Source organism: Myotis yumanensis, unplaced genomic scaffold, assembly GCF_028538775.1.
Source record: "Myotis yumanensis isolate MYYU_CA2020_CCGP unplaced genomic scaffold, mMyoYum1.0.hap1 SCAF_4, whole genome shotgun sequence".
Taxonomy (NCBI): domain Eukaryota; kingdom Metazoa; phylum Chordata; class Mammalia; order Chiroptera; family Vespertilionidae; genus Myotis; species Myotis yumanensis.
Window position 1 is genome coordinate 72,378,765 of NW_027223755.1, and position 230,030 is coordinate 72,608,794.

Below are 230,030 nucleotides of genomic sequence, written 5' to 3' on the forward strand. Positions count from 1 at the left end.
TGCCTGAGGCAGTGAATAACTCTTGGGGCAAACAAAAATTTCATCAAAAAGCTTAAAACGAAATATGAAGAATTTAATATCCTTGGGAAATCTGATAAGTTCTGACATATTTCTTGGAATTAAGGAAGTCACATGCATGCGTAACACTGTGCATGTTCAGGAGAAAGCTGAATATGCCCTAAACCAGGGGTGGGCAACCTTTTTGTGAGTGCGTGCCAAAACCAGCAAAATCTCTGACTCAAAATTCTTCTGCGTGCCAACCCTAATTTTTTGAGAACATGTTACGCCTACTTGATATCTCTTAAGGTGTGCGTATGTGAAGAACCTTGAAGAAATAAAATTTATTCGAGCGACAAAAACACGGTATATGATGATGAAAAATACATTTATTTTTTAATGTATACATATACACTGATAGTCCGACAGAAAACTTTATGACTCTTTGATATTATCAGTGGGAATTTTGCTGCTGCATCACTGATGACAAAGATTTTACATCAGGTTTATATTTCGTGACCTTCAGAGATATGCACGAGCTACTACTTTCATCCGTCAGGCTACTCCTATTACGAGACTTAACAAAATTCATCACAGAACAAAGATTCACAAGCGTATGTGGATGAAACCAAAACACTGGTCGGATCTAGGAAGGCAGGGTGAGTTAAGGCAGAGGCATAGAAATTGCTCTTCCCCTCTATCGTCAATCCATGTCTATGGTCTTTAAGATAACTTGTTATGTAAAATTATTTATTTATCTAAGATGCACCTACACTGAATTTATCTGAAAAAAGTCGATATTAAGAAAAAAATTGTAAATGGAAGATTATAAGAGAGGGTTTCGAGTGCCAGCAAAAGTTACTGGCATGCCATGTATGGCACACGTGCCGGGGTTGCCCACCCCTGCCCTAAACACTCATCTCTGGTTGGCTTACACAATACATATTTTTCACTGCTAGAGAAAGGATTTATATGTCGAAAGGACACAGTAGATAGCTTGCACAAGCAGGAAATGAAGGCTCAGGTGGAATTGTCAACTTTTTGGCCAAGTGTTGAAGGGGTGTCCCAGCACACAGAGCCCTGTCAACAAAATCAGGGAAGTATTGATTCCAAGAATTTAAGGAAATTTCTGTCCAGTTATTAGTATACTACTAAGTTAATGAAGTAGAGGTGTCAGTGGCATACATGACAAAGAGTACAGACATCACAAAAATAGTTTTAAAAGTCACTAAACAACAAAAAGCAGTAACAACGATGTGGGGAAAGGTACTGCAATTTCTGGAGTTGCAATATTATATTTAAAATGTTCAGTTTTCAAGAAAACAAGATAAACAGAAGCAAAGTCTGGCTCATATACAGAGGGAAAAAAGCAATCAATAGAAACTTCTTGAGGAGACCCATACTTTATTTATTCAACAATGACATTAAATAAGCTATTTTAAATATGTTGTGAGAACCAAAGGAAACCATGTCTAAAGAGCTAAAAGAAAGTCTGAGAACAGTTTCTCACCAACTAAAGAATATCAATGATGAGATAGAAATGATAATGAGACAAAAAGAAGCAGCAGCTGAAAAATACAGTAAGTGAAACAAAAATTAACAGAAGGGCTCAACAGCAGACTTGTGCAGGCAAAAGAACGATAAGGTGAACCTACATTTAGGTCAATTAAGATGATCCAGTCTGAGGAACAGAAAAGAAACTAAAATGAACAGATTCACAAAGACTTGTGGGATACCACCGAGTGTGCCAACATAGGCATAATGAGAGTCTCATATGATGCCGCATTTCCACTCATAGCTGTATACCTTAAGAGAATTGTTCAAGGGTCAACTGTACATAAATGGAGTTATTCAGCCATATAAAGGATAGAAGTATTGATATATACATTGGCAATGGATGAACTTTGAAAACATGTTCAAACAAAAACTTGAATATGACTATTCATGGTAACATTATTCATAATAGCTAAAAGAGGAAACAAGTATCCAACATATGATTGAATAAAAAGTAAATATATAGTTGCTTCTTGAACAGCACGGGTTTGAATTGCATGGATCCACTTAATATGCAGATCTTTTTAATGAATACCTGTATTTTTTATTTGTAGTTGGGAGTCTGTGGTTTTGGAGGGCCGACTGCATTGATCTATGTATGCCATTTTATATAGAGGACCTGTGAATTTTGGTATCCATGGAGAAGAAGGGATTCTGGAACTAATTTTTTTTTGGATTGATGAATGTGTGCAGGAATTGGATGGTGGTGTTGGCTTAGTTTTCTCAGTATACAAAACCCCACTGAATTGTGCACTTTAAAATGTGAATATTATGGGAAAGGAAACCAAGATGGCGGCATAGGTAAACACCGGAGATTGCTGCCTTGCACAACCACTTTAAGAATACAACTAAAAGAGAGAACGGGCATCATCCAGAACCACAGGAAGGCTGGCTGAGTGGAAATACTACAACGAGAAGGAAAGAGAAAAGCATACCGAGACTCAGAGGAGCTTCAGTGCAGAAGTTAAGTGCACAGGTATGGAGGTGGACGTGGAATGGGCTGGCGACTGAGGACACGATTTGCTTTTTCAATCAAGAGGGAGTCTCAAACTCCCTACTGCTCTGAACTCCAATTCCGGGCGAGTCTCTGGGGACCCTGACTGATACCGGGAGAGGCTAGACCAGGGGTGGGCAAACTTTTTGACTTGAGGGCCACAATGGGTTCTTAAACTGGACCGGAGGGCCGGAACAAAAGCATGGATGGAGTGTTTGTGTGAACTAATATAAATTCAAAGTAAACATCATTACATAAAAGTGTACGGTCTTTTTTTTTTTTAGTTTTCAAAAGGGCCGGATCCGGCCCTCGGGCCGTAGTTTGCCCACAGCTGGGCTAGACTGTCTGGCATCGTTCACATCTCGAGGACGGCTTCCTCTCAGAGGTGCTTGCAGTGATTACCTGGACACTGAGAATCGGGGCCTCTTAGGGAAGGACTGACGATCAGCCATAGCTGTTTGCTCCGCCCTATTGATCCCCTGGGACCCCGCCCCACCCAAGCTGTGCATGGAGGCTTTTGCAAGCTGAAAATTACCTAACAAACTTGCAGCTGGCCCAAGGCCCCAGGGCAACTTGCATTCCTTCACAGCTGAGCTCGGCTGAATAGCCTCAGGCAAAGGCTAGATTAGCACCTCCTGAAAGATCCAGTAGCCAGTATACCTGGTGGTCAGAGTGACTCAGTGAACACCAAAGCCCCACTGAAACAAGTCTTGCCTCGGAGGGGCGTCTCCAGCACAGAAGTTCTCCCACTGCAGACACAGCTGATTCTCACAGCCAATTGGTCAATTCCTCCCAGAGATACCTACAACAATCAAGGCTTAACTACAACAGGACTGTGCACACAGCCCACAAGGGGGTGCACCAGGAGAGTCCACCTCAGGTAATTGGGGAGGCTGAGCCACTGGGCCCTGTAAGACACCTAGCACAGAAAGCCACTCCATCAACACAGGGAAGCACAAAAAATGCGGAGACAAAGAAATAGGACACAAATGACAGAAATGGAGGAAAGCAAATGACTGGAAATAGAGTTCAAAACCACACTTTTAAGGTTTTTCAAGAACTGTCTAGAAGCCGCCGATAAATTTAGTAAGACCCTCGAAAAGACAGGTGAGACCGCTGATAAATGTAGTGAGATCCTTAAGAAATCTAGTCAGACCCTCGATGTTATGATAAAGGACCAACTGGAAATTAAGCATACACTGACTTAAATGAAGGATATTATACAGAGATCCAACAGCAGACTAGAGGATTGAAAGAATCAAGTCAATGATTTGAAATATGAAGAAGCAAAAAACACCCAACCGGAAAAGCAAAATGAAAAAAGAATCCAAAAATACGAAGATAGTGTAAGGAGCCTCTGGGACAGCTTCAAGCGTACCAACATCAGAATTATAGGGATGCCAGAAGAAGAGAGAGAGCAAGATATTGAAAACCTATTTGAAGAAATAATGACAGAAAACTTCCCCTACCTGGTGAAAGAAATAAACTTACAAGTCCAGGAAGCGCAGAGAACCCTAAACAAAAAGGAATCCAAAGAGGACCACACCAAGACACATCATCATTAAAATGCCAAGAGCAAAAGACAAAGAGAAAATCTTAAAGCAGCAAGAGAAAGAAAGTCAATTACCTACAAGGGAGTACCCATACGACTGTCAGCTGATTTCTCAACAGAAACTTTGCAGGCCAGAAGGGAATGGCAAGATAAATTCAAAGTGATGAATGCCAAGAACCTACAACCAAGAATACTTTATCCAGAAAAGTTATCATTCAGAATTGAAGGTCAGATAACGAGCTTCACAGATAAGAAAAAGTTAAAAGAGTTCATCACCACCAAACCAGTATTATATGAAATCCTGAAAGGTATCCTTTAAGAAGAGGAAGAAGAAAAAGGTAAAGATACAAATTATAAAAAACAAATACGCATCTATCAACAAGTGAATCTAAAAATCAGGTGAATAATTTGATGAACAGAATGAACTGGTGATTATAATAGAATCAGGGGCATAGAAAGGGAGTGGACTGACTATTCTTGGGGGGGAAAGGGGTGAGGGGGATGCAGGAAGAGACTGGACAAAAATCGTGCACCTATGGATGAGGACAGTGGGTGGGGAGTGAGAGTGGAGGGTGGGGTGGGAACTGGGTGGAGGGGAGTTATGGGGGAAAAAAGAGGAACAAATATAATAATCTGAACAATAAAGACTTAATTAAAAAAATAAAATGTGAATATTATGGTATGTGAATTGTATCTCAATTAAAAAAAAATAATAAAGTTACCTGGGTTTGTGCTTTCTCCCTCCTTTTTTCTATGTAGTACATCATTTGAAATGCAATTTTGGTCATATGTTTCTTATGGTATATAATTTTAAGTATTTGTCCTTCTTTCTTGCTAATTTGATTCGTTTTTTTCTCTATGTATGTAAAACATTAACATTTTCCACAAGTCAAAGCCACACAATGCACTATTCTCAGAGAATTGGCAACTCCCTACTTTCTACCTCATCCCCATACATTCCCTTTAGATAATCAATCTCATTAGTCCCTGGTGTATCTTTGCTGTGTTCACTTGCACAAATGAACACATGTATGTACATTTTTTAATTTCCTCTTTTTTATACAAAATTTAGCATTCCCTAGATGCTTTTATGAACTTTGCTTTTTTTCATTAAAAATATATTCTGGAAATCACTGCAAATCTGTTCATTAAAATCTTCATTTAAAACAAAACAAACTTTATAGTATTTCGTTTGGGTAATCTGTCAATTTATTCAACCATACATCAATGTATGGGTATATAGATTATTTTTCATATTTTACATTTACAATGTTGCAAAGAAAATATGAAAAACAGATGCATTTTCATATTGTGGGTATGTTCCTAGAGCTAAGAATGTTATGTCGGAAGGTAAATGCATTTTTAAAATTGCCAAATTTTTCTCCATGAAGGTTGTACCAATTTGTATTTCTACCAGAAGTGGATGAGAGAGGCTTGTTTCCTCACAACCTCTCCAACGGAGTTTGGTGTTTTTACCAATTGGATGAGTGAAATATACTTTTACTATGTACTCTTCTTACTATGGGTACAGTTGAATACTTTTTAATTTTAAGTCAATTTTTGTGAATTTATTGTCTTGCCTTTTTTTTCATTGGTGAGGAGTTATTTTGTTCTGTTTTGTTTGGGGTTTTTGTTAATCCTCACCCAAGGATATTTTTCCATTGCTTTTCAGAGAGAGTGGAAGGGACAGAGGAGGAAAGGCAGAAACAGAGAAACATTGGTGTGAGAGAGACACATCGATTGATTACCTACCACACGCACTCTGACCAGGGGCGGGAAGCAAACCCATAACCCAGGTACATGCTCTTGACGAATCAAACCCACTACTCTTCAGTGTGCAGGCTGATGCTCTAACAACTGAGCTGCACCGGCCAGGGCAAGTGAGTTATTTTTTGTTTTTGTGTTTTCCCCCTGATTTTTAAGATTTATTTTTATATTAAAATAAATACTAGCCCTTTATCTGTTATATGTATTACAAATATTTGTTCCAAATTTGTCAGTTGTCTTAGATTTCCTTTTTATCATGCTTGTCTGCCACTTACTAATATGTAGTTAGATATATCATTTCTCTCTTCATTTTCTTCTATTTCATTTTTGCATATGGATTTGGAATCATAGTTAGAAAATCTTCCTCTACTATTGTTTGCTTTTTACTTTATCTGATATCAGTGTTGCTGCTCCTGCTTTCTTAGTGTTGCCATTTCCCTGGAATACCTTTGACTATCCTTTTATTTTTAGCCTTTCTGTTTTATGCATGTCTCTTTAATAGAGCATACTATATAGTTGGGTCTTTATGAAAATTGAAAATCTTTCCTTTTGATAAGCACATTAAACCCTTCCACAATTGTTGATAACATGAATATGCTTGCTTTTAATTATCAGATTTATGCTGTAATAATTCATTGTTTCTCTTTATAATGTGCTTGCTATGTTTTATATTTTTAAAAAATCCCTAAATTTGGTATTTAGGGAGGTTAACATTTTTGTTCTAGTAGTTATCTGTGCTTACACCTTGTTTAGTGCCCTTAGTTCCTTATTTCTTTTATCTATAATTTGTATTGTCAATTTTTAATAACATTTCTTAAATTTTACTTATCTAAATCACAGTTAATGAGTTTATTCTACTTTCCTTGTTTCATCTCCATTCTCCTCCCATTTTTAGATGCATTGTTTTTATTTTATTGGAACATACAACACAAGGCATAGAGCACTGTTACATAACATTACATGCCAGGTGCACGAATTTGTGTACCAGTGGGGTCCCTAGGCCTGGTCTGCAGGACCGGGCGGAAACTGGCTCTCAGACATCCCCTAGGGGTCCTGGATTGCGAGAGGGCGCAGGCCAGGGGAGGGACCCCACTGGTGCACAATCAGGGCCGGGAGGGACACGGAAGGTTGGCCAACCAGGGACGGACCACGGGAGGGCTCCAGTCCCAATCAGCTGAACCCCAGCAGCAAGCTAACCTACCAGTCGGAGCGTCTGCCCCCTGGTGGTCAGTGCACGTCATAGGGAGCTGTTGAGTGGCCTTAGCATATCACTAGCATATTACACTTTGATTGGTTGAACAGACGATCAGATAACTGGACACTTAGCATATTAGACTTTTATTATATAGGATTGTTCTCCTTAGTTTTAATCTTATTTTTGCAATTAAGTTATATTAAAACTAAATTGCTAAAGTTTTCCCACTCTTTTTTGTTTGGATGAAGTTCAGTTTCTAGTAAATTCCTCTGAAAAGAACCATGGGAAGAATTCTTTGAGCCCTTGATCTTTAAAATAACTTTTCATGGTTTTTATACTTAGACTGTGAGTAGATTTTAGGATTATGGCTTTCTCAATGCTCCTACCCCTCTTCTTTGTGGCAGCTAAACTCTTCACTGTATGTTTGGTGAATCTTGCTTGGACTGTTTCTTGCCCCTCCCCAAGTCTGGCTGCAGGATGGCCTCCTGACTCTTCCCACAGGTAGAGTGTATTTCCTTTTACCCATGCTACAGTGAGTCTTTACTTGTGTCCTGATTGACAGTATCTGATGATCTTACAGTAGCTTAAGGCTTTTTCCTCAGCAGGAAAGAAGGATCGTGGTAGGTATTTCCTCCCTGCTGCAACAGCAGCCTTTTCTTTCACCATCAAGGACAGTTTAATCTTTGCTCTGCCCCCGTCTTCTAAGTGCTCTCTGTAGTAGGCCCATGGAACTCCCATGCCCTGAAGAGTTCTTGACATCCCTAAATAATTCTGTAGTTCCACTAGTACTTTTTATAGGTTTATGTTTACCTTTCTTAACCATCTGGAATATGCCCCTGTGTATCCTGGTAGAGATTGGCAAACTGCTTAATCAAGTCAATTAGTACACAAGTAATCAACATCTCTCAGCCTCTCTTAAAGTTAGGTTGGGGTCTTGTGACTTAAGAATTGTTTGACTGGAATATGGGTGAAAACTTTATAAAACATTTCCAGGTCTGGCCCATAAAATCCTCTTCTATCCTCCACTCTTCTTTTATCCCTCAGATGGATGTGGGTTCCTAGGAAGACATTAGAAGACCCTATTTTTAAAATGAAGAAACAGCCATCAGTCTGGGAACCTAAGTGACTGAGAATCATGGTCATCAACCCTTTCCTCCACTTAAGCCAATTGGATTTGTTATTTTAAAAAAACACACAAAAAAACCCCCACTGTGCCCTGACTGATTTGGCTCAGTGGATAGAGTGTCGGCCTGCGGACTGAAAGGTCCCAGGTTCAATTCCAGTCAAGTGCATGTAGCTTGGTTGTGGGCACATCCCCAGTGGGGGGTGTGCAGGAGGCAGCTGATCAATGTTTCTCTCTCATCGATGTTTCTAACTCTCTATCCCTCTCCCTTCCTCTCTGTAAAAAATCAATAAAAATATATATTTAAAAAAACAAACAAAAACACTGTTAAATCAGAAAATTGGGGATTTTTTTTAAAACAGGACAGGTATCATTACTCTGACACAGAAGTTGTTGCTACAAGAATTCCATTATTAAAAAAATCCAAAACACATGGCATTAGTCCAACAGACAGTCAAGATAAAAGCTAATATCCAGGGTGAGAAAACAAAATTTGTGTCATGCAGTGACAAAATGATTGTTCAATGGTCATTTGCAATTAGAATATGGATCACATGTCTAGGGAACCCTTTGCTCTAGGGAATGAGGTTAGAAAATGGAATGTTGGTAATGAATGTTGATTGTTATTACCTACATTTATCAAGGTGATAGAAAAAAAAAGATATGGGATGTGGCGATAATTTGTTACTTTGACAGCATGAAAAAACAAAATGTAAAATGATGGAAAAGCATCTAGTCCCAGATGATAGTAGATATACACAAAGGTCCATGAAGACTTCTGGCTCCACCATTACACACCTGAGTAAAGGTGTGGTATTTACTCCTAAACATGATGGTATGGGGCAAAGGAAGAGAAAAATAAGACAGGCTTGAGATTTGCATTTAAGAAAGAACTTTGGGAAATGCTACTAGCATATGTAACTGAATAGAGAGAACTTTCCCTCAAAAAACAATAATCTGCCTATTTGTAATGGCAATGAAATTGCAAGCCTGCACTTCAGCAGCCTAAAGATGCTCTGTCATTAAAGGTATTTGGGGGCTCCCAAACTTGCTCAGGGAAGTTTACGAAAACTGTAAAGGACCCCAAGGAAGGCACAGTCCCCATCATTTATTTTGAATGTGACAATGGACAAAAGAGAACCCGCATAAGGGTAAATCCAGGGCTGGGAAGAACATTTAAATAAGTAGTTTCTTCCACCTAGCAAAGTTCAAATTAAGGAGATGTCCCCACTGCTATATCATAGGGACCTCAAAATGCCTGCCAGATCGAGCAGTGCCTCTGTGTGTCTCCTGTACTTCTTCAACATAGTAGGTTGGGCCAGGTGGCAGTAGAGAGATTTCTATAACTTGTGTGTTTAGTGCAAGTGTCACTGAACCTTAATGGGCCATATTCAGAACTGACAGAAAAAAAACCATACGTCATTCAGAGCTCTTGGACTTGGAGCTGGTTACAATAACTAGGTAGAATTTTAGATTGTCTCACTTGGAGAAAGAGGAAATGTGCTCTAGATTTGGTAGGATACTTAGTAACCAGAAGGGCATACTGCATTAAAAACTCTCTAAGGAAATAGTTTTTTTTCCTTAGAGAGTTTTTAAGGAAAATATATATATTTTCATACTTTTCTTTTCCTTAGGTAACTGGCTAAATTACATTCCCCAGCCTCCTTAAAGGTAGGCAAATGCTAGCCAATGGAATATGGGTAAAGATGATTACATGATTTTCACCTGTCCCACAAAACTTTCCTAGCATTCTCCCATATTTCTCCTTGTTTTCCAGCTTAATGTTGACATCTTGGGCAACCTTGCAAGAGAGATTTTGAAGATGGTGACATTTCTATAAACCATGGTTACATTGAGAAGATCCCCCAACCCTATACAACCACCTATTGAACTTTACATGAGCAAGAAATCAGTGAGTACTTGATTAAGTGACAGATTTAGGGTATTTATCTGTTTCTGCAGCTAGGGTTATTTTAATACATGTATGCTATGTGGTGAGGATCTAACTATTCTATGTTTTTCTAAATGAATATTGTTCTAATGCTATTTCTGAGTAGTTGGGTTATCCTTTCTCTACTGATTTGAAATGTCACCGTATAATCACGAAGTGCTTCTATGCTCTTTCTCTTTTTCACTTATCCATTTCTCTGATCCAGTGTTAATTTTAAATTATTATAGCCTTGTATTTTCTTTAGATACTTAATAGTTTGTTTCACTCTTATCTTTTTTTTTTTCTTCTCAAAGTTTTCTTGGATATTTTTATTTCTTTTCTTTTTACAAAGAAATTTTAAATATAACTTTTACATTTTATTTAACTATAGCTTTTAAGTTTTATTTAAATATATATTGGGATATTAATTTTTTTAAAGCTTTAACTGTAATTTGAGACTTTTCTTTTCAAGGGGAATATATTTGTGTGTCACATACTTAGAAAAAACAGTCATTTAAAGAACCAGGTTTGGGAAACACTGGGAAGTATACCCTTTTCTGGGAGAGTCCCAGGCCCATTGCAAAGATGCACAAAGGCCCTGACTTCTCCAGGGAAGGAGCCTGTTTTGCTCAGGGTTTCACAAACTGATTTGACCTGGGAACCCTTTCCCTGAGGAACACTCACTAAGTTACCACTGAACCAGTGTCCTTCAGGAGGGGAACAATGAGTGGTTGAATATAGAATCCCTTAAATCTGATGCTCAGAGAGGACAACCAAAAACTTGTGGGAGAAAACTTTCTACTTCCCATTGGTGACAAGGCAGCGGTTCTCAACCTATGGATCTCGACCCCTTTGGAGGTTAAACAACCCTTTCACAGGGGTCGCCTAAGACCATCAGAAAACACATATATAATTACATATTGTTTTTGTGATTAATCACTATGCTTTAATTATGTTCAATTTGTAACAATGAAATTGGGGGTCACCACAACATGAGGAACTGTATTAAAGGGTCGCGGCATTAGGAAGGTTGAGAACCACTGAGCTAGAGGGTCTCAGATAACCACAGAAAGGGCCCAGGGTCAGGCAGGTCAAAGAGAAGCAGACCCAGGAGTGACCAAGGGTTTAGGACAGTGATGGGGAACCTTTTGAGCTCGGCGTGTCAGCATTTTGAAAAACCCTAACTTAACTCTGGTGCTGTGTCACATATAGAAATTTTTTGATATTTGCAACCATAGTAAAACAACGACTTATGTTTTTGATATTTATTTTATATATTTAAATGCGATTTAACAAAGAAAAATCAACCAAAAAAATGAGTTCGCATGTCACCTCTGACACGCATGTCATAGGTTTGCCATCACTGGTTTAGGATGTCACCTTAGGACATCACCAGAGTGAGAAGCTCATGTGATCTCAAGCTGTTTTAAAAGAGGTCATGCCAGAGGGAAGAAGGTGACTCTTCTACTACTCTCCCATTTCCAGAATTGGCCCTGTTCTAGACATCATGCCTGGAGAAGGGCAAGCAGGGTGCAGAGAGGTCAGGAACCCATGTTATGAGCAAGAAGATTTGAAAGAAATCAGTGGATTAGGATAAGATCTTTACCTTCAACCTCTACAAGCTGTCATGGCAAAGGGAGTGGATGTGTTTGGAGTGGGCTGAGGGGTAGGTTTGGGAACAAGGAGTAGGGGATGTGGGGTAATAAACTGTCCTTCTAATGGTGCCAGGTGAAGGCGTACACTTCTGCCTCTGGAAGCAGCAAGCAGGGGCTATGCTTTCTTAGGCAGCTTCAGGGAAGGGGGTGGACTTGGGGCCCCAGAAGGAGAGAGAACCCAACCTTGGGGGTAGAAGGGCCTGGCTCTGTCTCTTCTCAGCTGTGTGACGCCAGGGAATCATTGAACCACTGCAAGCCTTAGTCACCCTGGCTGTAAAGTGTCAGAACTCCTTCCTCACAGCTTTTGGTGAGGATTAATGTTGTGGAAACACCTCACTCTGATGCCTGGAACATAGTAGGTGTTCAAAATGTTATCAGTTATTGTAACTGTTACTGCTGCTATTAATACTGTCATCTCATTACCAGTACTGTTATTGTTGCCACCACGATTACCGTTGTTACCGCTCTCTGATATCACTATCGCAACTACCATTACTAGTGGTGTTATTACCATGACTACTTCTGCCACCATTGCCCACACTATTACCACCATTGCTGCTGCTCCGATCGTTAGCATTCAGCGTCTGCCTCTGTTACTTTTGCTTCTACTACTGGTACTTTGGAAGTTGTAGGAGCCAAGTTTAAATTCTGGCCCTATCCTTTACTAACCATGTAGCTTTTGGCAAATTATTTAATCTGTGGCTCATCTGTAAAATGGGTGTAATCAAAATTGTGACCAACAATAAGATTATTGTAGGGATTAAAGGTGTTAATAACTATAAAGCACTTAGGAGAGTGCTTGGTTCCTGGTAAGCTCTGGCTAAATTTAAGTAAGTAAGTACCTCTACCAGTGTTACACTTCTCTTCTTGCTGCTATATTCTCACTGGTATTTAACAATGGGAGTATAGCAATTACTGTTATTACTTCAGCTGCTGTTGTTACTTTCTGGTCACTCATTGTGTTCAGCACCACTTCTGCTACTTCCTGGGCTTGAGGCCTGCCGTGCTCCCTGGGACCTGGTCACTGGAGCCCAGGCTGAGTGGCAGGATAAGAAGTGATGCCCTTGGACTTAGCCGGTTTGGCTCAGTGGATAGAGTATCGGCCTGTAGACTGAAGGGTCCCGAATTCAATTCTGGTCAAGGGCATGTGCCTTGGTTGCAGGCTCCTCCTTGGCCCAGGCCCTGGTCAGGGCTCATGCAGGAGGCAACCAATTGATGTGTTTCTCTCACATGGATATTTCTCTCTTCAATTTCCCTTAGAAATTATTTATTACTGGGAATGTATTTGTACTTCAAACATGTTCTCTTTATTGTTCTCTAATTGCATAAAATGATGGGTCTGCTTCCATGAATAGGCCTGACTTATAGAATTGCAGAAGAAATAGTATGTACAGGCAGCGGTTCTCAATCTGTGGGTCGTGACCCCTTTGGCGGTCGAACGACCCTTTCACAGGGATCGCTTAAGACCATCCTGCATATCAGATATTTACATTACAATTCATAACAGTAGCAACATTACAGTTATGAAGTAGCAACGAAAATAATTTTATGGTTGGGACACAACATGAGGAACTGTATTTAAAGGGCCAGAAGGTTGAGAACCATGTACAGGAATGTTTAGTAGCCTAAGTATGACATCATCCTGCCGAAATTAAGTAGCCTTAAGTCAGATACTGGAATGTTGTTTGTTCTTTGAACATGTGTTTCTCTTCAAGAGAGAACTTGTTTTGAAAGAAAGTCATTCTCCATGTTGTTTTCAGGATAAAATTAAAAGGATGTTTTTCAGTAAAAACAGCCAAAATTTAGAGGGTCATTGAAGGGAAGAAGGTTATTTGTATTTATTTTTAAACTAAACATGGTGTGAATACTCAGTGTTTAGTTTAGGCCTCTCTGTTGTGGACAGAAGTTCGTTTTCACATGTACTAACAACAACCAACTTAGCTCATACCTGAAATAGGTGTGAACTACTTTTGAATTTTTATTTTTATCATAGGTGATAAAGGAGAGATTTTTAGGTCCATCAAATTTTTAAATATTTTTAAGCACTATAATTGCATTATTAATGCCTAGAACTTACTTTCTTTAGTGCTTGAATTTGTTCTCTACTTTGATATCTGCAAGGCTCTGTCCCTAAGTTTCACAGGTCTCTGTGCAAATGTCATCTTATTTGGGAGAGCTTCTTTGACTGCCCTTAGAAAAACATTAAGTGGTTACAGTTGCTTTCTCCTTGCTTGATTTTTCTTCTATGACATTCATCATCTGACACATATATTTATATGGGTGTCAGTCTCCCTATCTGGAATATGTTTTGTGAGTGCACAGACTTTGTTTTTTGTTTTGTTTTTTTGCTTGTTTGTTTTCTGCCACGCCCCAAACATGAACAGTGCTCAGTAATAGTAGGTGCTCAGTTAAATATTTACTTTTTGAATACATATTCTATTGATATTTGAATAAATATTGTTATTTTGAATAAATAATCATGGATATATACAAGGTTTTTTTTCCTTCAGTTTATTGATGATTCCTATAGTTGAATAGCTGCAGATACCAGTTAGGAGCTATTAGAATAATCCAGGTGAGGGTTGGGATGGCTCAGACTTGGTTAGTAACAGTACAGAATGAGAATGGGAGAGAAGGTCATGTTTTCCTCTAGGAAAAAAATGAGAATAATTGAAATAAGAAGCAGTGTGATTAGTGGGCACCATTAGGAGCCCACTTGAAGTGTGTTGTCATTAGTTTAAAGCAGTGGTTCTCAACCTTCCTAATGCCACGACCCTTTAATACAGTTCCTCATGTTGTGGTGACCCCCAACCATAAAATTATTTTCGTTGCTACTTGATAACTGTAATTTTACTACTGTTATGAATCTTAATGTAAATATCTGATCTGCAGGATATATTTTCATTGTTACAAATTGAACATAATTAAAGCATAGTGATTAATAACAAAAACAATATGTAATTATATATGTGTTTTCCGATGGTCTTCGGCGACCCCTGTGAAAGGGTCCTTTGACCCCCAAAGGGGTCGCGACCCACAGGTTGAGAACCGCTGGTTTAGAGTGAGCCCAATCAACCTAGCCATTTGTATTTTCATTTCTATGACCTGTTTTTTTACTAGTTTTTTTTTAGGCTCTTAATCTTTTTGTTATTGGTTTTTAGGAGCTCTTCATATTTTAGAGAAATAAGCCTTTTACTTATTATGATTTGCAAAGAATGTCCATTTTGTCATTAGTCTTTTGACTTTGTTTCCAAACAGAATATTTTATTTTATTCATGTTATAAATGATATTTGATCTTTAACCTTCTAACTGGTTACTGTTGCTACATATGAAGCTCTTAACTTCTGTATATTGACAGTTTTCTCAGCCACCTGATAAAACTTTTAATAATTACTCCATTGTTCCTCTTGAATTTTTGCAAGTTCTGAATTTCATCATTTTAAGAATATGATCATTTTACCTGCACCTAATATAAAAATTCTTAGCTTATTGGATTGGCTAGTAACTCTAGTACAACATTGTATAATAGCACTAAAAGTGGACCTCCTTATCCTTTCTTGGCATTAATGGGAATGCTTTTAGTCTTTCCCCGTATGCATGAAATTGACTTTTAGACTTAGTTAGATATGTTTTATGTTGTTAAATTTATTCTTCTTGGAGAAACCAAGATGGAGGCATAGGTAAACACCGGAAATTGCTGCCTCCCACAACAACTTCAAAAATACAACGAAAAGACAAAACGGACATCATCCAGAACTACAGGAAGGCTAGCTGAGTGGAAATTCTACAACTAGAAGGAAAGAGAAAAGCACACTGAGACTCAGAGGAGCTGAGGAAGTAAAGTGCAGAGGTACGGAGGCTCGAGCGCGCGCGCGGAAAGGGGCTGGCACCTGAGGACGTGGCTGTCTTTTTGAATCAGGAGGGAGTCACAAGCTCCTGACTGCTCTGAACTCCGGTTCCGGGAAGTCTCTGGGGACCCAGGACTCATACCGGGAGAAACTGGACTGTCTGGCAGCAGGCAGAACTTGGAACTTGAGGGCGGCTTTCCCTCAGAGGTGCTTGCAGCAATTACTGGGACACTGAGACTCGGGGCCTCTTAGGGCAGGGCTGAGGATCAGCCATAGCTGCTTGCTCCGCCCTGTTGATTCCTTGAGACCCCGCCCCACCCAGGCTGTGGCAGAGGCTTTTGCATGTGAATGCCCTGGCCCTTTGCAACCTGAAAATTGCCTAACAAATTGCAGCTGGGCCAGACAGACCCAGAACTTCCAAGAGAAGACCCAAGGCCCCACAGCAGCTTGCATTGCTTCACAGCTGGGCCTCATCTGGGCACCTCCAAACCCCAAACAAAGAAGAGGAATCTGCAGATCTCTCCATAGCTCCTGCTGGGTAGCCTCAGGCAGAGGCTAAATTAGCACCTCCTTAGATCCAAGAGCCAGTGTACCCAGTGGTCAGAGTGGGACCATCCAGATTACAACTCCTCAGATCCATAAGGGATACACTCAAGGGGCAGACTCAGTGAGCACCAAAGCCCCACTGAAGCAAGTCTTGCCCCAGAAGGGTGTCTCCAGCACAGAAGTTCTCCCACTGCAGACACAGCTGACTCTCACTGCCAATTGGCCTGGAGGTCAATTCCTCCCAGTGATACCTACAACAATCAAGGCTTAACTACAACAAGACTGTGCACAAAGCCCACAGGGGGGTGCACCAAGAGTGTCCACCTCAGGTAATTGGGGAGGCTGAGCCACTGGGCCCTATAGGACACCTAGCACACAAAGCCACTCTACCAACACAGAGAAGCATAAAAAATGCAGAGACAAAGAAATAGGTCAGAAATGACAGAAATGGAGGAAAGCAAATGACTGGATATAGAGTTCAAAACCACATTTATAAGGTTTTTCAAGAATTTTCTGGAAACTGCCGATAAATTTAGTGAGACCCTGGAGGATATGAAAAAATACCAACTAGAAATTAAGCATACACTGACTGAAATAAAGAATAATATACAGAGATCGAACAGCAGACAAGAGGATCCCAAGAATCAAGTCAAAGATTTGAAATACGAAGAAGCAAAAAATACCCAACCGGAAAAGCAAAAAGAAAAAAGAATCCAAAAATATGAAGATAGTGTAAGGAGCCTCTGGGACAACTTCAAGCGTACCAACATCAGAATTATAGGGGTGCCAGAAGAAGAGAGAGGGGAAGATATTGAAAATCTATTTGAAGAAATAATGACAGAAAACTTCCCCCACCTGGTGAAAGAAATAGACTTACAGGTCCAGGAAGCACAGAGAACCCCAAACAAAAGGAATCCAAAGAGGACCACACCAAGACACATCATAATTAAAATGCCAAGAGCAAAAGACAAAGAGAGAATCTTAAAAACAGCAAGAGAAAGACAGTCAGTTACCTACAAGGGAGTACCCATACGACTGTAAGCTGATTTCTCAACAGAAACTTTGCAGGCCAGAAGAGAGTGGCAAGAAATATTCAAAGTGATGAATAGCAAGAACCTACAACCAAGATTACTTTATCCAGCAAAGCTATCATTCAGAATTGAAGGTCAGCTAAAGAGCTTCACAGATAAGAAAAAGCTAAAGGAGTTCATCACCACCAAACCAGTATTATATGAAATACTGAAAGGTATTCTTTAAGAAGAGGAAGAAGAAAAAGGAACTCTTACCATTTGCCACAGCATGGATGGAATTGGAGAGCATTATGCTAAGTGAAATAAGCCAGTCAGAGAAGGATAAATACCACATGATCTCACTCATTTGTGGAATATAATGAACAACATAAACTGATGAACAAGGACTGATCCAGAGACGGAGAGGCATTGATTGGACTGTCGGGCCTTGGAGGGAAGGTAGGGGAGGGTGGGGGTAAGGGGGAAAGATCAACCAAAGGACTTATATGCAAGCATATAGTCCTAACTAATAGACATGGACAACGGGGGGGCGGAGGGGGGGGGTGAGGGCATGAGCGGGGGGGGGGGGGGTGGTAGGGGGTAACGTGGGGATAAGGACACATATGTAATATCTTAATCAATAAAAAATATATTAAAAAATGATTTATTCTTCTTACTGAGGTGTATTTTTTATTAAGAATAGATGCTGAGTTTTATCAAATGTCTTTGAAGCATTTATGAAAATGACTATATGATTTTTCTTTTTTAAAGATTTAGTGGAATAACTGAACAAAAACAAACAAACAAACAAAAAATACCAATCTCTGCCTGGTGCATTTTGACAGATTTTTCTGTTGTTTTTTTTTTTCTATATTAATTTATCTGTTTAGATTTTCACCTAAATTCAATTTACATATTTTTAAATGTAACCATTTCATCCATGATATATGTTTTATTTGCAGAACTAAACAGTATAATCTCTTGATTTTTAAAATTACCTCTACAAGTTTGGATTAGTTTACTCTTTTGTCTTATTTTACATATTTGTATTTTATACTTTTTTTTTCTAGATTAGTTTAGGTAAAGGTATACAGTGCTTTCTTAGTGTGCACTTTAGCCATGTCCAATAGGTTCTGATACTTCATGATTTCTAGACTACTGGTTTTCTCTCTTCCCACTTTTATTCACTTTCAATCCCCCCCCCCCCCCCCCCCCCGCCCCCCATTTTCTCTCTCTGCTATTTTGGTATTTCTTTAAAACTATGCTTTAAATTTTTAAGTGAATATTTTCTTAAAATCTAAATTAATCTCAGTAACTCTACCAGCCTACCAGCAAAACATAGGCTTCATAACTCTTTGATCTCTTTCTTATTTTATGTGCATCTTTTTTTTATTATTGATTTCAGAGGTGAAGGGAGAGGGAGAGAGATAGAAACATCAATGATGAGAATTACTGATCAGCTGCCTCCTGCACTCTCCCTACTGGGGATCCAGCCCACAACCAAACATGTGTCCTGACCAGGAATCAAGCCATGACCTCCTGGTTCATAGGTCACTGCTCAACCACTAAGCCACATGGGCTGGGCTCTTATGCATTTAGGTCAAGTATTTTAGTTCTGCCTTTTAACTTTATCTCCAAATTATACATGATCATTATTACTTTGCGGTCAATATTTATATAAATTTACATACATCTTTTCCAGTTTCTTTATCAGTCTTGCTATGTCTCCAATCTTCTTTCTAGTATCATTGTCCTACTTCCTTAAGGATATATTTTTCATCATTGTCTAGTGAAGATCGGTTACTGGTAAGCCTTTTTAGATTTTGTCTGTCAGAGTAATGTCTTTATTCTCAAATGACAGTCTAATAGGGTAACTGATCTTGGTTAGTAATTATTTTCTCCCGTTACTATGAAGATACCTCATTGCTTTCTGACTGTTTCTGTTGAGGTAGGCTGTGGATGAAAAGGGGACACATTCTAACCTGACTAGCCCAGGGAAGGCCTATGCGGAGGCCTTGCAATAACTAGAGACCCAAAGTAACTGTTTGGGTCTCTGAAGGAGAATGCACGAGGCCAAAAGGTAAAGAATTATACATTTATTATTACATCTGCTAGTAGAAAGGCTGAAACGAAAATGGCATCAGCAGGGCAGAGTAGGGGGAGCAGGATATTTATGTCTCTTGTAAAGGGCAGTCAGAGTAACAGGTCAGATCTGGTGCAGGTAGGGGCCAAGTATAGGCGGTCCACTGGAAACTGGATGAGGAGGTTTACTGGATACCAAAGGCTGTTAATCAAGAGCCCCAAGCAGGACATAATGGAGTGCAAAAAGGACCTAACATTTCAGTCTCTCTCTCTCTCTCTCTCTCTCTCTCTCTCTCTCTCTCTCTCTCTAAGTTGGGGTTGATGAGGGATGCTGATCTCACTTTTCTGTAACTTCTTCATGCTTAGGTGGGGTGTAGAGATGTCCCTAGTCAGTGATTAAGGGAGTGGATGATATCTACTCTAGGTCTGAATAACATCATTTCCCCTATGGATCTATTGGATGATTGCCTGAATGTGGTTTTGAAGGCAGGAGGAAAGGGCTGTTAGGATGCATGGGCCAAAGATGAGTACCAGGAAGAGCATTAAGAGGGGTCCAACTAGAGCAGTGGTTCTCAATCTTGGCTGCACATTAGAATCACCTGGGAATCTTTTTAAAATCCTGATTTCTGGGCCTCATCCTCTGGAAATTGTGTTTCTTTGTTATGGGGTGGAGCCATAACATTAGTAACAAAGAAACAGAATTTCCGGAGGGTGAGGCCCAGAAATCAGGATTTTAAAAAGATTCTCAGGTGATTCTAATGTGCAGCCAAGGTTGAGAACCACTGAACTAGAGGTAAAAGCCAATTAAGATTCTGTAGCGAGGTGCCCAAGATTTAGAAAGTTGTTGTCAGACTTTTGAGGCCCTATCAACTAGTTTCTTGGCCCCATCCTTTACTATGCCAGACTGATTGGTATAAAAACAGCATTCTTCCTCTAAGAATAGGCGTAGCTCCCTTTTCTCAGCTGTGAGGAAGGAGGTCAAGTCCTCTCCGATTTTGGAGGGTAACTGCTGCCACTAAATCTATCTGGTCCTGTACTGTGACAATACTTTGGGCGATTTCCTCAAACTGAAAGGTCTTTGGATAGGCTCTGATAGTAGGAAAGGAAGGTTGCCAGGCCTGTCCATGGAGGGTGTCGGCATGGTCCTGAGCTGCTTTCATTAAGTTTGTCATAGTTGACTGCCAATAAAAACACAAGGGTATTAGCCAGGAAGCAGTAGCTGTACACTAGAAGTCTACTAGGACAGCATGTATACACAGGGTGTCCCCTGCAAAATGTATACACACTTGAACAGCTGATAGCTCAGATTTGAAAATGAAATATATTTTAATAAATACTACCTTTATAATTATTAAAGTTGTGTCTATACACTTTGGGAGGACACGCTATATGTGAATCTATAAAAAATAAACAAGTACCTTAAGAGACAGAGAGGTAAAGGCCCTATGTGTTTAAAGGAAGTACTTTATCCCTGGGGATATGAGAGATATAAGGAAAGCAGTCAGTTGTCTGGCTGGGCCATAGGTGAAAATATACAATGGTAGGATATGAAACCATGAAATGGGAATTGGGGCCTGATAAAGGAAGCCTTGAATGTCAGGCTTCTTAAAATCTACAAGAAATTGAGAAACCAGATTTAAAATACAAAAATCTGAGGAAAAAGTAAGCTATACTTGTGTAAAGTGTCCTTAGCTTGGATATCCAGTAACAAACCTCTTTGAAAATGTTCTAGGTCAAAGTGTTCCCATGATATTTCAAATCAACAGACCATTTGTGTAAGATTATAATTACATTCGACAATAATGGGAGAAAAATACACATGCACATGACAAAAACAGCTCCAAAAACAACACTTTGGCTTTTCTTATGAAAGAGCACAGCACCTTGAATGTCTTTCATAAAGTTCCAGAACTATCTCAGATTACTAAAAGGGGGAAAAAAGGTCAATTATCAAGTTTCACATTAAATGTTATTTAATTTAATAAAGTACATTAATGAAAGAAACAAATAGTTCAGTTCAAATGAAAAAGCATTATGAAATAGTCTCAGTTCTTTTAAAAAAAATCACTTTTGATCATCAATAATGGATCTAGCAGTGATCATTAATGGCTGCTAAAATAAGTAGGTGAAAATTTGATGGGGGATTTTGTAGTGAGCGAATCAGACTGACAACAGTGAACACTGTTCATTCTTTTTTTTTTTTTTTAATTAAATTTTTATTGTTCAGATTACATTTGTTCCTCTTCCCCCCCCATAACTCCCCTCCTTCCAGTTCCCTCCCCACCCTCCGCCCTCACTCCCCACCCACTGTCCTCATCCATAGGTGCACGATTTTTGTCCAGTCTCTTCCCGAATCTCCCATTCCCCTTACCCCCCCAAAAATAGTCAGTCCATTCCCTTTCTATGTCCCTGATTCATTATAATCACCAGTTCATTCTGTACATCAGATTATTTATTCACTTGATTCTTAGATTCACTTGTTGATAGATGCATGTTTGTTGTTCACAATTTGTATCTTTACCTTTTTCTTCTTCCTCTTCTTAAAGGATACCTTTCAGTATTTCGTATAATACTGGTTTAGTGGTGATGAACTCCTTTAGCTTTTCCTTGTCTGTGAAGCTCTTTATCTGACCTTCAGTTCTGAATGATAGCTTTGCTGGATAAAGTAATCTTGGTTGTAGGTTCTTGGTATTCAGCACTTTGAATATTTCTTGCCATTCCCTTCTGGCCTGCAAAGTTTCTGTTGAGAAATCAGCTGACAGTCGTATGGGTATTCCCTTGTAGGTAATTGAGCCTCTTTCTCTTGCTGCTTTTAAGATTCTCTCTTTGTCTTTTGCTCTTGGCATTTTAATTATGATGTGTCTTGGTGTGGTCCTCTTTGGATTCCTTTTGTTTGGGGTTCTCTGTGCTTCTTGGACCTGTAAGTCCATTTCTTTCACCAGGTGGGGGAAGTTTTCTGCCATTATTTCTTGAAATAGGTTTTCAATATCTTGCTGTCTTTCATCTTCTGGCACCCCTATTATTCTGATGTTGGTACGCTTGAAACTGTCCCAGAGGCTCCTTACATTATCTTCACACTTTCGGATTCTTTTTTCATTTTGCTTTTCCAGTTGGGTGTTTTTTGTCAAATCTTTGGTTTGATTCTTGTGCTCCTCTGGTCTGCTATTGGGTATAATATTCTTTATTTCAGTCCGTGTATGCTTACTTTCTAATTTCTTTATCGTAGCATCGAGGGTCTCATTAGTTTTCATGAGGCTCTGCACAAATTTATGGCAAGCCCTCAAAATTGCGATTCTTAGCTCCATATCCTCCATTTCTGTCATGTTTTTTTGTCTCCGCATCTTTTATGCTTTCTTGGTGCACCCCCTTGTGGTCTCTGTGCGCAGTCTTGTTCTAGCCAAGCCTTAATTGTTGTAGTTAACACTAGAGGGATTTGACCACCAGGCCGACTGGCTGCAGGAAACAGCTGTGTGGAAAACGTCTGCCTTCTGGGGAGGCGCTAATCCAGTCTTTGCCTGAGGCGATCGGCAAATGGCTGTGCGCAGGGTTTGGGCGGGGCGGGATCCACAGGGTGGGCGGAGGGAGCAGTTATGGCCGCTCTCAGTCCCGTTCCCAAAGGCTCTGCTTCTCAGAACCCCGGCAGCCGCTGCAAACCTCGGAGAGAAAGCTGCCCTCAGGTTCCAACTGATGCCGGATAATCCCGCTTCTCCTGTTTGAGTCTGGGTCCCTAGAGACTCGCCCGGATCTGGAGCCCAGAGTCTGAGACTCACTCCTGACCGAAAACGACAACCGCGCCCTCAGCCACCAGCCCGCTTTGCGCGCGCACCTCGGTACCTTTGCATTTTCCACACTGCGACGCCTCTGAGCCTCGGTTTGCTGTTCTCTTTCCTTCTAGTTGTAGAGTCTCTCTTTAGCCAGCTTTCCTGTGGTTCTGGGTGATGTCCGTTCCGTCTTTTAGTTGTATTTTTGAAATGGTTGTTTGCGGCAGCGGTCTCCGGTGTTTACCTACGCCGCCATCTTGGTCTCTCTCAACACTGTTCATTCTTAATACCACAAAGAGACAACTAGAGATATACTGGGCATGTGAGGCAGTTAAGAAGGACATACCACCACTTATCAAGTCTTCTTGCTCCTCCAAATCAAACCTAGCTTATATCTGGTCAAGTCCTTAGATCTGATTTTTTATAGGAAATATAAGGAACAGAAGAATGTATTAAATAACACTACCAGGATAAAATCTGCAAATCCAGAAAGTGAAAAATTCTATAAGACAAATGGTATTCTATAAAAATACCTATTTTTTCATACATATTAATAGCAAGACAAAAAATGATAAAAGGGAAATATATATTATTTTCAAAGACTTAAAACACATTAACAGCCAAATTCAGTGTGTGGTCCTTGTTTGATCCTGATTCAAACAAACCAACTTTAAAAAAAGGAAAAAGGTTATAAGACAATTGGTGAAATTTGAATACAAACTAGATATAAGAAACAGTTACCTTAGTAGTTAGTTAGCTCAATTAAATGAGTATTATTTCTCCTCTCCTCTCCTCTCCTCTCCTCTCCTCTCCTCTCTTCTGCGCCTTTAGCAGGTTTTAGCGGGGCCAGCGCTGTCAGTATATGGGAGCGGTGGCAGCAGGAGTGGGCACTGGGCCCCTAGTATGATTATAATTCCAGTGCCCAAGTGCAAAGGAAAAAAATCCAAACCTTACAAATTACAGTATGGCCAAGGTTGAAGAAGATGGACAATAATAACCCCTGGCACATGTATAAAGAATTTAATTCAAACTAAAATGAAGGCTGTACAACATTAAAAGACAGGCAGGTCTGGGGAAGGTTAGGTATGGTTTTGTTTTGTTTTGTTTTGTTTTTGCAGCTTTATAGAGAAAAACAAGTTCAAGCACCTGCCCACCTGGGCATACAGAAGCACACACAGAAATACAGCAAGGAAGGCTCTTTGAAATTCATCTTCCTCTCCCCCTCATCTTCCTCTCCCCCTTATCTTCCTCTCCCCCTCATCTTCCTCTCCAAAAACCTGCTCCTGCTCCAAAAACCTGCTTCTGCTCTCTCGTCCTTGACTGGAATCAAACGTGTGACCCTTCAATCCACAGGCTGACGCTCTATCCACTGAGCCAACCCAATCAGTGCTCTTCTCTCTCTCTCTCTTTTTTTTTTTTTTTTAGGGCATAAGGCAGAGGGTTTGGAATCCATACCAAAAGGAGGGAAAAACAACTCTACTTGGACACAGAGCAGTCCAGGTAAGACCCCAGAGCCTTGACATAGTGTACAAGTTCGGGAATTATGATGTGTTCCAAGGATGGAAGTATTGGTTTGGGGTGAAGATCCAAAGTATTGTGATAGGGCAAAGTTCACTCTTACACCTTTTTTTTTTCTGGTAGATTCAGCTGAGACCAGTGTTTGAGGTTAAAGCACTCACATTTGCCTGTTGTTGATCACTGAGAGAGAAAGAATTCTAGAGGGCCCCCGTAGTTAAATTGTGAAATCCCTACATGAGGAGAGAAAAAAGGAGAATATGTCATTTTTTTCCATGTCTCTAATATTCAGAAATATTCCCCTGAGAAAACTGGGGAGAACAGACAGGGAATAAGGTTATGTGTGCCTAGCTGCTGATAAGCCTTCTCAAACTTTGAAAGAATAACAGGATAACTCCCTGTGGACTAAAAGGCATCTCTGGTCAGCCTCGGTCTTGAAGAAAGTCTTGGCTTAATAGTCCTTTGCCAGAGAGCAGGTTGCCTAACTTAGTGAAGAAGTTGCACCATGTGTATGTTTTCCATCCCATTCCTCTGACCTCATCCTCTTAGATTTCTTCTCCGCAAAGCCATTTTAACAGTTGTATCTCAGACTCATGCTCAAAATCCTCTCGGATGAGCTGTCACACCTGTATCCTACTCTCATCTCACCCTAGCATAACCACGTGTACATGTTTATCTAGATTAAAAGATGGTGAGAACATCAAGAGAGAATATTGGGAGAGCTATGGGTATATTGCAGGGGAGGGCAAACTTTTTGACTCTAGGGCCACAATGGGTTCTTAAACTGGACCGGAGGGCTGGAACAAAAGCATGGATGGAGTGTGTGTGAACTAATATAAATTCAAAGTAAACATCATTACATAAAAGGGTACGGTCTTTTTTTTTTTTTTTTTAGTTTTATTCATTTCAAACGGGCCGGATCCGGCCCGCGGGCCGTAGTTTGCCCATGGCTGGTATATTGACTACTTATTATCTCATCCTAATCTCTATTATTGCAGTTCTTCCAGAACACTAGTATTTTGCTGAGCTTTTCTCTGAAGTTTTCCCTGCCCCTTTACTTCACCATTGACTGCACACACTCTACAGGGACTGTAATGTGTTAAAAGCACAGAGTAACTAATAGAAATAAAGAGTGCAATGCCCCCTCCCTTAAGGTACTCCTTCTAAATGGAGTCTCTCACTGATGGTCAAAGACAAACAACAGGGTAGATGGATGGTAGAGGGTTCAGTGGGAATGGGTAGCAATTGGAGAAACAAAACCTTAAAAGAATGGTTCTTTCTGTTGTTCTTTTCCCTTTTTCTTTTTGTAATGACCCACCTGTTGCAACTCCAGTGTGACTGGTTGAATTAGAAGGAACTGGGATCTTCTCTCACCTGTAAGAATGAGCTTCCCTTCTGAAATGCTAATCGACTAAAACTTTATGAAACACTGACAGTGGGGTGGGAAGGAGAAGACTTTTTAGACCTGCCAGTAGGGGAGGGAAATCATGTTGAAAGGGAGAGGAAGGTGACATTATATCCTTCTTGTGAAAAAGTCAGCCCTTAGATTCTGAGAATATGGGGTTCTATTAATAGATATAGGGTGGATGAACAGCTTGGAAAGAAAGGTTCTAAGTTGGATTATATATATGTTGATTTTATTAATCTTTTTGCTGGACATAAGTAGGTGGATTGTTGGTTCCCAGTAAACTTCTCGTTGAAAATACCCTTAATAACTCACCCCTTTCTCTGGGGAATCCTTTTTCTTTCCCCCACCTTCCCCTCACACCTACACATAAAACAAAAATGCATCATGTGATTTTTCTGGAAGCAGCCATTCTCTTACTTGACCCTGTCTTCTTGACTTTTATAATGGAATAAGAAGAGCACTTGACTCATTCGGGACCTCTCACGGTCTCCACAGTGATTGGATCTGGGATTGACACATGACTCAGCCTGAGCCTAGAAATACCTTTCCTTGGATTTTTCAAATTTGAGCTATAGGTTAATGCCATTTTCTTTCTGCTCAGTAAGCTGTGTAAATGTGTACTGATATCTGCAGGCAACAAAGTTTCTGTCCTCATGGAGAAACTAAACCAAAATAATGAAGTGAACACCCAGAGAGAAAATAGCGAGAACATTGATGGTGTTTGATTTCCTGGTTCCATCTACTCTAGGGACAACCCTACCTTTGCCTTTTCTCTGTCTGATTACATGAACCTATAAATTCCTCTTTGGAATAAACAAGTTTAAGTATATTCCTATTACCAGAAATCAAAGAGTCTTAAAATAAAAATGATGTCATCACAACTACCAGACTGTTTATCTATGAATCTTAGCCCCAGCAGCACCCCAACTATCAATTGTTATAAAAGTTATTTTCCCTAATATCATACCTCTAGAAAAGAATGGCTTTGTAATAATTGAAAATGGTTGGCTCTAATAGTTGCTGTATGACAATGGTATAATTCACTAGTTTGCAAATAACTGGGTGATAATATTTGTTCCAAATTTTTCAGGCATAAAATTTATACATTAGTTTAGTAAGATATGTGCTTTTTTAAAAGGAGCTGCCTCTTATCAGGAGCTTACCATTACATTTGTCCTTAACTCCTATTATGTACAGTTGTGACATGAGCTCTGGTTTGCCTTGGTATGTAAAGAAATTGAGAACTAGCAATATTGTATTTCTAACAGTGACCTTGACATATTCTTAATTATTGTATTGCTGGTTCAACTTTTGGTTTTGTGGCATTTCTCTCTCTCTCTCTCTCTCTCTCTCTCTCTCTCTCTCTCTCTCTCTCTCTCATTGGTGCCTATAACCCATAGTGAAGCAGCAAGTTATTAGTAGCAAATTTTAAATACATGCATATATCCTTCCAAGTCATTCCTATCCAATCCTGTTTTTTCCTGCCCACTCTGAGAAGTGCTAATATTTATTTCAAACTTACTTAAATTATACTAGATGTAGAACATAAAATAATTTCAAATATACAAAATGCATGAACCATGAAGAAAATGATTGGTTCACCTTCAGTGTTCTCAACAAATAATGTTTGGGAAATGAGAGATTTTATTTATTTGCATCCTCTCTCTGTTTCTTGATGAGTCTCGCTAATGGTTTATCAATTTTGTTTATCCTTTGAAAGAACCAGCCTTGATTTCATTGATTTTGTATATTGTTTTTTTTTTAGTCTCTATGTTATTTATTTCTGCTCTAATCTTTATTATTTCCTTCCTTTTACTCACTCTGGGCTTTTCTTGTTGTTCTCTTACTAGTTCTTTAAGTTGTAGGGTTAAATAACTTATTGCTGATTTTTCTTGTTTTTTTGAGGTATGCCTGTAGTGCTATGAACTCCCTCTCAAGACTGCTTTTGCTGTGTCCCAGAGATTTTGAGTTATTGTGTATTCATTTTCATTTGTTTCCAGGAAGTTTTTGATTTCTTTCTTGATCTCATTGGTAACCCATTCATTGTTTAATAACATGCTATTTAGCCTCCATGTGTTTGAATGTTTTTAGGTGTTTTTACTGTAGTTGATTTCTAATTTCATTCCACTGTGATCTGAGAAGATGCTTGACATGATTTTAATCTTCTTGAACTTGTGAAAGACTTGTTTTGTGTCCTAACATGTGGTCTATCTTTGTGAATGATCTATGTGCTCTTGAGAAGAATGCATATTCTGCTGCTTTGGGGTGAAATGTTCTATAAATGTCAGTTAAATCCATCTGATCCAGTGTGTCCTTTAGAGTCACTGTTTCCTTGTTAAGTTTTTGTCTGGAAGATCTATCCAGTAAAGTCCCTTACTATGACTGTATTGTTGGCGATCTCTCCATTAAAGTCCTCTAGAAGTTTTTTATATATTTTGGTGCTCCTATATTGGGTGCATATATGTTTACCAGGGTTATATCCTCTTGTTGGATGGTTCCCCTTAGTATTATGTAGTGATCTTTGTTGTCTCTTGTGATGGCCTTCATTTTGAAGTCTATTTTGTCGGATATTAGTATTGCTACTCCAACTTATTTTTTCTTTTCCATTTGCATGGAAAAATATTTTCCATACCTTCACACTCATCCTGTGTACATCTTTTGTTCTGAGGTGGGTCTCTTGTAGACAGCATATAGTTGGGTCATGTTTTTGTATCCATTCACCTACCTTATGCCTTTTGATTGGAGCATTTAATCCATTTACGTCTAGGGTTATTATTGATAGGTACTTATTTATTGCCATTTTAATTCTGTATGCCTAGGTTTCTTTCTCTGTTTCTTCTTCTCATTACAGCAGTCCCTTTAGCAATTTTTGTAGTTCTGGTTTGGTGGTGATGTACTCCTTTAGCCCTTTTTTGTCTGGGAAGCTCTTCATTTAACTGCTTATTTTGAATGATAGCCTTTGGATATAGTAATCTTGGTTTCAGATCCTTGCTTTCCATTACTTTGAGTACTTCATGCCATTCCCTTCTGACCTGTAGAGTTTCTGATAAGAAATCAGGCGTCAGCCTTATGGGAACTCCTTTGTAGGTAACAGTTTTCTTTTCTTCTGTTGCCTTTAAGATTCTTTCTTTGTTTTTAATTTTTGGCATTTTAATTATGATGTGTCTGGGTGTGGTCCTGTTTGGGTTCTTCTTGCTTAGGGTTCTCTGTGCCTCCTGAACTTGTGTGACTTTTTCCTTTACCAGGTTAGGGAAGTTTTCTGCCATTATTTCTTCAAACATGTTCTCTGTCCCTTTCCCCCTTTCTGCCTCTTCTGGTACATCTGCTATTCTAATATTGTTACGTTTCACGTTGTCCCACAGCTCCCTTAAGCTGTCCTCCTGTTTTTTAATATTTTTTTTTTTCCTTTTGGTTTTCTTAGTGATTTTTTTCAACCCTGTCTTCTAATTCACTGATTCGATCCTCAGCTTCCCCTAACCCAGTGGTCAGCAAACTGCGGCTCACGAGCCACATGCGGTTCTTTGGCCCCTTGAGTGTGGCCATGAAGTTTCAATCGCACTGTATGTGCACTCCCGCATGTGGTATTTTGTGGAAGAGCCACACTCAAGGGGCCGCAGTTTGCCGACCACTGCCCTAACCTGTTGTGTATTCCTTCCAATGTGTTCTTTATTTGTGTTATGTCATTCTTAATTTCTAATTGTTCTTTTTTCAGTTACTATATCTTTTTTCATGCAGTTGAGCATCTTTACCATCATTACTCTGAACTCTATTTCAGATAAATTTCTTATCTCTGCTTCATTTATCTCTTCTTCATTTATCTCTTGTTCTTTCATTTGGGGGTTGTCTCCTCATGTTGGCTGTCTGTTTGAGTTTGTGACTGTGTATTAGGTAGATCCTCTACGTCTCTCAATCTCTAGTGCAGGACTGGGAAAGGAGAGAGTACCTAAAAGCATTCAGGTTATCTGACAAATATAGAAAGGTCTATATTTCCTTCTAAAATAAAACATGGTTTAGAGATGGAAAGATCCATTAAAAGGATTGTTCTACAGCTGTTTTACTTATATATTTAATCATGCAGTTTTTAGGAAGCAAGGCAGGCAGTGAATTGGTGGATTTCAGGTATTCCTGTTTCCTATCTCTTTAATGCTGCTACTGTCATATATTGTTTTAAGTAATTTTCAAATAATCTCATTTTTATGAGCTGATAATTAATTAATATGGCATATCCCAGAGTTTTCCATGAAAAAACAACATTTTGACAGTATAGTAAATGCTATTTAAAACAGATATTTATGGAAAAACAAAATTGAGAAACACTAGATAATAAGGTTATAAAGTGGTTTCTTTACTACAGGACTGCTTAGAATTATTGAATATGGTAATATGTATTGTGAATATCTGCCACAGATAACATTTTTCTTATTTTATATTGGGTTCTTTTTTTAGTAGATTGTCTTGTGAAATGAGACTCCCTCAATATATGCTTGAGGAAATCAATATTCTCCTAATTCTGTAATAAATATTTTACTTTTTCAAATTAAAAAGAGGTATGATGCAAGAGCTTTGTTTAAATGTAAGCTACAGATTACTGCAACACAAGTGATTTATTCAACCTGTGGGTTAATAATCCTCTACTAATATCTGTGGCAAGGATTACAAATATTAATAAATGAGTAGCATAAGGCAGTCAAGTTTTCTAACAAAAGGGAATGATTTTCCCTCCCCATCTTGGTTAATGAGCTAATATTGAACAGTGTGAGAAATACTGAACATTGATGGGACAAAGAAAATTATCTTTTGCATTAATAAGGAAAGTGTATTCAGATACTTTGCCTTGAGCAGGCTAGGGAAGCAGAAAATTGTTTGTTCAGAGTATCACCAGATATTCTACAACTTAAATCTCCAAACTGCCAACCACAAGCCTACATCTGTTTTACCCGTAAGAGCTCTTTAAAGGTGAATTGTTTTGTGGGTTAATTTTGTGAATTTCCCTCCCCCCCAAAAAAATTTGTCCACAGTTTGGGGTCAGGTTGTTTTCTCAGGTCATCAGCTTCCAGGCTAATCTGGTAAACATTTAAATAAGGATTTCTATGATAGCAATGTTTCTCTTTTTATGGCTAGTTTGTAGCTTGAGTTGAATGTGTCCCCTGAGTGTATGTATGCTTATGCATATTTCTTATAAATCCTAATTAAAACAGAATGTGGTCGTTCTCTCAATTCCTGCTCTGTCCTTGAAGTGACTGGTAATGGTGACAAAAGTTAGGATCCATTCATATATGATAGTTTCTTTTTTAAAACATCAACTAGATTTCCTTTTATCCATCATAGACAAATTTCAAGTCATGTGAGCTTATTAAACAGTTTGTTAATACAAAAGGCAACTAAGCAAAACCACAAACCATATACATGGGCTTTTAGATTTTAACCTAAAATGAAGTTCATATCATTTATTTATATGTAACAACAAATGACCAGTATGGATACTTGAAATCATTTATTCAAGGCATTTTTGCACTCGTAGTATAGCATACAATGAAAGAATGTGAGAGTGTAAAAAAGACTATAAAGCCAGTGTCAGGGCATGTAAATTAAGAGCTCCTCAAAAAACTTACAGATGTTTTACAAATAGGATTCCTAAAAATTTTGGAAGATACTAAAATTTCATTGAAAGTATTACAATATCAAATGACATGTAGTTAGTAGCAAGCAGTTATATATTAATTAAATGTTTATATCCTGTGAACTAAGACAACACATTTTTACATTCAAGTTGAAATAATTCAGCACCATTTTAGTTTAAAAGATAAATGAAATGCTTGAAGTGTTTAAAAGTGGCCCAGGACTTTTGGTAGCTGAAAATGAAATATAGCTGTTGTTTGAATGTATTATTTGTGAATATGGATTCTAAATATTAAAAAATGTAGAAAAGGGGTAACTTTTTACTTATCAGTTACTATACTGTTAGTGTCAAAAAGGCTATTTTTAAAATAAGACATCTTCTGACCAGAAATTGTATATTTCACACAATTTGCTAAAGGTGATTTCTCAGTGCCATGATCATTTTAATGCATGGCATGTCCTCTGAAATCTGAATATTTGGAATGTTTAAATGTGATTATTCTATGAGTTTTCAAATAAAAAGCAATTATTGTTCATTATTACAAATAATCCCTAGTGATTGAAATTGTGAATAAATTTATTATGTAAAAGTGTAAAGATTTCCTAAAAATAGGCAAGTTATAGATTCATATGTTCTGGTACTGCTGGGAAACTGAATCCTCACCCCCAAGGTCAAGACATCTTTAGTCCAGACTGTGGTCTGAATAATTATGAGGCCATTAATATGATGTGTGGAAGACTCATTAAATTATTTCCCTGTTTAGCCCATTTTTTTCACAGTCTTTATTAGTTTAAAAGCCAGTCTCTTTTCACTACCCAACATTCTTTGTATTATTCCTACTTTCTATTTAATTTTTTTAATTTAGGGTTTGTAAGGCTGGATTGTTTATTTTATTAATGGATAACTTTTACCAGCTAGTCATTTTCTATGCGTTTTTGTGGTTATTCAAAGAAGAGATCCCTTGAGGTTCAAAAATATTGAGTGTTAAGGGAGTGTTGAGGGATGACTGAGGGGGAAGAATACATAAGGATTAAGTAAAAATCTTTACTTCCTAATCGAAACTTTTTTTTTTCGAAATCAATCAAATAGTACATTTTATACTTAAAAGGCAGACAGTTCAGGGATTGGAAACATTTTTAATTATTAGTAACACATACATGCATATAACTATTAATTTTTAACTTATTTTTAAAATAAAATATGGTCATGAAAAACAATAGAGCTTAAAATAAAAATTTTTAGACATGTACTTATAATTGTTAAAAATGAAATAAAGTGAACCTAAAGGATAATAATGACATTTTTAATACTTAATTGAGGTTAGAGAAAATCTTTTTTATATCCTAATGCCAAGCATGTCAGTGCCTGGCATATATTAGGCCCTCAAATGATGATGGATGGACAGACAGATGGAGGGCCTAATGAATGATAGTAAATGTATCATCTCGTGTATCCAAAGGCCATGATATTGGCTAGCTTTTAATACAGGGGTAAGAATCTTGTACTAATAGATCTTAAATCTGTAGATGCCAGTCTGGCTCAGTATTAATACTGACAGTAGTTTTTTGTTTTTCTAAAAGTAAGTATGTTAAAATATTTGAAAATATTATAATCTAAAAGAAAGTATCTTTCTGCAATCTTATAACTAAAAAGCAATTTAAGGCAAAGAGGTACATCAAAGAAGCTATCCCATAGCTCAGATACTAGCTCAGTGAAGGCTCTGATCTCTACTAAGCTGTCTGTGTTCTCTGTTGGGAAGTGTGCCCTGGCGGATGTAGATCTGTGGCCCTCCATTATCCACCCCTCAATGACTGTCCATCTCTAGCACCTCTCACCGCTCTAGGCACTGAGTGAATGCTGAATGGTGTTGACTTTACAACTCCATGGCATATAATACACGGATGCCAACTCATTTTTAAATTCTACCTGTGTGTCCTGGCACTTGAAGTACCTTGCTTGAGATTTTAATACTGGTTAATATAGAAAAACTTCTGCTTAAGCACCACTAACTTAAAAGTGTAATTTGATTTCTTTCTGCACCTTTTGAATCTAGGAAAAAGAGAAAGCCTCCCAATTCTGTTGTGGCACATGATTTCACAGTTTAAAATAAAAGCACAGCTGTCTCATTATGCAGCACAGCCTTTGGTTTTGCCGAAAGTATTTTTTTTTTTTTACCCTTATTCACCAACCCCTCAAGTACATAATGCTGTGTGCTTTTCTAATCTTGATTATATTTCAGACACACACACACACACACACACACACGCACACACACACATGACTGATTCCTGGATGACATAGGATATGGTTCCTGTATCCACACACATTATGTCATCTATTCTGGATAACTTAAAACTGTCTAGCATTCCTCTTTTTAAAGCTGAACATTTTTTTAAATGTAGAAAATTTGAAAATTCTAAGATGGTTTTCATTACTTTTTAAAAATTATTTGAGAGACAGTTGTAGTTTGAGGGATGTGTTCATTTTGATTTTTATTTTATGTCTGTAAGAAAAAAATTTTGGCTAGTACTTCAATATACTTAATTGTGCATTAGCTTTGGATATATTACGTTTGTCATCAGAATAACTTCCCACTGACACAGTTGTCCTATGTATACCAGTCCCCAGAAGGGTAATTTTAAGATGCCACTTAAAAGGTCTCTGCCCATAGGAAAATTAAAGAGTAGAGTGGAGCATCAACAAATGTCAGGGAGAGTTGGGCAGCTCAATTACTTAATTTGTCCCAAAATAAAAGCTGACGTATGTCAGAATGAAATTGTACACTTGACAGAAAGAAAGTTTATCTACTAATTAAAAAATGTAAACATAAATTTTATATAGGGATGTAGCTATCTGAATACATATACTGCCATTTCTCTGCTATATAGTAATATTTTTTGAGACCAATGGTAATGCATTTGTTCCTTTCTCAGCACCAAATGTGTCCACACCTATTTAAACAGTAGGAGCCAGGACATATATAAGCCAATGATTACCGTAGTTCACTGAAGTTATAGCACTTTAGAAAATTCCCAGTTCAAAGTAATTTTGGCTCATTCATTGCAATATTACTTTCTCTTCTGTATTATAATTTCAAAAAGAGCATAAATTTAGATTTCTTTGAAAGAGCCAAGGGTGCAACTACAGACTTGAAACATGTTAATTCACAAAAGAATGTGGATAATAATATTAAAATTTTTCCAAACAATGCCAATTTAAATGTTCAAAATCCAGTTATGTGCTTAGTTATAAAAAAGTCCAAACAAAAATTCATTTGTTGTTTTCTGTTCTCTTTTTCAAAATGCATAAATCCTACTGAAGTTAATCTATTTTTCCCACTTCAGAACACCAGGCACTGATTTATCCATTGGGAGTCTTGGCTTGCTTTTTAATACCTATATTAAAAAACAAAAGATAAGTTATTAACCTGATAACATTATGAATGAATACAGTAGACAAGTTTGAAGTCAATCTTTTAAAAAATTGAGATATCATTTTTCCTCCACCTAAGCAGCAGTTACCTTATGAAATTATCCATTAATACTTGATTGAGAAAAAATATTTTTTTTATTTGAGAGAGAGAGAGAGAGAAATATAAATTTCTTTTCCCATTTATTTATGCATTCATTGGCTAATTCTTATATATGCCCTGACAGGGGATCGAACCTGCAACATTGGCATATCAGGACAATGCAGCTAGGGACAATACTTGATTTTAACTCTGATTTAAAGAAAGTAACTCTGTCAGCAGCAGAAAGTATATGCCTGATATTTATGGTTAAAAAAAAAAAATCTACTGAAACAACCAAAAGTAAAGCAGGACTCATCAGAACAGCAGCTCTGCCTGGGTGAGTTCACTCCAAGGAGCAAGTATGGCATGTGCACCAAGAAGCAGGACCATGGCCTCTCACTGTCCTGCATTAGTCCTTTCCCAGCATGATTTGGGATGTGTAGTGAGGCATTAATGTGCAAGACACTGGATCAAAGCCAATACATCAATATTAGTGTGTTTACATTATGATCACAGATTCCCCATGTAAAGGAAATAAGAATGCACTTAGTCTAAATCATAAATCATAAATTTCCCAACAGTAATGTCTGTGAGAAGAGAACTTAATTGTAGCATCATAGAACTGAACTGGACCGCAAAGTCACTTGGTCTATATGTTTTGTATACAATGAGGAAAATGAGGGAGAAAAGGATACATTAAAGGCACACACTTTCTAACTGGGTGCTTTGTTCACACCAATGAATGCTCTCAAACATTTCATTCATGTGAAAAACATCAGTAAACTGAGAGGTAATATGTCTTTAAGAGTTAAAAAAGTACAATAACGCTACCAAGGGAATCACACCCACTGCTACTTACAGTCACCAGACTGACCACATAACTTTAGGCTACGTATGCTCCCCGCCCAAGAACCATAAAGACTCTGCATGGCCTCCAAAATGAAGTTCTAACTTTCTGTCTTGCTCTTCAGTGCTCTCTTTGATCTGGTCCCATTTTACTGCTCCACCCTTTTTACCTAACTCTTCACTCCATGAAACATGTTTTAGCCAAACCAGAACACTTGCTTTTCCAAACATATCCTGCAATTTCTTCCTGTCATGTAGGTGTTAGTGATGTTGACTCCTCCCAGCATGCTCTTTTTTAAAAAAATTATGTTTATTGTTGATATTATTACAGATGTCCCTCCTCCTTTTTTCCCATTGACCCCCTTCTCTCCGCACCTACCCTTTCCAGGTCTTCTCCACACTATTGTCTGTGTCCATTGGCTATGCATATATGCATATAAGTTCCCTGGTTAATCTTCTCCCCCACCTTCCCTCTGACATTCAGAGCATGCTCTTGCCAAACTCTCCAGTGCAGTCCTCCTCAGCCTTCAAGGCCCAATCCAAACGCTGTCCTAAAGCCTCTCCTGATTCTCAGCCAGAGGACATCTCCCCTTCCTCTGCACTCTGATCCCTAGCAAGGGAGGCTGGAAGTGAAAGTGTAAGAGGCAGTCAGCTGAAGGGGAGGATTTCCTTCTCAAGTCGAGGTTTCTGCACTTCTCCCATTTTTCTCCATTCATGGATAAGTATGATCTTATTTATGATTCACTAACTATGGGTTATTAAACTCACATTTTCATCTGACCAATATTCATTATCAAAATTCTACCTCAACCACTCTTGCAGTTTAGTTACAGTCAGTGGCAACCGGTTAAAAAAAGAAAAGGCAACTCTAGGCTAAAACAATTTTTATTTGCTCAAAATATCTGGCAGCCTGGCTGGCGTGGCTCAGTGGTGGTTGAGCATCAACCTATGAACCAGGACGTCAAGGTTCAATTCCCGGCCAGGGCACATGCCCAGGTTGTGGGTTTGATCCCCAGTAGGGGCATGCAGGAGGCAGCCAATCAATGATTCTCTCTCATCATCGATGTTTCTCTCTCTCCTCCCTTCCTCTCTGAAATCAATAAAAGCATATTTTAAAAAAAGAAAAAGGAAATGTCTGGCAACATCCAATTCAATGGATTCTACTGGATGAAAAGCAAGACACATTCTGTGAAACAACAGAGTCATCTCTCCAGACCTCATCCTGGAGCAAAGCTAGCGGTTGTACCTGGGAGTCACCTAGCTTATTATTACAGAGGTCCTGGCCCCACTGCATTTTATTTTACCCCTCATGGAGCTCCTCATTGTTTGTTTATTACAGTTGTGTATTTCTCTCACCCTCTCAATTCCCTAAAGAGAGGGTAATTATCTATTAATCAAATATTGACTAAGAGGCTACATGGTGGCAGACCTATACCTGGTAATGGGTTTACAGTAGACAAGAAGCGAGGTCCCAACTATGACAATAGAACAAGAGACAAACATTGAACAAAGATTCACAAGTAATTTATTGGAATTATTGGAATTATTGCTATACAGGGTCAGGGATCTTATTTATCCTTGCATTACTCTCTAATACCCAGTGAAGGACCTCAATAAATACATAATGAACGTGTGAGAGTACCAAGGATTAGAGAATGAAGGAATTATAAAAATTAAGATAACCCATTTATTTTAGCTCAAATTCCATTGCTGTTCTGGGGATTTGCAGTTACACTGTGATCGCTCTGTACTATATGGGTCATAAACCCATCCAGGTTTCCTGTGTTGTGGGCACGTTCATAAGAATATGTTTAATCATCATTTTTTCAGTGCTGTCCCTTTGCAGTTACAAGCTTCATTGACCTTGAATAGCATGTGATGGAAAGTGGCACGTGATGACACTTGTAAAGCACAGCCTTTGCTCATTCATGGGAATGAGGAAAAGGCGCCCCTGTAAGGTGAATGCAGCCCAAGCCACAGGAGGTGGCTCTGTGAGTGCAGCATGGGACAGGAGCCCAGGTCTAAGGCAGAACCTGCACAACCGGTTTAGGTGGTCTTGGGGAAACCTACAACTACAGGTGCATGTGTGGTGAACCACTGTCCTGGTTGGTACATCAGGGAGAAATTACTATTAATTGTGAGTTTTTAGTGTACCTGTTACACCTTTCTGTGTGACCCAGAGGCACCGGTGCCTCTCCAGCGTCAAAGCAAAGCTGATGCTTTGTCAGTATCACTCTCATGGTGTGCTCATTGTTCAGAAGGTGCCGCTCACAGATGGCACGTGTAGTTAGACTCTCTAACCCAGCAACACTAAAGCAGGCAGTGCTTAAGGCATTAGGGCAGCGGTTCTCAACCGGTGGGTCGCCAACCTGTGAGTCACGACCCCTTTGGGGGTCGAACGACCCTTTCACAGGGGTCGCCTAAGACCATCGGAAAACACATATATAATTACATATTGTTTTTGTTATTAATCACTATGCTTTAATTATGTTCAATTTGTAACAATGAAAATACATCCTGCAGATCAGATATTTACATTACGATTCATAACAGTAGCAACATTACAGTTAAGAAGTAGCAACGAAAATAATTTTATGGTTAGGGGTCACCACAACATGAGGAACTGTATTAAAGGGTCGCGGCATTAGGAAGGTTGAGAACCACTGCATTAGGGTGAGACGGACAGACAAGCAGGAAACCTGCCCAGCTTTCGCTAAGTACTGTCATCAACACACCACTCCTGTTAATATTAATGTGCTGGGATGCTATCTAAGATGTCATTTGGAGAAGGGTTTCAGGACTAAGAAAATGATGAAGGTACCTCCACACATCCCTTCTTTTGTGGAATATTTCCCAGTATTTGTTCTAGAACTCAGATATGTGAACTCTTGATTTTCACAGAGCAGGCAGTCTGATCCCTTCAGCTGCATTCTTTAAGGCAGTGATTTTTCAGAATGTACTTTGAGGAACTCTAGGAATTTCTCCAGAACTCCGTCATGGACTCTGGCAGCAGCAGGAAACCCAACCGTTTGGGCTCCCACAAGGTCACCCACACTGCGTATTGCATATTTCACATATTCGGCCCCCACACATGCTTTCTGGGTAAACAGTGTGTTCTCTGTGTGTGGGTGTGTGTTTCTTCAGAACTAAGTTTTCAGATGCTAAAAAGCTGAGTACACCCTTCTTTCTCTAGCATTGCCAACAAAAGATCAGCTATGTGATAGTGCAGACCATTTTCTACCTCCGGTCTAGTTTGCAAGGAGGCTATACTAATGATAGAAGCAAATATTATTTGTTTAATGCCTGTTGATGAACTAAAATGCTTGGGAAAGAGTATCACTTAGTTAGACAAGTCAGACTCACGGTGAAATTGTGCAGCCCGAGGCATACGCATGATGTCCTGTGTAGCGAATGTCACAGCGCACGACATTGTTGGAATAGTCCGATTCAGGCACCAAGTAGCTGGGGTTCACACTGACCTAGGCAACACAAACATCATCTGTATTTCAGATTTTATTAGCAGTGTTTACTGGTTAATTTCTTCCTGTTTTCATAGGGCTACCATGCTTCAACTCATAGAGGCAGGGAGGGTGAAATTTTAGGCAAACGGTTAAACTCTGGAGAGGTTGTATATTTTCCCCTCAAGTTTTTAAAAATAAGACATTTTGGGAGATATCTGTAATACTATCAACAACAACAACAACTACCGTATATGTATGTGTGTGTGTGTGTGTGTGTGTGTGTGTGTATATATATATATATATATATATATATATATATATATATAAAATAAAAAATCATATATCTGGGATCATTTAGAAATAGTTATACAAAATGTATAATTGCTTTCAGGGTCATGATTATCTAACATTTGAATCCAGAGAAAGGGATCTATCAAATTGCAGTGGAAATAAGTTACAGCTATATATTCTCAAAGGTCTCTACCTTTAGGATGTAGTTTCCAGGTGCTACATCTGTGATGTCAATCCACTGGCAGTCTATGTCTGCATTGTAAGTATCATAACAGCCAGGACTCAACCCCTAAAACAAATAAAATAAAAAATTTAAAAAGATGGTGTATGGTTAGAGTATGCTAAAGAATATGCATATTAACCCTAGCCAGTTTGGCTCAGTGGGTAGAGCGTCAGCCTGTGGACCAAAGGGACCTGGGTTTGATTCTGGTCAAGGGCACGTACCTTGGTTGCAGGCTTCTCCCTGGCATGGGCCCTGGTTGGGGCTCATGCAGGAGGCAACCAATTGATGTGTTTCTCTCACATCGATGTTTCTCTCTCTTTCCCTCTCTCTTCCACTCTCCCTAAAAATCAATGGGAAAATATCCTTGGATAAAGGATTAACAAAAAGAGAGAGAGAGAGAAAGAGAGAGAGAGAGAGAGAGGGAGGAGAGGGAATATGCATATTATTTGTAAATTAGATTTTAAGTTAGTACTTACAAGAGTTTGTAAGTACAACTATACTTATATTGCATCTCCCTTGAGAAATATATTTTTACTCAGCTTTATAGCACCTCCAGCCAAAAAACAAACAAAAAAACCTGCCTAATATAAGTAGTAGTATATCTAGCTTCATAAAAGTATCATAAATCACCAGTGATAAGTATAATCTTAAGTGACAAAATAGACCTCCGCCAAAATTCTAGACTATCACCAGCTCAAGAATAAAGGTCACATACTAATCAATTTAGCTCAAATATTCTCTTCTCAGTACAACCTTCCCCAATTTCGACCTTTGGAAATTACTTCCTGTACTCTGCCCATGATACTTTCTTGTGTATATAGCTTTTATAGTATTTATCCTTTTCTGCTCTGAATTATAATCATACTATATAAAAACATCTAACTGAAGGTTGTAAGCTCCCTAAGGGTAAGGTCTATGATTGCATTTTTGAATAGCTAACAGTAATTATGTATTACATGCCAGGAATCATTTTAAACATAAATTTAGTTCCCAGAACTACATGAGGCAGGTGCTATTATTATCCCTATTTTACAAATAAGGAATCTGAGGCACAGTAAGGTCAAATAACTTGTGGAAGATATATAGCTTATAAGTGGCTGAGTTGGTTTTGAGTTTAGGCATTCGGATCCAGAGTCTCTGATGTTCCCCACCACACTGTACCCTTTCTCATATAGTCACTGAAATATCTTGTTGAATTAAAGGGATGAATGTATGTCTCAATGTACACATCCCACCTCACTTCACTTGCTAAGGTACTCATGTCAGCAAGTAAATGAGTGACTTCTATAGGCTGCGAGGAGAAGAATACCAATGGGATACAGTCTTTGCTCTCCGGAAAGTTATAGTCTGGAGAAGTTTGTTCATACTGAAGTCTGTAGGTGCAGTCTCAAATCTATTAGTTCTTCACAAGAATTTTTACTGTTGTATTTTCATTCTAATGGTAATCTAAAGTAAATTAAAAAGCATATGCTAGAGTCATTTTAACTCAATACTGCTATTTAATTTCAGCACCCCAAATTGCTTTGGTGCTTAAGATCACCTTGGTTCCAAAGAGATGGCAAAATCATCTAAGCGTGTCCTACCAGTGCTGGTTTGATGATAACCTGATTTGGGGAGAAAGAGGAAGAATTGTGCTCTCATACCACACACAATGTAGCATGGACAGGCCACACTCAGAAGTACCTGTGCCACAGCAGTGAGAACCATGTACCCACCTTTGCTCATACCAATGCATTAACAGTATGTTAAGGAGTAAATATGTAATAGAATAATTTTTGCTTTCTTATCCCAGCATATCATTTGTTCTGGCACATAATAAATACTTAATAAGTGTTAGCTCTTATTGTTGTTGCTGTTGCTACTACTAAATTTATGGCATTACAAGGATGTCATTGGAATAGATATCTCTTTAATCCAGGTTTAAATAGTGCTACAACGTTAATATTACTTTCAAGTAAATAAAAGAGCTTTAAAGAATGCTGGAACTGGTACTCTAGCATGACTCAGCTGGCAGAAGTTAAGTATGAGCTTTGGTTATTTGAACTAGCAAACAAATATGGGAGTTTTTAAGGCCATTAAGGAAACAGGTATTTCATATATTCAAAGTCATGCTTTAAAACCAGATTAAATGTAGAACCTTACCTGAGGCTGTCTAAATTAGCTGTTTGGTTTTAGCAAAACACAACTGATACAGTAAGTTAATCTGACAGTTTCTAGTTTTGTATACATTTAACATAAATTTTTTATGAAAGTACTAGAGGCCCGGTGCACGAAATTTGTACACTCATGGTCGGGGGGGGGGGGGGGGTCCCCTCAGCCGGGCCTGCGCCCTCTCACAGTCTGAGAGCCCTTGGGGGATGTCTGACTGACGGCTTAGGCCTGCTCCCCGCGGGAAGCGGGCCTAAACTGTCAGTTGGACATCCTTAGTGCTTTTGCAAAGGCAAGAGAGACTCCTGCCACTGCCGCTACGCTTGCCAGCTGTGAGCCCGGCTTCTGAGCGGTGCTCCCCCTGTGGGAGCGCACTGACCACCAGGGGGCAGCTCCTGCGTTGAGCATCTGCCCCCTGGTGGTCAGTGCATGTCATAACAACCAGTCATTTGCTATTCGGTCGATTTGCATATTAGCCTTTTATTATATAGGATAAATATAAGGAAGTTATATCTAGTTTTATATTTGGATACATTTAATCAACATTATAATACAACTATTCTAAGTCAATATTGGGGCTTTGAGAGAAATATTTTTTCCTTTAAATGATATGCCAGTCTAAGTGGAAAACACAAATTGCTTATAATATGAGACCTGGTGAATAGTAGTTAATAGGACATTAATGAGATGGTTAAGGGGAAAGCTACCATACAAAATGAAGTGGAGTGACCCCAAGAATTGAGAGACAGAAGTGCTATAAATACCTGTAGTCCTAGATTCATGTATTTCAGCAGTGAGCTATCCCACAGTGCCTCTTTCTGAATGAAAAGAATAAACTAGGCCCCTTCACAGGCAGGTCCTGGGGGCCTCTCAGAGTGAAAAAGGAATTTCTATAGACACACATCTGTAAGGTATGGGTAGGTTACATCTTCTTTTGCTTAAAGAATAAGTGTTGCCGCAGGGCACATGGAATTGAACCCTACCCCCTCCAATTGCTCTCATATTCTAAGCTTCGAGAAAGAAGCAGCAGTAACATTTAGGTCACCAACGGCTTCCTGCCACAGCCCTGGAATTTGCTTTCCCTTGCCCCGAGACATATACACTCACTACTCCTTGCCAAGATTTCGGCAGGAGTAAAATTATAATGTCCTTTTACAAATTAGAGTTTCTTATGGAAATACTGGCATGGCTTTGAACTGACACAGATTTTCCCATTATAGGACGCACAAATTGCTTAGTTCAGCATGATTTTTAAGAATTCATCCAAAGAACATCTGACATCAATTATACTGTAGTCTTAAATATATATGTGTAAAGAAAGAAATTGTATCCTTCTGCTTTTATTTACATGATTAAAAGAGACAGTTTTTTAAAGTGCTTTTTAAGAAGCCTACTTTCTCTCCTTTTGCTAACCATAATCACCGGGCATCCTATTTTTAGCATACTAGGTTTTGCAGGTAGGAAAACAGGTATCTTTTCTACAGTTACTTACCAAGCCGGTGAAAGAATACAGAATGAGCGCAGATATGGAAACCATTCAGACTTTTTCAGAGAGTAAAGTGCTGCTTTTGATTGTGGAACATAATGAGTCTGCAGTGACCTTCTGTGATGATAAAATACTTTCAAAATAATTTGGATCATCAAGACTTCACTTTTGTTTTCTCAGTTATCTCCTATCTTGACTAGATAACCCCTAAATGAAGCAGTTTGTAAAAGGCAGGCGGGAGGAAAGGAAATAGGAGACCCCTTTGTTTTCTCTCTGAAGCCTGCAGATGCCTGATTTGATGATGCCAACCTACCTGTGTGTGCGCAGTACATGCAAACCGCCTGTGGTAGCCATAGTCACAGGATGTGTCCTCCAGACAGAAACTTGCTTTGTGGCCTTCAGCCACTCTCCTCTGGGTGCTGGCATCAAGCAGGTCATAGTGGCTGAATTCATCCATGCTGTGGTAATGTCTAGTGTGCCCCACAACACAGAGACAGTGGACAGCGGGCAGTGGCAGAGAGAGAAAAAGCAGTGAGAACTTCAGATGACTTCCCGCTGCCCCACCCGTGTGTCTGCACATTGAAATTAAGATAATGTTTATCTTTTTAAAGCCAGATTCATGCATTATCTCCCCTCACCCCCCGACCCTGCCTCCATCCAGGGTCAGAAGTCTATAAAAACTAAGTTTTCAACTTTGCTACTTGGAAGAAAAAGACATATTTTGAGTGTTTTGCTTTTCTATTATACCCTGTTTTATCTTTGAATATTAAATAGAAATAGACAGTAAATTTCTGTGTTTAAGTGAAACTTGCCATGTGTTTTCTACTATATTTCCCTTGGCTGCTATACTGATCTTTCATTCCAAAAAAGAAGAGCACACGACCCTTGGGAGGTTTCTGTGAGATTTTAGAAATTTGAGTTCCCATAGATTTAAAATCATTACTGAAACACAAAAGAGAAAATGGTATGTTTTATCCACCATTATTATTTTAATGAGTATAAACTTTTATTTGGAAATGAATAATTCTATTTTATCAGCACATTAGGTGCTCATATCTATTGTTATCATTTCATGAAAGAGAACATGCTGAGTTATTCATCTGCTCCCATTAGGAAGAGAACAAAAGGAAATGGATCAAACTGAAGAAAGTTTAAGGGCACATATCAGGATTTTCTGGCAATAAACACCTGAGCAATTTATCTAGGCTAATTACAGAATAACCTAATGTGGAAATCTTTAAATTTAGGACAGAACAGGCAAAGTTGTATTGATACAGGTCTTTTGAAAGATGGAGATAGGTCTTCTCAGCTCATGGAGTATATCATATACACCTTTCTTTGAGAAAGGTATCTGAACCCTTTTAATAACAACTTGTGGTCTTTATTAAATGCTGTTAAATGCTAACTACAGATGATCTTGGCTGCAATGGGCTTTTTTATAAATCTGCTTGAAATATATTGAAGTAAAATTCTAGTGAATCCAATCACTGAACCCTATCAACAGTTTTAATAAACTGGACTTAGAGTTTCTAATTTAAAAGATAACAGGATCTAATAATTGATGTATTATTTTAAAGACAGATTCCATTGATTATGTCAGACTATATAGAGAAAAATTCTAAATGTAAAAGACAGCAATTTTCTCCCTTTGTGTAAAAATCATTTGAAAAATACAAAACCAACTCAAAAGTACCCAGGAGGCCCATCCACTTACTGGTGACAACTGTGCCATTCCCAGGAATATCTTGGTCGGCTTGGTAAGAAATCTGATGTCCCTTGATTTTTCACTCTTTGGGGAAATCTTAGCAGCACCCTGTGATCATAATCTCTGACATCTGCTCTATATGCTGAGCTGTCATTTAAAAAAAAGAAACATTATTATTTTCACAGACTATTAACTAAAGAGAAAATTACAAGCAAAACCTTTTCAGTATATAATGGTGACTCTCCCACTCCTCCAACTAGACTATGGGTTCAAGAGTCAGGGCATTTTGCTTATTATTGTGGAATCTCCAGATCTTAGAAGAGTGCCTGGCAAGTAGTCAGAGCTCTGTAAATATATATTGAATGGGTGAGTGAATGACAACTATGGAAATCCTCAGTATAAATATAAAAACAATAAAATTAGTATTATGGTCTTGCTGGCGTGGCTCAGTGGTTGAGCATCAACCTATGAACCAGGAGGTCACAGTTTGATTCCTGGTCAGGGCACATGCCAGGGTTTTGGGCTCAATCCCCAGTAGGGGGCATGCAGGGGACAGCCAATCAATGATTCTCTCTCATCATTGATGTTTCTATCTCTCCCTCTCCCTTCTTCTCTCTGAAATCAATGATTTAAAAAATATTTTAAAATAACAAGTGATAAGTAAACTTTATACTTATAATCAAGTCAAGTTTAACCATATGAATGAGTGAAACTGAGGTGGAAATTATCCCAGATTAAAAAAAAAATCATATTTACCTGTTAAGAACTTTGAATTTAACAATACATTTCTTGAACAAATAACTATGATGTTAAGTGGGGAAATCACTCTAAAAAGTACACAAATAATTTTAGACAAATAATTTTGTAACTTCACTGTCTTCAAAACAACAGCATTACTGTAATAGTATAGGGAGCGCAATGGTGTTAGTGATGCAAGACTCAAGAATGAAAATGATGAGCTTCGATTTTCTTCTCTTCCTTTAGCCTGAAATTATAAAGGGTCACAGTGGAAGAAATATATGAATAAACATTACTATGTTCCTTCTAATATACTATTTTGTGTGAATATGCATTCAAATACTACTGATGACTAATGACCTTATTTTACAGTGTAAAAATTTCTGAGACCTATCAAAACGTCCTCTAGCTCCCTCCGCTGGTTTCCCAGCTGCAACTGCAGAGAAATCTATTACTATGATTTTATTTTAGGACTGATGGAAAAACAAAGTTCTTGTTCATAGTCTTATTCTGGCTGTAGTGACACCCAAATAGCTAAGTTAATTATGGCTTCAAACAAAAGGAGAAAACTTAACCTTTGCCAATAAGGGGTTCCTCAGTGGCAAATTAGCCCCCAGTCTTTTAAGGGTATATTAACAAGCTCTTTGATTACAATATTTTCCATGTTATTGTACAGCTAGTTGTTTAATAAAAAGTTATTGGAAACAGTTGGCTTCAAAGTTGAAGGATCTTGGAAAACAGACAGAGCCACCCCCCTACCCACACACACACACACACACACATACACACAAACACACTTGGGAGAAAGATTTGCTCCATCTCCTTGATTTGTGCTGCAGTTTGAAAGACAGAACCCACAGAAATCTTAAAATTTTTCTCTGTCCATCCAGGTCACGGTGCCCAGGAGTTCAAGTCCTACTTCCCAGCTCTTGTTCCACTTCCAACTCTTGTCTGTTAGGAACAAGAGTAGTCAGAACCAGGGACCTGATGAGTCCCTGGAGCCAAGAGGGGAGCCAGGCCGCTGATATCTCAGCTCGTACCTGGCCAAGCAGTTTTCCTCCGCAGCGCATCTCAGGTTGTACATGGACATCTTTTGCACGTAAGTGGACGCCTGGATGTAGTAGGGATCTGGCACCAGGTCCGGGAGACCTAAACGTCAGCAGGTGATGGGCATAGTGAGACAACCCTGCGCCCCCTGCCCTGGCCACTGGTCCCTCCGTGTCCCTTAACTCCTCAACCTCTACCCAGCCGGACTGCTGTTTTAGTGTGGGGCTGCGAGTAGCAGAAGAATGGGGGATGCCTGGGGCTGCAGAGCAATGTGGAAAGGAAGCAGGAGGGGCCAGGCGCGCGGTTTGCACCAGATTCCAGGGCTGCCTCTGCAGGCGCAGGGGGAGGGGTCGGACCTGCGGGGGCTCGGGCCTGCCGCGCCCTGGCAGCCACGTCGGGGAGCCACCAGCCACGTTGGGGAAGGGGTGCCCGGGTGGCTCCTGAGACTTGGGGTGCTTACCGTACTGGAAGTAGCCGGTGCCATAGCCGGGTCGGTACCTGCTCCCAGGCCGGGGCCTTTCATACGTGTCGTAGTAGTTGTAATAGGGGTTGTCGTCGGAGTACTTGTAAGGGTTGTATGGGTCGTCTCCCACCATGCCGTCCACGCGGCTAGGCAGCCTCAAGTTACTGAGTGCCGGGCGCTCTGCGGACGTGGTCCGGTTACTCGCGCGCGCGGGGCCAGCGTCGCGGGTCCCGGACGACGAGTAGCCAGCCTGGAACCAGTGGCGGGCGGCGGGCCTGGGGCGGCCGCCGGCGGCACCCGACGGGGCAGCGGTCCGCGCCCGAGTCGCCGCCGTGCGGTTGTTGCGGAGCAGCAGGATCGGCGTGCGCGGCTGCTGGGCGGCAGCGTTGGCGGCGCCCGGGGCGGTGGCGCTCGGGTCCCGTCGGCGCTGCGGCTGGTACTGCGAGCCCAGGCTCAGCAGGCTGAACACCTGCCCGTTGTTCTCCCACTGGATCTTCTGGCTCCAGGCGCCCGGAGCCGCCGGGGGATCGCGAGGGGGCTGCTGCTGGCCGGCGGCCGGCGGGGCGCAGCGCAGGACCGTGCAGAGCTGCAGCGGCCCCAGCAGGAGCGCGGTCCAGGCGAAGCGCATCTCTCCCCTTCTCCGATTGCCCCCACTCCGGGAGGACGTAGCTCAGAGAAAAGGAAAACTGGACAGAAATCACGTGAGGGAGGGCGAACTCTTCCACCAGGAAGGCAGCGGAGCGCGGGTCTCGTAGTCCCCAGCAAGCAGTGCCAAGGTTGGGCTGCAGACCCTTCTCCAGTCCAGGCGGCTGCTGGGACGTGGCACCCGCCTCTGCTCGTTCCCAGCGCTCTGGAAGGCGATGGGGAGCGGCGCGGCGGCCCGGCGAGCCGGCAGTGTCTGGAGTGAAGGAAGGAGGAGAGATTTTAAACTTTCTGGCACGTTTGCAAAGTTACACAAGCCGTTCTGGCCTGGCCACCCCTCCGCTATTTGTTCACGTAATGCGATTGGAAACGTGCAAGGGGACAGCTCCTCGCCTCTGCCCCTCCCGCGCCTCCCCGTCCCGTCCTCTCCCCCCCCCCCCCCCCCCCCCCCCAGACACGTTGCACAGGGAACGTTAAGGGGAAAGAACCAAACGGAACACACATCCTGAGACACACTCGGTTTAATCTGGGGCGAACATGCAGGAATTTCAAAAGACTCAGACAGACGAAGGCAGCCAGGCCATGGGGCGAAGCCAAAATATGCATGAAGAAAAATGCTATTAGGTCACCAGCCCTGGAGAGGCGGGAAGTCAGGAGGTGGGGAGGGTGCTAGGGGCGAGAGTTGGGGGTTGGAGGTGGAACGATTGTGACTAACATTTATCCTTAAGGAGTTACCCAGACACATTTTCCAATGCATACTCACTCACTTTTATGGGAAGTGCCCTCAGCAAATAAACCCCAAGATATCAAATTTTGTTTTTTGTGTGTTGGTAACATGAGAAATGGGTTAAAAATTTGTTTCCTACACTGAATACTTTAATAACTAAAAGTGAAATTTTGCAGGGAACAAAAGCCAGTAACACTGAAACCTGCCTCTTTTTCAGAATGCTGCTTGATCTGTACTTTGAATGGAAGTAAAGAACCATCTTTTACCTCAACAGTGTCTACCAGGAAGTTTCATTGAGCAGGGGCTGGGGTGAGACTGCCTGAGAGCACTCAGGACAAATAAGCATTTTATCTGACTTTTTTCCCCCTCTCTCTTTTACATCTAATAATTAGGTTTCACTTTGGATTTTAAAAATATAAGTCACCATTTGTTAAGTATCGAAAAGTCCTATGATGTTTGATTGATCTTCCAACTTAAACAAAAATGTTGCTAAAGAAACATCTGGGATTCAGATTTTGGTAAAGAGAAGGGTGTAGGAGTGGCCAGAGGAGAATGGGCAGGAGGATAGGGTGGGAGGTTGGAAAGAGATGCTTAATGGACCAGATATTCACATACCACACAGGTTTTGGGCAGTGCTGGAGACATTTCAAAGGAAAATTGCTGCTAAACAGCTTGACTTAAAACTATGACTCAACACCAGATTTTAATAACCTTTTGTTGGTGTCATCCTTGACCTGTTGTCTGAGCTAGTGTCATCCTTGAGCTGAATACTTCAATATTCAGCTATCTCTGTTAGTCTCTGTCACTCCACGTGTTTTTTTTTAAATATATTTTTAGTTATTTCAGGGAGAAAGGGAGAGGGAAAGAGAGCTAGAAACATCAATGATGAGAGAGAATCATCCATTAGCTGCCTCCTGCTCGCCCACTTTGGGGAGCGAGCCTGCAACCCAGGCATGTGCCCTGACCAGGAATCGAACCCTGACTTTCTGGTTCATAGGTCGATGCTCATCCACTGAGCCACGCCAGCCAGGCTCTGTCTCTCCACATTGGTGATGTTGTGGACATCTGCTAATTGGACTGCTCAGCATCCATTTCCCTTTTGTTGTTGTTGTTCTGAACAACTATTTTCCTTTGGGAAACTTCCTCTACCCATTGAATTGTGGCACTAACTGAGCATTCATGAGACTTCCCCGCTTCAGGTAGTGGTCATGATATCCAAGCTTGGCTCATCACACTGTCTCCCTAGAATTTGACTCTTAAGCAGAAAGACACAGAGGTCAACAATGTTGGGGTCCACTCTCCCCACTACTGAAGAAAGTGTCTGTGGGGTTTGCTACACAGATTCCCCCTGAGCTGTGTTACACCAATATCTTTGAACACCTGGTCCTTCCATTTTTTTTCCCAATGTGTTCCTTTGTTCAGAGTCAATATCTGTTATTTGCCACCTAAAGAACCCTGACTGACACTGGGGGAATTGTGGCTGCTTCTCTCAACTACTCCGGTCACACAATTTTGAGTCCAAGGTGATAGGTTTGGCTCTTTTTGAGTCCAGTTGGATTTGCTCTGCCCATGACCCCATAGTGTCTTTGGTCACAAAGAGGTGTCAGATGGAAGCTTGCCAGTGGATTGGCAAACCTATTGCTTATATGATGAAGATAAAACTTCAAGTGCAAATCCCACTGATGACAGGTCAATGGTGTCATTTCTTTCTGCGAAGGTCAGAGACATCTCCAGCTGTCATTTTATGGACTTGATGCTGTGGTTAAAATTAAACTAGTCAATTTCTCCAAACCCACAAAGAGAAGATAGAGTAAAAAGAAGCAGGTGTATATAATTTGAATGGACAGGCCAAATTATAGGAGTAGCAGGAAGGGAGAGTGTATAATTACCTCTCATCTGAAAAAGATTCTGCGTGCACCCATGAAGTGTATTCCCCAGAAGAGAGAAGCCTGTAACTGCTAGTACTTGACCACATGTTCCCGAGGGAAGACCTCTGCTGTGGAGGTCACTGTCAGAGCGGCCGACCACAGCAGCTCCTAATGGAGGGAGAAAGTTTATGCTGGATCTCAGATAAAATAGCCTTGTTTCCAATCCTGGTGCTCACACAAAAAAGCTGTGTATCTTTGGACAGTTGATTTACTTTCCCTGGCTCTCAGTTATCTGTAGAAATCAAGAATTATCCAAATCTTTTCTAAAGTAGTTTTTCTAGTTTTAAAATCTCTGATTTTTGTGAATGTCTAAGTACTTGCAACTACTTTCAATTCATTCACTATAGTGTTTCATTATGATTATTAATATTTAATTGAATAACTACTTCAGTTGGACTTTAAAACATTGGATGTATTTTATGTATGAGCTAGAGTTTGCAGACTGTGATTTTCCTTTTTTACTTATTTCCCATCAGTGAAATTCAATATCCATTTATTTCCTTTACAAATACTTTGAACGCATTTATGCTCTGAAGTGTAGTATACCGTAATGGTAATTGGCACGCATGAGCACTCAATGAATATCAATGAGTTCATGCATTCTCAGAATTTATAGCTGAATGAGGTTCACCAATTTTTGAATTTGCTCCAACAGTTTAAAAATGTCTTTACTCTTATCAAAGTATAAGTAACTAATGAGAACAGTAATGGTGTGCAATATTTATTTTCTTTTAAACGCATTACTTTATGGGGGGAAACGCATTACCCTTTGTGACACATCCTAAAGAGATGCTTAATTGTTTTCTCTCTCTTCCACTTTCTCTAAACTCTGGCTTAAGACTCAGCCAGCTGAAAACAAACATGTGGCTACCACATTGGGGACAATTGAAAGTGTTTGTGAGTCCTATGGGAGATAGTCTAGACACATATTGTACTCTCTGTTTAATGACAAAACAATTATTCACAATATTGGAGAAACCACAATTCCTTCTACTCAGCACTGAAATAATAATAATGGTAACTGCAGCTATATCAAGATACCTTCAGTTTTGGTAAGATCCGCAAATGTTTTCACTTTGATATTGAGACTTTCTTTTTGTGGACAATTTTGCAGCGTATACCATAAGAAGAAGAGAGATGAAATGATGTCACTTTTTAAAAAAAAATGTTTTTATTGATTTTTAGAAAGAGAGGAAGGGAGGCAGACAGAGAGACAGAAACATTGATGAGAGAGAAACGTCATCAATTAGCTGCCTCCTGCATGGCCCCTACTGGGGATCGAGTCCGCAACCCAAGCATGTGCCCTGGCCAGAAATCGAACCTACAATTTCTTGGTTTCTGGGTTGATGCTCAACCGCTGAGCCACACTGGCCAGGCTGATGTCACTTTTTTAAAATTTTTATTTAAGGCTCTAGGCTATCAATATTAAGGACTTAAACTGCAAAATCTGGCCCAAAATGGGGAAGTTGTCATAAAAGGGAAAGTTGTCATAAAGCTATGTTCCTGATACTTAACTGTATTTATATTTTGGGAATAATATTTTCCATATAAATGGAAAGTTGTGTTATATAGAAAGCCCAAACCATATAGTAGTGTTTCTGAACAACCAATTCCAGAACACTAATGCCATTGTCAAAGGACTCCGGGTCGAACATAAATTCTTTTGTTTGGGGCTCAGGAAGCTCATACAAATCCTATTCTTTGGTCAAGACTAATGCTCATATGTGCTTTGATGCTGTGTAGTTTGAAAACATCAGAGGAAGTAGAATAAAGAAAGTGTGAAGCTGGAGATATGTAAAGGGAAAACTATTGAGAAAAGAGGTAGGTATGACGTCCAACACCAGGGGGATGAACTGGGGTGAATGAGGACATGAACACATTTAAAAAGGTACTTCAAAATGGGTAACAGAGTGAAATAAAAAACCAGGAATCTTTTCACTTGGACTAAAATGAAGGCGAGGAGTAAGGTTGTCTTGAAGTTAACAGTGTGCTTGTGTTCCCTTCTCCTCATTCTTGTCTTCTACCACATACCACTTCCAGGTACTCACCCAAATATAAAAAGTAGACAGTTGGTACACACTTGTCTGTGTGTCAAGACTGAACTGGAAAAAAAAATCTGTAAACAGACTGGGTAGGAGAATTCCAGAAATAATGAATTTTAAATATATCTTGTTTGGTTACCTATCCCCTTGGGCCACCTAGGGAATGGAAAAGTGGAGCTTAACCCTAGGGAATGGAAAAGTATTTCATTCTGGTATCTTTAATGCATATTCATATGTGATTAAGTAAATAATGTTAGTAACTAGAACAAAATGGAAGAAATGAGAAGAGGTGAAGTTATGATAGGAGAATGGGTCTTTGAAATTCAATGAAACAAAGTTCAAAGTAATTTGGTTATATTGACCACAAAAATAAGGAATCAGCCAGTTGGCAAAACTGCCTACAAGTGAAGCCCAAGTGATTTGATTAGTCCTGACGGACTGTCCAATGACAATGAGGCAACTGTTCATGCTGTGGGGTGTACTAGGTCGTTTCTGTTTTTAACTGATAGAGTACCGTGCACTCTGGCTCTACATCCTGGCCTGTTTGCTGCTCCTCAGCTCTTTCTGGATTCAGCTTCACTGTCCCAGAACCCTAAAAGTTATTTAATCCAATATAACCTGCAGGTGATCCTCTAAGATGGTAGGAGAGAGGTGGAAAGGACATTTATGTTTAACTGGGCCATCTTTCTTACCTGCCTGTCACACACAAATAGTTGCAATCCACCATAGTAAGCCCACTGCTTTAACTTAACCCAAGGTGCACTGCTTTCTTTGGAGGCCCAGGAGAAGCAAGACGACAAATTACTAATAACCTATTGCAAATTTCATGGTTTTTTTTTTTTCTCTTCCCTATAAAAATGATAGTTCTGAGAACATTTGAGGGTGTTTTATGTTTGGAATAGAGGCAGAGTGGAAGGAAGATTGTGATGGGGCTGTGAAGATGAAAACTTGTTCCCTGATTGGGTTTAAGGTCAGTTTTGAGAATCATACTTTCTTTTTCTGTTATTATTAGAATACCACTCATTGTATCATCTTACTGTCTCTCAATTATATAACACCCTAAGCAGAGAATCAAAGAATTTTATATAATGCCTTTTAAAGCCAGGAGAGTCTTTTAAAGCAGGCCCAGTTAGTTAGAGTTAGTACATTGTTACAAACATTGGTTTATTTGGCTTCTACCTATTTTCTTTTTTTACATTTCCACTGTTTCAGGGATCTCTTCCAGAGGGTGGAAAATAAAAAGGGAAAAACTGAAGCTCATAGTTTGTGGGAATCGTGTCCCTATAGGTCACATAATGGCACTGGACAGTTTGACCATTGTTTTGGGCTACTTACAGAGAACAAGACAGTGGAATATCTTGTATACTTTATTCTCAATTGTCCATATAAGTTATTGAAAGTAATATAAGGGCACATAATACAATGGAATATGGAAAATATTAAGTGAATTGTTTGACTGAAAATATTAAATAAATATTAAGTGGAAACTAAATGTATACAACCTTAGAATTATTTTTGGCTAAAGAATCTTTGAAGTCCAGATAATTGAGTTGAATACACAGGGTCTTTCCAGGCTTGCTAAAATGGTCCCTAGTAAAAGGAAATAAGGAAATATGCAATAATAAGAAAAATAAGCAATTAATCAGCCTTTCTAACAAATGATACCTGCCCTCTCATTAACAACAAACATTTTTATCTCTAGTCATTTACAGTGTTCTTAGCCTAATGCAAAGTTCTTAGATGTATTACCTCACTTTATCCTCACAACAACCCTATGAGGTGGTCATTAGTACTTTCATTTCATTTAGGAAATAGAAGCTTAGAGAGATTAAGCAATATGCTCAGTTAAAAATTGCCGAAGCTAGATCTTGAACCCAGGTCTATCCTGTTATAAACATCATATTAAACTCTTGCCATGTGAAGTCAAAAGAAGGTTAAGTATTTGTTTCTTTGGTTTAATTATTTGGATAATTATTAAATGAGTGACTCATTAAAGGTGACATGACGAGGACATTGTGACCAGACCAATTAAATGAATAGACTAGCAATGGCTGTTTACCTAGTGCCCATGGCTAAATGGCATTGGAATAAGTCTGACATATGAATTAACTGGAAGGTGACAAATAGTAGAAAGAATATGGGTGATGGAGACAGTTTTTGGATAACTGCTACCTCAACTTTCTACTGACAGGATGTTCTTGGACAAATTGCTTAACTATTCTCAGACTTGGATTTCTCATCCAAAGATGAAGATAAGACCTATCTTGCAGGGTTGTTGTGAGAATGAAATGTTTGTAAGTGTATGGCAGAGAATCTTGCTTATAGATGGCTCTAAGTAGATGGTAACTGTTGTTACTGCTTGTTGCTTAGACATTAGAATTTAAAAGTCATCAAAGACAGTTTGTGATAGACAGTCATGCAGAAAGGCATTTTCTATATCAATGAAAACAGGACATTTTTTCACTTTTAAAATGCCTATTATGTTACTTTGAGGGAGGAATATCCTTTGAAAAATAAATCAACTCTGTTGGATATAATTTATATAAAATAAGATGCACAACTTTCAAGTGTATGTGTGATGTATTTTAATGGCTTTGTAAATGACACCACAATCAAGATCCAGAGTAATTTCATCTTTCCGTGATGAAGTTCCTGTGAGCCCACTCCACCCCTACCCCAGGAAAACACAGTTCTGATTTTTTCCCAGCTGAATTAGTTTTATCTACTCTAGAACTTCATACAGCAGACACCCATTGTGTCTCTTCTTTTGCCCAACATGTCTGTAAGAATTCATCCATGCTATCACTCAATTAGCAGTTCTTTTATTTTTTTTAATAAGTAGAATTTCACGCTGTGAACATACATATTTGTTTCATGCTGTGAACATGTTTGTTTGTTTGTTTTCCAGCTTGGGGCTATTGAGCATTCATCTACAAATTATTCCATGGATGTATTTTTTTTCTTTTAGGCAAATATTTTGAGATAGAATTGCTGTACATTTAGAGAAGGTAGATATTTAATTTTATAAGAAACTTTCAAATATTTTTATAAGTACTTGTATTATTTTACATTTATACCAGCCAGCTATAGTGTTCCCATTGTTCCACATCCTTGCCAACCTCTGATATTTCAGGCTTTTCCCATTTTAGCCATTAGGTGTGAAGTGATTTCTCATTGTTGTTTAATTTCCATTTCCTTAATAACTAATGGTTTTGAGCGTTTCTTTCATGTGCTATTTTTCAAGTGCTACACATTTGTGAGATATATATTCTAATCTTTTGCCCAATTTTTAGTTTTTTATATTCTTATTGAGGTGTAGGAGTTTTTTATACATTTTAGATGCAAGATTTATATGAGACATATATAATAAATAATTTCTTTGTGGGCTTACCTTTTTATTTTTTAATGATGTCTTTTGAGGAACAGGAGTTTGTAATTTTGATAAAATCCATTTTATCAATTTGTTTTCTTTTATGATTAGTGTTTTTTTGTATCCTGTCTAAGAAATCTTTCTCTACCCAGGTCCACAATATTTTCTTCCATGTTTTCTTCTAGAAGCTTTGTAATTTCAGCTTTATGTTTAGGTCTATGGTCCTTTTAAAAGTACTTTTGTATATAGTATGAGGTAGGAGTTGAGGTTTATTTATTTCCACATGGGGATATCTAGTTGATTCAGCACTATTTGTTGAAAAGACAATTTCTGCCCCTCCACCCAATATGCCCCTTGACACCTTTGTCAAAAATCAATTCCACTTCCTATTCTTTTTCACAGATCTGGTAACTTATTCTTATGCCACAGTCTTGATTATTGTAGCTTTAAGTCCTGAAATCAGGTAATGAAAATTCTCCAATTTTGTAATATTTTTTAAATGCTTTGACTATTTTAGGCTCTTTGCATTTCTATATACAATTTAGAAACAGCTTGTCAATCTCTATCTAAAAAACTGCTGGAATTCTGATTGAGGCTGCATGGAATCTATAGGTCAGTTTGGGGACAATTTACATTTTAACTATGAATTTCCCAATCCATAAACATGGCATAGGACTTTACTTATTCAGGTCTTTCATTTCTTTCAGCAATCTCTTGTAATGTTCAGTGTGGAAACTTCTCATCTCTCTGCACATACATAGTGTACTGCATTTTTTAAAAAGCTGGCCGCACCTGTAACTATGTGTTCAGTATCTGTCTCCCCAACTCAGCTATATTTCCAGAGGGATATAAATGTCATCAATAATATAGTCATCCAAACTGCTTATTTCCATCTGTAGGAATGATGATATCCTTTATGTATTGTGTGGGGACCAAGTACAATATCTATTCTCAATACATGTTAATAAGTTGTAATCATAAAAATACGTTGTCCAGCCCAAAGCATAGTTTCAACAAACATGTATTACACTCCCGAATCAGTGTGCCAAATGAAAAGTCACTTCAGCTGCCTCAGCATGGGAACTTAAGTATTTACTCACTTGGGAAAGAAATGGGCCTAAGTTAACCAGAATAGCAGAATGTCTGCTCCAGAGAGGTCTTGGGCTGAAGCAACTGGAACCTTAATCTCACTAAAATAACAGGGTCTTGGCAGAGATGAATGGGGAATCTTGCCCAATACTTGACCACACCAAACTAGCTTTCACATTTACATGTACCCAAATATACATGTTTCTTAATTTGAAAGGGTAAGGGTAACTTAATTGTAAACAAAGAAGTTTTATGGTAGACTAAATAGTTTTAGAGTTATTCATTTTAATTTTTTATTTGTAAACTGAATAGTTTGTTTAACTGAGCATTTATTCGTGTCTTCTTAGCACTGGTTATTTTATGAGTTGCCTCTTGATAAGAATGGTGTTTGGGCAGCTCATCGATGACTGCATGGTGAATTGTGAAAACGATGAGGAAAAGAAATACTTCAGGATGATCTAACATTAAATGTGGAGCTTCAGTTCCATTTGAGTTACATGTTAAGGGGTCATAAAAATGCTGTGACGTGTTCTGGGACATCACAGAGCCCCTGCTAAGAGTGGTCCAGCTGCAGTACAAATGGTGATATTTTCATACGTGAAGTGCTAAATGATCATTTAGTGATCTTTCAAGCAAACCACAGAGGAAAGCCACAAATTGCTACAGCTGACTTTGTGTTGACACTTACGTACACAATCAAATAGGCTTTTCTCTAAATGTCTCCATTAAAGGAGGCTGCTTTCAAAAAGGGAAAATATCCCCTACAACTGGCTATAGGAATGAAGAATAAACATTGACAGAAATTACTGTTGTATTTATCAATGTACTTTTACTATGCTATAACCCTGTATTCATCATCAGTTATACAAACAAGTGATGAGTGAAAACAAATTGACACTGTGTCCTCATCCTATCTAATAAAAGAGAAACATGGTAATTAGCGTACGACCGCTACCCTTCCCATTGGCTAATCAGGGCGATATGCAAATTAACTGCCAGCCAAGATGGCGGTTAACCGCCAACAAAGATGTCGGCTAATTTGCATATGTAGGCACAATGCTGGGAGGCAAAAGGGAAAGGACGGAAGAAGCCCCCTGCCACTGACGGTGATCGGAAACCCAGGGGGGAGCTAAGAGCCGGGGGCTGCCCCCCAGCTGTGATCAGAGAACCAGGCGCCTTTGCCGCCCCAGCCAGTGATAGCAGGAAGCAGGGGTGGAGCCAGCAATGGGAGCTGGGCAGGGACGGAGCCGGCAGTCCAGGGAGCTAGGGATCCCTTGCCCAGGCCTAAAGCCTTGGCCAAAGACGTTAGGCCTGGGCAGGGGCGGAACCAGCCATCGCAGGGAGCAGGGGCGGAATCAGCAATCCTGGGCAGCTGGGGGTCCCCTGCCCGGGCCTAAGGCCTCGGTCAGAGGCATTAGGTCTAGGCAGGGCCCGAGCGGGAGATCGCGGGGAGCAGGGGGTCCCCTGCCCAGGCCTAATGCCTTGGCCAGAGGCATTAGGCCTGGGCAGGGGCGGAGCCTGCAACCGCGGGGAGCTGGGGGTCTTCTGCCCAGGCCTGACACCTCTGCCGGAGGCCTCAGGCCTGGGCAAGGGGTCGATCCGGTGATCGGCGATCGGAGGGTGATGAGGGTCAACTCCTCTGGCCGAGGCATCAGGCCTGGGTGGGGGGCGGAGCCGGTGATTGGGGGGATATGAGAGTCCCCTTGCCCAGGCCTGAAGCCTGGGTCAGAGGCGTCAGGCTTGGGCGGGGGGTGGAGCAAGAGATCAGAGGGAGATGGGGGTCTCCTGCCCAGGCATGATTCCTGGGCCAGAGGCATCAGGCCTGGGTGGGGGTCAGAGCCATTAATCGGGGGGAGGTGGGGGTCCCCTGTCCAAGCCCGACACCTCTGGCGGAGGCGTCAGGCCTGGGCAAGGGGCCGATCAGGCGATCGGAGGGTGATGGGGGTCGACGCTTCTGGCCGAGGCATCAGGCCTGGGCTAGGGCGGAGCCGGTGATTGGGGAGAGAGGGGGGTCCCCTGCCCAGGCCTGAATCATGGGCCAGAGGCATCAGGCCTGGGCCAGGGGCGGAGCCAGCAATTGGAGAGGTCTGGGGTCCCCTGCCCAGGCCTGACGCCTGGGCAAGAGGCATCAGACCTGGGCGGGGGGCAGAACCAGTGATCGGGGGGGAAATGAGGGTCCCCTGCCCAGGCCTGATGCCTCTGGCAGAGGCATCAAGCCTGGGCAAGGGGCCGATCCTGCGATTGGAGGGTGATGGGGGTCAACGCCTGAGGGCTCCCAGTATGTGAGAGGGGGCAGGCTGGGCTGAGGGACACTCCCCCCCCCCAGTGCACGAATTTCGTGCACCGGGCCCCTAGTTTTCTTATAAATAAATGGCTGAGTAAAGTTTCTAATTGCCTTATGACAATTAGGATATTGACTATTGTTAATTGCATTGGCATCCTGCTGAGTTAGTATGGAGCTCAGGTTCTGTTTGAGTTACATGTTAGGGACTAGGTTTTTGGAATTTTGAGCCTAGTGTATACTAATCGCTAGGGCTAAACGCCCTATGCATGACAGACTCTTAAGCGAATAGTTATAAAGGAGGAAATGGTCCCAGAATAAGTGCCAATGGTTTTTAGAGTGATACCAAAAGCCATGCTATGTTGTGGGATGTCACTTTGTGGACAGGATGCTCTAAATGCAGAACTAGATTTATGCAGCATTGTAATGAGGGTATCTAGAAGTTTGGCTTTTAATTCATTCTCAACAGATCTTAATTTCTTGAAATAATCCCTAAACTGTAAGAAACTCGTTTAATTTCTCTATTCCCCTTTCACAAACCTCTGTCCTCAGAACATGACTTCCACTGGGAGACTTGAAGTCAAACGGTTCCTAGATTTACTGATACAGACTACTTGCTACTATGAATCTGAGAAATTCAAGGGAGATGTCTTACCAGGAGCTGAAGAAGCGGAATTTTAGGTGTGGTTAGTGAATGACTGAAATCTTTAGTAGACCTCCTCGGAGACAGAAAAATGTTCTCTATAGTTCCAGTGGGCTCAAAGCCACACAGTACTTTCCGTTCCATAGTGGACCTCCTCACTGCTTTAGAATGATTGTGTGGCAGGATGAAGAGTTGCTGGAATTCATATGTCAAGTTCATAACTGTAAGGTGGAAAAAAACACACACACACTGCTTTTGCATTCCTACAGAAACCACTGAAATGAGTCATCCTCTAGGGGGCAATAGAGTATGATATAGGCTCAGAATTGACTGGATCAAGTTCCTCAGGGAAGGATTGATCACAAAGAGTTACTATAAATCTTAGAAAACATTAAATAGGCTCCAACTTTATTATAGCCCCCCAAGGTTCCCCTAAATTTTTTTCTGATTAGTAAAGCTAGGCAGGCTGAAGTAGACCTAGAGATGACTGTAGCTGCCCTGCATTGCAGATGAGTGAGCCTATACCCAGGTCTGGAGAAGACTTGAGAAGGGATGAGGCAAGGCTGACTCAGCTTCTTCAAGTGGATGCTTTTAAGTGAGGCTTCGGGCCCTGAGGGATTGCCCAGATGGGGAGTGTTTCCCTTTATTTAACTTCAGTATGATTTTTCAGCTATGCAACTCCCTATATTTTATAGCACCCAGAATGGGGAGGGGGAGGGGTTCTGGACCAATTCTGATTCCCCAAACATCATTGACTTGGCTTGGTTCCATACTCTCTCAGCTGTGTTGATGCAGGTCATCTAGTGCTCAAGTGGAAAGAATTCTGTAGCATTACCTTGCTCCGCATGTTATGAAAACAAGAACCCTGAGTGGGTGGGTGAGCTCTAAAACCCCACTGCTGATGCATTTCCTTTCCAGTGTTCTGGGAGAAATTTAGGTGGGCACAAGCATGGCTCACTTTCCACATTGCCTGGTGGGAAGCCTCTCTAGCCCAAGCAAAGAAGAAGAAAAGCAACTTGGAGTGTGATGAGTGGTAGTGGTGAGGAATACCAAGACATAAGGCACTTCTCTGGATAGTGGCACGTAAAAATCGAGCAGGGTAAAGGTAACAGAGAAATAGAATTACTTTGCAAATATCCATAGCTTCCTTCACCCACCCCTCTGATTTCTTCCAAGGAGATAAAATTCTTACAGGTTGGATCTCTATTTTCTATGCAGATTTTGGATGATGGGGTAATTCCTATGAGAAAAGCAGTCAAAGCACAAAGTGAGGATGAACTTGACATAGGGCTCCATGCAGCCCGGAAAGGCTCTGTGGGCAGCTGGAGCTGTTAGTAAGGCATGAGTAGGAGGGTCTCTCTTCTGGAAGGAGGTAGATTAGAGAAAGGATGGCAGTGAGGGGCCATGTTAAGGGACTGAGTCGAATATTGTAAAGAGTTGAGGAGTAAGAAAACTATTTTTTAAAAAAAGAATGTTAAGTCATGTGGCTTATATTAAGAATACAATATTTGTCTTTAGAGACTTAGTAAAGATCCCAGTTACATTTATTTGTTATTCAGGAATAGGCCATTTGGGGACAGGGACTCAATTATGTTTAGATTATAATTCAATAGTATACTGATTTAGAATATTATTATCTATTAACCTAAAATACTTCTTTGAGCTCTTTTCTTCACTTTATATTTTGATGATACACTTTCCTAAGTAACAATAAATCTGAAAATATTTTAGAAATGTATTTTTAAATCCACAGAATAATAAAGTTCTAGCCGGGTATTACCAGGCTTCCTGCCAAGTACAGTAATTGTTACTTGTGGAATTTTCTTAGAATGGCCAAAGCATTTGACTCAATAACTCTAACTCTGGAATGAGAAGCTGGGTGGAGACATTAGTCTGCTGGAAAGTTGGTGGGTTAGTTCAAGCCATATGCTGGAAGGAGAGATTTTTCAGTGGAGTCACTCAGCAGATCTAAGAAACAAGGTATATGTTTTCTTCAAACTGAATATGGAAGAAAGTGTTGGGTCCCCTTTTCTCCTAACAGATTGACTTTTGTCTTCTTCCTCTTGCTTTGTTGTTGTTCTTTATACTATTGTAATGAACCGTTTGTTAAATTACATTCTTTTGGATATAGAAGTAAAAAGACCATACTCAGGTCATATTAGGAAGATGAGGCTAGTTATTTAAGAACACACATGGAGTGGAAACAACCACAAGGCTATGAGGAGCTGAGCTGATGATGATAAAGACCAGAGGGCCACAGTCACTGCTTAGTCAAGGACACCGAGCCCACAGTGCTCAGCCACAGTGTCCAGATCTGGACTTTGACATTCTCCTCTTAGTGAATTGGAGTTAAAACTGAATTTCCTTGTTGTTCTTTCCCATTTGGTAATGTGTGGAACCAATTCATAAAAATGAAGAATTTAAATGTAAGCAAATAAATTGCAAATGGTATTCTCTAACCGCAGAAGTTAATTTTTAAAACTTCATTTGTAAACAAGCTGGTTTCTCTCCAAAGTATTAGTTGGGGTGTGCCCAAATATAGAAATCAATTGAAGAACAATTTAAAATTTCAAATAGTTCTTCACTGCTGCACATTTATTAGGCTCTGAAAGTGATTACACTGCCTTTGGTTTCCTTCCCATTTTTATTTCAATCATTGAACATGGTTGTGCACAATTCCTGCTTGCTTTTGAAAGTTAAACCATTAACATAAATGGTTAAAAAGTATAGTTTTTCTCTTCTTTGATGGGACCATACTTTAAAAACAGTGAACCATGAGACATGGTTGTGCATATCTCATCTGAGACCCTGCAGATCTGTGACTTTATTTACAAATGGGCCTGCATAAGGCTTTCAGTGCACCTTGGGGCTCTCATCGATTCCATTATTCCTTTGCATGTAAGTCACTTTAATAGTCATTATTTTAGAAAATTACTCTACTAATCACGATGTAATTTACCTTCTTTGTCATTTATAAATAAAAAGATCTGTACATTTGTCTAAGAAACAGGTGAAAGAAAACTACTCAGAGTAGATAATATTCCTCTGTTATGTCTATAGTATCTGAAATATTTCCTTATTCTTTCCACTGAGACGTATGAAACTTTACCCAAAAACTTCTTTAAATAAACTTAAACATTACTTAAAGGGATATTTATAGAACTTTTCAGTTCACAAATCTCTAAAAGTTAATTTGCTTTGCATAGAATCAGCCCTTAACTAAGCACATAGAGAAAGAAGCTCCAGAACTAGTCCAGGCCCAACTCACTGGAAGTCAGCTGGGACAAGCATGTGCTTAAGCTGATTTTAGACTCAGAATGTAGCTTATTTACATTTTATAAATACGAAGTATCCAAGAAGCACATTTATTACAAATCTAAGAATAAGTGAGATGATTTGTTTCAAGCGTGTTAGAATTTTCCTTTGGCATTTTATGGGGGTGTAGTCCCCTCTCATATGACCTTCTGAACCACAGAAGTGGGAAAGTTAAAATCTACACTTCTCAGAGTCCTCTGACTCTAGGGTTCAAGAATTAGGTTCTGCATTCAGATGGTGGTGCACAAAATTTGAAGTTCTCCTTCAGTTTCTGCTGCTTTTGCTCACAGGTATAATTCTTCAGGAATCGGGATTCCCTGCTGCAGAAGAGGCCCCAGGTCATTTAGAATAGCTTGGCGTGGCTCGGGTGTGGTGCAGAGCCTAGGAGGTGCTGGATGGCCTTGCGACTAACAGTTACACCTTCCAGACCCTAGATTGCAGCTAAGGTAAATGTTCCCAGAGCAATCGTTTTAGGGAGAGCCTCCAGATTCCCACTTTCCCTAAACGTGGTTGAGGTGGCAGCTCCCTGGGTGGGCCAGTGTTACAGAATTATTTTGGAATTATTTCGGAAGGCTAGTCTAGAGTCCAAGACTCCAACTTTTTAAATAATTTTATAAGGACCAAATTCCCTGATTTAAATTACTTTCACCTTAAAACGGTAAATCCTGATTGATAATAGTGATTAATCAGTAGGTTAGGTATTTAACCAACTTGGATTTGAAGGAAGTGAGCATCAACTTACTGTTAAATGATGGTCTAGTAGAATCTATGGCAGCTGGTGGTGAATGGTTACATCAGTTATTACGTGTATTACCTAGGATGAAGTGCATATAGAAACATGGCTTTAGTAACTGAGTGATAAGGATCAAGGTACAGTAGGATGGCAGGTAGGTAAGCTGGCTGCTGTGCACTGCACTGGAGAGATTAAAAAGAGAAATGAGAAAAATTCAAGGCTTTAAATTATCTATGGAATGTGGTTAGAGAACCAGGGAATTTTTAGCCTTAAATCTCCTTTCTTGTGGCTGTTGGTAGCCAAAAATCAATCACAGAGTCTGGTCCTATGGCTTGTTAAATTACAACATAGATTGAATTCAAAGACTGGCCAGGTTTCTTATGTGAAAATGCACTGCTTGGGAGAGTCAGATTCTGAGATTTGGAGAGGTGATCCTTGAGTGGATTTGGAAAATTTTGCTTACCCCCAAACTATACCCATTCACCTCATGAGAAGTAGTCTCTTATACCCAGTATTCTAGTCTTTCCTTGCTTTAAAAACCTGTAGTGAGTTTTGCTGATATAGTCACCTTAGCGGGGAATGCTAATTTGCTTCATGTTCCATCCTACTTACATTTCTTTCAGACCCATAAGTAAAATCTGATCCCAGACACCACAGGAAACCAATTATAAAGCCACATGAGAAAGGAAAATACTTTTCACTTCAAAAGACTGAAAAATTTTACTAAAAGAAGTAAAGAACTGAAAGAGGGGGGAATTTTGTAATACTGTCAATAATAAGAAATACACATATTTTTTAAAAAGTAAATTATAGAATATTCTAGGTATCCAGAATAGGAGAGAAAATTTTATGAACTCATGTATGAAGAACCCATATGCTATAACTAACCTTTTTGCAACTTCTACCTATAGTCGTACCAACTTCATTTACAAAGGAATATTTACTGAGATTGCCAGAGGGAAAGGAATGCTGGGTAGCAGAAAACAACTGTCATGTCACTAGGATAAGCCATTGTCCCAAGTAGCCTCTGTACCGTCAAAATGCCTGAAAAATCTACCACAAGAAAATCATTACTGTTGTTTATACTTTTAAAAATGGAAAAGACTTTCTACTTAGGGTATTATCCTCATTGTAAAGAGGTTAAGTAACCTGTCTAGAGTGGTAGAAATGGGACTTGATACAGAGCTGTTAGACCTCAAAGCTCCTACTCTTAAAAGAAAAAAGAGTAAGTAAATGATGCAAATGCTATAAAATAAATTTCTCTTTTATAAATGTCCCTCAGATACCAGTTTACCTGGGTGTCTGTTACCAATTTCTTGTGTATCCTATACATATATATATATATATATATATATATATATATACACACACACACACACACACACACACGTAGGCATAAATAATTTTAAAAGATAGTATTGAAAAAAGATAGTATTGAGACATTATTTTATGTTTTTTAAATATATTCATTTTACCTGTCTGGCAACCATTAGATATTAGTACAAGTGGAGTGCCCTTATTGGTTTTGCTAATATCTACACAGTGTTGTCTCTCTAGAGTTTTATTTGTGTAACTAGCCTTACTTATATATCCTTAAATTCTTTCTAATCTCTTGCTATTATGAAAACTGCAATGAATGTTCTTTTATATATAGCTTTAGCTAATATTCAAGAGTATATGCAGGATATATTCCTAGAAATGGAATTTTTTAATAAAAGGGTATTAGTGTTTTTGCTTATCACTGCCTTCTGAGGGGAGTATTTCAGTCTGCACTCCCATCAGCTATCTATGAAAGCACCTAAAATATTTCCTTACTCTTTCCACTGAAACCTGATGAATGGAAATGGTTATTTTCATGTAGTTTTAATTGGCTTTTTTTTTTTTTTTTTTTGGGTGATTTTGTGGTCGCTCATTTGAAGAGAACAGGTGGACGGACTAGTTAGATTGCAAGATCTTACCATTCCCACCAGCTAAGCAGCCTTGGGCCAGCTCCTGCTGGGAGACCAGGTCCACAACAAGGGAGAGCCATAGCAGAGAGCCTGCCCTTGCATCTGCTTAGACACACTAATGCTCTGACCTGCACAGAGCTCTCTACATGGACTCCTTCAGACACATGGAGCATGCTGGGGTCTCGCTGCTACACCCTGATGGAGAGGGTAGGAGCCAGGGGCAGGGTCTAGTCTGAGACCGCTTGGAGCCCCCAGAATTCTCTCTTCTGTCCATTCATCTTCTGGGTATTTTCCCCAAGACTCAGCTGGTCTTGAGTGCTCCTGCCAAGGAATGGCTCAGGCAGCCAGCGACCACGTGAAAAAACTTCACTGTTTTTGTTTGTTTGTTTTCTAAAATATATTTTTATTGATATCAGAGATGAAGAGAGAGAGAGAGAGAGAGAGAGAGAGAAACATCAATGATGAGAGAGAATCATTGATTGGCTGCCTCCTGCGCGCCCCTTACTGGGGATCAAGCCCACCGCCAGGACATGTGCCCTTGACCAGAATGGTACCCCAGGACCCTTTAGTCTGCAGGCTGATGTTCTATCCACTGAGACAAACCGGTAGGGCTTGCCTATTGTTTTGACACTGGTGGCTCTCAGATGGCAACTGTTCAAAAGGATTGTATGCACTTCTGAGATTTTAGGTGCCTAACCTTTTAAAATAAGCCCTAGACATAAAGCGTGTTATGTCACCTAGTTTGAACTTTATAAAGTACATGAAAGCAATTTTAAAAACTGCGTGGTCCTCTGAGTGTAAATACATGGACATATTTTTTAAAGCATCTACTTCAGATTCCTGAAATTTATATTTTACCACAGATAACTAAATATTGTTGTTTCAAAAACTTGATTATTGGATCATTAAGATTTTTATCTAGATTTAAGTAGACAAAATGCTTTACTATTGATTAGTAACAAGATCTCTTAGAAAATGTATGTAGTATTATGTAGTATTGTGTACTCAGCATAATAATCCAAGTATATTTTTTATAGCAAAAATTCATGGTATGTTCTGGATTCTTTTTTTTTTTTTTTTTTTTAATTTTATTTATTTTATTTATTTTATTTTTCGCTAAAAGTATTACAAAGTGTATTACATAAGTGTCCTTTTTTCCCCCCCGCCCTTGACAGACCCCTGCCCTCCCTTACCCCCCAGTGTCTTATGTCCATTAGTTATGGTTATATGGATGCATACCAGTCCTTCGGTTGATCTCTTAATCCCCTCCCTCCTCCCCCCCAACCCTCCCTGGCCTTCCCACTGCAGTTTGACAATCAGTTTGAGGCAGCTCTGCCTCTGTATCTATTATTGTTCAAAAGTTTGTAATGGTCTTTATTATCCATGAATGAGTGAGATCATGTGGTATTTTTCCTTCATTGACTGGCTTATTTCACTTAGCATAATGCTCTCCAGTTCCATCCATGCTGTTGCAAATGGTAAGAATTCCTTCTTTTTTACAGCAGCATAGTATTCCATCGTGTAGATGTACCACAGTTTTCTAATCCATTCATCTACTGATGGGCACTTAGGCTGTTTCCAGATCTTAGCTATGGTGAATTGTGCTGCTATGAACATCGGGGTGCATATATCCTTTCTGATTGGTGTTTCTGGTTTCTTGGGATATATTCCTAGAAGTGGGATCACAGGGTCAAATGGGAGTTCCATTTCCAATTTTTTGAGGAACCTCCATACTGCCTTCCATAGTGGCTGCACCAGTCTGCATTCCCACCAGCAGTGCACAAGTGTTCCTTTTTCTCCACATCCTCTCCAGCACTTGTCGTTTGTTGATTTGTTGATGATGGCCATTCTGACAGGTGTGAGATGGTACCTCATTGTTGTTTTGATTTGCATCTCTCGGATGATTAGTGACTTTGAGCATGTTTTCATATGTCTCTTGGCTTTCTGAATGTCCTCTTTTGAAAGGTGTCTATTTAGATCCTTGGCCCATTTTTTGATTGGATTGTTTATCTTCTTTTTGTTAAGTTGTATGAGTTCCCTATAAATTTTGGAGATTAAGCCCTTATCAGATATGACGTTGGCAAATATGTTTTCCCACGAGGTGGGTTTTCTTGTTGTTTTGTTGATGGTTTCTTTTGCTGTGCAGAAGCTTTTTATTTTGATGTAGTCCCATTTGTTCAGTTTCTCTTTAGTTTCAACTGCCCTAGGAGCTGTATCAGTGAAGAAATTGTTTTGGCATATGTCTGAGATTTTGCTGCCTTTGTATTCTTCTAGAATTTTTATGGTTTCCTGTCGTACATTTAAGTCCTTTATCCATTTTGAGTTTATTCTTGTGTATGGTGTAAGTTGGTGGTCTAGTTTCATTTTCTTGCATATATCTGTCCAATTTTCCCAACACCATTTATTGAAGAGACTATCTTGGCTCCATTGTATGTTCATGCCTCCTTTGTCAAAAATTAATTGAGCATATTGGTTCGGGCTAATTTCTGGACTCTCTATTCTATTCCACTGATCTATATGTCTGTTCTTGTGCCAGTACCACGCAGTTTTGAGAACAGTGGCTTTGTAATACAGCTTGATATCTGGCATTGAGATCCCACCTACTTTGTTTTTTCTCAGGATCGCTGCAGCTATTCGGGGTCTTTTTTTATTCCAGATGAATTTTTGGAGAGTTCGTTCTAGATCCTTGAAGAAGGCCATTGGTATTTTAATGGGAAGTGCGTTGAATGTATAGATTGCTTTGGGTAATATGGACATTTTAATGATGTTGATTCTACCAATCCATGAACATGGTATGTTCTTCCATCTGTTTATGTCTTCCTCTATCTCTTTTTTCAACGTCCTATAGTTTTCTGAGTAGAGGTCTTTTACCTCTTTAGTTAAGTTTATTCCTAGGTATCTTAATTTTTGGGGTGCGATGGTAAATGGGATTGTTTTTCTAATCTCTCTTTCTGCAAGTTCACTATTGGTATATAGAAATGCCTCGGATTTCTTGGGGTTAATTTTGTATCCTGCTACATTGCCAAATTCATGTATTAAGTCTAGTAGTTTTTTGATGGAGTCTCTAGGGTTCTGTATGTATAATATCATGTCATCTGCAAATAAGGACAGTTTTACTTCCTCTTTTCCAATTTGGATGCCTTTTATTTCTTCTTCTTGTCTAATTGCAATGGCTAATACTTCCAGGACTATGTTGAACAGGAGTGGAGAGAGTGGACATCCCTGTCTTGTTCCTGTTCTTAGGGGAAATGGTGTTAGTTTTTGTCCATTGAGTATGATGTTGGCTGTGGGCCTGTCATATATGGCTTTTATTATGTTGAGGTATGATCCTTCTATTCCCACCTTGCTGAGAGTTTTTATCAAAAATGGGTGTTGGATTTTGTCAAATGCTTTTTCTGCATCAATTGATATGACCATGTGGTTTTTTTCTTTCAATTTGTTTATGTGATGTATCACGTTTATTGATTTATGGATGTTGTACCATCCTTGTATCCCTGGGATAAATCCTACTTGGTCATGGTGTATGATCCTTCTGATGTACTGCTGGATCCGATTTGCTAAGATTTTGTTGAGGATTTTGGCATCTATGTTCATGAGGGATATTGGCCTGTAATTCTCTTTCATTGTGTTGTCTTTACCTGGTTTTGGTATTAGGGTGATGCTAGCTTCATAAAATGTGTTTGGAAGTGTTCCATCCTCTTGGACTTTTTGTAGTAATCTGAGGAGGATAGGTTTCAGTTCTTCCTTAAAAATTTGGTAAAACTCCCCTGAGAAGCCGCCTGGTCCTGGGCTTTTGTTTGCTGGAAGCTTTTTGATGACTGCTTCAATTTCTTCCATCGTTATTGGCCTATTGAGATTTTTAGATTCTTCCTGATTGAGTTTTGGAATGTTGTATTTTTCTAGGAATTTGTCCATTTCCTCCAGGTTGTCTAGTTTGTTGGAGTAGAGTTGTCCGTAGTATTGTTTAACAATCATTTGTATTTCTTTGGGGTCTGTTGTTATTTCGCCTCTATCATTTCTGATTTGGTTTATTTGGGACCTCTCTCTTTGCTTCTTGGTGAGCCTGGCTAGGGGTTTGTCAATCTTGTTTATCCTTTCAAAGAACCAGCTCTTGGTTTCATTGATTTTCTGTATTGTTTTTTTGGTCTCTATTTCATTGATTTCTGCTCTAATCTTTATTATCTCCTTCCTTCTGCTCACTCTGGGCTTTTCTTGTTGCTCTCTTTCTAATTCTTTGAGTTGTAGAATTAGATGATTAACTACCATTTTTTCTTGTTTTTTGAGGTAGGCCTGTAGAGCTATAAACTTCCCTCTCAGGACTGCTTTCATTGTGTCCCAGAGGTTTTGGATTGTTGTGTTTTCATTGTCATTAGTGTCCAGGATGTTTTTAATTTCTTCTTTGATGTCATCGGTAACCCAATCAATATTTAATAACATGCTATTCAGCTTCCAAGTGTTTGAGTATTTTGGGTTGTTTTTATTGTGGTTTATTTCTAACATTATGCCATCGTGGTCTGAGAAGATGCTTTTTATGATTTCAATCTTCTTGAATTTGTGGAGACTTTGCTTGTGACCCAATATGTGGTCTATTTTTGAATATGTCCCATGAGCACCTGAGAGGAATGTATATTCCGCAGCTGTGGGGTGAAGTGTTCTGAAGATGTCAATTAAGTCCATCTGATCTAGTGAGTCATTTAGGATTGCTGTTTCTTTGCTGAGTTTTTGTCTAGCGGATTTATCCAGTGATGTTAGTGGTGTATTAAAGTCCCCTACTATGATTGTATTGTTGTCGATCTCTCCCCTGATACCTTCCAGGAGTTTTCTTATGTATGTGGGTGCTCCTGCATTGGGTGCATATATGTTTATCAGGGTTATATCCTCTTGTTGTATTGATCCCTTTAGTATTATGAAGTGGCCTTCCTTATCTCTGGTTATGGCCTTCACTTTGAGGTCTATTTTGTCGGATATAAGTATTGCTACCCCAGCTTTTTTTTCATTTCCATTTGCCTGAAAGATATTTTTCCATCCCTTCACTTTCAGTCTGTGTGAGTCCCTTCTAATGAGGTGGGTCTCTTGTAGACAGCAAATGTATGGGTCATGTTTTTTTATCCATTCAGCCACTCGATATCTTTTGATTGGACCATTTAGTCCATTTACATTTAAAGTTATTATTGAAAGGTACTTGTTTGTAGCCATTTCTATTTTTTTGTGGCTGCTTTCTTTCTGGGCTTTTTATTTCTTCTTTTTACACCAGTCCCTTTAGCATTTCTTGCATTGCTGGCTTGGTGGTGATGAACTCCCTTAGCCTTTTTTTGTCTGTGAAGCTTCTTATTTCCCCTTCAATTTTGAATGATAGCCTTGCTGGATAGAGTATTCTTGGATTCAGTCCTTTGCTTTGCATCACTTTGTAGATTTCCGTCCATTCTTTTCTGGCCTGATGTGTTTCTGTTGAGAAATCGTTTGATAATCTGATGGGGGACCCTTTGTAGGTAACTCTCTGTTTCTCTCTTGCAGCCTTTAAGATTCTCTCTTTGTCTTGTACATTTGCCATCGTTATTATGACGTGTCTTGGTGTCGGTCTTTTGGGGTTCATCTTGCCTGGGACTCTCTGTATTTGTGTAACTTTTTTCTTCCCCATATCTGGGAAGTTTTCTGTCATTATTTCTTCAAATAGATTTTCTAATCCTTGCTGCTCTTCTTGTCCTTCTTGCAGCCCTATTATGCGTATGTTACTTCGTTTCATGTTGTCCTGAAGCTCCCTTAGGCTCTCCTCCTGTTTTTTAATTCTTTTCTCCAGTTGCTGTTCAGATTGAGCTTGTTTCTCTGCCTTATCTTCTAACTCACTAATTCGGTCTTCTGCTTCTTCTAGTCTGCTGTTGAAACTTTCCATGGTGTTTTTGATTGTAGCTATATCACTTTTCATTTCTTCCTGATTCTTGCATAGGTTGTTGATTTTCTCATCCATCCGGTGAATGAATTGTACAACCATCATTCTGAATTCTTTTTCTGTCATGTTGCACGCTTCAGCTTCATTAATTTCCTTTCTTGGTGATTCTTCATTGTCTTTCCTCTGGGTATTGTGTCGTCTCTTCATTCTGATTATCTCCTGATGGTTCAAAGGTTGAGTTGCGTGGGCCTGGGCCGTGCGCAGTGGGAGGCTCCCACCACCCTAGTGTCACTGAAGAGCTCTGACACTAAGATGTGTGGTTGTTGTTGGTTGGTGGGAACCAGGCTCGCTCTGTGTCAGTGTTGCCAACACTCAATGTGGCCTCGCGCGTGCCCTTAGAATTAGGGACCCTGCCTGCACTGTGCTGAAATAGAGGCCCCCCTGACGCGTGTTTAGCACCAGAGCAGAGCCCCCTAGCTTGCGCCAGGAGTCAGAGTTCCCCAAGAGTTCAGTATCAGAGTCTCTGTTGCTTCGCGCAACCTCACCTTGAGAATCAGGGTCCCTGTGTGCCCTTGCACCAGGAATTGGATTCACTGGCTCTTAGTATGAATGCACAGGAAATCAGGATCTCAGGCGCAGGTGATAAGAAACACAGTCAAGTCACTGGTGCTTGGTGCTGCCTCCTGCCCTGAGAAACGGGGTTTCTGGGCCTGTGCTAGGCGGACAAACTCCCGTTCGCGCGATTGCTCCCAGCCCAGGGCTCTGATGCCAGCAGTGCGCGCAGGATTAGTTCCTGGTGCTGTGCGCGTTTTTGCTCCCAGCCCAGGGCTCTGATGCCAGCAGTGCGCACAGGATTAGTTCCTGGTGCTGTGCGCGTTTTTGCTCCCAGCCCAGGGCTCTGATGCCAGCAGTGCGCACAGGATTAGTTCCTGGTGCTGTGCGCGTTTTTGCTCCCAGCCCAGGGCTCTGAAGCCCGAAGTGCGCATAGGATCAGTTCTAAGGTGCTTGCGCACTTTCAGGCCAAAGTTTCTGCAGCGCTGAGGCCCCGGCAAGGGGTAGGTCTATCAGTTAGTTACTCTGGCACTGCCCGCGATCCTGGGGGAAGGGGGGATGGGCTCTGCTACTCACGGATCTGCAGCAGGGATCTCCGAACTTTCCGTGTCTGCAGGTCTGTAGCTGTGGTCACAGGTCTCTGTCCCCAGTGGCTGCAGGGTCCTGGTATGCGTCTGAGATCAGACTGGGTGGTGCTGAGGCCAGGATCCTAGTCTCAAGCAGCTCTGTTTCCCAAGATGGCGTGGTCGCTGTGCCTCTGCTGGCCGCCCAGGAGTGTCCGCCCCTCCGTGGAGGGGCGCAGGCCTCCTCTGGGCTCCTGCAGTCGCGCCGCCCGCAAGTCGCCGCCTCCGGGTTAGTAGCCGCTGGGTTAGTAGCCGATCTCTGGATGCCGGTAGGTAACCGCTTCCCAAGATGGCGTGGTCTCGCCGCTGCGCTGGCGCCCAGGGGGAAGTTTCAGCCTCAATCTCTAACCATCCGCATTTTTCAGGAGTTCTCTGTCTTTCCTGGCTGCAGACTGTCTCTCAGCTGAACCTCCCCAGCTTGATCGGGCTGGTTGTTACCCGTTTCAGCTGCTCGCCCCTATCTGCTCCGGGACGAAGGACCAACACGTCCGTCTAAGCCTCCGCCATTTTTTTCTCTCCTGTTCTGGATTCTTATCAAGTGCAATAAAAAGTTAATTTGTTTTGCAACCACTTTCTGCCCCAAACTGAAAATTAGAAAGTTGTTATTAACAGGAAATGACATTTGTGTTCCAATTTGGTAAAATAATTTATGCAATTAAGGAAAAGTGAGTCATAGTGCAGACTGCAAGGTTTAGGAGTCAGACACAGCTGGGGCCAGTTTTGCTTCTACCACTAATTGCTCTGTGTTTAGAGATAGTTACTTAACATCTCTGAGCCCTCTCAGTCGTTTCTTCTATAAAATGGGGATAATAAAAACTATCTTGGCCCAGGCCAGTGTTTCTCAGCAGTTACTAGCAGTGGTTCTCAACCTTCTGGCCTTTTAAATACAGTTCCTCATGTTGTGACCCAACCATAAAATTATTTTTGTTGCTACTTCATAACTGTAATTTTGCTACTGTTATGAATCGTAATGTAAATATCTGATATGCAGGATGGTCTTAGGTGACCCCTGTGAAAGGGTCGTTCGACCGTCAAAGGGGTCGTGACCCACAGGTTGAGAACCGCTGGGCTAGCGCATCTGCCTACTCACCAAAGGGTCACAGGTTCGATTCCAGGCCCCAGTCAGGGAGCATGCAGGAGATAACCAATCTATGTGTCTCTCTCACATCAATGTTTCTCACTCTCCCTCTCTCTCACTCTTCCTCCTTTCTCCCCCTCCCTCTCTTCCACTCTCTAAAAATCAATGGAAATAATATCCTCAGGTGAGATTAACAGAAACAACAACAAAAATTATCTGGGAAGATAGTGGAAAGAGTCAAGGCACATAGAAATCACTCAACAATCGTACTGTTTATTATTCTGAATGACATGGAAAATGAATTCTGAGCTAAGAGCAAAATGTAGTTCGTTTTAATGGGAAACAATTAGGTTCCTGAACTAAAGCTGATTACAGTTACTGTAATGTAAGTTAAACCATAATCTCTTTGAATTATAGAAATTGCTTTATATCTAGTAGGATAGAAACAGTTTGGAATTTGTAGGTGACTTTATAGTAGAAAATCAATGCCTCGTGGGTGGAAATACTTCTCCCAAAGTTAGAAACATTGTGTGTCCCTGAACAAGCCTCTCAGCCACACTCCGCCACAGTGTTATTATTTCTAAAATACTGGGCATGGGAGCCATTTTGGGGCTAACATTAAAAGACATAATGGTTTCATTTTGGAAAAATCGACTCATCAATATATTTTTCTTCATGGCTATAAAAGTATTTAAAATGAACAAAATAAAGTAGTAAAAACTCTTGCTATTTATTTTTTTCTTGGATGATGAAGTGCTCATTCAAGTCCTCTTGGAAAAGATTATTTCGTGCTCTGGTCAAGGTGGCCTGTTTTCTTTTTGTGTTGAAGGGCTTTGAAATTAGAAGTGATTTGTATTTTCCCAGGGAGTGTCCACTTTGGAAAGAAAGAAAATTATATGCCTGAAGAATATGGTTGGCCGATTTATTGTTGTTTATGTCTGTGCTAGGCCTGAAAGGAAATACATAGAATTCAAGTTTTTTTTCTTCTTCTGGGAAATATAGTGACCCATTTTGTTTGATGATAGAATAATATTCTTTCTCCTGTTCTAGTGTGTTGAAAAATGAATTCTTTGAGCATGAATTCTTTGATCTTGAATTCTTGGAGCTCACAATTTGAACCAAACCACATATTTATGTAAGAAATGGAGGAAAGAGAACAAATCAAAAATCCTTCCTTACAAGAAGGTTTCAATAAATATATGAGTTTCTCCTCTTCTGAACAATTGCTTAAGCACATTTGATTCCTCTCAAGTGTTCATTTTGGGAAATTGTCCACATAAATAACTTCTTCTCTCTGAAACTATTTCATATTCATGTGGACTTGTTCCTGTGTCCTGTATGGAAAAACCAGCATCTCCGCCACTTGGGATAGTATATAGTACAAGACTGTGATTAAGAATGTGTAACCGCAGTTATCCTTGGATCAAAGGGAATTTGCAATGGACACATAAATCGATTTGTAAAGTGTAGATAGTAGAGTCAAAGAGTAATCTTTAAAACCTAATGTTGGCACAAATATTTCATTCACTTGTGCTAGATGCCCTCTCCTGGTCACCGTGAGTACTGTTCAGGAACTCATTCTAGATTCTGCTGTATTAGGGAACTTAATATGTGCAACTCCATGCTCTGCTTCCTCTGTGAGGAAAGAAACCTGAAGACAAGTGACTTTTAACTTTACAAGAGTTGGCCTCTTATTTTCCTCCCTCTCCGAGTGTCAAGCAGTGTTTGATTAGTCTTGTATAGTGGGATAATACTTTAACTGCTGTTCTCTTTTTCTTGTGATTTCACCATCCATCCATGGAGATCCTACATATTGCGTGTTGGTACATAACAGGAGTGATGTGTAGAAGGGAAGCCAGCCAAGGCCCTGAGCAGATCAGTACGTGCGCATCTCCTAACTCTCCCACACTGGCTCATACCCCCACAACCCCAGGAGCATTAACCTGGGGAAAGCAGGGCACCCCAGTGTGATTGAGTGTTAAACCTAAGTAGCTGTGAAATCACTGAATTTTATTCATTTTACCTTAAGTTTTTGGCACTAGGTAGAATGGGGGCCTCAGAACCAGAAGTTACATACATCAATTTTTTTATTGATATATGATATCTTCATAAGCCTGTTTAAAAACTGATTGAATTAAGAACTCCCATGCCTCATAGTTTCAATAGTAAAACAATTGTTAATCATGGAGCTTAGAGTATCAGAGTTGAGAGAGACTGCAGATGTCCCTTAGTCCAGTTTCTAGTCTAGAATATACTTGAACTTTCTATCTTTTCTGAGAGGATGAGGTAAGTGTGTTTCCCCAGAAAAAGAACAGGCTTTCTTACAATTTGTTTAAAAAACATTGAGTTTCCCCAAGCTCAATGTTCCTTAGCTGTGATGCATCCCACAGTATGTGCCGAGTCCATCTGAACATGCAGGTGGGACTTGGGGACAGGGAGAACCAAGGTAAACATGCTGCTGCTCATGCGCATGCTGAGCCCTGGGCAGCAGGGTCCTGTGTTGCTGATTCGGGAGTCTCCTGTCTGCAGCCAGCGCTCAGGAAAGAACTGGTTTATTAGTGTGTAAGGAGGGTAAAATCAAATCCTAGAACTGAGAGTAGTTTCCCCATCAAGTTGTAAATATTTTTTCATTGTACTATTCTACAATTAATATTTTAACTTCTTTGGGTTAATTAATGTTTCTTATTGAACTATCCTGCTTTGATGATAAGCTACTTATAAAAATGAATCAATAGAAAAATACTCAATATGAAAATATGTTAATCTTACAAATTATGTATTTCTTATCAGAAAGCAAAATTTTAATGAGGCACTCTGTATACTGTGCTCTTCCAAACAGGAAAATAGCTAAAATTCAGCATAGATTTTATAACTGTTTGTTTCCTGAACTAAGATTTTGAATATGTATCTATTCGTTTACCACATTAGTGCGTACCATACTGTTCCTGGATAGAGGAGGTGCGCAATTAATATTTGTTGAATGAATAAATGAACAGAGACACTCTAAATTTTGTTAACTCTGTGATGTGGATGCCAAGATAATGTCTCCGTAAAAATGACTACCATGAGTAAATTGCACAAAAAAATGACTGGAATGATTATGGGAAAGTATTCATCATTTTAAGATTGGTTTTATTTTAATGCTCTACATGCTGTCCTAATGATCTTTCCTATTAAAAAATGAAATAGAATCATAAGTATAACATGCTTAAAGTAATAAACAGAAAATGGAAGAGAAAAAAATTTTTTATTATGGACAACTTCAAATATAAATGATAGTAGAGAGAATAATATAATAAGCCACCAGGTATCCACCATCCAGACATGGCCAATCTCATTTCATCTATAACCCCTGTTCCTCCACTCCTCTGCTAAATTCTTTTTAAACAAATTCATGAGGCATTTCTATTTATATATAAATACTTGAGAACAAGCACATTTCTAATAAAAAAATAAAAACTTCTAGGAAGGATAGATGATTGTCATGAACTTAATATTTCTAGTCAAAGTAAAACATGGCCAGTGCTATTTCTTCCTTAAAGTACTTTTAGACCTTTGGCAGGGTCAGCTCTCACCTCCACTGAAGCAGACACATAATTTAAAGCTCTTCTCACCTTATTTTTTTTCCTTTGCTTTTAATTTGTGTCGTTGAGTCTAGAACAGGGGTGGGCAAACTTTTTGACTCTAGGGCCACAATGGGTTCTTAAACTGGACCAGAGGGCCAGAACAAAAGCATGGATGGAGTGTTTGTGTGAACTAATATAAATTCAAAGTAAACATCATTACATAAAAGGGTTCAGTCTTTTTTTATTTTATTTTAGTTTTATTCATTTCAAACGGGCCGGATCCGGCCCGTGGGCCGTAGTTTGCCCACGGCTGGTCTAGAATGTATTGCTGATTTAACTAGATCCAGGCTAATAATGGAAACAAAAATCATTTTATCTTTATATAAAGTTTTCTATTAGAAGTAAGAATATTTTCCAGTTACCACCACTTTCAGAGTAAAGTTGTTAATTCTTCATTTGTATGATGGGAAGTCTAAAAATAATTATTTATCTCTATTAAAATAGTTATATTTTAAATAACTCCTGATGTTAAAATTTGGGAATGAAATTTTTTTTTTTTTTTTTTTGAGAGAGAGAGAGACACACACATTGATTTGTTGTTCCACTACTTATGCATTCATTGGTTGCTTCTTGTATGTGACCTGACTGGGGAATCAAACACACAACCTTGGCATATTGGGATGATGCTCTAACCCAGTGGTTCTCAACCTTCTGGCCCTTTAAATACAGTTCCTCATGTTCTGACCCAACCATAAAATTATTTTCGTTGCTACTTCATAACTGTAATGTTGCTACTGTTATGAATCGTAATGTAAATATCTGATATGCAGGATGGTCTTAGGCGACCCCTGTGAAAGGGTCGTTCAACTGCCAAAGGGGTCGCGACCCACAGGTTGAGAACCGTTGCTCTAACCAACTGAGCTTCCTAGGGGGCCTAAATGGAAACAATTTTGAGAGTTAGGTTAGTATATGTACATATTTGTGTGTTTGCATATACACACAGTGGAATGTCTTCAAATTGTGAGACAATCCTGCAGTTCCTTGACTTATATTCAGTCAGCACACAGAGGTTTAGCTGTCCTTTCTAGAATAATAAGATACTGGTCTGTAAATAGCTGCTGTTCTAAGCCTCTTGACTGTGTTCTAGCTGTTTAGGCTGCCTGCATTGTTCCACGATCCAGCATCTAAATGGTTAAAATTTAGCACAGCAGAGAGCCTGGATGACCAGTTCTATCATTAGGCAGCCCCTCCTCCCAATGTGAATGGATAAAAAAGCTCTGGTACATTTACACAATGGATACGACTCAGCCGTAAAAAGGAAGGAAATCTTCCCTTTGCAATAGCATGGATGGACCTGGAGAGCATTATACTAAGAGATATAAGCCAAACAGAGAAAGACAAGTAAGTGCCCCCATCTTACTAATTGTTAAATATTTTGAGCCCTAGCCAGTTTTGCTCAGTGGATAGAGCATCAGCCTGCAGACTGAAGGTCCCAGGTTTGATTCCGATCAAGGGCACTACCGGTTGCAGGCTTGATCCCTGGCCCTGGTTGGAGGCAACCAATGCATTTGTCTCTCTCATATCAATGTTTCTCTCTGTCTCTTTCTCTGCTTTCTGCTTTCTCAAAAAAAAAAAAAAAAATCAGCAAAAAAATATCCTCAAGTGAGGATTAACAACAACAACAAAAAATTTAAAAAATGGCTTAGGTTTAGAATATGGTATGGGATTGAACCAGGAAGTAGATAAAAGTTGGAACAGTGGAAGGAAAATAAGGGATAGTCCTAGGAAAGCAGGCTGGAGATTACTAGAAAGCCTGGCTGAGAGCTCCCTATGGGCATAAAACAAAAAAAAACTTACTCAAAGTAAGAAGACTGGGTGGGAAATCTATACTAATAAAAGCCTATGTGGTCGTCATGCCCTCACGCCATGATGACCTCATGCCCTCACTCCGTAACAATCCATCACCAGGAAGCTGCATGCCCATGCGGGTGGGAGGGGACTTGACGTGGGACTCCTGGCAGCTCTGCACGGTGACACTGGAGGCAGGACCCCCCGCTCTGGCCTACCTCTTTGGGGCAATCCATTGAGGAGCCCCAGAAGGGTGGGCAGGGCCTACCTCTTTGGGGAGATCAATAGCAGGGCTCCCGCACTGTGAGAGGACACAGGCCAGGCTGGGGAACCACCCCCCTTCCCCCTACCCCAACTGCATGGATTTTGTGCACTGGACCTCTAGTCGATTATAAAGACAACTAGAGGCCCAGTGCACAAAAATTTGTGCACTCGGGGCAGGGGGGCCTCAGCCTGGCCTGTGCCCTCTCACAGTCTGGGACCCCTCAGGGGATGACCACCTGCTGGCTTAGGCCTGCTCCCCGGGGGATTTGGCCTAAGCTGGCAATCAGACATCCCTCTGGCAGCCCAGCAGCCCTCAGGGGATGTCCACTTGCCAGCGGGGAGCAGGCCTAAGCTGCAGTCAGACATCCTTAGCGCTGCTGAAGAGGCGGGAGAGGCTCCCACCACCACCGCTGTACTGGCAGCCATCAGCCTGACTTGTGGCTGAGCAGAGCTCCCCCTGTGGGAGCACACTGATCACCATGGGGCAGCTCCTGCATTGAGCATCTGCCCCCTGGTGGTCAGTGTGTGTCATAGTGACCAGTTATTCCCAGTCCTTCTGCTGTTAGGGTCAGTTTGCATATTACCCTTTTACTATATAGGATAGAGGCCTGGTGCACGGGTGGGGGCCGGCTGATTTGCCCTGAAGGGTGTCCCAAATCAGGGTGGGGGTCCCGCTGGGGTGCCTGGCCAGCCTGGGTGAGGGGCTGATGGCTGTTTGCAGGCTGGTCACACCCCCTTCAGGGTGGGGGTCCCCACTGGTGTGCCTGGCCAGCCTGGGTGAGGGGCTGATGGCTGTTTTCAGGCTGTCCACACCCCCTTTAGGGTGGGAGGTCCCCACTGGGGTGTCTGGCCAGTCTGGGTGAGGGGCTGAGGGCCGTTTTCAGGCTGGCCAAGCCCCTCTGGCGACGGAAGCTCCCGGCCTTGCCTTTTTTTCTTTTTTCCTTTTATTCTGGGATTTATTTACCTTCTATAACTCAGAGCCAGCCATGACGGGCAGGAGGGAAGCTTGGCTTCCTCCATCGCCAGGGGCAACCCAAGCCTCCTGCTCGCTCCAGCTCTGTGGCCACGGCCTGCTGAAAGCAGGTATCTGGGGTTTATTTACCTTCTATAATTGAAACTTTGTTGCTTTGAGTGGAGCTCAGAGCCGGCCACGGCAGGCAGGATGCTTGGCTTCTTCCATCATTGGGGCAACCAAGCCTCCTGCTTGCTCCAGCTCTGTGGCTGCTGGCCGCCATCTTTGTTGGGTTAATTTGCATATAGTCACTCTGATTGGCTGGTGGGCCTGGCTTAAGGCTTAGTGAAGGTACGGTCAATTTGCATGTTTGTTTTTTATTAGTGTAAATAATAAAAAAAATTGAAAAAGATTACATACAGTACCTGTACTGAACACTGCAAAGAAAGTACATGAAAACTGAGTTGACTTTGTTGATAAAGGATGCTGCTGGTGGGCACTGTAAAAGCATTGCTATGTGCTGCAGTATGCGTGTCCTGGGAATATTTTTGTAAGAAACTATTGTTATGACAATTTGCCAAACTAACCAATATTTTCCATTCCTCTCTGTAAAGCACAGTGATTGGTTCCCACAGCTTGGTGCATGTTCATGGTCATCAGGTTGGTTGTTCTCCAGCCTGCTGAGCTGCTGCCAGATGAGGCATATGTTTACCTACATAATAGTTGTGTTTGTTCCCAGACCTGTTTGTGCTAGTTGTGCTAACAACTTTAAATGTATAAATTATTACATAAATTAATGAAATCTGAAGGAGAAAAGGGAAAACCGTTGTTTCAATGAAAATTGAGTTGATAGAAATAAATCCCTAAAATTGCTATTGAATTACATATGGACAATTAGTGTAAAAAATTGGGAGAGGGGTTGATAGAGCGTCAGCCTGGGGTGAATTATTTTAATCTAGAAGGATTTTACACTCAGATTGCTTTACTAGTACCTTCAAAATCTCAACCCACCTTAAAGAAATAAAAATTAGAAATTAGAAGTAATGCATGATGACAAGGTTTATTTTTTTTAAACTGGCATGTATCCAATCATTTGACTACTAGCTTTCCATCAAAAGACTGAGAATAAATGTGCATTCATTTCCACAGTGGTAAATAAATGTGTATTTTTAAGTTGAAATAAAAGTTAAAGGTAAGTATAGTTTTTTATGCATAAGTGTTTAACAGATCTTTTGATTAATGACCAACTATTGATCCAGATTGCATCAGAATTTCTACTGTATGGAACAATTAGAACCCACTAGAAGTTAAAAGTTAAGTTAAATTATTTTCATAGACATTCTACATGGAACTATTTATAAGACTCACAAAATGGAATAATAGATTTTTACAAACTTTTCTTGTATGCCTCTCTCATGTACATATTCATCTTTGAAGAGGAGTCAGAATAAGAGTCTAATTCTCTTGTCCTTCCCTATGTGAGGGAAAGTATGGGAAAAAAGGTGAACTGATCCAACAAAGCATCATTGTTTGTGATCCTTGTACTAGGACATTCTTGTTGTGCATAAGGCAGCAGCATCAGTTGCTCAGAGAGGGGAGTAGCCCTGGTGCTCTGGGCTCTGAATCCTGGAGATTGGAGGCATCTGCATCACCTAAGGGACCAGGCTTTCCCTGGATAATTCTGCCTAAGGAATAACTGGTAACATGTAGGAATGTGTAGTGCAGTGAGGGGAGGGCTTGAAAAGTATACACCATGATTCAAATCTACAACAAAATGTAGTTTCTTTGTTCTTTAAAACTGTCATCTTGCCTTGGAAATCCTATTCCCACTGATGGCACAAAAATAATTGCACTTGCCAATTAAAGGCAAGTTATTCTCTTAAGGTGGACATTTCTAATTGGGGTTAATTTTCACTTCCAAGATTTTTACTCCCTTTCTTTCTGTCCAAGCTGGCATCTGGATGTGAGGAGAAGCTAATGCAGCCTGTAGCATTAGATAAAGGCAGTTTCTTGCTCACCAGCCTTTGCTGAGATTCCCTAATCTTGCCTTGTTCCTGGGAGAGCTGTGGTGGGTTGCTGAGTTGTGGCTGGTCTTGTCTGAAGTGATGCTGTGGTGTTGTGCTGGCATTTACAAGTCAATGATCATGGAGTTAGCCATTGCTTTTATGTCCAACGACCACTGTGACCCAGGCCTCCTTGGTCTGCTGGAACTGCTAGTCCTATGAGTGCCTCACTGGGAAGCTCCAGAGCCTTTGTTTGCTTTCTCCACACTTCGGCTGCAGGGTACAGGGTTTTATGAGAAGGCACAAGGCTCCTCCCTCAGGCACTGCTGTTCTGCTCATATGAGCCCTATTACTCCAACACCAAACTGAATCTGGAGCTTTGCTCTGGAATGTAGTCACCCTGACTGGTTTTGTGGATATAGACCACTAGCTCTAGTGCTCCCGAATCATCCCTCAACTTGTTTGGTATCTGTCCTCCTCTAACCCCAGAGACATTGACCCTGAGAGAGGAGCTAGAATACTTGCATCTGACTACTTGCCCAACTCTCATCTTTTTTGGCTCTGCTCCACAGCAATTGGAGGAATCTTTCCTATTTCTATTGGATGGAGTCTTCCCTTACATCGTATCTTCATTCTTCTCAGTACTTGGCTTAAAATAAATATACTCAGGCCCTCATGTTTTGTTCTTCAGAGGGAAGTTTAGATTTATTTTTAAAACTCTGTTTCAACACCTGGATTTTAGTGCTGTTATTTCACAAAGGATCAAAAGAGTCTGCTTTTAGACTCAAACCTCAGCGATGGCATTTTTAATCTAGGACAGTGGTTCTCAATCTGTGGGTCGCGACCCCTTTGGCGGTCGAATGACCCTTTCATAGGGGGTCGCCTAAGACCATCCTGCATATTAGATATTTACATTACGATTCATAACAGTAGCAACGTTACAGTTATGAAGTAGCAACGAAAATAATTTTATGGTTGGATCCAACATGAGGAACTATTTAAAGGACCAGAAGGTTGAGAACCACTGATCTAGGGAATATCTATCTACTACTCCTGCCCTGGGACAGAAAAACTCTGGGTTTAGCATTATTTGCTAAAAGGCAAGAGTGGAAGGGGAAAACTGGATTTCTGATATGGAAAACACTTTAACTAGTATTTCTTCAATTCTCATTAGATGTTAAAAATTATCAGTCATTAGGGAAATGCAAGGAAAACATGCTGAGATACTACTACATACCTATCAGAGTGGCTATAATTAAAGGATTAATCCTATCATATGTTGGCAATAATGTGGGGGAACTTTTATTGTTTTTATTTTTTTAAAATATATGTATTTTTTTTATTTCAGAGAGGAAGGGAGAGGGAGAGAGAGATAGAAACATCAATGATGACAGAGAATCATTGATTGGCTGCCTTCTGCACACCCCCACCTGGGGATAGAGGCTGAAACCCAGGCATGTGCCCTGACCAGGAATTGAACTATGACCTCCTGTTTTATAGGCCGATGGTCAACCACTGCGCCACGTCAGCTGGGTGAACATTAACTTTTATATATTGCTGTTGGCAATAGAAAATGATATAGCTACTTTGGAAAGCAATTTAGCAGTTAAATACAGACCTACCATATAATCCAGCCTTTCTTATAGGCATTTACTCAGAGAGAGGGATGTATATATCTATGCAAAGACTTATAGACAAATGTTTATAATAGTTTTATTTGTAATAGACAGATGAATGGATTACCAAAATTTGGTGTACACATAAAATGGAATACTCCTCAGCAATGAAAACAACTGAACTATTGAACACATCAGCATGGGTGATTCTCAAAATTATGATGTTGAATGAAAGAAGCCAAACAAAAGAGTATGTACTGTATGGTTCCATTTATATAAAATTCTAGAAAATGAAGATTAATATATAGTGGCAGAGGTTATTAGTGGTTGTCTGGGGATGGTGGGTTCAGGTAAGTGGGCAGGAGAGTGGGATACAAAGGGGCACAAGGAAACATTCAGAGGTGATGAACATATTTACTATCTTGACCAGGCATTGGTTTCATGTACACACACATGTTTGATTCATCATTATAACAAAGCTTACCTCTTGACTCTGGTTTACTAAAATCCCCCAAGCTGCCCACCTGCAAGAGTGAAGAGAAAGATCCCCTATTACTATTCTGATACTGAAAACAATTTTATTTATGCATTTTCTATTCTGTTGATAAGACTGAAAACAGCTAATTCCTTCTTATAACTTGCTATTAAACAGGCCAAATAACTCTAATTCTTCAGATTTTTCTTTAGCAGATTCAAACATAGGCTGTGTTCACTGTTCTCTAGGTTCTATTCTTCCAAGTAAGAGGTCTTTCAAAGATGAGGTCATATAGTAACATCAAATTTGAAAACCATTCTTGTTAAACATTGAACAGATTTTAGCTAGTGTAGCTAATATATGAGCCACCTCATACGATTTAGTAAATTGCTAAATGATTATGTGGACCATACTTTGTAATTTTAATTTTTAAAATTAAATACAAAGTGCCACCTTCAGGGAAGACCCAAATACTATGTCTCTGACCAGACCAACATTACTATTATAAAACTATCAGCCTCCAAATAATGGATGTTAGGAAGCAGAGAAGAGGGTCTGATTTTAAGCTTGAAACTGGGCAATGTGCATGCAAGTACTTGATTGATTCAGTAGTCTTCAACTAGTACATTGGATGATTATTCTGGAACTTCTGATGCATAGATTGTGTGTTCTGCCTTCCCTCTTTATATACTGACCAAGACCCCCAAATTTAATAAAAATAAAATTAATTTCTTTTTCTCTGATACTACAAGAATGCTAGACAAGTGTCATCTTGCTACCAAAAATGATTTTATAAGGAGTTAGGAGTGTATGCTTATTTCTAAACTGCAATTTTAAAAATGTGTTTTCAAATCAATAAAAACATATTAAGGCCTATTAGGTATAATCATACTGAATATTAGTAGGCCAACAAATATAAAAAACCATCTTTGCCATCAAAGAGTATGAAATGTAGCTAGAGGTAAGGAGAAAACACTTTAAATGAGAGAAATTAAAAACAATAAAAACATAAAATAACTATTCATTACATATGGAAGAGGCACCTCTCAGAAGGCAGTACATGGCGAAGTGAATAAGGAACATTCCAGACATTGGTAGCCATGGGAAATCATGGGCTCATCATCATCTGAGCTAGTTGGGCAAGCTTTTCTTCAAAGAAATAAGACCGGAGTTTGGTCTTGCAGGGTTGTGTAACATGCACCAAATGTTTGGCGAGACCTAGGAAACGCACAATTGCTTTTAATAAATTGTTGGTCTGATGTTCTCTGTTCGGAGAGTCAATATGTTCAAAGAATGCACTTTGCCAGTAAAAAGTCAGTCCCTTTAGATGATGATGTTGACAGCTCTGCCAGGGGGTTGTGCTTCTCCCAGGCCAAACAGTGTGACTGAAGTCTGAAGGAGTCCGTCAGAAGTAGCCCGCTTGTCGGAACTGGGATATGTTTGCGGAACTGTGCTGAAGCACCTGTGCCTGCCCTTGTCTGGACGTGGTTATTAATCCTTCGTTTTCCCAGGTGGTGCACTGGTTCACAGATGTTACTGGAGGGAAAGAAAGTGTTCAGTGTTTATGCAGCAACTCTGCTCTGAAGAAACCATTATGCTCAAGTGAGGAAATGCCATAGTTATTTTGGTATTCCTTTAATTTTGGAAGTCTGTATTATTTGCAGGGCTGACCAAAAGCCTTTTTTAAAAAATCCACAAATAAACATTAAATTCCTGTTTAATATGGTGGAGGTTACTGGATTTGAAAAACAAAGGAACAGCCAGTCACTCTTGTTCCCACCCAAAGAGCTAGAGGCCTTTCTGGTAACCCAGAAATCTCCTAACAGGAGCCATATCTTATTTCTGTGATCGAATATCTACCTCAAAAGGTAGGCTCTGCAGGAGGCCTTTTCTATTCCTAATGTTTTTGAAACTGGTAGCAAAGAGATAAAGCTAAGAAGAAGTTTCCAAAATCAATGTCTCCTCCGCAGGCAGTCAAGGAATTTCCAGCTCAAAAATTATCTCTAACTCTTTTTAACGTAAATCTTTTCTGATCTGGATAAATAGAGAAGAATGCATTTGAATTCTTTACCCCTTTTAATGCCTATGAAAATATTTATTATCTCTCAGAAAATTCAGGCAGAGAAATGGTAATTTATCATTTTCTCCACACATGTGGAACCTGTGTTAATTGGCAAGTTGAAGTAATTCTAGACTCATTTGGGGTCACCTGTTCTTGGATGAGTTTGAATAAAAGCTGGTGCAAAATCCTCTCAAAGGATTTTTACATGGAAATAGCTTGGAATTATGGGAGGGTGTCTTTTTATCCTTGGTTACCTTTGATCTTAACTTCTATTGAATTTCTTATCTCCACTCTTCTTTCCACCTATACTGTGTGGAGTATAAAATACCACTGACCCAGGGTTGTGTGTGGAGAATTTCTTGAATATTTGCAACAAAGGGTGTGGGTGGGATGGGGTGGAGCACTCCACACTGAATATTAGGTATTCCTCTTTGTGACAATACTCTAGACATTTCTATAACCAACTGGCCATCTTTGCTAAAAGCCCTAGCTTCCCCCCACTCTGCAGCTTTCATATCAGCCTTCAGATCTCCTTGCCCCCTTTTAAAAGTTTTACTGGCCCCCAAATTCAAGATTCCCATAGAGTAGTTCCTCTCTATCTTGCCCCAGAGCAGTGCTGCACAATTGAACTTTCTGTGATGATGGAAATGCTCTATAATGTGCACTATACATTGTGGTACCTACATGTGGCCATTGAGCACTTGAAATGAATGAAATATCACATTTCTTTTTTAAATTTCATACTGTATTCTAATAGTCTGTCTATATCCCTTTAGGTCAGTCAGTACTTCTTATACAGTCAGGAGCATTTTATATATTCAGTAGATTTTTTTTTTTAATGTATGAGTTAGTGGTAATGCATGAGGTATCTTTAAGAAGTGGCAGATAAACTAGTTTAACTGGAATTTAGGATATATGAAAGATAGGAGTGAAAGATATGAAAGAAAGATGGTTAGGTGTCAGGTTGGGTTCCCTGAACACAAATTCTGAGATAAAGATTCTAGTGCAGAAAGTTAATTGGGGAATGCTCTTGGAGTCCTCTCTTGTAAGGGATTTAGGAAGGCGGGATGTGGCAGAGAAATTGGACTGAAACCAAGCTTCAACAGGGCTCTCAGCTAATCCCACATGGCATACAGAAGCTAGCATAACCCTACAAAGTTGTCTTGAATTGAGACAATGGGCTGGACCATTAAATACCCATAGCAATCAGTTATTGGATGAGGGTTGCCTCTGGAGAGGGAGCAAAATTTGGGCCAAATAGCTCCTTTTAGCCAGAGCAATTTCTGGGGAAGAATTTAACTATGACCTGTTGGAAGCCAATTGTGGCATTTGGGAAATGAATACTCAAGGGAGATCTGGGTGGCACACCCAGCATCCATGACACTAGGCATACTACATGTCAGATTGAGGAATTTATGATATCATTGAAGGTGTTTACATAGAGAAATATTGTGATTCAGAGATGTATTTAGGAAGATTAATCTGGTTGAGGTGTTTAGTTTGAATTGGAGGTAGAGAAACTGGAGACAGAGAGGACTGTGGGAAACTTTTGAAATAGTTCAGGTAAGGAAATAAAGATCTGAACAAGGGTGTTGGTAGTGGAAATGGGAAGGACAGGTGGTTGTTTGCAAGAGATATGACAATGCTAGAATTCACAGGCGTCACACTTATTTTTAATTAATTTATATTTGCATTCAATAGCTACATGTGGCTAGTAATAATATTGGATAGCGCAACTCCAAACCATCCAACATTGACCAAGAAAGAGGCTACTTTTTCCAAGCCGACAGACTTATTAAAACCTTTTTCTCAACACAGATATGTGAAAACAGGAATATAAAAAACAGGAATAGTTTTATTTCTTTCCACTTACTAAATATCTAATATGTGTCCATGTCCATGAAGCTTAGCCATAAAACTTTTTAAAAGGGAGAAAAAAAACAACCTTCAGTATTCTATTGCCCCAGCTTTGCTCTTTCAAATCCGTTCTTTTGAATGTATGAATGTATGCTTGTAATACTACTATCCAAATGCAAATTAGTAAACCATGATTCCATATTGAAGTACCTGACAAGTTCTTAGAGTAGCCAATTTAATATATCTAAGTCATGGTTTTAAAATATATAATTTTTGTTTCTAAATTTTAGTTTTATATGTATACTAGAGGCCCAGTGTGTGAAATCACGCGAAACCCAGACCCCCCATGCCGTGGGACCCAGACCCTGCCACACCGCTGTGGGCAGGACCCCAGATTCCACCGTGGTGCCACGGGATGAACCCCAGACTCCACCGTGCCGCTGCACCCATCAATGCACCTCCTGGTGACTGGTCTTTTGGTTGTTACAGCATTATGGCCACGGCTTTTTATATATATACTAGAGGCCTGTTGCACAAAGAGATTTGTGCAATAGGCCTTCCCTTCCCTTGGCTGCTGGCACCAGTTTTCCTTTGGCACCCGGGACCCAGGCCTTCGCTCTGGCTGGGATCCAGCCAGAGCCCTCCCCTCCACAGCCGTCAGGCTTCGCTGCTCCGCTGATCCCGGGGCCATGAGGCTTCACTGCTCCGCTGATCCCAGGGCCGTGAGGCCTCGCTTTTCGGCAGGCTTCGGGTACGTTTGGCTTCGCTCCACCGCTTGGAGCCTAGTATGCAAATTAACTGCCATCTTTGTTGGCGGTTAATTTGCATATTACCCTTATTAGCCAATGGGAAGCGTAGCGAAGGTTCGGTCATTACCCTTTTTGTCTTTTATTAGATAGGATAGATATATACTTATTTTTTCTTTTGTCAGTTGCCTCTCAGGAAGTTTGGCATTTTATACAGTAGGACCACATGCTTGATTTTCAGCTTAATATTCTTCCCTCTCAATGAACTGAATGTATCTCTGCTAAGGTGGTGTCGCTGCATCTAATTGTTATTTCTTTTGCTATGAAGTATAATCTCTGGAGCATTGTGATTCTTTTAGAGGAAGTTTCACTTATCCCAAGAGTGTAGATTTTGTTTTACAATATATATATATATTTGCCTTCTACATTCCTTCTTTTAAATGTTTATTACAAATTTTAATCTTAAACAGATGGGTTTTGTTTTGGGGACAGAGTGTGCATTTCATAGATGCTGTGAACACTCCCTTCACAAAAAAACTATTTACTTTAAGCCAAAGCCTGACATGATATTTCCTTTCTGAAACACTCCCTTAGTTAGCTATTTGCTTGTTCTACCTTTACGTTTCTTCTGCATTTGGCACCCAATCATTCCGGCATTTCACATAAAAATTTAGCATTTCTATTTACTCAGATCAGAGAAGAATGACACAGGCTGGAGTAGCATTGCTACCTGCCGGGTGTGCCTTCCTCCCTGCTTGGGGAGCCAAACTCTCTTTACCTTTCATTCTTTTGGGTAAAGAGAGTTCTGCAAAAGAAACATTCATTATTGGACTAGCAATTTATTTCCTGTTAATTCAGCACACTGAACAACATCTCTACTTTTGTCTAGTCACTAGTAGTTTCCAGTCTTAGCATTTTATCTTTTAAACTTTCAATCATAATGGTAAATCAGACTTTTATTTTGTCACCCATAATGTATAATATTTGGCTTTTAAAATCACAAATATCTTTATAACATAGTTTAGTTTAAAAAAAAGTAACATAATTACAATAATTAAAATATGGACTAAAGGCAAAAATAACCCACAATCCACCACTCTAATGCAATCATTAATTTATTTATTTTAAGATGCATGTTTTGACATGGTTAGTATCATGATGTCTATACAGTTTAGTGTCTTGCTTTGCAATCAATTAACATTTTATTATAAAGTTCTCCCATGTGTGACATAGTCTCTTCAACCCTCCTTTTTTATAACATCATTTTAATGGCTACATATTATTCTATTCAGGTGTCACACCATAATTTATTTAAATAACCCCCATTGATTAATATTTAGAATACTTCTGATATTTAAGTTAAGTTTGATAAACAATACTTCTAGGAAGCATCTTTGTGCTTATAGTTTTTTACATATTTTGTTTAACCTAGTAGTGGGATTATTTATCTATTTATGGGTAATCTATTAATGCACCTCATCTAAGTCTAATGCAATATACTGTCCATATTTATTTATTATATGCTTTGCTAGGATAGTTAAATTTTAACCCAACATCAAGCAAGGGAACAATCAATTAATATGTTAGGAAGAGACAATTTTCTATAATATTAAGGATATTACTTAATTTACTCAAAATATCCTTTGTGAGCACTATGTCAAGTGCTATTCATGATATACTAAGAAGACAACAATGACCAAGGGAGGCACCATCCCTCTCTTGATGAAGCTTTTCTTATTATGGGTGATGCAGACCAGGCTACAAGAGTGACCAGTACTTCGAATGGGGAAATTGATGTCCTATGAAAACACATAAATGGGGCTCAACCCCCTAATTCTAGAACCTTATTGGACTTCCTAGAGGAATTAACAGTTAAGTAATGCCTAACAAATAAGGAAATAACAAACAAGTAGGTGGGATAGGAAAAGAGGGTAAGGGTACTAAAGACACTGCTAAGGGCATATGAAAAACCATGAAGCAAGGGAGCACATGTGGTGGACAAAGCACTAAAAGAAGTAGTGTGCCTGGAGAGGGGGTCATGTGTAGGAATATTTGAATATTTCTTTTGCGTTTTGTTTAACATTCATCAACAGTTAAGATTTAAGCCTTGATTTACCTATTGAGTTGATAATCCAAGGTTTTCTTTCCAACAAAAGTATTCCTAATCTAATACAAGGCAGTGTAGTGAAGGACCAGTCAAACTGCATCCTTGCCAGCATCAGATGGTATCATTTAGGCTATTTTAATAGCAGGAGAATAAAAAGTTATTCGTTATGTTTATAACTATCATTTTAAGGTTTATGGAGTGATTTAAGGGAAACCCCTAAAGGAAGCTCTGTTCAAAGAAATCTCCCATAATTCTTTTCCTGAAGACTGAAATTCCTATTTTTCTCTGTTTTGGCATAAAGTATTGAAAGTCCTTGTTAATTTGTAAATTTATTAGTGGAAAGGATTACATATTCGATTGCTTTCAGCCATGAACACTATAAAAAGTTATTTTTTCATATTGGTTAACAAAGGATGGATCATAATACAGTTAAATTTTGAATGTGACTTTAGAGATAGAAACAATCCCCAAAAAAGTGAAAACTTTGATGTGGGCATTGGACTTGTGGAAGACTTGGAGAGCAGTGATGAAGAGTGGAAAGATGGTATTACCCCCAAAAGATGATGAAATGACTCCAAGTCATGTTCTGTTCACATATTTTCCTAGTCCTGGCCCTGTCCACAGTAGCCGTTCTAGAGCAAAGTAGAATATATCTTTGATATAAAACTTAATTTAAATATGAATGTGGGACTTTTTGTTGTTGTTGCATGGATGATTTTTCAATGTAATGTAGACCAACAGAATCATGGTTTTCTTCTACTCTTTGATTATTAGGCCACGCATGCATACCCCATATCTTAGGAGCCATGCAGAGTTGCATTAGATGGGGAGGGTAGTGATTAATGCAGTTGTTGGCATCAAAATTAGGTGGAGTAATTTCATTTGTTTGGTGATAGCAATCATCATAACTAAGATTTCCAGTTCTAACATATGTCATTTGCACTTCACTGTTTACAGACAGTGACAGTCATTTGGCTATCATAAACATTCTGATTGTCCTCCTTCTGAGCATATGGTAATCATTTTCATTCCCTACCTCCTTACAGTTTTGTCTTGCTTTGGCTAATGGAATGGGAATGAAAGTGATGTGGGCATTAACCAGCAAAAGATGAGGACATATGGGCTTCCTTTGAATGATATCCATTAAATAATCATTAGGACATGTAGAATTGTGAGAAGTATTGAATGAAGAATAAATTTTCATAATAATCATAGCAAGAAGGAAAATGGACAATTTCAAATTAGTATTTCTCTGGCTACACTCTGTCTACTCTGTGTAAAAGCCAGAAACCCAGAAAGTCTTCTGAAGTAGTCCTTATAGTAGTCAGGAACCTCTTGCTGTGCTCCACAGCCTAAGCATGTGACTGCAGTGTGCCATTTGTGATCTCTTTTTCTTCAAATTATTATGGCAGTGGTAATGAATAAAGTAGCAGTTCTTTCAATAGTGACATCAGAGGTGTCCCTGCTACAATACTGCAATTGCTGAGCCAAAATACAATGCCACATGCCAAGGGCAATGGCACCGAAACCAAAACTCTGACTATTGCAGTTAATACAAATGCCCCCTCATATTACTATGGAAGCTTCTACCATCAATATACCAATGCCATGGACTCTCAAACATCTCATTTATATTAGTTTTTATTCATTTTTGTTTCATTACAATAATTCTCTTTGTCTCTAAGTAAAAATATGAGATCATGGTGGCTAGACTAGAGAAACACACAGAAATGGAGGTAGTCTTAGAACCATCCTTACCCTTTGTCCAAATAAATCAATGTATCTAAAACATTCCTTCTTCCCTTCAGAATATTTCACTACTAGGAGTTGCCTCAAGCCCTTTTGCATACAGAGACTTGATGGACTTGATGGAAACTTATCCATTCTTCAGACTTGTCAGTATACTAGGGTGATTGTTGGTTAGGCCCACGCTGGGTATTCACCTACAAATACTTTGGGAGCTTGTGGAGTTCCTTTGATTGTATTGGCAAGAATGTCATGGATCCATCTAAGAAGATAGTGAACTAAAGAGAATTGAATTGAGTTAAATAGAGGAAAAGAGGATAATTACAATGTAGAGCCACTGTAGAATTTCTTTTCAAGGGTACATTCATTAGAAAATCATACTGTCAATTAAGCACCTGCAGTTGTTTCTAAAGGGCAATATTTGAGGCTATTTAAAAAAAATACCACTGTTGTTCAAGTATATCTACAATCGCTCTAAGCCATCTGATGAATGAGTGTGCCAGAGACCCTTTGTCCTCCCAAATGCATTTTTTACTTCTTTATTTAGTAATAAAATCTGGGTACTTGTTCCCTAAAGGCTTTGATGATTCTGAATGGGAGAGACATCTCTTCCATTTCTTACTTTTCCCTTCTAGCTGGGTAGATCAGAGATATATTGTGGGAACTTGATCAGCAACCTTAAACCATGAATCAGCAGCTCCATAATGGTGGAGCAACAAAGATACAAGAAGCTTGAGTCCCTGAGACCATGAAACTGCTTCTTAGTCTTTGACTTTTTTCACTCAGACTATTAAATGAGACATAAATAAATTTCTATCTAATTTAACTTACTGTTATTATTATGTTTTTTACAGTAGATAAGATTGTAACCTAACTGATTGATACAATGAGAAAATTGAGACCATAAAAAGAAATCTACCAAATATTTAGGCAAAACTGGGAAGACCAGAGTTCTTTTTGCAATAAAAGATACTCAAGGTAAAGCAAAAAAATTAAAAATGCATGTTGACAAAGTTACACCACTCATTGTTTATTCACTACTAGGAGAAGCAAGCGTGAGATTTTTCCAAAATAATACACATTAGTTAATTTACTCTAATTCTGTAATCCATTCCCTTAATATCAAACATTGGAAAATGCTTTTGAATGTCACTAATGAGTTTCAATAGCTAACTTCACCCTATAACCCCAACCATAGGAAACAATTATTCTCTCATTCCTCAGAATAGGATCATTAGAATAATGAAACTCTCCATTCTTCTATTCCCCACTTCTATGCCAGTCATTAAAAACCAAATTGCTACCATCCTAAGAATAAGTTTCTCTCCCAGCAACATGACTGAATGCCCTCTGCTCAAAGAAGATTCGCAACCATAGAATTACCATCGTCCAGGCCCAGTGATTCTGTAGGCCATGGGCTGTAGACATGGCATTTGCATCTAGGCTGATTGGTTATAAGCCCAGTCCTGAATGGATCAGCTTAGTTCAGGCAATAAATAAGAATTGTTTGGTTGCATGCAATAGGAAACATGACAAATAGTGGTTTAAGCCATAATGATATTTATTATCCCATTAAAATAAAAAGCCTGCAGGTAGGAGGTCCCAAGATTAGTTAACTTCAGTAGCATAATGACACCATCAAATATCTGGACATTTTTCTACTTTGCTATTCTCAGCATGTTGGCTTCCACCCCTCCTACACAGAAGATGGCTGATGCAGCCCACACTCGCATCCTTCTTCAATCCTATTCTAAAGCCAGAAGCTGGAGGAAAGGACAGAAAGCAGCTTTTCTCCTGCACATCTCAGTCCAAATCAAGGAGGAAAGTCCTTGCCAGATAACCTTTAATAACTTGGTACTAATTGTGGTCCTCAGATCACACAGTTCATCACCTGGGAACTCATTAAAAATAATAGTTCAAGCCCCACCCTGATTAATGATCCAGATTCTGCATTTTAACAAGATCCTGGGTGATTTGAATGCACAGTAACCTTTGAGAAACACGGCTCTGACTTTTTCTTATATCTTTTTGGCCAGGGCTTGATAACACAACTATCCCTGCTGGAAGGAAAGATTGGAAATTAATATTCCTTTCTTTTTAGCCTCTTTAGTGGGAAACAAGAAAGGGCAAATGAGGTAGAGAATGGCTATTGGTGGGACAGCTCCCAGGATGTGCCCCTGTATTTCTCCGGAGACAGTGTGCAGAGCTCCACACTCCCTGCAGTGCAGTGTTGCTGGGATGGCATTAAGTTCATGGAGCCTTTGAAACCTGCCCAGAGAATGAGGCACTGGCCCCACCAGTGGTATTTTTAACAGCAGGTTGAAACTTTACCCACGTGATTTTGGAAAGGCTTCTTGTTTTTTACAATCTTGAGGTTTAAGAGCTCTGTCTAACCCAGGGAAAGTCAAAGGAAAAACATTAAAGCTAGTATAATTGAAAGGAAGGTGAAAATTGTAAAATAACGGGTTTCTTTTCAGTTGTTATGAAAAAATTTTTTCACTAGAGCACCAATAAAATCTATTTTATGTATATCTTTTTTTCTGCTATGCATTAATTTTCTGGCTTTAATGAAAATTAAGAAAGTTGTTTATAAATATTTAATAACTAGCATTGGGAGATTTTAGCCTGATTTTTATTTTATTTTTTAAATTTTTATTTTATTATTTAAAGTATTACAAATAGTAGTACATATGTTTCCTTTTTTCCCCCATTGACCTTCCCCTGGCCTCCCCTAACCCCTGACATTTGCCCTCACCGCCCCCCCCTCCCCGCAGTGTTTTGCGTCCATTGGTTATGCTTATATGCATGCATACAAGTCCTTCGGTTGATCTCTTACCCCTCCCTCCCAAATCTCCCCAGCCTTCCTGCTGTAGTTTGACAGTCTGTTCCATCCTTCTTTGCCTCTGTATCATTTTTGTTCATCAGTTTATAATGTTCTTTATATTCCACAAATGAGTGAGATCATGTGGTATTTTTCTTTCACTGACTAGCTTATTTCACTTAGTATAATGCTCTCCAGTTCCATCCATGCTATTGCAAATGATAATAATTCCTTCTTTTTTACAGCAGCGTAATATTCCATTGTGTAGATGTACCACTGTTTTTTAATCCACTCATCTATTGATGGGCACTTAGGCTATTTCCAAATCTTAGCTATTGTAAATTGTGCTGCTATGAACATAGGGGTGCATATATCCTTTCTGATTGGTGTTTCTAGTTTCTTGGGATATATTCCTAGAAGTGGAATCACTGGGTCAAATGAGAGTTTCATTTTTAGTTTTTTGAGGAAACTCCATACTGTTCTCCATAGTGGCTGCACCAGTCTGCATTCCCACCAGCAGTGCACAAGTGTTCCTTTTTCTCCACATCCTTGCCAGCGCTTGTGTTTGTTGATTTGTTGATGATGGCCATTCTGACAGGTGTGAGATGGTACCTCATTGTTGTTTTGATTTGCATCTCTTGGATGATTAGTGACTTTGAGCATGTTTTCATGTGTCTCTTGGCTTTCTGTATGTCCTCTTTCGAAAAGTGCCTATTTAGGTCCTTTGCCCATTTTTTTTATTGGATTGTTTATCTTCCTTTTGTTGAGATGTATGAGTTCCCTGTAAATGTTGGAGATTGAACCCTTATCAGAGATAACATTAGCAAATATGTTCTCCCATGTAGTGGGCTTTCTTGTTGTTTTGTTGATGGTTTCTTTTGCTGTGCAGAACCTTTTTATTTTGATGTAGTCCCATTTGTTTATTTTCTCCTTAGTTTCCATTGCCCTAGGAGCTGTATCGGTAAAGAGAATGCTACGACAAATGTCTGCTATTTTGGTGCCTATGGGGTCTTCTAAGATTTTTATGGTTTCCCATCTTACGTTTAAGTCCTTTATCCATTTTGAGTTTATTTTTGTGTATGGTGTAAGTTGGTGGTCTAGTTTCATTTTTTTGTAAGTATCTGTCCAATTTTCTCAACACCATTTATTGAAGAGACTATCTTGATTCCAGTATATGTCCTTGCCTCCTTTGTCAAATATTAATTGAGCATAATGGCTTGTGTCGATTTCTGGGTTCTCTGTTCTGTTCCACTGGTCTATATGTCCGTTCTTGTGCCAGTACCAGGCAGTTTTCAGAACAGTGGCTTTATAGTGTAGCTTGATATCTGGTATTGTGATCCCTCCAACTTTGTTCTTCTTTCTCAGGATTGCTGCAGCTATTCGGGGTCTTTTTTTTTCCAGATGAATTTTTGGAGAGTTTGTTCTAGGTCTTTGAAGTATGCCATTGGTATTTTAATGGGGATTGCATTGAATTTATAGATTGCTTTGGGTAGTATGGACATTTTAATGATGTTGATTCTACCAATCCATGAACATGGTATATTCTTCCATTTGTTCATGTCTTCTTCTATCTCTTTTTTCAGCGTCCTTAAGTTTTCTGAGTACAGGTCCTTTATCTCCTTGGTTAAGTTTATTCCTAGGTATCTTAATTTGGTGTTGCAATGGTAAATGAGATTGCTTTTTTAGTTTCTCTTTCTGTGAGTTCATTATTGGTGTATAGAAAAGCCATAGATTTCTGGGTGTTAATTTTGTATCCTGCTACATTGCCAAATTCATTTATTAAGTCTAGTAGTTTTTTGATGGAGTCTTCGGGGTTTTCTATGTACAGTATCATGTCATCTGCAAATAAGAACGGTTTTACTTCTTCTTTTCCAATTTAGATGCCTTTTATTTCTTCTTCTTGTCTGATTGCAATGGCTAGTACTTCCAGTACTGTGTCAAACAGGAGTGGTGAGAGTGGGCATCCCTGTCTTGTTCCTGTTCCTAGGGGAAATTGTTTTTGTTTTTGCCCATTGAGTATGAAGTTGGCTGTGGGTTTTTCATATAGGGCTTTTATTATGTTGAGGTATGATCCTTCTATTCCCACCTTGCTGAGAGTTTTTTATCAAGAAAGGGTGTTAGATTTTTTCAAATGCCTTTTCTGCATCAATGGTATGATTATATGGTTTTTATCTCTGAGTTTGTTTATGTGATGTATCATATTTATTAATTTGCAGATATTGTACCATCCTTGCATTCCCGGAACAAATCCCACTTGGTCATGGTGTATGATCTTTCTAATGTAATGCTGGATTTGAGTTGCTAGAATTTTGTTGAGAATTTTGGTGTCTATGTTCATGATGGATATTGGCCTGTAGTTCTCTTTTTTTGTGTGGTGTCTTTATCTGGTTTTGAGATTAGGATGATGCTGGCTTTGTAGGAAGAGCTTGGAAGTGTTCCTTCCTCTTGAATTTTTTGAAATAGTCTGAGGAATATAGGTTTTATTTCTTCTTTGAATGTTTGATAAAAGTCTGCTGTGAAGCCGTCTGGTCCAGGGCTTTTGTTTGTTGGAAGTTTTTAATTACTGCTTCAATTTGTTCCATAGATATCAGCCTATTCAGATTTTTTGATTCCTCCTGGTTGAGTTTTGGAAGGTCGTATTTTTCTAGGAATATGTCCATTTCTTCTAGGTTGAGCAGTTTGTTGGAATGGAGTTGCTCATAGTTTTTTTTTTTTTTTTTTTTACAATTCTTCATATTTCTGTGGGGTCTGTTGTTATTTCACCTCTTTCATTTCTGATTTTGTTTATTTGGGTCCTCTCTCTTTGCTTCTTGGTGAGCTTGGCTAGAAGTTCATCAATTTTGTTTATCCTTTCAAAGAACCAGCTCTTGGTTTCATTGATCTTTTGTATTTTATTTTATTTTTTTGTCTCTATGTCATTTATTTCCACTCTCATCTTTATTATTTCCTTCCTTCTGCTCACTCTGGGCTTTTCTTGTTGCTCTCTTTCTAATTCTTCAAGTTGCAGATTTAGATGGTTTATTACCAGTTTTTCTTGTTTTTTTTTGTTTTTTTTTTTTTTTGAGATAGGCCTGTAATGATATGAACTTTCCTCTCAGGACTGCTTTCACTGTGTCCCAGAGATTTTGAATTGTTGTGTTTTCATTGTCATTTATTTCCAGGATGTTTTTAATTTCTTCTTTGATCTCTTTGGTAACCCACTCATTGTTTAATAGTATGCTAGTCAGCCTCCAAGTGTTTGAATTTTTGTGATTGTTTTTATTGTAGTTGATTTCTAATTTTATGCCATTGTGATCTGAGAAGATGCTTGATATGATTTCAATCTTTGTGAATTTGGAGACTTTGCCTGTTACCCAATATGTGGTCTATCTTTGAAAATGTTCCATGTGTGCTTGAGAAGAATATTTATTCTGTAGTTTTAGGGTGGAATGTTCTAAAGATGTCAATTAAGTCCATCTGATCTAGTGAGTCATTTAAGATTGCTGTTTCGGCCCTAACCGGTTTGGCTCAGTGGATAGAGCGTTGGCCTGTGGACTCAAGGGTCCCAGGTTTGATTCTGGTCAAGGGCATGTACCTTGGTTGTGGGCATATCCCCAGTAGGGGGCGTGCAGGAGGCAGCTGATCGATGTTTCTCTCTCATTGATGTTTCTAACTCTCTATCCCTCACCCTTCCTCTCTGTAAAAAATCAATAAAATATATATATATTTTAAAAAGATTGCTGTTTCTTTGCTAATTTTTTTGTCTAGAGCAGCAGTTCTCAACCTGTGGGTCGCGACCCCTTTAGAGGTCGAACGACCCTTTCACAGGGGTTGTGTAAGACCATCGGAAAACACATATATAATTACATATTGTTTTTGTGATTAATCACTATGCTTTAATTATGTTCAATTTGTAACAATGAAATCGGGGGTCACCACAACATGAGGAACTGTATTAAAGGGTCACGGCATTAGGAAGGTTGAGAACCACTGGTCTAGAGGATTTATCCAGTGATGTTAATGGGGTATTAAAGCCTCCTACTATGATTGTATTGCTGCTGTCAATCTCTCCCCTGATATCTTCCAGAAGTTTTTTTATGTATTTGGGTGCTCCTGCATTGGGTGCATATATGTTTACCAGAGTTATAGCCTCTTGTTATATCGATCCCTTTAGAATTACAAAGTGGTGTTCCTTGTCTCTTGTTATGGTCTTCACTTTGAGGTCTATTTTGTCAGATATAAGTATTGCTACCCCAGCTTTTTGTTTTCATTTCCATTTGCCTGATAGATATTTTTCCATCCCTTCACTTTCAGTCTGTGTGAATCCCTTGTTCTGATGTGGGTCTCTTATAGACAGCATATATATGGGTCATGTTTTCTTATCCATTTAGTCACTCGATGTCTTTTGATTGGAGCATTTAATCCATTTACATTTAATGTTGTTATTATTATTTTTAAAATATATTTTATTGATATTTTACAGAGAGGAAGGGAGAGGGTAGAGAGTTAGAAACATCAATGAGAGAGAAACATCGATCAGCTGCCTCCTGCACACCCCCAACTGGGGATGTTCCCACAAGCAAGGCACATGCCCTTGACCGGAATCGAACCTGGGACCCTTCAGTCTGCGGGCCGACACTCTATCCACTGAGCCAAACTGGTTAGGGCCATTTAATGTTATTATTGATAGGTACTTGTTCATAGCCATTTCTGTGCTTTATGCCTGTGTTCCTTCCTCCCTTTCTATTTCTTCTTTTTATAGCAGTCTCTTTAGCATTTCTTGCATTGCTAGCTTGGTAGTGATAAACTCCCTTAGCATTTTTTTGTCTGCGAAGCTCCTGATATCTCCTTCAATTTTGATTGATAGCCTTGCTAGATAGAGTATTCTTGGATTCAGTCCTTTGCTTTGTATCACTTTGTATACTTCATTCCATTACCTTCTAACTTGGTGTGTTTTTGTTGAGAAATCATTTGATAATCTGATGGGGATCCTTTGTAGGTAATTCTGTCTCTCTCTTGCAGCCTTTAAGATTCTCTCTTTGTCATTAACATTTGCCATTGTAATTATGATGTGTCTTGGTGTGGGTCGTTTGGGATTCATCTTGCTTGGAACTCTCTGTACTTGTGTGACTTTTTTCTTCTCCATATCAGGGAAGTTTTCTGTCATTATTTCTTCAAATAGATTCTCTAATCCTTGCTGCTCTTCTTGTCCTTCTGGCACCCCTATTATACATATATTACTTCATTTTGTGTTGTCCCAGAGCTCCCTTAGGCTCTCCTCCTGCTTTTTAATTTTTTTCTCCAGTTGGTGTTCAGATTGGGTTTGTTTCTCTACTTTATCTTCTAACTCACTAATTCAGTTCTCTGCTTCTTCTAGTCTACTGTTGAAACCTTCCATAGCGTTTTTGATTGTAGCTATGTCACTTTTGATTTCTTCCTGATTTTTGCATAGGTTGTTGATTTTCTCATCCATTTGGTTTATGAACTGTATGACCATTACTCTGAATTCTTTTTCTGTCATATTGCATGGCTCAGTTTCACTTATTCCCTTTCTTGGTGATTTCTCTTTTTCTTTCCTCTGAGGATTGTTTCATTGTCTCCCCACTCTGTCACCAGAAGGTTCAAACACTGAGTTGCAGGGCCCTGAGCCATGTGCAGTGGGAGTGTTGCATCACCCAAGTGTCACTGAAGATCTCTGACACTGAGATGTGTTGCTGCTGTGGGTCGGTGGGAGCCACGCATGCAGAGAATCAGTCAACAGCGCTCAGTGCAGCCTCATGCGTGCACCTAGAATCAGGGACCCTGCATGTGCCACACTAAAAAAAAAAAAAAAAAGTCCCTGTGGGCGTATGCTAAAAATTGGAGTCCCCTAGCTCGCACCAGGAGTCAGAGACCCTGTGTGCATGTGCTGAGAATCAAGTGTTGGAATCTCTGTCACTTGGTGTGGCCTCGCGCCTTGAATCAGGGTCCCTGTGTGGGCGTGTGCTGAGAATTGGAGTCACAGGCGCTAAGTGTGAGTGCACTGAGAATCAGGGATCCCGTGTGCTCATTTTGAGAAACAGAGTTCCCACGTGTGCGCACCAAGAGTCAAGTCACTGGTGCTCAGTGCTGCCTCTTGCGCAGAGAATCAGGGTCCCCAGTCTGCTTGGGGGGTAGGGGGGAGTTGTATAGCCTTTAGCCTGATTTTTAAATGAGAATTGTGTTGTTTCAAGGTTGAGCCATTAATAAGCTAAGTCTTCTTAAGTGTTCTATAAAGTAAAATTCTAATGAGCTTGCCAATCATACAAAGTAACAAAACACAATGATAAAATAGCATACAGAAAAAAATAATAAAATAAAGGAAAAAAGGGGTAATTCTCATTCTTGAGGCAAAGACCTTGTAAACTTGAATTTAAACCAATTTTGGTTTAACTTCCTGGTGATTATGTGATGATTTATGTGTGGAAACATAAAAATAACTTAACAACAACAAAAGTTTAGGCTGTTATAAAGAATAAAAAGGTTTCTTTGAGCAAAGGAGGGATTGCAATGTGGAGCACAGATTCAAGTAGCAATCTAAATTGTTTCGCAAAGGAAACAAAGAAAGGCAGGGTTAATAAAGGGCAAAGTCATAGGAGATATTCTCATTTATGTCCTCCAACCTCCGTGTAAATGGAGGATGCTAGCTAGGTCAGTTGGGATTGGTTAGGTCTGTTATGTAAATGGAGGATGCTAGTTGTCAAAATTGGTTCCTTTCAATGTAAAGTATGCAGATGGTCTGGTCATCATGATGAGTAGGAAATAAAGTCCGCGTAGCAATCATGGATCCAGAATGTTTGTTGTTCTGCTTTGGGCTGAATTTAGCAACTTAACAATAGTTCCACGAAGTGCATAGGTCCTACTTCCCCAGTGGCCTACCGACTATTTCAAGAGACTCTCTTAGCAATGTTTACTGCATTTTATTTTCTCCATTATTATAACAGATGTCTTTTTTTTTTTTTGCCATCATCAAATACCTGGACACGACATACCTCTGGTCTCAAAATACCCCTGCAGATTTATCTGAAACCTCCTAAATCAGTCATCTTTCCCACAGTTTATTTAAAGGGCATTTTGAGAATGGGTTGTAAACTACATTCCCACCTCTTCCCAACCAAATCTTTATTTTGTTTAATTCCATGGAAAATGTATGTTCCCAATGAACCTATCTCTCTTGTGTTGCCTCGCTTGTTTGATTTGACAGAATAAATTAGTATAACTTTAGAGAAAAAGGAATCTTTGCAGGGAAGAAGCAGAGGAGTCTTCTATAGAGAGATGGCTGTTTGATTTCAGAAATGCTGCAGAAACACTCAATAGTGTGCTCTTTGATCAAAAGTGCAAATGAGTCAGTGGCCGTGTGAAGGGGAGCAAAGAATTGGAGGACAGGTCACGCCTTACAGAGCTTGGCATGTTTTAGGTGCACATAGCTCTCATGAAGTTGGCTGGGAGGCCCCTACAGAGATCTGCTGGCAGACGGTGGTGCCCACTAAAACAACTGTGACTTTCAATAAAAATTCATGCCACAGGTGCCAAAGCAAACTTGTGAAAATTGTCCACTTTCAGGCAACCCGGACAAAAACCTTAGGAGGGCTGAAGTCACTATTTAAAAAGCTCTCTATAGCCAGGAGAAATGTATCTCTGATTTATTTGAATGCAGGTTCTTGTAAATGGCAGAGCCACAGTTAGCCAAATTTGCATTTCATACCTGAAGCCTGGATTTGGCTCAACCTAATCTGGCTACGCAAAACAGTGAGGCTCCTTGGTCCTTGTTCTCTGAGATGCTAAATGGAGATTTCAGGAATGTAGTAAAACTGGATCTTGAATTTAAAGGTTTGGTGGTTAATTAGGGACTTGAGGAAGAGTCCTGTTTTTATTCTTTCAGATAGACGGTGTTCATTGAACTAAGAGGAAAATAATGTTTTCAACAAAGCAAAAAAGCAAGTTCAATTATGAAACCGGAGGCCTTAAGAAAATATTTTTTTCTCTTTTTGGTATTTGAATTTCAGATTCTCGTCAAATGTGAATTGTGTCCAGTCTGCTCAGTGGTAAATCAGAATGTCACCACTTGACCTTGGCAGAGTTACCTGGTAATGAGGATGAAAGGTGTATGGAACAATTTGTGTCTGAGTCACCGAGTTTCCCTTCAGCAGCATGAATGTGTCATCTGTTTTGTCATGGCTCATCTTGAGCAATAGAAGCCACAGTTGTCTCGGAGAGGAACGGGAAGTGCAGCAGCCTGCAGGTCAGAAGGTGATGCTCACACATAGTTTACATCTGTAAATGCACAGATCTCTGGGAAGGATGCATAAGACGTTGGTAACAGAGGTTACCGAGGGGGTAGGTCCTAGAGTGGGAACCTAGTGAGTCAGGGGTGGGAAAAGAATTTATTTTTTCATGTATGCGCTATTTTCATTTATATATATACTAGAAGCCTGTTACACGAAGATTCGCACAATAGGCCTTCCTTCCCCTGGCTGCCGGCACCGGTTTTCCTCTGGCACCCGGGACCCAGTCTTCAGTCTTCAGTCTTCAGTCTTCAGTCTTCACTCCGTGCCTGCATATGCAAATTAACCACCATCTTTGTTGGGTTAATTTGCATACTCATCTGATTGTCTGGTGGGAGTAGCAGAGTGACACAAATTTGTGTTTCTCTTTTATTAGTGTAGATTCCATTCAAGAAAATAAATGTAATATCAAGAGAGAGAGAAGGACCATATTTGTCTTGGCTCTCCATTAAACTGGATGGATATTTTACTCCCTCTGGATGTTAGACGCCTCTTTTCTAAAATGAAGTGGAATAGAATATAGACTTCAGAAATAGCTCTCTCTCCCTCCCTGGCCGATGCTCTAATCATTGAGCCACACCAACCAGGGCATAGCTAATAGTTTTTAAAGTAGGAACTCCAAAATTATAGAAAACAACATTTTTCATTCTGAGTCTGATAGAGACATAATGTATTGTGAATAATAACAATAGGAACCAAAGTCAGTATCTTCCTAGTCAAAAAGTTCAAAATTCAATGGCTGTGTATTGAGTAGCTATTCTGAGAAAGAACATTAGGGACATAAGGTGGGAAGGGGAAAGTTGCTTGGGGTGGAAGTTCCTGTGGGTGACAGGAGAGCAGGGTGGCTAAAGGCCCAGGGACTATAACAAACAAGGCACAAACAAGACCGTGCTCGCCTGACTGGGATTATCACTTCACAGGAGTCTCTGCCTGTCTTTGCTTTATCTAGGAGCAAACTTTGGTGTGGCTGCCCTTGAGCAGCTGAGCTGACCTTGTCTTAGTATTTTCTCGTAACTGGGCTCTGTCCTCATACCCAGAGTATGTACTGGCCCACACTTCAGACAGCTCCTAGCTTTATTCCCACCCATTCTAATTCCATTACAGCCTTCACAGGGGAAGATGGTTTAATTCTCTGTCCTTACACTTTCTCTGTCTTTTGCATTACCAGAGTGATTTCAGCCTTAGTCACATACAACTGAGTGTCTGCCGCCTCACTGCTCAGGGCAGGTGATGTGGAAAAGAACGTAAGCTCTGAAGTCAGGCAGGCAGGGCCTGCGTTCACATTTCAAAGGTGTCCTCCCTTATTGGCTACAGAAGGATGACTAAGCTATTTAGACTCTGGGCCTGCTGCTTCATTTGTAATGCCACCCCTTAGTTATGCATCATGAGTCTGGAAAGAGCCAGTGGACACAGCCTATTCTAAAAAGGCCTTCTCATCTGGACATGGAGAATCCAGAGCATCAGACTCAGCCTTGGCACTATTGACATTTCAACAAGATAATTCTTTGCTGTGCAGGGCTGGGTTGTGCATTGTAGGAAGTTCAGCAGCATTCCAGGCCTCTATTCCCACCCTCTAGATGACAGTAACATTCCCTCCACCTCATATGTGACAACCAGAAATAACTCTAGACAGGGAGCAATCATCTTTGGTTGAGAATTACTGATTCAGAGGGCGATTTTCCTATCAAGTTTCATTTTGGTTCAAACAGAGTCAGACTAGGGTGGGTGTCTGGAAAATCGTGCCTTCTGCTGGTTTCCCTTACCATGTGTACTCCGTCTAGCTTCATTTCACAGCTCCCTGGGACGACGGGGAAATAGCATCCACAAAAATCAGCCCGAGGCTTCTGCAGAGTTCAGGGATGGCCTCTACAAGGCAAACAAACTTGGTCTTGCTGATATTGACCAATGCCTTGGTAAAGCTTTCACAAGTTACTTCTCTAGCCATGTTTTGATCTCAGCGAAAACTTGTAGGAAATCAGGGAGGGAGGAGAGACAGAAAACTTCATCCTACAATAGCAAAGAGAGAACTCAATAGCAGATTGCCTGGCACAAGACTAGAGTAACCTCTCTTCTTCCTTTCTAGGTCTCAGAATACAGGGCTGCTTGCTAACCAGGGCCATCTCTCTCCCTACTCCCTCAGGGTGGTGACCAACAGCCTCTACACAAGGAACTGCAGGCTGGGACTGTGGGTATGAATGCTTTACTTCTTGGATAGATTATATTTCTCTGTTCATCAGGTCTTAAAGTCAGTGTGAAGAATTTGTACTTTCTGTTCAATGGGTATTTAAGAGAGGAGAGGATTTCTAGTAGGTGTGAGGTTGACAGTATAAAATCCATCAAAATTATTGTGGGTAATGGAAACGGGAAAAACTCTTGTATGAGTTGATTGAAATGACACTAATGATGTTCTTAGAAGATCCTTCAAGTGAGAGAAAAGAATAGAATCCAGATGATAGGCTAGAGAGGCTTGAACAAACGAGGGAAGCTGTGAGGGGGATGGAGGCAGTGACAGACCACTCTTTGCCAAGAAGAGGGTGGGTGCCCAGAGCAAATGCAGATTAAGTTTTTAAGACAGGACACCTGAGACTGAATGAGGATTGAGGGGGAGAAGCCAGTAGCATAGCAGCAATTAAAGGTGCCAGGGAGGAGGGACGAACTGAGAAACAAAATACCAGAGAAGAAACATCCCTCCCTGTGAGACTTACGGAAAAAATGAGACTAAGAGGGAATTCCTTATAACTTACTGTTTTCAATTAAGAGTTGAAATGCTTTTCATAAAATGCACATGAAAAGGTAAATATTAAACTATTATCAGTCATGAACCACTTAATTTAAACCAGCTTTGGAAACCTGTGGGTAATAAACTAGTGACCAAGTATTTATTAAACATTTATTGTTCACATGCCACAAGGCATTGGACTTCTGCCAGTTCTCTAAACGGAAAGGCAGAATTATTTCAAAATATCTATATTACATTTAGTAGAAAACTTTAAGTATTAATCTGGCCTTCACATCTTCTAAGTTTTAGTTATCTTCAACCAGGCTGGTCACTATTACTATCACTTTTAACAAAGTATGTACCCAGCTTAGTAGGCAAATATTTACTGAGCACCTACTACGTACAAGTACTGTGCTTGCTTTAGTTTAGTGGGTGTTGAACAAGAAGTGGGACAGCAGAGTGGAGAGCTGTGCATGGACAGTTTGGCAAGCCAGAACGTGTGATGCGTCATCTAGACTCAACAGATACTTAAAATCTCAGGCCCTTGGAACAGGAGGTTTTATAGCACAGTATAGACAAAATGTTTTTTTATCCATAGAGTGTAAGATAGAACACTGAAGAAATATCCCCTGTCCATAGGAAGGGGGAGCAAAAGAAAGGAATCCTTCTATCTGCTCTTGCAATGTTTGCATTTATACCAAAGATAAAGCAAGAGAGTGTTTTGAAAAAAATTTTTTTGGAGTTTGAGTTTAAATCTGTGGCACATAAACAAATAACAATGTCCTCTGCTTAGATGCCTCATCACTTTTAAAAAGGCCAGTACTATCTTTTTGTTTGAAGACAGTTGGCTGGACTAGAGGCTATTTTAAAGTATACTTCAGCTCCAAAAGTTCCATTTTTATGATAAAAACCACTCGAGTGCATAGAAAATATGATACACTTATTGCCCTTCTTAAACTAATGCTGTGCTTTTTTGTTTTGACAATTTAGGAATGGTTTCTGTGGCCTCTTGGTCATTTTTTATGTATGTCAGCTTAACCATAAGATTATCTGAGGCCAACATTGTCAGCTCTTTGGATGTATATCTGTTAGGCTTGCATTCCCACAGAGGCAGTAAAAACTGGCTTTGGAGGTGACATAAGTTTAGATAATACATTGGTTTGTGGCCCACCAAAGGGCCATAATACATAAGCTAATATAAGATATATCTGTGTTATTAAAAGTTCATGGTTAAGGGAGATTAGAAAAGATATATATATATATATATATATATATATATATATATATATATATATTTTAGAGGCCTGGTGCACGAAATTTGTGCACTCACGTGGGGGGCGACCCTCAGCCCGGCCTGTGTCCTCTCGCAGTCCAGGAGCCCTTGGGGGATGTCTGACTGACAGCTTAGGCCCACTCCCTAAGCTGGCAGTCGGACATCCTTAGCGCTGCCATGGAGGTGCGAGAGGCTCCAGCCACCGCTGCTGTGCTCACCAGCTGTGAGCCTGGCTTCTGGCTGAGCAGCGCTCCCCCTGTGGGAGCCTACTGACCACCAGGGGGCAGCTCCTGCACTGAGCATCTGCCCCCTGGTGGTCAGTGCGCATCACAGCGACTGGTCTTTCTGCCATTTGGTTGATTTGCATATTAGCCTTCATATATATATATATATATATATATATATATATATATATATATATATTTGAAAAGGGAAGCAATAATGAAAAAAAGGCTAAGAAACATGCCCCTGAAAAAAGTCCTCAGGGATTTAAGATGTGTTGGTCAGGACTCTGATACATCAAATGTACTTTTTTTTGCGTTTTAAAAGTCTGTATTTAAAGTTTATCTTCCCCTTTTATTTCTAATCTTCCACAGGACACATTTTGCAATGTTCAATGTAGTATATTAAACTCAGTCTGTGTCTGACTTTTCTTGTGACAAAAGGCATATCTTAACAATTGAGTCTCCTTTGAGGTCAGACTGTTCTATGTGGCAGTCTGACAACAAGGGGTCACTGGAGGCAGTGGAAGGGGAGTCACTGGGCACCAGAAAGGCATACATTTCAAACCCAGATTTAACTTTGCAATTGGGGCAAGTCATTGAAAACCTCCACTCCTAATTTTATCATCCATAAAATAAGGGTACTGAGGCTTCTCCTTGTAGGGTTGATCAAGGATTTGAGATAAGGGATGTCAGGTGGCTGGCACTCTCTGTGTCTGAGCTAAGTGTTAAGGCCAAGTAAACAACTGGGTAGAAGGGAACAAGACGCCCAGTGGACCTATTTTCCCAAACTTCACAAACATCCTGTTTGAGTTCCTGCTGCTGCTGCTGCTGTTAAAAAAAAAAAAAAATAAGAAGAAAGAAAAATTCTTGCACACATAGTCCCTGCCCAGTTTAAATAAACTTATCAGTAGTTTTCAGAGTAAGAGTTGGGCTTTGCATCAATGAAGAGACAGACAGCAGGACCGTCAGTGATACTGGCAGGGAGCAGCATTCTTTTCTGCTACATAAAAACCATGATTTATTCCTTTAATGAAAAAGTCAGGGGGTGTGCAGGCACAACAGCTGTGGTTTTACGAAGGGGAAATGAGCCAGAATTCCTTGTGGTGGGGCTGTTGTCACAAGGGGTCAGATCTGGATTATTGGTGAGGCTGGCGTCATCCCACAGTGACACAAACATGACCGGACATCAAATAGCATGAAACAACTCGCAGTTGTTTTAGATGAGAGAAGCCCAAGCAATGCCACACCAGACCAGCTCTGTGTAAGTAAGGGCTTCAGCGTCTTTGATCTGAGGTTGAGTGAAGTGTCTGGAGTGGGAACAGAAGAAGGAACACAGTTATCTTGAAGCTCTTGCTGGTTGCTGGTTGACCACTGGGCAGATGTGAGCAGTTTGGCTGTCACCAAGAATCAAGGGCTCTCCCCAGCCATGTTATAAATAGGGGTGGGTAAATATTTTGGATTCATCAGCCTCCAAGTATTTTTCAGATGTTTTGGGTTCAACCAAACAGAATACATCGTGCTGAGCACATTCTCCCTTGATTTTTTTTTTTTTAGGGACTGTGTGTGATTTATGGGAAATGAAATCCATATGTTTCTGCTTCATTTACACTTAAATCATCAAAAGGTTGTGTTGTAAGAGCTATTTAATGTCCAAGATGCCTTTGGAATTTCATTTAAAAAAAAAAATAAGCCACTTAAAAGTGTTGGTCCTATTAAAAGGCAGAGAAAAAGGGAGGGAGGTGGAGAGAGAGAGAGAGAGAGAGAGAGAGAGAGAGAGAGGAGAGAGAGAGAGACCAGTTAGAGACAGAGAGGGGCAGGCACCCAGGAAGGCCTGTTTTGCCAGGATGAAATAAATTTCAACAGCAGGGTGTTCAATTTAAGATGAAACTACAAACCCATGAATTTCAAATGAGCCCAAAATTACAGAGAAAACAAAGGCTCCCCTGCAGCCAGTTTCAGAAGCAGCTCCTGTGACTGGAGGAAGGCAGCTGGCAGCCTGCAACCCCACCAGCCTGCAAAGACACCTTTACTACCCAGCCAGCACACGTGCCCACTGCTACAGGGGCTGTTTCCCAGGCATCCCAGAGCAGTCCAGATGAAGAACTCTTTGACCTATTTTAGCCTGGAAATACCTGCCCTCTCCATGTTTTCCCGGGGTTGTCCTCTTCTAGGCCAGCAGTTCCTATCTGTTCTGCCATCTGACCCAAATAGCCAGCCGCTGGCCTGGATACTGTGTGTGCATTTGGGATAGTGTTTATTTATTAGGCAATTTGTTTAGAGAAGTATCTCTTTTAGCTCACAATCGGGCTGAGAAAGCATACTGTATAAAGTAAGAAATATATTGCCAGGGACCCACAAGTTGGTAAAAAGCCAAATATAAAACTAAGTTTTCTTGCCCCCTCTCAACAGATAGTCACTCTTACAGCAGCAATTAGGTCATTGTAGACATACCTCAGCATTTATATATGGCATATTATGAAAGGTTTCAGAAGAGGGATTCAAACTGGAACTATTTTATGTGATAGTATAATTGAGGTATCTGTAAAGCTCTGTAGAGGATGTATCTATCCATAGTTTGAGCAGTATAGAGTGTTAAGCTGTGGAACTTCATTATCCAGCAGGGACTTTAGAGTGTGGTCTGAAATCACTTCAACAGCTAACAGTCCTGTGAATCACCTGTATCCCAATTCATTTATCTGAGGATGAGGAACAGTTTTGGAATCCTCAAGATTAGGGTTCTTCCCCGCCCCAATTCCTAACTCTAAGAAACATTCAATAAGATGTTTTAATATCATCATCCATCAATTACTACTGTTAACATTTTGGTGAATGTTCTTTGAGTTAAGATCACATACATAGACTTGAGCACACACGTGCACGCGCACAGAGAGAGAGAGAAAGAGAGAGAGAGAGAGAATTTAATGATATCATACTGTTTATTCTGTTTTGTAGCTTCTCTTTTTAGAAATATACAGTATTGTGGACTTTTTGCCATGGAAATAGACTGTTTTTTACTTTATGAGCTTTAATGCTTCCAGAGTATTTCATTCACCACAATTAGCGTAATGTCTCAGAGTCTTTTTAAATATGAGGTTCAAAAAATTATTTCAGATACATTTTAAAAAGTTGACCTTATTTTTAAAAAATGTTTGCTCTCTTAGGGCACATTAGAAAATAAACTAACCATAGCTTCTACATCTTTCATTTTCTTACACTTTAGACCAAAGCACAGACATCCATTGGGAGTCATGGAGAATACCCATCTCCCTCTTTTAGAAGAGGCCCAGCTCCCCTAAATAGATGATCTTTTCTGAAGACTCTAGAAAAGATCAATAAGACATTTAGTATTTTTTGCTTCTTTTTCTTCCTTAGAAAAGAAAAAAGTTGTTTCCACGCCAAAACAATCCTTGTGACTTCAATTCACCAGACTCTCTTTGTTCGATGCTCATTCCATTGGTAAAGTTCATGGAGTCCACTTCATAGGAAGCTGAGGCCATTTTGCTCTCTATTTCTGAGTTTCTTCACCTCTTGTTTTGGATTTTTCCAATCTGTTACTAGAGAACTCAGTCCTGTCCCTTTTGTTGACAGGTTGCCAGGATACATCCAGGCGACAAAGGCTAGGGTTCCTGTTCCTGCAGCCTCGAATACTACAGGGACTCCTGCAAGAGGGCATGTGAACCCGGGAGCTCTCAGCTATTTTGCTCCTCTTTCCACCAGCAGCCCACCATAACAGCCAAAACAGAAAGACAAAGAACAAATGTTACAAGGCGAGGCTCTCAGAAGGTATGCTCTTTCTCTATTGTCTAGTCAGGCTCAAATCTTACCTTTGAACTAATAAGGGATACTTATTTTAGATAATCTTGATCTTTCCCACTTCTTTCTCACCAGTATATTGTAAAAAAAAAATCTTCAAGTACTACCAAACAAAATAGCAAATATTTTATTTCATTGCATGATGCCTGGCAATATGGATTAAATGTTCTACTAGCTAAAAGAATCAAATTTCTTTTGAAGGGATGATTTTTAAAATATTTTTTCAAAGAAAAGTAGATAAAATATGTTTTGAATATTAATCCAAGACTATATGTTTATTAGCCAAATTATTGTTGAAAGAAAAGGGTGATAAAATCTATAGATACTCAATTGACATGGTGGATTTTTTTAATTAATTGAAATAAAATTTACATGGTTTGAAATTGAACTGATCTTAGGAACTTAAATTCAAGTTCCTAAAATCAATGAGTTTGATAAATATATACACTGTGTAACCTACCACTTTAATCAAGATGTAAGACATTTCTATTACCCAGAAAGTTTCATCACATCCCTTCCAGTCAATCTTCCCTCCATAGCAACCACTGTTCCTATTTCTATCACTAGAGAATAATTTGGATAATTTGGCTGTTCATGAACTTTATGTAAATAGCATAATACAGTATATATTCTCCAACCCCTCTTTGTTTATAATTTTCCATGTTGCTGTGTACATCACTAGTTCAATTCTTTTTAGAGATGAGTATTATCACATTACAGGATTTTCCCACATTTGTTTATCTATTCTATTGATTGGTATTTGGTTTATTTCCAGTTTGGGTCTCCTATAAGTAAAGTTGCTATAAATATTCTTGCAGAAATATTTTGGTGGACATATGTTTTCATTTATCTTGGATTTAGACCTTGGATTAAAATTGATGGATGACAAGGCAGGTGTATGTTTGACTTTATAATAGGTATGAAATTATATGTCACTGTAGTTTCGTTTGTATTTCCCTGGTGACTAATGAAGTTGAGCATTTTTACATGAGCCATTGGAGATTTGTCTGTCTCTTTTATTAAGTTTCTGTTCACATTTTAGACTATTTATATTTTCTCTTTTTTTATATCATCTTTACTGATGTATAATTCACATATAATAAAATGCATCCATTTTAAGTACACAATTTGATGAGTTTTGACAAATGATTACATTTATGTAACCACCAATAATATCAGTATAAGAACATGTCCAATAACCTGTGTAGTCCATTCCTCACTCACTCATCTACCAACAAGCAATCATGGATCTTTCTGTGATTCACCTTTTTAGCTCTGCTTGTTTTATTGGTTTCATATGTGAAATAATTCAGTATATACTCTTTTGTATCTGATTTCTTTAATTCAGCATAATATTTTTGAGAAGGGTCCATGTCCTTGTGTGTATCAGTAGTTTGTTCATTTTTATTGTGGAGTAATATTCTATTGCATGAATATGTCATCACTTGTTTATTCCTTTACCTGTTGATGTATACTTATGTTGTTTTCAGTTTTCCACTAAGAGTAAAAGCTAATATAAACATTTATATGTGTCTTTTTGTGAACTTATATTTTCACTTTTCTCACTTAATTTTTTAGGGATAGAATACCTATGTTATCAGGCAGGTGTAGATTTAACTTTTGAGAAACTGACAAGCATTTCTCCAGAGTGGTTGTAATATTTCATACTCCCACCAGGCATGTAAGGGAGTCCCAGTTTTTCCACATCCTCACTAATACTTGGGATTAGCAATCTTTTTAATTTTAGCCATTCTAGTGTATGTATAGTGGTATATCTGTGGTTTTAATTTGCATTTTTCTAATGACTAACAACTAATGATATTGAGTTTTAATTCATGAGTTTATTGACTATTCATACACTTTCTATTGTGAGTAATCTATTCAGAGCTTTTGCCCATTAAAAATAAACTAGGTTGCTTGATATATGACTATATATATATATATATATATATATATATATATATAACCATCACAACCAGGACGACGACCGAACAGGCTGTGTGGGGCAACCAGGCCAGCAGGGGGGTTAGTGAGGGGCAACTAAACGACTGAACAGCAGGTTGCGTGGGGCAACCAGGCTGGTGGAGGGGCAGTTAGGGGTGACCAGGCCGGCAGAGGGGGGCAGTGAAGGGTGACCAGGCTGGCGGGGGGGGGGGAGTTAGGGGTGACCAGGCCGGCGGGGGTCAGTTGGGGGTGACCAGGCCAGCAGGGGGGGCAGTGAGGGGCGAACAGGCTTATGGGGTGGGCAGTTGCAGGTGACCAGGCCAGTTGGGGGGGGAGTTAGGGGCAGCCAGGCCAGCAGAAAGGGGGGCAGCTGGGGGTGGCCAGGCTGGCAGCGGGGGCAGTTGGGGGTGACCAGGCCATCAGGGGGAGCAGTTAGGTGTGATCAGTCAGGCAGGCAGGTGAGCAGTTAGGAGCCAGTGGTCCTGGATTGTGAGAGGGATCCTGGATTGGAGAGGGTACAGGCTGGGCTGAGGGGACCCCCCCCCCCGCATGAATTTTGTGCACCAGGCCGCGCATATATATATATATATATATATGCTTGATATAAATCCTGCCTTTTAATTCTTAGTGGTGTTTTTTTAAAGAGCATAAGTTTCTAATTAATATGAAGGAAAATTTTTAATTCTTTTTCTTTTAAGTTTAGTGATTTTCATAGTTTGCCTAAGAAATCTTTACAAATATTAAGGTCATAAAGATATTCTCCTATGCTTTCTTCTAGAAGCTTTGTAGTTTATATATTTATTTATATATTTTATATAGCTTATATATTTAGTTCTAGGATCCATGTTGAGTCAATATTTGTGTGTGGTCAAAGTAGAGAGTTGATATTAATTTTTCCCTTACATGTATCCAGTTGTTTCACCATCATTTTTTAAAAAGATTTTCCTCTCTCCATTGAATTGCCTTGGCATCTTTGTCAAAAATAAACTGACCACATACGTGACTTGACCATATATTTCTGGACTCTATTCTGTTACATGAATCTACTTATCTATCTTTATTGGCATCATTAAATTTTTAAAAACCAGCTTATCTTGGCTTCTAAGTAGTGAAGCAATTATTAAAAACAAATACACTGCTTCCATAACTGCTTCCCAGTGGAGCCATACACAAGAGTTTGAATAAGGTTGGGCAAGTTTTTTTGTTGCTGTTTGTTTCTTTGTTTGTTAGTCTTCACCCAAGGGTATTTTTTCCACTGATTTTTAGAGAGAGTGGAAGGGCAGGGGTGAGACAGAGAGAGAAACATCAATGTGAGAGAGACACACCGATTGGTTGCCTCCCGCACATGCTCCTACAGGGGCCGGGGACTGAGCCTGCAACTGAGGTATGTGCTCTTGACTAGAATCGGACCTGCGACCCTTTAGTCTGTGGGCTGATACTCTATCCACAGAGCCAAACTGGCGAGGGCTGGGCAGTTTTTTCTTGCACATTGTCCAAATTTTCTCTAGGCCATACAGTAGTTTCCCCCCTCCAAGGAGGATACATTCAAAGTATCCCTGGCCTCCGTTGGATGCCTGAAATAGGGAATGGTACCAAACCACTTATCTATATACTATGTTTCCCTATACGTGCATAACTATGATAAACTTTAATTTATAGCTTAGTCACAGTAAGAGATTAATCACAGTAAGAGAGTAACAATATTAACTAATAATAAAATAGAGCAATTATAATAATATACTGCAATAAAAGTTATGTGAATGTGGTCTTGCTCTCAAAATATCTTATTGTACTCCTCTTTTCACTTAAAGGAAGCATTTTATGGCTTCTCTTTTGTTATATCTGAATTACCAGATCAGTACTCTTGCACTTTTAGGCATTAAGTATAATAGGGGTTACGTGAACACAAGCACTGTGATACCATGACAGTAGAGCTACTAAATGACTAATGGGTGGGGAGTGGAAACAGCATAGATATTCTGGACAAAGGCATGAATCACATCTGGGGTGGGACAGAGGAATGGTGTGAGAATGCTGCTCAGAGTGGCACATATTTAAAACTTATGAATTGTTTATTTCTGGAATTTTCCATTTCATATTTTCAGAACACAACTGATGGCAGTAACTGAAACCACAGAAAGCAAAACCTAAGATAAGGGGAGACTACTATAATTTGATTTTAAGTGATTCTATACTCAGCAAAAACCAGAAATATAAAGTGATAAATTTATTCAAGAATGATAATTCCAGAAAAAGAGATGTATTTTTTAAACCTGTTTATGTAGAACTAGAGGCCTGGTGCACAAAAGTCATGCACAGGTAGGGTTTGGCCTGACCGGCGATCAGGGCCAATCTGTGGGGCGACCAGCAGGGCAATCAGGGGCCTCCGCTGACATCAGCCTTGGCTGGCCTGGCGCCGCCCGTTCACCGACCCCACCCCTTGCCACCACCCGCTCACTGGCCGGCCCTCCCCACCTCCACCCCCGCCTCCAGTCGCCTCCTCCTGCGGAGTGACTGGCGGGGTGATCGAGGAGCCCCCGCTGGCACCCGCCTTGGCTGGCCTGGAGCTTGCAGGCTGGGGGCAGCTCCTTCATTGAGCATCTGTCCCCTGATGGTCAGTGGGCATCATAGTGACTGGTTGTTCTACCAATTGTTCCACCATTCGGTCAATTTGCATATTAGGCTGTTATTACATAGGATGTGACTTGAACGTAATTTTCATTCATTCATTCATTCATTCATTCATTCCTTTACTGAGTGTCTGCTATATGCCAGGCATTGTTCTAGACAAGGAAGGAAGAAAAGATAAAATTTCTTGGCTCATAATTTCTGCAAGGAAACATTGTTTATTATCTCTATTCTATTGCCTATTTAACAATGTGTTTTTCACAATTACAGAGAAAAAAAATCTATGCCTGGTAAAATAAGCATCTGATAAAATGCTTCATGCATTCCTATGAATTGAGAGAAAATTATTAATACTCAAATGTTTACTACAGAGAAACATTTCCTTAGGCTTTCCAAGTTTGCCATCATTGTCACAAAATATCCATTTCTTTTGAGCCCAAGAATGTAAAGTATTATTTGTTTCTGTTGTATTTTTCGATTTACTTTAGAATTTTATATATCATTTTTAAGAAAAATTTGTTTGTAAATTGTACCTTATTAAGGATTTTTTCTTCTCTGTGTACATATCATTTAAATGAATGTTTAATATTAGTATTTTTAAAAATTTTCCCCAAAGTCTCTGGTGACTGAAACATTTCAAGATTGTGTACAATTCTAAAAAAAGATGTAAATGGTAAAGAATGTGAACAATTCCAAAACAACTTTCCTGAGGGAGCAGTGGTGATTCCTGTGGAGTCTTAAAAACAGAAGCATTTTTAAAATATCACAGCATACAACTATGGCAATGGCATACACTATGCTGGGAGCAGCAGGGTGGGAGATATAAACAAGTTGTCAATAGTTTAATAGTGATGACAAACTGTAAGTAGAATGACCAGAGTGGAATATGCAGGCAAGCATTTTTTTTTGAGAGAGAAGACTAACAGGAGGCTGATAGAATTTTATGTAAGCAAAACTTGGTAGGATTCTGTTTGCATTGAGTGCTATTTTGTAAATTCACATTGATTAATAATTGATATTTTGTTATCAGATGAAGTGGGAGGTCCTTATCCCCGCTGGGTGCTGGAGGTGGAGTTTTTATGTTATCTTGAGGAAAAGTATTTTCTGTGACTCACATGGTAGAATGAGGGATTTTTTTGTTTTAACGTGGGATTACATCCCTGTGTTTTCAAAGTCTCATTTCCCTTTGTCCAGTCATAGAAACAATATAGCTGGGGTTTCAGTAAAGCTAAAATCAAAGCTAGTGTCCAGAGTTTCCTTTCCATGCTGGAGCCAGGTCCAGTACAGCATCAGGCTAGTTGTAGCCCAGTAGTCCATTGTGTACAAGTGCAGAAGAGCGTTCACCAAGTAATAAGAGTCCCAAAAGTCCTCAAAGCACAAGAGTGTAAATTCCTTTGTTCAGGGAATTAAATATTCCAAACATCTTCAGGCTTGCATTCTGGCCTCAGAATTATTTCTGGCCAATCATTTCTGTCCTCAGGTGTGACTGACAGCAAGCACCTTTGTTAGTCCCCTTTACTGGGCATGTGTCTGTCTTCCCTTTGTTGAACCCCTGGGGAATGTAAAGGTATAGCTTCTTGGCGAATGACATACCTATAAGATCTGGCCTTCCGTTTTCTCTTTTCCTGTTATTAATTACTAGTTAACTACAATGGTATCAGTTTCACTGTTAAAATAAAAGGGAGTCTCATTTATATGCTCTAATTCAGGAGTTGGGAAACTTTTCCTATAAATACTCAAATAGTAAATAATTTAGGCCTTCGAGGCCATATACGCTTCAGTTGCAGGGCAAAAGCAGTCAAAGACAAATATGTAAATGAATGTGTTTCAATAAAACCTTATTTACAAAAAGAGACAGCTGGCCACATTTAGCCAGCAAGCTATAGTTTGTTGACCCTCGTTCTAATCTTTAAGGAGTTCTGATGAAATATTTTCCAAAACCATACATTAATAGTTGAAGGCATGTGACCTCGAAACTTCCTCTGAGTGCCTGGTACTTCCAAGGAGAATTAAGCTTTGAAAGTCATCTGCACTCAGAATGCACATAGTCAAGAGAGGCAATATGTGAATAAGCTCCACTCCGGAAAACGGAAGTCTCTGCTTCTGCTTTAGCTTTCTGCCTAGCCCTAGCCAGATAGCACCCAGTGCACGTGTCTACCCCGTTACACAGCCACCTCTGGAGTGCCTGTTCTCAGGGGGTGGGGCATGGAGTGGGGGAGGGGAGCTCTGTGACATCAATGCTGGTTGCTCAGGGCTTGATAAGCAATCTTTGCCATGAAGGACAGGGCTTGACCCAGTACATAGTCCTTAACTGGATTCTCATTGCTCTTGGGTTCGGTAGGCACACTTCTAAAGCTAGAATAGTAATCCCTTGAATTAGTATTGTAAGGGTTGAACAAAGACTAGAACAAAATAACACAAAACTAGCTGTTAACTTTTCCTTTTCAAAAGTCCTTATTTGTTTTTTCCCTCTATTTAAATAATAAGCCTGATTTCTTTTCAACAGTTTAATATAAAATCAATCTGATCTCAGCTCATTTGAGGCTCAGCACATTTTTTAGCACCTACAATGTGCTTAGCACCGGACTAGGTGCTGCATATATAACTATGGAGAGAGTAAACAAGCCCCCTTGTCTTGGAGTTTACACTCAAATGGAGGAGACCAATACTACATGTGTAAACAAACAAGACAAAAACATTCGGTAAGTGCTATGAAGAAAATGAACAGTCACGCCCAGCCAGTGTTGCTCAGTGGTTGAGTGTTGATCCGTGAACCAAGAGGGCACTGGTTCAGTTCCAGGTCAGGGCACATGCTGGGATTGTGGGCTCGGATCCCCAGTAGGTGATGTGCAGGAGGCAGCCGATCAATGATATTTCTCTATCATTAATGTTTCTATCTCTCTATCCCTCTCCCTTCTCTTTCTGAAATCAGTAAAAACAGAAAGAAAGAAAAAACAGTCACCGGACCTAACTGTGATGGTGGTGGTAGCAGTGGTACATGTGTGCATGTGTATGTGTGTATATGTGCATATGTGTTTCTGTGTGCATGTTTATCATCTTGTGCAATTATATGCATGCGTGTTTACACATGTGTGTGCACATGTGCATGCATGAGTGTGTATGAGAGACAGAGAGAGAGAGAAAGAGAAATTATTTGAGAAAGAGTAGCCAGGAAGTGTCTCTTTAAGTTGATGATATTTAAATAGAGGCCTGGAGGACAAAATGAGAAAGCTACGCAAAGAACTAGAGTAATAGTCTAGGCAGTGGAAAGAGCATGTACGGAGCCCCTTTCCATTCCCTCCCCTGACCCACCCCAGAGTGAGTGTGAATTTGGCTTATTTGAGGAACTGAAATGTGAATCTGAGAAAGCAGGGAGCAGACAAGAGGGAGTAAAAGGGAGATCAAGGCAGAGGCTTAAGGAGGCACCAGGTTACAGAGGGCCGTCATGGTCAGGAGTTTGGGTTTTGTTTTGAGAGTAGTGGGACAACTATGGAATACTTAGTCAGGGGAGGTTTAGGATTTGTTTTGTAATTTAAGTAGTTGAATATGACTGCTCTGAAAAAAGAAGGATTAGAGGTGGCAAATATGGGAGTGGCTATTCATCACTGTGACTGAAATAGCATGCAAATGACAAGGCAAGGCCATTCACCCGCCTTTCAGTAAACCTAGGAGTGCAGGCAAAATATCTGGAAGAGGTCACTGGCCATGTCAGTGACAGATAACTGTCTCAGTATGGATTGGTATAGTATCACAGAGGTTCTACAGTATCAAAGGAGTAGAATGAAAACAGGAGTGCAAGGATATGGGAAAGGAGAAGCATTAAGATGCAAAAGGCAGAAAGAAAATTGAGAAAGTGAGCAGAAAGAAAGTATAAGATATGACTAGAACAGGATAAGATAGTGATTTTTCTGCCCAATAATTATAGGCAAACATATAGGGGGAAAAGATGCTTAATTCTTTTTAGAGTGTCTACCAATCCCTTTTACCTGCTCTCTCCCCCTTCACTCCTCCTCTCCAAGCAAGCCCACAATGATATCAAGAACCTAGTTGGAGAGCTGGGAAAAGGAAAACATCCTCATGATCATCTCAGCCTGGCTCACCTCCAGGGTGACTTCTCCCAAGTCAAAGATATGGTCAGAGTTTATTTTTAATTAAAATTACTGTGAAATGAACAAAGAACAAAATGAGAAGTAGTGAGGATTGGAGATAAAAGAAACAAGCAATTGGAGAAAGACTCAGAATTCAATTTTCAGTGAGATTTATAGCCAGCAATTGTCCTTATTAGTACCATCTGATCTGGTTATAATCCAGCATGTCATTGCCAAGTGAGTGTTCGATGGACCAGCATCCTGGCATGGATTCATTGCTAAGTGAAGATCATGACAGTGACTCTCAATATGTTCTCTTGACCTAGAAGGAATACGGAGAGCAATGTGCAGAAGGGTACGTGTGTGTGTGTGTACACATGCATATGTGTATGTATTTGTGTGTGAGCAATCGGAAGCAGAGTGTTAAATGAAGTCATAATAAATATAACTAATAAAATTCCAACCTCTTGCTAAGCAACTATACATATTCATTGAGAGGATGGAAACACATATCTTTACTTTGTGAAAAACTGTATTATTATAGCTCATTCTAAAATCGGGAATGTGTAATAAGAAATTAGCATTTACATTATTACTTGAATCAGTCCATGGCATTTCCTCTCAAAAATACCAAATGATCATGCAACATTAAAATAGATAGATCTTGGATTGCTTTACCTACTCAGTTCCAAGTGAACTGTCTTATATATGAAACACATGACAATTCAATCCATAAAAATTAAAACCACATTTTCCTTTTCAGTTAGCCTATTTCCTATGTTAAGTGCATCAAGTGAAGTTTAATTACTTTAACTATTGGGATATTTATGGGTGATAAAATGTTTCCAAATAAAGTTTTCAACAGAGGCTCTCAGGAAATGTTCATCAATAAGTAGCACAGGAATGCTGCTCTAAATCAGATCACTTAAATAGACACAATCCATTGCTTGCTTAAATAAATTAAGTCCTGTTGTGATTCACCAAAAACTTAATAATCTTTAAATGTAACTGAATATTTTTCAATGTTATTATTGTGACTGAAATGTAACAGTTAATCAAAAAGGATCAAGATTTGTCACCTAAAATTGTGCCATTCTTCCCTATGATATTTATAGGACAGACCCAAAATCTATATATTTTGAAATATTTATTCCTTAATGTCTTGAGATATTTCAGACCCATTCTATATATGTTTTAACGTAATGGTGGTATTATAATATCCTGGTATTTGAAAAATGAGAAAACTAGAAAAACTATGAGCAAATAAATGAAAACCAGATCACAATACTTCAGTGAAGCCTGAGAAGACAACTGTGAGGAAAGAATGACAAATAAAAAAAGCAAAGCACTTGAAGAATGCCCAAAGTTCACTGAAAGCAAATGAGGACTTCTTAAGCACATTTTATCTTCACCTTCCCACTCTGGCATCCATGGTAATGAAAATAGTTCTCAAGATAGAGAAGAAGGAAAAACCTTCTTAGTCAGCTTGGGAGTTCTTTGCCACGCTTGTCTTTTAGCAGAGTAGCCTTTGTAGATGGGACTTCTGGGCTTGAAAGGGCAGGAAAGGTGAAGGAGGAGAATGAAAGGAAGAGGGGATGCTCATGATGACTGTTGTTGGTATCCCATGCACTGAAACTGGTGGAACTCTCAGAGCTGGGCTACCCACAAATCATCACTCAAAACCCACACAAGAAAAGAGCTCTACTAGACCCTAGGATTGGGGACCCTAGGATTGGTCCACTCATTCTGTATGAAGATAGAACAATGCCATCAATTAAAGAATGCCATAGTAGCAGAGTAATAATTGCGTGTATGAGGGAAAGGCCAAGACCATCACTGAAGCATTGATACTGTTGAGACTCTGATTGATTTTTTTCAAAAAAAAGTCTTCTTACCTTGATTAAAAAAAAAAAAAGATAGGTCTCTATTTCTTTAAGTGACTGGAGTAGGATTGATTATCTTTATTTGCAGTGACAGAATTCTAACAGATGCATAATTGAAGTAAACATATTGTAATAATTAGCCTGTTAATTCATGGGTCGAAGGATTGGGTTATTTGGAAATACCTCCAATGAATAATGTGGTGGTGGTGATGGGAATGCAAAAATTGTGTCACAAAATATCTGTTTTGGGCTCCACTGCCAGAGGCAATATTCTGGATCTAATGGATTAATAAATAAATCAAGTTCTGGGCAGGCCTTCTTAGTGGGCACATTGTTATTCGACAGTGGGACATTTATTATAAGGATACATGTGCATGGAAACACAAGGGAATCTCACAACCAGGCCTCAGGGTGCACAAGAACGATATGTTCCAGGGGAATTTCTAGCCAAAGAGTTGAGTAGCCTCTGTTTTCTGTTTCAGACACCAACCTAATTAATAGGTAATTTTTCGTGAAAGTTTCAGAATTCTAGAGAAAAGTCAAAGGAGCTTCTCAACGATATTCTTTTTATTTCTGCTGAATAGAGTGTTAATCAGGTATCACCCCCATTGGCTTTCAGCCCTATGCTCATCAGGTCTCTTTCTTGAATTGTTTCTAAAGTCTGAGCAGAACTAGAGACCTAACCCTGCTTCCCTTTTTAGGAGAAGTGGAGAAAGAGGCCTGTCCACAGCCAAGCTCCGCGGACCTGACCTGGTCACTGTTTTTCCACCTGTGAGGTGACCTGCTTCCTCTTTTATACCCGATATGATTGACAGTGATAACATCTGAATATAATTTTTCATTCTATTTGGGACATTGTGACAAAGGCTTCTTCTGTTTTCTAACAGGAATATCAGAATGAACCAGGAGCACAGATATTCTCTAGACATAGGGAAAGATGTGACGACTGAAGAACATCACATATCTTTTGTACCCAAGTGGCAGTGGCAGCCTCATGGACTTTCACCTGAGTGTCCCATTAGCCTGTCGCCAGGCTCTACTCTGTTTCACCCACAGTCACTTCCTCTCCCTCTAGTCTGTCTTCTGCTTATGCATAATTTATTTGCTTCAATACTTTATGCTGCTGCTCAACTTCACAACTCTTTCTCAGTGTCCTCTCTTTTTAGCAACCACTGCTAACAATTATCCTTCTCAAGAGAGGAAGATGATTGGACCAGTTCATCTTTCCATGTCAGGACATGTCAGAGACTGCTGGGGAGTCTATGGGTTGGCAGCCTTTTGTCCATCCAATGCCCAGCTCTGTTCCAATCAGCTCAGATTAGGAAGGGGGAATTAAATAACATGTTTTGTGCTGATGAGATTTGATAATTTTTCTCATATTTCTCATAACTTTTAAGTATTTCTCTTTTTTTTAAGGATTGTATGTTAGAATGTTTTTTTAATAAAATGTGACTTGAGTTAGTTGAATAAAACCTTTGGGATTCCTCAGAATATTTTAGCAAATGAGAATTATTTCAAAATTCTATAGTCTTCTAAGTACATTTCCAGTTGTTTATGAAAGTATGGGGGTGTAAAGCTATATATAACAATTATGACATCATACTTATTACCTACCACAGAGTGTGCTAAACATGTTTTCTTTCTTTTAATCCTTAAAATAACCCTGTAAGATAAGTATTATCACCCCATAAACATAAAATGAAACTAAGGCACAGGAAAGTTATGCTATATCACAAGATTTCACAACCAAAAGGCACTTGGGAGTTAGGGTTTGAACTTGGTCTGAGTTTATAGGAGGGATATGCTTAATTCCTTGCCATAAGCCACTTTTTCTGCTTTTCTTAGCAAATAAGACCTTACCACTGCATTTCATAGTTTGCTTGAACTTGGACTTTTTCCCCAGATGTGGTAGTATCAAAACTAAGATCTGAACAACCTGATCCATGCCACACAGAAAGGGGGAATGGGAATTGGTTTAGTATCCAAAGAGAAGATGCTATTGGAAATACATTTTTTCATTCTTTAAGCTTTATCTAATTGAAGCAAATTTCTTACAGCAGAGGTTCACTTTCTGGTCCAGAAGTATTTGTCAGGATTTTTAATCAAAATATTTAGACACATGTCAGCTACTAGTAATGTAAGATGGGACATGGAGGTAACTGTTTGTACCAACATTAAATAAAATTTCAGAATTGGAAGAAACATGCAAGTCTGGCTCTGTGTAGTACACATAGTCTCATGAAGTTAGGTACAAATTACATTTTGTAAATCAGAGTGATCTGGTTTTCTACTAAAAGTTTGCTTTTAGAGGAAATTCTACAATGGATCCTTTTAGGGAACTAGAGCACTTCTTTGGTGTAGTTACTAAAGGTTAAATGTTGATGTTCTCCAGATTTCGTTACTCAAGATCTTTTTTCAATTATATGTGTGTTATAAGAAAATCCATAAGGATTCCTCATTTCCTGTAGGGTAATCAAAATTCCCGAGATTAGCTATAATGCTTTTCATAATTTGTTTCCAATTTACCTTCCCAGTTACTTATATCAATTATTCACCATTCTTTTTTCTCTCTCATTCAACCACATCCAACTACCCATCCATACACACACACACACATGCACAAGTATGCATACACTTCTCACATCTATCTACAAACTCATTTACACAGTCACACCTACACACTCACATCCCTACATACTCATACCATCTACTCACACTGATCCACATACACTGTTTTCCATAGCAGATGTATTAATTTACAATCTCACCAACAGTGCAGAGGGTTCCCTTTTCTCCACATTCTTGACAATACTTATTGTTTGTTGATTTATTGATGATAGCCATTCTGATAGGGCTGAGGTGATATCTCATTGTGGTTTTAATGTGCATTTCCCTGAGGATTAGTGATGTTAAGCATCTTTTCATATGTCTGTTGACCATCTGTATGTCCCCTTGGGAGAAATGACTATTTAGGTCTTTTGCTGATGTTTTAACTTGATTCCTTTAATTGTATGAGTTCTTTATATGTTTTGGATATTAACCACTTATTGGATGTATCATTGGCATACATCTTCTCCCATTCAGTAGGTTATACTTTCATTTTTTTGATGGTTTCCTTTGCTGTTTAAAACTTTATAGTTTGACATAGTCCCATTTGTTTATCTTTTTCTTTTGTTTCCCTTGCTCAAGGAGCTATATCAGAAAAATATATTGCTAAGAGCTGTGTCAAAGAGTTTACTGCAAAAGCAAGTAATTATTAATGCATGCAACTAGGATAACTCTCCAAGAAATTATGCTGAGAGGAAAAAGCGAGTCCCAAAAGGTTACATACTATATATTTCCATTTACATAACATTTAAAAAAATCTTTATTGTTAAAAGTATTACATATGTCCCCTTTTCCCCCCATTGACCCCTTCTAGCCCACCCCCACCCCAGGCCTTCATCACCCTATTGTCTGTGTCCATAGGTTATAGGTATATTCATACAAGTTCTTTGGTTTATCACTTCCCACCACCCACCCTCCCACGTCATTTTGAAATTTAAAAATTTAGAAGTGGAGGACAGATTAGCAATTTCTGGGAGTAAGAGATGGGAACATGGAGGCTGCAGTGGGAAAAGGAGGTGGGTATAAAATGAGAAAACAAGAGATGCTTGTGATGTTGGTACTGTTCATTACCTTGACTATAGTGGTAGGCATGTACACAGGTGGCAAAATTGTACAGAGCTTAATATACACACATTCATGAGTGTAGGTAAAAATGGGTTGTATCAATATTCTGGTTGATACTATAATTTTCAAAATGTTACCATTGGGAGAAACTTGGCAAGTGTACAAGGGATCTCTATTATTTCTTTGAACTGCATGTGAACCTATAATTATCTCAATAAAAATTGCAATTAAAATACAATTATAATGTCGTCATCAGACTTAAAAAATGAAGATTAATTATTAATATCTTGATATCAAGATCCATTTTAAAGGATCATGCTGTGATAAAACCAGAAGGGAAGAAATGCACCTATGAAAATGTAAACTTCTACAATTAGATCCAAATAGTCAATTGCATCAGTGCAGACTAAGGGAGACCTGGCTCAGCAACAGACTATATGACCTCCACTGAGGTCTGGGGACACGGTGATAGGCAGACCAACGATTCACCAGGGCTTTAAGCAACACACTTGGAGGCTCAATTACTGAATAGGTCTTTCTTTTTTTTCCATTTTAAATATATTTTTATTGATTTCAGAGAGGAAGGGAGAGAAAGAGAGAGAGATAGAAACATCTATATAATAAAAGCATAAGCGACCATTAAGGTGGAATGACCAGAATGACTGGTCGCTATGATGTGCACTGACCACCAGGGGGAAGACGCTCAATGCAGAAGCTGCCCCCTGGTAGTCAGTGCACTCCCACAGGGGGAGCACTGCTCAGCCACAAGCCTGAGTCACAGCTGGTGAGAGCAGTGGCGGCAGCAATAAGGAGCAGCGAGCCAAGCAGTAAGGAGCAGCGAGCAGGTGGGCAGTAAGGAGCAAGGGGTCCTGGACTGCGAGAGGGCGCAGGCCAGACTGAAGGACCCCCCCCCACAACTGCACGAATTTTGTGCACTGAGCCTCTAGTAAATGACAAGAGAGAATCAGTGACTGGCTGTCTCCTGTACTGCACGCCCCTTCCAGAGTTCAAAACATGACTTCCTGGTTCATAGGTCAATGCTCAACCACTGAGCTGATGGCCGGGCTACTGAGTAGATCTTTCTTAGACAAGTAGCAACAGGCAGGAAAACAGCAAGGGATGTCCCATGTTTTGGGTGACTACATTATGTTAATGTAATAATTTTTTCTTTGATTCTCTTCTACCTATAGAGAAGTTCTAAATATGACTCAATTATGGACACAATACTCAGTCTCTCCCTGTATTAAATGAAGCCTATCTCTTCTTTCTAGCCAACATCCCTAATATTATGCTATTTGTATAGTATATTCCAAATTTCATTTTTCTTTGCTTATTTAGTGCATATGAGATGACTAACCAGTAATGACCATGAACTACTGATGCCATTTAATGGGGTTATACAGAAAGTGACATGGTGTGGCATGTTGGGGATCCTTTTTAAAAAATATATATTTTATTGATTTTTTACAGAGAGGAATGGAGAGGGACAGAGAGTTAGAAACATCAGTGAGAGAGAAACATTGATCAGCTGCCTCCTGCACACTCCCTACTGGGTATGTGCCCGCAACCAAGGTACATGCCCTTGACCGGAATCGAACCCGGGACCCTTGAGTCCGCAGGCAGACGCTCTATCCACTGAGCCAAACCGGTCAGGGCAGGGGATCCTTTTTATTCTAAAACTCTGTAGGGGAGGAAAAAAATTTCTCTACCCTCTTTGGCTCAGTGACTGGACTTGTGAAATAAACTGACAAAAGATAGATTAACAAGAGAAAAAAAGAGCAAGTTTTATTAACAAGGGCATTGTGCATACACATGGGAGGACTCAGTAATGAGTAACTCAAAGGGTGGTAAGAATTTGGGGTTTAAATAGCATCTTAACAAAGAACCACAAATTTGTGGAGAAGTGACAAGACAAAGAAAAAACTTAGGCTTTTAGGGGCAGCAAACTGGGAGTTAGGCTTTTAGGGGCAGCAAACTGGGATGGTGAGTATATGGCCAAAACTTAGAGAAGATAAAGGCTGTTTAGTATTGCTGTTATATAGGTTCTTCTCAGTGCCTGTCTGTGGACGATAAAGAATCTAGAGTAGTCTCCTGGTGAGTTCTGCCCTTCCTGGTTTGGGAAAAGGAGACACCTTTACAAATGTTTGTCCTGCTTTTAGGCAAATAGAGGGAGGGCAGAGAGCTTTTCTGTGTCTGTTTTTTCTCAGTTGCCTTCAGCTCAAAGTAATCCGTATGCCAAAGTGGCATGTTCTGATACCCTACACTTCCAAATAGGAAATGACTCTACGGAATGGAAATGTCTTCTCAGCTCAGAATCCAAACTGAAAGTGACCCTTTCCACTTAGGAAGGGTTTAACTATCCACCTCCAATTAGAGGAGACTGGGGGCAGTCCTGAGAAAACTGCTGAAAGGAGAGAAGGAAAATGTTGTCGTGCACACAGCACTCCCATTAACAAGAAATGTAGTTTGTTAGCCAGGAACGGAGTATATTCAAGTCAAGTTTCTGAAGAAACTAGTCAATAAAGATTCTACCTGATGCAAATATGCAAATGCAGCAGCAAAGAATACAGTCAGAGAGGAAAAGGAAGAACATACTTGAAGTGTGGACAGCAAAGATGCACAGACTACACGGAAAGAATGCAGAATCTGAGGGGGTTATTTCCTTACTCACACTGGGTGAGGGTTCCCACCAGAGCTAGAGAGAGATACTGGACCCCACTGTATAATGTTAGGTGAACATTTATGCTTTTGTTGCTATAGAGTGAATTGAAATTCTCATTCTAGAGGGCTGACTGGGGCATCTCAGCAAGGCCCCTGGGACGGCACACCTCCCACCCCCAAGCCCCCATGGTGTATCCAATGGAATCTAGAGCTGGGTGACTGTGAGCCGACTATTAACATTCTGGGCACAGCCCTAGCCAGTTTGGCTCACTGAATAGAGCATCAGCCTAGGGACTGAAGGGTCCCAGGTTCTATTCTGGTCAAGGGCATGTACCTTGGTTGTGGGCACATCCCCAGTGGGGAGTGTGCAGGAGGCAGCTGATCGATGCTTCTCTCTTATCAATGTTTCCAACTCTCTATTCCTCTCCCTTCCTCTCTGTAAAAAAATCAATAAAATATATTTTTAAAAAAGTAAAAAATTGAAAATAAATCTTTAAAAAGAAAAGATTCTGGGCACAGCACGGCAGACTAGCTGAGCAATACTTTGGCAGAGGGCTGTATTCACAATGCTGCTCCCTTTCTGCTGCTAGCACTGCTGTAGCAAGATACCACAGCCTGGAGACACCTTGATTTTAGCCTCGGGGGAATCCATGGTGGACTTCTGACATATAAAATTACAAGATAAAGATGGGCCCATCACTTCTTATCTTGCTTTCTTTCTCCAGAATTTAATGGAGTTAAAATATAAGCCACACATTTTCAGAGGTAAGCTGGTTGGCATTGCCTTATCCCTCCGGAGCAAGTAAGCAGTAGAGTCAACCACAGGATGCCACACCTTCTTAATGGCACCTTGTCCTTCTGGACTTGGAGTGGAGACCCAGATAACAGAAACAATGAAACAAATTGAAAGGGAACACAGCAGTGGAATAAGAGCCTGTTGAAAACACAAGAAAGAGAAAAAAATGAGCATCCACAGAGTTAACTTTAAATTGAATTCTTCTAATCAAATATCCCGATCTTCCTGATCCTAGGTATAACTTAAAAAACACAGGGTTCTTCTTTTCTGTTTACTAAAGGAAAACAGAACAAAGCCATTGATACTCTCACTTACTTCCTTGCTATTTGATAGTTATTGAGCATAGGGTGGAAGGAGGCGTTCAGTAAATGTTAAACCACAAAAAACTATGAGCTTTGCAAATAAGGAGCTGTTCCCACACTTCATGTTTGGCTTGGGCAGTGGGGACATGGAGAATTAATGAGTTCCACCAGGAGATTCCTTTTAGTGGTTTTCTCCAGCATGTATGCTTTTTCCCATGCAAGACTCCTGAGCAATGAAAGGTTGTAGTATGGAGAATTCTGAACCATCAGAGAGGTTAAACCATCTGGCCTGTGAAAGAGGGCCTTGTGCATGAGATGTAGGAATGACAATAGATTTTTGATGACATTTATATAGGAAGATGAGAGAGGTGGGGAGAACAGCAATAAAAAGCCCCTGTTTAGAAACAGCCTTCAGCTTGTCCATGAACCTCCAAGTCTCCAGAGTCAGTACCAGGGGAGTCATGCTGAGCATATCAGAAAACAGAGGCACATTCATAACACACAGCAGAAAGCCAGCCTGCCTCATGGGCTCGGCCCCATTTTTGACTTTCTTCCCAGGGGCTTGCCTCAGAAACAGCTTTGGGTGGAGAAAGCGTTATTAACAAAAGGTGTTGATGTCTGTAATGAACTGTAATGACGATCCATTTAAGTGCTAGCCAGGCCCTGGGAGGTACCGACCTCCTGGAGGTGGAGAGCGCTAAGGTACAATTTTGAGGCTGTTGTGGGGTAAGTGGGTGATGTGGTTAATAAAAGGTTCCTCCAGGATACAGCGAAGCCCATCTACCTTGTGCCAAGTATCCTGGCCAAAACGCTCTCTTCAAAGGCAGCTGTATTCTTCATTGTTTATTTCCACCTGGACACACTAGTCTGATGACTACACTCCCAATACTATCACTCTGTGGCTTGGAAGTCCATGCCAAAGACACTGCACTGAGTTAGCACTCTGAGACAATAAATCATGAGCGTGAAGACATGGGAGCTCTGAGCAAGCAGTATCACATGATGGGGGCTAGTAAACACACATCTATTTGCAATTTTTAAAAATTTAATACTAAAACAGGGTATCTGTAGTTTTCCTCCACTATTTTTTCATCATAATGCACCAATTTTAGACAGTTGGTGGATAGCAGATAGCACATTCGAGGTTGAGAAGGAACTATTGTGCTCTTCTTACACATTTGCAGTTTGAACTTATTTATCAGTGGTATCTAACAAAATGGTCAGTTTGGCAAAAGAAAAAATGTACCAAATTCTGTAATTCCTACAAGAAAGCATAATTCTCTTATGAAGTATTTATAGCCCAATTCTTGGAAAGTCAACAATGTATTGTTAATAGCCTAGTTATGGTTCTTTTTATCGACAGATCCTTTCTTTAGACAAATAAATCCAACATTCTTCATCTGGAGATTCACTTAATGGTAAATCAAGGACCATTGTCTAAACCAGAAGAGTTGTTCTTATTATATTAACAGATAACTAAATAATTATGGGGATGTCTCCAACAAGTTCAGATGGTCTCCAAACACATTTCTTGCCTGTTGGTTTTACTTTTCTTTTCTTTTTTCTTTTTCCCAACCATCTCTCCTGTGGCTGATCTAAACACTGGCTGCTTAATTTTTTTTTTTACTCTGAAATTAGATGCATCATTTCCTATGACCCTCCAATAATGTATGAAAATTCCTTCTCAGGACACTGGTTCCTTCTTTTCCCCTTAGATACTGCCCTCCCTCCTAGAATCAAGTATTTCAGCCTCATTATACTTTATCAGGAAGTTTCCTTTCTGAATTTTTACCAACACATATTTTGTTCTTTTAGTAACTATCTTCCATAGAAAAGACTTCAACTAGATTCCCAGTTTCCTGAGGACAAGTACTCCTTAAAGTGATTTTCAAATATTGAATTGAGGAGAAAATTGGGGGAAAGGGACATTTTAAAGCAAATATTGCAAATGGTCACAAACTCATATGTCTTTGAGATTCAAGCATGAACTATAAAGCAATGGATCAGGGGGCTGATGAGAAACTTTGGAAGAGTGAAGTCTGGCCGCTTGACCTATAGGCATAGTCCTTACTCAGTCTCGGCTTATGTTGGATGTTGCCACATTGGAATGTGGGCTCTGAATGGCCAGACTTTCCACTTTTTCAAAAGAAACCAAAAATCTAGATTTTGTATGACATCTCCCAATTTTAATATAATGGAAGTTAATCCAAACATTTTAAGCTCTATGCAGGCCAAAAAGAACATAGCGATGGGCCAGATTTGGCCTATGAACCACTGCTTTAAAGTCTTGAGAGTTATTTGGAATAGAGCTCTGTTATTGGAATAGAACTATCCAAAATATCAGAAAATATGATATGTAGACTTGTTTATTGTTTAATGGCCAGACTCCCTCACTTTTTCTGTCTATTCGTTGAATTTCTGTACATTACAGACCTCTACTATGATGATTCAGATGCTTTCGGTAACTAGTTCTCTACCACGCCAAATGTCTGTGTTACAATTACATGGTCACACCTGTGTGGCATTCATGATTTTTGAGTAGTCTGTGATTTGGATACTCAATATAGAGTGAAAATTACAGGCTTATTCTAACAATTGCTGTCATGGAGTGGTATTTTGAGCCTCAGCATCTTACAATGTCCTTGCAGAAGGCTCTACTTAGAAGGGTAAAGTGTGCCCTTCTATTTTCCATTTCCATAGCTTTCCTAGCACCATAGACTCTTACATCTATACCTGACAGTTAGGTTGAATGAAAGTGAAGGAACTTATTTGTTGATTTAAAATTCTTTGCAATGAAAGAGAGACAAGAAAAGGGAAATTTCTCATTGTTCACGATTAGCATAGAAATGCCAGTATGGACAGCCATATTCCCTGGAAGCCATAAGCTTCAGGCTAAAGTGTTTACATTGTTTACCTTTCAGATGCCGCTCCTGTCTTTTCAAAGCCATATCATCTTCAATTCCCAGTTGCTCTCACCTGGCCTTTTGCCCATTCACATCAGAATCACTGAGGACTGCTCATGCCATTGCCCACGTGGCTCCCAGAAGGGAGTGCAGAGAACCAGAGTGAGCTGAGCCAGCTCCCCTCAACACTTCCTGGTCACTCAACCTATGAATGTGATCCCTTTATGTTGACATCCCCTGTGGCAGTGGTGGCCTTATGACTGGGCAGTCAGCAGCAGAAGTGTCATATGAAATTAAGGAAAATGTGAATATGCCCCAAATGGCAGGTTTCCTCTTAAGATTTAGTTCAGCCACAACTGGGAGAGCAGCATTTTCTAGCTCTGAAGCATGGTGATGGTATAAAAATTATAAAAATATGCTTTCAGTGTCTGAATAGGTTGAGGGTTGAATGTTAAGATAAGCTCCATATTATTTTCTAAGATTCTATGAAATCATTTATTTGAGTTTATATTTATTGCAATAATAAGGTAATGCACAGCATGAATATCACATATTTTTATTATTTATAGTCTCAGGGTAGTTATGTTAGCCAGGAGACAGAATTCATACACTTACTTAAAGAGAATTTAACATAAAGATTTGTTAACCAGGAATGAAGTTGTTACCTAGTAACTAGCAGGATAAAAGAGAACACGGCTATATAAAGGAGGTGACAACCACCATTCCTAGGGTGAAGTATCAAAGGGAAAAGGTTTGAATTACAGAAACTTAGAAGAAGTGCCTTATGGAGCTGTAAGTCAGGTCTTTAAGGAGAGTCACAGACTGACAAGGTGATGTTAGCTGGTCAGGGAGAGGAGTGAGTCTGGCTTGCAAGGATTGCAAAACTGTAAACTACAGGAAAGAACTGCTTCTGTTGGGATGCAGTGTTGGTGGGGTGATGTCACAGGAAGCACAAGCAGACAGGGAGCCTTTAGAAAGGAGCAAGTCCTCTCTTTGTCCTCCAACCTTGCATTCTCCCTTCATTTCCGCTGTTGGCAGAACATAACTCAGGGTCAGCTGACAAAGCAGAAATGGGGTATGCAGAGTCCCAATGACAGCATCACAGAGCTGAACACAGAAAAGGGCGTTTTGAGTATAGAGACAGTGAGTTAACAACTGGCCCAACAATGATGCCTCGTTGCTCTTTCAAAAGCTCATCATGGGAAAAACTAGGTTTTCATTTTTCAGAAGTAAAATATGCCATTCAAATTTGTTCCAACAAAAAAATCTAGGAAAGGATGGCTTGCAATTTTTAAAGAACCATTGGTTCAGTATTTCCAGTTTCAAGTTTTTTATTTCTGATTTTCAGAAAAAAGTATATATTTAATAAGTCAATTTTGCCCCCAAACATACACTTTCTCAAAAAAATTTATTTCATCAAAAAAGATCCTAAAATTTGAAATATTACTATTAGAATTCATTTTATGTGAAACCAATGACAACTATTTAAAATACAACTACATCTCAATTGAGTTAGGTTTTCATGTAAGAGACTCTTTAAAAGTGGCTAAAATACAATAAACATTTATTTCATTATGCACATAAAGCCCAAGGGAGTTATTTGTATGGTGGCTCCAACATTATCAGGTATTCAAGTCCATCCAGGTCTCTGCTCTGCCTTGTCGAGGTCACATGAATATAACCTGGTCCTATATGGCTGCTAGATGCCAGCCATCACACCCATGTTCTAAGCATCAGTATGAACATAGGGAAGAGGAACAAGTTATACCCCTGCATTCTAAGAAGAGTTCTTACAAGCCACACACAATACTTCACTAGCTACAAAGGAGCCTCTAGAGTTGTAGCTGGGAATTTGTGTGTCCAGCTAAAAATTGGCGCTCTCTTAATTTGAGTGAGTTGGGCAGAATAACTACTGGTAAGGAACTAGCTGTTTGCCAGGCTCTGGGAGGGTTATTACCTCATCAATCATAACCCTTGATGTGAATAAGTCTGTCAGCTCCTTTCTGAAAGTGAGATTTCATAGGTAATGGAGACCAAATAGTATGTGAGGGCACTGGGCAGGGGAGAGTGGAAGCTGGGGAACAGGGTGGATGGAGGATATTAAGGACAAGCCTCCTCTATTTTACAATTTTGCTAAAAGTAAGCATTAGCCCCAACTCCATGTTTCTTATTTATTCTTTTGTCCATTTAAAGAATTTGGATTCTATACTAAAACAGGGAAGGGCTCATGTATCACATATTTATTTTGTTCCTAAGGACTAAATTTTTTTAGAAAGAGATTTAATCACTTTGGTTGTGTTCTTTTCCCTCTTTTATAGAGGAGCACCTTCTAATGCCAAGATGGGTTTTGCATTTCCAAGGATATTGTATTTATCCTTGAGAGTTTGTCTCTCCCTTCCGATAACCCCAAAGGGCATGGAAAAATGGCATCATATTGATAAAACATGGCCTTCCAAAACAGTCTTTAAATCTCCTATGTGCAAATATGGTCAGGCCAATTGGAGTGAACATTTCTCCATGGACGCTCGGGGTGAAACTAGCTGGCTTTGCCAAGTGGTTCTCTTTATAAACTAGCAACATTTATTTACAATATGTCTGGTGACAGGCCAATTTCTTAAGTAATGTAAGTATATGCATTTAGTACTTTCCAGCGTTTTTGCTTTTAGAACAAACTTATAGAGCAGAGCAGCTGACCAGGCCGTGCCTTGTCAGAATCACTGGCAGCAACTTCATAAAGTTTTCAGTTTCCAAGAATTTCACTCACTTCCAGCTACCTCATCTTTAATGATTTGTTGCCTTTAATCACAATAAAGCAAATTTCAGGAGGACATTGGAGGGAGAAAGAGCTGATACAAAAAGAAGAGGTGAAGATTCGGTTGGGAATTTTATGATGCTGATGTTTGCTTCAGAGAAAATATTTGCAGTGCACACACACCTGCAAAAATAAAGATCCATTCCTCATCAAAGTGCTGAGGTGGCTGCAAACTGAACACCATCTGGCCCCTTCAGGCGGCCTTCGCTCTCACCCTGTACCCGTTATAGCACCCAGTTCCCCCTCATCCATCCCCGCCCTGGTCAGTAGGTCATTCCTCTGAAGGATGTTGATGAGATCAGGAAAAGGATGTGCATTGCCCACCTTGCAGGGGAAAGCTTCATCTAGAAAACCACTTACAGCAAAATAAATGACCCCTGTCACTTAAGGGAAAAACCTGTCTTCCGTAGCCCCAATCAGCCTCTCCTGCCTTTTCCATCACAGAGGTTTCTCTTCTTCCATGCCTTATCCCCTCAGTCCCTTTTGCCTCTTCCTTCTCCTAAAGGCTGGTGGGGGCTTAGGTACCTTTCCAAGGAGCATATGAATCATCCATTAAAACAGGGACAGAAATGAAAGAGAAGAAGCTCTGCCGGCAGAATTTTAGGCAGAATGAATAATGGAAAGAGCTGAGTACCGGAGCCAAAGAGAGCTGGAATGGGTTCCCTGCTCTGTCATTTAGAAACTGACTGTCTTGGGCAAGTTATTCATCTTTTCTGAGTCACAGTTTCTTTGTTTATAAAATTGAAATAATAATACCTGCCTCATAATCATTTGAGAATTAAATTATATATATAAAAATTAGCACAATATTTGATGCATAGTTGGCATTCAACAAATATTAGTTCTCTTATTTATCATAAGGGGAATGGAGGAGTTGTTGGGGCAAGTCATGGGGCTTTCTCAGTATTCTAATCTGCTGGGAACTGTGTGTGTGTGTGTGTGTGTGTGTGTGTGTGTGAGAGAGAGAGAGAGAGAGAGAGAGAGAGAACTAATTTGTTGCTGCACTAATTTGTTGCTGCACTTATTTATGCATTCCTTGGTTGACTCTTATATGTGCCCTGAGTGGGGATTGAACCTGCGACCTTGGCTTATCGGGACAATGATTTAACCAACTCAGCTACCCAGCCAGAGCCTTCTTAATTACATTAGGTGTATGAAAATTTCTGGTACCAAGGAAAATGGGAAACTAAAAGAGGAGATCTCGGTGAACAAGAAACAAAAGCAGCCCTGACTGGTTTGGCTCAGTGGATAGAGTGTCAGCCTGTGGACTTAAGGGTCCCAGGTTCGATTCCGGTCAGGGGCATGTACCTTGGTTGCGGGCACATCTACAGTGGGGAGTGTGCAGGAGGCGGCTGATCGATGTTTCTCATCGATGTTTCTAGTTCTCTATCCCTCTCCCTTCCTCTCTGTAAAAAATCAATAAAGTATATTTTTTTAAAAAAAGAAACAAAAGCAACAAAGCAGAGTGGTTTGGGGTATTATCTCACCCATTTGCTGATAAAATAATTTTACCAGATTCCTTGTGTTCTCTAGATTCACGTTCTCCTTTGGATGGTGCTGATCAAGTGATACATTTTGTTTCTCTAAGCTTCACTTTCTGTGCTGATCACTCTGGGGCCAACACATTCTTTTGTCACATGTGTTAATATCACTGTCTTAGGATCTGTCAAAATGAAAAATAGTTCCCTTTTCTGTGCCAGACCTAATTTGATAGTCTTAACTGCAAAGATTCAGACCTTTCTTGGCACCAAAATACAGGAACTGGGCACAGATCTCACAGCTCCTTTGGTCCTTTATTGAGCACAAAGCCCAAACAGAATTCTGATATTGATAGCACTGCCATCCTCGTTCTGCCTGAACTCACATCTGCCATGGTCAGTGTCTGTGATTGGGAACGGATGCTACAAAGCTTCTAATTCAGGTCCAAGTCATCCTTCAGGAAGTAAAGACGGTCCTAAGACTTCTGGAAAATAGTCTTTCTTGGGGCTAGATTATAAACCCTGGGTAATATTGTCTCATCCCTTTCCCCAAGGTAACAACTCCTAGACTCTGCCCATAATGAGATCTTATCAGCTCTGTCTTCTGCTTTGCTGGGGGAAAACCATTGGCTATGTTTTTATAAAAAATATTTGATTAGATAGATAGATAGATAGATAGATAGATATAAAATAGGGTAGCGAGCATAATGGCTATAAAAGGCCATCACACACAGTCTGAGCTTCTTCACCCCAGGGAAGATCTGTACATATCCCACCAGGAAGAGGACAGGCCTGAGTTGCATTCTTGGTTTGACAGTCATGGCCACAATTTATTAATACTCCATTCCCATAATAAAGAAAAGTGGATACCTGGTAGATTAAAAGACATTTACACTCCCTCTGAAAGTTTTCATAATATTTCATAATATTCTCATGATATTCACTGTTGAATTACTTCTTCTGTAGGAGTTTTTAACCTCAGACCCTCAGACACTCAAGAAGTCTGGCACACTGCTATATTTCAAATAAAATATATATAGCAAGTAAAAATATCTGATAAATTATTTCCATAAAATTAGTTTTACTTGTCATCGTAAGACTATTATTTTTTGCTTTTAAAATCATTATTCTAAAAAGAGGTCCATAGGCTTCAAGCCCTGTTAAAGGGATCCTGGCACTGAAACGTCCAGACTCCCTCAGGCAGTGGGAGGAGGTCTTCTCAGGTGACCTTCGGTTTCATTATCTGATGTTCACAGTTCTTGGTTCTCTCTCTTACAACCTCAGCATGGTGCCTCTGATGGTTTGTGTCAGGTGTGTCTATGAGGTGCAGCAGTAAATGTCGATCTTTCTTTGGGCAGAATGCTAGTTTCAATACAGTGACAGTGCAATTCACAATGGAAATTTTCTTAAACTTTATTTGAACACTGAAAAAATCCTATGTGCTGGTTGCTGTGCTAGCCAGAGAGAGGATACTAAACAAAACAAAAAAATTCTGCTGTTTATGAACTTTTAATCTAACAGGTCTGTGTGTGTGTGTGTGTGTGTGTGTGTGTAATAACTCTGGATTTGTTTCTCCCACAGATCTCGGAGGCACGGGGTGTTCAATGGGGACTTTGCAGTGCTCCAGGCTGCTGCCCCTCAATGAAGCTCTGAGTCCTGGCCTGAAGGGCTAAGGTACTGGCTACAATGTGGAACCCCAGGAGAGCCAACCTGACTTCTAAGAAGAAGCCCCAAATGAAACTGGGCTGAAATCAGAGCAAGGACTAAAAGAAAGATTTATTCGTTAATGGAAAGAGGAAAAGAGAAAAGGGTTTCCAAAAACTTGCAACAAACTTTCCATCGCTCTAAAGAACCTACCTTCCTTATCAACCACACTGTTCTGTCTCGTGACTCCTCTTCTAGCCTTTTGCCAGAAACAGAGCGAGTCAATCCTGCTGAAAACATAAAGACAAACCCTCAGAAAACTAGGCCTGGAACTGTGATCCTCTCAAAACGGTCCGGTAAGAGAATTATGTCGGAAAGCCAGCCTAGCCCACCCGTGATCCCGTCCCGCAGGCCTGCATTCCGCATATGCTATATCTGTGGCCGAGAATTTGGGTCCCAGTCACTTGCCATCCATGAGCCCCAGTGCTTGGAGAAGTGGCGAATTGAAAACAGCAAGTTGCCCAAGCACCAGCGGAGGCCAGAACCCTCCAAACCACAGCCCCTGGGCGGCGGCAGTGGGTCCTACATTCTTCAGGCAATGAACGAGGCAGCGTTCCAGAGTTCTCAGGCCCAGCTGCTGCCCTGCGAATCCTGTGGCCGCACATTCTTGCCAGACCGTCTTCTTGTTCACCAGAGAAGTTGCAAGCCCAAGGGTGGTGGGCCCAGAGAACCAAACAGCAACAATTCTAATGACCTTACTGGTCTTCAGAAAGCTTCTGGTGGTATCTCAGCTCGACCAAGGACTCTCCTCTGCTACATTTGTGGCAGGGAATTTGGCTCCCTCTCCCTTCCTATTCATGAGCCCAAATGCCTGGAAAAGTGGAAAACAGAAAATGACCGGCTCCCTAGGGAGCTCCGCCGGCCATTCCCACAGAAGAAGCCTCAGCCCCTTGTACCTGGCGAGGGGCCAAGTGAAGCTCAGCTTGAGCCCTGCCCAAACTGTAGCCGGACCTTTGCTCCCCAGCGCCTTCTGGTGCATCTGAGAAGTTGTAAGGCTCAACCGAGTGGGCCACGTGTTCAGAATTTGACTTTAGAGAGTAAAGGTGGCCTGAAAGAGTCCACTAATTTCAAGCAGCAAAGGCACGAGGCCGCACCCACTGTGACTGATAAGGTAATTCATGCCACATGAGATGCCCTGGTTGGACCCGGCAGTGCGTACTGTCTCCAGGGGAATGAGAGAAAACAGACCCCGAATCAACTGCCTCAACCCCTAGAGTGGTTTCTTTCGATGGCCATTTCTGACTCATTGCAGCCTGTCCAAGTTGACCCCTGTCCCACTCCAGGGGCTGTATCTCTGATGGCAACATAGACATAAGAACATCCTTGCCTGGAAGATTCATAGTTCTCTTCCATTTTGTTGAGAGAGAGAGAGAAAGAGAGAGAGAGAGAGAGAGAGAGAACTTTTTTCCCCTGACCCCTCCCACCAATAATCCTTGGGAGAGACTGTTATTTGAAAATGAGTCATTAATGCTATGTCTGCATTACAGAGCTATAATCCCCGTTCCAAAAGCCAATATTTATTACCAGTTTATTTTAGTCATCTACCTTAGGAATTCATTTTTGGCAACACTGGGTTATGCTGAGTTTATCTTACTAAAATAGAATCTGTGTCAAAAACCCCAAATGACTTTAGCAATAATTAAACACTGGCGCACTCGCAGGAATAGACATACTCTGTGAATACAGCATGTTTTCTGTTAAGCTTACATGATTGTAGTATGTGGGGAATTAACCCAGTGTCGACACCCATGCAGGGAGGCGTGTGTTCCTGGTTCTGGGACGTGCTGAATTCCCGCTGCTGCTCTGTACCTTTTATCTGGGTTGGACACCACGCTCTGACTCGCCACTTGGGCAATTGTAAATAAGCGTGACCCAGGGGTTCCCAGTCATAGGGTGCAGTGTTGTTGGGTTTTCACCTGAAGTTTCTTCATCAACCAGGATTGGGGAAGGATGCTCATGAGGGTGGCTACCTGCAAAACAGGGCACGGTCCATGGACTCTGGCCTACACTTAGGCCAGGGGGATGGATGTGCTGTCCTTGTCACAGCTTACAGATGTCAAATCATGAAAAATAGGATGTGGTCAGTTTTCTTCTTCTCCTCCTCCTCCTCCTCGCCCCCCCCCTTCTTCTCTTCCTTCGATTTGCTACTTGAAACACCCACCTGCATGATTCTTTAAATGGACTGTTTTCAAAAAATAAAAAGTAAATAAATGGACTGTTATTGGGAAACTAAGGTTACTCAAGGTATTGCAAAGTATTAAACCAAAAGGGGGTGGGGGGTCTTTTATGTTTAATGCAGTGTTTCTTCCTTACATTTTCATTGCATGATTTTGGCAAATATCTAGTACTTTTCTCAAACTACCATGTTTAAAATGACATTACATGGACTTGCTGGTTTAGAAGATTTCAAGATAATGATCCTAAAGCTGAAGAGTCACACTGACAGAAGCTGTGTAAGTGTTCCGATGAACATTGAAGAAAGGATGGCTGGTTTCTTTGCCGGATGAAAACACAAAACTCTTAAGTGTGGCAAGGATGCAGGCTGGTCTCATAAACATGATCTGTTTTTCCCATCTTCTGGCTGTTGTTTTTCTTTCAAAACATGTGAGGTCTGGATTCAAAGAGCAAAAGGCTTGTGTCTTGGGGTCACAATCAGCAATTCTGTTCCTGTGTGACTTTCAGCCCTGTTTCCTGATTGTATGCATTTACTTCAAATGTTCTCATTACAGATCTGGAGATAGGGAAGCGTGTGGTCAGGATTCTTGGGCTTGTTGTTATAACACATACTTTGTGCTCCCAAGAGTGGAGCCAACAGGCTGAGCACAGCATGTTCTCACTCAGTCACGACTGCTAAAAGAGGCTGGCCTGGAACCACAGCTTCATAAGAGGACACCTCCTGACTCACGCAGTTGTCTGGAGGGGAGAATGTCAGAAGGAGAGGCCAGCGAGGGCCCCGATGACTCGTGCGTTTAGCATAGAGGGGAGTTCATCAGAGCAAGGGCATCTAGAGGGCATGGCTGTGTGAGAGGACAGCCAACTCTGCTCCCAGACGTGAAAAGGCACGTGTCAGTGAGAAACTGGCGCCCACAGCTGTCAGATGTGTGCTGGCCTGTTTGGGGACCATGCAGGCTTCAGTGGAGGTCAGAGAAAGGTCATCTAACATAGGGGCCCTTTAGTTGCCAGATTTAAAGCAAGCTTGGTTTAATGACAATGGAGAAATAAATCTCCTTAGGCTTCAGAGAGGCATAAGAATCTGGAAGCAATGGACTTTATTCCTTCGCTGAAAAAGATGTTTGCCGTGCAATGGTACTTTCAGCAGAAAGGCTCTCCTGGGAACTGTAGTTTTCTCTTTTGTTTATGATTTGATCCTGTCTATTGCTGTATTTCTTTTATCATTTAAAATTTAGATAGTGCAGTGCATCATACATTTTCCATAAAGGGCACTGCCCTATGCATTATTAGATTTCAGATTTTCATCTGCCTGTGATGGTCGACTTTTGGCTGACTATGATGCACATGCATTCTTTTTAAAATATATATTTTATTGATTTCAGAAAGGAAGAGAGAGAGAGGGAGAGAGAGACAGAAACATCAATGATGAGAGAGAGAATCATTGTTTGGCTGCCTCCTGCATGCCCCTCACCAGGATCAAACCCACAACTGGGGCATGTGCCCTGACCTGGAATCAAACCGTGACCTCCTGTCTCATAGGTTGATGCTCAACCATACCGGCCGGGCCACATGCATTCTTTTTAGAGTTCAAATGTTTCCTTCATTTCTTCTCTTGTCAATTATAACAGTTTCCCTCTAGAATCCTTGATCTGACTTCTGATTAGAATCAATGATCTTGTCTGATGTTCTCAGGGGGCTCAATCTTGCAGTGAATTCAAGTGAGGAAAATCTTTTAAGAACCATGATCACAGTGCTTGGAAAACAATTCACTTTAGTCGGGCAACATGACTGTTTCGCTGGCAGAGTGAATTACCTTCTGCTCAGAATGTTCTTCCAACATAGATTGGCTCAGTTCTCTTAGGACACAGATGCTTCTGTCACCTTTCAATCATTTCTAAACATAAACAAACGCCACTAAGGCAAGTTCTCTTCCAAGACCTCAATGGACACTTTGCAATCTGTTCTGTTTATTGGTTAGATAGTGCTTGGGGTTATTTCCTTAGGATTATGCTGGCCACATGTGAAACACCTTTTCTAAAAATCCTTTATTACATTATAAAGTAGGCATTATTTTTCTGTAGGGAAACTATCTTTTCTATAAATGATCATCTCTCTCAATGTAGTTTTATGCTCAGGTTTGAGCTAAAAGTCCCTTCAGATACCTCTTTAGTGTCTGGTGCTGCCATCTGCTGTTTTCTTTTAAAGCAATGTCTTCTACACTATCAAAAATATTATTCCTTTTCTCTTTGTGTTACCTCCAAATATATTTGAGAAGGTACCCTTATAATACAAACTCTAGTTATTTAGGGCAGCAGTTACATATTTGGTTTAATATTATAAATTCTGTTTCATGGCTTAGTGTCTCATCCTCTAAAGGCAAAAGTCTCAATAGGAAGGTCACCATCAGGAAGACTCAGAAGGGCAGGATGGATGGTTTTGTGTATGCATATGTGCTATTGGGTAAGAAGTATTTGTTTATTGGGAGGCATGGAAGAAAGGAAACTTTTCTGAGTACTTTCATGATCAGCACTTTATATACATGATCTCTCTTTAATCTTCATACTATTACTAAAAGACAGATATTATTTTTCCCACTTTCCAGGTGAAGCAACTGAGGTTAAGCAACTTGACCAAAGTCACACAGTGGGTGTGGTAGTGGGTGTCAGAGCCAGATTCAAAGGCTCATTACCTGTGCATGTCACTAAGAGAGAGGATTATGTGTGATACAAAAAGGGCATGGTTATCTTGCCAGGCTATGAGTGTTAAGTAGGACAAAGAGGACAGAAGTTTCTTCAGTCAACAAATACTTACTGTTTGACATTGGCTAAATACTTAATATAGAGTCATAAACAAGATAGACACAGTTCTTGATCTGATGGGGACATGTGGAGGAAATATGAAATAAATATAAAATTTCAAATTGTGATATGACAGTGTTTCTTGGTGGGAGTGGATATTCTTGGGTCAAGAAACCTCTGGGAGGAAGTGACATTTCAGCTGAGATACAAAAGGTGTGAACGCGTTAGCCAAGACATTCTGGCCAAAGGAAACATGTGTGAACACCTTGAGGTAAGAAAGATCTTTAAATGGAACTAAGAAGTCCACAGGTGGCCAGAGCCTAATGGAACAGGAGATAGGCACACGAGATAAAGCTGTAGAAACAGCATAGTTCTCTCCAGCTGCTATGTGGACATAGTGGCATCAGTTTGGCTACTCCAGGAGTCCAGGTGAGGGCTGATGATGCTTGGCCTAGGGGTATTGGTAGCAGAGATGGAGACAAGGTATAATGAGAATGTGATAGTTAGGACATGGTGATAGTTAGGACGTGGAAGGGTGAGGAAGGGGGTCAAGGATGACTCCCACATGTCTAATTTGAGCAACTATCCTAGTTGTGCCATTTTCTAAGGTGAGAAAGACTTGAGAAAGGGTAGCTCTTGAGGGTTAAGACAAATAGTTCTATTCTGGGCATATCACATTCAAAATGCTTATGAGATATCTAAGTGGGTAAGTCTAGCTGAATATATAAGTCTGGGTCTCAAAAGAAAAGACTAGGCTAGGGTATAGATTTGTGTAGTATTAACATATATTTAAACTCATCAGAATGAGGATAGGGCTATGAAAATAGACCCAGGGCTGAGCTAAGTGGCATTACCATATTTGGAGATCTGAAGGGAAGGAGCGGAGAATGAGTGCCTGGAGACACTAGAGAAAAGACTAGAGTATGGCGCCACAGAAACTGAGATCAGAGAAAAAGTCAAGAATAAGGGTGTGGAAAACAGTGGAATGCCGAGGTTGAACAGGATGAAGGCCAAAATATCTCTCTGATTTGGCAATTCGGATTTCGTTTGAAAACCTTAGAAAGGACACATTCAGTGTAGTGGTGGGGGTTGCCGAGTGCATGGTTGATAAAGACAGGATGTAGTTTTAGAAGTTTGGCTTTGGTGATTAAGAGAGGAATAATGGGTAGGCTAGAAATAGATATTGGGTTAAGAGAAGTTTCTTTAAAAGATAGGAGCTTCCAGACTATATTTGAATGTTGAGGATTGTGATCCAGTGGAGGGAGGAAGTTTGAAGAAGCAGAATGATAAGGGTAAGTGTAAAACCTGAAGGAGAAATGGTCCCCAGGGGGTGGGATCCCAGTTCAAAGTGGGCACTTTTTCATTTCAGAGTGAGGTTGACTGCAAATGGAGGTAAGTTTGGAGGTGCTAATGGAAAGATGAAGGAGCTATAGTCTGTTAGCTTTTATCTTCTCAATGGAATACCAGGCAAGCTGATCAAGCCTATCACATGAGAGAGAAAGAGAAAAAGTTCATTTTAAGAAGCTACTTAGTCCTTTGTCTCTTCATACTTTCAGTTACGCTGAGTTCCTGAAATCAAGGCTGAGGTTCATAGAACCATTTGCCTCTATGATTCCCAAACACAAGAATGAGTTGGAATTCTTTGAAGATGTTAGAACATTCAGTAGGATTCTTCTAGGGGTTTCCACCCTTATAATTATCTTCAGTCACCCTAGTTCACCTCCCCAGCGCTGCTGATGTCATAAAAGCCAGCCTCGACCTCACAAACTGCCCCCTGAAGATGCTGGCAGCTGGACCACTAATATCCAACCCCATGTGCCACGTCATCTTTCTTGGTGCCAAGCATGCCTGCACATCAGGGCAGCATTTTAGGATCCCACAGCTCTCGGGTGTACTAAGAACCACTTTAAGGTAATAAGACAAGTTCTCTTCTGCACTGTTGTTTCTCAAAATGAACCCAAAGGAATCCGTGTACTATATATAGGGTGAGGCAACAGTAGGTTTACAGTTGTGAGTATACAAAACATAGTTCATTCTTATATTACTATTTATTAATTGTATTATTTTCCATATGAGTAACTATAAGCCTACTTTTGCCCCATCTTGAATATTGTGTGTGGAATATGTGTGTGTTGCCGGGGGGCGGGGGGGGGTTACAAATTTTAGAGCAACAGCATCCTTTGCAAAATTGTTGTATAGCTTCTCTTTTAAAAAATATATATTTTTAATTGATTTCAGAGAGGAAGAGAGAGAGAGGGGGAGAGAGAGAGAGAGAGAGAGAGAGAGAGAGAGAAACATCAATGATGAGAGAGAATCATTGATTGGCTGCCTCCTGCACGCCCCCCACTGGGGATCAAGCCGGCAACACAGGCATGTGCCCTTGACTGGAATCGAACCTGGGACCCTTCAGTCCACAGGCCTATACTCTATCCACTGAGCCAAACCGGCTAGGGCTGTATAGCTTCTTAATATAAAAATTTGAAGGATAATACTTTTCCCTGCCACCTGCATCTCCCTGCTTCCAGCCCCACATACATAGATGCCCATATTGTCTAGTGATGGATGTCTAGCACATCTTTCTGTCATGACTGAGTGGATATATATCATTTTTAGAAATCCGAATTTCAAGGTCAACAACTAAAATTTCACCCAAAATTCTTAGAACTTCTCCAAAAGTAGTGCGACACAACCTTGAAGAAATTCCTATTGAAACTGAGGTGGCTGTTCCTGTGACTAGCCTCTCACAGAAAATGTGAAGCTCAACTGCAGTTTCACAACCAGGTGGAGCATTGAGAGGATTTGACTTAGGATGCCATCTCTTGTTTCCCCTTTACATTATGTGATTCACCTCCTCCTTACATCCACTGTCTCTTTCAAATGTTACCTCTATGATGCTGTCTTCTATGTAAGAAATGTCTTACAAATTGAAGGCAGGCCTAATAAATCCAGGAACTCTGTAAGTTTCCACTACCCCTGCTCCAGGCACCAGCTCATATGCTTTGATCCTGTCACTTAAGTTCCCCAAGAAGCTCTCACATCCCAAGCTACCTTTGTTTAAGTGGAGAAGTTGAAAACACAGAAATATCACTAAAGATTCAGGGAATTGGAGGCAGAGGGACAGGGAGAGGAGGGGGAAGGACTGGGGTCAACAATTCTGATAAGGAAAAAAACTATCTCCTGGTGTTAGAATTCTTTTGGCCTGTCCTTGCTTGCTTTCTTTGATTCGAAAATTTCTTTCCTCTGCCTGCCCCCTGAGCTGGGGGCCCTTTGGCATATAAGTGGTAAACAAATCAGGCTTTTGAAATCCCCACCTCTTTTCTCCTCTGTAGCTATAGCAGCTGGAAAACCTGAGTGGTCACCTCAGCCTGTGGTTTTCTGATGTTGCCCCTGTTGCTCCTTTGTTACTTCATTTTACCCGGTGACCTGGAAGCCACCTGCCCAGGAGGGTCAGGCCTGGTCCCACACAGAGAAACCAAACTTCAGGTCCATCGTCTGTTCATGTTTTTCTAGAAAAGTGATTCTTACAAGAATTTGCAGAGAGATTTATTTAAATACCCTATGTTCCGATCAATATCATTCTAAGTGATCACAAAAAAAGCAGGGTTTTCTTTCCCCCCTCAAATGACAAAAGAAAAAACAACTTCAGCTAAGAAACCATATTTCCTTCAGACACAGAGAATCTTTTTTAAAAAAAATATATATTTTATTGATTTTTTTACAGAGAGGAAGTGAGAGGGATAGAGAGTTAGAAACATCGATGAGAGAGAAACATCGATCAGCTGCCTCCTACACACCTCCTACTGGGGATGTGCCCACTACCAAGGTACATGCCCTTGACCGGAATCGAACCTGGGACCTTTCAGTCCGCAGGCCAACGCTCTATCCACTGAGCCAAACCGGTTAGGGCCAGACACAGAGAATCTTATTTGGAATTTGTTCTTTGACTTAGATTTTCCAGCTTTGTATCTCAGGCTGAGCAATTAAAGAACTAAAATGCAAGCATATATTCAAAATACCAACAGTTTATTTTTAAAAATAAGGTACCTAAAGGTTCTTGAATATTAATAGCATTTCCAAATGAATGACCAAGTCTCTCTTGTTAAAGAAGCAAAACAAAACTCCACATCATAGGTAATGGACTCTCTAATAGTTGGCCAATAGGTTAGATTGGAAAAATTCTTTTACGTGGCATCCAGTGATTTCCAAAAACAATTTCATTTCAAACAATGATCCTTCCAGATGTGACATTTGAGTATGATTGTTTGAAAACCCCAGAAGTAAATGTGAAATACCAGTGGTTTCTAGACAATCAAGCTTTGCAATTGTTGAGGTTTGAGATTGAGCTATGCTGGTTACTCCTATATATTCAAATGCTGTTTATACTTTGTCTGCATGTGTAGGATGTGCCTGGGGGAATGGAAATTTATACATTCATTCTCAGTCAAGTTTGTTGAAATTGAGCTTTAAATGGCTGCAGGCAAAATTCTGACTTTGGGAGTGAGTCTTCCATGGCCTGGCCTGGTATTCTTTTTCTTTTTTTAAAATATATTTTATTGATTTTTTGCAGAGAGGAATGGAGAGGGATAGAGAGTTAGAAACATCGATGAAAGAGAAACATCGATCAGTTGCCTCCTGCACACTCTCTACTGGGGATGTGCCGCAACCAAGGTACATGCCCTTGACCGGAATCGAACCTGGGACCCTTCAGTCCGCAGGCCAACGCTCTATCCACTGAGCCAAACCGGTCAGGGCTAGCCTGGTATTCTGATCTCCTTTTTCTTTCAGCACCTCTGTACCTTCCCTCCCCTCTCCCCTCTTCCCTTCTTCCCTCCCCCCCCCCGCGCCCCCCCCCCCCCCACACACACACACCAACCTCATCCCTTTTTATGGTTGGAAGCAGGCTGGGAAAATCTGATAAACTCCTTCATAGAAAAATCTCATAGGAATATTTGCATTTTGAAAGAGGATAAAGAGAGGGATGTGTTGAACCCAGTGGAATGAACTTTTGAGGTAATGGAGAGAGAGCAATGCTGGTTTCTCTCAAATCCCACCCAATGGCTGACCGTGTGGACACATAAGACCTAGAGCGTGATACTCCGCTGACCATTGATGACCTTCCCCCCTGTTTCTAGAAGCAGCTGGAATTAGACACACCTGGATTCAGGTTATAGATGCCCAATGAAACCACATATGTTGAGCAAATTACATAAATTCCCCAGCCCCAGTTTCCCCACTGTAAGAGGTTAAAATGAAAGAAAGGGCCTGAGATGGAACCTGAAAAGTCATCACTCGTCAGCTCCTTCCTGCCCTGCTCACAGTGGCAGTGACCAAAGACCCCCTGTCTGGATGAAAACCAGTCTCACCACTTACTAACCACTGTGCCTCAGTTTCCTGGTTTGTAAAACGGGGGCACTGAGTCTTGCTCAAGCGTTTATGAGAATTATAGAGATAAAGCATGGTAAGTGCTTAGTACAGTGCCCGGCACTTAGCACTGGCTAATTGTTAGTTGCTATTTGGTCAGACATTTTCAATATTGGAGTATTCACAAAGATTTCTAAAAGAGGTTTTACTCTTTTGCCTCAAATATGGGGAGGAACACTTTTCCTCTTAGTTCCTCATCCAAACTTTCTGCATTCTATGGTATGCCCTGTGCACTTACCACAGACATTTCAATTATTTGGCCTAATGGAAGAGATCAACAGTGTGGAAAATCTAAAACAGCAGCTCAGGCCAAAATTCTTTTTTTAAAAAAAATCCTCACCAGAGGATTTGTTTACAGATTTTAGAGAGAGGGGAAGGAGAGAGAGAGAGATCATTTGGTCTGCATGCACCCCAACCGACAGGGAATGGAACCCACAACCTGACTGGGAATAGATTCCACAACCTTTTGGTGTATGGGACAATAATGCCCCAACCAACTGAGCCACACTGGCCAGGCCCAGGCCCAAATTCTTTATGGTTAATATTGTCACACGGAGAGAAGAACATAGTATATGCAATGACATCCATTCCTACAGCTGCACAGTCACATATGTCCCTCAGGCCCTAGCAGGAAGGACCCTGCTTTTGACAGCCTGGGATCCAGCTAGGAGTCATGGGAGCAAAAAATCCGCCAGCAAGTAAAAAACTGGAGGAATCAATGGTTACTGTAAGCACATGGCTTCGGAAATCAGTCTTAACCCTTAAAGTAGGCGCTTCTGTTGCCTAAGGATAGGCACCAAGACTCTTGGTTGTTGTTTTTGTTTTGTTTTTTTTTTGTGTGTGTGTGTTTTTTTATGCATATCACTGACTCTATAGGAGATAGCAGCTACAAATTCCCTAGATAGGTAATACACCCTCTTTAGCCATTGACACATTCATGAAAATTAACCATAAGTTTGGGTCATTTCTTACAAATGAGATATAAGGTAAACACTTTTATTGGGGAGATGAGTAGGAAGAGAGAGTGGGAAAACTGGCTGCTCAAAGTCACAAGCTCAAATGCTTTCTGGGGTAGACAGGCTACATGTTAGGCAATAGAGAATGTTAACCCTGTAGTATCCTTGAGAGGAAGTCCCACCTAAAGATATTCACATATAAAAATGTTAAGAACATTGTGCTGGTCAAGGAAAACATGCCTGTCTGTTGGCTAAAAGGGCTTTTGGTCCATTCGTTTACAATTGAGATCCCAGAGTATAAGGCAGAAGGGAGATAGTTCTGGTGAGTGACATGGGTGAGATGCTCTAAATAGGACAAGCTGGGTCATAAGGGACCCATGAAGGGACCCACATCGTTATGTGATAATCATGTGCAGGGACCACTGGTACACACACACTTCAAAGCTGAGTATAGAGTAAGTCACCCCAGCTGCCAGCCCCCATTTGGATCACCTGTGGGAGTCTCCAAAAACAGTGAGGCCATTCTTGTGGGTCAGACATCTGGAAGCCAAACCTTCTAAGAATTTTACAGGGTCACAAAAAGCCCACAAAAAAGTCCAGGAGCCTAGAGAGGTTCCACATTTGGAGGGTAGTTTTCAGAACTAAACCATCTGAATTCAAACATACCAATGGGCAGAGAAGTCAAGAAAATGCTTCCTCCACTCAGCGGGTCCCTTTCTCACCCTGCCCTGCGCCTTGACTGATTTCAGGTGGAACGGGCTCTGTGGCTGCCACACAGGCACCCGTCTACCTGACTTACTGTCCCAGAGAAAGAGCTGAGGAAAAAGTAAATAGTTCCTGAATAAAGGTGGTGAGTTAAGTGTGGTTATTCCCACTGTGAGGGCCAGTTCTCGTTTCTGAACCTAGCACAGCGCCTGGAACATTGCCTGCAACCAGATAATTCCTTCTGAGCCACAGCAGCTGGGCCGCCATTGTCCCTCGAGACGGCCTTTCCTGTAGATGCATTTCCATTTAGAGCAGGTCTCAAACCCCCGAATCACACTCAGCTGTGTTTTCAGCAGATGTCTCTGAGTTCTTTCTGCTCCCAGTGCAACTTGAGTATCAGCGTTTAGAATCCCACTGCTTTATTGGCTTCTGTGCAGTTGAAAAATATCTGATTAAGTCCAGATATTTACAGACTGGCCATACTGCGCTCATTCCCAGTCATGCTCCATCTGAGGAACAAAGTGCCACTAACACATAGGGTGGGATCAAGGTGGAGTCCGGGGATGGGGTACACACTGCCATGTGTATCTCTCCCATGGGCACCATTTTCAAGCTTTGCATCTTGTGACTTGTACCATGCAGATGATTAATCACAACCGGAGGGTTTGAAAGCTGTGTTAAGGTAGAGCACCTTTAATTTACTCAAAGTCATGGTTAAAGCCAATCGGACTGTTCCCTTCAAGATGCTTTCTCACCTCTGGGTTCCTTGATTTCTCTTTGACTCTTAGGTTAATGAATGTCCCCAAATGAACAAGGGGCATATGGCAATTTTGATGCAGGAATTGTTATGATGAAAACTTAAAAGGAGAAAGAGAGACCATTAAACTTTCTGCATTTTTGTTTGTTCCTTTCCAAGTAATGTGTGAAACATGTTACTTGGGGAAAGAGCCAGATATTCATTTGCATACATATTTGGTAATAAAAAAGGCACCTTTTACATTTTGATATGGCTGTTTGGGCACAGCCCACTAAAATGACCTCCTCAGAAAGAACAGGTGGACTGCGTCACTGACAGCAAATAAACGCAGCCAATCACTGCCTCCCAGTGAGCGAATGTGGAGGCTCCCTCTGTGCCCCAGGGGAAGCAGATATGTGATTGTACTTAGGACCTTCTCCAGTCAAAGCTCTCAGTGCTCTCTTCCTGAGGGGAATGAGCCTAAGATGATCACTTGGGGCTGGAGGAAGGTCAAATACAAAACGGAAGAAAATACTATAAAGGAATGACGAGTTTGAGGCAAAGGGAGCTTTTCAATATGTCTGGAATTGACTGAAGGAAGGGACTAACCTTTTATGTCTTTAGTACATACACACACACACACACACACACACACACACTCATAAAGGGCCATGAAGTTCCTCTTCCCGAAAGGTGAGAAGCTGGAGTTGGTTATGTCTCCAGCAGACCAGATGCCACGCACCCGGGCAAAGAGGAACAGGCCTGCTTCTCAAACAGATCCATCTCTGCTGGATGGGATTGTGTGTGGATGGCATTGTGGCCTCATGTACTTTCTCTGACAAAAAAATGGTAATGTCCTAGGGGGAAAATTCTCAATCAAATAAAACATTTTCTCATTTTCTTTAGCTTCCACCACCCCCCCCTTTTTTTATTTTTTCAACTGGAAAATTTTCTTGAGAGACAAGTTAAAGGTTTAGAATTTAGACCACTTAAAAATATTCTCCAGTTCCTGGCAAAAGCCACTCAAATACATTATTTGATTTTGGAATTTCATCTGACAATGTGTACTACTGACTTTGACTGCATTGTAGGAACACGGCAATGCAAAAGTACTTCACTAAACCAGGTCTGATGGGGTGGTGGTTAATCTGCTTTATTGAGGATTAATATTACAAACACTAAACTGCATCCATTAAACACAGGCAATTCAATAAGTTTTGACAGCTTTATATACCTGTTATATCACCACCATAATCAAGATATAGAACATTTCATCACCCACAAAGCTTCCTTATCTCCTTTGTTCCTCCTTCCACCTCCAGCTTCCAGGCAACCCCTGATTTGACTTTTAATCATTATAGCTTAGTTCGGATTTTATCTAAATGGAATCAGGCAATAATGTACTCTTTTGTGTCTTGCTTTGTTCAGCGTGATGATTCTGAGTTTCGTCCATGTTGGTACAAATGACAGCAGTTTTTTCTTTACTGCTGAGTAATGGTCCATTGGAAGGTGGTATTATACTTTGTTTATTCACAATGTTTCACATTGCATTATTATTATTATTATTATTATTATCACTTGAGAGTTCTTCAGTCTCTTTCAGTGCATGCAGAATGAGGTTGTATTTCCTCAATATGGGAGAATCAAGATGTTTTATATGAAAATTATAAATTGCCCCAAGCTTCTTTCTTGATCTGATTCCATCTCATGGGTATTAAGTCCTCATCCTTGAACTCAGGTCTCAACAAGATCAAGACACTTTGCATTACTTTTTTCATTGCCCTCTCTCTGCCTGACTCCCACAACAGCACAATACCCCAGCATGATTATTGCTGCTATCTTGTCATAGAAAGTGTTTGCTTCTAATACAAATCCCTACCCAGCTCCTGAGCCATGGCTAGCTTCTAATGACGTGAGGACGGACCAGCACCAAGGTGGGAAGGTTGGAGGACACAGGAAAGGTGACAACACTGACTACGCTCTCAAGGTCTGACCACTCCTGTTTGAGTCCTATATTGAACAGACTGATTCTTGCCTCCCCCCTTCCTCAACCAGTTTTTTCACTATGGACTATATAACTTTCATATTAGCATACTAGAGTACTATTGAACAGTTGCTGAATAGATCATGATGTTTGCTTGAGGGAGTACTCGCCACATCAATACAGTTCTACCGACTCAACACAGCCACTTCGAATATCACCCTCCTCACTGTCTTCTGGTCAAAACAATTCCCGCTTTTCCTGCTTCTGCCTCCCGTAGCACTCTGTCACCCTGTCAGGGCACTTACAAATGTTGCCTTCTGAGTTAGTAGTTTATTTGTTTGCATTTGTTACTAAGGAAAGCTAAGGATTGGGTTTCCCCATAACCTCCAGCATAATGCAGGTGCTATATTCAATTTAAATGCTTGTTGCTAGAAGGAACAGATGAGTAAAATCATGGAGACAGAAAAGTTGAGGACTGTGGCCTCTCACTTGGGGAATGGAGCTGAGTTTGGTGTGGCTAGCAGACCTGTTTCATGGGGCTAAGGTTGGGCATGAATGAACTCAGTATAAAGTATTTGGCCTTTATTCTGTAGCCATGGGGAACCACAGAAATTCCTGGTGTCACATCAGACAGACCAAGTTTTCGGAGGACATAGTCAAGTGCAGAGGGGAGGGGGGCAGGTGGGAGGCTGAAGATTTCTGGTGATTTGTCAGTCCAGCCACAATGGGCAACACAGGACCCAAGGGATGGTTCAATCCAGCCGTCCCCCAAATTATCTTTTGGCTGTCACTTTCAACACATGCTGGCTAATACCATATGGTCCCATTTAGTTATTTGTGGATTTATTTTTGACTAATGCAACCAAGCCAAGAAAACAAGCCTGAACAAAATTAAAATATCTAGAAGGACTATATTTAGATTATCTTATGGTAGAAACAGTCCTGTCCTCAGATTATTTTTCCAGGCCCTTGTTACTGCTTTTTAAAGTAATGGAGCAGAATTCTAGGACTTCAGTTGAGTTGCATCATGCAAGCATTTAACTGATGCATATTCAGCTGTGCACAGTTGGTTGACACAATAAAATGGTGTACTAGAATACTGGTAATATAATTTCAGATACTATAAATATTTTCATTTTGCATTGTACTGTTATTTTATGCTATGCAAAGCTGTATTCATCCCTAATATTATTTCTCATTTCAATTACTAATTTGATACTAAACTGTATTATATTAAACAAAGCCTTGACTATCATCTTTTATCAGTTATTCAAGGAATTTTCAGAAAGTTACTTGGGCTCCACCTGATTTTTCTGTTAAGTGTTGCTTCAGTTTTGACTCGAGTTCACTTTAAAAAATTATCCTTATAAAAATGACACAAATTCATTACAAAAACTTAAGCCATTAGGAAAGTATAAAAATTAGCATAAATTTACCCCCAAATTAGTTTGAATATCATTCCAAACACAGCTCTGTGTAGACAAACATCTATAATAATTAAAGTGTAATATGCTAATTAGACCGGATATCCTTCCAGATGACCTTCCAGATGAAGCCAGGGCTGTGAGGGAAGCCCGGGTCCCGGGTACCAGAAGGAAGCCGGTGTTTGCAGCCAGGGGAAGGAAGGCCTACTCTTGCACAGATTTCGAGCATCAGGCCTCTACTATAGAAATAATAGATATACAGATATTTTCATAGAAGTGAGCTCATTGTATCCAAGTTATTATTAATAGAGATTATATTTCATTTTACTTGAATTTGACTAAAAGAAACCAGTATAATTGGTGATATTGCAGAACCTCAGAAAAATATTTCTTCACTAAAAATATTAGTCTTTAAAGGCCCCACTAAAGTTAAAAAAACAAAAATAAATTATTAAAGTATTTGAAAAAATTTAACTCTATGCTTTAATTTTATATTGTTTTAATTGACTGATGGCCATGAGAGGTCTAAAGAACTTAGTATCATTAAAATCTTTGCACCTCTCCTTCCCTTGTCATTTTTATAAGCATTTTTATTGGTGAAGGTGTGTTTCTTTTATATTCTCTAACCATAATTTCTGGATGACTATAGAAATTATAGTAATCTTGCCTTGTTATATATTTAAATGAATTCATTGGCAGTCTTATAGTCCACAGCTTCAATATTTCTGAGCTTTTTTGTTGTTTAAATCTCTTGATTGCTTATATTTTATTAATTGATGTTTTTATAAAAAAGATTGGAAGTAGAGTGATTATATAATTTATTGACTAAACAGGAACAGTTTAGAGAATAAATGACAATGGGTATAATAGGGACTGTTTTAGACAAAGCAAGACTTAAGATAACCCTAAAGCCAGAAGTGGTGTATTTCATAAGTTTTTGAGGCATTTAAATAGTCCCAAATGGCTCCTTATATAAAGGAGCATCTATTTGGAAAAAAAATTTGTCTCTGACTAATGCCCAACAGCTCACTTCCTGGGGTTAATGGATGAGTTTTACAGAGTCTACCAATCATTCAAAATTTTATCCATAATTCTACATACATGTGTATTTTTCTGAGGAGATGATCATAGCCATCATTAGAATTTCAAAGGGGCCTATTGCCCAGAATTATCACCTACTAATATGTATTTCACATCAAATTTTCAAAAAGCTACATCCTTCAATCATGTTCTCCTAACTCTCCTGTAAATAAGATTGCACAACTATAATTTCACACTATTAGTACTTAGTATGTATTGTGGGATTAATATAAGAAATGACCAAATGCAGTGTGTTTCTGATCTTTTGTAAAACTGCTAGTAGTGACTTCCATTTTTTAAAAACATTTCTTACTGTTTTTGTTAATTCTCACCCTAGGATATTTTTCCATTGATTTTTAGAGAGAGTAGAAGGGAGGGGGAGAGACAGAGAGACACATGAATTGATTGCTTCCTGCACACTCCCCAACCAGGGCCAGGGTCCAAGCCTGCAACCAAGGTACATGCCCTTGACTGGAATCAAACCCGGGATCCTTCAGTGTGCAGGTAGATGCTCTATCCACTGAGCAAAACCTGCTAGGGCATGACTTCCATTTTAGTTTCAATATCTTTTTTTGTTAAGACTCACGCAATAATAGTTAATGTTAGAAATATTTTTTTCCTTCTAACCAATTGTTACACTTCCTCTGTAAGCTCTATTTGCTCTTGAGTTGTGTAGTTCAGTGGGTACCTTTCAGCCTGAGTTACCAGGGAGGTCAGCGAGAGCTGATTGAAGCTATTTGAAATAGACATCCTGGTCTAGTTTTATGGTGCTATGACCGTTCTTCTCCCAAAAATACCTCTTTTAAGTTGTTCACCACACCCCCCTCTTTTCTTGGTCCTTATTCTTTCCCCCTTGCTTTAATGGTGGTACTATTGCTGTTTGTTTTAAATTGTAAAAATGAATGGATGAATGACACCAAGTAGGAGAAAAGTTGTTAAATGTTCACTTCCCTTTCCATTGTTCAGTCCTGGCCTAAAAGATTGAACATGCGGGGTTCCTGACAGAGAAAAGACATTAACAAAAAGAAAAAAAAAGTGTGCATAGAAAATGAAATGATAATTCCAATAGTGGCCAGCAAAATGATTGAAAACATACGAGAGTTGGTGGATTCACGTTAAAAGAAATGCACACATGAAAGCATTCCCTGACGTGTTCAAGTGCCCCTGTCTGTATCCAGCCTAAACAGGCCTTCCCAGGAAACCGCAGGAACAGCCGCACGTGGTCTCCCTCCTCCCATAAAACAGTTTCCACCTGAAATAGCTCTTAGGGAGATTCAGAGGTTCACTTTTTGAAAACTCTTTTCCCTCAGTGTTTTAAAAGTAGTGCCTCTCCCCTCCCATGTCTGAAATGTTGACAGGAAAGCTGTGGATGGAGTCTTTGGCTCCACAGGAACTTCGACTTATCGGCTTCCCCTCTGCCTTCCTGTGATTACACTTTCCTGGAGTTGGCAGGCCCTGGCGAGGCCCCGTGTGGACAGGTCCTTGGGCAAACCTTCCATGGCCCGGCCTTGCTCTGCGAGGCCCTGTCACATTAGCCCCGGAGCCAAGAAAGGCCTCTGTCCCTTCCACCAGGCTCAGGGTCTCCTCTTCCTGTCTTCCCCACCTCCCACACACCCGCCTCCATCCGAAAGCAGGACAAAGAGACTGAAGGGTAGAACTTGGCAGTTGGGGTACTGGCAATAACCACAGGTTGGAGCCTGTTCCGTTTTCCCTGGAAATTTCAGGCTGACGATTGTGAAATTAACGGACAACAGAAGAGGGTCTCTTATCTCCATTCAGACCCACAGGGATGCATTTTTCTCTTGGGCTGTGTCTGGGTTGCTTGCACTTCCCCAGAGCATGGTTTAGGAGTGAGATGTCCAAAACCTAAGGATATGGCATACGTTGCAGGTTCAACTGCAGTTCAACCACAAATACAGAGCACGCGGGATGCTTTGGAAAATATAATATGGAACATCTCAGCCTTTTTATGGTATTAATTTTCTCCCACATCCCTCAAGTTATTTTGTGTGTGTGTCTTCTGGCCTCTGTGCCTGCCTCTCTTTCTTCTAATTTTTCCTCCTAAAAAGAAACCTTCTGACAATGTGACACGAATGCCTTCATTTATGACCCATGCCATTTATTTTGCTTATACGCTTGGTTAAATGCTGGATTTGGCTCATACGGTACTTTCCATTGGGAACTTTAATAAACTCATTATCCTCAAAGCAAAAAGAATAACTTTTCCTTTTTAAGCTAAAAAGTCTGCATTTAATTAATGTTTCAAGTAAATAAACATGTAAACCATAGTAAGGAACTTTGGGGTATTTCTAAAATTATTACTTCTGCTTTATTCTTTCTCTTAAGTCTTGAATTCCACTAATATGTTTAAGTCACTTTTTAAATGTTAGATGCTACATGGCTAATAACAAGGAAGGATTGACAACTATTTAGTTATTTTGACAAATGCAACCTATTACCATAATGCAATACAGAATAATAGAGTAAAATTTTTTTTACCTCAAATTAAAGTGCTTTTTTTTAAAAAAAAAATTAGATCCTCAGTGAGTAACTCCATGTTCCATTTTGCTTGGTCTAAATTAATTGTGGATCTACTCACCCATAATCTGTTGTTTCTGCTTGGCTATGCACACATCATGTATGTGCTTTCTTCTGATTTTAATCTTCCTCTGTGCTTTCTGCACTGTAGGTGTAACCTCCAACAATCTTAGTGTAAAGCAGGCTAATTCTAAGACACACACACACACACACACACACACACACACACGTTACCATGTTTTATTTCCCCAGGAAGACCACACCACCAACTTAGTTTCTGCTTTCATGCCATCCAGTGCTACTTAAGAACATATTGGAAAAAGTCCTTTAATTCCACTAACATTTCTTGCAGCTCAACATTACTGGGTCTTTTCCATTACTGGGTGAGTATTCTTCCCTAATTAAATCACATTACATTCCTTGCAGTGCCTAATCCCAGTATTTTTCACTATTCAATTTTCCAGAATTTCAATCGCTTTATTCTCTGAAGATTGCTCTGCCTCATCCTTAGAAAACTAAGTCCATCTTATGTGAGCTCCATGAGCACCTCCCTTCTCTACAACAACCTTCCTCTAACTTCATCTATTTCCTCCCCTCCCTCGGAGGCTGCCATTTCCCATTACACCTTGATTACATCTCCTCCTCTGAGGCCTTTTAAAAATTGATTATCCCTTTCCTCTAAGGCCTGCATTCTCTCTTTCTGCCAAACACACTCCTATCCTAAAAACAACAACAACACAAATCCTTCCTCAATGGTACTTAACTCTCAAATTTCTTCTCTGCAAACTTTTTGCACATACTGGTATATTCCTCTTCTCCTCGACCTGCTGTTTACCTCCTAAAAATTTAGTTTTTATTCTTATATCCATTGAAACTGAACTCTCGAAAGTCACTGATTTGTAATCTATCGGTAACCAAATCTAACTATCTTTTTCAACCACCATTCCTCTCTGTAGTATTTGACAAAGTAGCATTTGACAGCGTCTTTCTGGAAACCAAAAGTGTTTCCAGAATTCTGAATGGAGTCTTGCATCTCCATTCCCTGTTACTTGAACTGCAAACTTGAACCTTTTATGTCTTTCTCTTGCTCAATCTCCTTATTGCAGATATTCGCCCAAGAATTTTTCTCCAAACTCTATATACTCCTTTTCTGGAATTTTCATGGTATTAGATGTCTTTTCTGTGTGAGCAGAGCTGGAGCTCACTAGTCCTGAATTACAGGCCTCTATCTCCAGTTTAGGCTGGATTTATTCACATTTAAATTCTGTCACTATGTCAAATGCAACAGGTCCAGAACAGGTTCTATTTTTTTCTCCTCCCCCAACCTGCCTTTCTTGATTTCCCCCTTTCAGGAAGTCACACCACCGTCTTCCCTGTTACCTAGGATAAAACGTTGGCGTTCTCTTGGACCATGATTTCCTTATCCCCAATGCCACGGGAGTTCAAGCTCTCGTAGATGTGCTGCCCTGATGGCCGGTTTAGATACATTACAACCAGACTAACTTTCTCTAAGTGCAGTTATAGGTTACTCCCCTGCTTAACAGTTTCCTATCATTTTGGTTTTCTTGGGCAATTTTTACCTGCTTTCTGTCTCTCAGTTTTAATTTCCCATATATTTACGCATGCCGCCCACCTCTAGATTCTTTAACATAGAATTATTTTAAATAATTATTTTAAGTATTAATTAAAATAATTATTTTTTAAATAAGTACTTAAAAACCCTGATAATCACAATATGTAGGCTATACCTTGATCTGGTTACACTTAAGATCTCATGGACCCTAATTTCTGTGTGTGTGTGTGCACAAGCACATGCTTTATAATTTTGATTGAATGCTGGACATTGTAATATTCTGAAGTAAGTTATACTTATGCCCAGAAATGAGTATGCCTCTTCTGTCAGGCTGTGAGTATAAGTGGTTGTCAATGGAGTCTGTAATTTAGCAGGGCTTGGACCTTGTCTTTGCTTTAGTTATGTTCTATGCACTGCAGCCTTTAAATTCCCCTCGTGGTAAACTGCTTCTGTCTTGCACTTAGTGTAAGGCAGAGGTTCTCAACCTGTGGGTCACGACCCCTTTGGGGGTCGAACCACCCTGTCACAGGGGTTGCCTAAATGCATCCTGTATTCAGATATTTACATTACAATTCATAACAGTAGCAAAATTACAGTTATGAAGTAGCAACGAAAATAATTTTATTGTTGGGGGTCACCACAACATGAGGAACTGTACTAAAGGGTCGCGGCATTAGGAAAGTTGAGAACCACTGGTGTAAGGCCTGGAGCCAAAGGGCTTCTCCCCGTTCTCCTGCTGCACTCTTAGGCCCTGGTGGACCCTACATGCCTGCAACAGAAAGAGAGTCCTCTTATTGTCACCCCATCTCCCAGCAGTAAACTGCTCTTATCCGGTACTCAGTACAAGGCCTAATTCTCTAGCTCTACCCTCAGATTTAGGCAGGCCCTGAGTTCTAGTCTTAGGGATGGTTTTTCTCAATGCTCCTGCCTCTCTCCAGCATTAGCTGGTCACCTCCTGTTACTGGGTGTAAGACCTCCTGGGTGGGGGAGAGGGGTTCTGGTCATCTGTCCTGCCCCTTAATGAAGCAGACAACTGCTGTCCATACTCATGTAAAGTAGGAGTGTGGGAGGTTTTCTCTTGGTTCTGCTGATCCACTATCAAACTTAGGCAATCCCTTTAGTTCATTAATTTATCTTGCAACTCAGAGTCTCCATGGCCTCAAAAATTATGATTCTGCAGGTTATCTGGTTTGTTTGGAAGCAATGTTTCTTATTTTATTTTATTGTTTAATGTATTACAAATAGTAGTACATATGTCTCCTTTTCCCCCCATTGAACTCCCTCTGGCCTCCCCTACCCCCTGGCATATGCCCTAACACCCCCCCCCTCCCCCCCCCCCCCCGCCAGTGTCTGTGTCCATTGGTTATCCTTATTCTTGTAACTTTCCATAGAAGCATTTTACTTTCCCTAGTGCATTTTACCTTCACTCTTCCTTAGATTTCATTCTCCCAGAAACAAATGCTGAGAAAAGGATTTGAGTTTAAGTACTTTGTTTGGGAGGTAATCCCAGGCAACCCCAGTAAAGTAGTGGGAGGAGAGACAGGGAAGAGAAGGAAGCCTCAATAGTGTGTTAATGAACAATTGAGATGCAGTCCCGGTGGGGGCTCTGGAAGACTGTTTGGAATTAGCCTGAGGGAGGAAGCTGGGTATACATCCACCAACTTCCACCTGTAACTGAGTAGCTATTCAGCCTGTGGGTGGAGCCTACTCCAGGTCAAAAATGGCAGAGAATCACAGGAACTTGTAGTACAAAGTTGTTTACACAAGAGAATGTGGGCAGCATAACACTGTTATAATCTCTCCAATGACACATTATTTCTCATATATATTGGTTTTTGAGAGGATGATTCATACTTAATTTATCATTGTATTATCCCATCATAGAAAATAGTCAGAAGATCAATATTTATTAAATGAAAAAAATATATTTTATCAAGTACCAATATGTAGAATTATGCTTAGCTCATCTTTATTTTCTATCCTCCTCCCAAACCCACAACCTCACCCGACCCTAATCACTCAGATAAATAAGTTGGTTCTCTTAATTTCCAAGGAGGTGAACTTCAACAGACTGATTGGAATTTTTAAAAAACATTGATTTCCTTGCTAATTTGAATGTATAATAAATGTAATTTCCACACTTTATAACTTTAAAGTATAATTTCCTAAACATTATCTAACAGACATTTTCTGTTGTTTGTAGCCAGCAATGATTAGGCGTCCTCCAACAATCATTTGCTACATCTGTGGTCGTGAATATGGAACAAAATCGATTGCCATCCATGAGCCACAATGTCTGAAAAAATGGCATAATGAAAACAACTTGCTGCCTAAAGAGTTAAGGAGACCAGAACCTAAGAAACCTGAAGTCAGGGCCATTAGTGGTAAGTTTTTGGATGAAAAGACTTGAGTGCATAAGGGGAGACATTTCTCTTTATAACTGTAAGAGTAGAAATATTCTTTTCTCTCTTGTTCACACAACTAAAAACAATATTTACTGTCCTGGCTACAGTTGAATAGGAAAAATAGTTCTGGAATGCCTGCTCAAAGTGTTGCCCACAGATGCTGAGACATAAAGACACAATGTCTTGGCAAAACTGCACAAGGAGAGGGACCCACTGGAATTCACATCTTTCTCAAAAGTTACTTTCATATGTTATCAAACGTAATATTTAAAAACAATGAAGCTTAAGAAAACACACCTTTGGGGCCATCCGGTGACATGTTTGCAAATATGAATGCATCATAGAGTTTGTAGAACAGGAGTAGCAAACTCAAGTGCTTACAGGGTCTACTAGTCAGGTTCCAAAATGGAATAAATTGGTCCAGGTATGAAAAGAGGGGCATGAAGACTATGGGAGCTGGAAAGTACTAGCTCCCTCTAAAGTAGACAGCTGCTGCCCAGTTTCAGCTGGTGTTATCATTAAGAAATTTAATTAGTGGGGCTGTGCCTTTCAAAAATACAAAAGAAACTGGAAATCTAGACATCTGTATGAAATAGCCACATTTTAAAATTTTTACCATTAGTACTTTGATAAGCAGTGCACAAGCCAGATGAAACTGGAACTCCATACACTACCATGTGTGGCCTTGTTACAGAACCTTATGCATATTCTGTTAGGGTATGAGAATAAAGTAGTTCAGAGAATATTTTTGTCATATAAGCTCTGACTTTCTCATTTTTACCATTGTCATATTCTCAGTCGATCCTCTAATTCCCCTCAAAAGAGTATCATTCTTGGTTTTAAGAGGAGTATTATTCAGTTCATTAATTCTCCTTATGTAGCCATAGATTTCCAGAGCTGGAAGGTTCCTTGGAGGTTATTTAGTATCATTTAGTCCAAAGCACTCCTATTAGAAATGTGACCAAAAAGAGTTTTTAACGACCCACAGAATGGAATTTAGATTATCATAATAAAGTTCTAGATCAGTGGTTCTCAACCTTCCTCGCAACCTTTTAATACAGTTCCTCACGTTGTGGTGACCCCCAACCATAAAATTATTTTCGTTGCTACTTCATAACTGTGATTTTGCTACTGTTATGAATCATAATGTAAATATCTGATATGCAGGATGTATTTTCATTGTTACAAATTGAACATAATTAAAGCATAGTGATTAATCACAAAAACAATATGTAATTATATATGTGTTTCCCGATGGTCTTAGGGGACCCCTGTGAAAGGGTCGTTCGACCCCCAAAGGGTCGTGACCCACAGGTTGAGAACTGCTGTTCTAGATGCTTCTATAATTCAACTTTTCACAGTTCTTGCTAAGAGAAGGACTCTGAGTAGAGATGGGGAAAAAAACTCAAATGAAAATTAGAGCATTTGCATACAAAAATATTGTTTGCCTCATTGAAGCTCTCTCCCAGCAATTCTCATTTGATATCACAAATGTGTTTTGTTCACTTCTGATCTTTATCACTTTCTCTGCTTTGAACATAATTATTACAAGTCTAGAAGAGGTGTAAGAAATGACTATTTTGAAAGCCGTGGTGGGTTCATTCATCTATTATTGTTGGAAAAATTAGACCCTTTAACTACACCCCCTGTGATTTTCCTGTTGAACTTGGGTTATTTTCATTTCTGAAGGGGTCTTTCCTCTCTAGACCAAGAGAATTCCCATGACCACTTCCACCCCATGGAGTTACTGTAGCCATAGAGTTCAAATAACCCTTCCTACAGATCCAAAGTCACAGCCCTATGCAAACACCATGAGAGATGTGATGAATCATCTGACAATGAATAGTCTGGAATTTTTAGTCCATTTTAAACCTTATGAGTAAGAAGAAAGTCAGTGCCATTATTTTTGCAACCGTTTTCAAAGCACTGAAAAACACTTTCATATCCTATGTAGAAATTGATACTTGCTTTATCCAAAGGAGAAATACTAGATTTGCTGGATTTTAATTCATTTTCCATGAAGAAAAGAAACCAATAATTAAAGTAGGCATGTTAAGGAATCTGAAGTTTACTATGGTGGTGTGAACCATTAGACAGAAATCATCTGAGAATTGCCTGGGCTTTCACGAGGAAATATATGCTATGAAAATGAGAAAAACTATGTTATATATTTTTGAGGACCTGGCTATACTTTGGGGGCCTATTTTGGGAGATTCTAAGACATAGTCAATTTAATGTACTAAAGTAGTTCTATTTAAATAAGGTTCATTAAAGCTAAATCCCACACTGTTTCTCTAAAATAAAGCCATATGCCTTTTTCCTCTGCTCTGCCAATGAAGATTATACATCTTTCAGCTGTCTTCTTTGTTTTCCTAAGGGCACTTCTTCTCGTCAGATTAACTATTCTGTTTGCATTCTTCATTTTAATTACTTAAAGAATCTCCGAGTTTATGGCCTTAAAGAGATGATAAATTTTTATGATATAATTTATCTTAAATTCACTCGTGACTGTCGGTGTTGGCCTCTAAAAACATTCCACTGAAGGATTACGGAAGAGGAAAATACAAATACATGTTCTCTTTCCTTTGTAAGTTTATATTTAGAGTCAACTGAAAGAAGGCCAAGAGTTATATTTGCAACATAATAGTGTGTAAGCAAAGATGTTAATAATTAGTACAGAATGCATATCGTAGCACATAAAACAATGTCTTTCCCTTTTTAAAACCCAGGGAGCAAAAAGCCTCTGGTTCATAGCAAACTTTCCTCAACCCTTGAGTGAACAGCACTTTTTTTTTCTCTTTTTTTGGCCAAAGCAATACGACTTGTTTAAAAGCCTCAGTCAACAGGTATTTCCTGAAAATATTTTCCATAAAAAGTAGAATATGGTTCTCCACAATGAAAACGGATCCATTTTACCATTTTCTTTTCCTTTTCTTTCTTTCTTTTTTTTTCTTTAACTTCCCAGCCAAAGGTTTCTATGATCTCGATTCCTTAAATGAAGCTGCTTGGAGAAGTGCCCAGAGCCAGTTGGTTCCCTGCAATATTTGTGGGCGTACCTTCCTGCCAGACAGACTGATTGTTCACCAACGATCCTGTAAACCAAAAGTCACCAAGTAAAGCCCGTTCTCTCTGTGAAAGTGTTACAGGAATGAATCCTTTGGAAAGAGATCTGGGTGTGGTGAGGAGGAGGAAAAGTTGGAGAGGAGAGGAACAATGGAAATTGGAATGAATCAAAGTCCTAGCACAGGAAGCCCACTGCTTTGGTGGCACACGTGTAACCATTGGGTGGTGGGCAAATGCGTGCGCATGTCACACTTGTGTCAGGCAGAAGCACAAGTGGGCTGCCCTTCCTCAGACCTGGCACTTTTGTCTCAAGGAAATTTCGGAGCCAACTATTGCCATCTCTCCCCCACTCTATTTCCCTGAGTGAGAGTTTGAACCTTGCAATCAGGACTATTATTCAGTGAACAGAGGCTTTGGGTGGCGATTTCAGGCAACTCCTTAGTCCCAAGAAAAACTGGACTCCTCCCCAGACCTGTGCTGACTGAAATAACATGCCACTCCCCGCTCCCTCGGATCCAGGGAAGTGTTTTTAATTGAGCTGTTGATTTGGAATCTTCTTTTCTCTAGGAGATCATTCAACAGGAGAGACATTCAAAAAAGGGCTGAGCACTTCTAATACTGGAACCATATCTAACGCATATTCTCTTACTGAAAGTGAGAAATGCAACGGGGAAATTTCAGAAGCAGTGCCAGCCTCAGATGTCAGGAGATTGCTCAAGTGCGATTCATCAAATGGGTGGAGGCCCCTTCCTTCTATAGGAGAAGTCCAGCGAGAGTTCTCGTGCCCTCAGAGGGGCTTATAGGTGTTTTATTGTTGAGGCTTAAATGCCTGCCAGGAAGTGCGGTGCCTCCCCACCCAAGTCCGTGCACAGTAAGTGGGTTGTGAGACTGCTCTGTGTTTTCAAGTCTTTGAATGTGTATTCATAGAGGCAGGGCTCTCCGGGGAGGAGGCCAGGGCCAGGGCGCTGCTCTGCCCAGGAAATTCTGCTCCCCCAGGCAGCACTGCTTCGTCTGGACTCCCAGCAGCTTTGCTTGAGATCTTTGTTCATTTAGTGGCTGAATTTCAGGGCCATTCTGGATTTGCTGGGTTCCTACAAGCTTGCATTCATGACCGTACATAGCACAGTTAGCCCCCGAACATACAAGCAATGTTCAACCTGCTGTTTTGGTCATATACCTCTGCTTTATAAAAGGTTAGGTTAAGAGAATGGTGCTAATCATTCATGGGTTTTTGTTGTTGTTGCTGTTGTTGTTGTTGTTTTTTCTGTTCCAAAAGAAACAAGAGATACCTTTTTTAAAAAAGTCTTTAGATACCCTCCAATAACATTATCATCTTGTGCAAGACATAGCATTTACCGACTCACAGTGGATGGTTTAGTCTTGCTAACAAAAGTGACAACATTTAATACATAGTCGTTGTACTGTGGGTTAGTGCTTCCTATGCATCAGATTATGTATATCTCACATCAGCCCTGCATGTAAGTATCATTATCCTTAGTTTACACATGAGGAAACTGATACTTAGACTAAACAGTCTTTCCAGATCACAGTGAGCTTGAGTTCAGGGATGGAGCAGGAAAGCAAACTCAGAACTGTTGGAATTCCAAACCCATAAGCTCATCCATTTCCACTTATAGGCTAGATACCATCATTAATTATACTAACTAGACTCACACAAATGAGCTGACACAGGTGAACAGTTTTGTGCAATGTTTAGTAACTCAGGCAAATGGGAATGTTAGCACACCTACAGTGTGCCTGCCGGTCTGGATTTATCCTACACTGAGGTAAAGACAAACATTTGAACAGTGTGATGTTTCAAAAGACACTTCTGCGTTGTGCTGACGTTCAAAGTCAAGGAGCAGGGAAAGAAAGGAAAAGTTCTGGCCTCCACTTGGGAATGAGTTGCCACTCAGGGTTTGATAAAGAGACTCTGGGGCACTTTGCTTTCACAGCATGACTGAAAATAAAGAAATAAAACGAAAGGACTTCATCTGTAGGACTATCAAGCCTGTGAGTTCTTGAAGTGGTGGGAAAAGATGAGCTCTTGTAGGAACTGTGATGTCCACAGGAACCCGTGAGCCAGCGTGAGGGCCACCCCAGCCATCAGCAAATGTCCCTTGGAATTAAATCTAGAGCAAGCTCCCCTCCAAGTCCTACCCAGGCCGACCGACCCTGCTGAGCGTCGGAGACCAGGTACGTTCAGAGTGGCATGGCCCTAGCTGTGTGCTGTGGAAGCAGTGATGACAGGAGGAAGGAGGCTTGTGTCTTGGGGGGGTTCCAGCCACAGGGAGCTTATGGGCAGTCCAGTGAGGTTGATGACGTTTTTAGCATAAGAATTACATAGAGTTTCTGTCCTGGGTTGTTCTAAATCCAGGGGCTATGCTGGTCACTGCCCCCCGAGGGAGACACAATCAGTGGTGTTTCCCAGTTCGGCCTGGATGTGGCAGCGAACAGCACCACAGGCCCCATCGGCGTCTCTGCTTGTGGGGCTCTGGCACTCACAGGGACTGTCTTTCCTGGAAGCCCCCCAAAATAATAATACAAGATAAGTAAATCTAGAGCAAGCTCAGTGGTAAGGCCATCAATCTAAGAGTTCCCGCCATTATCAAGGCAAGTCATCAAAGTCCCACTAATAGGACAGAGCTCACCTGCTCTCTGCCAAGTGCCCTCCCCGCAGTCAGCTCACACCTCTGCAGAGAAATAATTTTCTTAACAATGGTTGGCACCTCCATGAGCCATGACTTTGAACCTTTTGATGGTTCCCATAGATACTCTCCTAAAGGATGAAGAGCGGGTGCTAGATGAAGGTATTGGAGTTCTCACTCTTACCCAGGCAGTTACTGATCTGGGCCATAATGTTATTCAGGCACCAAACAACGTCTTTCCCTCAATGTTCTGTTAACTGGTGCTGCACAATCTTGAATTCCCCTCTAGCTGAGGTTATGGGAAGAATTTCAGGACTTTTTGATGCTCCTTTTGCACATCGACTTCACAGCAAAGATGAGGGCCTGTCCTATCAGAAGGGACCACTGGGGACAGAACAAGCATGTCCCAGTAATGGGAGCGAAAAGAAAGACTCTTTCTTCTGTGAGCAGCAGGGGAATCTGTTTGCGCTCCCTATGGGAGGGTTCCTGGCAGTCTTATCAAGCAGCCTTGGAAGCGTTTCCAAATGGGGTCCTAGTATTTCCAAGAATGGCTCCAGATGACATTGCCTCAGTCTGGGGAATACCAGCCCAAGTCTTCCATGGAAAAAGAAGCTGCTCCATTTGTGAGCAGGGGAGAAACTGAGGGCAGATGTGCCCAGTCCAGTACCCCCTTGGTCTTCCTGTACTTGTCTGCTTCTGACATTAGTAGTGTTTTTTCTTTACACCCTTGTCTAACCAACAACTCATATGGCTTTAATCTGGTAACAGATTAAAGGGCAGAAAGTGTGGCCCTTTCCTTTCCCAATGCTGAGGGGTCCATTCCCTCCTCTGGCGATGGTCCATCTTCTTTTACCATTGACTACTTTCCTACTGACTCACTTTCTGGCCCACAGAAACTGCTGTGCCTGTTTCTGCCCTGCCCACTCTGTGTGCACTATGACCAGAAATGAAGAAAAAAAATAAGATTTTCCTGCACTTGGGAAAGCAGTCAAGTTTTCAGTGGGCCAAATTGGATGCTGTAGGAAGAATGTACACCAGGAAAAACATTAAGTCACCACAGGATGGTACATCTTTATGCGTAGCTCTTTTTAAAATATATATTTTTTTTTATTGATTTCAGAGAGGAAGGGAGAGGGAAAGAAAGATAGAAACATCAATGATGAGAGAGAATTATTGATTAGCTGCCTTCTGCACAACCCCTACTGGGGATCTAGCCTGCAACCTGGACATGTGCTCTTGCGGAATCGAACCCGAGACCCTTCAGTTCACAGGCTAACGCTTTATCCACTGAACCAAACTAGCCAGGGCTATGCTTAGCTCTTTTAATATTTTGTTATAAAAATGTTTAAATAGATATACTTACAGGGAAAATCTTATGTTCTCTACACACCCAGGCAAACTTAGTTTTTGACATTTCCCTAAGATTGAATTTGAATGGTTTAAATTTCAAATACTACTCTTATACAGAGGAAGATGGAGGTGACAGGGGCAGGTGCTGAATGTTCTCATCATGCCGTTTAATTCTACTACTAGAAACAAGACATTAAGCCAGCATGCATTTAAATCAGCTGCAAGTGTGGTAAAGAAGCCTGACCTAGGCATCATGAGGGCTGGGTCTGCTCATTGATTCACACTGATCACCCTAAAGGCCAAGCTTTTTCAGATGATTCTTAGTTGAGAGTGTGTTAGGCAAAGAATGGTCCCTCAAGGATGTTGACGCCCTAGTCTCCAGAACTTGTGACTGTGTTGCCTTGCATGGTAAAGAGACTCTGCAGATGTGGTTAAGGTGCTGGGCCTTATAATGGGAAGAGAACCTGGGATTACCTGGATGGGCCCAATGTAATATAACGAGTCCTTATAAGAAGAATAAGGAGGAAAAATAGAGGTGAGAGAGATGGCATCATAAAAAGGGTTCAAAACCCTGTTGTTGGTTCTGAAATGTAGGGAACTAAGTGCAAGGACCCGAGAGAAGCCTCCAGGAGTTAAGGGAAGCCCCAGCAGATTACCAGCAAGGAGACTGGAACCTCAGTCCTATAACCACAAGGAACTGGATTCTGCCAGCAACCTCAATGAGTAAGGAAACAGATTCTCCCCCGGAGCCTGCAGCCTGCAGGAAGAAATGCAGCCCTGCCAACAACTTGTTTTTATATGTTGAATCCAGGGTCGAACTTCTGACCTTCAGACCCGTAACGAAGTAAATGTTTGTTGTTTAAGTTACTAAGTTTGTAGTAACTTGTTATGGCAGCAACAGACAACTAATAGAAGAAGCATCTATGTGGCATAGGGTAGGACCAATAAAATTTTCTATTGATCAGGGAAATAGAGTTCTCACCTCCATGAGGGACACTGGCCACTCCACTGCTGGCGTTAGTGAGGGGGCACCATAGCCAACATTCAGTAGGGGCAGTGAGTCCAAGATTTGCTACCCCTGAATACACAGCTATTGCCCAACATGTACAAATTGGATGCAGATATTTAATGTTATGTTTAATTATTGTAATTTTAATGTTCTGTTAATATTTTTAACCATAAAATGGATTCTGTAATAGGTACATACTTGTTTTAAAAATAATGAATGGACAAATGCAGTTGAATTATTTGATGATTGACTTTTGGTGCCAATGACTCCGTGGCCTTGCCCTGCCCATCTGTCTGTCCTTTCCATGAGCTATGGAAGGAAAATAGGGGCATAAGCTAAAATAGTAGTGATTATTGTTAGAGGAATCTCTAAATAAGGTATTGACTGAAAATAGTCAAAATACCCAATTTCTGAAAGTGCAGATAGGGTGTGAACAAATCCCAGCGTCATGATTTTCACCAGCGCTTTCCCGAGGGGCCGTGTGCACATCTATAAAGTATACTGGACCATCTAAACGACTTGCTTAAAATGTAGAGAAAGGGTGGGCCAAAGCACCTGATCTGAGGACCAGCATTCAGCAAATTATCAAGAAAGGTTTGCTTTCAGTGCCTTCGTCCCCCCTCTTTGAACCTTTTGCCCTTCCCCTTCACTCATCAAGGTTTCTCCAGGGCCCCACCTTCCACTGACTACTGCCCAGACTTCTGTTTCTTTTGGAAACAGATATTTCCATCCTCCAGATATTTCTCCATCTCTCCCAACCTGCCCTTCAACATTTCACTGCCTGGGTCTCTTTCTCTGCTCTTCATTAGGTATTTCTTGAGAAATAAACATAAGAAAGTCATCTATGTTAAGGGGGTTTATGGATGACAGTGGTTCAATCTTTTCAGATGATACAGTTGTTTTAAAGGAAGTTTCTTAGAAGTAGTGTATCTTTATCCAAAATAACGAAACCCACATGGTGAAATGGAAGTCAAGAAGGCATGGGGAGTGGGCCTCTTCTTGACCATTAGTGTCCTTTATAACTACACAAAGACCTCTGCTAACTCCATGTCTGAGCCAGGGCATCTCTAATAGCATATCCATTTGCAGCTGGTATTAAGGTGGGCCAGCTGCTGTAACAAACAGACCCAAACAATATAATGGCTTAAATAATATGGACATTTATTTCTTGCTTGAAAAAGAGCCTGGAGCAAGTAAACAGTTTAATGATATATACACTGAGTGGCCAGATTAGTATTACCGGCCAGATTATTATGACCACCCCATCAGTACTTCGTTGGGCCACCTTTTGCCTTTAATACTGCAGTGATTCTTCTTGGCATTGACTCCACGAGATGTTGAAAGGTGATGCGAGGAATCTGACACCATGCCTGATGAATAGCACTTTCCAGTTCTGTGAGATTTGATTGTTGTGGAACCAACTGCCTAATGGTTCTTTTAACTTCGTCCCACAAATGCTCCATTGGATTGAGATCTGGTGATTGTGGAGGCCACCTAAGCAAGGTAAAGTCTCCCTCATGTTCTTGAAACCACTCCTGCACATTACGAGCACCGTGGCATGGCGCATTGTCTTGTTGGAAGAAGCCATCTCCATTGGGATACGCCATCAACATGATAGGATGAACCTGATCAGCAACGATACTTAGGTATGTTGTGCTATTCAGACATTTATAATGATCTGGCCCTCTAGCAACTTCAGCAGGAAATTATAACTAATTTGCCTGCAAACGTCAGGTGGTCATAATAATCTGACCACTCAGTGTATATAACTCCATGAAATCATTCAGGGCCCTAAGCTGCTTCTCTGCCATTTTCAACATGTGGCACTCAAAAATTGCCCTGGGAGCTCCCTTCCTTGCAAGAGAAAATAGCTCATTTTGCAGGTTTGTATGGCCAGACCTGGAAGAAATGCTCACCATTCCACTCACACTCATTGGCTAAATGTCAGCCACGTGGCGTCCCTAAGTGCACAGGGGGCTGGACGCTGTGTTCTCCCTGCAGCAGCAGGAGGCAGAGGCGAATGGGATGTGGAGGAACAAGTAGTAGCCTTGCCGTGCACCTCAAAGGCAAATCTATCCCTGGCTTTTTGTTAGGGCACCACTTTCCCTCTTGAAGGAAACTGACAATATTTGGACACAAACCGAGGAGGACAGGACACTGTTTTTACCATCAAGGCAGACAAGATGGATAAATTAAGACAAAAAAGTGAAACTAAAAATTGCAGCCATTTTCATATGTCAGGAATAGCAGTATCACTTTTTGAAGGACAGATTTTTTTTTAACTGTTTGAGGAAACACTCTAAAAGGCATTTTAAATATGCGACGTTTAGTCCTGGGTTTAGTTGCAACAAAGAGGAGAGAGAGAATTTTGCAAAATAATGTGAATGGCTGCCTTTATAGCAGTGGAGCTGATACCAAGTCTTAAATGTTCCTTTCCTGCATTCTAATTCTGTGTATTATCTTCAAGCCTTCGCCTGTTAGCTGTGCTGGGGTGTGGGATGGAGTTGTGAAGTATAAGGGGAGTCCATGTCTACACATGGAAAAACATTAAAAGCACTTGGAACTGCCCAGACCATACCAAGCAGCATTTAGGAGCAAGGGATGGCCAGCAACAGCCAAGGCAGGTGTGTACTCTCCGGTCATCCTCAGAATCATCTCAGTAGAGGACCGGGATTTCTGACACGATCTAATGGGAGCTTAGATTTCGATTATTTGGTTGGCAAAGTGGTCTGCAACCCCAGAAGGCCAGAGAACCTGGGCATATGGTTAAGCATGCTCCAATTAAACATCAGCGAACAACCTGAGACTGTGTGTAACTGTGGCAAGTGGTGCTGAAGAGCCCCTCACTCCTGCAGCCAGTGCAGATGAGAGGACTGACATTGCTAGGAAGACCTGCGGGCAGAGGGAGGCTGGAGCTGGGCCTGACAGGATGAACTGGTAGAGGCAGACGGGGCACTAAAGGACACCCCAGGAGGAGGGCCACAGAAATTGTGTTCTACTCCAAGAATTGCCGATGGTATGTTTTGTTTCCACTCTAATTGGCTTGTTTTTCTCTATTACTCCCTGGGGTTTGTCCACAGGATTTCCTGATACTTTGATAAAGCATGTTACTTGGCCTGAATCTGGCACGTTTTCTAGACCACAGCTTCCTCACCAGTGTGCCCGGCATTGATGTGCTAACACGTGAATCCCCTCGGCCCTCCAGTTCTGTCTGCCAGGGCCCGTGGGGGTGGCCTCTGGCTGTAAGCAGCCCCGCTGGCTAACGCTAGTGTGCGGTACCAATATCAGCATTTGCTGTAAAGTGAAACACAGTGGAAAGTTCTACGTTCTTTACAACGACAAGTGGCATTGGTCACAGGGAAGACGAATACAGATACTTTAGACGGTTGGATCCGCTTATTAAAAAAGTTACCAAGGTTCACGTTGTAGTTACTTGCTCTGCCTAAAATTGCCTTTTTTTCTCTCTGTGTGACATAATTCCTGCCCAACTCCTATTATCAATGTGCTGTTTCCCAGAGAAGTTAAGAACCCAGATCCAGAAGGTGGTGAAGCAATTACATATACCTTTTGGCACTGAGAGCTAGAGGGGAAACCTGTGTACAGCTGGGCCATCGGGCAAGGCTCCCATCGGCGCTCAAAAGTGGGCATGTGGTGTGCAGTTTCCCGGAGAGCGATGTGGACAGCAAGTCAGAGGACCGGCTGGGGAAAGAAGGAAGGGTGTGTGCAGGATTCGTGTGCTAGGAAGGTGAGGGGCGGTGACAGTGAAGAGATCAGAACAGTCCTGGCTTCATCCTTCCAAGCCCTCAGCTGTGCCAAAGCAAATGGGACAAGTCGGGTGACCTGTCTGTTTTTGTTCGGGTGGGCATTGGGTAAGAGAACCTCTGCAGGAAAAATGTGGTGAGTGAACCTCAAGGTGAGGAGGGTTCTAAATCTGCTTCTGCCATCTTCTTCCCACACTTACCTTTTCCTAATTTTCATGGTCTCACAATCTTTGTCTCTGACCCCAATTTCGTTTCTCTGCTCAGGCAGGCTCATTTCACACAGCTCTCGCAATAAGCGCGCTCTAGCCAGAAGAGGGCAGTATTCCGAAGCAATGAGGCTAGAAATTCTCACAGGGCAGGCACAGGCATCACCAGGCCAGAGACTGGTTTGTCATTTTTTGTTTACTTTGTTAACAAACTATAAAAGGGACATGAATATATTCCTATTCCTGAAGTCTTATCAAGTGACTTCATCTGCCCCTCCTCTCAGCTTTCTTAAGGAACAATCATAAATATTTAGGGCATAGATATCAACTTGGCTTCATAACAGGCCATGCTTTGGCTAGTTTGTTTGATAAAAGTTACATAGAATACAGAATGCAAATATCTAGATATTGTGAGTGATTCAGGCAAAAGGAATGCTTTGCTTGAAGTATACTGCTCTGCCCTGGCTGGGTGGCTCAGTTGGTTGGAGGGTTGATTCTCGATACAGTCACATATGGGAGGCAACCAAGCGATCTCTCTCTCTCTCTCTCTCTCTCTCTCTCTCTCTCTCCCTTCCCTCTCTAAACATATTCTTGGGTGAGGATTAAAAACAACAACACACGTATGACTGCTCTTACTATGCAGTTGGCAAGTTACATTTGATTGCTACCCAGTTTTTTATTTGTTTTCAAAATGATTATACAGGTCATTTATTAACTTTCTCAACAAATATTTCCCGAGCACTTATAGGGTGTCATGAACTGGCTGAACAAGCAGGAGGTTCAGAGATGACCGTAATAAAAGAGATACTGGGTGGTATAAATGGATGACTTGAGCTTGAAAGACACTGGATTTTTGAAAAAGACACAAGTTCTAAAAAGGGAAAGCAATGGGAAATAGAGAGGCCCTATCCCCAGGCCCTGTGAGATGCGGGATAAGGGAACCTGACAATGTCCTTGGGGACAGCTAAGATTTATTTAGAGTAAGAAGAATTCTTTTGACCATTTAGAGGAGAAATGGAGAATGCAGGGTATTCTGCTGACAACAGACTGTAAGGCAATAAAAAAAGGGTTAGAGTAGGGAACTGAGCGACCTTATGAAGATACAATGTGTGTTGCAGCCCTTCACTTAGAAGGGCCCCATGCTTGGTTACTGCAACCATTAAGAAATTTTTACTAATTTCTAAAATATATTTTTATTGATTTCAGAGAGGAAGAGAGAGAGAGAGAGAGAGAGATAAACATCAATTATGAGAATCATTCATGGGCTGCCTCCCTCCTACATGCCCCCTACTGGGTATCTAGCCTGCAACCCTGGCATGTGCCCTGACTGGGAATTAAACCTTGACCTCCTGGTTCATAGGTCAATGCTCAACCACTGAGCCATGTCGGCTATGCATCTTATTAATTTTTTAACAAGGGGCCCCACATTTTCATTTTACATTAGGTGCTGTAAATTCTGAAGCTGTAGGCCAGGGACATGTGGAAATGTGGGTAAAATCAGACTAGAGAATTACAGATGTGTCTGTGGTAAGAGTCTCCATGAGGTTCTGGGAAGCTTGAACTTCTCCCAAGGAGATTAGTACTGATGGTCTTCTAGGGAATGCTGGCTCACTGTTCTAATTAAGTGGGGGGAGCTCTGGAGAGAGGCAGTGCTCTAGGAGCATTTACTGATCTGTGGGTCAGGAAAGGTGGCTCTGGCTGAAATGTGGGGCCTCACTTAGGTTTAAGGGTACTTGGCGCTCAGTCCTTTCCTTTCTACACTGCATGATAAAGTGTGGTGCGGGATTAAAGGGAGCTTCGAGGGCCTCTCTTAAGTCCCACTGTAGGCAATGCTGTATCTGAAAGAGCAATGTCTTATCAGGAGCCATACACCTGAATGTGGTAAAATATGTTAGACTTTTTCTGTGTGCTTTCTGAGTGTGATGTCCAGCTGAAAGCTTTCTTCCTCACCAAGACTATACGGTCAGTCCCTTAAATTCCCTCTAATAATTTTTATTTTTTATATGTAGGCTTTAATTCATCTGAGATTTTATTATTATCTGGTGCATGGTAGAAATCTAACATTTTTGTTCAACAAAGTTCTCCAGCACTGTTAATTAATTAGTTTATCCTATATAAAAATGGTGCCATTTTTAATGTTCCATGCCATTCTATTGATCTATTTTCCTATCTTTGCAACAGTATCACACTATTTACATGCTATATCTTTAGAGTATATTTTGGTATTGTACAGCAAAGCCCTGCTTCTTTTTCAAACATTTTTTGGTTGTTCTTATTTCTTCTTCTAGATGAATTCTAGAATGAAGTGTGTCAAATAACATAATTCTGTTAAGATATTGATTTGCATTGAATCAAATTGATAAACTCTTATAGGAAAAATCAATATTTTTACAATATGGGTTCCATTCAGGAGCACAGTATGCATTTTTTGTTTAAAACCATAAATCTTTAATCCCAAATTCCACTCACCCATCATGCTAATTTGTTTTGCCAATAACAGTCTGTTTGCGTGTCTTCTACTTATTTGTGGAACTGTTGGCATCTCTCTTTCCCCGGTGATGTGATTTCAGATAACTCTGAGGGGCAGTGAACACATACGAATTAAGAGTTTGAGGACAGTAAAAACTTCACACAAATTTTTGAACTACTAGGAGCCCTTGTTCATTTCTTAAATCTACATTGTTAAATTGAATTGTTTATTATCTTAAGTGCTCTAGAAAATATTTGCAAAGTTTTGCCTTAGACCCTGAAGATGTCTACATCAATAGTTCCTCTGTAATCCGATAGTTAAAAGGCAAAGCCATATGGAATTAAATGACAACCATCATTGCAAATCAATATCCAGTTGGAAAGCACCCTTCATAGTTCTCTCTACTTTTCAGGAAACCCACACCTTCAGCAATACTCATGTTGTAAAACGAGGGCATGCAGAAAGAAGAAAATCATTTCTATTCAGCCAGTTCACTTATTGCACTGTCCAAGGCTAATCAAGGCATGTGATTAATAATATTCCCTTAAAATTGCATCCTGGGAAGTGTTTTCACTTAGATTTAATGAAAAACACTTGGAAGCAATTGAGTGCTGTGGAGAAGTGGTTACTTATGATCCTTGTTTACAAATTAGCATGAGTTTAAAGAGTAGTTGATGCTGAGGGCTAAGTTTTTATTTCTCTTTCATAACAATGTCCCATCTAAACTGAAACAGAAAGATTGACAAATGTCAGAGGGCGTATAGTCTGCTCAAGAAGCCAAAAGCCAAGAGATGTGGAATCAGAGATGAACTGGAGAGGCTGAGGAAAACTGTGGAGCCCAGCAGGTGGCAATAGAGGCCCTTCTCTCCCCTCCATGTGCAGGCATTTAAAGTTACCGAGCTTCCTAAACCATCATGAAGACAAACCTAATTTCAATTATCTACGGTCTCCTTGTTGTCATGGAAACAAGAATAGGAGAAGTCAGGGAACACTAGGAGGAATGAAAGCTTCTCCATAAAATCCGAGCCCCTGAGAAGGACTTTACTTTCCCGAGTCACTGAGGACTCCTATTCATAAAGAACATGTATGTTTTAATAGCCTCTGTGCATGTTACCATAGAATTTTTTAGCTGGGGAAGGACAATAAAATTTTAATCATCAATAGTTTTCAGCTTAATAGTCAGGCTCTTGGCAGACTGTTTGGTATGGCTTATTTGTTCAAAGGGAGCTCATTGCAATGCTTGAACTACTAATGACTGTTATAAAAAGCAAAAACTTTTAAATCCCGAGTGTTTTCATGCAGAACCTGGAAAGAACTGAGTGTTACAGGAAGGGTTTGGAAAAGGGATACTTCTACACTAGGTTGGATTAGTATTTTTAGGTCACACCTGGAAAAGAAGACATTATTCTAATGGGTGTTTCTCAAAGATCTGTCTTGAAAGAAGACAGACCTTTCTTTTAGGGTCTTTATTCAATTTTTAAAGTATACTTGGTGGAAATAACATGGACTTTGGATTTTGCAGCTTGAATCCAAATCTTACCTCCACTAATTATTAGCCAAGGGATTTCAAGTAAATTATTCATCCTTTCTGTGCCTCGGTTTCTTTATCTGTAAAATGGAGTTAATATTGGGATTTGCCTCATAGGGTTGTCAGTAATCAATGTTAAGCACTGTGATATTGTGACTTATAATAAGAAATATATATATTTGGTGTTAGTCCCTATTTCTAGCACAGGACTGCTAAAACACCTTGGAATTTCTTAACTGAGGAGAGCCAACAAAGGTGTCGTTTGTTATGTTAATGAGGCACTTTTTGACTAAACCTAAGGATGGGGGCTGGGGGCCGGTTGCAAAGAGAACCAAGCATGTGACTAGAAGGCTGAAACTTTTAGTCCTACTTCCTGACCTCTAGGGAGGGGAGTAAGTCAAATCTGTTGCCAATGGCCAATGATTTAATGATTCATGCCTATGAAATGAAGCCACTATAAAAACCCAAAAGGACGATATTGGCACTTCCGGGTTGGTGAACAGGTGGAGAAGCTGGGGGAATGGCGTGCCTGGGACCAGGAGCCTGGGAGTTCCATGTCTTTCCCATACCCTGCCCTATGCAGCACTTCCATCTGGCTGTTCCTGAGTTACATCCTTTTAAAATAAGCCATTTGTCAGGTAAGTAAAATGTTCCTTTGAGTTCTTTGAAATGCTGTAGCAAATTAATCTAACCCAGTGGTCAGCAAACTCATTAGTCAACAGAGCCAAATATCAACAGTACAACAATTGAAATTTCTTTTGAGAGCCAAATTTTTTAAACTTAAACTATATAGGTAGGGACATTGTTATTAACTTAATTAGGTACTCCTAAGGCTTAGGAAGAGCCACACTCAAGAGGCCAAAGAGCCGCATGTGGCTCTCGAGCCGCAGTTTGCCGACCCCGGATCTAACCTAAAGAGAGGGTTGTTGGAATCTCCAATCTATAACTGGTCAATCAGAAGCACAGGTGATAACCTGGACTTTGGATTGTTATGGGCGGGGGGGGGGGGGGGGGGGGTGGGGGGGGGGGCGGTGGCGAGGGTCAGTCTTGTAGGACTGACCCCTTAACCTGTGGGATGTGACACTATCTTCAGGTACAGTGTCAGAGTTGACTTCAGTTGTAGGACACTCAGCTGGTGTCTGAGAAATGTTTGTGTGGAACCCTCACCCTAACCTGGTGGGATTAGGTGCAGAACCTTTAAACACTTAGAATGATATAGTCACATAGACATAATCAATAGACATTGGCTATTGTGGCAGAGACAATTAGTGCTCAATGCTTATTTATTTGTTCTGTTACATTTCTCAGAATCTGCAGTCGGATTAAGGCCATGTGCCTAATTATAGCCAATGAATTGGAGCAGCAGGATTGAGGCAGTTAAGAGCCAGTGTGCTTTTGAGATCTCCCTTTCCATGATGAAGGGAATTTGGCGGCCATGTGTTCCAGATGGTACAGCGCCAAATGGAGGAGAGCCACCCAATCCACATCAGGGTATGATGAGGGTGACAAATAAATTGTTGTGTTATGTCACTGAGATTTCAAGGTTAATTTATTACCACAGCATAGCTTCACTGTGTAAGGAAGATATAAGATTTGACTATTAGGGTTTCTTTATAACTATTATGAATTCTAGATAATGACTAATAAAATGTTAAGATAAAATAAGTAGCTGACTAACTTCTAGTTCTTAATAAGCAGAATGTAATCTTTATGAAAACAGAGCTTTTATCTATCATATTTAACCATTGAAACCCCACTACCTAAAATAGTGCTTGGCACATAGTAAGTGCTAAATACATTTGTGTGTGTGTATGTGTGTGTGTGTGTGTGTGTGTGTATGAGGGTCCTGTACATTTTTACAGCATTCTTCATACATTGTGTATGTAAATGCACAAGAAATAAAAACATGGTCTTTGCCCAGCCAGTGTGGTTCAGTGATTGAGTGTTGATCCAGAAACCAAGAGGTCACCAGTTTGATTCCCAGTCAAGGCACATGCCTGGATTGTGGGCTAGATCCCCAATAAGGGGCATGTCATCAATGTTTCTATCTCTGCATCCCTCTCCCTTCCTCTCTCTAAAAATCAATATATATATTCTTTGACCTCAAGGGGTATATAATCCTAATATACCTCAGCTGAAGAGAGCCATCTGGGCCAAGGTCTCATTCTCTTTCCAGGGCAACCCATATTCAGAGATTGATTGGCGTTAAGGTGTAAAGATTGGGCTTCTTGCTTTAATGGAAAGACAGTTCTTACCCTGCCGGAGTGGCTCAATTGGTTGAGCGTTGTCTTGTGCACTGAAGGGTTGTTGGTCAGGACATATGCCTGGGTTTTGGGTTTGATCGCCAGTGTCCAGTTGGAGTTCGTGTGGAAGGCAAACTAATCGATGTTTCTCTTTCGCATTGATGTTTCTCTCTCTCTCCCTTCCTCTCTCCTCTCTCTAAGCATGTCCTTCTCAGGTGAGGATTGAAAAAGAAAAGATAGTTCTACAAGGCTGTCCCAGCTCCAAGCTCCCCATGAGATTGTCAGAGGCCTTTGTTGTGACTGTATCACAGCCTACTGTATTGCAGCCTAACGTCTGTCTTTGCCCACAGGCATCAATTCCCAAAGTAAGCCCAATGCTTCCCATCTCCATCTCAAAATCTGCTCTCCAACAGGTAGTGAGGATGAGATGAATTTATGGAGGGTCACACAAGCCAGGAGGAACTTAGAACTTAAACTTGTTGGAGTAAGAAAAAAAGAGTCACTAATGACTTCTAAGGAGGGGGATTGGAGCCAGGGAAGGATTTAGCCTAGTAATGAAATGGAGGGAAGGGAATGGTGAGTAGGTGGATGGAGGCAAAAATCTCTTGCAAGAATTGTGCTGAACATCAATGGAGCCCTTCAGTGCAGTTCTATTGTCCAGACCCCGTTATATTTGCCTGAAATGTGTCTATTATTTTGAAGTCCACTTAGGACTCTGAGCTACAAGTCTAATGAATAGAAGGGAGTGAACTTTCTTTCTTGGCTCCACCGAAAATAAGATCATTTGACCAGAGGTGAGTTTGAGGAGTAGCCAGAGTTGACAGTGAACTCTAGATTTCTTGAAGAAAGTCTCAGCATTAGTGATCTTTCACAATATAGAATTGGGATTGTGAGGGTCTGAGCAACTGAAAGGAAGGCGTATCCTTCTATGGAAAACTGATCATGGCTGCATCGTTCTTACCGGTCAGGTCTTAGTGGTAGGATTTGCCACAGAATTAAAAACCAGCTGATAGGAGTATTCTATCCAGAGAAAAAGAGGAGCCAGGGCAGATAGCTGAGAGTGAAGTATGGTAGCAACCATCTCAGGTAGAAACTGTAGTTTAACTCTAACCCTGCTGTTTGGCTTAACAATAGAAAAGTTATTTTGATTTTCTGAATTGTATACATCATCCCATTCGATTGAATGACTATCCCATTGATTGTTATCTTTCTGGTTTTAGAAATCACATTCTTCTATACCTGGGAAACAGGACAGCACAATTATCCTAAATTGTCTTAGTGGACACAGATAATGCGTTCCAGTTGACTCAGTGGTCCCAAGACCAGGACAGCACAGTTATCCCAAGGTCAGAGGGCTCTAGACCCAAAACTGTAATTTAGATAACATGCCTAAACTAAGTTTAACCCAGGTTACCCAAGGGCTCTAGACTCCAAACTGTAATTTAAATAACATGCTGTTTCTGCTTCTGTAAACTACTTTTTTGCGAACCAGGTTCCTCATTCCAAACCCTGGGATGTAATCAATACCTTTGTGATTTTTTTGCCTATATAACCTTGGAGCTGCGACCATCTTGTTACTATGAGATTTGGGGAACGGCCCCTCATAGTCCCGGATTGCAATAAATGTGACTCTTTAATTCGACTTCTTGAAGCGTCCTTCTGTGATTTGCGGGGTACATTACAACAAGAGTAGCTAAGTAGACATGAGACACTCTGGAAAACAATGATCAGTGAATATTGTTGATTGATTGTGGTAATTTTTCAGACACAACTTATGTATCATTGAGGATCTTTTCTCTACACTATTAATTAGACATTTTCTCTCTTCCCAACTTTCTTTTTATTTCTTCTCTATAGTTTTAAAGATGGCTCTAGAGACATTGGGAATATCAGGACATCATGTCTTAGATGCTGATTGCTATTAGAATCATGCTCATTTGACAGAAACAACATGCATGTTTTCAATAGAGTCTTGGAAAACTTATTTTGATTGGAGCAGTTCTAGAAGTACTGATTAAATATTTAAATAAGAACTCTGGAAAAAAGGGTTCTCCTTCTAAAATGTTTTTATAAGAGGGCTATTAGCTGCAGTGAGCTTGGCATGCTATGCCTGTGTCCCAGACTGGTGGAAGAGATGTTGTAAGATGTAAATGTGGGAATTTAAATATTCAAAGGAAGGAGTAAAGATGGATATCTTAAGGGAGGCTATAAGCAATGAATGGTTTTGATGCTAATGAGCCCATTCAGATGGGAATTATCTGCCTTCTGAGTTCATTCAACAAACATTTCTTGAGCCCCTATACATTGTGCTAAGCACTACATGGAGTGTGTTTGGCAAATTTATGAAAACTGTTACTCGTAAGACTTTCTGAATTCAGAACGAAGAGGGAAAAGGTAAAAGAGACAAAGGGTTTGGAAAAGAACTGAAACTTGTTATTAGGCAACTTAGGTGAGCTGAATCTGGCCTGAGTGGCTACTACCAGTAAGAAAGATTCCTTTGTAAGTTTCAGGAGTCACCAGCTGAATCAGGCGATCAATCCTATGCCTTCTGGGAGGAGAGGCATCTGTGGCATTATACAGAGTGATTCGAAGAGCCTGTCCTGGAGTTAGGCTGCCTGAATTTACATCACAGATCTATCACCACAAGCATTCAACGTTGGCTGGGTTCCTTAATCCCTCTATCTCTCAGTTCCCCACCTGTACAGTAGCTCATGGGATTGTTGCTAGAAAGTAATAAGATAATTCATGTAGAGTACTCTACTCAATAACTTGCACTCTATAAAAGTCCTTGAATAGATTTGCACTTGCTCTATGACAGTGGATGTCATATGGGGGAGATGTCACTGGAGAAATGAAAGGGGAACGTGTCCTTGGGAAGCAGTCCTTGCTAATGCCTTCCCTACATTCCCTCAGGGGAGGGAATGGAAAGATCACCCAGCACAGCAGCTTGAGGAGCGAAGCTAGGAGACATTCTCTCTGGACTCATTTATCTCACTGCAGACATCCATACAGACGCGTAATTTCGTTCCTCTTAAGTTTATAGCTTATAGAATGTCTTCGCTTCTGATAGACTGCAGGTACCTTCTGGTGAGACTTAAGCAATTTTCTCAACTTTTGCTTAATAAGAATAATTCACTCTAAGTGCCAAGTCAGCATAAATAGTTCCTGACAGATGAAACAGTTATAAATCCTCAAGAGCTTTTTATTATCCTTGAAAAAATCCTTTACACTCACTGTCTGTGTGCCCCGAGGGCCTGTGGTATGGGAAGGGCTCTCCCTCTAAAGAACAAAGGCAAGCATCAGTTTAAAAAAAAAAAAAAAAAGCAGGCATAATTGCCCTGCTGGACTGAGGCTCCCTTACACTCCAAAACTTCAAAATCTTGCCCGATTTTAGATTGAGTACATCATCAAGAGCAGGAGAAAGCCAAATTCGTAGGATCTCCAGGTCAGCAGTGCTGGGTCCATGCATGACAGGTGACAAGTGGCTTTTCTTTTCTTTGTTCCGTTCATTGTTGCAGCCTCTGACATATCTGAACTCTTGCTCTTGTATCTTCTCTGGTCTTTGAGGATAAATAAAGCAGCTGCTGGTTAAGCAGAGGTAAAGTAGATTTTGAAAGGGTTATTTTGGCTTTCCGAAGCGCAAATTAGGAGTAAAGTAAAGAGAAGTGATTTAACTTGCCCCAAATGATAATATATTCTAATAGGAGAGAAGAATAGCATACTTGGTGCTTTTCTGCATCCATCTGTAACTCCCATCAGATTCACCCAAACCAGTTGATGAAAGTCATGTTCATCTCCTGCCTCTCTTCTTAGCTGGACACTTGGCTTTCTAACTCTTCACTCATCTTAGTTCATTCTCCTGAGGTTAGCATGCGTGTGAGCCATGCGGAGTACTGGAGGTTATCTTTGTGTACACCTTTGTATATCTACTAACTTAATTAAGGCCCCAGGAAAAGCCTTCCAGAAACATGGTGCTGGGAAACAATTCTCCAAGAGTCTCTCATGTTTCTGCACATCTTGCAAAAGAGATACGAACTGTCCTTTCTTCTCAGCCATATTTCTAAGGATGTTTATATAGTGAACAGCCATGGAATATATAGTGTCTCCCTCTAGAGCAGTGGTTCTCAACCTTCTGGCCCTTTAAATACAGTTCCTCATGTTGTGACCCAACCATAAAATTATTTTCGTTGCTACTTCATAACTGTAATGTTGCTACTGTTATGAATCGTCATGTAAATATCTGATATGCAGGATGGTCTTAGGCAACCCCTGTGAAAGGGTCGTTTGATCGCCAAAGGGGTCGCGACCCACAGGTTGAGAACCGCTGCTCTAGAGCAAAGTGCAGCCATGCTCATGTGCCTTAGAAAAGATTCAGAATCCCTGAACTTGGGTGCCTAGCCCACTGCATGTACAGATTTACTACGGCTCTCCTTGCAGTGCCTGTGGGAACTGAGCTCAGTGAGAAGCATAGTAATGTTATGTAATAAACTGTGTGTAATAAACTGTTCTTTGACTCTGATCCAAGAGTCTTGTATCTTCTGCCAGCCTCCCTGAAACTGTGGCAAGCTAATTTGTATGTAAGTTGAAATCTTAGACCCTTCCCAGTTCTTGACACACAGTTCCAAATTTAAAACGATCCCAAGATACACTAATGTACAAAACCTCTGACAAGGATTCTTAATGTGTGGACCACTGTGATGCTATATCAAACTAGCATCCCACTCCTAGCTCAGCATGACCCACTACTTTCTCTCTCAGAAACGGATCCTATGTGTGTAACAGTGGCTGCACTCGATCACTATTCTTTTCAAAGCATTATTTTTGGGACCTTTTTAAAAGTTGGTAAAAAAAAAAAAAAAAACAACCCACACACACATTCAACTTTCAGATTACTTTCTAAATGTTATCAGATGTTTGATCTATGCACTAAGGATTAAGGTCCTGTAGATGGCTGGGACAATTTGTGTTTAGTGAGAACACAAAAGGACTCTGTTCCCACTGTATGGGTTAGCCTAGTCATTCTGACCCATTCATTTATTCAAATCAATTTATGCATTAATTTAAAAATATATTTCACAGGGGTGAATACTACAGGTACATTTCTGCCTTCATGAAACTTTTGGTTCATGGAAAATAAAATATTAAAAATAATTGCAAGAAAATACTATTATAAACATTATAAATGAAATAAATACTATGAAACAAGATAAAGAATGTAATAGGAATTTTTCTCTCTCAAATTTCAAAAATGCATATATTATCAAATAAAAAATGATACAAACTATAAAACTTTTTAAATAATTGAAGGGTTTTTTTTTTGTCTTAGATCTTGTAGGTAAGTAAGAAATAAGAACTCAAATATATATGTTCTTCTCAATTTTACCCAAAGAAGACATTGCTCCATTGATAGTCTTTGAGGAGAAGTTGAAACTTGTTGGCCATCATGTAGGAATTAGAAACTGGAGAGTGTGAGAAAAGAAGAGGCATATTTCACTTCTCAAATCAGTAAAGTACACGTAAGACCTGAAAGAATTTTCTCATCTTTCCCAGAGAAGTTTTATAACTACATTTAGATGACTACAGCCTGTGATTATAAACATTTAATCTGTTAAGCATTAAAATAAATCAGTTGAAATAATGAGGAAGAGGAGAACACATATAAAACAGTGATTAGTTATAAACACTCCAAATTAAAATCTTAGAAAAGCAAAAACAGATTTTTCTAGACAAATCTCAGCTTCATTCAATTCACAGGTTGATTTGAGAAAAAAAAAAAAAATTGCTAATCAGCAGGATCAGCTGGTATTGTAGACCTGTGGGGACTAGGCTTTCTGTGTGTCTGTTTCTCTCCGCATGCATGTGTGTACAGTTATCGCCTCAGTTTTCTGGATCATTCAAACATTTGTGTTTTAACTTGTGAATTATTCCAAATTGTGCAGATAATTTACTGAAATCTGTACTTGGCCTCATATTGGCAAAGTTTGGTTATAAAATCCAAGAAATAAAGCTATCTTTAAGGGGGAGTGAAGAAAGCATGGGATAGGGAGGGGAGTTAGCTGAGGGATAGTTTTTAAAAGAAGGTATTATTATGTTCATCTAGATTGAAGGAATCTAATCCAATTGAAATTCTTCTTTTAAGGTGGTGCCAGAAAGGAATTTATTTTTCTTTGTAGTAATGCTAGGACTTGAAATAACTTACCTAGTAATTGGTTACTTCATGGGAAAGAAAAATCTCATTTGTGTTTGCATTACTGAATCTGAAGGCCAAGAAGCCAAGATGTGGTAGACCAGTTCTCTTCATCTGTCAGCAATGGTAGATGTTTATCGCTATGTCTCCATGAATGCTGCATGTGTATCTGGACGAGGCTGAAGCTTTCTGCCAAAGCACGCAGAACTGATCCTTGCTATCCAGCAAGCCACACCGCTCCCAGCTATTGCTTCTGGCTTGGTGACCCTCACTACACAGCACAGCTCATTTTGGACAGAGATTGTTCAATATGCTTGTCCCTTGCTCTTAAAAGCACAAACATACATTGTCATAAGATTTCTGGTTTTCTTTCAGAACACGTGTCAGATGAGTGTGTTTTCTCTAACTCTATTGGTAACACAAACACCCTCTCCTTCGACATTTTAATTTTTAAAAATTTTATCTTTATTGTTCAGAGTGTTACATATGTCCTCCCCGCCCCCACCATACTGCACGTCCCCCCCCCCCCCCCCCGCCCCCAAAGCTTACCACACTATTGTCTGTATCCATGGGTTATGCATATATGCATATAATTATTTGGTTAATCTCTTCCTGTTCCCCACTTCCTCCCTTCAACATTTTAATTTTATGAGGGCTTTAACACTGCCATCAAAGTCAAATAGAAGTTCAGAAGGCTGTACTCTCATTTCTAATCCTGTGAGGGAGGGAATCCTGGGGCGAGGTACAGGTGGGCGTAAAAGGCCTTTTTGTGTAAGAAGCAAGCCTTCATTCTATTGCCTGTGTTTGGAAATATCCACACGGTGTTCAATTTCTTCCTTCACGTCCAACACTGGCAGTTCCTGGCACCTAACAGTAGAATTCTGGTCTCCTCTTCCAGTCTTGGTAACTGCTGCTACTTCATCTGAATTACAGTTTATAAAATAACATAAGCAACTAACTCATATTGTATTAATAAAGGAAATTCTCCTGCTGGATTCAAGTCAGTCTCACAATGCCTACACAGAAAACAATTGTTGTGGGTTTTTATTGGCATCCTTAGTCCTACCTATTTCTGCAAGAGTAGACCTAAGTGATACTGCCTTGAGAATTTTACAAACAGTCAGACATTTCCATTTAATAACAATTGAAAGTGAAGCAAATATTTTCTGCTTTAGAAAGTTGATTCCCATTGTTAATTGAAGTGTTGTGACTCAATGAGGAATCATAGAAGCTATACCTTTGAATGTGTTTTTAAGTGGGGTGAACTGAGGCTCTTGCTGGCCTGTGTATCCCCCTTATGTCTCCCGACTTAGAACTCGGGAGACATTTACATCCAGTACTGCCTTTTGGACTAGTTGTATCATAATAAGCTGGGGAACTTTAAAAATGATACAGATTTGAAGACACCAGTCTCGGGATTCTTAGTCAGTTAGTCTGAGGTAAAGTTTTGGAATCAGTGTTATTTGTAAGTCTCTTACTCAATTTTAAGAAATGCCATGTTGGGAAACAGTTTTTAAATCCATAAGCTACTTTAGCTACTTTTTTCTATAATACTTTTCCATGAAAACCTGAAGAAATCAAATAATGACTTCTGATCAAGCCAAAATAAATGTCCTAGTGCTTTTTTGTTGCTTTTATTTTTTTCCAAGAGACTGTTTTGATGGCAAAGCACTAGATTGTTTGGGAAGAGCTAGCTCAGGCAAATTCATGTAATTTGTCAAATTTGTTTTAGCTACCCTCGGGCCCTCGCTTTGTCCACGGTTACCTGGATATCTGTATCAGTCAGGATAAATTAGGTTATACCATGGAAACGAACAGTCCCCAAATCTCAGTGGCTTCATACAGCAATGTTTATTTACTACACATGATACAGATCCATATGATGAACCTTGGCTTTGCTCCACAGCATTTTCTCTGGGGCTCAGGCAGACAGAACGGCCTCTGTCTAGAACAGTGCTGGGTGTTGTGGCAGAGAAGACACGGGCACCATGAGCAGGCTCTTAAAGCTCCTGGACAGGGAGAATCACACAGCTCTGCATGAAGTCCATGGGGAAGGGGACATAATCTCCCAACAGGAAGGGATAACAAATATTTGAGACTCACAGTGACCACATAAGTCTCTGTAGAATGTAAATGGTGCTGATCTTAAACTAATAGAAAACAAGTGCCCATTAAGTGCCTACCATGTCCCAGACACTGGGAATACAACAGTGAATGGAAAACACCCAATCCCTGAACTATGGGGCTTTCATTGAAGGGCTGAGAGGGGGAATATTTTTCTCTGAAGAAACTATAGCAGGATCGGAGAGTAAGAGTGATGAGAGTGTTGGGAGTTCTATTTAGACAGAATACTCAGAGAAGTGTCTTGTGAGATATTTGAGAATATAATTTAAAGAGTATGGAGTCTATCCCTAGAGCTGGAGGAGATTTTGAGGCAGTCCAGCGATGGCAGATATCCCGAGGCAGAATATTTGTTGCCTGACAGGAACTTCAAGAAGGCCAAACTGAAGAGACACTTCCATTCCAAAAGGGAGAAATAGGAAAGAAAGAAAAAGGTAACAGGTCTCAAATAAGTCCAAATTACAAGGCAAATTGCATGAGATCTTGAAGCTCAGGTACACTTCTCCTTGGTGTGAGGCTCTGCCCTGCAGGTCTGATGGGACAGAGGGCCCACTTTCCAGACACACTGCAGGGGAGCACCCACCCTGTGGCCATCTTGCCCCAGGGCTTTGCCAGATCAGGGTGGGACCTCAAGGCTCTGGGAAGCCCCACCCCCATGACTTTGGCCGGTTGCAAGTGAGGGGATGGTCTTCCCTTTTGAAACCAAGGAGGCAGCCCTCATCACTTCAAGGTTATTCCTCCCTTGTCTTGAGGAACAACACACAGTCTCTAGCTTGATGTCTTGTAAAATCCTAGAAATCCAGCAGTCTTTCTTCTTCCTTCCCATTCTTCCTCCTTCAGTTCAAACTGGCAGTTTTCCTGCTGAAGTGGATGATTAAATCCATGGTACACACACACACACACACACACTCCTCTCTTTACCAAAAGGATGTGTGGCCATACCCTCCTAGACATTTTCTCCTTTTTTTTTGCAATATAAACAGGCTGAACATTTTTTAAATTTTAAAGATCTGTTTCCTTTTTTGCTTAACTAGTTCATCTTTACGTTATTTCTCTCCACATTTAATCATAAGCAGGGAGAAAGGGCCCAGCCACAACTTTCAACACTTGCTTAGAAATTCTTTCAGCTAAATATTCGATTTTACTGCTCACAAGTTCTACCTTCCTCAAAATACTAGGCCTGAAATGTAATTCAGTCAAGTTCTTTGACACTTTATAAGGAAGATGGCTTTTTCTTTAGTCTTCATTCAATAATATGTTTCTCCTCTCTGTCTGAAACCTCATGAGAATGGCCTTTATAGTCCCTATTGCTACCAGCATTCTCTTCAGGGTGACTTAGGTATGTGTGCTCTGGGAAGACTGGGGCGTTCTCCTACTTTCCTCCTGAACTCTTCACCAGAATCTCCCTTAAAGGTCTGTGGTTAGCAATGTAGGCCTCTTCTAACGTGCACCTCAAAACACTTCCAGCCTTCATTCATTACCCAGTTCCAGAGCTACTTCCACATTTTTAGGTATTTGTTACAGCAGCACCTGATATGGTACCAATTTCTACCTTAGTCCATTTAGGCTAAAGCCAAATACTATTATAGACTGGGTGGCTTGTAAGCAACATAAATAAGAAATTTATTTCTCACAGTTTATGGATTTTTTATACTCTATACTGTTCCATGGACCTATTTGTCTATTATTTTCCCAATATTTAGCAATGCCATATTAAGCCCTTTTTGATCATGATGTATATTATTCTTTTAATGAAGTTCTTTATTAAAAGTGCTAATGTTTTCTCTAACTGTGTGTGATGGATGTTAACTAGAGGTCCTGTGGTGATTGTTTCACAGTATATGCAAATATTGAATCATTATGCTGTATACCTGAAACTAATATATGTTGTAGGTCAATTATCCTATTTAATAAAAGGCTAATATGCAAATTGACCAACCATTAGAATGACCTGTCACTATGATGCACACTGACCACCAGGGGGAGACGCTCAACACAGGAGCTGCCCCCTGGTGGTCAGTGAGCTCCCACAGGGGAAACACCGCTCAGCCAGAAGCCAGGCTCATGGCTGGCGAGCACATGTCGGACTGCTGGCTTAAGCCGTCAGTCAGACATCCCCTGAGGGCTCCCAGACTGTGAGAGGGCATAGGTCCGGCTGAGGGAACCCCACCCCCCCGAGTGTATGAATTTCGTGCACTGGGCCTCTAGTACCTTAATAAAAATAATATTTTAATTACGGTTTTGCATGTAGCTTTATAGTAAAAAGGCCTATTATGTTCTCTTTCTAAAAATATTCTAATCCAATTTTGTAACATCCATAAAATGTTCTGGTCCTGGCTTTTGACTATATTTTTCAATTAGTCTATGCTGCTGGTTTATTTTGTTTTTAATTTCTTGATGCACTCTTATTAATTTATATTTCCAGGAAAGTCAATTATATTTTTAAAATTACTTTGCATAAAAATGTTCTCTTATTTTAAAAAATTTCCTGTATTTATAGTTTTGATGTCTTTATCATTTTAATGCTTTTATTCTTGACCAGGTTAGCAAAGGTTTACAAATTAGATTTTATTGGCATTTTCAAAGAGACATCATTTGCCTTTACATATATATTCTATTGTGTGCTTATTTATAATTAATTAATTTCTATTTTTATCTTTTGAATCGAATCGTCTTCTACTTTCTTTGGGTGCATTTTTTGTTATTTCTCTAGTTTATCTTGACTATTTGATTTATTTATATTTAATTTTTATTTATTAAATACTTTTAAAGTTAAATTTTTATTGTTATCATTTAATGTATTTTTAAATTTGAAATGAATAAGTTTTCCTGTGTTGATTTTTCTCTCTCTCTCTCTTTTTTAGGAATTTTTATTTGTTTTGTTTTGTTGCATTTTTTTTTTTTTTTGGTCTACTTCGTATATATTTTTTGTCTACTTGTATTGTCTACTAATAAAGGTTTATTAAAGTCTCCCAAATTAGGATACAGTCATGTTGCTGGACTAATCCCAGCGCATACATGACAAAATACCTCTGGATTGCACTCAGAGTGAGAGAGAGAGAGAGAGAGAGCTGGGAGAACAATAATACCTTAATGCAGCAATTTTTAACTGGTATGCTGCAAGAATTTTTAGTCAGGAGCACTAACCATTTTTCCCTTGGATTGTCAAATAAAAATAATGACAATAGCCAACACAACAATAACTGTCTGGGGTGAATGAATCAAGATTATCCCTATTTTTTTTGTCAGATTGGGCAAAAAATATAGTATGCTTTTTGGTGTGCCACAGAATTTCAGTAATTAGCTTATGTGTGACATGAAATGAAAAAGGTTGAAAATTGCAGCCTCAATGCAATGCCTGTTGCATCATATCTTTACTTCCCTAGCTAGAGCCAAATCAGCAGTACTCTTGGCAAGCCAGACCCTCTCTGGAGCAACTGTATGTAATTAATGAATAAAGCAATCTCTCTATATATGACATTTTTTATAAGATTTCCTGGATGTGATGAAGGAAATTGGAAATTCCCTAGTGAAAGTCTTTGTATACACTCTGAGCACTCATTTACTTCCATAAGATGCAAACGTCTAAACTGTTAAACAACTAAATGACTGACAATAGTACCTCCTTTCCAAAGGAAGAAAATTCGATTTGTAAAGAGGTTGAAAATGTCATGGCTTCAGAGAAAGTTTTCCCAAATGAATTATAATTAAAGTTTATTCTAGTTCATAGATTAGTTTCATATACACTAGATAAGTTTATACCAGCAGCAATTCTGTGCCTAAAATGGAAAAGACATGTCTATCATCACCATTCTGCTCGATAACAGGCAGTAGTAGGGGTCAGAAGTGACTCCTTCAAAATTACACGGCTAGCACCTGATGAACTCAGTATCGGAATACACATCTTAGGACATGAAATGCCAAGTTACTTTCCTTGTATCATAACAGTTTCCTACAATCTTGAGACTCAATTTTCATAGGAAAATGCTCCTTGGATTTCAATTCATGTAGATGATGAAATATTGCAATTGCGGAATTCTTCAAATGGAGTTGTTCAATAGACATTGGCTGATTTTAATAGAAATGTGCTAGATCTCTTCCAGTCACCCCTTCACCCTTTCTGCCATGACCATACACCAAGACTCTGACTTACACTCAGCATCATGGGCTCCTTTACCCTGTCAGGTCTGGTTGACCAATGGGAGTGCAGCAGGAGATGATATGGAAGAGGAGAGCGAGATTAGGGCCCTCCTTGCAGGTTGATTTGGGCTGGCCACGTTACTTAACTGAAGATCCCAGTTCTTATCAGGGGCCTTTTTCGCCCAGTTCATTTTTTCCCCCTAGTCCAGTAGCAATATCCACCCCTTGACGTCTCAGGCCTAGGTTGGGAATGGTTCCCCAAGCGTTACTTTCCCCAAGAACCACGCCATCCCTTGAGGTTTCTCTCTGTCCTGCTCACACCTTTGCAAAGGTTTCTTTTTAAACAATCCTCAAATTATCCCATTTAAATATGCCAGCTGTTTTTCTGCAAGGACCCCGACTGATAAAGGAAACAAATTACTAGCAACATTTTATAGTGTAAGTAAAAAGAGATGGGGTAAAGGGACAAGCTTCCTAGCCAAGCCACAGCTATTCAGAAACTAATATCTGATTACTGCAGTTTTGGAAAGGAGTTGGTTCTTTTAATATATTCTTCATTGGGGATTACATATTTTCTGGACCGAAATCATAATCAGATCCAAAAGATTTCTAATACTTTATATATGGTTAATAAAATTTAATAGTAACAGGGAAAAAAGAGAAAAGGAAACAACCCTTTCAGTTTCCAAAGTAGCGAAAAGAAGTGGAGTCCTCCTAAATCATCCATCTCTATGCAAACTTCTTTGTCATCCCACCCTAATAAATCTCTTAGAAGAGCTGGTTTCTCCTGATTCCGATTCTTTGCCTAATTAAGGCAGACATAGGGCACTGCAAGGGCTTACCTTCCAAAGTTCAGCGTGAGAAGAAAGTGGGAATGTTAATTACATGTGAACAGAGGGATTGAAACAGTACATTTCCAGCAGACATCTATGTATGAATGTAGATTCACACACACACACACACACACACACACACACACACACAGCCAGAAAGGCAAACTTGCAGAGAAAATGGTGTGATTCTCAGAATTCACTCTGGTGCTTGGGGACTAGACGGGAATAGAGGCTATTACTTTCCTTCTGAGCCGGAGCAGGGTGACATGCTGACATGTCTGGTCTTTTCTGCCAGTTGGCCATAATTTGGGTGGGTGGGGAGATATACTCACTCCCATTCTCCTCCCTTATTCCCCTGCCATGGGTTAATTTTTAATATAGCCCACAAGGAATATTATAATTCAAAAAGTCAGAAAGGGATCAAGCTGCCTAATTTCTTAATCAATATAGGGTTGGTCTCCCCTGTCAGAGTGGCCTGGAGCATTACCCTCCAGTGGATTTGTTTTCCTGTGGTTTGTACAGGAGTCAGACTGACTACATTTTCCTCTTCTGCATTTTAATGAGAAGAGGGACTGAAAACTAAAACACAGTGACTGCCGTCACTGTAGAACAAAGCAAGAGTGAGCCATTTGTATTAACAATGTTCAGTTTTGAAGTCTCTCTGTTGACATTTAAGGTGATGAGATAAAGTGGTCTACTAGAAATTTCAGTTTTAAAATTTAAGTTTTAAAATCTTTAACAATTATTATGGATTGCTATGTCCTTGGTTCCATTTTTAGGAGCGTAATAGATATTTCCTCGGACCACCAACTTAGAGGTACAAGCATGGCACAAAATAACAATAAAACAATTTGTACGTCAGCCCTTCGCGGTTTGGAACAAGGGAGTTGAGAGTAGTATTGCTAAAATTAACATTTAGTTCTTAATATCTCAAAGTGAGTAGAAATAGCTTTACTTTAAATGAAAATTGATATATTGAGAACCACAGGTTTAAACATATTATTTTAAATTATAACTGCAATTGCTATTTGAACTTAGAATAGTCTATTTTTTCAAATGTCAAAGAAAGGAGATACAGCATATTAAAAGCAGAAGATGACATCAGTATGACAAAAAGTCCTCACATATTGGCTTAATGATAAAAGTAATGTCATAATGATGTAAATAAATCAAATGATGGAAGAAACTTTATCCTAAATCAGCCAGAGGTCAATTCAAGCTGAAAGTCATACTCACTTAATGATATAGGTTAAAAGCTACAGAGAAGTTATAATTATTCCTTATTTCTTATTAGTAAAAATACATAAAATTATTAGTAATAAAACAAAATTATAGAAGATAAAAGATTTATTTATAAGAATATAATAATGGTAGAAGGTGACACCTCACTTTCAATTCTTAATGGATAAAAAGGGCAAAATTTAATTACAGTGGGGCCTTGACTTACGAGTTTAATTCGTTCTGAGACCGAGCTCGTTAACTCAAATTACTCTATCAACTCTGCAAAAAATCGGCTGAGAGACAGCTGGTATCTCAAAAAACTCATTAGTCGGGACACTCATAAGTCAAGGCCCCACTGTATAGTATATTTTAATAGTAATATGTGTAATAGTAATTAATAGATATTCATATGTCAAATATCAAACCCTAAACACAAAGAAATGCAGCTTTTTTTCCCAAGGACCTATAGATATTCAGAGAATTTATCATCCTTTTGAAAGAATAAAACTAAGTTCTAAAAAGTAGAAATACTATAGACAATGTTCTCTAACCCAAATACATTCAATGCTAGAAACAAATAAGGAAATTTGAAACAAAACAAAACATCTTTATTAAATAATTCCTAGGTTAAAGAAATAATATAATCACAATTACAGAATGTCTAAAATATAAGTGAGAAAATAATCTAAATCATATAATTTCTATTACTAAAGAAGAAACAATGGAAATAAGTGAGTAAGGTGTCACTTGTTTAGCTAGAAAAACAAATACAAAATAAACTTTAGAAAAAAACAGAAGGAAGAAATTTTTAAAAATAAGCAAGTATCCATAAAGAAACAAATGATAGAAATTATAAATAAATTCAAGACTTGGTTCTGTGGGAGAAAATAATCAAACAAATAAATCATTTACTAAATATGAGAGAGAACAAAAGAGAGAAGTAACACAAATTTATAACATAAACAATGAAGCCCTGGCCAGTGTGGTTGAGCATTCTCCCATGCAACAGGAGGTCCCAATCTCCTTTCTTCGATTCCAGGTCAGGGCACATACCAGGATTGTGCACTCAATCCCCTGGAGGGGGGTGTGCAGGAGGCAGCTAATTGATGTTTCTATCTCTCTCTTCCTCTACCTACCTTCCTCTCTCACTCTCTCTAAAAATGGATAAAACATTAAAAAAATAAAATAACAAATAAAAAGGGAAATGTCTACTGATAAAGAAGATCATCATAAGAAAATCCTTTGCAAACTTTATAAGGATATGTTTTTATTGATATTAGAGAAAGAGGAAGGTGGAGAGAGAGAGAAAAACATCGATGTGAGAGAGAAACATTGATCAATTGCCTTCCATACACACCCCTACTGGGAATCGAACCTGTGACTTTTCAGTGTATGGGATGATGATTCAACCAACTGAGCCTCATCAGCCAGGGCTATACTAAAAGCCTTTAAAACGTGTGTGTGTGTGTTTTCAGGAAGAAATAGATTGCAAATTGTGAATGTTGTCAACTTGTCCAAAAAGCTCCTGTCACAGAAGGTGTCTTTGGTAATTTTTTATTTTTTATTTTTCTGAGAAACAGATTATTCCAATATGATTTAAATTTGTTCCAGAGCAACATAAAACAAGAAATTCCTTTCAAATTATTTTGTGACACCAGCATATGTGTGATAGTAACATAGAACACATTTTCTCTCTCTCCCTCTCCCTCTCCCTCTTTCTTTCCTCAGAATAATTCTGATTGATATATTAGCAGAGAGAATTTAGGTATACATGAAAAGAGTACTATTATATAACCAAGTGGGATTAATTCAAGAATGTATCCAATTCAATATTGGATACATTGATTTCCTTGGAAATACATTGATTTCTTTCAATCAGATAAATCTCATTGATGCTAAAAGGTATTTGATTAAATTTAGGACCTGTTCTTGACTTAAAAAAAAAGTTAATGCTCCCAAAAATTATAAGTAAGAAGATATTCTTGTAATAATAATAATATAAATTTGACAAAAAAGATACTGTAAGAAAAATTATATTCAAAATAGTAAATAAAAATATATATGAATAAACTGATTAAGAGATATTAAATTGTTTTAAATTTGAAAATTTTTAAACTAAAATTTAAATAATTAAATGATTAGAAATTCTCTTTTAAATGTACAAATGTGATCTCCTAATTAATATTTTGTCATCAGTATTATTACATTTATTAAAGAGGCAGTATAGCCAACTGATTAAAAAATTCTACTAAAGGACATTAAAGATAATTTAGTAAATGAAAATATGTCCTGTTTTAGGTTAAAAAACCTCAATACTTTAAGCTTATTAATCTAGTCACTTTCTTCAAAATAATCTATACTACCCATGTATTTTTATTTAATATCGAAGCAATATTTTCTTGAGAACTTATAAATTATCCTAAAATTAATTTTTAAAGTGGATAAATGAAAAAACCTAGAAAATTTGGAAGGACTAAAAAGAAATACGATAAGGATACTTATCCTACTACATATTAAAATTTATAAATTACTGTATTTAAAACAGAACGTCTATAGGAGGCACAGAAACAGTCTAAATTGAAACATAATAAAGTAGTCAGAAATAGACCCAGGAATATGTGGTAGTTAATTATATGATAAATAAGATGGCATTTTAAATTGGTGAAAAGAAAAGAATTTCCAATAAATCATGTGTTACTGGCTAGACATTTGGGAAAAAAGAAAGCTGAATCCCTTAAAGGAAAATAGCTTCCAAATGGATCAAAGATTTAAATGTATATTTTTGAAAAGATAAGAAAAGGGAAGAAAGAAACCAGGCCCTAGCCGTTTTGGCTCAGTGGATAGAGTGTGGGCCTGCGGACTGGGGGGTCCTGGGTTTGATTCTGGTCAAGGGCACATACCCAGAGTTGAGGGCTTGATCCCCAGTAGGGGGCCTGCAGGAGGCAGCAGATCACTGATTCTCTCTCATCATTGATGTTTCTTTCTCCCCTTCTCCCTTCCTCTCTAAAATCAATCAAAATATATTTAAAAAGAAACCAGAAAACATGGGTGAATAATTTTATAATCTTAGAATGGAAAAATCTTCCTAAGCAATATAACTAATTCAGGACCCATAATTAAATTTTGATAAGTTTGGTTATATAATAATGTAAACTTTCTGTACCATGAAATACACTTAAAGTAAATCTAAACACAAAGTACAAGCTGGCAAATATAGGAGAAAGAATTACTATGCTTAACATATGAAGAACTCTAGCATATCAATGAAACTGAACCACTCCAACAGAAATATGGGTAAAATAAATAACAGGCAGTTCAAACAAGGAGAAAATACAAGGACTGATAAACATGTGGAAAATTAGTCACTCTCACTAATAGAGAAATGGAAAAGAAATCAGTTATATTATTTTTCACGCATGAAACTAGCAGATGTTTATGTGACTCTACAGGGAACACTGAAGTGTCCAAGTCCTACTGGTGTGAATATAACTCTATAGATTTCTGGAAGGCAGTGTGGGAGTGTGTATTATATCTTAAATTAGATACCTTTGGCCTAACAACTTCCAAAATTTATCCCAAGGAGATCATTGTGTGGGTTAAATTAATATATATATATATATATATATATATATATATATATATATATATATGAGAATTCTCCTTAATGTATATAAATAATCTATAAATGTCCCTCAGTATTAATCTGATTCAACTAATTATGGTAAAAATTGTAGAACCATTATATAGCCAATAAAATACCAATATAGATCTCAATATAATTACCCAGAAAGATGCTCATGACATATTTTTTGGTTGAGAAGTTTAAAAATTAGTAGGTAAAGAATAAACTGAGTGTAAAATTATATGTAACTAGAGGCCTCATGCACGAACTCGTGCACCAGTGGGGTCCCTCTGCCTGGCCTGCAGGATCGGGCCGAAACCGGCTCTCTGACATCCCCTGAGGGGTCCTGAATTGCAAGAGGGTGCAGGCCAGGCAGAGGGACCTCACCAGTGCACGATTGGGGCCAGGGAGGAACGCAGGAGATTGGCCAGCCAAGGAGGGACCGCAGAAGGGCTCCAGCCCATCTCGCTCAGTCCTGATCCGCTGGACCCCAGCAGCAAGCTAACCTATCGGTCGGAGCGTCTGCCCCCTGGTAATCAGTGCACGTCGTAGCGAGTGGTTGAGCGGCCTTATCATATCATTAGCATATTATGCTTTGATTGGTTGAACGGCCAACTGGACGACTGGACACTTAGCATATTAGGCTTTTATTATATAAGATAAGACCCACCTATGTAGATGTACACATAGAAATATACAAACTTTTGCCACCCTGTATTACTTATATTTCCCTTTAATACAAGTAACAGGAACTAATCCAAACTGATTTAAGCCAGTGGTCGGCAAACTGCGGCTCTTTGGCCCCTTGAGTGTGGCCACAAAGTTTCAATCGCACTGTACGTGCGAGCCCACATGTGGTATTTTGTGGAAGAGCCACACTCAAGGGACCGCAGTTTGCCAACCACTGATTTAAGCAAAAGGGGAACTTTTTAGTTCAGATGGATGAAAAGTGTAGAGTTTTGGTTTGCTTTCAGGCACCTCTCTTCCCCAGGCTTCAACCAGGGTCATCAGGAACAGTCAGTTTTTCTCTGTTCCCAGTTTCTGCTCTGCTTTTTCTGTGGTGGCTCTATTTTCAGAACGGTATCTCCCCTCATGGTGGCAAGATGACTGCCACAGTTTTTGCATCTCCTCCCATTTCAGCACTAACATGAAACAAAAGTCTTTTTTCTGATTACCCAGTTTAAAGCTCTGGGTTCATTGGGCCTGGTTGACTTGACTTGGGATCTGTGCCCATATTAAAATCAATTCTGTGCTCTAGAGAATGTAAGATTGCTATTGGCTTAGGCCTGTGCATCACATGGTCCACCATATATCCATCATGCCCACAGGTAATGCAGGATAATACCTACATCTTGTAGCCTGAGATTTGGATTGGGTAGGGAGAGAGAGGAGGAATCTCCTGAAAGGAAAACAGGTGGTATTATTATTACCTGAAGAGGGTAAGTGGATGCTTCACTACTAAAAGAACAAAAGAAGTTTGTCTATTTATTATGATGTTTCTGGACATATTAATTCTCTGTTTCCTACTTTTATGTGCTATTTGAGAATTTACCATTTTTAATTAGCAAAAAATATGAAAAACTATTAGCTTGCATCATTTTTATATTTTAAAAATACATCTATTTTCAATATAAATCATATATACAGATATTTATTTCTCTAGTTCATGCTATGTTTGCTCTTTTGTGTTTCTGTCTTATCTTTTGCTTATTTATTTTTCTTTCCTATACTAAAACCTCTCAGTATTACCTCTTTCTGTTATTTCCATAGTTATTCAAGCATCCAAAGTCACAGACCTAAGAAACCATGCAAAAACTGAACTGTTACCCTAGGAAGCATTTCAGAGAAAGAAGTGCAGAAGTAAAGAAATAGAAGGTGGCTCCACATGTTTGAAGGCTGCATTAGGGGACTCATTTTGATGTTATAGTTACACTAGAGGCCTGGTGCATGAAATTCGTGCACGGAGGTGTGTGTGTGTGTCCCTCAGCCCAGCCTGCACCCTCTCCAATCTGGGACCCCTTGAGGGATAAAGGGCAATCGGACATCCCTCTCACAATCCAGGACTGCTGGCTCCCAACTGCTCGCCTGCCTGCCTGTCTGATTGCCCCTAACCACTCCCCTGCCAGCCTGATCGACGCCTAACTGCTCCCCTGCTGGCCTGATTGCCCCTAACTGCCCTCCCCTGCCAGCCTAGTCACCCCTGTCCTCCCCTGCTGGCCTAGTTGCCCCCAACTGCCCTCCCCAGAAGGCCTGATTGCCCCCAACTGCCCTCCCCTGCAGGGCTGGTCCCCCAACTGCCCTCCCTTTCAGGCCTGGTCCCTCCCAACTGCTCTCCCCTGCTTCCCTGATTGCCCACAGCTGCCCTCCCCTGGCTGGCCATCTTGTCTTGGCCATCTTTGACCACATGGGGGCGGCCATATTGTGTTTTGGAGTGATGGTCAATTTGCATATTACTCTTTTACTAGATAGGATAGCAAACACAACAATTTTTTACTTTGCTTGCAACTTTCTATGCAATTGCAGGAGGGAAGGGTGGCTTTCCAAAGCCTACTTGATCCTGTTTTTGGTGAATGGTTTATTTAGATCAGTGCCTCAAAAAGTGTTCATGTACATGTGCATCACCTAGGGATCTGTTAAAATGCAGATTCTGATCCATATGTCCATGTAGAGGCCTAAGAGTCTTTGTTTCTCACATACTTCCAGATGGAGTTAAATGCTACAAGTATTTTGTGGAAGAGCCACACTGATGGGGCCAAAGAGCCTCATGTGGCTCGTGAGCCGCGGTTTGCCAACCACGGGTCTAGGGCAAACTCAGAGCCATGGGTTTTTACTTTATTGCTGCCAACCAATAGGATTAGTCATGTAGAAGAAGCAAGGTGCAAAGAGCTTCTCTGAGAGGAGTATTTTAAAACTTAGATGCTTAGTTATGCAACATAGTGGCACCTCTTTCTCACTCTGGGTCCATGTGACCTTGGGCAGCAGACACAGCCTTGCCCTGGCTTTCAACACCAATAACAACAAAAGACCTAAGCCATTTAACCTGCCAGAAGCCAGTTTTTGTGGCTGCATATGAATTCACTTTGGGTTACAAACATTTTTAATACTTTTAATCTTCCCATACCTCTCCAACTCCAGGGCTAAGATGGATGGAATTTGAGAATTAAGATAAAGGGCAGGAGTCTGCCTTGTTCAAGAGGGGAGAGAGAGAGAGAGAGGTGAGAGAGAGAGAGAGAGGTGAGAGAGAGAGAGAGAGAGAGAGAGAGAGAGAGAGACCCTTCTCCTCCATTGGTTTGTGTGCCCTTCTTTCAGCTTGCCCAGGAACCAAACTTGCTTTTAGAAACTCTAGTAGGCGATTCCAAAATGGTAGCTCTGCTATAATATTTACTTATGTATAAGCATCCCACTTGCCCTTCAGTTCCTACTCTGTTCCTGAATGTGGCCGCTCTGCTGGGTGAGCCATGATGCTATCTCCTGTGGACCCTTGCTGCTCTCCTGTCTGCACACACAGGCTACCTCATTTTCTGGGAGCTTGCCGGGACATTCAGACTGTACTCAGCACCTACAACTACCTACTGACTCCTACTGAGCCCAGTGGCTAGGGATTTCCCCCTCTTTCTTTGGCTATGCTTCTATGACAGTTATTGGCACTTGCTAAGAAGACAGAGCGACATGGTAACATAAGCATCTATAACAACAAAAAGAACTTGTTTATGAAGAAATGTATCACCAAAACCTATATGTATTTTTACCAAAGACATTGAGCTTTGGTAACCAAAAATATCTCATAGTAAACAACAACTTTTTACTGTAAAATCATGACGCTTGTTTGATAATGGATGTTGGTGGACCATTGATGTAGACAAAGTCCTAATATGTAGGTATAACCTTTAACCTTGCTCCCAGAGCATAGAGACCCCCGCCCCCACAGTGTTCTCCTGCGGCTTGGCAATTCGTCTCCCACTTCCTTCTCTAGGCCTTAGACACTTGGTGTCTGGGGACCCTACAGGACTTTAGAGTTAATGCCTCTAGCATTGTATATAGACAAAGTCTTGCATATGTATGTGACTAATTTTTTTTTGGGGGGGGGGGTGTCTTGTTTAAACACATCTGTGAACTTGGCTGGATGAATACAGTTGGGAGATCTGGTGACAGGTACCAACAAGCAGTATCAGGGCTGCTGTAATACAGGGAGAAGGCATGGTTATTTAAAAATACTTTTTTGATTCAGAACTGGGTGTGGCGGAAGAACAGCAACTGTGCTGAGAACTGGAGGATGACAGAGTTACGATGCTGGAAGCTCTTCTTGACTCTGAAACAAGGCCTGCTCGCCAAAGTGCTCGCCAGTTGCACTTCTCACCCCCTCCAGGCCGCCTATCCCTGCGCGTGTAGTAAGAAACTGGGGCAGTGTGGGCAGGAAGCAGCTGGCGGGCTGCTGGAAAGAGTCCAAGAGGGGGCCATCCAGGGCCCACACGTTGGAGTGGCGCTGCTGTATGAACTGGTTGGTCAAGATGGCCTTCCATTCCTCTTTGCGCTGAGCCAGCGCCACGTCCAGTGGCGTGGTGCCCAGGATGTACCCATTCATCTCTGACACAGCCTTTGTTGCCTCTTCTGGAGAGGAAAAACACACAAATCCAAGCCCTGGGCCGGCCACCCTTTGTCATCAGCCTGGCACTGGTGATCGCTCTGTAGGGAGGAAACTCTTTCCTGTCTCTCAGAACCAAGTAGTCCTCCAGGTTCTTCGCATACCAGTTCACGCCCTGCTAATGGTTCAGCCGGTCCTGCTCCATCTGCTGGAACCTTCGCTTGAGCTCATTCTGCCGCTCCTGGGCATGGCCCACATAGAGCCGCTGCCCGCCAACCTCCTTCCCGCTCTGTACAGCCTTCTGCTTCTCAAAGGTGACAAAGCCAAAGCCTTGGGAGTGGCCGCTATCGGTGCTCCTCGCCTTCACACTCAGCATCTTCCCAAACTGGGAGAAGACTCCTCCAGGCCCTGCTCGTCTATGTCCATCTGTGGGTTCTTCAGATAGATGTTGGTGAACCCCACGGCCCGAGCCACAGCTCCGCCTCCCGTTCTTGTCAAGGCTTGCAGGGGCTAAAGAGGACTTTGCGGTCATTCAGCCGCATCCCATTCAAAATGCTGACGGCCTGCTGCGCAGCCTCACGGGTCTCCACATGGACAAAGTCAAAGCCTCGGGAGCCACGATCCTCACATACCACCTTGTAAGACAGGATGTTCCCAGCGGTGGAGAAGGTGTCATCCTTGTTGTCAAGGGACTCCTCCGGGTTCTCCATGAAGATGCTGCCCACACCCGACTTTCCAAGTCCTGGGTCTCGCTGGGACCACACGGTGCAGTGGGCCTTTGGTAACCTCCAAGTTCATGTGTCCGGTGTCCGCGCCGCATCGGCCGATGCTTGAAGGTGATGTAGGCGCAGCCCAGCGAGGGCCACGTCGCGGCTCACGTTGATAGATAAGGAGGGCCCGGCAGGGGGGAACTTCTCAGAGAGCATAGCCTCGGCCCCCTCGGGGTGCAGGTCGCCCATGTAGAGCGAGGCAAGTGGGAAGCCGGGCCGCTGGCGTTCTTGGTGGGCGGCGGGGGAGACCAGGAGCCGGTGCCCGTGTGCGTCACCCGGGTGGGAACCTGGGCGGAGGCGGCGGAGCGCAGGAGACAAGGGACTCTCCTGTGACTAATTTTTAAATACATAAGGAGGAAAAGATTTAAGTTCATCGGTTTGGGGATATAAAACTTAAGCTATGGCAGGACACATAAAGGATTCCAATATGTTTTGAATAACCCATTTATTCTAGAGCATCTGGCAAACATAAACTTGGAAATATGGAAGAACCTCCATGTTAACAATGGCCACTTTCCAAAGAGCTGTAAGGGACATAGATTTAAAAACAACAACAACAAAGCACGAACCACAGTCATCTGCCACAGAAGTAATGACGGCAGGAATCATAAAGGCTGGTGATAATGAGCGGAAGGCTATGCCTTTAAGTCCTGCCAGGGAAAGCCAATTCAATGAAAAGAGGGTTTAATTAGAAAAACAAAGATGACTTTCACTTCTATTTTTAATTTCGTGGATGAAAAGTAAGCCTCAGAAATATGAAAGAACCAAATAAAGGCATCAAGTAAGAAGAACTTAAACTTCTTTTCTTCTCCTGGTTTGTGGGGGGCTGGGGAGTTTGAGAGCAGAAGATCGTTTGGCAAGCAATAGATAAATATCAGCAAACTGAAGTCGTTGACTTTGCCTTAAGTGGCAAAACGCATGATGAAGACAAGGCTGAAGGAGTCTGAGTTGTATATAAACATGGAGGCAATTATTGCTCTTATTTATTGGCTTATAAAGCACATCTTGCCTAATAGAAGGTGCTGTGGTGGAAAGCAGAATGTCTATTAAAATCTCAAAGTGGAGACATTCTGAGAGCTGAAGTCCTACAGAGTATTTCTAGGTACTTCAGAAAAGAAAAGATTATATGTAGATCTATGGGTATGAAAGAGTTTCACTAAATAAGGATTCTAATTTCAAAGTGAATGCTGTGCCATGTGCTCAGATGGTAATAATGTGTTGAACGTAAATAAAGAATTTAGGCGAAAGCATGAAAACAAATTAAGATATTTTAAATCTAATTTATTATTCTTACATTATTTTTAAACTTTTTTTTTTCTGGGTGAGGGATGGTGGGGGGTTGGGGAGGATGATGAAAAGAGTTGCAGAAAGAGAAGTGCCACAGTGGTTAAGTCAAAATCAGTTAGTGCAGAGAAACTCGCTGGGAGGTCTATCATATTTTTTTTTTTACATTTGTAATAAACCCAAAATTGTATTGGTCTTCTTGTTTCCCCCTAAACTGGCAAGTTTATGTGGCTGTATTTATCTATACCAGGTCTGAGTGGGCATACACGCAAACCAAAAAGTTCAAAAATTTTTTTTTGTCTGTCTCCAGGACATTTTAAAACTAATTTATTTAACTCTACATCATCATTAAGAAAGATTATTTAAACAGAGGCACAGTCTACTCTTTGAATATCCTACCCTGGAACTAAAATTAGCAACAAAACCCATGAATTTAAACCATTCCAAGTTTTGCATCCAATCGTATTAACCTTTCTACCAGTTTTTCCTGCTCAGTTTAATCTGATAGCCCCAAGAGATGGGTTCTGAAGGAATGCCTGAGCTCTTGGGGAAGGAAGTGGTTAAGAAGGACGAAGTACATTTCTTGGCAGAGCTTCTGAGCATGCAGTGATCTTGCTCAGGGCTGGAGTAGTTAGTGCCTAATATCAATATGTCTAAAAGTATAACTTAGAGGTGTCAAAAGGCTTACCAGCTCTAAAGTACCTATGTTATCACCATAGTTTACTCATCAAGGATACATTTGTTAATTAAACATTTTGGTGAGAGAGGGTACTATCTTGTGCAGAGTTTGTGCTTGGCATTTATGGAAGGTTGGGGGTGGGGTGGGGAATAAGACATGGCCTTTGATTTCAAGAACAGATCCACCTCACATTTTCCAGGCCCTGTCAAGAATGCAAATGGAAGCCCCCATACCATATGTCTAAATATTTTAAAGCCATAAATTAAATTTTTAAACAGCTTATTGAGATATCTCAGATATACAAAATTATGTATATTTAAGGGATACAGCATGATGTTTTAGTATATGTCTATACTGTGAATAGATCACTACAATTAAGCTAAATAACTTTTTCATCACCTTTACTAGTTACTATTTTGCATGTATGAGAGAGAAAGAGAGAGAGGGAGAGACTAAACAAAGAAGCTAAGTCTAAAATGTAAATGGGAATGTTAAAAAGTCAAAAATACCCATGACAATTTTATAGATAACAAAGTCGAAAGATTTACACTAGTGGATATCAACGCATATCATAAATCTACAATTAATAAAACAATACGGTATTCAGGAAAGGAGAAAAAAATCAAGAGAACATTGTAAAGAATTAAAAAGCAGGCCCATACCCAAAAGAACATTTGATTTGTGACAATAATGGTCCTGCTCAGAGTAAGGGAAGGGCAGTCTTTCCAATAAGTCAGTGGTTCTCAACCTTCTGGCCCTTTAAATACAGTTCCTCATGTTCTGACCCAACCATAAAATTATTTTCATTGCTACTTCATAACTGTAATGTTGCTACTGTTATGAATCGTAATATAAATATCTGATATGCAGGATGGTCTTAGGCGAACCCTGTGAAAGGGTCATTCAACCGCCAAAGGGGTCGCGACCCACAGGTTGAGAACCGATGCAATAAGTGATGATGAGTCAATTGGCTAACTACATATGGAACTGAATGAAATTGCATACCCAAACATCAATTCCTGGTAAATTATAGATCTAAATGTGAGAGGTAAAGCATCAATACTTTCAGAAGATAGCATGGGAACATCTTCCTGAAACTTAGGGATGAAAAGCTATTTTATAACAACATAAAAGCACTAACCATGAAGAAAAATACTTATAAATTGAACTTTATAAAAATTAAGTTCTGTTTATCAAAAACATCATTAACATAGTGAAAAGTTAAACCAGAAGACATTTTCTATACATATATCTTGCAGGATTCATACCCAGACTATATAAGGAACTCCTACAAATAAGAAAAATACAGATTACACAATAGAAAATGGGCAAGAAATTTGAGTAGACACTTCACAAAGAGAATATCTAAATGGCCAAGAAAAGTGAACATGCACTAAACCTGTTAGTCATTAGAGAAATACAAATCAAAACCCCAATGAGATATAAAAACACATTCACTAAAATGGCTAACATTTTCTAAATGACTATCAAGTGTTGGTATAAATGTAGACCTCTTGTACTTTGGTGATGAAAATATAAATTGGTACAACCACTTTAGAAAACTTATTTGTAGTGTATATTAAACCTGAAAAAATCTTATTCAGAGACCTAGTAATATAACTTTTAGATATATAACTACCAGAAATGCATACATATGTGCATCAAAACAATGGACAAAAATGTTTAGAGCAGTATTATTTGCAATAGTCCCAGGTTGTTCATCACTAGTAACAAGGATAAATATATTGTTGTATAGTTATACTATGAAGTGATGTTCAGCCATGAGAATGAACTACACTATATGCAACATTAAGGGTGTATCTCATAAATATTATATTGCATGAAAGAAGTAAAACAAAAGAGCACATTCTATTTTATAAGTTAAAAAACACCCAAACTAATCTAGATGTTTGGATATGGCTACTTTTGGGGTAGAAGAGAATGAATGACCCAAAAGAGGCCATGAGGTGGGTGTCTGGATGCTGACAGTGCTCTACTTCTGGATCTATGAAGGTCACTGTGTAGAAATGTACCAAGTTGTATAGTTATAATTTATGTAGTTTGGGGAAACATTAAATGCTTTGAACACATGTGTTTAAATGCTATGAAGAAGCCCTGGCCAGTGTGGCTCAGTTGGATGAGCATTGTCCTAGGCACCAAAAGGCTGCTGGTTCGATTCTCATCAGGGCACATGCCCCAGGTTGCAGGTTCAATCCCCGGTAGGGTGTGTGCAGGAGGTAGCCCATCCATGTTTTGCTCTCACATCAGTGCTTCTCTCTCTCTCCCTTTCTCCCTCTCTCTCTCTCTCTCTCTCTCTCTCTCTCTCTCTCTCTCAAAATCAATTTAAAAATGTAAAGAAAAATAAACAGCGATGAAGTAGAGAACAGGTTGGAGAAGTGAGGGAGGGGCGGGTCAGGAAAGGCTTTCTGAGGAAGTGATACATGAGGTGAATCCTGGAGGATAAGAATCAGGCTCACAGCTGGGGGAAACTGTGCTCTCTGCAAAGGTGAGTGCATTTCCTCACTGTCACAGATACAAAGTAGTTTTCTGCTTAATTCATCTTTGTCATCTGTCAAAGATCAAGGCTCCATGACACAAAATATCCATTTGGATGGATGAGGGACTAGGGAAGACTCAGAAATAGGAGATACTGTCTGGGAAATGAACATGTGTAGGGAGGAGAAACCTAAGAAGGGAGAGCCCTGACTGAAGAGGAGACCATGGGAGAGATGACAAAGAAAAAAAGGAGAATAATGAACCCAACCTTGGCTTCCTTCATAACCAGGAAAGAAGAAAGCATCTAAAGTTAGTTGCAAAATATTTAGTTATGTGTGTGTGGACAACATGCATGTGTAGATCTATTGATGAGTTCACATGAGCAAATCCACACGAGGGAGCTGAGTGGGCAGAACATGCATAAGTTGGGGGGTTAGAAAGGAAAAATGGAGAGGTGGGGGCTCCATTAATAAAGATAATGTGAAAATTAGATACATAAGTTTGTGTGACATCTTCAGGGGGAAAATTAATCATTTTATAGACATTTGTCACTTTTTAACAAAATTAGTACATGCACAAAAATTAAAATTCAAAAGCCTTCAGGCCAAAAGGGGAATGCAACGAAGATGAAGCAAAGTCTCCTGGAAGCCTTCCTAGGTTCCGTAATGGATATTATGGAGGAATGAATTACAGTCACATTCAAAAACCATGACAACGACAACAAAATCATATTGACCTTCAGTCACATTTTTGCATTATTTAGAAAGCGCCTCATATGTTACTCCCCTGCATAAATAGGACTTTCATACACATCTGGAGTATAGGTGTGTTCATGCTCTTAGGCTAGAAACTTTATAGACAGAAGAGAGTGAAGATGCCAACCTTCTGAGCATCATAGCAACACAAAGACTGACAGGTTCACACATAGCTAACTGCGTGGTGTTTGAGAGAAAGCCAGTGTAATTAACCAGTCCTCCCAATTGTTACTTCAGGTATGTGTTGTCCACAAAAAAGGTTCAAAATAGTCAGATTCGTTTGGTAGTAGAAATAGTCTGAAATAGGAAAATACAAAATCCAAAGACAGCTCACGGAGTTCTAAAATTATCACTATAAAATTTACTTTTGCAGGTGTGAGCCAGATGCTGTAAGGTTATTTTAAGGTACTTTCTCTTCTGCAGAGACTTTCCTTTCAACATATCCTCAAGGATTATATATCGATGATTCACACTTGTGTTGAACACACTCCAAATTGCCTGAGTAGGAGTTACTTCTAACAAAAATCAAACGAAGGCTTTTGAAGATTTATTTGACTGGTGTTTTCTTAGGAGTCATTTATTTTCTAGCATTTCAGGGGGCAAACATCTGAAAAATTAAAATATAGTGGGATATTGCAATCATTAAAAAGTAATCAGTGATAATTAACTGAGAGCTTTTAGAGCAGTAAAAAAAAAAGTCATAATACATTTTTATTTACAGAATCCTTATTGCATGAAGTAATATTCAGCTCATTACAATAAAAGACTTTCTCTTGGGGCAAACAGGTATGAAATAGCTGGGAAAAGAAATTTGATATTGTAAAATATATAAATGACACACCCCATTGTCTTCAGTAAACGTACATATGTATAGCCTAGACATAACAAAAGATTAATAAATATATACTATACATTTATGGTAGGGTTGAACAGAGATAAATTACATTTTATTACACTATAGGTAAAACTAGAGAAATATTTGGACTTCTTTCCCCAAATTTCCCACTAGGCCTATGTCCAAAAAATAAATGTTAGAAAAATGCAGTGTACATTTATCATATAGGACACATAAAACTGGGAGTGAGGCTGTGACAGGGATCTGTATGTCACAACAGGGGGACGTCCTGGACGTGCACTAGCATAGCCTTTCCGGGAAGAGTGATGGGGAAAACAATTATCTAGTGTTGAGGCATTTTCCTAGGCTAATTGGGATGTGACAATATTGTAGTAGAATATTCCCTCTGACTGTTCTTACTAGTTTCCAATGACTGCAGCAGAGAAATTTCACCTTGTGGCTTTCCCTTCTCTAGGAAACGATGTGTCTCAGGGGAATAGCCATGGCTCTCAGCTAATTTCATCCCTGCCAGTGATGCATTTGCCAGACCTATCCTGGGGAGAAGCATCTGTAGGCTGCCTACCACGCAGTTATCATGACTCATTAGACACAATCTCTGGAACCACACCCATGAAGACCTTCCCAAGACACACACCCCACCCCCACCTGACCCCTCTCCCCTTTATCATTTCTCCATCTCTGCTGCCTCTCTATCTAGGGCTCTTTCTCAGGTTTCCTTTCCCAAACTCTCACTCTGTTATTCTTTTCTCATCTCCTAGCCATCTTGTTGTCATCCTCTTTGTCTCTATTTCATCCCCCATCTCTTCTACTTCTTTTATCCTACCTTCCTATTTCCCCTGTCCCTCTCTCATCTACTTAGTGTATTCTTTGGGGATGAATGCCTCTCTGAGCATATTCTCAGCTAATTTCAACAGCTTTCCTCAATGTCACATCTTTGTCCCACTACACACCTCACCCTTGGTCCAAGCTGAACCCTTGAATTCCAAACACATCATCCCCTTTAGGAAGGTAGAGTGGGTTAGACAGGTAGATACCTTATAGAAAATCAACTTCCTATTGATTCATTGCTATCAGCAACACATTTAGGCCAGAATTTCAAGGGCCTTGCCTTTTCAGAGTTTCCTGTTTTTAAGGCTTCTGTTTGATTTATGCTTAAAGCCAGTAAATTGTTTCCTTCAAAATAGGAGGCCAAAAGCTAATTTTATCTCATTAAAATGAAGGCTGTTCCTTTGAAAATCTGGCCAAAAATATTGGTGGAATTGCTCTATTCATCAAGGCTCAAAAGACCAAGAGAATGCACATCTTTAGGAGGAAGAAAAATGACAGTGTTGTGGCTACAATCTAAATGATTGAGGTAGATGTCAGAGCCAGCAACTGATATCACTGTGATGAGTTACCAGGGCCTGCATTTCAGAGATGAAATGGCTGAGGAAATTAAGCCTAAAGTACGCCAATGCATCATCTCCCTGCTACTGTTTTATTGTTTGTGGGAAATAGTTCAGAGTCAGACCCCAGGAAAGAGGGCACTTGGAGTTCTGTTGGTGGGTGCTCTGCTCATGGAGTGAATGGGAACATGGCTCCATACACCACAACCTTGGAATGTAGACTCCCTCAACCCCCAAATAATATTAACAACTATATGATAATGAAAACAGAGCCCCTGGATTATGTGCCCACTTTCCCCTTTTTTTCAAAATGCTGTTTGATTCTTACACTGTGAATTCTCTTACGATAAAAGTGGGAGTTAAAAATAGTGCTTATCTGTGTTGTCCTTGACAGGATTTCAAATGAAGCCAAATTCTCTCCTCCTGCTCGAACCAGACAAGAAGTTATCGCCTTCATGTTTCATTACTGAATCCTATCAGCTGTTTCATGATTCCCAATTCAGCGTGTGAACATGGGGTTCTTTCTGTGATTACCCCAAATTAGAGTTTACATTATCTGCTTTCTTTCAGGTTTTCTTATTGGATGAAAGAAGCATACTTGGCATTCAGTGGAAACTATGATAATGAAAATGACCCTAGCCAGCCATCCTGGCACTAAAAATATGTGGTTTTCTAATTACAAAAAAGAGAGGGGAAAGCCATTAAGACAGATTAAATCTTTATCTCTTAATGGGCAGCAAGCTCAGAGTTTCCTTGTCTGAAGGGTGTCCTCAAATCAATGGTTGCCTTTATATTAGAGTCTAAGGAATCTGCTTTTGTTACTTGACAAATTCAATAGAAATTTCTAGCAATATAAGAAATACTTTGAAGCAGGTAAGAGCATGATCTGAAAATGAAAAGAATACCAGTTAATTGTTTAAAGTGCATAAATATTTATCTTCAAGTATGCACGCGTGCGCGCACACACACACATCTCATAACATTTACATTTTCCCAAATGAGCATAGAATATTCACATTGAAGAGGATTTTAGAGATCAACCAGTGGTTCTCAGGTTTAGCTTGCATCAGAAACACTGAGAGGGCTTGTTAGAACACAGTGGGTGGCTTCACCCCCAAGTTTCTGATTCAGCAAGTACAGGTGATGCCGCTGCTCCGGCGATGACACCGTGAGAATCTCTGACCAGTGCCAACCCTCTTGATTTACAAACTAGAAACCTGCACTTTCAATACATTGCCCAGTACTAAACACCTTGGGAGTGGATGAGGTAAGAAAAGAACCTGGCGGTCTTGCTCCTAGTTTCAGTCTTGGTCTTCTACAACACTGCTTCTCAAACTCTAATGTGCATGCAAATGACCTGTAGAAAGAATTTGTGATTCAATAGGTCTGGGCTGAGACCCTGTGGACACATTTCTAGCGAGCTCCCAGGTGCTGTCCTTGAAGCTGGACCACAGATATGCTTTGAGAAGGAAGGTCCTACACTGTGTTATACAATAGTGTTGTCTTTTTTATGTTAATTACTTACACTCAAAAAATGTAGACCAGATTTTTTTTTATAATAAACTTTATTTTAGAGCAGTTTTAGGCTCACAGAAAAATTGAGCAGAAAGTGCAAAGATTTCCCATATACTCCCTCTTCCCACCCCATGCACAATCTTTCCCACTATCAACATCCCTCACCAGAGTGGGACACTTCTTACAATTGGTGAACCTACATCAATGCATTATCACCCAAGTCCATAGATTGCATGAGGGTTCACAGTGATCCTTGCAAGTTCTATGGGTTTTAACAAACGTGTAATGGCAGGTGTCCATTATTATAGTATCAGACAATATAGTTTCACCACCCTAAGAATCCTGGGTGCTCTGCCTATTCACCCCTTCCTCCCGCTAAGCCCTGGCCACCCTGATCTTTTTTACTGTCTCCATTGTTTTGCTTTTTTTAAAGAAAGTCATATATTTGAAATTATATAGTATGTAGCATTTTCAGTTTTACTTCTTTCACTTAGGTTCCTTCATGTCTTTTCATGGCTTGACAGCTCATTCTTTATAGTGTGCTGTCACAGGTGTTAGCACAGCTGAATGACATGCCATTGTCTGGATGCACCGCAGTTTATCCATTCGATTGCGGAAGGACAGCTTGGTTGCTTCCAAGGTTTGGCAATTAGGAATAAACATCCCTGTGTAAGTTTTCCTGTGGACGTAAGTTTTCAACTCCTTTGGGTAAATACCAAGGAGTGGGATTGCTGGATCAGATGGTCAGAGTATGTTTAGTTTTATAAGAAATGGCCAAACTGAGTTTCAAAATAGCTGGAGCATCTTGTACCCCCACCAGTAATTCATGAGAGTTCCTATTGCTCTCCAGTCTCACAGCATTTGGTGTTGCTCAGTGTTCCAGATTTTGAGCATTTTAACAGGTGTTTAGTGATCTCTCATTATTTTAATAAGGTCTTTTACCCATTTTCAATCAGTTTTGGGTTTTTATTTTGAGTTTCAAGAGTTCTTTCTGTATTTTGGATATTAGTGCTTTATAATGCATGCCTTTTGCAAATGTTTTTTCCAAGTCCGTGGCTTGTCTTCTCATTTTCTTGATAGATATTCTTTTTTTTTTTAAGGCAAAGGCCTTATTCATTTCTTGCTTAGGTTTTTATTCTTTCATAAGTTTAAGCTTTACTGATTGGCACTAATTCTATATTATGAAAGTATGTGAATTATTAAAAATATATTTTAAACTACTATTTTATTATTTCAGGAGGAAAGTGTACTCTGAATATACTGAGCATTTTTATGGATGTGTTAAAACTATTTTAGTGAATAGTTATTAAATAGCCATTGCTAGCTTGTATATCTACCCATTCATTCAAGGGCATTTATTACAAGTACTTTTCCTGTGCCTGAAACTTGGAACATGAGAGTCATAAGACCCAGTCTCTGCCATCAAGTCTAGTCAGGAAGGCAAGTGTAAAATGAAGTGCAGAGTGCGCTGTCGTAGGTGTTAGCACAGCAATACGTACAGGAATGGAACGAGCACTGGAGGGAATGAGTGTTTAAGGATGACTTTCCAGAGGAGGTGACTTCTAAGCTGGATATAAAAATACACTTGGGAGTTTGACAGATTTTGAGAGGGGGAAGGAGGGAGAGACAGACATTCCAGACGGAGAAGTCATAGAACTTAAGACTAGAAGAGGAAAGGCCTGAGGAGGAAGCACCGAGGAAGGTTCACATTTAGGAAGGTGAAGGAGGAAGAGAAAGCAAAATAGAGGGAGGGCATCTTCAGAGCTAATTTCTAAAATGAAATATAATTGATTGTCCACACTGGCTAGGGTGCACACCAGCTTCTTATCAGCTAAGAAAACCCAACACATTATAGCTCAAGAGGACTAATTGTTAAGGCAAACACACTGGCTAACACTCCAGGGATTCATATAGATTTAAAAGTTGTAATTTTAAAAACATTATCCCACTTAAGCAATTAAAATGTAAGCCAATATATCTGGCCCTGGCCGGTGTGGCTTGGTTGGTTGTGTCCTCCTGTGCACCAAAGGCTCACTGGTTCGATTCCGGTCAGGGTACATGGCCAGGTTGCAGGTTTCCGTCCCTGGTCAGGGTGTGTACGGGAGACAACTGATTGATTTTCCTCTCCCACACTGATTGATTCTCCTCTCTCATCTCAATGTTTCTCTCTCTCTCAAATCAATAAAAAATACAATGTAAACCAATATATGATCATCTATTTTAAGTGAGATATGTTTTTAAGCAATCCAATAGAATAACATCAATTTGTTAGACTGCGAGCTTTAGGAGGGCAGGGAATTTAAGTTCATTTCATAGTCTTTTAAATGTTAACTAATATTTTTACTTCTATTTTGCCCTTTAATTCTTTTAAAACTTATATGTTTTTAAAGAAAGGTCTTCTTTTCTTTCTACATTTATTCTCAGCCTAGCTGAGTTGCAAACCCCTGCTCTTTTTGGCAGCTCACTTCTCTTTAGGGAGCGATCTTTCTCTGACTCAGACATTTCTGCCTTTTCCCCTCTCTCATGTAAGACCTCTACCTAAATTTTCCAGCTATATTTAAGCTAAAATATCCCTTCTTTCCTGTGTGGGTAATTCATTTCTTTCTAGTTTATTTTCTACTCTGCAGTTTCCCCGTCCTTCCTTGAGAGAAAGACCTTTTATAGAACGTTGTTAGCTCAACGTATCTGTGCACAGTGATTGAGAGTTATGTTGCAAATTTTCCTCAAATATGACTTTTTAGATTAGGAGAGAATACTTTTAAATACCCAGACTCTCTTCAAATGGAAACTTAACCTATTATCTGCCAATTAACTGATTTTTCTGTTTTCTTTCTAAACTTTTGTCACCATGAATAGTTAAATCCTAAACATTGTTACCAATTTAAGAATTATTCAGTATTTAACACAGTTAATTCATACCTATGGACTGCTATCATGTAAACTCATAAATTGTTAGATTTTAAAATAAAAAGTATAAATATAGAAAAATAAACTCTTGATACCATTAATCAAAAGGAAGAAAATAATAAAGATAAGAGCATTAATCAATGAAATTGAAAACAGAAAAACAATAGAGAATATAAATGGGACAAAACACTGATTCTTTTAAAAAAATCAATAAAGTTGATAAATCTCCAACAAAACTGACAAAGATAAAAAGAAAGAGAAGATACAAATCACCAATATCAGGAATAAAACGGGCTATTTAAACAGATCCTGCAGACATCAATGATAAAGGAATACTACAAACAACTTTATGCTCATAAGTTTGACAACTTAAGAAATGGTCTTAAAAATTACATGCTACTAAAACTCATCCAAGATAAAAATAGGCAGCTGATTAATCCTACAAACACCAAATTGAGTTAATAATTTAAAAGCACCTGAAAAATAAATCTCTAAGCACAGATGGTTTCACTGGAGAAATCTACCAAACATTTAAGTAACTAATAGCAATTTAACACAATCTCTTCCAGAAAAACAGAAAAGGAGGGAACATTTTCCAGGTTATTTTATGAGGCTTCTATTACCCTGATACCCAAATTAGATAAAGACAATACAGAAAAAGAAAATCAAAGGCCAATATTTCTCATGAAAAAAATCCTCAATGAAACAGGAAATCAAATTTACAAATGTATAATAATAATTATATACCATGACCAAGTGGGACTTATTCCAGGTATGCAAGGCTGGTTCAACATCTGAAAATCAATCATCTACCATATCAACAGACTAAAGAAGATTATATGATTATATCAATTAATGCAGAAAAGGCATTTGACAAAATCCAACTCCCAATCATAATAAAAACCCTTGGCAAACTAGGAATAGAGGGAAAACATCAACTTGATAAAATGCATCTACAAAGCACCTATTGCTAATGTCATACTTAATAGTGAAAGACTCAAGACAAGGATGTCCATTCTCACCTTTTTTATTCAACATTGTAGCAAAAGTTCTAGCCACTGCAAAGAGGAAGGCAGGAAGGAATGGAGGGAGGGAGGGAGGGAAGGAGGAAGGAAGGAAGGAAGGAAGGAAGGAAGGAAGGAAGGAAGGAAGGAAGGAAGGAAGGAAAAAGGAAGGGAGGAGAAGAAAGGATAGCCATCAGATAGGAAACATGGTCTGGTAGGGGGTCGGGTTTAAGGATAACAGCACTGGAGTACTAGGGATGTAAGGGGTTTCCTAGTGGTATCTAAAGAAAAAGAGAAATTAATACTCATTATCAGAGGGCAGTGTTATTAGAGTAGATCTTTACCAAAGTCAGTGTGAAGATATATCAGATATAACTTACTTTCACTTTGTGACTGTTAGTACCTGCTACCTACTGTTAATCCTCTAAGGCAGCGGTTTTCAACCTGTGGGTCTCGACCCCTTTGGCGGTCGAACGACCCTTTCACAGGGGTCGCCTAAGACCATCCTGCATATCAGATATTTACATTACAATTCATTAGCAACATTACAGTTATGAAGTAGCAACGAAAATAATTTTATGGTTGGGTCACAACATGAGGAACTGTATTTAAAGGGCCAGAAGGTTGAGAACCACTGCCTAAGGAATTTAAGAAAGGTGTTGGGATTTTTTCACTTGCATATTAGTTAATTTGAGACATGTTTTTTTGATGCTAATTTATAGACTTTCATATTAAACATTTAGTAAAGTCTTAATGTCACGCAGTGTCTACTCACAAATTTGAACTTTCCCTTTCCCTGTTCCCCCAGCATCTGGACATCCTGGTGTCAGTGTATGTGTGGGCTGGAGTTGGGAGGGGTGGGGTAAATAAAGGAAAGTGATCAGATCACACAGGATCTATTGGCAAACTGATATTAAATTTTCTTCAGATAATTTTCAAAACCGCGAGCTTTGACTTTGAAAAAATTTTACACATTAAATTAGTTGGCTGTCATTACGTCCACCTCTAATTTAACTAAATGAGTGACATAATAAAAATCACATATAAATAAGGTCTTAAAATGTAAACACGAAAGCCCCCACACCCCTTACTGCTCCTCCTCCTTTCTATTTCCGTAAAGGTATTGTAGATTCGTAAAACAGACCTGTTTTAATCAGCACAGTTCAAAAAAGAAACATTTAGATCATCAAAGAATGTTTTTAATTTAGCCTGATGAACTGAATTTCAAACAGCCATGTAGATAGGAGGCTTGAGAGTCATTTTCTTACACACTCATGCACACACACACACACACACACACACACCTACCCCTTTGATGGTCACAGAGCAAACTCTTGTAATCACAAGATTGCAGGACTGAACTCCTTGGGAGACATGCCATCTAAGAACCCACAACTTCAGAGAAATTTAATTACCACGTTGCCCCACGGAGCTTACCCTCAACTCTGATGAGTAGATTTCATGTTAACCTTATAAACAAAATGTCTGAACTCTTATTGCTCAGAATAAAGAAGAAAATGACTGCATGTTTTCTCAAGTAATCAGCCCCAAGATGAAGACTCCCCGAAGAAAACAATGGTTTGTAAGCTGATGTGGTAATGTCAAATAGCAGATACCACGCAAAAAAAATATTCAACATGAGTTTTCTTCTGCCTGGGAAGGTCTAGTTCAGTCAGCTGAATAAACTGGCCTCTGATATACATTATGAGTATGAGATCGGAAATTTCTTCCTCAGGTGGTAGTTGACGTTGAAACACCTGAAGCCCATGCTTCCTGGAATAGCTGTAGTTACAATGATTTTAAAGCATGCATAGCTATTTAAGTATTATTGAGTACAAAGCTTTAAAGCATTGGTTCCAAATTATGTATTGTTCCACATCAGGCAAATCACTCCACACCATGCCTGACAGTTGCTCTCCGGGACCAGATTGGTAACTCTCTATCCTGACACGCTTTTTTTTTTTTTTTTTAAATATATTTTATTGATTTTTTACAGAGAGGAAGGGAGAGAGATAGAGAGTTAGAAACATCGATGAGAGAGAAACATCGATCAGCTGCCTCCTGCACATCTCCCACTGGGGATGTGCCCGCAACCCAGGTACATGCCCTTGACCGGGATCAAACCTGGGACCCTTCAGTCCGCAGGCCAACGCTCTGTCCACTGAGCCAAACCGGTTTTGGCTATCCTGACACTCTTAAAATCGATGATTACTGCAGTGTCCTAGCACAAACAGAAAGGTAGTTAAAAACAATAGTAAAGGTAACACAGGAGACTAAAGAATCCAAGGGAACCAATTGTTCTGAATCTTTATCTTTTACAAGTGTTAACAGATTGGAATTGTGGGTTTGTAGTTTTTGGCAAGCATGTTTATTTTGTACTGATGGAAATACTTGGCTTTGCAAAATGTGTTTTAGTCAGGTAGACTCATAACCCAGGCCATCCATCACTGGAGTAATGTCAGGCCTAGAATAGTTTGGCAGGTCGAGGAGAACATGAATTTCCCATGTTACATAGCAAAGAGCAGTCCCTCAATGAGCAGGTATCTGGGGTGGTACCACATGGCCCAAGTGCAGCTGCTGGCTATTGTCTCCTTCCCCACCCAGAGGCACATCTCTGCAAATCACAGAGCGACTCAGACCTTCCTGACTGTGCACAGTACCACAATCATCCTGCAAACTGGGGAGAGGTCCACTGAGGATCTGGGCTGGTCTGGGACAACCTGAACAGGTGGGCAATTCTAACCATTGCTGTGCTGGCCAGTCCCAAAGGTCTCACAAGGCGGATGGGGCATGGCCCAAGCCTAGAATAAGTGTCTCCTGGAGGGAGCGGCTATAGGGTTAAGCCTGGACTGATCTGTTGGCAAAGCCACAAACAAGTCCCAGCTTGGAGGGCACAGCCCTCTTAGCATAATTAAGCTTGACCTTATGACTCTCCCTAGATCCTATCTGGGTAGCTAATAGGCTATGGGAGGTGCAACAAGTGCTGCCAAAACAAGTGAAACTCACAAGAACATTGTAACTATGGTGACCACTACCTTGTTTACCTCTGGCTATAAAATAAAGGCTCAGCTTGCCCTCTGGGTCTCTCTCTGTGGCCTCAGCCAGACACAGGAGATCCTAGACCCAGCTTATTCTCTTTGTTTGTCTTTTCTTTAATCCTTTGCCGGTCCCCCTCAGGCTCACCGAACCCTTGGCTGTGCTGGCCCAGCACAGTCTCCCACAATGGTCAGGTCACCCCACTCACTCCCCCAGCAGAAGTGGCCATTCTTTGCTGACATACACGACAGTGCCAGGCCATAGGTCTGGCCATGTGGTGGTTGTGAGTGGGGGGAGCGGGGAGGGTAGGTGATGACAGAGCACACATTTTCCTCTGTGGGTTGAACTCAGTATACATGGCAAAGTCCCCAAGCTGTCCTTTGCATCTGCCTACCATAACTCACATAGATGAAGAGTTTTGTCTACATACATCTGCAAAGATCCTCCCTTGCAGGGGTCAGCCAGAGCAGATGCAGCATTTTAGGAAGCCTGAGAAAAATTTGCTGTCACGTGACACTGCAACATTGCTGTTACTGAGCAACAGGAAACGGGATGAAGGTGCACTCTTTGTCAACTGTGCCTTGAGCGCCTGACCCCAAGCCCTCTGTTCCTGCACTCACTTCCATTCAAACTGTACAGCATGGAAGTTTGGCAACTGGCTGATCCATCTGTGCTGTAGCAGACAATATGAATAGGTAGTTAGGGTCAAATGTGACAATATCGAAAGCATCTTCCCATTCTCTTGGACCAAGCTTAAAGCATGCTTGGCCTTTCATTTACATCCTGTCACTCTTGAGGATGAGCTTCCAGATATTTAGGCTTGTGATAAAATCCTTCCACCAAACGCTTTGCCTGTTTCCACGCCATTTGGTTTGGAATTGCCTAGTTTCACTTCCAATGTGGCAGGTTTGTATTTTCACGGTTTATGGACTGATGCTTCTTCATGGTGATCTATGCCCATCCTGTCACCTCGTCATTGAAGCCCAAGAGAATAGGATTCTCCACAATTCCTTTGAGGCTCAGACCTCCGTTGTGTGTTTTGGAGGGGGACGTTCCTATTAATAGATGAAAGATGAATTTAACGGAAAGACTATTTAAAGATAAACTCTTACGGCACACACATAAAGCTGGCGCTTCGGTTCCCACTTGTGGAGTGTCTGGGATGGGAGGAATGCCGGAGCCCAGCTGCTTCTTATTTGGCTCGCCACGATGCACTTCCCCTTGAAATGCTTGCTTTGGAGGTGTCACGTGGTTCTTGTAGCTGAAGGAGCCTTTCTCTAACTTGGCTGTTTTACATGCAAAATACTTTAAGTCAGATACATTAGCTAAGAGTACCTTAATTTTAATCTTTTAAGTTAAAATTTAAAAAAAGACCTGTTTTCTTTTGCTGAGTTAGGGAGGGGCTCCTTGTAGGGCAAAGGGGGTCCCAATGTTTCAGCTTGATACCAAGTCCATCACCATCATTGTTCAATGGTTTTTCTTTCTGATTACCTTATGTTTTTAAGGTCTAGGCAGTTTTATATGTAAGAAACAAAAAAAAAATCTGTTTGAGAAATTATGCTAGAATGGAGGAAAACACACTTACCTTTATAAAACTAAAACCCAAATATCTTAAACTGATTTTTCCACCTAATTTCTGAATCCCTTTCTTTTTTAAAAATGTTTTTATTGATTTCAGAGAGGAGGGAAAAGGGAGAGAGAGATGGAAACATCAATGATGAGAGAGAATCATTGACTGGCTGCCTTCTGCACACCCTCTACTGGGGAATGAGCCCACAGCCCAGGCATGTGCCCTTGACCAGAATAGAACCTGGGACCCTTTAGTCCGCAGGCCGACACTGTATCTACTGAGCCAAATCGGCTTGGGCTTGAATCCTTTTCTAAGAATATAAGTGTCTAAACTTTATGTGCATATTTGAATTAACTCTGTACAGTGTCTAATTCTCAGACTTGTGTTTTTTGGGTAGGAGAACCAGCTCTCTAGTTTTTGCAACATACTGAGATTAACGAGAAAGAAGAATTTAAGGAAAATAGGATTCATGCATGACCCTGCTGGGAGAGCCTCCCGATTTCCTTCCCTAGCTCACAGAGGCTGAGTCTGCACTCTGGACAGCCTCTTCTAGGAGGATCACAGATAGGCGATGCGGGAGGATGTGTCCTTGTGGAGACATATTTGAAATGTCTGCCCTAGCGTTAGCCCCCCATTTTCAGCCTTCTCTTTACTATCCAAATAAATGGATTCAATCCCCTAATCTCAGTGCCCCTCCCCCTATTTTTACAAATATCCCAGAGGGATTTGTTTTCCTGGTTTATCTCTTTGCCAGAATTCCGGAGCCTGTGTGGCAGCCTACCTACCCCTTCCACATTCCCTGTTCCCACTCTGGGGAGCACTGAGGGCTACCTCACTGTGCAAAGCTAGGGGGCGCTGCTCACATTGGCGTCTATGTGAATGGTGTCCTCCGGACCACATTGAAGTAAATGGTGTCTCTGGCCCTGGGCAGCATAGTAGCTGAAAAAAACAATCCTATCCTCCCACCCCCTTCTACTCCCCACCATTTGCGAAAGTACTATTAATTCAACATAGAAGTCTCTTGAAGATGTGACTAATAGAGAGTAATTACATCACAGGGTGGGGAACCGTTTTAGACTAAGTGGGGGTGGAGGGGTGGGGAGGGGCTCAATTTTCATAGCCAAACACACCGAGGCCATTAGGATATTTTCTTTAAAAAACATTATTGAAAAGAATCCTGCCTTCTTCCTAAGCCTTTGCCTCAAAATGCTAAAATGACAGGTATTTTTATTGCCTCTACAGATAGTTTGAGGAGAAAGGAGGGAAGGGTGAGTTGAAACCATAGAGACGATTTAGGACCATGGCAAAGCCCCAAACTAAAATCCCTGGATTTATTCCCTACACACCCCTTCACATTATGTATTCAGCCTTCCCCAGTCTGAGTACCAGGGAAAATACAGCTTTCAGAGGGTTATTCAGAAACAAGTGCCTCTTATCTATCCAGTGTCAGCCAGTTGTTTACTCTATTGATTTGTACATCCCCCCCTGCCTTAGGTCTTTCTTACATTGCCAATTAGCTTGTTCCTAATGTCCTGTCACCAATACTAAGATCCCCTAATTAGGGATTTATAACTGCAATTGCATTTTCATTATATTTTTTGAGATGTGACGTTTTCCCCTACTGTGTAATTCTTCTCACTTGAACACGAACATATTTAATTGAGTGAAAAGCAAATAAATATTTCTTGTATAATGATTTACAAGAAATTAATTCAATCCAAAACAAGGTTTGCAATTCTTCTTTATCCTTCAAATAGCTACTTCACTGAATATAAGATGAATTAATATTGTACCTATAAATTTTCTTTTATGTCGTGCTAAAGTTAAGTAAATTGAGCAAAGGCCTTCACCTATGGAAAAATTACAAAGAAAGTGTTTATATATACTGTGTCCAAAATAGTTAAGTAGGCAGGAAAATCTATTCCTGTTAATAGAATATTAGTTGCTATTCCAAACTACCTTATAAAAGAACACAATGGAAATAGAAAGATTAGCCATCGAATGATCAATTGAATTTATGAAAATACTTAGAGAAAACATTGAAGTCTGTGAAATGAATTTTTATTTACATTTAAGAAATACAGAGAAATAGATTGCCTTCATAAGAACTTTAGATGAACTTCCCCTCTCTATGATCTTAATCAAAAATCACTTGTGTCCCATACTGCATTTTCATTTGCAGCTTGGAAAATAAGATTGAGATACTACATACAATCTATACTACTTAAAGGGAAAAAATCATAGTATAAAACAGTGAATTTAAAGGTATCAGAAAAAAAGGACTGAGGTGAAAAGACAGGAGACACAATAAATTATTGAATGTTTTATTCATTTGAAACAATGCTTCCTTCCCCATCCCAATGGGACCTGACATGTGTTTCTTTTGAGCTCCTTTATTGAACATACATGGCAGGCATTCCAATGAGTTCTGAAGGAGCAGTTAGCTTACCGGGTCACTCTTGTGCCTTCTAAAAAAACAGGTTAACCATGGGGGAGGTGAAACCTAAGTGCGAGAAAAGTCTTCAGTGTAATCCACACATTTCAAACAACAAGATCTTTCACGGCCTGTCTTAGAGAATGTCCAAAGCCTGCTTTATAGTGGAGAATGCTCCTCGGCACAGCTCTCTTCCTCTGCTGTGGGGGGAGACCTAAGGACTTCAAAGTTACAGTGCAGCTCTATTAGGATCGCCCTTGAATTTCCCTGTCAGAATAGCAGAAGGCAGAAGACCGGGCTAAGTTGGTGTGATAGGGAGCTGCCTCATACTGTTCTTTGAAGAGTTTCTAAAAGCAACTGTCACTGAATACCTCCATAAGAAAGTGCCTTAAAGCCACACCATAATATTCATTCCATTTGCACAAAGAGGATCCTAACCAGATTCAGGAGCAGGCTCCTAACTGCACATATTTCCCAAGACATGTACCCACTGGTGACCTCACTTGTATAATGTTATCAGCTTCACTCCAAATCCTATTAGGATCCAAAGGGAGGAGGACACAAGACAAGTACATTTTGGTGGCAAGTGTTGGGTGGAGACAGAAAAGTCTGAACGATGGACACAGCCCAGATCTAAGAACAAAGCGTGGTCCCAGGGAGCCCAGGCCAGGATGTGGATAGTCAGTTTCCAGAGGCAAGAGAAGTTAGGGCTTATTTTGATAGCAGGAGGGCAGCCGAAAAGTAAAGAGTTGGCTGATGCCGAACATGAACTTGGCCTACCCCATCATTTTTTTCAGTCAAGTACCAGTCCTGGGCTTCAGACACTCTTCTGCTTTGCAATGTTGAACTGGAACCTGCCATCAGGAGTTCGTCGTCTTTGTTAGCAAAGAAGCAGGGCTTGCTGTTTTCATTGGCCAGTGTTTTTTGGCTAAAAATCTGCTACAACTGGAGATTTTTATTACAAAACCGGCTCATGTTATTTTGTTATTTTTAAAATAGAACTGAAGGAAATAATAAAACAGAAGTTAAAGTCGCCCCTGTTGCCTCTCTGGGGTCACAGGCAAGGCACCTGCACATCCTGTGGAGCTCGGGTTATCTGGGAACAAGGGCTGCACAGCCATCAGCACATTTTTATCCCCCTGCTCTCAGTCACAAAAATGCGAGTGGAGAGGAAATTCATCCAGGTGATAAACCACCACAAGAAGGGATTTTTTTCCAAGTTTTCTTGCTGGGAGAAGGTTACTGGAGTCAGGCTTTGGTAACCTGAAGTGTCATAAACACCCCCCTTTTGCATGCAGACTACCCCCGAAATGGGCTGATACAATCTGTGGGTTTACTAATGGTACCAAGACAAAAATACATAACTAAACTGTTTTTAAAATTCTAGAAGTTTCCTTGGAAAGTAAAGTAAGTGAATCCTGTCCACTGGGCTGATTAAAGAGAAGCAGTTGTATTGTCAATCTTTGCAGGACTCCCAATGCCCCGACAGAGCACAGAATTAGAGGTGCTTGTAAGCCTCTTGATCTAGACAAATGGACAGCACACATCTGCCTGAAGGTGAAGAACTGTTTCACTAACTGTCTTGTGTGGCAATTGACAGAAGCTAACAATCAAAATGGCAAGAGATGTAGGTTAAGAGGTCCGTCATCTGCCAAGACCTGTAAGCCTGGAGCGTGATTTGAATGTCATGCAGCAACACAAGAGAAGGCAATGTGCGTGTGTGATTGTGGGTGCAGACCTCACCCTTCCTGGGTCAGATAATGCATGTTGGTATTTATTCTCATGTGGCGCTTCCAATCCTGCCTCGCTGCTGCCTATTTTATCCCACCCAGTGTGTATAGACATAAGGATGTGTGCAAGATGAAGGTTTAACTGGCCCTTGTCCTGACCTTTAGTTCATAGTTTGTGATTAGGAAACTGCTGCAACAATAATAAAAGTCATCATCATTTTAGGAAGGCTAAGAATGTATTGAAGGTTGTTCGTTATATTATTGGAATTAATAGCAAAATCGAAAGAAAATAAAAAACTAGAGACAGACTAAATGTCCTTGAATACATTGATTGATATATTAGTCAGGCACTAAATAAAATGAAGTGGGCCTATATGTCTTTGCATGAAAAGATGTCCCTAAAATGCTTTTAATTGTTAAAATAAAGAATTATATTGGTTCCATATTAAAAGAAAAAGAATTGTTTTTGATATATGCAAGAGAAAGGATCTGGAAGTGTACACTCAATGTACTTGAAGAAGAGGTTTGAAAAGTGACATTTGGATTTTTATTTTTTAATGAATTGACTTCTTCACTACTTATATATTTTTAAAATGAGTATATATTAGTTTATTAATTTTAAAATAGTCAATACAATTTTAATTTAAAAATGATAGAAATAGAGAAAACAAAATGGAAAGAGCTGAGAGTTATGGTTCAAAAAATTGCTTTTGCATGCAAACTACCTCCTTTACCAGGAACAGTTAATATTATTGCAATGTTTTAGTTGGTGTCCAAGTATAGTGGGTAAGTTAAGTTTGATATTCTCTTTAGAATTTCCATGTGTGCATTTGTGTGTGTGTGTGTAACTTCTGCTAACACTGAGACAATAAGAAGAGAAATTATCTAATCATTCCTAGTTTTCTTCTTTTCTTCACCTATTTTGGGAGGCCCTTATTATTTTTTCTTTTTCCTTCCTTTCTCCTTTTTTTAACAGTTTTTATTTGCACTTAAATATTGTGTATTAGTTATGAATCTTGATTACAAGAGACAGAAACCCAGCTCAAATGACCTTGTGCTGAAAAGAGAAGCTGAGTGGAAATGTTGTGATCATGTACATAAGAAATCCAGGGGCTTAAATTTTTCATCAAGATTTTCTTTGCGTCAGGCCTCTAAGTATTGCTTTTCTCTATATTGGCTTCATTCTCAATCAGACTGTCCCCTCAGGGTGGCAAAGATGGCAGCCACAGCCCTAGCCTTACATTACTCTCAGCGAGTAATAACCCAAAACCCTAAGAGAACAGGAAAGAATATCTCTATTTCAGTCACCTCATCCCTGTGCAATCACTGTGGCCAACAGGATGAGAGACGGATCAGCTAGTCTTGGTCATGTGCCTGACCTGATGGCAAGGGAGGCAGGTCAAACAATAAACCAATCTATCAACTGAGGAAGGGGGAGTTTCCGGAAGAAAAAGAGAATGGCTTTTACAAGAAGACAGGAGGTCTGCCAAGCAGGCAAGGACAACAGATCCACACTGAACGTGGGATCTAAAAGGTGTTACTATTTATATGAAGGAGTAACAGAGCCTCCCTCATCTTCTTGGTCTTAAACTCTTAAAAGTGTTCCCTCCTTAGAAAAACCTCTCACTGGATGGGAAGGTGACTGCCTGTCTGTGTTTTTCTTCCCTTGTGTATCCTGTTATGAGCAAAAGGCTCTTTCTCGGGTTTGCCCAACTGTCTGTGACTTGCTTTCCAATGATTTATCTCAAAAGGAAACTGGTAAAATAAAAAATTTTGATTTTTAAAATACCTTGTTTGATTAAGGAGAAAGAAAATATACCATTTCAGACAAGGTTTTTAAAAGTCTTGAGCTGGCGAGTTATTGCATAAAAATAAGTTATGTTCTTTTTTCCCTGAGCCAGCAGTTCTTTTAAAAAAGCAGGTGTTCCGGATGCTAGAGCTGACAAACAGCTTTATAACTTACACAAGGAAGAACAGAGGACAGTGAACCCCACTGCCAAGTGTTGAAGCCAAGGGCAAAATATTCCAAAATGGACTTTTCTGTAACCATTTAAAAATAGAGAAAGCCAGAGGATTAGTAAAACAGTAAGTGTACAATCTGGTCACTTTGAAGGCTGACATATTAGCTAGTTTGCTAAGGGCATGTACATTTACACAGATCTTTTCAAGGGACAAGGCTGTATCTTCAGCCAAGTATGAAGATATAATAGTGTTGTCTCTATCCTCAGCTCCGCTACACATCAACAACATCTGTTGCACAGTCTACATGAAGTGGGGCTATTGTCATGAAGTTTGCAGAATACATACTGGAGGCCTTAACCCCGGATTGTAACGGCTTATTTTCTGCTTGCTTTGTTGTTGGAGAAAGAGGGAGAGGGAGGTTGGTATAGGTTTGGAGAATGATGCATGCTCTCCTGTTTAAAAAATACAAACAATCTGAAGGATAATATATCCTGCAGCCCCTCAGTCACTGGGCACAGGATGAAGTAGTGATTTGGTCTTTTTGTTTTGTTTTGTTTTCATTCTTCCCATTTCCTTCTTTGGGAACATCTACAGAGCACATCAGGAATTTCCTCCAACACTTATTGATGAGTCTTCTTCCAAGCATCAGATTTTTCAGCACTATGTAACCGTCACGTCCATCTGTCACCTTCCTCCTAAACCCATAGCTGTGTAGCCACCTGTTATTCCTTCGACACCACTGCCATCCATTTTGACAGAACCATTTAGAATGGATGTTTAGGGAACACGTAGGAGGGAGGTGATTTTTCACATTTCCTAGAACAGAGCTGTCAATAGAAATATAATGCAAGTGAAATATGTGATTTTTAAATTTTGAAGTCGCTGAATAAAAAAAAATTACAGGTATAATTAATTTTCAATATTTTATTTAATCTAGTTTAATCAAACATCATACAATTTATTAATGAGATTTTTACATTCTTTTTTTCCTGTATTCAGACTTCGAAATCTGATGTGTCTATGGCACCTAGAGCCCATTTCAGTTTGTACCAGCCACAGTTCAATTGCTCAGTAATTACTTCTGGCTAGTGGCTATGCAAGCATGTCAAACTCGTGGCCCGCAGGCCGCATGCCTCATTTATTTGGCCCGTGTTAGCCTTTGAGTTTAACATGCTTGCTACTGAATGGAACAGTGAAGCCCTAGAGGGACACTGTAGGCTACACTTAAATTATTGGTTGTGGACTTGATATGCTTTCATATAATACTATGTAGCTCTGAGTAGTTCAGGA

General features: G+C 40.1%; 2 protein-coding genes and 1 pseudogene across 5 annotated transcripts; 1 reads left to right on the top strand and 2 right to left on the bottom strand.

Annotated features, from left to right (window-relative positions):
* Positions 1 to 32,674: 32,674 nt before the first annotated feature.
* Positions 32,675 to 48,445, bottom strand: LOX (lysyl oxidase). Of its 2 annotated transcripts, XM_070412522.1 has the most exons (7): positions 47,475 to 48,441; positions 47,008 to 47,116; positions 45,239 to 45,376; positions 43,838 to 43,994; positions 39,861 to 39,956; positions 39,279 to 39,394; positions 32,675 to 34,953 (listed from the first exon to the last, which is right to left on the bottom strand). In XM_070412522.1, the coding sequence occupies exons 1-7, from the start codon at positions 48,103 to 48,105 to the stop codon at positions 34,947 to 34,949; spliced, it is 1,254 nt and encodes a 417-aa protein (XP_070268623.1). In that variant the 5' UTR covers positions 48,106 to 48,441; the 3' UTR covers positions 32,675 to 34,946. The 2 variants fall into 2 exon arrangements, with proteins under 2 accessions (XP_070268623.1, XP_070268624.1); XM_070412523.1 differs by lacking the exon at positions 32,675 to 34,953 and having other exon boundaries at positions 39,275 to 39,394; positions 47,475 to 48,445.
* A 64,104-nt stretch (positions 48,446 to 112,549) lies between these two features.
* LOC139008839 (zinc finger protein 474-like) lies at positions 112,550 to 201,617 on the top strand. 3 transcript variants are annotated; one of them, XM_070412525.1, is made up of 5 exons: positions 112,550 to 112,680; positions 123,955 to 124,029; positions 139,459 to 140,692; positions 163,172 to 163,352; positions 166,339 to 167,069. In XM_070412525.1, the coding sequence occupies exons 3-5, from the start codon at positions 139,664 to 139,666 to the stop codon at positions 166,488 to 166,490; spliced, it is 1,362 nt and encodes a 453-aa protein (XP_070268626.1). In that variant the 5' UTR covers positions 112,550 to 112,680; positions 123,955 to 124,029; positions 139,459 to 139,663; the 3' UTR covers positions 166,491 to 167,069. The 3 variants fall into 3 exon arrangements, with proteins under 3 accessions (XP_070268626.1, XP_070268627.1, XP_070268625.1); XM_070412526.1 differs by lacking the exons at positions 123,955 to 124,029; positions 166,339 to 167,069 and adding an exon at positions 201,546 to 201,617; XM_070412524.1 differs by lacking the exon at positions 123,955 to 124,029.
* A 2,440-nt stretch (positions 201,618 to 204,057) lies between these two features.
* LOC139009447 (polyadenylate-binding protein 1-like pseudogene) lies at positions 204,058 to 205,625 on the bottom strand (annotated as a pseudogene).
* Between the last annotated feature and the right edge of the window lie 24,405 nt (positions 205,626 to 230,030).

Coding starts and splice junctions, on each gene's coding strand:
- LOC139008839 (XM_070412525.1), top strand. CDS start 139,664: ATGGAAAGAGGAAAAGAGAAAAGGGTTTCCAAAAACTTGCAACAAACT. Junction 140,693..163,171: donor CACCCACTGTGACTGATAAG/GTAATTCATGCC, acceptor TGTTGTTTGTAG/CCAGCAATGATTAGGCGTCC. Junction 163,353..166,338: donor TGAAGTCAGGGCCATTAGTG/GTAAGTTTTTGG, acceptor TTAACTTCCCAG/CCAAAGGTTTCTATGATCTC.
- LOX (XM_070412522.1), bottom strand. CDS start 48,105: ATGCGCTTCGCCTGGACCGCGCTCCTGCTGGGGCCGCTGCAGCTCTGC. Junction 45,377..47,007: donor GAGGAAAACTGCTTGGCCAG/GTACGAGCTGAG, acceptor TTTAAATGACAG/CTCAGCATATAGAGCAGATG. Junction 43,995..45,238: donor GAATGGCACAGTTGTCACCA/GTAAGTGGATGG, acceptor GGGGCACACTAG/ACATTACCACAGCATGGATG.